Source organism: Tyto alba, unplaced genomic scaffold (genome assembly GCF_018691265.1).
Source record: "Tyto alba isolate M040663 unplaced genomic scaffold, T.alba_DEE_v4.0 Super-Scaffold_40, whole genome shotgun sequence".
Taxonomy (NCBI): Eukaryota; Metazoa; Chordata; class Aves; order Strigiformes; family Tytonidae; genus Tyto; species Tyto alba.
In genome coordinates this window covers 15812970-16073497 of record NW_024881316.1, presented here as the reverse complement: position 1 = coordinate 16073497, position 260528 = coordinate 15812970, and the positions used below count along the sequence as shown (strand labels likewise).

The following is a 260528-nucleotide window of genomic DNA, read 5'->3' as shown; positions in this document are numbered from 1 at the left end:
TATTTTGAGACTTTCTTCATTATAAAATTGTATTTTGGTAAGTGTACTTGGAATAGCAGATTGCCCACATTACATTTTCTATGTTACAATTTTGAATGTTACATTCATATGTGCTTTATCTAAGTAATGAACATTTAAAAAGAAAAAAGTGTATGATTACTATTTTTTGTAATATCCACGCAAAAAACCAAAATACCAGTGTTCATTGCTTGCTTGTTTGTTCTTGGCTTTAGGTAGCGTCAGACTAATGTTGGGATTTGTTTGGATATTTCCAGTGTATTTTGATTTTACAACAATCTAAAATGCCATCGTCGCTTAAACAGCAAACATAGCCGTTTATCCTTGTTAGAGAAAGGCTTTTGGTATTCAAATGAGGAAAGTAAGAGATGGTCTGTGCAAGAAGATATATAGATATATAGATATCCAGTCTTCTATAGATACCTTTTAAGGGAACCAGAAACTGTCTCTTCTCAGGAAGGAACCTGTCAGGGGAAGAGCGGGAACCTTCTATCCCTCCTTGCAGACAGTGTTTTCTCTCCTGTTTGTTTTTTTTTTGTTGTTTTTTTTTGTTTGTTTGTTTGTTTTTTGTTTTTTTTTTTTACTGAGAATGTAATTTGTCATTCCCTTCTCCCAAAGAGAAGCAGCAGAGAATTCATTAGATGAACTCTGTGTTCCCTGAGATAAGTTTTTATACACAAGATCAAGTCTAACCCAGTACTTCAGGTTCTCCATGAGTTTTCATTCTCACTAAACCCTGAAAACACAGCTGCTGATGACGTTACTGCCAGGGCATTTCTGCACAGGTTACTTATCTCTGTAAAACCCTCTGTTTAAAAGGGGGTTCACTCACCAAGGCAGAGTGATTGCACATGGAGCAATACAACCATGGGCTGCTAATCTTTTGCACAGATAACCTGTGGGATTTAGGGGAGTTCTTCGTTCCCTCATCTCTTTCTTCTTGCGTAGACCCTGGGCCCCATGGGGAACGCGTAAGCACCACATATATACGTTAAGTTAGAGATGTCTTCTACCCAGGTTTCTTGTTGAAAGTATGTGGGGGCAATCTTCTGGACTACAAATTAAATAGGTAACGTACACACCTCCAAGTTGTTTCCTACATCAAAGCTATCCAGTATTCTTGCCATTGTTGGGGAAAACCTGTGATAAAATAGGTTCAGATTTGTTTCCCTGCTGGGTCTTGTACATCTGGCTTCAGTGCAACTGACATACTGGAATAGTAGTTTATACAAATGCAAGTAAACCGGTGATGGCTTATAGAGAAGGAAGGAAAATAATTTATTTGAAATACAGAGAAGAGACAATTGCAAATAGAATGTATTCCTTCCCAGTCTAGTCTTTCCCAATGGTATGCTCTAATCATATGGAATATATCCAAATTTGATCAATATAATAGGTTTTTTTCCTAACATTTGTGATGCAGGTTCATAATTTGATGCTGTGGAACTATTTGGTTCTCTTGCTAGGAATGGCCTGGTGCTTCCTCCTTTTCCTTCCTCTTTCCTGTCCTCCCCTTCTTCCTCCCTCCCCTTTTTCAAAGCTGTGAAGAGTGTTTGATTTATTATCATTTAATGTTAAAGGTCTCAAGATCTTCAGTCATATACAGCAAGCTAATATACATGTTAAATATAGGAAACTTATTTTTTTAATAAAATGTGATGTTAATAGAAAAAACCACAGAATTAAGAATGAGTTATTTAAAATCATACTGACTTGGTTTAAAGAGTTCACTACCACATGTGTTGTTAGGTATTTCTCCTTAACATAATGGTCAGCTACCACTGCAGTGTTTTGCAATCTCATGAGTTTTACCAGTGAATTTTCTGAATTAGATTTATTCAGTGGTATTTAGTGGGGTGGGGACCGGATATGTTTGTTTAATAATCACATGACAACACATACACTCTGAGGAAAGTATAAGTTGTATATTCCTTTATAAGATTTAAGATTACAAATGCTTCAAGAGTAGTATGGCTGCATTCTGCAGTGTGAGGTATCAGATGGCTACCTAATTAAATTTATCTGTTTGTATTGTTTTTCACGTCGGGTAGAATAACAGTTAAGAATTCTTATAAAAGTTTTAGATTACTTGGCATAAAAAATGCATGTACTTCTGGTGCACATTTGCAGGATAGCTGCAAAAGCAGAAGAGACATCTAAGTACTCCCTCGTGAATTTCTTTTTTTTTTATTTTTTTTTTTTTTTTGCTTAAGAAATTAAATACACTCTTTAACGACCAGAGACTTCAAACAACTCTGTGGTTGATTTTTGAGGTTGCATTGCATTCTCATCTTGGAAGAGTCTAATCAAACAAACTTTACACCATGATGAGAAAACCGTGCTGTTGATTTTTTTTCTTTTTTTACATGTATTACATAGCAAATGGGTAAAGCAGAACAAGAAGCTTTTGCATGTATGCTTTTTAATTGCTGTTAATGTAGTTCCTCTGGAAATTGGAGTGAACTACCAATTTACTAGGCCTTTCCGATGAACAAACTGCGGCAGTTTCCTTAGTTCAGCAAGCCACTGTAATTTTTTACTCAGATTTTAAAATAGAATGTATTTTCAGTCCCTGGTTAAAGCTTTACATTGCCCATTGTTGATGACATGATGCTGGTGTTTTAGCATGTGAACAGCAGACGTAGCTATAGAGGTGCTTTTCCTTGGAGTCCTGATTCTTGGTGCCATGATGATGAGAGGTACTGGAGTCTGGATGAAAAAAAAATACTATTTTGTTTTGGTATGACACTTCTTATAACAGTCCGTCTCAAATTCTACATACTCAGTACCCCTAAAGGCCCTCTGTGCAGTGACTTATGTTCACAGAGGTACTTCGTCTCCCCAAGTCTTTTGACTCTTCCTATCTACTTCTGGAAACCAAAGGTGAGCATTTACAAACTACAACTTTCAAACAGTAAGAGTGAGTAAACAGCCATTTTACTTCTCTTTTACCACCCTATTCATAAACCAAATCCTTTCTGCCGAACTCGATCATGCCTGCTCAAAGGTGTGCTGAAAGATGTCTGTTTTGTAGGCCCCAGTCTGGTTAAGCGAAAATGTGAACAGAGTGACTGTTCTCTCTGTTGTGGTCTGTAGTAGTTTTCTGCCAGGATAGATTTTGCTTGCTTTTAACAAATTTGCATGTGGATTCATGCAAACCTGTGGTTACAAAAAGAAGCTTGGTAATGTACACCATACCTTAGGGATTCTTTATTCGGTTGTGCAAGTAATTACTACCTGCAACCTAGATTCAAAAAGCCAGGCTGTTTCTTCGCTAGGTCTTATTTATTTTCTTCTTTTTTTTTTTTTTTTTTTTTTTTTTTTGTAAATGAGGCTCATAGTTGATGTACTTGGGGGAGAGTAAAAAATTTGATACATGATGCTTAACTAGATGTATAAGCTACGTTCATATATGAAAGTAAGGTTATAGGGATTAAAAAGTATCCAAATTCTAGTAAGCAAGAAAGAGACCTTGTCTGCCTTGTTTGTTTGTTTGTTTTCTCCTTCATCTCTTTATTTTGTTGGGTTTTGTGATCAGCTTCTCTCTAGAGCTCTTTGGGGTGTGACTTTACCCCAAACAGTCATCAGTATATAACAGTAAGTAATTCAGCAGGGGGAGGAAAAAAGACTATTACAATTTTTAAAAGAAAAGATGCTTGTATATGAGAAAACAGCAACAAAAAAAGCTGGATGTATTTTATAAGTAGATGGTTTATTTTAATGGAATACATGTGTCCATTATTTTAAGTGGAATAGTATATGTGTCAATTTGCACAATTATAATAGATTTAGATGATACTTACAAATTCCATCTTTGGGACTAGGTTCTCTTTTATTGTAAGCTGGATACCTTTAAGGTTAAGGGGAGCCAGACTAGTTTGTTTCAGCAGAGTATTTGTTCCCCTCTCAGCTGTGAGGAGCCCACCTAAGGGCAAAGCACCCTGCTCCAGCCAGCCGGAGCGTCTTGTGCTCTGAGTCTGTTTAGACTCTGGTCTTTAAGCCAGAAATTAAAACATGTTAGGTTTCCCCAGTGGTTTAACTTAGTGAAACTTATCAGCAGTTTACACAAAACTCTACCTGTTTAACCATATTACTAAGTTTAGGAATTTGGTTTACTTTTGCACGCATACTGATGGCAACTAAATATACACTAAATACGCTGATGCCAACTCACAGCAGTAGTTTGCAAACTGTTACACAAACCTCTACCCCCCACTGTCCTCCAGATATAACAGTTTTTAAATCAAGCTCTCTGTCAGTGCCTGTTTACATCAGGTTTGTCCTTCCTAACTCAAGTTTTGAAAAATTAATGTATTTCCCTTATCTGTACATGTATGTAAGAAGGAGGGCAGTGGTAGCCTGAATAGGGACATCAGTATGTATTGGACCAAACCTACGACATTAGTTGTAGGAACTCTCAGGAAATACTTGGTTGGTAATTTAAAGCTCTAGGATGAGTGCACTATTTATGCAAGAGGATGAAAACAAAGTAATTATTTTAGCTCTAGCAAACTTAATATTCTGTAGCCTCAGGCCTGGAAATTTATTTCATGCTATAGATCAGTAGTATGCTGGATAGTGCATCAGTTCTGTAATACAAGAAAATCAGACAGGCTAACCCACAAAGAGTACTATTAAAAGCATGACATGTTTCTCACAGAAAATGACACCAAATAGGACATAAGTTGCACTGGAATGCAGACAAATGGAATATGTTTGTTACTTAAAAGTTCCTTGGTTCTGGAACCTAAACAGCTTTGTAAACACTATTGTAACAATATCTGTCTGTTTTACAAAAGGGCAATAAAAGGCCGTGAGAAGTTGCGTGGCTTCCTCCCATCCTACAAGACCACTGAAATTTCTGGACTTTGAACAAAATTTGCACTGACTCCTTCTACTACAAATGAATGTTTAGGTTCCAGAATCAAGACGACATTTTTAACAAGTGTCTGGATTAATGTGTTGGATGGGTCTGTATGGACACTTTATGGTATGATTTTTAATTAAAGTGAAACAGATTTTTTTTTTTTTTTTCCCCAGGGAAACCAGGCCTTTATTTTTCAAAGGCAGTGTTCCCTGAATTAATTTGTTAGTTCATTCTTGCTCTGCATCTCACTGTACAGTAATTTTTATGAGCTTTTCATTCTACTCAATTATTCTGTCTTTCCTATATAGTTAATGAATGTGGATGCAGTATAGTCTGCCTGATTTCAGTATCTAACATGCATCCTTGTGTCTCAGTCATCTGTGTAAAGCAAATAAATTTATTCTCCAACTCAAAGGAAATTCCTTTTTTCATATGGACGTTGTCTAATTCAAATGCTTTACATTTTTCAGGCCATGGGGTGAATTTGGCTTCACTCTTTATCTTGTCCACAGACAGAGCTGCTTGATGTTATTATCTCCATCCTGCAGATTGAGCGCTGAAGTTCAGGGAAAGATGTTAAAAACATTTTAGTTTAACTAAGCTAAGCTGCTCTAACTGAACTGCTGAAATTCACACTCCAACTACTCTCACTTGTTAGTGTTGAAAAGTAAGCTTAAAAAGATGTTTTCTGTTTACTTAGCTACGTAAAGGGAGAAACTGATTTTGTGGTTAGGAGAACTGTTTGCCTAGTCTGAAATTTTATGGACCTGAGATTATCAGAAGCCAGCATTGAAGTGAGTATTTAATTCTATTTCCCAATTTTTGCTCTGATCTTTACACAGGTGAGTTCTTTCTACAGTACTAGTACAGAACTATCATTTGATTTCTTTGGTTTTGCAAATACTGCAAATATGACCCTAAGCATCTCACGCTGGGCACCTGAAAATAAGAATATAGCTAGTGACAACTAGAAAATACTTTTAAGTAGCTTGCCAAATAGTGGATATTTTTTTCTGTAGCAATGGCTCATGTGTTCATGTCTGAAATACAATATTGAGTTGGTTTAACAATGAGGAATTTTTTTTCATTATCATACTTTCTGATGGAACAATATGAATTATACAGCCCATAGTTGTCTGTACAGTAAAATTTTAAGTTCCCTGAACACTAGACTTGGCGTTCATTGTGAGAGGTGGTACCTGGACAAAATATTACGTGTGATCACATAAAAGTTTGTACATGCAAGTGAACTAAATTAATGTTCCTTGGACAATGTAACAATTTTTGGAGGCTTCCTACCTTTTTAGTGCTTGTGTTTGTCTCACTTAATGTGTAGTTTGCATTTTGCATATTTTGGTTTTTCAGACTTCCATCGTCAGTATATGATGGTCACTCATAGAACTAATTTCACAATTTACGCTGTAAGCAGTCATAGTATGTTGTCATTTTCTTGCTTACCTAGATGAAAATGTGGTGCACATTTTCCAGTGATTTTTCCAGTCATTTGCTCACAGCACAGGAATACTGATGCACTTCATTCTTAGTTTTGTTCTAGGGAGAACTTGTTCTGGTGGTGATTACAGATTTTGCCCAAGCACCACCTGTCCCTTGCTGTTTTCCTTCCTTCCAAACCCCAGGTGATACCCTTTCTGCACTGGTTCTTCTCCCAGTCTCTCTTGGCTCTACATCTGTTAATCTTTTATCATGTCTCTAAGTTCAATTCTTCAATCTACACTCCAGAAAAATGGCCGCTATCTTTTTCCTCCATGATCCCCTGTTGCCAAAGGAGCTTCATCAGCAGAGAAGCTGAGGAAGCATGGGCTGGATGAGCAGGCAGTGAGCTGTATTGAGTAACAGCTGAACAACTGGGCCTGGAGGGTGGTGATCAGTGGTACGGTGTCTGGTTGGAGGCCAGTTAAGTAGCAGTGCATCCCAGGGGTGAATACTGGGTCTAGTCCTATTCAACATCTTCATTAACAATTGGGATGATGGGGCAGAGTGTACCCTCAGCAAGTTTGCAGGTGATAGAAAACTGGGCGGGGTGGCTGATACGCTGAAGGGTTGTGCTGTCATCCAGAGGGGACCTCAACAGGCTGGAGAAATGGGCTGACAAGAACCTTCAAAGAAAAGCACAAAGTCCAGCCCCTGGTGGGAACAATCCCAGGCACCAGGACATGCTGGGGGCCAAGTGGTTGGAAAGCATCTTTGCAGAAAAGGACCCAGGGGTCCTGGTGGACACCAGGTTGAATATGAGCCAGTAATGTGCCCTCGCTGAAAAGAAAACTCATAGTATCCTGGGCAGCACTGGGAAGAGTCACCACCACATTGAGGGAGGTTCCCCTCCACTCAGCACTGGTAAGGCCACACCTGGAATACTATGTCCAGGTCTGGGCTCTCCAGTACGAGAGAGATGTGGTCATACCGGAGAGAGAACAGTGAAGGGCCACAAAGATGCCTAAGTGACTGGAGCATTCCTCTGATGAGGAGAAGCTGAGAGCTGGGACTGTTCAGCCTGGAGAAGTGAAGGCTCGGAGGGTTGAATCTCATCGCTGTGTATCAATACCTGAATAGAGGATGCGAACAAGATGGAGTCAGGCTCTTCTCAGTGGTGCCCAGTGACAGGACCAGAGGCAATGGTCACAAGCTGAAATATAGGAGGTTGCCTCTGAATGTCAGGAAATAATTTTTACTGTGAAGGTGACTGAGCACTGGCACTGATTGCCTGGAGAGGCTGTGGAATCTCCATCCTTAGAGATGTACAAAAGCCGTCTGGACATGGTCCTGGGCAACTGGCTCTAGGTGGCCCTGCTTGAGCGGGGGGGTAGGACCAGATGACCTCCAAGGGTCCCTTCTGACCTCAACCACTCTGATTCTGTGAGCTTGCTCTCCATTCCTGGACTTGGTGTGGCAAACCTGGCAAGTGCAAGGTGGCCACAAGGGAAATCCTGGGTGGAACTGCCCTGGGAGCACTGCTGTTACAGCTGCGCTGTTCGGGGAATGAAGCTGCAGGGGTCAGGACGGGCCATAAGCAACAGTCTTCAGAAGTTCCCAGCTTGGCTAAACTTGGTTGCATTGCAAGACTCAACAGCAAAAGGCACACCTCTGGCATGCAAGACAAATTGCTTGTCAAACTTAAATCCATGCTGCAAGTCTGTAGGAAACCTTCTTGCAGAGCTCAACTAGTACTACTGTTCTTTAACATTGTGAGCATAACCGTTTCAGCTAGCATACAATTTGCAGCAAATACCTAATTTGTAAAATTTTAAACTGAGCAGCTGAAGGTTAGTGAAGCTCTTATAAGCAACTGAAAGCAAAATGCAGCCATTTTTGATACCTGCTATTTTTCCAGAATAATTTGGGTATTTCTTCCGTTCATCAGAGAGGTCTTTCAGTTAATGACTTTAAAATTAATTAAACAGGCTATAAAATGGTTAGAAAGTATCATAACTACTGGCACCATGAACTGGTGACTTTACCTTTAGAACAGAAATATGACTTAGCTGCAGCTATTCTGGGAAACATACAAGCTAGATGTGCCTTAAAGCAGAACCTGTCAAATATATTAACTTTTATGATTTATAAATTATTTTTGCTTTTTGCTCATATGACAAGCTTCAGCGTATCTCCTACACAGTCAGCTGCTATAACAAACTCTGTTCACAGTCCTCCCATTTTTCAGCCAGTGTGACACTAAGTCACTGTGATCATCAGCCAGTTTATATAATCAGAAATCCCCTGAGTTCAGGGAAGTGGAGGAAATATATTTTGATTTTGAATTTATTTATCCCCACAAAGTCCCCCCTCATTTGTCTGAGAATCTCACCATACTAAGTAGAGCTGCTATAGCATCCTGAATCCACAAGGTTTGATTATTTATGCCAAAACCCCCACATTTACAAGTATTTGCATTGAATATACACACTTGAGATGTTGTTCTGCATCTGTTTCAGATATGTGGTTTCACAAGGAATTAACTAAACTAGCAGGCTATCCTTAGTCTTTCCCACCTGATTCCCATTACTAGATCTGTCTGTGAACAGATAAGAGATTCAGACTATTAGCAGATTTAGTAACTGAGTCAGAACTGGATAATTTGTCACTCCCCAGGCCAAATAAGCATGCCAGGAGAGAATGTCATGCTGTAGTGAGTATTTAACTTCGCAGTGATGATTGTCTTACCTTGTACTAAAAGTCCTACCACAAGGGGTTGAAGAGCTGGTGGTGGAATTTAAGTGTGGGTGTGAAACCCAACTCAAGGGCTGCTCACCAGCAGGGAAGCACTCAGGGTAAGGTTTAAGGTAATCTAGCTAGGACACGTATGGGAAGGGTCTGAGGAAGTAAGCTTAGACTGCCTGTGTTTTTGATAGCATTAAAGTGCACACGTAACTTCCTTGCAAAGGAATAGATATGCTGAAACAACACGCTGCTTTGGCAGCCTGCTTTTCTGGCAAAGTATTATTCTTCCTTCATGCAGCGGTGGCCACCAGGCAAGTTCATGGAATGGTTTGCCCAGATGGAAATCAGTGACAGAATCTACATCTCTGAGAGCGGATTTGTTCAACAGCAATGTGCGTTAAACTGTCTCTGTTCTGTAAAATAACCCCACGGTGATAGGGTGTGAGGGCTAGACAGGGGAGAGGTGCCTGCAAGAGATTTGCAGAATTTAATTCTTTTCTTAGCAGCATTAGCAATCTTCCTTTTCAGCCTAGCAGCATGTTCCTCAAGCTGCCTTTTAATTGAGACTATGTTTTTTTTTTTTTTTTCTTGTTTCTTACATCAACATGGAATGTCGGAGAGCCACAGCTGGACTCCTGTATTTTGTGAATTAGATTACCGCCAGACCTCCTCTGGTCGCTGTCCAAAGGTGTGTTAGAATTTCAAGGGAATCACTCATTCCTGTTTAACTTTTCTTTCCCAGGGCTGGCTCAAAAACTAAAGCTAAAAATGCCTAAAGTGAAACGTCTGAAATGGAATGGAAGAAAAGTACACATGGTATGTTTGACAGGACACAATCATTTGGGAACATGCTAGATGAGCAGTGGCCTTTACAGAACGATTTAAAAATTAGTTAGTATCTGTGCTGTATTCACTAAAACAAGTCTCCTCTAAGAAGTATGAGAAGCTATCAGCACCATGATCTACCGAGTCCATACTGAAGTCCATTTAACAGTAGGTGAGTGGCTTCTGCTCCCTGAAGGAAGAACAGTCCTATGCCTGACATCTATAAGTTGCCTATTTAGTGCAGGCTCCTTTTGTTTTTCAGATGAGTCTGCAGCTATTTTATCAACAATCACTGTGCATCACCAGAAAAAGAAATTCATATAGGTGATCACAAAGTATGGTGGGAGGGTAGGGAGGTGGCAAGAAGCCGGAAAAAAAAAAAAAAAAAAAAAAAGAAAAAACTATAGTAATTGCTGCTATTGTGTGTTATCTGTGTGGCTTTTACTGGGTTCTCATTCTTACAGTGCAATTCCTCCGTGTTCTCCAGATGAAATATCTAAACTGGTGGGTTCCATTTTACTTTTAATATGAATGAGAGTGGGCCCATGATATCTTTGTCAGAGAGAAGCTTCAGCAGAAACAAAAGCAAATCCTTTCCTCAGACATATGGGGCGTGTTGCACCAGGAACGGACTCCATCTGCCCTCAAATACTGGGATGACTCCAGGAATATTTTCCAGCTACTCTGGGGTACTGTAATCTCATTTTCCTGTCCTCACCATTTGGTTTTACAGAATGAATCTGCTCACAAAAGTAAAATGAAAAGCAATGGACTTCAGGAATACGAATTGACAAGTTAGGGATTCCTCTCACCTCCTTTCATGCTATTATTTATGCAACACTATTTCTCTGGAGCTACCCACAATTCAAAATAATCTAATTGCTTAATTGAATTATCCTTTAAGGAAAGGAAATAGAAAAATGGGGCCAATTTACTCCCAGTCAAAAAAAAAAGCTTCAGAAACAGGTCATACATTGCTAGGGGTGGAAATGCAAAACTGTCAACCTTCCTTAACTAACACATTGTCTGATAACACAGAAGATACTACTTACAAATTGAAATGAAACGGGAAGACTTTAAATAGGAGCTCTTGCCTTAAAACATAATGTCTAAATTTTTTGTAACTTGAACAAAGCTGTTGGAATACAGAAGGCCTGTGGAAAAGTCAGAATATTTAAAAAATTAGGTGTAGTCAAAATAGGTGTTCATGTAAAGTCTATGGGATCAAGAAAGAGAAAGGGAGAAAAAAGGATCATTTCACAGCTGTCAAAATCAGAGTTATGTATGTGCACATAAGACTAAGTGAAAGGGAACAGATAAAGTAAGACTCACACACCAATTTCCAGTAAATAATTTACATGATAAGGAAATGAATGGAGCTTATCTAGAGTAAGCCTCCTTGGAAAGAAACCAAAGGATGATCCTGAAAGGAACGTCATCGCGGAGTTGGTAAGCATACTACTTCTAAAATCCCAGCAAATTTTCTTGTTCTTTGTCTCTGAACATAAGCTGCTAAACCTTGAGCCAGTTAGAAATGTTCTTTTGCAAACATATGAGCAAGCTATTCTTTATCCAGACAAATAACAGATAAATTGTGCTGGCAGGACTATGTTGGCAGCTACAATAGCTACATTTGGAAACTCTGCATGGGTAATTCCAAAACAGTTTTAAACCCAGGGAGTTTAGGTTTTTTTTCAGAAATTAATTGCAAAACTATAAAATCATTTTACAGAGTATCAAGGCACTAAACTGAAATACTCAACAGTCAGAAAACTCCAAGTGTTGGTGCTGACAAGCTGTGAGGTATTTTAACATGACCACAGTATATGATACAGTATAATTACATCACATTCATATATATTTAGAGTATGCCAACAAAGCAGTGTAAAGTAAACGAACTTCTGGCCTCGTTAAGTCATTGGCTGTGACTTAAGTCAGTGCCCATGGACATTTTTACAGGCAGAACTTTACCCATTACATGCGATGTGTAAAAGTTATAGCTACATATAATCCACAGGGAAACCCGGCTAATACCAACATGATTTAAACACCAGCTTTCTGTCTGAAGAGTTTCATAGAGTAAAGGCTTGTAGTTAGCATCAAACCTGATTTTTCCATTTAATTTTTCATAATAAAGTGTGGGTAGAGAAACTTAACACTTAGGATACTAACCACCTGAGAACAACTATCTTGGGAGTGAAACTTATAGCCATGCAAGTGTAAGAGCCTTTATGTTTTTGTATTTATATGGAATGGTCTAAATTTTGATCAATTAAATTATACATAATAATTCACTTTCACAGCCAGGACATTGTATGGTATTCTTTGAAATGAAAACATACATAATACCCTCCCAGGGTTTTCTGAAAAGTCAGCTGGGGTCCTTTACCTGCTCATCCTTCCAAAATACCGTTCATCAGCTCTGACAAAATATGGCAGCTTATACAATTAACACATTTCTTTAAAAATATGTGGCAGCTTTAATGAAAGAAACTGTTTACTATCATCTGTAACAACCTGAATTCATATTAAAATATTTGGTTTTAATATCTGGGTGAACAAAGACACTTTGGACATCTGGAATATCATCAGTTCTTTGCAGCAGGGCTTTGCTACAGCAAAGTGGTGCGTGTGCGTGTCGGTAGGCCTGTTAAAATGCTGTGCTGCCTTGCCCCCGTGAGCTCTCTGCCTCCGGCATGCTTGCAGGATTCCTGGTAGGCCGTCCAGGATATCGCGCGTGCGCATTTAAGACGGTGCTGATACACGTTTCTCGCTTGTGATACTTCTTGTTCATCACGACAGACCCTCGTGGTGTGATGGGAACAGTGTGAAGCTGCCCAAGTGGAAGCTGTGCCGACAGACCTCACCTGTGCGTTGCAGCTTCTAATCGGATGCTCCTCTGCTGTTGCTTCCCCTGCCTGACACGCTGAGGTGGAGGAGGAACAGGGTGATACTAAAGGCACACTGTTCTCCTTCCCAGCCTCAATCTGTGCCTGTCCCTTACCCAGCTATTACGCAAAAACCAGTTGGCATCTCCAACCTAGCCACAGTGTTCCTGGTGCTCTGAGGTGTCCCGGTTAGAGAGAGATTACAGAGGTTGGCCCAACTTCCCTAGGAACAAAACTGGAAATGCTTCTTCCCTGCCTCATAATGTACAGGCAAGGGGTACAGTAAAATACATTTTGCCTTGTTTTTTTTTCTTTCCATCTTCCCTCCCCCCCACTTTGCTTACGCTGAAGCTCTTGCACTCAGATTTTACTTGTGTATGAGTTTTCCTGCATTTTCCCAGGAGATTTACAGAACAGACGCTGCTGTGTCGGGTTATTTTTAGATTTCCCAGAGAGAAAAGAGGAGTGAGAGTAGAGACGTGCTCCTTCTGACGAGGGAGCGGCACATCAGATGGCGAGATACGTGCTCGGCACTACTTGGCTTCCACCGCACCGCAGAACCAACTGGCTTGTTTATGCTGAAAATATTTTGTTGACTGTTTCCTGATGCTGTATCCTGTTTTGCTAACAGAGGGGGATTTTATCCAGTCAGCAAATTTACATTTTCATTTAGTTGTCCAGTAATTTTTTTTCCCCAGATAATAATTATCTGTCTTTTGCAAATACAAGGCTGAGCATACACAGTACTGCCTTGAAAGGTACTGCCAAAGGCAGACTCCCATTCTCTAGAAGTTGTATGATATTTTGATTTGTCCAAATTGTTAAACATTCCTAAACAACATCAAGTGAAGATGCAACTGCCAAATCCACCTTGCTGCTTGCAGACGTGTGGAACGTTTTAAAAACCAAAGCAAGCTCATAACACATTTCAGGAGTTGTAGGCATGTTAATCTGGACCCAGGATTTACCGTGGATCCACCCGTGCTCTGCCTGTGATGCAGGATTACTCAGGTGCTTTGTGTGCTCCCATTTTCCTTTCCATGTGTAATCCACACTAGGGACAGGGTGCTGTGCATCAGAGAAGGCCCCGAGTTTTTTCTTTATGGCCTGAAAGAGGCCAAGGCATTGTTATGACTATTGTATCTACAGGGGTTGATATGGTTGTAAGAAAACATTTTAAATTATTATTCAGCTAGAGGCTGTACTCATGTTGCCCCTGGTGTTGTCCACACACTTAAAGTGTGCAGTGAAGCACACAATCCCTAAAGAAAGGTAGTTAGGGCTGAAGATTAAGGAAAACACGAGGTATTTTGAAGTATGAACTGGTTTCTGTCCCTCTGCCAGCAAAATACTCAGGAATTTTCGGGCCATCGGGTGGAGAGCAAAGAGGCTTTGCGCACACAGCCGGGGGCCATTGCGCCACCCACGAGGTGCTGCACGAAGGGGAGCGAAGCGTTTCTGGGAAAACTGACAAACCAGCTGGCCACGCTGGGCACGGCTGCTGGTAAAGCCGAGGGACGGGGCAGCGACGCAGCGCTCCGGCATGGCTGGTCAGGGAGGGGCGGTGGCGCGTGACGTCATGCCGAGCGTGACGTCATGCCGAGCGTGATGTCATGCCGAGCGCGACGTCATACTGAGCGTGATGTCATGCCGAGCGTGATGTCATGCCGAGCGTGACATCATGCCAAGCGTGACGCGATGCCGAGCGTGACGTCATGCCAAGCGTGACGCGATGCCACGCCGCCCGGTCGGGCCGCTCTCCCCGAGTCACGCCGGCCGCTGGGATGGGTGTTTGGGTGTGGGCAGGTGCCGTGGGGGGCCTGCAGAGCCGCCGGGCTGGGGCAGGTGGGCCCTTCGGCGCCGCCGAGCAGCGGGCATGGCCACCCCGGTAACACCTGTGGAGGCAGATTCCCCCAAAATCGGCCTGCCAGGGGCGGGACACCCCAGGGCCTGGGCCGGGGGAAGGAACAGGGGGGTTAAACAATCGCTGACTTGCCAGGTTGGTGCAGCAGGAGAGCTGCCACCTAGGCTGTAGCTTTATTAATTAAGACAAGATAACCCAAAGCCCGGCCCTTTATGTAACTGCATTGGTTAAAAAAAAAAAAAAAAAAAAACAAAACAAAACACAACAACAAAAAACAAAACAAAACAAAACAGGGAAAACCCAACCTCTCCCAGAACAACCAGGAGCCGGCCCCAGTCAAGGTGCATCCCCAAAGCGGCCCCCCTGAACAACCTCTCTGGTGCGGGAGGGCGCAGGCCGTGGGGCCGGGCTGCCCGGGGAGTCCCGGGGCGGGCGGCAGGCCGGGGCTCCCCGCCCGGTAACGCCGGTGCGGAGGCAAAGGCCGCCTGAGCCGGGCCGGGCCGGGCCGGGCCGGGCTTCCCAGCGGCCGCCGCCTCCCCCTCCCGCCGCCCCCGCGGCGCAGCCCCCGCCCCCGGCCTGCCCCTGTGGCGCTGACGTCCGGGCCGGGCCGGGCCGTGCCGGGCCGTGCCGGGCGGCGGGGGGCGGCGCAGAGCAGCGCAGCAGCCGGGGCGGCAGGGCTGGCAGCCGGGCGCGGCGGCACCACCACCACCACCACCACCACCACCACCACCACCAGCAGCAGCAGGTAGGGACGCGGCGCAGCAGGCCCTTGGCCCCCCTCGCCCGCCCGCCGGTGGGGCGCCGGCCCTTGGGCGCCTCCCGCCCGGCCCCGTCGGCAGGTGTGACCGGCTTCCCGGCTCGGCGTTCGCCGGAGGCTTGGCGGCGGGGAGCGGGGTTTCGCGGGGGCAGCCGTCCTCTATCGCTGCACATGAAGCCGCGGTTACTTCTGGAAGGGGCTGCTCGGGGCTGGGGGGCGGGCGCTGCGGAGCGGCGCCGGGGCCGGGGGCGCCCGGCGGTTCTCACCTTGCCCGCCTCGGTAGCGGAGGAGCCGCGCTGCCGCCGGCGCCGCGGCACGACGTGGGTCCCGGCGGGGGGCGCGGAGGGCGCGGGCCCGTGGGCGCCGGGAGCTCCCGTGGGGGCCCCTCCGCGGGGTGGGCGCGCCCCGTCAGCCCGCCGCGGGAGGGGTGCCCGGCGCCCCGGCCTTCCCCGGAGCTACGGTTACAGTCTAAAGTGATTTTTCTTTACTTCCGTAGATGAGTTTTCATGGGAATGTCTTTCCTGTGTGTTGTATTGTTTTGTTTTGAAGTATCCTCTTTAAAATGCCATCCCTACTGAGTTACAGCTGAGCTCCTCTCCTTGTTTCAAAAACATTTCAGTGCGGGTAGGACTGTCCTTGTCACGGAAAATAAATTTTTACAGCCCTGACCGGCCAAACGCGGTATGACCGGTCGTGCGATTGAAAAACATCTTCCCTTGGAGTACTTCTTGGTAAAGTACTTTTGCAGGCAGTGTTTTTGAAGAGCAGCGTGCATAAGCGTGATGCGCTACCAAAACCCGATACCCCGTTCCTGTAACTTCCATTCATTGCTGAGTAGGAAAACTTAAAAGGTTCGTCCCCCTTAATGGGCTGTCACTTGAGTACAGCATGCAGTGCAGCATATTTATTGTTGATGCTTGCTTGATACCAGGCCCTCAGATTCCTAACTAGTGAATCCTAATTCCACCAGGGGCCTGTAAGACTGAGATAGCTAAATTAATAGGTTGCAGGTTGTATAAAAGGGTGATCGTCACCTGTTATTTCATCCAAATATTGCTGATTGTCAGCTCAGCCCTTTTTTACAAAGGTGGAGAGAAGCAGTGTGTGGTAACTTGCATCCTGTCTTGCTCTCGGAAGGAGAAGACCTTTGAGGCGATCTGATTTCTTACAGTCCAGTTGGCATCGCTGGGCTGTGGAGCAGCCTATGAACTGGGTTCACAGCCATCAGAGTGCAAAGGTTGGCTGTGGGGATGAGTTTTCCTTGTGTTGCAAACGTGACAGATTAACAGGTTAGAGATGAACTTGTGAGTCAAATGTCACTTGCGATTCTTCTTTTCAAGACGGAGGGGAATGCTAGGGAAAAAAGCTTAATAACGATAGAAATGATGTAATGATTAAAATCATCCTTGTGCAAATTTAAAAGTATAAGCAAATGTCTTCTTTCAGTATTTGTTTAAATATTATAAAACTGTGCTAATGTACAAGTTAACTATGAAGTGTATGGTTTATAAAATTGTTGAGGTGGGAGAGTAAATATTGAAATTGTCAGAGCACAAGTTAGAAACCTCTGTGATGATGTTTTCATCATCATAGAAATTAGGATTTAGCTTGACAGTGCTTTTAGTGAATGTGTTTTTAATGTGTATGAGTTGTTAAACTATTTAGTGATGCTGTTGACTGCGAAACTGTAAAGCCAGAAGTGTGAACATAAAAGCAAGTAAAGTTTGCTGCGAGGCTTCATAGCTTTCTGAATTAAAATCATGTCAGTATTAGCTTGCAGAAATTGCAAGTAAATTGAGCTAATTTCCCCACCCCCATATTTCTAGCCTGAGTTGTCATTTGTGTATAATCTGCACTAAGTACTGTGTCCTTCAGGATCCGGGAGCACCATGCACCTTTGTTTTGATTCTGGGTCAGTATTTTGACCCATTAACCATAATGTTGTCATAAGCAAATGCTTCCTTGTGCCTGGTCCACAGGGGTGGAGAAGGCTTTGTGACTCAATCTAAAATTCATATTCTCTTGGTATTTGATAACGTTGGTCTGAGGAAAGCTTTGAGGTTTTAGAAATTTTGATGGTCTCATGAGTGATGTGGCAAAGTTGAGTAGGGACTAAATTTTTATTGCCGCTTTAAGTGCAAAATGTGGAAGCATGAATTAAGCTGGTAGGTTCAAAACAAACAGAAGGGGTGTGCTTTGGTTTTGACCTAATCTATAGTTAGTTAAGCTTTGGAAATTCTTTCTGAAGCTTGTGGGTATTGAAAGTTCACAGGGACTGGAAAAGCAACCAGACAAATCAATGGAAGAAAAGGTTGACTTGTACAGAGAGTACCTCCTGTAGCTCAGGGAGTCACAGGGCTGCACATGAAGCGTGGGAGAATATACTGGGAAAGTCCTGTCAAGTATTTCCCAAATTTTTATATTAATTTCAGGCGTTGTCTCCAGTACGCTGCCTGCAGTAGTCAACAGACCTGCCATCTGACCCAGTAAGGCAGCTCTCAGGAAAATCCTTTATTCATCTGAAGCATTTGAGAACAGCGGAGCCAAAGAGACCAGGTCTGGAGATAGCAACTCTAGGTGATTCATCTCACGGCGTGATTATGAGTTCTCATCAAACTGGGAGGTCAGTTTAAGTGGTACTGGGAGCCGTTCTAGCACCTTCGTGCTTGGAGTTGTCACTGATGTCTTTGATCAACAGAATTAGCACAAATTCTGAAGGAGACTGAGTAGGGGTTTCAGGCCTTACTTTTGAAGCTCTGTTTTGGAGAACAAGGAGTTCTTTATCTCTTCAATGGCTGTCGTTCAAGTACAGGATACTATTTTCAGGAGGGAGATCCCATGATGCAGATAGGTAAAGTCAACTTGGCAGCAGCACTATGGAATCAGATGTGAGGGTTATGGAGGATCGTGATAAGCAGTGGAATTCAGTACTGTTGAAGTTTATAATTTAAGTTTCCGTACTAGTGAAGCTTAAGTTAAGAGAATAATGTGTTCATTTTGGCCACAGCCCTTTAATAAATGCAAACATCTCAATCTGGCAGAAATGGTTGTCAAGCCTTAGGAAGGGTTTGGAAAGTGTCATCTACAGAGACCGTGTATGTTTGGAAAGTGTGTTCTGGAAAGCCTAGACAAGCTCAGTTCAAGCAGGAAGAGGATGAGGTGAGGAGACAAGATGCTACGATCTTAAAATTAGTGAGAAGTGGTCTATGTCCTTCTGTCAGTGAGCGTATTGAAAAAGATGAAGCTAGTTCATACCAAAGATTTGATGTCGTTGTTAAAGTCTGTTATGCTTTGGGAAAAACTGGAAGAAACTGAGGTTGCGCAGTCTTCTTTTTGCAAAGGTTTTTGAAAGTCCAATAGAACTTGTGTTAAGGATATATTAAAGGCTTTCCTCATGACTGTTTCACTTGTTCTCACACAGGGGGGCTGAACTTGATGATTCCTTCAGGTGGTGTCTGTATTCTGGCCTCAGTTTATGTGGAAAAAGGAATTTTAGAGCTCAAAAGAAATGCAGTTTCTGTGATAAAGACCTAGAATCTTTCAATATTGCTGGTCATCCGATATTATGTCCTAACGCATTTGGTTGTAAAATAGTGTTGAGGCAAACTATTGCATTTGACAGAAAAATGCGGTGGTTTAGGAGTGTAGCCCATAATCCCATAGGAAATGTAGGTGTAGGATCATACTGTGATTTTAAACCAGGAAAATCAGAGGGATAAAACCTGAGGTATTCATCACCTAGTGTAGTATATACTGTATGTGTCTTCATAACCTGTGCCCAAATGTTACACCGTCGTCTGTTCTGAAACACTTTCAAAGAACTGTCATCTTATTTAAAAAAAAAAAAAAAAAAAAAAAAAGAAATCAGACTTGTTAAGTAGTGCATGTTTCTTTGGATATCTTCATTTTGAATCTGTTTTTTAAAGTACACATGAGCAGATAAAAATGACTTAACATTTTAACATAGCATGACATCTGTTCAGTTTTTTGCTTTACTGTTTTTTGACATTTTGTATTATGTTTGTAGTAAATACTGGTGACTGAGACTTAAGTTTCTGAAGTATTGATAGATGCTATAAAGGGCACGCAGATGAAATACAGTTTTTGAACTGAAATCTGTGGATGGAACTTTTTTTTTTTGGCCAGAATGCCAGTTTTGTGAAGCTAAATGTGAAGTATCAGCAGCCTTCATGTTTTTTTCCTAAGGTTTTGATGGCAAGAAAAAGACAGATAAATCCATGGGCTCTGATCTCTGACAGAATGATTTCTGTAAGTAATGACCGTACATAGTTAACAGTATGTATTTTACTGGAAAGAGCGCACTAAGCCTCTCTTTCGATAAGCAGCTTAGAATACCAATTAACAATTTTTCAGGTAGCCAAAGAGAGTTCTTGTTTTTTCTTTCGCTGAACAGCGTGCAGAATCGGATCAGAGGGCGATGGGGCCGGGCAGGGCTGCTTCAGTTCTGTCCTGCTGCTGTGCTGTGCGCCGCAGCTCGAAGGCAAAGCCTGTTGCCACCCACGGGCCGCTCAGCACGGCCTTGAGAGAGGGGTTTGGGAGCCTCTGCAGCACCCAAACTTTTTCCCGGTGGAAAGTGGAATGAGTTGCAGCCAGGTGGTCTTTACCCTGCGGACAGGGTGCTGGCTGCAGCTCCTGTAGGCATGCTGGAGCTCTGCGAGCTAAGTTGCAGCTGCTGTCGGGAGCACGGCGCGCACAAACGCTTGGTTAGCACGGGTCGGTCTCTGTGCTACGCTGCAGGTCGTGCCCAGGGTTTACAAGACTCCTGAAGCATTTCTGTCAAGCCAGGGGGGGTCTTTCCTCATGTGCTGAATGCTGCTTCTCGCTCTGCAGGCGGGTGGTTGAAGGGTGGTTTCGGTTTGATCCGGGCAATGAGAGATGGATGAGGCGTTTGGAGCTAAACCTCACTTTTCATGTGTGCAGCTCGCGGTGCTGCTGCGCTCACCGCACCTCTGAGTGGTAAAGGCAGAAGGGGGCCAGTCTCCAAACTGGGATCCGGCCCTGGCAGTGCCAAACGGAGGGTGTTGTGAGCGGTGCTAGAGCTGGGGTGGCCACCTCTGTACATGCATCTTTTGGGGTTTGGTCTGCTCTCAGAAAAATCAATAGAGAAATTCCCAGAGTCTTCAGATGGAAGTCTGAGTGAACCCTGGATTTGTAAATGCTCAACAAAAGGCCTTTTTTAGCGTAAAAGGAAACGTTTTTTTTTTTTAAAGCAAAGTGCCTTGAAAGAGCTTGCTGAATTTATTTTGCAACGGTGGTTAAACAGTTAAATTTATGTAGTGGGTAATTACTTAGTTTTGTGAACAAATTTGTTTTCTTTGTAATTAGCAAGATTTAGCAGACTGATTTGGAATGTGGGGGGAAAAGGAAAGAAGTATGGAATGTAACAGTCAGTGGTTCACAAATATCTCTCAGATATTAGCAAGATCTCTGGCTATATCGGCAGCAGCAACTTTCTGAATTATATCTAAATGTTTCTGTGGATCCTTCAGGCCTGATCTGAAGTTGTGTAAGCATTGTTACATTTCGTATTTTGAGCAAGTCCAGCTTGTGATATGTATGGTCCAGAACTCCATCCCTCACATTGGCCATACTCTTTGTTGCTGTGATGCTCAGCAAGGTTTTGGTCATCTCCGGTTCCTTCTTAGTGCCCCGGGTCCAAAGCAACCTGACTAAAAAGGTGATACTGTAATAGCTGCGTTTCAGAAGAAACTGCCTGTGGGAGGGGAGTGTGTCCTCCTCCGGTCCTCTGGCATGACCTGTGCTGGAGGCTGTGCCTGTGGTGGGCTGAGGACACCCCCTTTGGAATTCCCATCTGTGCTCTGCTCTTCCCTGATTTATTAAGTGTAGCCCATCACACCCACTCTATAGTGGTGGAGGCGATAGCAATAAAAATCTTTCACGAAATCCTCAGTGGCAAAGGTTGGCTATTTTGCTGTGTTTTCCTTTTTCTCAGCTGGGTGAGCACTGAGTCCAGGATGCTGAACCTGCCCACTGTGGTGATCAGCTTGTTTGAAGGGAGGCACTGGAGAATTTTGGGAAGGGGGATGCTCTGTAGCTGCTCTGCTGGTTTGAGGTTAAACGGTGTGCGGTAACCTCCTGTGCTGTTGGCCCTGCTTACATACTGCGGAGTTTCCAGGACAGGGATCAAAGCATTCAGGAATGAAGAACATGACAAATATTTTTTAATAACTTCAGTTTCAATTATTCTCTAGGGTTGCAATTTTGTGAGTAGTTGGGCTGAGGTACTTGCCTGCTGGCCCCCCAAAAGGAGGAAATCTTCCCACGGCTGTGCCCTCCCCTCTGCTCCCTTCCCAGCATCGCCTCTGGTCACTGGGCTTTTCCACATTTGGGTGCAAACTGCTGGCTCTGCAGAAAGTAAGAAAGCCTTTCTCTTCTCCACATCCCTGCTGCAGAGGGACACCATGCGTTTCGGAGCTTAAGCAACAGGGCAGGAGGAGCAGGTAACGAGGAGCAGAAACAAGGGGAGGCAGATGAGAGGTTACCCCTCTCAGGGTGATAAGCTGCTACCCGTTCAGCTCGCCCTCAGAAAACTACAGCATTTTTTGCAGTCTGAAACCTGTGTAACCCTTGGTTGCCTCTACCAAAAGGCACACGGATACCTCCAGTAGCCCTGTTGCAGAGAGAAATGCAGACGTAAAAAGTAGGGAATGCAAAATGTAAAAACGTAGGGAATTTCAGAGTCATAGCAATAGGACCGGAAAGGATTTTAAAAGATCATGGACTTCAGAGGGCCCTAAGATAACATGGACTTTTATTACTATGTAAAGATAAGAACACTTGTTTTTAGTACGTGTGGTGGTTTTGGGGGTGGGGAGGAATTTCTTTTGTGTTTGTTTTCTTACCTGGGATCCTTTACAAAGATAGGAAAACTAAAGAGGTAAATCTTTGTCTCATTTCACCGGCTCCTAATAAGTTGTTATTTTGGCAGTGGCTGGCGACTGCTTTCAAGCCTTTGCTGTGTTCATTCAGGAAGCCTTTTAGGCAGGTGCTTGGGTACACGACTGGCATTGTGCAGGGTACTTACTGTATCTCTGCTCTACTGCAAGGAGTGTTACTGACGTGGATGCTACAGGGACGATGCTGTTTCTCCTTCTCTCATACTTGCTGGCTTGCCTCTCAATGAACATGCTGCCAGGTCTGTTTTCTCCTCTTTTAATATTCTTTCCCAAAAATACACTTGCCAGCTGTGTATTAATTTGTGCGAATATATGTGCATGTTTCATCATCACTTTATTGTCCTTGTTTGCTCTTTGCTGGGATAATTTTTCAGAAACTTATGTTTTTTATAGATTTTGGTAACTGATCTCGTGGCTGTGGTTAAGAGCATTGCTTCAAATTTCAAAGTTCTTGGGAAACAGAAGGAGAATGGGCTTGTCTGTCGTAGTTGTCTTGAATTGGAACTGTTGGGAACAAAGCATTAAACTGCAAGTGTACAAAAGAAACATAAGTTTTGGAGATAGTGTGATGAGCTTTGTCTTTAACTACCATCCTATTACAGTACTCTCGCCTCTTCTCAAGCATCTGAAATTAGTCATGGTCGGACACTCAATCTCAGATTATATGGACCATGAGATAATGTTTGGTTCACTACATGAATGTCATACATTAAAGTAATTTTTTCTTTGGGAGCTTGGAGATGCATTATGAGCTTTTGAAGAAGTAGTGTAACACCTTAGTATTTTTTTTAGTTCATTTATACAAGAATTAAGCTTTGGCTAGGGGAAGGATGTTTTTTTCAAATGTTTTGTATCATATTTTGATGGTAAACTGAAACAAATTTAGACCTTCTTGTATGTTTTGCATTGAAGTTCTACATCCTTCCGAAGAAAAAGATTATTTCTTATTAACCTAGGGAGAGGAATCTTAGACATGAAGTTTCTTAGCCTGTTATCATGCTGTACAAGTCATGTCTTGCTCAAAAGGTCAACACCCACAGAACATGTTTTTTGCAGTGCAGTGGACTAAGTAACAGCTTTTTCTTGGGGCTGTAACAGTCTTTCCTATTGTAAATGAAAATACAGTCTTTCAATGATATGGCATCTGATGCTATGGGTATGTCTGTGTTACATGCTAAGTTATAATTACATGTATTCAACATTAAATCAGCAATGATAAATAATATGTTGACCATATACTCTTACGGATTATTCTCTTTCAGTTTAAATCCTTGCAGTCTTTCCCAGTTTTTCATATGTATATGTAGTTTTGAAAATATTACATCAGATTTCTTTTAACTTGGAACTGAAAGTACGTTTTTAACAAGTGTTGGAAGTTCAGCTTCTTTTTTTCAGTTGAGATGGAGTTGCGTGTCTGTTTATGTAGTAGTCAGCCTATCAGGGTTTTTAAGATACTAAGCTGGTTCATAGACTTTTTTTTAAATTACCCTTTGTAGCTTCTGTTGCAAATCTTTCTGTTATGGTCCCAGATTAGTTACTGAGCTCTGTAGAAGAATTTTTTGTATCCCTTTAAAAAAATGCAGTTCTATTATTTCCTGATTTTTTTTTTTAAAGTTTTTTAAGTAAAAAAATTGGGAATTCATGTGAATAATAAGTACTGACTGCTTGAGTGCATCAGATGGCAGTGGAAATTTGGACGGTTTCAAAGAAATCGGCTACTTGAGATGAGTTGTTTTCTGTATTAATCCTGGTTTCTTTATGAATCCCCGTGGGAGGGAAGAGGGAGGACAAAGGCCACTTTATGCCGCTGGAGTGTTTGCTGAGTGACTGCTGCTTTAGCTCTAGGGAGGACGTAGAAGTAGAGGAGAGGGGAAACTAGCACAAGAAGGAAGAGTAGTTTGAGGTGAGCTCCTTCTTGAGGAATATGTGAGGTGTGAAGGACGATGCCAGGGTGGGAAAGGCTGGGGATCTGAGAGGACCAAAGGGGCCTCAGCAGATTCAGGAGGGAAGACTTGAAGATTGCAGTGGAAGGAAAATGCTGGTTTGACTGCTTGAAGGCAAAACAGGTTAGCATCAGGGGTTGCCCCTCCTACCACATCTGTGCTGGACTTTAAAGCCATATTTTCTTCCCCTACTGAAAGATGCTGCCTGATCCCCATACATGCCCAGGCACTGACCCTGGGTGCGCCTGCCGCCGGTGTAAGACGACCACGAGGCCTTGCAGTTTGGGCTTAGTATTTCACCCCAGGACAGGTAAAGGTTTTGGAGTGACATCTGAAGGTATGCTGAGGTGTGGTTAGTTGTGATTAATGAAAGCTAATTGGCTCATGTTTTCCTAGGACTCTGCTCATTCTCTCTAGCAGCCTCTCTTGTTTCCATCAGTCATCTTGTTGGAAATGGCCAAGGAGTTTTGGGAGGATCCAGGTAAGATAGGAGCTTTCTCAAAAGGGTCTGTTACTTCTTCCACTGTACATACTTTATGGAGAAATTTGAATGGGAATATACAGCTGTGCATGAGGCTTGTGTGGCTTTGTTTTGTTTAGTTTGATTAGCTGCACCATTTTAAATTCATGGCCTAACTTTGTGATGAACATCTTATAGGCAGGCAAACCCAAAAAACTCAAACTGGTTGTCTCCAGTCTGACAATGAGGTAAGCACATCTGTGTGATAAATACAGGATTTTTTTCAAGTGTTTAATTTTATTCTTTTCAAGCTTTTGCTTAAAGAAGAGCTGTGTAACTATCACACATGTGAAGATACAGGAGAATAAAGTTGAATATGAAATAGTAGCCACACTTGCAGGAAAAATGATTTTAAGTTGTGAGGAATTAGCCCGGTGATGTTAGCAAGCATTTAAACAAAGTTTGATGGTTGGTGTGTGGGGGCTGTATATTTTTGAAGCTCATGTGTTAGCAGTCTTCAGATTACGACTGTTGAAAAAGAAGGGTAGTTTATCCTTTTTTCTGTCACATCACCACTTCCCTTAAGCATCTCCTGCAAGTGTTTGGACTGTGCTGAACTTTTAATATAAGCTAAAAGCTTGCACTAGTACCTAGGGAAGTTAAAAAAACTAAAGCACCTTCTCTATTATTGTACCTCTGTCAAGGTCTTCACATATATTTCAGTACTAACAAGAAGAAAATGTGGGAAAAGAATGGTTTTAAAGATCCTCCTGTAGCGGAGGGAGGATTTCCCCTTTTTCAGGTACCAGGGTGCTCCTCCAGTGGCCCCCACTCATCTGCCATGGGAATGGGTTGGTGTGGAGCTCGGGTGCTTCAGGCTGTAGTGAGTCATACATGGGATGCAGACCTTGGTTCTGTGATAGCTGATACCACCTCTTTGTGCTGTTGGCTGTAATGGCAGTCAAATTTTGACCCAGATGCATGTGACAGCATTCATTTGGAGTTCACCAGGGCGTAAAACAATAAATACTCCAGTATACGTTGTTATCATGTCACCTGGACTGGCTTCCTGGGTTGCATTGTGTCTTGCCCACGGTTCAGCTGCCTGGATCACTCTGGGATCCAGGCTGCAGCAGGGGTGTGGTCTGGATCCTTGGTGCTTCAAGTGCAGGTATTTGTGGGTGGCTTCACAAGGCGGCTCCCTCTGAACCAGCCTTCTTTTTTCAGGATCAGCTGTTGCCCTTAAAGAAGCCCTGTGTAACCTTTTCCCAGGATACCTGCTTTTTTTCTTTTACATTGCTGCTTCCAGGATATCCTGCCTTTTGTGTTTCACAGCTTGCTGGAAGTGAGAAGGATTTGCATGGCGTCAGTCCTACAACTGAACATGCAGCTTCTCATGTTCTTTGTGGACTGCATATACCAAGACAGATTGCAAATGGAGTTTGTACAATAGAGCACTTCAAACTGGCTGCATCAGTACAGTTTTCTGAGGATGAAAGAGATGCTGTTTTTTTGTTTTACTTGGCTTGGTGTCCAGTGAGAAGGGTAGTGGAGAGATGCAGGGAGGAACATCTGGTGGAAGCAGAATTTAAGGATTGGAAAGAGAGTTTTAGTCAAAATCCACATTTTTCTCTACTCTGCCTTCCTTTGTTGAGGATAACCAGTGTCGTACCAGTAAGCACTGGACTGGGGATTGCTGTAATTACTTGGAAGCTGTCAACCTACAATTAACCCTGCTTGTCAGCCTGAGGTTGGGATAGTGACGTGGAAGGCACATTTGCTGTGGGGAACACTCCTCATGGCAAGCTTTGCTCGTGTGCTTGCAGCACAGCCTGGGAAGCCCTGCAGTAGAAGGTGCTTGCTCCCCATGTGAATAGGCAGGAAGGAGTATTTTTTGTTGTTGCAGGCTATTGTGGGTTGCTGTTCTGCTGGGGACTCCTTTGGCTGCTCACAGTGGTCCTTGCACAAGATTATATCTCACTTACCATGTTCTGGGTCAGCGGAAGCACCTCATCGCCAAGCCAAGAGCATCCTAGCAAAGAAAACCCTGTGCCTTTTGCCACTCAGAATGCATGTGGGTTCACTAGATTCCTAGACCAAAGCAGCAATCTGTTTTCCTGTTTTAGGAAAAATAGAAGTGAGGAGGATGCTGTTGTACTGACATAAAGCTTTACAAGCTAATTTTGGGTGCAGCTTCATCTGTCATTGTGGAGTAGAAGGACTTGAGAAGGTAACTACCAGAGGTACAGAATTATTAATGCTGGTGTTGACCAGGGTGGTGTAGGCAGAAGCAGCCACGTGATGTAGGGGAAGCACGATCTGGAACAGTGGCTGCGGATGTGCTGAGCGGAGCAGGCTGAGATGATGTGCTTCACCTTCCAGGCAGAGCCCCGTCGGCTAGCTGAGCAGAGGCACAGCATGGTGCAGGACCAGCACGTCTCCCCTGGCAGGATGGAAAGCTACTGGCCCTCCTGGTGTTCCCCCAAACCAAAAGCAGTCCAGAGCATTTCAAGGAGTTTTTCTTACCTGGAATAGCATCAGTGATGATTTTCTAGGATTGGCCCTTTATGCTGCCATGTTTTCTCTTCAATATCTTCAGTGATCCTGCCATTTCTGTGGTTTTTCACTTGCTGACAGTTTTAACAATACCTGTGATTTTCTCTAGAGGGTTAAGAGAAACTTTAGAGTTTCTCTCTAGAGAAAAAAAAAGGCGTTTTGAGGCTGGAAGATGAGATAAACTATGGGATACCCAGAGAAATGGGAGAAACTCAGTATCAAAGAATATGAAAATTATACAGTACAGTCAAGGCCTATCTTCTATTGCACTGCTACAACAGAAGGGCAGGCCAGGCAAAAAATTAGTCCTCTGTCCTATACCTCCCTTCCCTTGTGTTTTTCAGCATAAAACTAGTTCAAGTAGTAAAGGCTTACAGGAAGGCTGTTGTAGTTATTAGAGCACTACCTGGGTGGCTCAGGATTTGTCTTGAAGCCACACCTGGTGTATTAGGGTTTCCTGGGCTGTTATTACAGGACACACTCTGTATACGTTTCAGTATTATGTCAAAAGCTTCCCTATCAGAGGAGGATCATCACTCAGCACAGGCTGTTGGATGCATGAAGAAATAAAATTATGGCATCCAGTAAAACTTGAATAAATTTTATAGAGTAGAAGCTGAGAAATCAAGTGCTTTTTTGATAACCTTTGAAATATACTTGTGCTTCTCTGTTGCATGCTTTAACTTGACTGTCAGCTATTTTGCTAACTTAGGACTTAAAAAAAAAAAAAGTATTATCTCTTAACAGACAAGATGCAGTGGTATTTTTCTTTTAGCAAAATTAGATTTGTATCCTTCACAGGTCATAACACTGGGAGGTTAGCCAGCATGGCTCACCCTGGTCTGAGAAGGGAGTATAGGAAATGGCTGTTGCTGGTTGTTCAGGTATTTGAGAAGGCATGTGATTAATTTCTCATTTTCTTTGTTGTTCCTGAGTTATTCCGGAAGCATGTATTTTTTTTAAAGTCTGTCAGAGTAAACCATTATACCTAGCAAGTTCTTTACTGGTCAACCAAATAAAGCAGAAACTCTGGAAGTTGTGAATTTTCTTTTAACAGAGCTTTGATACTGAAATGCAACATCATGTTGATGGTTAATATTATCAATTTGCTTTCTGTGTAAGTAAGAAATAGGCTGCTTTTGTTTTTTGGGGGGAATACTGTAGCAAAAATGTAGGGCAGGTTTATAGTTAAGTCTTCCGAACTATAGTCGAGTGCTTCTTTTAAATTGCCTTTATTTATTAATAGAAATAATAGGATGATTCTTCAGACCTTGTGTCCTTCAATCAATAAAAGGAAACATGCATATCCCTGTAATTGAAGACAGGTATGCTGTTGTGGAGGGTGGAACATAAGTCTTTTTAAAGAGAGGTGGAGTCTCCATTAACGAGGTGTGACAAGGGTACTGATTCATCTGTTGATGCATTTTGCAAAATGGGTCCGTTGTGTTTTTGTTTTGGCTTTTTTTAGTTCAGTGAGTTGAGTTCTGCCAGTTGGGTTGCTTTGTACTATCATCTTACTCTTTTTGAACTCAATTATTCTAGAGTTCTTGCCTCAAGACTTCATATAGATCTCTGGAAGGTGCCTGAACCCCCTCTGTTGATTGCTCGCTTGCTCTTAGCACCAAATGAAGGAATTTGGCTTTTCTGGGTTCCTGAGGAAATGTCTGACTTGAATTAACCTGAGTTCTTCACTGTAGTCAGATTTATCTCTAGTCTATACATAATTGTGTCTTTTACACTGTTTTGAATTTTTTCTAAGATGTCCTTAGAAGATCTCTAATCATATGATGTTGTAAGACAACTATACTTACAAACTTTTAGTTTTCTAGTTCCCAAGGGTAATTAAAAACCAGGAGGAGGATTTTTACTCCAGAGAGGCAATACAGGCAGTCTATGAGGTTAGTATTAATCCCTACCCCGCCCCTCCAAGAGGGTGCTCATGTCCTTCAAGGCCTGAAATATCCATCATGAAAGCAGATTTGAAGTATTTCTGTTCACAAGGGGCAATGTGAATTGGTCATATCTGAATTTTGTGTAGAATTTCTTGATTGCTGCAGTTTAAGCTTCTGTGGAGCTCAAATGTTGGATGAATTTCCAAAGCAGATACATGGACTATGTGAATCTGCAGTAAAGAATATATTTGCTGGAATACACGAGTGCTGAAGACCTCTGGACTGGAGTCCCAAATAGAGTGCTCGAGTGAACTTGAGTTGGAGCATTGTAGAACAGAAGTCTAGAAAGCTGAAGAGGATGCTTTGTAAAGCCCTGAGCCCCAGGTTGTGGGTCCATTGATGATAAGTTTCACATTATCCCACAGTCTTTCCTTCAATAGCAGCACAGTGTCTTCTGCATCTTTGATCAGTCTATTTGGTTTAGATTTGTATCTTTCATCCTTTAAAAACTAGTAACGTGTTTTCCGTGAAAAAAGCCCGGGACTGTTTTGTGGTTTACCTTTTAGCAGTCAGCAGTGAGGGTCTTGCTTGTAATCACATATGCATTAGGTAAATGTTTTTATCATCAGAATTTTGTGTGTGTCTTTTTGAACTGTCTTCTAGACCTCTTGATTGACATTGTTGATGTTTCTGAGTGCTTGAAATATCTTCAAAAGCTGAAACCAGCCAGGAATTGACTCCCGAGTATTTCTGTCAGAAAGGACTAGCACTTTGGCTGTGTCTGTATAGGTACTGAAAATAAATAAAGGCGGCAGCTACTTTGCAGACTAGGTGTGTTGTCTTTCAAATCAGACTGAGAAATACTGAACTGGGAAGAAAAAAAAAAACAGTCTGTGTTATTGGTTAAAAGTAATTCTACAAAACATTTTCAGTGATTGATAGTCTTTGTGTTTAAAATAGTGCCAATTTCTAGTCTGTGTGGCGTCTGTTCCCAGTGATTGTGTATTACAGCTTTTACTGCTAGATTGAATGATTCTGTAGTCTGTTTTCCATATAACTATTGTATATATTTAGCCTGTGATTACATAAACCTTAAAATTTTCTGTTTGGCAAAGGATTTGTTAAAAACTTCATGGAATTTCTGAGTGGCTGGTATTGAGCATATAGAGGAAAGTTGTGTAGATGTGCAGGAAGATGTTTTGCCTTGGCCTTGGAAGAACAAGGGGATTTATCTTCAAGGTTAGAAATTAGTAACATTTTTTTTAGTTAGTGGGAAGGATTTTGAGACTATTCAGTTAGTTTGGGCTAGAATTGGAGGAAGGCTTCAGAGGTGTTCCTCTTGATCACAGAAGGTATTTGAATTACAGGAAAAAAATATAAGATTTAAGTATCCTTGAAGTGTGCTTAAGAACTATGTCACATTATCCTTCTCTCTGATTAACTGGATGATAGGTTTAAATGTGCCAAATAAGAAAACCCATGGATTTTATAGCAACTGATCTAATTAAGTTTGGGTTTTCCTCTTGTGTCACCTGCGTGAATCCTGGTGATGTATAGCATGTTGCATTAAATTGGGTTGTGTCTGTTTCTTGGGAGTGGTGTTGAGAAAATGAGAAGTTTCTTCAAGAACATTAATTAAAGTACTAAGTGGAAATGGCTGCTCAGTGCATTTCTGCTCCAGCTACATCTGCTCTTTCTCACTTATATAGGCAATTCCATTCGATTGCCTTTCTTGATCGTCTTGTTATTGAGCGTATTGATTGCACTTTGTATGTGCAGATGTGTAGCTAATACATGGTTTGAACCTGTGATGTCAGCTGTGATATCAGTTTTACTCATTAGCTTGTAAAAATCATTTAGTCTTTTGATTTCTAGACCTCCTGAAGTTTCTGCTGGGCACCAGGATTCTGTCAGAAATTTCACATCTGTGGGGTCTTTCACATATTATTTTTTCTTAATCCCCTTTTGGGGGCTGCCAAACCAGCAGTTAAAAATAACTGTTAAAAAAGGGTGTTACTTAAATCCAGAAGGTTATATGGGCCAAATCTCTGTGATCCACATAAAATGCCCTACTTTTACAGCTGGGAAACGTGATGTCAACCATCCTTGACATCATATAGCTCAATGAAATGCTGGTAATCAATTCCAGAATCTCTTTTTGAGTTTCTGTTATGTTTTCTCTTTTTTCCTTCATGTTGAACAAACACAAGAACCAAAAATACAGTTGTTTGGTAAATACTATATGCACTCGATTATTTTTTAAATGTTTAAAAATGCATCTTTATTCTATGAAGATAAGTCACTATTTTCTAGATTGGCCTTGAACATCTGAATTCAAGGTGTGTCCAGGTAATTCAGGCCGTGCTTGTATGTATGTTGAGATTTTTTTTTGCAAAATGTTCCAGGTAACATCAGCTGGGGGAGATGAGAAAACCTGCTGATTTATGAGAAATATTGAACAAAATCGTCAAAGCTATGGAAAAACTGTTAGGTTTATAAAGGTTTGAGTTTTTAACCTGAATCATTAAGAAAATACCCTTAATTAATGTTTCAGATATTTGTATTTCTGTGTGAAATATTTTGCTTTTAGTAAAGGGAAACGTACATCTAAGAAAGGATGGTTTGTTAAAAATGAATAAAGTAAATCTACTTGAACTTTGAATTAGAAGTGGACTCATTTTTGTGCCTTAGGAAAGGCAGATACTTGGTCTGCACTGGTTTTCTTAGACTGCATTTTCAGAGATGTGGAGAGCCAAGGTGGTAACTTGCTGTTGCCTCAAGGAGGAGTTTCTGCTCTCATCTCTACTCTCTTGTGGATAGACTTTCTATTTTATGCTGGGAGTCGAGCTCCCCCATGTTCTTTTTGAATTGGAAGGAATTATTTAAGTCGATTAAACCATGCACTTTGGCAGTGATCTTTTTCTGCTGTTGCAGTGCAGTGAGCTGGCTTGCAAGAGTCAGGGCTGGTACAGCCTGAGTTGGGAAGGAGGGGACTGAGAAATGGGAACTGTGACTTTTGTGCTTGGGGCAGTGAGCTGTTAAATTACTTCACCTGGGTTTTTGTTTTTTTGTTTTTTTTTTTTTTTTTTTTTTTGGAAGCTCTTCCCTAAGTTATAGAGTGTCCTGGATGTCTCTTAATAGTTTCCTAGTTGATAGCAAGTGGACCATTGCATAGTGAGTGAGGGGACTGAGTTGTCTTGGCAGAGGGGAAAGAGGGTTCTACGTGTTTTTCATGGTGGAGGTATCTGAAGTTTGTGGGAAAGAGTTATGTTGCACTGATCTTGTATTTGGGAACTTCTGTGTGTGAGCCTTGTACGCTCTCCTTGAGGGTGTTTTTAATAGTGTCTTCCAGTGTGTTTTTAAAACAGTTTGGATTTACATTTTATGTATTGCCCATAAATGAAAGAAAAGTTTACTTTTTATAATGTGTTGTTGGAACAGGCACAAAAATTTCAATACATGATTAGATCTGCAGAACTGCAAATGTTATTTGTGCTTTTGACTTAAAGCCCTAATTTAAATCTCTCCTGTATGACAAGCAACAGGAAGATTAATCTCCTCTGGAGAGATGAATCCATACCCCAGTTTTAGACAAAACATGATGATTAAAGTTATTTGTAGGTTGAATAAGCACAAGCCTTTGTTCGGGACTGCTGAACAGTTTGATGTCGAAACATGCAGGAACAGGACTTACTTGCATTCCTGTTGCTGCTGCTTCCATCTTTCCACTCCTCAGCATCATCTGACAGGGAGCTGGTGGTAAGTTACCAGCCGAGTGGTCTTTTAACTTTGAGACTGGTTGTTTGATTAGACAACAGTATTTTTGGGTGTCCCCCGGCAGCTGGGGCGAGGGTTGCTTTTTGGAGTGTGCTGCCCTTGGTGTCTTGCCTTGCTGCCTCATGGGTGGGTGAGAGCTGCCTGGGGGTGGCTTGTAGGCTGGGGGGTGCTGGGTCCTCTTGGGACAGTTTAGAGGGAACTGAAGATAACTTTGATCATGCTCTGTTTTTAGAGCGCAAGATCACTCTGATTATATAAAGTCTGAAGGGGAAAACTTGGTTCGGCTGGCGTTTGAACTCTGGTTTTGAAAAGCAGCATGTATTGGAGAAGAACAGAACCATACTTTGGAGGTCTAAGGGAAAATGTGTTGCAGTAGGAATAGTCTGTCCATGGGGAGCGAAGGAAGAATAACTCAGCTTACATTATTTAATCTGTCTTCCTATTGTATTAAGGCCTTTCTTTCTGTTCAGTAATGCTATATGACTGGTAGCTATATATGTCATAGGATCACTAATGCACAGTAGTATAAAAGCTTAGATTAAAATGGTGATAAAGTTGAAGATAAAATGCAGATAAAAAAGGGGAATAATGCCCTAAACTGGCCTGTGACTATGTTAGAGCAACAGTCTACAACTTCTGTCTTTCCCTGTGCCAGGAATCATCAGCAGCTGGATAAAGAACGAGTAGTGATGCGTCTCCGTTAGTGTTTTAGTTGATCTCAGGAGCTTGCTCTTGTGGTGAACCTCCCGGTTGTCTGCACTTGCTATACTGCAGGTCCAGGCACCAAACTGGATTCTCCTTAGAAAAACACCTGATATTCTTCAGCTGTGAATTCATATCCAGTCCAGGGGCCCAGGCTAGAGCCATTTTGAACTAACTAGATTTAGTAAAACCCTCAAAATGCATGTAGTATGGGCACTGGCCCCTCTTCGCTGCTGTTTCACTGTACAAACTTGCTCCTGTTCTGTGTTACTTGCTAACATAGATATGTCCATTGAGTTTAAGACTTAATTTTTGGATTTATGTAAGGACAAGTAATGACTTGAAAAAATTCTGTAATATGCCTGAGAATTCAGAAATTTGTCTTTTTTTTTGAGATAATGGATATTACTAAAGTCTCTACAATAAGTAAAAAAAGAAAAACACATTAAAAAAATCACCAAATCAGAAGTATCTAAAATTGATCATACAGGGCTTCCATATGACTTCTCTGGTTTTGCTCAAAAATGTTCAATTCAGAATATTGTAGGAGGGGCTGTACAGCAACAAAATGGAGGAAAGTTGTCACTTAGAATTGAAAATAATATCAGAATTTTCATTTTTCATTTTGTTCCTGAGATGAAAATGAATGTAATATGATTGTAGCCGCACCATAATGTTAAGTTCTTGGGTAATTGTTAAAGAAGGGAAAAGAAAATGGAAAGTAAATATTCGTGTACTTGAAGGAAGAGAAGGGAAAAGTAACTGTGATGAGTTTCATAACCTCTGAAGGTGTGCTCTTTGTATCTTTCTTTTATTTTTCATAGTCTGAAATGAAAGCTCAAGTGCCAGAGTTAAATGCTCTCTCATCTTTGAGCTGCTGACTCCAATTGGGAAAGTAGCAGTGGCAGCATGATGGTGCTCATTCTCCCAGAAATTTTGCTCCAGCTGTAATTGCTTAGGAAGTTTTGAATTTAAAAACACCTAAGCCACTTTTTGCCGCTGAATTTACAACCTGACCACTCCACTTTTGGCCTCCTTGCCAAAATAAATAGGCTATTCTTGGCATGTGACCATGGTGGTTTGTCCTTTGCATGAGCTTCTGTACAAAATTTGTAATTATGCTTAAGTGTTAGTCCTGGTAGCTGTGATTCTGCATGTGTTATTTTCAGTTTATTTCATATCAGATTTATTGAGACTGCATATGCCTGTGGTTGTTGTGCTTTAGTGTAATCTCCAGCCTCAGGAATGTGAAGACTCTTGCGTGTGAAGAGAGTTCACTGTATCACCTGCACCACAGGAATTGCTGTTGAAAGCCTTAAAGCTACCCCAGATTTCTTCTGAAAGATGGAATTGGTCAAGCTGGGTCTCTTGTATAGGTTTTGTTACACTTGGACAGAAAATTAATAATGATTTTTGTGGTAATGCTGATTGGTAGTTTTTAGTCACTGTTGACTTCAACAGAATCCCTTGAGCAGGGATGCACTTTCTTGCAACGTTCCTGTTAAATTAATAAATAACATTTTATATGTGGCAGGGGTGATGAGTAGTGTTCAGATGATGTATTTGAGGTGTTATAATGAGTGAGTAAAACACAACTGGACTTTGATCTCAATCTTCTGCCTTAGACAATCTAAGCATTTTCTGAACAAGCACTGAGCGTGATGTTCTTGAGCTGGATTTTTCTAATTCGTGGTCTGTAAAAATGTGGAGCTGTGGGAGCAGCATCAGTTACTTGAAGCTCCCTAAAGACCTTGACCCAGAAGTAAGAAAAACGGCCTGTCTGGCAGGAGTACATTTGTCTTAGGCTGTGGCAAAATCTGAGCAAAGATTAGCTGTGATCCAGAGTCCATATTCTGCTTGGCCTTGTACCTAGGTTTAGGGAAACCCAGAACTTTCTCAAACCTTGCAGAGTTAGCGTCCTAGCAGAAATGAGAGTTGAGCTGTGGTCAGGATGTGGCTAATGCAGAAGTTGTTACGGTCTGCAGTTTTTGCTGCTGCTGAGCTCCTGTTGGTGCTAACGATAGATTTTGTCTGATTTATTGCTGTTCAGATGCCTAGCCTTTCCAGCACTTTGCCTTCTGTGAATAATCCATGAATTAAAGGTTATTTTAGAATCATAGAATGGTTTGGGTTGGAAGGGTGCTTTAAAGGTCGCCTAGGCCAAGCGCTCTGCCATGGACAGGGACATCTTTCACTGGATCAGGATGCTTCAAGTCTCACCCAGTGCTGACCTTGAACATTCCCAGCGAAGGGGCAGCCACAGCTTCTCTGGGTAACCTGTTCCAGTATCTCACCATCCACATAATAAAAAATATCTTCTTTATATCCTATCTAAATGTACTCTCCTTCAGTTTAAAACCGTTGCCCATTGTCCTGTCACTAAAGGCCCTGGTTAAAAGTTTCTCAACATCTTTCTTGGAAGCCCCCTTTAATTATTGAAAGGCCACAATAGGGTCTCCTGTAGCCTTCTCTTCCCCAGGCTGAACAACCCCAACTCAGCCTTTGTGCATCGGAGAGGTGTTCCAGCCCTCTGATGGTTTTTGTGGATTTTATTCTTAAGCGTATGTTCCAGATCTCTTTTTGAGATTGAGATAGCGTAGGCAAATTCTTTGCAATTACTGTCTCTTGCTGAAATTACTATTTGTACATTCTTGCCTCATAATAAGGGGCCCATTGTACTCATCTCCCCAAGAAAACTCATCTCCCCAAAAGATGGATTTATTGACAAAACATGTTCTGTGTCACTTTCTTTGGGTAGCTGTGGATACTTCTTTTTTGTCCTTTGCTGTTGATAACTGTCTTAAGTGGCTCTCATTCTCCTTTATGCTAAGAGAAAGCTTTCAGTCTCATTCCTCAGAATTACTTTCAGTGACATTGGTGATCTAGAGAATAGATTTTTCTGTCCTCTTTCTTTTTATGTTTTTTTTTTTTTTTGTTTTTTTTTTTTTTTGTTTTTTGGTTTTTTTTTTTTTTTTGTTTTGTTTTTTTTTTTTTGTTTAGACAAGAATCTTGCTTTTTTTCAGTTACCCAGTTCTGAAGGGGGAGTTTCTCCCAAGTTCATTACAGTATGTAGAGGATTGTGTGTGTTTCAACCCATCACCTATAAATTACACCTGTACTTTTTGTAGGAGGTAGAGGCTGATATGAAAAGATGAAAAAGGGGACAGTACCTGATAATACAAGTGTTTTTAGGAGGTAAATTCTGTCTCTGAAAGAACTGTGGTTTCTGTGCAGAGAGGGATGACAGTGAACAGTTCCTGGATTGTACCCGTTAATCTGCAGGTGCTGATTGTCATTAGGTACTAGTATTTTCTCCTTTATTAAAGGGGCCAAATTAAAGTTGGTACTATTTGGAAACCTCTGATTTACTTGCTATTTGTTATTCTGGTAGGAAGACAGAAAGTACAATTGCCTTTTTTTTGTAGTCCAGCCTCTCTGCAGTGGCCTGAGGTCAAGCATCTGAGGTTTCCTGCAGACATTCCATCAGTCTTTGATGCTTCCATCTGCAGTGTTTCGTTTATTTGATTTGAATTGGATCCTGACTGAGTATATATTCTTATTTTTCTAACATTAGTTCCATTTTCACTCTGATATGTACGGGGAAGGGGTGTTCAACAATGTTTTCTTACTGCTGGACTTTAAAACCAAGTTATAATGCAAATGCATCTCTCTGTTCTATTATTTGTACATATATGTATTTATCAAACTGATAAAACTCAGTGCAGATTGCTCTCTTGCTTATCTCTGTATTTACTTATTTACTTAGTTTTGCTTTATTACACTTCAGCAAGAGGGTTAGTTAAAGTTCGAAACTCAACAATGCAAATGAGTTCTGGGAAGGGGCTGGAGTTGTGAATTGGTTACCTCCAGGAGTCTCCAGAGTATTTCTAAAGCATTCATGAGTGCAGCTGCAGAGAACAAAGTTACTGATAGCCTTAAGGTTATAAACCAGCTCTTGACTTTCTCTACTGGAATTGTAGGGTTGCCTGAACTTCAGGGGCTGAGCATGACTCATCTAAAAGCACTGCATGTATGGTATTGTCACTAGTTAGTGTAGGCTTCCTTCTTCAAGTATTTTTCTGAGAAATGAGTTAAGTTGTGGAGAGTTCTTGAATTGCTGGTGAAATACCAAAAATTCAAAAGCATTCAAAAGTTGGGCTTTTTGTTGTTGTGTTTTTGTTTTTGTTTTCCTTAAATTGATGGTTAGGAATATGTCTCTGATTTTTGTGTGAGGGGATGAACTTTAGGTTTATCTGTGTTCATATGAGTTAGACTAAATTACTGGGATTCAGTCTGCCTCGTTCTCTTTCTGAACCAGCTTGGCAAATGCTGATGTAGAATGCAATATATGCTTGCTTTAACTGGTTCGAGCCCCTGCTGGTTACACCAAGGTGTACTTTTAGCTGACATTTGTGGTGGTCTACAGAGGATTAAAATTCTGGGGTCCTGATTACTTACCATAACATGCAGCTTCTGCAATTCAGATTATGGGAGCTAGTAACCAGATATTTACATACCAAATGAATGTTTACCATAAGTAATAGAATTTCCTTTAAGCATTTGGGAATCAAAGGAAGGTATTTCTTACATTACTATTTTTTTCATTTACGTAATATTATATGCTACTTTCTGTGCTGGAGCTGAGGTCTCTTGTGTTTGGCAGACTTGATGCAGCTTTTGTTTCATCTTGTATACAGAGCTCAAAGAGAAACTGATGGGTGCATAGTCTTAGAATAAACTCATCAGTTCTTGTATTAGGTCACCTGAAGATGAGCAATAGCTTGGCAGTGGGGTGCATTGGGTGGGGAAACGGGGCACCCTAATTTGACAGTGGGAGAGTATGAGTTGTAAAAGATGAATGGGTGGGGAAGGCTGGAAAATGACATAACTGGAGGAGAATTTAAACTTCATTAGCTTAGAGTCATCGTTAGTCTTTAAGAAGTATTTGTTCTCTCTGATGTTTACACTTGGAAAACATGGCACACAAGGGTGTAAACAAATACACCGTTAAAGTGCTAGCTGTAGGGGTTTAAAGTTACCTGCCCTTATTGAGGCTGTTCGTTGAATATGATTTAAGCTAGTGTGCTTGAGCACTGCTACCAGTGGCCACACAGTGTGGTCTCTCAGCTGTAGGAGTAGTTAACTCCAGAGTTCACCTCGTTAGCTTGAACTACTCCAGCTAGACTGGCAAGGAGTGTGTCTGTCTGCTCTTATGTGTTCTTTATACTTTATCATGAGGAGGCCTCAGATGCCTTTGATTTTGCTTTGATACCTTTATCTGTTTGCTGAGTTCTGCCTTGTAATTCATTTGTTCTCCTCTCACTGCTCGCGGGTTTCACTAGGGCTGACTTGCCCAGTCTGAAAGAGTTAAGTTGAACAACCTCTTTCAATCTCTGTCTCTTAGGCATATTGGTTTTCTTCTGGTTTTTCTGGTCCTCATTTCTGTTTTGTAATGCTTCTGAAGTAGTGCCCAGACCATAACTGAGGAGTTTTGTCCTTAATTTTAACTTCATATTTTTTTTTTTTTTTTCTCTTGCTGAAATTTGTGTTTTGGATTTTGCTACTTTTCCTCTTTCTGCTTGTTGCTATTACTGACTTAGGTATTGCTGTTGGTTGAAAGTGCTTGTGCAGATCCCCTTGGCATGCTTATGCCTTGGTTTGTCAGGAAGCTCCTCTTGGGTTATTTTAAATAACAAGAATTGGGAGAGAAACTTCTTTATCCTGTTAGTAGGAACTGAAATAGGAACAATGTTCTTGAGAGAATGGTAGCTTAAAAAGCTGTCAGAAGAGAAGGAATCACAGAGGAAATCATCAAACCTTGATGATCCTAATATGAATCAAGTTTAACTTCCCAGTGTCATAGTCAAAGACCTCAGCCTCTGTGGTTACTTTTACAAGCTCACAAGCTGTACAGAATTCATCTTGGTCTTGTAGAACAGCAATTGGAATTGGACAAATATTGGCTACTAAAGTTTGACATAATATTAAAGCTAGCTAGAAATTTATTTAATTAACTAGAACTGTATTGCTGCAAGTAAGAGCTGTTTCAGCCTATCTTTCATGATATTTAGGTGGGGTTTTTTGTTTGTTTTGTTGTCATTTTTGAACTGTTGCTCCAGTAGGATATTACTGCATAAGCCACATCTCGTCAGATCCAGTCAGTACTTGCTGTGGGGAACACAGGTGGGCACAGTGTGTGTATGGGCCACAGTGACATCAGGTACCACAAAGACCTTTTGTGTTCATGTGGTCTGGTGAGGGATGAATTTCTAAAAAATCAGTAAGTGTGGTTGGGCAGAGTCCACTGGAAAGCTTCCCCCACGAGCACTTGCTTCTGCAGACCCCGCTGATGCAGATGGGAAACTTTCCATGGAGGTTTCTGCAGCTGGTGTTTTTGGTTAGGCTTAGTAAAAGTGAGATGTTGCTTTTTCATTTATTTGAAATGCTTGAGGTTGGAACTACCACTAACATTTTTATAGGGTCCCCAAACAAAACTTCATATAATATGATGGTGTTTTTTTCTTTTAAAGGTCTAAGCAAATGCTTAACTTCAAAAACTCTACAGCTTGCTGAGAGCTGAGTTGATTGGCATTGATGACAAATGGAAGCTGCTTGTTCCCTTCAATTTATTCTTTTGGGTTTATAGAAATTAGCTTTTCTTTTTTTCTCCTTCAAGTACAAACACCGTCATGATTACTTCAGGATTCAATATGAGCCAATATCAATCTGCTAGTTAATATAGAATGGATGTTGCTGTCTTTGCTAAGTCTCATTCAGCCTTTCATCTTCTCCACTCCTTGTCATTTTCTCACACGGTACAGTTAGTGAGAGTGTTTGCTGCTTTGCCTTTGCTGGGTGTGCAGTGAGCCATGCTTTTCTGTCTCCAGCCCCTTCTTGTGGACCTGTTTCTTCTGCCATACCTACGGGGTTGGTGTGTTTGTTGTAATTGCCCAAATCCTTCTTGTGGCTCTCTTGGAGCTTCACTGTAACCTTCAATGGCAGATTTTCTTGGCCAGGAAGTATTTATTTTTGTTTCTCAACACTTAGTAAACAAAAGTGGAAAGACGCTTTGGCCTTTTAATAAATCTGTTCAGTTAAAGTACGAATTATGTTAGATAAGCTTCCTACAATAGGAGCTTTTAAAAATGATCTTATCCTTTTTTAATGGGCTACATTTTTGTTCTGTGAAAAGTGTGTATACATACAAAAGTGTTAATTGGTTAAACACGACGCATTTGAAAAAGCGTGAAACAAATGTATTTCAAAACTGGAAGAGATCTTGCCTACAGCTCAATGCATGTAGCACCTTGTTTTCAGACTAGTGATAAATATGAAACATTCAGTTCCTGTGAAGGAAATCTCTTACCAGTAGTTGAGTTAAATTGATTCTTCTTGGGAACTTACTTGGATGCAACACCCATTTAAATATTTGCAGACAAAGTAATTATGTGGGTTTTTTTCACAGTACTTGTTCTAACTCAGACCATCTCCTGACCTGCATCGGTATTTCTCAAGGTGGCCGGGAGGGGAAGAGGCAGGAGTAGGGAGCAAAGCCAGGAGCATAGCTGGGGTCAGTTGGCTCAAGCAGAAATTAAGACGCCGGAAGGTAAGATGGTTTAGGGTAAGCTGTACAGGTCTTTCGCCAAACGTGTCTGTCACACCCCTTCCTCTGTGCCTTAAATTTCATTCTTCAACGGTATATTTCTGGAATTACTCGTGTCTTTTTCTTCAAATTTCAGAACTTCATAAACGTTTTCCATAGTGAGGGAAGTGGAAAGAGAGCACAGATGGATGTTCCATATGAAGCTGTTTCTGAAATGATACTGAGCGTTGCAGGCTTGCTTTACTGAGGTCCAGGACAGGTTTTTTGTAACTGGGAATCGCCACATTTGATGTGGAAGTTTCTCTTCTGCTTTAAGCATTGTAGGATTGGCTTGTCTTTTTTTTTTTAAAGTTTGAGTAATAAACCCAACAGCAGAGTAGGTATTTCCTATGTGAATGCTAAATACAAATACAATAGAGTGATTCTTACAGGAATACTACAGAAATCAATTTGTAGCAGCCCAGTATTTAAAACATGTTGATACATGCAAATACACAAAAAAATGAGCATGCCATGAGATTTATTTCATCAGCTGTTGTGTGCAAATCGTCTCTGGCAGTCAGAGCATGTAGCTTTAAAAGAAGTTTTTATCTAGTAAATCACAGATGTATGAATTATTACTCTTTGTTTTACTTGTATACATCTACAAAATGTATTGGCAATTAACAACTCAGCATTAACATTTTCAAGGCAAATTGTTTTTGGAGATACCTTTATACTGTGCTGTATACTAGCCCGTTTTCTTATTTTCTGGGTTGGCAGAAGTCTCCACTTGACACAGTTACTTTGCTGATGTTATCTTAAAGTAGGTGTGGAAAAAACCTGCAGCTTGCTATAGCTACACTGGAAGAGTGTGTAAATGTAGAGTTTTACAATAAACTGAAAAAGTAAATAAATAAAAATTGAATGGGTATACTATTAAGTTAAACAATACAGTTATGACTGTATTGCATTTAGCTCAAAAAAAAAAAAAGAAAAATCCCTGTACTATATCTGCAGATCCTTTGAAATACTATGTTGCTTGCAGTAGAATTCTGAATACTGCCTAAGCTTTGATTTGTTGCAGTTTCACTCAAACAATGAACTAGGGTTATAAAAATAACTTGCCTGAGAGTAAGTTACCACTATGTATCAATGTTTTCCTCTTTCTGGTCTGCCCTGTATATTCACAGGGCCTTTTCCAAAGCATTCTCATGTGCCCAGTGTAATCTGCAGAATTTTGAGCAGCTTTTAAACACACAACTAGTAGGGTTTTTTTTAACATAACATATGTAATTCTACTTTTACTGTGATCATTTGCTACTATACCTATTCTGACTAGTTTATTTTTCTTGGATTTAGCCAACCTAATGAGATCCTGTCAGTTGTTTAATCAAGTTTAATTTTCCATTTGTTTTAGTTAGCTAATTCAGCAATCAGTACCGTGCCTAGGTGGTATAGTAAACTGTACATAGGATAGTAAATAGGATCACATCATGTAAATGCCTATCTCTGGACTCTGATAACAAGTTTAAAATTACATTACTATATTTTTCCTTCCTAGAATTCTTTCACCAGATGGTAGTGTTTGATTTCCTTTTCAATACTCTACAAAATCAAAATGTAGTTTTATCACATTACTTAAATGTTCTTGATTTTAAAAGAAACGTAAGTGGGATGGTAACCTGCCAACTTTCAACTGAGGAATTTTTAGTTGTTTCATATACTCAATGTGTTACGTAGATAAATCTTTTGAGAAGCAATATCATTAAACACTCTTCAACAGAGGGAACAATAGTGCAGAAAAAGATAAAAGAGCTGATGGCTGGTTTTGCTGTTGTAATCTGGGGAGCACAGTATAGTTTTGTCTTGCAAGTTGTTTGAACTGCTGGCTACTAATGTTTAGCCAATACTGACTGCGTTGAATACTATTACTGATAATTAAGGCAAGGTCTATTACTGCTTGATAATTATGAAAATCTGACATTTGAAGGAATAGCTATTAGGTTTATCAACTTTAGACAAAGACTTGTTTTATTACTGGCTCTTTCCTGCTCAACGGAGAGACAAACTCCAGTACGGGTTTCTGGTTTCTTTTTCTACTGACTGTAGAAAGAAAAAGGGGCAGCTGGCTTCCTGGTTGTAAGCGTAACCTTTGAATTCTCTCCTTCATGTTGGAAGAAGTCTTAATTGTGGAGACCAAAACGACCTAGCAACTTAAAATCAACTACTTATATCTTTACTATGTGTTGAGTACATATGCACAAATATAAATGTGGAAGATGGCTCCTTTTTTTGGAAGCATCATTCAGGTGACTCCTTGTGTTTGGTGGTGTTGCTCTCAAATGTATTGCCTTAGTGCTTTTAGCCTGGATATGAGTCTTGCTTTTATAGTTTTCAGAAACAGTGTGCTCTTTCGACAGTGCAGTGAAGTTGGTTGCATGTAGATTGGATTTAGATGGTTGCACATGGGGGAAAAAAGTCTGTTTCCACTAACTGCTATTAATGAATGGTCTGTAACCAGACTGGGGCTGTATTTTTATGGGGAAGATAAGATTTGAAGGTTCTCCATCCAAATTCTATTTTTCCCAGTTTGTGTTCTGTGATATGTATGTTTTAATCAATAAAACATAGTTTCATGTTTTTAAAAAGTGCTATTTTCTTTTTGTAAAGGACTTCTATCAGGTAGTTGAACTTTGAGCTTTTTTTTGTTTCTGATCACCTTAAAATGCTGGTCTGGAAACCAGCTATTCAAGAGCTAGTTCAGGAATAGATTTCATGTGTCTGCCTCAAGGGCGATGGCATATACATCAGATGGAGGGATATATAATAGAGCAGGTATGACCTGATAGGTTTTGGTATCCAATTTTAATGTGCTGCCTGTTGAGTCCCAGCTGACAGAGCTGGAGTGGTGCCAAAACCAAAATGTTACAACTGGTTTTGTGTCACTTCTTCGGCAGAAGACTGTATTTATTAAAAGTAATTGTCCAGTGAATAACTACTACACTTGTATTTAGATGTTTTCTCCCAGTGGATTCTTAGATGCTTGGAAAGCCTCAGGTATTTTTCTTAAACATACATTTCCTCGTGGTGGCTGAATTCCGTCACTGCTCTGTCCTTCAAGAGTATTTTTTTAGCTTGTGACGCTCCCCTATTGTAATTTATTAATAAAACATGAAGCATTAAGAATATGTAAGAATGTAAAAGCCCATGCCAGTGAGCAAAGCAGATGGATGCTAATTGTGGAGATTGGATTCTAACTTTTGGCAGAAATTTGGCAGTAATTTCGATGTTTGTTTCTTATGCAACATGCTTACATCTGGAGTCCTGACCATGCTACTCGGGATGTAAAAGGGAACCTTGTTTTTAGTGGTTATGTGACATATCACTTAAGTACTAATTTGAACTAGCATTTTAAGAGCAAATGATAGGCTTGTGAATAAATGAAGGCCTGGTTATATCCAGAAATAAACTCAGCAGTTTAGTAACTATGCCCTCAATGGTAGTTGTGCTCAGAGGTCACATCTGACTGAAAAAAAAAAAAAAAAAATCCGTAAAACTGTGGTGTGTACTGGATCTAATTTACAGTATCCTAAAGTAAAGAAAAAATGGCCAACAGCCAATTGTGAGTGAATACACATGTTTTACAGGATTTATCGTATGATGCTGGCAACACGTGTTGAAGATGTTGGTAATTTGTAGAGTTCATGGGATGTGGCAAAAGGTTTGAAGTGAATATGACACTTGAGGTTTTAGAACATAAACTTTCTATGAGTAGTTAAAAGAAGTAAACATGCACCATTCATGGGGGAAAAGTAAACTGCAAGTTTTCTTGTATTAAATGTAAAGTTTTAAATAGCATGAATTGCGTGAGAAGAATACACTGGAAACATTTGTTAAAATCTTCATGAGCTTCTTAAATCCTGAGCTGCATTCAGGGGGAAAAAAAATCTGAATAAATGAGTAATTTAAACAGAAACAGACACCAACACAAAATTAGGTACTATATAGCTAGTTTTTTCAAAGTCTCTTCAGAATGCTACTTCATTTAAAAAAATATATTTTTTTTGCTTTTGAATTACTTTTTATCTTTATTATTTCATGTTAAAGTTAACAGCAAATTTTCATATTCCTTGACAAGTAAAACACTGAGACCAGCAGCATTCTCAGAGCAGTCACATCAAGCCTCTTCTTTCTCTTCAAACCTTTCTGAAGTCCTTGGAGGCAGCAAAAAGCAGGACATGTTCATTGTGTCCTGACAGATCCTCTGTGGGACAGGTGTGTCCTTTTCTTGGGGTTGTACAACTTTCTGGTGGGCCAGTGACTCTTTTTCCTTGACACTGCTTATGGAAAGGGGTCTGCAGCATTCCGCGGTTGTGAGAAATTTTGGACCTCTTTCCTTCAGATGTGGGAAAAGAAAAAAGTGGGACATGTTTCCTAGCTTACAGACTCTTGGAGTTTGCTGCCAGTGTTTTCTTTGCTGCCAGTGTTTTCTTTGCTGCTTGGCAGGCTGATTTGGTTCATTCTGAGAGGCAAGTTACACCTTGGTGATATGAGATTCTTTTTACAAATTTTTGAATCACTAAAACATGTCAATTTAGTATGTGAATGAGTTTCAGAGGGGAGTAAGAAATGGCCAGGAGAAGTGAGCCTTTCAAGCTGTGTGGACTCTCTATTTTTATTAGTGTAAAGACTACAAAGTAGGTTTGGGTGGTGGTGTTTTTTTTTTTTTTTCTTTTTTTTTAAAAAAAGGACTAATTCAGCATATTTAAAATGGCACCGTTAGCCATTCAGAGTGTCCCAGTCCTGGCAACTTTCCTGGTTAGCTCAATGAGTATTGCATGCAATCAAATAGTCCTTTTAATTGGGAGCTTATTTAGCTGCATAACTTGAGAAGCCTAAGGTTTGAATGTCTTGGCCTTTGCCTCTCTTTCAGTTGTACAGCATAGATTCCTCTGAAACAATTTTCATATAATATTTTTATGAAAAATAAGGTTAGTGTTCCTTAAGAAGCAGAGTTATAATGTTACAGTATCAGAGGTCAGTCTCTCAAAGGTTTATCGTATGATAAATCAATTGTGACCGTATATATTCATGGGTTATTTAAAAGCCATATGCCCACCCATGTGAAAAGAGTAAGCGCGTTCATGTGTCTCAAATTACAAGAGACTGGATTTCTGCTCACATGCCATGACATGTGCCCCTTACAGAAAATAAAGTAGTTGCACACCAAATCAAGTACAGGCAAGTATCCATTATGACTCCCTGCATGCCCATATATGTATGTGTATGTCTATACATGTGTATGCAAGTATGTGTATATGCACACTCCTAGTATGGTCTTAGCTTTGAAATTGTCTTCTATTTTGATTGTGAGATAGACCCTCTTTTTGGTTCACAAGTCAGGGAAATTGGGGAAGGAGGTGCAGGGAGAGGTCTGTGGACACACATACACCACTCCCCCTACCCAAAACTGATCTGTTCTTGAATCTCCTCTGTACTCAAGTCTGATGTTATCCTCTGTAAGGAAAATACTGCAGGTTGGAAAAAGGCTGGAAGAATCTTGTCCTCACAAGTTGCCTTCAGTCTGCAGGCTGGCTCCTTCCACACTGAATAATAGGAATAAACATAATAAAGTTTGTATAGTGAATCCTGATAGCTTACTAAGTTGGTATACATTTTTTTGTTTGTTTAATTTTTTTTTTTTCTTTTTACAGAAAATACTGTATAGATTCCACAATGGAGGATGGGAAGCCCGTTTGGGCTCCACACCCAACTGATGGGTTTCAGATGGGGATGATTGTGGACATTGGCACTAACAACTTAACTATTGAACCTTTGAATCAGAAAGGCAAGGTAAGTGTTTCACAGAGGAACAGAGAAAAACCTTACAAAAACAGTTTTACCTGTAGGCCAGATCTTTGCCAATATCTACAATTATGTGCAGCCTGAAGGAGTGGAAAATCAGTTTTCTGTTCTAAGTTTGGCTAAGGATCTTTGTTTAGCTTTAGCTTGCATTGCAAATGGAACATCCCAGCAATGTATGCTTTCTGTCAGTTATTTGCATGTGTGTTGAGTATGTGCTGGTGAAAGAGAGGAGGATTGAATCTCCGTAGCCATTCGATTCAGTACTGCATACTTTATTTTTCTAAATTAGAGACTATTTATTTTTCTAAATTGGAGAGATTAGGTTCTCTCTTTTCCCTTACATGCACAGAGTGTCCTACAGGGGTGTGCTAGGCTCTGGTTTAGATTAGACACTTTACTGTTAGACTGATGACAATTGAGAGATGAATCCTCTTACCTCAAGTACCTTGAGAAGTAACACAATGTCAAACAAAGTCCTATGGAATTTCTACATCACATTAAAGGCAAAATAAATGTAACTTTTAAAATTAAGTCCTAATTCATCCTAATTAGTTTGTTCCAACTGCTTCATTTATCATGACATCTTTCAGATTAAGTATGTCGTAATTAAATGACAGTTTTTACAGGAAGCACCTTGTATCTAACAATTATCCTAATTCACATGGTCAACATGCTGGTTTTTACTAGCTGGGATAAGATCAGACACTGTGTTAAAAGTTGTGATTCTGGTCTTTTTGAATATGTGTTACGTGCCCTTTCTAACAATTTTGTTCTTTCTGTATCTTCAGGTATGTAAAAGACAAAATGTTTTTTGTAACTTCTTTTTTCATGTCAGCAGTAGTAGAGAATGCCTTGTCACAGGTCAAAAGGTTATACAACAGTCCTTCCTTTCAGAGGAATGTTTATAAACTTTCTTTTTTCTGAGTTTTGGAGAGGAAATTGATTTGGCTTTCCTTAGAAATATAAAGCAAATGTAATGTCTGATTTTTGTGTAAGAGATAGTTTGTAGGTTTAGTAGTAGTAGTATGCATTCTTCAATTTGAGGAAGAGCAAAATTATTCAGACAAGAATATTAAATACTCCAAAGCTTATGGTTAAGTAGTTTTTAACTGACTTAAGTGATTTTGGCCCCCACCCCTATTTCTGTTCATGTCCCCAAATGGTTCTGATATGATAAATTGCAAAAGTCTGTATATTGAAACAGAAACAGGCAATAAGGAGATTCCTGAGTCACTGTTTATTTCTAACATACACTCATTTCAGGGTGCATATTTTTTTTTTTTTTTTTAAAGAAAATATTATTCTACACCACAAATGTTTTACTTCATAATGAACAATTTATTTTGCCTAGGAAGCTTGTTATTCTGCTGTTGGCTGTTTTCTTGAATTAAACAGATCAATTCAGGGCCAAATGTTCACTCATCTAAAAGAACCAACACTTCACAGTTTAAATACTGTGGAGATTATGGTCCTATATTTCCAATTATCAAAATTCCTTATGTTAATAGAAGTGGAGTAAAATTTTTTCTTGTTTACCTTCTCAGTCTTTTCAAGGTGTCATTGATTTCTTTTTATAGTGAAATGTCTCTCATTGCTTTTTATCTTTTTAAGATGACTCTGTTCTTGTGGGTTTAGACCCTTAATTTGAAGTAGTCAGCATTAATACCCATTATTATCAACTTTGTTTACTTAAAATGATAGTCCAGAAGTGCTCTTCAGTAAGGAGGAGTGATCTAGCAGCTCCAGAGTTGCCCATGGTAATTATAGGGAAGAGAGGAGTAACTTGATCTTGTAAACGTATCCGGGCAGTGTAACTTATTATTATTTTTTAATCTGGGTCATTAACATGTCATATGTATTCTCTGTAGGTGCTGGTAGTTTACCAGAGATCACAGGCTGAAAAGGAAATGTGCATGCACATGTTTGATTATTGCATTTTATACCACTTAATGGTTAATTAAAATATGTTGTTAATAACTGCAGTAAATGCTGCAAGGCAGCAGTTTCGTGTTGCCTCAAAATCTTCCCTCCCTCCCCCACCCGTAGCCAGCTCTGGCACTGCAGAGCAGCACCCTCTTAGCCTGACACAGCAAACGAGGTCAGAGAACGGATCCACCTTAAAAATGAAGAAGTGGAAAGTTTTCAGGACGGCAGCAAGCAGTGGAAGGAGGACCTGCAGCCAGCGTGGCTGCAGATTGCTGTGTATTATGAAACCAAGTTACCCAGGCCAGACTGGGTGAAGGTAGTTGGCCAACACATCCATTTGCTTACAAACCAGCAGCAGCAGTTCTGGGTACCGCAGCCCGTACAGAATTAACAGCAGCATTTACATTTCTGTGTGGAGGCTGGGTGACTAGGAGAGGTGGGGATCTGAGTCACCCCGCCTGCACCGTACAAGGAAGAGTAACCCAAGCTGCAGGAGCGTGTTATCAGGACAGAGGGGTGAATGTGTTACATGATGGGAGCTACTCCTTGAAAACTAGATCATCGGCTTGCAAGGCTGATAAATGCCAGGACTGGAAAGAAGACAGAGAAACTGGAGAGCGGTTTACTAATGAGCGTGGTCCCACCTAGGGCTTGGAGTGCTGCCCTGAGGATGGACTTTGAACCGGACTAGGGGACCGGGGTTGGCAGCCGTAGCCCGTGCCCCACCAGCTGCTGCATGCTGATGTACAAGGAGTGAGGCGGGTAGAAAGGCAGCCAGTTGCTAAACTCCACCAGTATTCCATTTATGATTCTACTTGGAGTGTACTTTTCTGAACTTCCTGGGAACCCTAACCTCAGATCCTGTTGTATATATCTTACTTTGTTGTGTTGCGTGATGCTGTAACAGGGAGAAGGCAGATGACAGTGAAGTTGCCGAACTTTCTTTTCCTGGAGGCAGCAAACTTAAGTTAAAGTGATTAGGAAGAGATATCTTGGGGGGACTTGGATCCTACAATGCCATAGTGGGACCCTCATGTCACAGGATGGGGGGCTGGTGTTTGCCAGAGCATGAGCTGTGCTGAGTTTCTGGCAGTCACTGGGAAGGTGTGTGGTGCTGCAGGCACTCACTGACACCCCTCCTGCCGACAGCCAAGAGGCGCCTTACGGCTCTGCGCCAGCTCTGAAGGGTCATGGAGGGCTTTATGGGGCACCTGATCTGGTATGCTGTGAACAACCAGAAAGGTATTTTTCCAGGCTAAGTATAAATGAATAAATGTACTTTGAAAGTAAGGATCAGAATGTCCAAAGTTCAGTGTTTCAAGCTAAGGGGTTTTTTTTTTTTTTTTTTTTCCTTAGCAGTGAGTGCAACTTGCTTGCACAAATGAGACATGTTCTTTGTCTGTCTTAAGCACCGTTTGTACTGCTTTAGGTTGGTTTGAAATACAGCTGGGAGTAGGGATGTCTCCTGTCTGTATCTGGAAGGTATAAAGGGAGGCATGGTTACATGTATTGGATTACATGGTAGAAAGAAGATCCTGCTTGAATGGAAAGATATCTTTTTTCACTCATCTAGTTTCTGGGAGAATAGTTAAGATTGCCATTGGATTTCAAGGGCTACTTCATTACAGAGAGGGGAAAAAAAAAAAAAAAACTACAAAAACCCCCAAACCCTCTGCTTTGCCTACTGAGATGGTTTTAGTATCTCATAAGATTAATACCCTCTCCATTTTCTTAGAAGTTTGTGCTAAGCTATGCCTTAATGCAAAAGTCTTCCACCAAATGCCTGAAGTGTTTTTTCCTTAAAATAAATGCTTGTGGCTTTTTTGTTTGTTTTGGGTGTTTTTTTTTTTTTTTTTTTTTTTTTTTTTTTTAAAAAAAAAGGGACAATTTAGTAAAGAATTTCTTTGGATGATTTTTTATTGATAGACCTGGAATACCTTGCCCACTTTCCCATTTTATATTTTAGATTTTAGTAATTGGCAACACTCAGATCTCTGCACATCTAGCTAGCGTGCTTGCCTACATGACAAGTAATCACCTTACATAAAGCAGTAATCAAAGTGAGACATACAGGAGTGAAATTCTTTGTTGAAAATAGGCTTCATGTTCTGATCTAAAAAAGTCTAACAGAACAACATCAGCTTTCAGATAAGTCTTTGTATTGCTTATTTGTTTTATCACTTCTGAAATATTCTAGAAATTGTCACAATTCACATTTAATTAAAAAAAATAAAGGAGGATGTAACACAGTATGAATTATCATTTTTTTTTTCACTGAAATTTATCTTGAATCAGAAGGCTGAGTGGTGAGGACATTGAAAACGCTATTCCTTCCTCTTCTGGGATATATTTGGTACGGCTGGCTTTAGATCCATGAAAGGTTAAAGTATAAGAGATTTGTGAAGTGTCTTATAGAGTAGGTGGGTATTGTGTTCATTCTCCCATGAAAAAAAATTTCTGTCTTTGTTAGTAAGACCCAACTTTTCAAATATCAGACCAAACTTCTTGTCTCCATTTCCATGGGGAAAAGGAGACTGTGCCTGCTGCAGCGTGGCAGCTGTTGTGTTTAGTAAGTAAACTTGGGTTACACATCAGCACAGGAGAACAAGAAGTGAGGTTAGATTTTTGTGGAGCTGGTCATACTCTTTTTAAACTTTTTTGCTGTTTCATGCACAGGGAACTGGTTACAAGGTAAACTGTTGTGTTCAAATATCTTTTTACCCAATGAGACACACCTTCATCACCAACAAACTTGCAGAGAAAATTATTATGATAATATGTTCTAACTGCAATACTGTGAGAGGGAGGAAGTGGGGTGGGGGGGATCTCTACCCTGCTAAAACTCTGATTAGCAGCAGGCAACTTTCTGAGCTAGGTAAAGGTGTTCAGGTCATCCATGGCTCCACCAAGCTCTGATAAAGGATATTTTGGAGGAGGTTGGGCTGATGGACATTCAGACGTTCCAACATCATGAGGCAGCTCTGTTTTCTGTAGGAAAGCTTCTTGTGCATATTTTTCTGCATTAGATCCTGATAAGGGGATGACAAAATACATTTTATTATGGCTACAAATTGGATACTTTATGATAACTTTGTAGGGAAGAGGGATATCAGTCTTACCCTTTTCTGACTGGCAGCAATTAGTTCTGCTCTGAGACATTTTTAACCCTTCCCACTTCAAGGGGAGTTGCAATTTGTGGCTGTTCGGGACGGTGTAAGCTACAAGAGCTCACATATCGTCTGTTGTACTGAAGCAAAGATGAAGCACTTTGCTGTCTTTCTTCTAAACTTCTGTGTGAGATGTTTCTCACAATGTTAAACAAGTAAATCTGTGGGTTTGTTAAGGTCATTCTTTAGATCCAGTGGGTTGCCTTTTCAAATATCAGACTAGACTTCTTGTCTCTATTTCCATGGGGAAAAGGAGACTGTGCCTGCAGCAGCGTGGCGGCTGTCATGTTTAATTGGTACAACACGGTTTTTGCTCATTCATATGTAGCTCAAACAAGCTATTACTATGGTAAACAAAAAAGTAGAACTAAAAACCTGCCTCTTACAATAGGTATTTTTGTACAGATGGTGTAATGCATGTGTGCTAGGATGTTTTTCCTTCCTTTTTACAACAATATAAATTATGATTTCTGGAGACTAATGAAGAAACAAAGTTGCTTTTGTTATGAATTTTTCCAGTTGGACATGAACATTTGATAAATGGCTGTTTTGTATAACTGGGATACAAGGGTTGAAGGAAGGTCTTGTTTTACTTCAGTATTGATTTACTGAAGAAAAAAAAAAAAACAAAAAAAAACCCAACAAGAAGCAACAACCAAAGCTACAGTATTTGGGGATACAGAGGATATTATGAATTGAGTATTGAGTATTTATATTTTAAGTACAAATGTTTTAAAACAGCATATGATAATGACAGCATAGTCCCTTGACTGAACTAATAACTTGGTTTTTATTCCACTTGCCTTTGCAATACTTTTTTTTTTCTCATCCTTATTTTTTATGTTATACAATATTACATGCAATTTTGGAAATGAGCATCAAATATTGTAGTAATAAAAATATATATTAAAGTTGACTGCATTTTTATAATTTAGTGTAGTAATGTAAATGCAGCAGCTCCTATCTGCATCTAGTAACTTGGTAAAATTTCCAATGCTGAAGTATAAAGCTGGCAACTTAATTTTAAACCCTCCACAATTACAGTGCAGTCACTTGTGTCATTCTATCACACATCTTTGAACTGTATTTCTATTTTTATGGAATTCTGACAATGTTAATATTTTTCATCTAACAGACTTTCCAGGCTGCTATCAATCAAGTGTTTCCTGCGGAAGAGGACAGCAAAAAAGATGTAGAAGATAATTGTAAGTTTATGAATTCAAAAATAAATTATGCATTTGAAGAAAATATCTGCTTAGAAGAGAATATTGTTTCCTTACAAGCTTCCTGTTTCTTCCTTGTAGTTTTTGTTTTGCTGCTTTACTTGAATTTATGTATGACCTCTACTAATCCTTGAAACTTCTTAAAGTATACCCATTTTAAATAGAATTTATTGTGTTTTTTAGTTTTCAGTTGAACACTTTAGAGGATCTCAGTTACATTAATCCCACTTACAACTGTTACTTGACCAGATATGTATCAGATGTCACCTAACTGCATCAGGATCAACTACAGTCAGCATTATGGGGGTTAACACTATGTTTTATAATGCAGCAAAAGAATTAGTTGTTTTATCAGCAGCTGTGTTGTACAGCATTTTGCTGCATGTAACCAGTTTCTCAGATAGCATTCCTGTGGAGGTACAGGTAATTGAAAATGAATTTTAAGAGAACCTTCCCAAAACTGGAGATGGAAATCTGGACCTGACGGGGCCATGGGAAAAGGAAATAGGAGTATATATAGGAGAAGGAATAGGAAATAGGATACAGGAGTGCTGCTGGAGAAGTTTTGAGATGAGCTTGTGTAATAGACTTCAGTGTTGATCTGCAGGGCTTTTATTTTGTTAAGTATTTTTTATATTGATAAATATTTTATAATTAGATGTGTGGAAACAAATATGATATTCAAATCTGGGGAGAGAGTACCGAGAAAGATGAGTAAGCACTAACATCAGCTTTTAGAGAACTGTTAAACAGTTATTTTGCTTCTATTGCTCTGTATGAACAAATTACAGTCTATCCTGCCTTGAAAACCCAATGAAGGCAATTCTTTTAAATGTTTCCTATAGCATTTACTGGCTGGTGAAAATACTGATAACCTTGTAAATCGTGGGCAAAAGTATTTTCTATTGTTTTTAATTTAAAATAGAGGCTAGGACTTCTGAAGTTGTTTAGGTGATTCCTGTTTTGGAATAGGGGTTAGTATTTATATCCTGTGACAGGAAATACAGCTGTTACAGCTGCTCCACAAGGAACAAGAAGATGAGGCCTCAGGTTTATGGTCTGATTTAGATGGTATGGTGTCTTTACAGGTGGAACTGTGCTGGTAGCCTTATTTCCAGTTGCTTATGTTTTTGCAAACATTATGTGAGTTGAAACTTTTCAAAGCTGGTATTTGTATTCTCTGCACATGATGATTATTAGGGAAATGCATTTAACCTGTGCATCTGCCACAGTGATTTTACTGAGATGTCCTGATACCTCAGTGTCCTAGTCAAGGGATTGAAATTTGGAATGAGATTATGGAAATAATTTGAGATTCCAGCAAAGTACTATTCGATTAAGTTAAACCAGTCTTTCTATCAGAGAAAATGTTGGCTTTGGCTGAGTAAAATATAAAACTTAAAAATGCTTTGTCCAGTAATCATTATTTTGAGACTTTTCTAATGTATTCTTGCTTTTTGGTCACTAGTTGAGATTTATTTCCAGGATGTGTGAAACCCAAGTTCATTTTCTTTCTCTGTCAGAGAACATTTCAGCTAAGCATCATTGATCTTTAAGAAGAAACTTCATAAAATATGAAGTGCTTTCAGCATCTCCTTGTAATACTGTTCTGAAAATGCTGAAAAACTAGTTAATAATACACTTACCATTCCAACCTATGCTTTAGTGATTAACTCACTTCTAGGAAGTAATCTGCTGAATATTGCTTTTTTGCACCCTTAGTTTTCTGTATCCCAAAGGCACTAGCTTCAAGAGACACTTTTTCAAAAATGTAGCTCTTCCTCAAATGTGAATTTTCAGTAAATACTGCAAACAGTGCAGAAACAAAGCATTTACTACTTTTTTTTTGTGATTCACACTTTTCTGCTTCTTCCCAAGCCCACTGAGCTTTGTGGGTTTGTTACCATATGTGGAATACTTATTTTTTTTTTATGACCAAGAAAGAGATTTTTTAAAAACAATTGTTTCTGGGGTGAAGCAATTCTAAAAAAAATGAAGGGGGGCAGACTATCAGATAAGAATCTTAAAAAAAAAAAAAAAAAAAATTCTACAGGTGCAAAGCCTTGCCATTACATTATAAAATTATTTTCCATACAAACCCTGCTGTGCACAGGACAGCCACTGTGAGTGAATTTGACATATTTCCTAGCTTTTAGTGCCAGGCTTTACTTCTGTGAACTTTGTGTGCATGTGTGTAGAAGTAAATATATGGACTATTAAATGCACATACACACACTGGTTATCTTTAGGCATGAGCCATATGAGTATTCAAAATTCTCTCTCTGGTGACTTCCTTTGCCTCTGGATATGGATGCCTCTTTTAAAGGATTTATTTTAAAGAAGATGCATTTTGAATTTGCTGATATAAGCCATAATTTGCATGTCTTGAGTGAAGGCATTGACATTCCCTCGGGGAGCAAGCTCTTATTATGCACCAAGTCTGCAGGTATAACTGCTTTAGCCAGGACTTGCTAAGAGAGTACAGAAATTTGGGGTACTTTGTTGTTTAGATAATTACCAAGTTTTTATTGGGATGCTTAACTGATGACTCGTTCCTTTAAAACATACAGCAAACCCGGAGAGGTTCTTATGAAGACACAGTCAAGGGGAGAGGATTGTTTCTTGAGGTGTATGTAGACATCTACTATACAGTAGTTTCTCAACTCAATACTGGGAATCCAAATGACTTAAATCAGTGTCCGCCCCAAGGCATACACAAGGGGAGAAGGAGATTTTAACTTCTATTAGAACAAGGAGTTCCTGTTTCTGACCCATTTCCTTGTACTGCCTTTCTCTTGGGATGACCTTGTTTAAAAAGATGAAGGTGGAAAGAGGTCTGTGGAGGCAGACCTGCAGTTTGTGGTCCCCGTGCCATTTTCTCAGCCGTGTGGGCTGAGTGCCTGGGAAGGGGAGGAGGAGAAGTCCTGCTGTGCAGCACCGGGTGCCTGTGCTCGGTTGCCTCACGTGCCAGTGACCGTGCGGTTGGTGGGTGGTGTAGGTCTGCTGGGATGGCAGGGGAAAGGCCATGGTGATCGGGCCGGCCTGCTGCTTCATGAAGGTATCACGTACAGACCTGATTTCAAGGGAAGATTTTGCTTAGCATAGAGCTAAAGCGTGCCTCCTGTGCCTCTGCCCACGCAGGGAAGTGTGTGCAAGGGGTTTTGTGAAGGAGGATGATTTCTAAGCAACCCAGAAGTTGCAAGGTCGTTTGAGAAGGCTGAATGATTCCAGCCTTTTTAAGCAAAGCTATATTTAGTCACGTAAGGGGAGGAAGAGCTGTTACTCAGTGGAGCTATGCAAGCCAAACAGAGGCTGCAAATGATTGCTGAACCTGCCTTCGCTTCAGGCTGGTCTGGTGTAGGTGGTGGGAAGCAGAGCCACTCCTTGGAAGGGTAAAAGATTGAAAACAAAACCACAGATGCTCTTGAGAAGCTCCCATTATCCTTTGCCAGTATCTTTCGGTTCGGCAGGAGGAGTATTGAAGGAGATGTTCAGAGCTGCTTACTGAGCTTCAGGTGTCCTTGCAGGACGAGGTGGCTGGGTGGGTTGACTTCAGGTCATAAGAACTGGCAGCCCTTCTTGCACTTTTGTGTAAATAAGTTGGAAAACACTTTCCTCTGCTGGAGCCCTTGAGAAAGGGCATTAGTTCAACTTGGTCCAACTTGAGAAACAACTTTGCTGGTCATTATACACGAGAGGTGCATATGTGGCCCTCCTGTGAGTTGCAAGGTAGTAGTTACAGTTACAGGCACCTTGCTTACTCCCATTGACAGCAGTCAGATGTATACAACTTTTTAAGTGTTGCTCGTACCGTAAAGTTTACCAGTATAGTAGTCAGTTAGTTGTAACTAGACAAAATAGTGTTGTGCGCTTGAATTTTAAGCGGCTAAGAAAAGAGGATTGAGCATATTTGAAAGTGCAGGCTGTGTAATGAGTAGTGCCCTCAGTTGGTTTAGGGATAATGTTTTTAATATTGTTACAATGGGAACTGGTAATGACCTCTGTAATTAAGGCTGCTAACACTTTCCAGTGCTTTATATCTGAAAACAAGGACCAGCTTTGCCAGAATGTGAACCTGTACGGTCTGAAGCTTTCCATCAGTGCCTGCTCACTGCCTTGAGCCACTGCCTTGTAACGTTTCAGTAGGGCTGGTTAGGTTATTTTATGTTAATGACCTAAGGAGAAAAATAAAACTAGGTTTTGTTAACATTTTTTTTTCCCCTAAAAGTTTCTTTGAGGAGGCCTAGTAGTAACAAAATTCAGAAATGAAATGTGAAAGGTTGCGTTGGTGCCTGGTGTTGCAATGCTGCCTGCTGCTGCCCCTACACAGTATTTTCTGATTGAATTGGTGAATATAAACATCAGAAATCGCCAGGAGCCAGCAGCTATTCTAGACATCAGTTAGGTGGCATTGCCCTGGGGACGCTGCAGCTGAGAGTGGAGAGGAGAACTCAAAGGAAGGAAAGTTAGTCTTAGAGTTTTTGGTAACTACCGGGTTTTGTGCTTACAGGCTGGCATGGAGGGAGATTAATTGTGTTTGTCTGAAAGGTTGGTGAAAGGGAGCTTACACCGAGCAGAGCCTGTGTTGAGATTCCTGGAGTCTGAATCGTTGTTCAGCAACTCCAGTAATACAGTAAAGAGCAGGCCTACAGTTTTTAAAGCATATATTGAGTCAGCAGTTCTGCATCAAGACAATACAAAGGATTGATAGGGTTAAACTGTAACCAAAGAGAGGGGAAGCAAAATTCTCCTTAATCCTAGGATGTATTTTCTCAGCTGTACACGAAATTAGTTGTGAGCTCTTAATGGTGTATGATTGTTTTTTACTTGCAGGTTCCCTTATGTATTTAAATGAGGCCACTCTCCTTCACAATATCAAAGTTCGGTACAGTAAAGACAGAATTTACGTAAGTATTACGTGTCATCATGACCACCAGTCTAATGATAGATGTTCTTTCAAGAAATCAACAAAACAAGTGTTTCCAATTCTATTTTTTTCCTATAACAGAAACTAAACAGAAATGGTAACATTGGAAAGTTAGGAGGTTTTAAGCCCTCTTTTTTTGTTTTTTTGTTGGTGTTGTTTGAGATCTGAATCACATTAATCACATTGTTAGCTGATTTTTACCAGGCAGAGCAATAGATTTTTCTCTACATGACTGTTCATGTGCAACCGTAGGACAGTGTTGTGTCACAGAGGTCTGTTCCTACAGGTAACTTACTTTGCCAGTAGAGTAGCTGTTAACAAAGATGGTTTTCTTTCTTCATTATTTTTGAACGAAGCAAACAGGTGCCGTCTTTGACACTTCCTAGCTCAGATGTCCATCTTAATCTTTTATATTGCTATCAAATTGCCTAATTGTACTTAATGAATTCTGACTAAATTACATTTTGTCCTTGCCATCTGCCCGGACACTGACAGCTGTGAAATAGAAGAAAGATAAGCGTTTTCTTTCTTACTTTTTTCTAATAGAAAGCTGGCTAGTGATAATACAAAACAGTTCCACATAGTTTCTAAGTATCTGTGTTAAGATAATCAATTTCTGTGTTAGCATGCTGTTCTAAAATTAATTGGAGTTAAACCTCTTTTTATATGTATATAAAAGGAAAGTATAGTTGTTTTCTTTTGTTGCAGTTAATTTTACATAGCTGAAAATTCTTTATGGCTCAAGATTAAGCATGAGCTTTAAAATAAATAAATAAAAATGGCCATTTAAACACTGTCCTGGAAAAATTAAAAAACCAAAACAAAACAACACAATCTTCCAAGGAAGTAAAATTCTAAAACTGAACTTGTTACGTGGTAGGATAGTATTTACCTTCATAAAGCCTTAATTAATTTTAAACAACTACAACTAATATGTTGTCTTGAACAGGTGCATTTTCAGGGGGAGGATGTTCGATTTATGTTTTAACTACTTTTCCTTTGTAACTTTAAGATACAGTTTGAATCAACAGTTTGTTTTTGTTTTTATTTTTTTTATTTTTATTTTTTATTTTTAGTTTAATGCTAGTTAACAGCATTTGTCTTGTCACTAAAAGGAAAACTGTTGTTGGTACTTGCAGCTTTCAACGAACTCTGTGCATATGTTTCCTTCAGTGAAATAAGTGCTGAAAATAGAAGCATCTAAAAAAATTTATGTATGTGATCCAGGCTTCTATCACAACATATGATAGTGTCCAAATTTTAGTTGTTGAAAGATATGCTCAGTAACAACAAACCAAAAAAGTTAGTCAATCTGAAGGTTTATCTGGTTTTCTTCATACCTTTTCCTGCAAATCTGCTTATTTCTGTGAATCAGACACATATTCCTTGTATATAATCTGGCCATTAAAACCACTATGAAAGTGTTTTTCAGGAACTTTAAAAAAAACTTATCTTCAGTCTTCCTTATCCTGTGGAAAGGTAAAAAGTAGTCTTGGTTTGAGATTCTTCTCAAATTCCTCCTCTGTGAGAGATCATTTACATTCTGTATTTCTCACTGTGTAGGCAGCCATAGCTAATTTCTCTTGGCTGAATGCTTTTATTGCCTGGCTTGAGCGTGTTCCCAGGCAGGATCCTGTCAGTCCTTCCTGCTGAGCCACTTCCATTAGATATTGAAAAATTATCCTCCTCACTGGAGGAGAGTGCGTTATGCTAGCCAGGACTTTATTCACTTTTGAAGAGGAGGTTGTGGTGTCTTATACTTGATCCAGTAACTCAGACAATATGAAATAATTTTAAATGAGATTGAGAGAAAGATCAAATTCAGGACATGCTCCACAGCTTAGTGGTTAGGAAATTCTCCTGAGAAATGCATTTTCATAGAAGTCCTGAGAAGATAATTAGAGGAACTCTGAAAATATATCCCTTCTTGTATCTGCATTATCTGGAGAGAATTGTAAATGTAATTGTTATACTTAGGCTATAGTCTTCATTAGTAGTAGAAAATGGCTGTTAACCACTTGGTTGGATACTAGCTAATAGTTTGCTGTTAATTGTTTTCTTCACAGACCTATGTAGCCAACATTCTTATTGCAGTGAACCCGTATTTTGATATACCTAAGTTTTATTCTTCAGAAACTATTAAAATGTACCAGGGTAGATCACTTGGGACATTGCCACCACATGTTTTTGCTATTGGTATGTATTAAGCCTGTATTTGTCTTTTACAAAAACAAACGTTAAATACTTTACAATTATCCATAAACTGCCACCTGTAACAGTAGTTAATTTACTTTAAACTGTTATAAAATAAAAGCACTGATTGCTAAAATTGCAAATCTTCTTATCCTTGTTACGTAGTTGGAAGAATTTGGAAATTAGCAACCCTGGCACCCCTGTTGTTATTAGTCTGTACCTCCGGTGTTTTATATCTAAGCGGTTTAAATATAATTTACAAACAAATAAAAAAAAAAAAAAAAGAGATTTTAGAAGCCAAGAATGACATAATTATGACTGACACTGTCTTTCAGTGCAGTGATTTCCTTTGCCTTTTATTATGACAAGAAAACTACCGATGTTTTTCTAAGCTTCCTTGTCTCAGATCTTACAGAGTGCAACTGAAAGTTTCCCTTTAAAGGACACATTAAAGTAAGATCAGTTACAATTTTGTAAATACATTTAATTCAAGAGATTTAGTTCTAGGTGGTGGTTTTTGTTTTAGTTTGTCCTGGATATAGTTGAGTAGGTCTTTGTTTTCAAAGACTCTAAGCTTTAATGAGTGTTTGAGGGTGAACAATGAGAATATAATTTAAAGGGATACAGACTTTAATAAATGGTAATGCACTCACTTGTAAAGATGTACTTTTTCATTCCTGAAAATGTTACATTTTAATTTTTGTGTTGTAGCTTAACTTTATGCTTGTAACTCTCCTGAATATTAATTTCTATCATGTTTAACGTATCCTTCTTTTTAAGCTGATAAAGCATTCCGTGACATGAAAGTGCTCAAGATGAGTCAGTCCATCATAGTCTCTGGAGAATCGGGAGCTGGCAAGACAGAAAACACTAAATTTGTTTTGAGGTTTGTACTTTTGAACCAAAGTTATTCGATGAAGTTTTTGCGTTGATGCGTTCGGTTGGCATACAGACAGAGCAAACCGTTAAGTAATCAGTAGGTTTAAGCCACAATTCAGTAAGATACTTCTACGTATACTTTAACACAAGAAATTCATAGGGTTAAATTTAAGTGCTGACAAGATAACATATGTAAATGGCTATATATTCACAGAAAACTTAACTTGGTTTTAGTGACATCACGTAGTAGTTATGGTTTGTGTTGCAGTAGTTTTGGTATTGCACGTCTGGTATCGTGGTAGATAAAAACATAACGAGGCATTTTAAATGTAGGTTGCAAAACACTGTTGGTTTTGCCATAAATGTGCATTTCTTTGTTTTCCTTGTCTTTGTTTCTTTAGTTTGCTTAAGCATCCAGGGTTTTTAACTCTTGATTTTGAAATCACTGCAGAGATTCTGTAATATACTTTACCCTAATTTACTGAATAAGATTGAATAATGGGATTCATTTATATATTGATGCTCATGCATGGCCAATACTAAATCAAGCATATTAAACTACATGGAGGCCGTGTTGCTGATGATCTATCCACCTTGCTTCTTCTTACATAGTTTTAATGGTTTTGACCATATTTGGTTTATACTTTAACTGCTTTAAATCACCCTGGAACTTTGTAACTGGAAATCACTGCTCCATTAAATTCACCTATATCATAGGTGGCCTGATTATCCAGGGAAGCACAGTCCATGCAGTGTGAATATGTTCCCTTTCCCACCTTGTCCTCGTTTCCCAGTATAAATCTTTAATTCCTTTTCCCTGACATCATGTATTCTCCAGTATGTATGTACAGTAGCGGTATTATGTTACACATCCCACGAAGAATTGTCACGGCTGTTTGTCCTTCATACTACTCTTCTCTGCCCCTGTGCAACCTTTAACAGGTGTAGGAATTATGACAAGGTGCTGGTAATGATTTTTACAGGGGACATCCTAACTTTGATCCTGCTGAGAGTCAGAATAGATGGCAGGTGCTGAGAGAACATATGAGGAATGCTCTCAAAGGAGGTTATTCTGCTGTTTCTCGGCAAAGGAAGTTCTGATTATACAGGGGGCAAATATTGGTGTTGCTAATTCTCCCCACCACCTGCCCCCATAGAGTCCATGTACAAAACATTACTGAGTTTTAAAAGCAGGAAGGTTTTTCACTTGTGTGAACTGAAAGCAAAAGGTACTAATACAGCTCTGTTAGTGCTCCTAAATTTTTTTTTTGGAAGGCCCTACTTTTGAGAACTGTTTTTAACTTGTCCCAGATTTACTTGTGAATTTCCAGAAAGCATGCCCTGTGTGCAGGTCAAAAAAAAAAGAAAGCTGCAACTTTGGAGCAATTACATTGTGGATTTATTTTCATATTCTTTCTTCAGTTGCTAAATTGTGTCTTACCTTGATTATGCACCTGCAGTTTCCTATTGCACCATCTCCATGTGGGATTTTTATTAACACTGTTGTGAACACAGAAGCTGTATGCATGGAAACAGTCTTTAATTCAGGAAATATATATGAAACTATGCGTTTACTAAGATTAATAATACATACAGATAGTACAGTAATAGTTTCATCATTTGTATAAAGGTGTAATTTCCATATGCATGCCTAGAAGAAATTTTATATTTGAAGTATTGAAAAAATCTGGTCTGCAAGAATATTTTTGTTTTAATGAAAAAGAAAAGTCAAATTGCATTTATTTTAGTAGATACAAGTATTCGTAACTTGTATTCAATATGCTTTCCCTTTAGTAGATGGTTAGTAAGTGTGGTACACATACATGATAAATCCTGTTGAATTGCGATAACCTGACACATGAAAGATACCGATACCTTTACCTTGCTTTACAGGTATTTGACAGAATCCTATGGTACTGGGCAAGATATTGATGATAGAATTGTAGAAGGTACTGAATTTTCTTTAATTGAATTAAAGGTTCCAATGTGTGTGGTTTTTTTTTTTTTTTTTTTCAAAACCTAAAATATCTGTGAACAGTAACTAAATAAAAGCTGGGATGGAAATAGTATCAGACTTCCAAAGGTATCCCTTGTTGGTAATTTACCTCAATCCTAAATTCTGAAAACGTTTTTTATTTGTGATTATTTTTATTTAGTATCGTGCCATGTAGTCCTTGATATAGAAAATGTTTAAGTGTGTGTTTGAGTTGAACTTCACACACATGTGTACCCAAGATTGGATTTTATGCTGTAAGAAATCTGCAAGGACAAGATCCTATTGTCATTACTATCTGTTAGTACCAGGGAAGAGTAGTTCTTCTTCCTCATCATAAAGTTTTCAAACCCAGGTAAAGCAGGGAAGTTCTTTTAAATTATGGTTCTGGGTCATTTTTCTGTTAAGGTTGTTTTTTGTTTTTGTTTTGGTTTGGTTTGGTTTTTGTTATTGTTGTTTTGGGTTTTTTTTTATTTGTTTTTTGTGTTTTTTTTTTTTTGTGATAAAGCATATAATTAGGATTAACACTTTAATTGTCTTTATAATAGACTCCCAAACAAGGTCAGAAGAGACTGTGCTGATCATCCACTTGAGCCTCTTTAACGTTGCATACACTTCCTAATTGAACAGAAAATAACTTTTTGAGAAAATACAAATATCTCAGAAACAAACAACACTCAGCCAATCTAATAATGCCTCGTCAGTTTTAGTCTTCTTTAGTAGATTTATTTTTTAATTTCATTACCCTGTCTTTTTCTTAAACCAAACTTTTTACTTTTGCTTTAAATTTTTTTGTTTTCAAGTTTGAGCCACTGGATTATTCAAGAGAACTATTGCAGGCTTTAATCTGTTCTTGCAGCAGGTTTGCTTAAACCAATTCCTTAGTGAAATCCACTGTGTGCTAAAGGAACTCAGAAAATGGCCAAGAGTTACATAATGCCTGACGCAGTATGCCATAAAATGAATCAGTACTTGTAGGTATTCTTAGAAAAGTTTGGGGTTTTTAATCTAACACAGCATCTGATGCATGATTTTTGAAGTTTTTTAGGCACAATTTAATAAGCATGATTACAGCATATGTATTGCTAGAGGAACCTTTAACCTATCTGAAAGACCTCTTGCATTTTGTTTTTATTCATATTATTTTTTCTAAACTGCTAATATTATGTAAAATACCTGAATAGTTATCAAAGATCTCTTAAGAAGTCAGTTTTGAAAGTCAGATTTTTATTTTCATAAGCTTTAAGTATTAAAAAAATGAAAACCTAGCCAAACCAGAAAAGTTAATGCTGCTGATGTCTTACAAATGATGCATTATCATCCATAATTTATCCAACCACTGTATTTATTCCTTCATTCTTTATTTTTTTTTAGGAGCAGATTTGTAGATGGTTGTTGGTGGAGATTTAAATTTCGAGTTTCTGCTCACTTAGTTTCCAATGCATATTTTTTTTTAGCTAAAAGCCTTAAAAAATTCTTGCAGTTATCTTCAATGGTTTATTGTTAGTACGAGTCAGTAAATGAGTTTTCTTTGATCTTCAGAGCTAGTAAATGCAGTCTTTCAGAGGCCTTGTGTTTCATAACTACTAAGCATTTTCAAACTGCTTGAACTGTGCATGATGTGGAGAGAGAGAGAGAGAGAGAGAGAGAGAGACAGATAGATGTGTTAGATTGCTGCCACTCTTTCTCTGTGGGCTTTAAAGTGCTTGGAAACTTCAGCCAGTAAAACATAAAATCACTCAATCACTTAATTGACCTAATTTGAAAGGGCATTCTTAAACTGTTTTTGAAATCAACACACCCTTCTAATACGTTTTTTTTTAATTCCCTAATCAATCTGACATGTTGCATGCATGACATTTAAGTGGCACTGTTGTCTGTGGGATAAGTGGGTAGTTTAGATTTTATGAATAACAGCTCATTGGGAAGTGTCAAATTGTGTGTTGTCTCATATAGTTTATGTATCAATTAGTTACCTACTTGCTGTAGAACAACATCACCAAATAATTTTTGGTGTGTGTCTCTGAATTTCTTACACTATTGATTCAAATACTTTTCATTGTTATGTGATATTTAAGTACTTCATTGTAAATTCCATCACAGTACATCCAGTACAGTTTGTAGAACTGATTATTCCTAATACGTGATATTTTTCCTTTAATTTTCAAATCCAAATCTTATTCCCAATAAGTTCACTGAATAATTAGTATGTATTTGTTCTCTCTTTCTTTTTGGTAGTTTATTGATCAGATTTTAACACTTTAAAAATTTTAATGTTTTAAACAGCAAATCCCCTATTAGAAGCCTTTGGAAATGCAAAGACTGTTCGCAACAACAACAGCAGTCGTTTTGGGAAATTTGTAGAAATTCACTTCAATGAAAAGGTACTGGAATTTAAATACAGATAACCGGTGATGATTGATTTTTTTTTTTTTTTTTTTTTTTTTTTTTTCTTGTCATAAAATGGTAATGCTAGACTGGAAGTAGGCTTAATAGACTTATTCATCTTACACCAAATAGCTACTGTCCTGCTTTACAGATATAGGTTGTATTTTATGACCTTGAAAGGAAAACCAAAGCCACACAGTACTGCGTCACTACTGGAAAATGGTGGGTCAAGTCAGTAGGAAAATTGCTTCCATCCAAAATAGAATAATATAATACGCAAATATAATATGCAAAAAGGCATATCTAAAGAATAACTTACTTGCTGTTAAGTATTTATGCATTCCTTTAATGCACAAATAAGTGTGAGTTGCATATTAGAGGTAAACAGATATAAATGTGTTTTAATGCTTTAATACTTTAAATGACTTACAGATGTGTGTATGTATTTTGGGACCTCACGTTAGTATTATGTATGTGACAGAAGTCAGGGAATTGTTTTTTGTCAGAAATACTATTCACTGTGTAACTTATGAAAAAGTTACTTTGCTTGGGTGTAGTTTTGCTTGGATAGCATACCTGTATACACATTCCACAATTTTGGATGACAGTATAGCTGTCCAGCATGTCCAAGTTGAAGACTTTTGTCCACAGTCCCGGTCAAGATAGTGTACATGCCTCCTCATTTTTCTGATTGAGCACTTAGGAACTGCAAGAATTTGTTTCTTTTCTTCCTGCAGAGTTTTAGCTCATCATCTGGTCTTGAGCTTGTGGTCTTTTCCCAAGTTTTTGTCCCTTAGTTCTCTAACTAAACTTAAGATCTTTGGTTAATAGTTTAGATAGTAAATAATTAAATTCCTTTAAGGGTAGAGGGACTTTATTTCTTAGTCTAGTTCATGTTCATAAATATCTGGAAAGGACCCAGATTTCTACTTGGAATGATGCATTCATGACCTGTCAGTTTATCTGTCAACACTTACAGGGTATTTCAGATTAATTGCTTCAGCTGAAGCAAACAGCACTAAAAAGTATCTTCAGAAACTGCTTAAAAGCTTGTTTCAGCTTTCCAGGGCAAGATGAGCCCGTTTATTTGATCCCTTTTTTATAAGACTTCATACTTCACAAGACCTCACTTTGTGGTGACCTTATTAGGTCTGATTTCTCAGAGGAATATATGTACAGACTGGGGCCTTCTGAACGAATGAATGACTGCATAACCATGGTGAAATTTGTCAGTCAGTAAGTCCTTATTCATTGCTGTAATGGCCATAAGCTCAGGAGTTCCCTTGCTGTTAAGATTTGTCTAGGCACAGGGAATTTTATCACAGACCGGATAACAAATGGCTTTCAAAATCTGTGTCAGACCCTTCTTTTAAGAGGAATGTATGTATATGCAATACATGAGCTGGGGGGAGAAGTTACAGAGCAGTGTCTGTTGAGCAAGCCATGATCAGACACATCTAAATTGAAAACTTCTGAATCTCAGACAATCAGAAAAATATTTCTTCTTCCTAGAACTCGGTGGTTGGTGGATTTGTATCGCATTACCTTCTGGAGAAATCTAGGATCTGTGTGCAAGGCAAAGAAGAGAGGAATTATCATATCTTTTACAGACTTTGTGCTGGTGCTCCAGAAGACATTAGGGAAAAACTATATCTAAGCTCTCCTGACAACTTTAGGGTGAGTATCAGAGTCAGTGTTTGTAAAACTTCTCATATTGCCATACGTGGATTTTTCATATAGCTCGTATTAAAATCTCTATTTATTATCTTCGACAGACTCTTTCCTGTTACAAAAATCATAAGATGTTTTTGTTAAATCTGTTTAATCCTGAAATAAAGCTGCCTGACATTTTTCCTTACTGGAAGATTTCCTGTACCTTTTCTCTGTCTTAAAATTGAGGAATCTGCTTTTTCCAAAAATGTACTGTTGCATACCCAGCTGCTAGTAATGTTGTTATGGGCTCTTCTGGAGGTGTAAAGTGTGAATTTCTTGATTGTGATCTAACTGTTCTGTGGGTAGCCCATCTTTTAAGTCCTGAAAACTGCATTTATTTCTTCCTATTCCAACCATGTGTTTAGGAAGACCTAGTTGTCCCATGATTCTCTCTCTTAAATTGTTCTTCCCTTACGCTTCCCACCAAGGATCTTACCATGGTGACAGGGTGGTTGTGCTTCTGTGTTCCAGTCCATGTGCTTTCACATCACTTGTCTCCTACTCTGTTGCACCTTGTTGTTCCTATCACGTTATCTCATTTGTACTACTTCAGTTTTGAGCTTCTCCCATTCTGTGTCATACTCCTGTCATTCCTGGTCACTCCAGGTTACGTGATAAGACTCACCAGTCCCTTTCAGCTGAAAGCTGTCTCTTTTATCTCCAATTTACCCAAAGGTCATGCTCAGCTCTTCCTGCCAAGATTACTTCTATTCATTAAGCATGGTTCTCCCTCTTAGGTTTTTTTCTTCACCTAATTTATTCTTTTCTGAGGACTACTCACTATTTCAGAATTTTGGCTATCTTTCCACAACTTGTTACTGGTCCAGTCAGTCAAGTAATGGAGAAGCCAATAAAATGCAAATAAAATCCGTGTTGAATGCAATATTCCTAACTATATCTTAAATGAAAGTGAACTTAAACAGTGGGGAAATAAGGTTTGAATCACTGTGCATACTTCTTTAAAAACGTTAGGTTAATATGCAGTGGCAAGGAAGAAGCAGAGTAGAACTTTAGGAGTTGTTAGGAAAGGAAGGGTGGATAAAATAGTGAGTTATGCTGCAATGTACATCCATATTTTTAAATAGCATACACAGTTTTGTCATCCCAACTCAGCAGGGAATAGTGAAGTCCTTGGGTGAAGCAGAGGTCATGGTTGAAGACAAGCTCTTGAGTAGTATGGACCTTTTAATTCAATCCACTATGCCTGTTCTTATGACTTCTGATTTGTTTACTGCCTCCCCTTCTTATCTCCATGCTTTATTTTTAGGGGTTTTGCCCTTTTCTGAAATTATGTGGTTTCTCACAGTTAATCCTGATTCTGTATTATGTTTCTAGTAGCAATCCCACAAAAAGACTGTCTTTCTGTCCTACCATTACGTTCTTGCATTCTTTTCCTCACATTTTTCCTCTGAACAGTTTTACTACTACATTTTAACTTTTTAAACTATTTCTTCCATCTCTCCTTCTTTCTCCATTCTCTATGTTCAGATTTCACTGAATTGTTTTCAGAAATGATTGACAAATAACATATTTCCTTTTGCTTTCTTTCCTTCCTTGTCAAATTTTTTGTTTTGTTTTCTGTTTGCCTGAGTGACTCCAACCTTATTTCCCTTATTTTTAAATTCTCTTTTAATTTCTCAGTGTTACATCTCGATTATGCAGTACTTTTTTTTTCTTGAGAAGATAATATTATTGAGTTCTTATTCAACCAGTGCAGCTTTACTGATATAGCTGTTTCTCTCATTGTTTTCCTGATCGTCTCTTCTCTATCTCTTCAAAGCAAGCTTTTGCCATGCCTTTCAATGTCCTTCTAAGCCTATTCACATCTTAGATTGTCATCACCAATTTTGCTAGTAAGGTGAAGACTCTTGCCTTCAGTCATTCATTCCTGCTATTTAATTATGTATAAATATATATATGGGTTTTTGTTTTGTTGTTCTTTTACTTTTGACAATCACACTTGAACTGTAAATATCTGTGAATATCATGATGTGCTTTGACTGGCATTGAAAAGAAAAATACTGGCAAATCAAATCTTACTGGTAAATACTGGTCAATTGTTTGCTTGTGTTCTGTCATCTGCCTCTGTCTCTCCACTGTCTCATGGCTTATGCCTGGCTTGGAATCTCAAGGAAGCAGAATTTTGTGTATTTCTAAAACACACATACAAAATTCCTGCTGAGAGTTTGGAAAGGTTTTGTAACACAACCCTGGAGAGCATGTGCAATTACAAAAATATAAATTAATTGACTGTCATCTTTTTAGACTTCCTTGATGTTAAATGGTGTGAAAAACAGTGCTAAAGAAGAATTACTGTGTTGATTGTTTTCTTTGTTGGTGTATCTTCGTGCTTGGTTTTCTAAATAAAACTTGGACTGTGCTTATCTATCACTTTCCCCAAAATCTTTTGTACTCAATTTCATCAGAATTCATCAGAGGGCTAGAAGCCTATAAGGCTATAAAACTCCTACTAGTTCTGTGCAAAGTGGTGGTTGTCTAGGTGACACTTAGAGTGCACTCCCTCTAGGGAAGGTGGGTGTGCACCGGTGACAGGACAGGTTGCTGCTGGCTCGGCGTGGCCCAGCCGGTCTCCGCTTGCTGATGAGCCAGGAAGCGGGCACAGAGCTGCCGTTCCGTATTACGTACGTCATACATCTGTGCTGTGGTGTCTAGATGATCTTGCTCCCTAAAAGCCATGGTAGTATTTTAGGACATGTTTCCGTACTTCCTCAAAGGCATTCCTAGGGGCCTTTATGTAGACCTTGTATTATTTCTTCAAATGCTTAGTTTGTATCTTCTTATAGTTCATCTATTTGTGCTCAGTTGTGCGATGGAAACTTGATCTGATGCTTATTAAGAAGGAGCTGCTTCTGTGCTCTAGAAGGAAAGCTTTTCTTTTGAAACACACAACAAACACAATACTTTAAAAAAAAAAAAAAAAACAAAAAAAAAACAACCACTATTTGTTTTCATATAATATGGAGGTAGTTTTCAAAACTTTTTTCTTTACTGTAAAGTTATTTATTCCATGCAGTATTCTCATGTGTGTTTTAAAGCTAAAATCTTGGAACTAATTTTCAAATATGTATTTTTACTGTGCAGCCACTTTTCCATTAAAACTTCTTGCAGTTAATAGATTTTTAATTCTGGAACTGAATGTGCTGCATGCCCGCTCTTGGGGATATTTTTAATCAAAAACTCTGTTCATGAGAGCACACAAGGTTGTAGATGTCAAGGCCAGAATTATAACCTGCTTAAAATCAGGGTGGTGCAGTACAGTACTGAACAGCCTGAGTGCCTTTACAGAAGGCACTCACTTGTCTGTTTCAATTATAAAGAGTTAACAGTCACACCAGCCTTATCACACTGTGATGTAACTTTTTTGACTTCTACTAAGTTTGCAATAGGTACTTTCATTTCCATTAAGAATACTTACTGCTTTGCCATAAATTAGTATTTGAATCCTGAGTTCCTTGCATGTGAGAGAGCCACTCTGCATGTTAAAATTTAAAATTTTAACATTTTTTTTTAATTAAAAAAAGTTAACTTCTGAAATGTTGAAAAAAATTTTTTCTTGTCACTTTGTTTTAATATTAAATTTGTCACCTAGTTTTCTTCTGCTTTGGAGAATATTTTGCTTTTTGGAATTTTATATATGAGTTTTAATCAAAGGGTAGAATTATCTGTGTTCACCTAGCTGAAAACTTCTTTGTTCATGGGCTGGCTAGAGCAAAGAATCAGTTCACTTCCTTTAGACAAAGGGCTCTGTTCAAGCTTTTGGACAGAGTTTGTTCTTTCAGCTGAAGAAATCAGGAAGAAAAAGCTGGTGATCCCATTTTTCTTGAAGTGTCAGTCATTATCTCAATGCTTGGTTGATTCCCTTTACTATACAACATGAGATGGATGTAAGAAGCCAGATTCTGAATTAGGTTTCTGCTTGTACCATGTTACAAGTTCTTAATACTGTTCAAGTTTTGTAATACACTACGTCTCTTACTAGCTACAGAGATATTTCACTGGTGAGGAAAAAATGAGTAAAGTTTGTTATTCCACATAAGCCAGAAAATTTATTTTCTTGGTTCCTAATTTTGATTGTTTAGTAGAGTCAAACTTTAAGAAAAGATTGTGGGACTTGGCAAAATTAATATCCCACTATGTCAGAAAGTATTGTAGTTGTCAAAATTGAGAAGTTTTCAATGAAGATTGTTGCTGTTGCAGTTCTGCAATTTTGTAGATGTAAATAAATACATTTTCAAGGTATGAATTTTGAATACCTACCGTGTTGGTATCATGATTAAATCAAGCTATGTAGAGCAAGCCTTAAATAAAAGCATGTGTTTTCCTTACTTCTGTCTTTAAATATGCATTTCAACTTCTTTATTGTTACAGTATTTAAATCGAGGCTGTACCAGATACTTTGCTAACAAAGAAACAGACAAGCAGATTTTGCAGAATCGCAAGAGTCCTGAGGTATGTTTGTATCTTCAGTTTATATTATTAACTAATGCAGATAGAGTTGAAAAATGATGATTACAGTTTTACAGTGTGGAATGAAATGTTCATTTTGCACATCTTTATAGGTTTAAATGGGTACTGTCAAAGCTGATATATTCAGAACTCTGGTTTTGAAGTTCAGTCCTAGAAATACATTTTGACATGCATCTTAAAATCCCAAATGAAACAGTATATAAAATGTTTCCTTTTCATTCTTATGATAATATAACACTTAATGATTCAGTTTGTCTTCTGTGGAAAACAAAAACCTGTTCAAGAGTTTTTGTAATTTTCTTTTTAAATCTTACTACTGCTAGTAATAGGTCAGAAGCAGTAGTTTTTTCCAGAGCTATTTTTACTGTCTGGATTTTTGAAGTGATGCGCCAAACTGGTTTAAAAAAACATTAGTGCAATTTCACTTACAGCACGAGTATATCCCCCTGTCCGGTACACTGGGTTCTTTATTGTTTTTTGTTGTCTCCTTGCTATGAACTGTTGCTTACTCGGAGCATGACATTTCCTGGAAGAAAGCGTGAAACTTCAAAACATTTCTTCCCTATTGCTCCATCCCTGTTTACATTTTTTTAAAACTGGAATGACCAGAATTGGTAGCACTTAAGCCTTTGAACTTGTTCGCATGAGGACACTAAGGAATTTAATGGAGTGTTTAAACAACTTCCAATTTGAATATACTATTAATTCAGATTAAATTTCTACTCTGCTCTCTTAATACAATTTTCATCTATTCATGCCTGAGGTATGAACTTCTCATTTAAATAGCTGGAAGATATTTCAAATTTTAATCAAAACCGTACTTGGGATTCAGTAGCTGGGCAAGATGCGTATACATGTGGAAAAATACAGAGATTACTTTACTCAAGATCTTCTCTCCCCCAGTGACCAGGCCATCTTTTACCTTTGAGAACTTGGTCTTGAGCTTGTACATAGCTTGTGCCTAGCAATGAGAGACAGTATAGGTACATCTTTGCTCAAGTCAACATTGTAAAGTCTACTCCTGGATTTCTAGTGTTCCCGTGTTGTAACACTGAACACATAATGCCTATTTCTTTTGCTTGAATGTAGGCTTTTTTCTATATTCAGGGGTGGTGGAGAGTGAGATACAGAAATGCTGATCGGCTACTACAGTGAGGCAGAAAGCTGGTAGATACTTAATTCTTTTCAAGCATATAGGGTAAGAGATGGTTGGGAGATTTTGCCTCAGTTTACCTGGTTTGCCTTACTTGACGATTTGTAGTGAAATTGGTCATTTACGTAGGCGTAAAGTACGAACATTAACTTATTCGTGCTGCTGGAAGATGAACCTGTGCCATCTTCTGTTACTGATGTGATTTACAGGCGGGTGTCCTGTCATAAAACGTGTCCTCTAAAGGTCTTAATTTGAAATAAGTGTTTGTCTAAATTAAAACATGCTGAGAGAACCATTCTGAAAATGTGTATTAGGCAATAAGTAGTGGAACATATGATGTCACAATACCTATACGTTACAGCCATGTTAATTTGAAGGCCCAGTAAAGGATCAAATTTCAATTACATTTAAACCTAGTCTAGCCGCTTAATCAGGAAATATATTGCATTGTTCATGTTTTTAAATCAGAAATTGAATATTTGCTCTGTCATTTTATGAAAATTACTAAGCTTGTTTATATTAATAAAAGTAGCTGGAATAGTCAATTAATACTTAAATTATTTTTGTGTTTTCCTTATCAGGAAGATGAGGTGATCATTTTACATAATTAAGATGTAGTTTAATTTTATTGATGTGTCTAAATGTTGTGTGAAGTGAATTTTTCAGATGCATGTGGTGGTTTGTTTTGACAAAAATCACGTTAGCTTATTTGACATTAAAAAGGCTTCTATTTGAAGTCAATTATTCTTTTTAATTGAAAACATTTTAAAGTAACTGTAAAAATATAGCTTAGTATGTGCATGTTCAGTTAATCTCTTGATTGCATGCAGATGTGTTACTACTATCTCAACCTGTTAATAATAAAAATTGATTTTAGTGTATTTACATTAGAAAAATCAGCACAATGGTATTTTAAAATGTAGCTGGTATTCTTCTAACCCATAGAACACTGCAAATAACTTTTTTGTTTCTTAATCACCAGCAGACGTTAACAAGTATATTTCTCTAAATAAGTCTGCTTAGGATAGGGCTAACTCTTCCAGTTCTGATTTGTCCTATACTGCTTTCCCATGGCCTGTCAGATGTCAGACTTCCTGTCATCCTCTTACAAGGACCTCAAGCTTCTTTCAACTGCTAGTGGCTGGAAGCATTCCTGTATCAATGCTTAGATAGATCCGTTAGCCAAAGTCTTCCTTTCCACTGCTCAGTATCCTGTATTCCCTTGTCCTCAGCTGTCACATTCTCCATCTTCTGCTTTCTTGAAGTTTACTTTGAAGTTGAAGTTTGAAGATCAGGCTTCAAAGTATCAACAAATTAAAATAAATTAGGGTTCTTGCAAAGCCTGTGTTGTATGAAGAGCTTTCTGTTTAGTTTGGCATGCTTTTTAAAACTTTTTTTTATGGTTTATGCTTGACTGGAAGTAATTGCTTATGTCTACTTGAAAATCACTTACTGAATTTTTGATTTATCTTGTTGTTTTATAGTATCTCAAAGCAGGTTCCTTGAAGGATCCACTCTTAGATGATCATGGAGATTTTAAGAGAATGTGCACAGCAATGAAAAAGATTGGACTGGATGATGCAGAAAAACTCGATCTTTTTAGGGTAGTCGCTGGTGTCCTTCACCTTGGAAATATTGATTTTGAGGAAGCTGGGAGCACTTCAGGTTAGATGAAACATAGATTGTTTCCTGTGAAAATACTGAAAACGTCTCTTGATTACAGATGATTCCATGTCAATTGTTGCTTTAGGAAGCTGCCTTGTGTTCAAGGGTAATTCACCCCTAATTCACCCCATTTTGGAGTCAAGTTTACCTGTTTGTTTTAAAGTTGTACTTTTTTACATGCTCTGAAAGCAAATAGGCTCTCACTGAAAGTATTCAGTGCAAAGTCTGATACAAAGAGAAGAGACATTTCGTGTCTCAAAACCATACTTGTATTTTATTAATTTTAAAAAGTCCAACTCCTTGCTAATGTCATGAAAACATCTTGAAATTAGCAACTCCATCTGTAGGGAAAGGTGCTATGTCCTTTGGCTGCCAAAAATACCATCATGTTGGTATTTTGAGGGGTGAGGGGGAAAAAAGTTACTACAAAAACTTGGGTAAATATAAGCCAAATTTTAAGACTTCACTCACAAGACGAGTTTGTAGGAACGTAGATGGGAATAGTAGCAGAATATGCAGGAAGGCTGAGTAAGGGGAATGAGTATTTTGGAAATGGTCATTCTTACCTTAGTGTGGGAAATTCATGATACTGCCATCTTCATGAAGATGACTGAAAGGATCATGATTAGTGTGAATGCATCTGGGAAGACCTGGGTGTAGAAAAGGGTAGTGGCTTCACGGGGCTTGGTAGTAAGCTGGCAGGGAGCTTCCCTGTTTGGGCCTTCTGTGAGTTGGGACTTTGTGGTTGACAAGGTGAGACAGAGTAAAAAAGGTGTGAATGTGAGCGGAGAGGCAGTTTCAGGAGGCAAGTGAACAAGGAGAGGGGGATCCACAGATGGTGAGGAAAGCCAAGGTTTAGAAAAGGAAGGAGGACATCACTTATTTTCTCTGAATGTTGAAATTCAAACCCATTTTTTTCTGGAATAAATTATTGAACTTCTAAAATGTTCATTGCGAATACAGCCTTTATTCTGCTCTCACCTTGTATGTGTACACACAGGGTGTGCATTTGAACAGTTCCAGGCAGTATGTCTCTTAAGAGACCCTCTAAAGTTCTGTTGCTGCTTAAAAAACTTAGGAAACACCAAACAAAAGCTGTTTACTACAGGTCAGATGGTGTTTCAGAGCTTCCAAAATCAAGTCACAAAAGCCTTAATCTTGTAAGGACTCTTACCTCCCTTTTTTCACTTAATGTGGCTGTGGAGTTAAGGAATTGAAGCAGTGTTTGACCCTTTTGGTGTCTTCACTTACGTGAGAAGTCAATTTTACTGAGAATAACAGAAAGTAAATGAAAACATAATTGTTTAAGTGCTAGGTTTTGCTGAAGTGTTTAAGTGCTTCGGTTGGAGATTTATGAAGCTGTAGGGGCTGGATGAGCGCTGGTGCTGAGGGCATGGTGCGGGGCAGAAGGAGGCATGCCCCTCCGCTGTGTACCTGGGAAAATGTACATACTGTTAGCTGAAAATGGCAGTGCTGGGAGTCTGCCGTGCCAGGCGCTTCTGCTGCATGGCAAGGAACTCTGGAGGGGTACAGGAACATCTAAATCTCAAAGTTTTTAAATTACTGCAGTTAGTTCCTAGGTATTAGCACTTCTGCATTTTGAGGTGGTACTTTCACTTACAAGGAGATTAGATTTTGAACAGCCCATGTTTAGGACAGTGTTCTAGAAGTGCAGAATTTCATGCCTGGTTTTTGGGGTGGCTTTTTTTTTTTTTTTTTTTTGTGTGTTTTGTTTTTTTTTTTTTTTTTTCCTCCGGGGGAGGGAAATTTTTTCTTATTTTCGAGAACTGACTGTTCGCATTTAATATATGAAGTAACTTCCAGAGGCAAACCGTAATTCCTTCCAAGTCGATGTTACTTCCAGCCGTCATGGCGAAGAGAGTCACCAGCTCAACATTTGTCCTCGAACTCTCCGTAAAAACGCCGGCCCGGCAGCCGGTCGGCGTTTTTAGTGGGAGTTCAAAGTGAGGGGGGGAGCGTGTGGGCGGGGGGGGGGGGCAGCCCCGGTTGCCGTTAACGGTAACGGTTGCCGTAACGGTTGCTCGCAGGGGGCTGCACGCTGAGGCCGCGGAGCGAGCCGGCGCTGGAGCGCTGCGCCGCGCTGCTGGGCCTGGAGCCGGAGGACCTGCGCGGCAGCCTCACGGCGCGCGTCATGCTCACCACGGCAGGGGGCGCCAAAGGAACGGTCATCAAGTGAGTCTCGCGCGGCGGCGGGCGGGGGGGGGGGTGTGTGTGTGTGTGGGGGGGGGCGTGGGGTGTGTGGACACGCAGACACACACACGCGTGTTGGCGTCACGTCCACCGTGTGCTGAGGGAGGGGGATGCTGTGAGGGTAGCCGGGGGCTGGGAGCCGCTGACCCCGCCCCGGCCCGGCCCTGCCAGTTGCGCTGTGAGGTAACCGGTTGCTCAACCTCCCTCCCGGCCCCGCGGCCCTTCGGGGCAGGACCCCCTGATGCAGGTTTTGCCCCTTTTCTTACCCGCGGGGAAAAAAAATGGCCTCAGACTCCCGCTTGACCATTTGCAAGTTTGAACTGAGTTGCAGTTAGGGTAGTGCAGTCACTTAAAATGCTTTACTTAATGTTTTACAAAATGTAAATACAAAACCACGGTAATACAAAAATATGAGTGTAGAAGACTAGCAGCAGGCTTACATTGTTAGTCCCTTCAAAACAGAAATAGCATGATACGCCTTTCCATCATGCAAGCGTTCATTTTGAGATGAGAAATATTTAACAGGGTTTTGATGATGTTTTTTGTTTTTCTTTTTTTCCCATTTTACACCAGCTGATCCAAATGCACATTTTTAGATGCTCAGACTGGCTTGTTTCTTTGTTGTTAGGTCATTGGAGTGTTTTTACTTTTATTTGGAAGAGTGGCCGTTGTACATCTGACTAAAATGGCCTTTTTTTCAGGAAAGTAACAGCTCTGAATAAATCTCTATCACATTTTAAAAAACCTCTCACGTGTCAGCGAGTAGGCTGTGTAGCCAAAGAAAGTATAGCAGCCAGTCTGTTAAATCCATAGTTTACATAGAAAATTAGATACGCTAATAGATGTAATGGATACACTGTATCAAGGAATGTTAATACTGTGTCTAAAGTATTTCACAAGATACTTGGGTGCATCTTTCTTGTCATGGGGGCTGCACAGTGCTCCCATGATTGCTGCCCTGTGATAGTAGGTCTGGGATGTTCTAATTAGAGGGTAGTATATCCACCCTTCACAGTGTCTGGGTGATCAGTGTCCCTGTGTTTGCCACATCTAATTCTTCTGAAATAAAGTTTCAGCTTTAAAAACACTACTACAAGCAGTAATCCGGTAGTGTGCTGCTTCTTGCTGTTGCTGGTAAACAAACATTTAATCTTGATTGTGAAGTTAATATCTCATAGAAACATGAAAAATAGTAGAACAGGATAAATTTAAGAGAAAGTTGTTTGTTTTTTTGCTGGCTTGTTTGTGTGGTTTTGTTTTTGTTTTTTTTTTTTTGTTTTGTTGTTGTTTTTGTTTTTTTGTTTTTTGTTTTTTTAGCTATTAAGAACACATCATTATTGAAATATATAGTGACCTTAAAGGGATAATCATTCTTTTTTTCATTTTGAAGAGAAGCTTTTATCAAGGTAACTTCCTACGCACAGAAGTGGGATAGTGATTTCTTTCTGTACACACATGGAGAAGGAATAATTGCAAAGAACATGTTTAAATGTGGTACTGATGGTGACTTTTCGGTACCATGGAAGTTATGACTCCTGTGAAAATGAGTTTTATGAAAATGATTTCACTACAGTTGCCTTCTGTTTATGAAAAAAATCTAGCTTTCCAACTCTGTTTGTGGAACACCACAAATTTTCTCTTGTTGAGTTTAATCCTTGTAGCACACAAGCTGTTAGGGATGCTAGCTAAGCTGCATGCAACCGAATTGTGTATTTTAACATTTGATTTTCTATGTTGTATATTTTCTGGAGTTAGAGAAAACACCGCATCAAAAACTGAACATGTGCTTAACAGTTTTGAGCAAGTTAAAAGTAATTCTCAATGTTCAGCTGAATGCATCAATCTTCTAATTAGGAAACTAATTAACATTCACTTCACCCATTGGAAGAATGCCCTGGTGCTTCTTATGACTTATGGAAACTATCAGATTGTTTTAGTGAATCAGAAATACAACCTTAGGCACATTACACCAGAAGTTTAATATATGAAAGCCATAGTTAATTCTCTGTATTAATGTGTTTTATGTAAGTTCCTTGTATACGTTATGTCTTTTGAAATCTATTGCTATTATCTATATTTATGCCTCACAGTATGAAGTATTTGTTAACATTTCATAAACTTGTGGACTGAAACAAAGTAGCAGGTGATTGATTTAACCTTGGTAGGTCACCCTGGACAGTAAAGGTGGCAGATGTTAATTAATGCATGCTTAGGTTATGCCAGATTTCTGAGGTGAAAAGTTGATCTCTGAGCACTTGAGAGCATTGGCTTTTTCAGTCCCTCAAGGGATGCAGTGGATTTGAGTAGGTTTCCACTGGTCAAGAGCTCATTCTGTGCAAGAGAAGTAATTTTGATCTCTACCTAATTCTAACCAAGAATGGTAAATGAAAAGAGAATAGCTGTGGTGGAAATACTGTTCAGTGCTCGCTTCCTGATCTCCAGGGTGAAACCGATCTTCTTAGCCAAAATTTGAACATCATAAACCATCAGTGACAGCCTGTGCTGTTTGAACATCATGCTTTTTAGGGCAACACAGAAGCTTTTCTGTATTAACTCATACTCAGGAGTCTTAAGTTTAGCATGAATATGGGCTGTTGTTCCAGTAATACATTATTACCAAATAGCTCACCTTTGAGGAGTATTTTTAGATAGAGCAACCAAGTAGATTTCTTGGTGCTCTGCTTATTTCTGTGCTTTGAAAGAAGTTCAAGAGTTAGAACTTCATAGTAACTACCATCGAAAAAGTTATAATGCAGTGACAAATGACAAGTAATATTTGGGGAGGGGTTATTCTGCCTTTAGTTAAAAGCTCAAGATCTAGACCTCTTCATAATAATTTCAATAATGCATTTCTGGAAAGTGATTATAAATTTCTTCTCTCCCCCCCTAGTTATTAGAAACTGGGGACTCTTAATCACTATCATCTTGCTGCATTATCAGCTGATATGGAAATCTACAAGTAATTTTTCTAACAACCTTTATATGTAGGAAGACATGGGTCTTTTGGGACAAAGTGCCTCCAGTGACCAGTATTTTACAAGTTTTACTACTTCCTCTCTTCTAGACCATTTCTAAGTTGACAGCAAAATCTTTGCTATATTCATCCAGGAGAATGTTTACCAGTATTATGGATAATATTCAAGTAGAAAATTATATATTATACAGTACAGGTGGTACTCATATTAACGTATGGCAGTATGAAAATTGCAGGTTTTGGTAGTAACATTTTTCACTTAATTCAGTTTATGATCCACTGTGACTGCTGATCTTCCTCTGTTGACTCACTGCTTAGCTGCTTATTCTCCATCTTGCATTTGTATTTTTGAATTCTCTTAAGTATACCACCACACAGTTTCATTTATCAAAACCTATCTTGTGGATTTTTAGATCAGATCTTTAATTTGTGAAAACAATCCTGAATGCTAATCTTGTTACCAAGATTTTATGCTTTCTTAGTTTAGTATTACCAGGCTGTTTTTTTGAAATTACCCTTACTTTCACATTCCTTTTAAATGAAAGTGTTAACTAGAAGCAGAGGGGGTTTGAACAAACTGCATCATGTCAGATGCAGATGGCACCCCACTGCAAATGCTCACAGTGAATTATTGACTCAGCTTCTGAGAACAGATTAATTTTGCCTCTTGTACACATAACATATAGATAGAGCATGTCTGTATAGTGTCCTTTTGAGAATGTTTGGTGGGACATACCAAGCCCTAAAGCAAAAGTGTATCTTAATATAATGCTTCTCTTTTGGCACATCTCAAGTGACTCTATCAAGGAAGGTTTCTTAAGAACAAATACAATTTTTGTTACAGCTTCAAATTCACTTTGGATTAAGACTGTAAAAATTTTTCTGTTCAGCATATTTATCCTGATAAGCCTAGGGCGTTGTTAGCAGTGTACTGTTTCAAAAGTCTGCAAACACAAGGAGCTATGTTTTTGTGTCAGCAGATCTTATTTTTCCCTAATATTTTATTTTGTGGATGGAGAAAACAAGTTCAGATGACTCCTTCCACTATCTCAGAGGATTAATGCATTAAGCCTCTTTCTCTACCCTTTTCTAAACTTGTGCAGCTAAAAGCAAGTATGCGCTTATAAATGCACTAATGTCATCTTCTTGTCTGGCATACTGCATGTACAAGATAAACGGATTGGACTGTGTTAGATATTTATTAAATAGCCATCAGGCTTTTCTATGATAGTGCAGTTTAGAAACTATTTGATTGCTTGTCAATATTAGAGTTTTGACAAGAGTGCCGTTTTACTTTGTTCCAGCAACCCAAAGAGCTACTAACTCTCTCTTTCTTAGGGACCTTTTGTGTGCAAGTAGATCATGTGAGTCCTAATAGGTCACAGTGAATAAATAGCTCAGCTGAAATCACAGTGCTCAGAGTATAACAAAGGCTTTGTTCTTCTAGGCACAATGGAGCCAACAAGGAACAGTAGGAGGGAGATGCTAAATGCTATCTCTGTGAATTTTATTAAATCCTAATGTGCAGTGAACTGCCAGGGAGACTTGACAGCTGCACTAGGTTTACGTGTCCTTGTTAGTCTCCCAAGAAACCCCATAATGATCACCTTGTGGGCTGTTGTTTTTGCCATCCATGTAAAGTGTGTTTACGGAGAGAAATAGTGTGTTAGTATTCAAAATCTCATGTACCTTTTAGACTGTAAATGCACTATACTATTCTCTTACTCAGTTTCTCCCTTTCCAAGAAGACTTTAAAAGAGGTCTCCGTTGTGACGAAGTAAATTATTTTACAGTGTGAAAAATTTAACTTACTATATTCCAGGTCTTCCAGTTTGTTTTCGAGTACATTTTCAACCAAAATGCTTTTTTTTTTTTTTTTTTTTTTTTTTTTTTTTGATGGTGGTACTAAAGCCTTTGTTGGAAAACATTGTTTTTTCTTTTAAATATTTTTCTACACTTTTTGGAACTTCAACTTTTCTCAAAATACAAATGTGCTGCTTATATTCCTTAATTACTTACACTTTTCATTAGATAGGGTTATTTCATCCAGGCCATTTTATTTGTGAAGCAGTAACCGTGTTGGATGACAGTAGCTGATGGGTATCCCTTCACCTACTCTTTATCTCTTTAATTGTTGTGAAGCGTGTGCAAATTATACATATTTTAATTGCAGTTTATTTGTTCTGGAAAATGTTTGGGGACTGCATGGAATTGTCCACAGAATAAATCCAGCCCATGAGAGTGCTTTCCTCTAGGCTTCAGTTTCTGTAGATCACTGGAAACCTTGCTGAAGAAATTAGTATGAAGACCAAACAAGGTTTATTGTTGCAGCCTCACCAAATATCTTAGAATTTGGAAAATTTATTCCCTATTCTTTACAAGTAGCTGATGGATGGAGGAGAGGGGGAGGAGGTGAAATGGAGGAAGGAAAATACATCTTTCCTGTTCAGACAAGAAATGGGAGGAGGAAAGAGATTCCTTTGTCAGTGTGCAGACAAGAGGAAAGGTGGAGCTGAGGGAAACCAAGTTCATGAGAAGGAAGTTACTCATTCTGAATGTCAGTTCTGTAATAGGGCGCTTTTGCATCTACTGGCTGAGTGCAATTTCAGCATTATTTTGTGGGTCTGTACTTTCAGCTGTGCAAAATGCATTTCAGGTTACATTTTCTTTCCAGGGGTTTCTGCTGCATACTATGAAATTTAAAATAACAGTAGGGTTTTGTGCGGTCCCTGGAATTCTACTTAATAATGGCAGAATTTGTTATTTCTGAAGAACAGGGCCATTTTATAAACACATGCTGTAGACGTTTGACTGTTTGCCATGTTGTTTAAAAAATTAAATTGAAAGCATAAATGATTTTAGTGTATTGTATTATGTAATAGGCCTGCACCTGACATGTGGGAATTAGTATTCTGATCTCTTAAACGTATCAGAATAGAATGTAAAGGTACCTTCCTTCTATTTATAAGATAAGATTTCTGTCAGTACTCATTACCATAAGATAAGTCAGGAGATACTTAGTGAAAGACAAGACTGTGTGTTAAAGCTAATTACTATCTAAAGTAATGTAGCTGCAGGCGCCCTTAGTGAATGGAGTCTCTGGTTCCCTGACTTAGCAGTCACAATAGAAAGTGATCTCCATCAGTCTCATGTTTCTGCATCAGAAGTATCATCCTTGAAAAAATACAGAAATAATAAATTTGAGTTAGTGTAGTGCTTGTGAATTCTGGGAAGTGAAGGAAATGATGATATATGGGTAAGCTGTGTAGCGTTAAGTTTTTCTTTTCTGACCTGCCAGTTCTTGGTAGTCCTGTGTACAGACAACTACCTGGAGGGGGCGATAGGGCAGTTCTGCAGCAGGGACATCTTGAACCTTGCACTTAGGGCTTACTTAAGCAGTGAGGGAACTTCTCAAGTATGCCGCTAATCTACATTTAAAATACACCTCTTCTCTGAACTGTTTATCCACCACCTTAGCGGGACAGTCTATTCTTTGATTATTACTAATTGATATTGTAGTGCTGGTGGTCCAAGGATATGAGAGGCAAGGTATATGGGAAGAAGTAATATAGGTTATTAAATGGGGAGAAGTGATTTGTTCTAAGCCAACTGATGGAGATATTCAGAAAAAGCAAAAGAGCCTTTGGTGTAGAGCCGTTATCCTGTATTCTTCATGACAGGGAGCACTGGTGTGATAATAGTTTCGACGTTATTTCTCCCCATTCCTCCCTGCAAATTTTATCAGTTTGGTTAGCAAAGACACTCTACCTAAAAATCTCTTATTTTTAATTTATCATTGGATATATCTGTATGTCATGATACAGTGTTCTTCAAAGCCTTTGTGTACCCATAGTTGTTCTAAATTGTAGGCCTTCTTTCCATGCATGAAATTTTGATACTGTCTGGTCAAGGGGCTATCAGTATTTAAATTTAATTATTTTCCCTTTGTATTTAAATATTTTTTTTATTCATATGTAAAAATCCTTTGGAAAGTTTTGATTTTTGACAACCTGATTCTGTTCAGATTAGTGAGACTTTTGCTTCTGAGTTCTTTGGCAACACGATTGGGATCTATGGACAGTTTGCAATCATACCATAAAAGCTGAAAGTTCATTTTTCATACTTCTGTTGCATTGTTAAACACGTCCTTAAGACTTTATCCATGTATCAGTTACCTTCTTCTGGAGAGTTCTACAGGTGTTTCCTCAGCTGTGTACAGTGTAATTGTTTTTAGTTTTGGTACTCATAACTGTTAATCTGAAACCTATTTTAAAAAAAGTCTCGTAGAATGTATTGATCCAGGAAATGAGGCACTGAAAGGTGCTTTGAAACATATGCATTCTAAGCATGTCGCTGTCATCCTGACTTTAGGAAATAGCTAGATATGTATTATTATATGTATAGCTAAATATGTAGTTATATTTGCCTAATATTCCCACAGTTTTGTCATGCATTTAATAGGCTTTGAAGTAGTGACTCATGTTTTTTTTGTTGTGTTGTTTTTTTTTAACTGCTAAACTAGGATATAAACTTGTAATAAGTAGTCACAATGCAGAATAAAGATTTACAAATGAGGTAGGGAGAATAAATTCTCATCCCTTAAAAGACCCCTTCTCCCACTGTTTAAAAAGAATTCTTATTTTAGGGTTGCATATAACTTTCACCATGAGAATGCACTCCCTCATCTCTTTTTTTTATTTTTGTTGCCAATTAACTTACAGCCTTTTAGTTTTAATTATAAACATTATGAAAATATAGAGACAAAGATGTCAGAGCAAAACTGAACTATAGGTTTTATTGTAATTAGGCAGCTCATAAATAAGTAGTTAAAATATTTTTTGCAGATGGGAATGTATATATATTTTAAATACCTTTCTCTGGCAATTATCAATATAATTTCTAATTATCTATTGAACGAGTGTGAAAACATCTGCATCTCACTTCTACTGAGGATAGTGAAGCATTATTTCTTTTTACAGGTTGGATAGTTAATCTAACTTGGCAAGCTCATTTCCTACCTGGGCCTAGAACTTGGGCTTTTTTGTGTCCTAATTTACAATACTTGGAAAAGGCTCTTTTTAAATTTATAGTCTAATCTCAGTATTTCATAGTAAGGAATTCTGAAAAATAAGATCTGTATTTTTGTTTTTTTAGGGTACCCTTGAAAGTGGAACAAGCAAACAATGCTCGTGATGCCTTGGCTAAAACGGTGTACAGTCATCTGTTTGACCATGTAGTGAACAGGGTAAACCAGTGTTTTCCATTTGAGACTTCTTCTTTCTTCATTGGAGTTCTAGATATAGCTGGTTTTGGTAAGTATACTTAAAAAAAAAAAAAAAAATTTGTATTTGTCTATTATTGCCACCAAAGATTCAATGGTAAATTCTGTAATGGAGAGCGGGAGGGTTTTCTTTTTGATGGTGGTGTGTGGGATGGGTTATAAGGGCTTAAGAAGGTATCAAGAGAGCAGATAAAGACTCATTCTCCTGAGTTATAAGAATGTAGAGGAGATCTAGAGCTTCTCCTTATGACTTAATAACTCTAACAAGCGTTAGTGTCAAACTGGATATCTTTGTAATGGTTTCAGATTCCAGCAGTGTCTATATAGACAGTTTTTGAATGACTCAAATTTGGAATGGAATCTTACTGTGGCCACCTGGTAAAATTAGGGAAGGTATTGCATGTGAATGCTGTTTTCCCATTCAGTCCTGAGAAGATCCGTGCATACTGACAGGCAGGCAAATAAAGTCTCTGAATTACGGTAGTGTTTGCTAGAGGCTGGATAGTTCTGTTACACAGTTGGACTTTGAGCTCCTGGTTGCTTCTGGGAAGTGGTGGACATTGATGGTTCCCATAAAGCTTTTGTCCTGTTAGGCTCACTGAGATTCAGAATAGGGCATGTGTTCTGGTGTGTTCTTGCCTTGCTAAGGTGGTCAAAGAACAGTGAAAAAAGGGAACCTTTGGTTTTGGGGTATATAGAGCTATGATATCTTGTGCCAGCCTGTTGTAACATGGGTGCATGAGGATGTATTGATACAGTTTCATTGCATGGTAGCATCTTGCTTTAGTTTGATGCCAGATATAACTGTCTGTTATTTGTATTAGAAATATGATCTTCCACAATATTTTTAGATCTGTCTTATGTGAAACTTGAAAATCTGTAACAGCTTTTATTTTACTGAAAGAAACAGTTACAGATCTGAACACATCTTTAAATATTAGCACTGTGAAGCTTTTTTTAAATTCTCTCCACTTGTTTATGATAGAAGTTTAACTTCTGTTTTTCAGAATACTTTGAGCACAACAGTTATGAACAATTCTGTATTAACTACTGTAATGAAAAACTGCAGCAGTTTTTTAATGAAAGGATTCTGAAAGAGGTATGTTATATGTAATGATATATTTGAGGATTTATTTTTTTTAGTGAAGAGATATTTAAAGTAGCACTTCTTTCCATAAGATTGCACATTATGCTTAGATTAAAAAATAATGCAGTTGGCAAACTATTTTCCTACTGTGTGACATCTCGTTGTGCCAGAAAATAACATGGCTTTTTGAAAAATCAACAATCTTTTCTTCTTTTTCACCATTCATTAAAATGAGGCATCCAGATACTGGACAGTATCTCATAGCTAATGGGAATATCTAATTGCATGTTAAGGAGGTGAAATTTGGAGTATATTAAGCTGTGGAAGGAAATTGTAAAATCTGCGTTGATGCTTTATTTAAAAATGTCTTCATGTTTGCTTAAAAAAAACCCAACATTTTTTGTGGGTAAAAAAAAATATGGTGAGTGGTGTTTTCTCTTTCCAATTACTATATTTTTTTTTTTTCTTTTAAAGGAACAAGAACTTTACCAAAAAGAAGGGCTGGGTGTTAATGAAGTGCGCTATGTAGATAATCAGGACTGTATAGGTATGTACTTCTTGAAATCTCAACCTATTCATTAGTGTCATGGAGGAAAAAAAACAAGCAGAAGAGGCAAAATACATGTAGCACTAGTAATTTTATGCTTTTAAGGACTGTTGCAACTTTGTCAATTCTCCCAGTTTTGTATAACGTTCCAGTTCTGGTTGGTAACAGAGCCGTGTTGTCCTACAGTGTATAATAACTGCAGCTGGGACTTGTGAATTTCTTGTGCATTTTCCTAGAACACCTAAATAGAGTAAATAAAGTGAAGAAGGGGGTGAGGGTGTCTGGGGAAAAATGTTCCATGAATTGAAAAAATACCATCCCATTCCCTCCACCTGTTTTGAGCCAGGGAGCAAAGAAACAAAATGAGCTATAGGCAACAGGCTGTAGATGTTACTGCTGCTTTTAGGCTTCCACAGACTGATACATACCAGAGGCTTAAGGTTTGTTTGTTTGTTTGTTTTTTATTTTTTCTCTCTCTGTGTTCAACTTCTGTTCTCCTATTTGGTGTATTGTCAACAAAAGTTCATTTTGCTTTTGCATTTACAGTAATTTGCTTATGGTAAATAGCCAGTCCTGGCTGAACAGAGTGACAGAATTTAACATCTGTTACAAAATGTCTGGTTCTTCTGAGTTTCTGTAGCTTTGCTGAAGAAGTTTTCACTTAGACAGATAGGATTGTACAGTCACTAACTGTGGCTTAACTAAAGGTAACTCTTGTCAACCAAACTTTTTAGCCACTTTGTGAAAAAGCAACAGGAAAGTATTTGAAGGAGGGAACAAAAGCATAACAACAGGAAAGAGGTGGCTTCTATGAATACAAATCTCTCTTCTAGTGGTTTAATAATATATTTAATAATGTGTGTATGAGCCTAAGTCTGTTCCCAAAAAGGTTTGGGCAGCTTACCTAAGGATAGAGGTATCATTCCCTCAGTCACAAACCCTTTTACTCTTCCAGCCAACATATGACACCTCACCACAGATTTGACACATTTCTTTATTGTATGAGTTATTCTTACATAAGTTAATAAATTATAGCTCAGTTAAACCACAGAATCTATGCCTATTTTGTTCTTTCATAGTCAGGAGAAAAGGATTTTCTACTGCCTTTTCAAGTGAGTGAGAGAAATAACGTTGGTTTCTGCCAAAATATAGTTTTGTTTAAGGTGTTGGACCAGGCCAGTGACAGCAGTGAACATGTAGAAATACTAACTGTCACAAAAGAAAAGGATATAATGTTGACATGGACAATTTTTTAACAGTATGGAAGAATCTTAAGAACAGTCATTAGTATGTTGGAATCTTTTGGTGGGATGGTAGTCATCTCAGTAGCTAAATTAGCTTACTCAGATTTTGTAAGCATAAATCCTTTGCTCTGAGAGTATCTTTGTGCTTTATATGTTGCCTCATAGTGTTTACAATCTGTACAATAGGGATTGCAGCAGTACAAGCATTAGTCATTTCTTCCTTTCCATAGAAAAAAAGGAAGTAGTAAACTTCCTCTTACAAGAACAGTTTCGTAGATAATACAAAGCAGTTTTAAAAGTTGCAAAATTCTTGTGTCTAATAGTTTCAAGAGCATGAATTTCTATGTCAGCTTTTAAGGGCTTTTCTCTGTGTATGTGAAGGATCAAGGCAATATACTTGTAAAGAGTTGAAACCACCACTGTATGTGCAAGTCTGATTTGCCTTTCTTAAATGCATTTCATTTTTTTTCCTGGATCCTGTTGTGAATGAAAGTATGTGCCTTTTCATGCTTTCAGTTTTGACATGTGCTAGAACATGGATGAAAAACTTAAAAAACCCCCCAATAATATAAGCAATGATCCAATAAAGAACCTACGGTCATACCACGGAAACATTTAGGCGCCTTTTCGGAATTAGATGACTAAATTTGACTTGAGACCCAGATTAAAAATCAAACTGTTTTCCACTGTGTTCCTTGTGTTAGAGTTAGACTTTGGTATGTATAGGATGTCAATTAAAACAGCAATTCAGATATGTAGAATTAATTTGCAATGACTTTTTGTATTTTGTATTAACAGGCATCCCTAGATCTCTTTATACAGAATTGAATCAGTAGCATTTTAAACTTGTAATGTTCAGCTCTGATATGAGTTTATATATTCAATTTTTGTAAATATATTTTGTTTTATTAATAGATTTGATTGAAGCAAAATTAATAGGTCTACTGGATATTTTGGATGAAGAAAATCGTCTTCCCCAACCAAGCGACCAGCATTTTACTTCTGTTGTGCACCAAAAACACAAGGACCATTTCAGACTCTCTGTACGTTTATTTTTGCTGTCTGTCTTGTTTTAATAAAACAATTCTTGGAACAGTTGATAGTAACACTTGATTTTAATGAAAACCTTTCCTAAGAAATCTCATACCACACCAGTCTGCACAGTCCATATCCTTTTGTTAGGGACAAGTTTGGTTATTAGGTTTGTTGAAAAGTTCACTGAAGGCTTAAGTCTTCTAGCAATTCCAATATCCTGCTGAAACTAAAGCTGTATTCGTCACTTACATTTGAAATTTGTTAACATCTAATGCATGAAAAGGAAATAACACATTTTAATTTAGATTATTTCATATCAGATGAGCTATTTTGCTGGTCCTTTCAAATACTGCTTGCACTGGAGAATATTTGACTTACGCGGAGTGCCTAGCTAGCACTTCAGAAATGAAAATAGGGAATACAGAAGGAAAATCTTTTTAATTCTTTAGGATACAGCACTCTGTGGAAGCTTAATGTGAATCAGTGCAATTTATGTACCTGCCTTCTGTTGAAATGCCAAAAAAAAAAGTCACTGCTGAAAAAATGTGAGCAAAGGGAGCCAAATAAAATTGTCATCCATTTACCTTTTGTTAAGTTTCCACTTAATCTTGCTTAACTGGATTGCTGTGCAATGTAAAATTTTTGTCAGTATCTGTACGATCAACTAGGTTACCTTTTAAAATGTACCATCTAAAAACATATTTTAAGCTTCTGCCTAATCCTATTCATATGACAAGGCTATTAATCAGCTGTGGAATGAATGGTATAGAAACTGGTGATTAAAGGCAAAAGAAAATCAACTAGCTGGTGTTAGCAATTTGGGTGACTTATTTTGAATGTGAGGTATATAAGGGTGTGAATGAGAATGAAAATAGGTTTTTGGAATACCTTGGTTTGAACAGGAATGGTAGTGGTACTGCAGGAAGTGTAATTTTTAACACCTAGGGCTCCTGACGGAATCATGGTAATGTTTTAAGAATAAACTTTCTCATTCTTCAGTGTAATTCTTTGTAATTCCACTTTTTATTTTCAGATTCCTAGAAAGTCTAAATTGGCTGTTCACAGAAATATCAGAGATGATGAAGGCTTTATTATCCGACATTTTGCAGGAGCAGTATGCTATGAGACGGTAATTTTACTTGCGCAAAACTATTTTTGTTACACTTTGTTGTTCTTTTATATTTTTCAGTGTATGTAGGTTAAATAAGAAAATTTAATCAGAGGAGAATTCAAAAGTTGCTATGTCTTAGCTTTGAAATTAATTTGTGAGTATGTGACAGAATTGACAGTTTCATTTAACTTCTTAAATTACAGACTGTTCTGTGTCATTTTTATGTAAGAGTTTGTTACAGATCTATAGGTAATAGTGGCAATATTAAATATAATCATTCATGATCTACTACAAATCTTACATCAACAGATGTTTGCATCTTGGGGAGACTAATTTACTACATGATATAAAAGTATTGTTAGACTTCAGAGTAGCTTTCCAGAATCATGGTTATCCTTGTATGCAATCACTGTTCATGTTATATTAAAAATCACATTTTATACTGTTTGTTTTCTATTTCTACTGGCAATAGAATCATTCATTTAAGAATATGAAATACTTGAAATTGGGATCCTCAAAATACATTCCAGATTCTTCTTATTTTCTTATTCATCATTGAAACAACTGAAGCCAGTATGTAAAACCTAATTTTTTTTAAAGTAAGAGTTTAAGATAAACAGAAGATCCAAAATGCTTTGTTGTTCTGGTCTTTACCTCCAGTGTGTAAGAGGAAAGCTACTTCTAAAGACTTTTTTTTTTTTTTATTTTTTTGTTATTTGAAAATGCGTACTTTGAGGTCTTGTTCTTATTTACTTCAAAATACTCCAAGATTGATAATGATTGCTCTGCTGTTTGGAAGTAGGCACATTCTGCAGGTCATTTTACAGATAAGAAAATTGAAGTTTATCTCTTACCTATCTGATTTTTCTGAGGTCACTTAATGAGTCAACATCAAAATAATAAATAAAACCGGAACACATTTGTTCCAAGTGCTCTGTGTTAAACTGTGTACCTCATCCCGGTATGTTAATAATACCTTAGAGTCCCTTCAGGAACAGAGGAGCCAGATATGAGCACCTGAGCTCTACTGCCAGAGCTAATCACATACGAGGTAGCTTTAGTCCAGAAGCTATGCTAATATGCTTGACTTAATTTATGCCCTCCCTCAGAGGGACTCAGCGTGGACCTTAAAACTTTTGGACTATGGCTGCCTTGTACCTCAGCTGTTATTTGTTTCTCTTTCCCACTATACTTGTGGCAGTTCTCATAATCTAGTTTGTGGTGAGGATGCTCATCTAGCTGCATTCATATTCCAGTCTTGTGTGTTCATAGTCCAAGGTAATTTTAGAAGCCTGTGTCTGTCCTTTTGATTCTCATCACCATTTAATCCTTTTATGGGATACCTGGCAAATTCATGTTTTCTTTGAATTAGTCTTGGCCTCTTCTGTTCATAAATATCAAAGTCACTATTAAAGTTGCTCCAAAAGCTATTCAGAATTTTGTTAGTGTGAAATTGGATACTAGTGTCTTGATCTCTGAATTTCAGTGTAATGTATTGTTCTTAACTTCTAAAAGTTAGTAAGCCTATTTAAATAAACTGGAGAGATAAGGTTTGTAGGAAGGGACCATATCCTTTATTAAATCAGTTGTTCTTAAATATAGTAATATTAAAATAACCGTTTTTCATTTAACTTTCCAAACTGTAGATGCACTAAATAGTGTGCATGTTAATTCCCCTTTCACAACAGATCTTTAGTGATATTACAAGCAGTGAGGAATTAAGCTTCTCAGAATTCCCAAGTGATGATGTGCTTGAGTGCTGGAAATGGAAACGAGGAGGATAATAGTTGACAAAAACACAACTGATCTCTTAAAAGGCACTAAACCTTGGGTTTTGTAATTCCAACAGCATTCTTCAAATTTAATAACTACCTTTTCTCTGACATTAATGTTTTGTGTGTCCAGTTGATAAGATGTTTGAATAATGTATGAATATTTGCCCCACATATTCTTGCTGATTTGTGATTAAGTATATAACTTTGTTTTCTTTAATTTTCTTTAAGACTTAAGTAACTGGGACAGTGAAACAAATGTGCTATTATTTCTTCGGTTGCCTTTTCAGATGCAATTTGTGGAAAAAAACAATGATGCTTTGCACATGTCCCTTGAATCTCTTCTATGTGAATCCAAGGACAAGTTTGTTCGACAGCTCTTTGAATCTAACACTAACAACAACAAGGATCCCAAACAAAAAGCTGGGAAACTTAGTTTCATAAGTGTGGGAAACAAATTCAAGGTAACATAATACAGCAAAGAACCTTACCTTCTTATAATATATGCCACTTTTAAGTTACCTGAAATAAGTAGAACCTAAAGTTGGGACAACTAGTGGTAACGTGAGATTCAGACAAAGAAAATTTTGTTAAATAGATGGTTTTTTGATTGAACTATAAGAAACCAGTATATTCAAGCTACGTGCTATGCATTTCTGTCAAAAAGATGTTTCATAATAGTCCTTACAAAGATTATGCAGTAAATTTTAAGTCAGAATTTTGCAAAGCCACATAGAAGTCTTTATTCAAAAGGCTTAAAGTCTTGAGATCTAAATTTGGATCCTGTGGGCTTTAAGGGCTTCTAAATGTAACAAACGGTGTTCTTCCATCCAATCTTAATCGTGCATTCTAGAAGATGTATCATTCAGCTACAGTTTGCCATTCTCAAAATTCAATACCTAACCTAACCACTGTTTTTCCTCTTCTAAAATATAGTCATGGCTTTCACAGAAAGATGTTCACTGTGCTGAATGTTTCCTTTCTCAATACCTGAATTTGATGCTTCTCCTCATTTTCTCCTTTCTTCTGCTTGTGGTAAAGCTGACCTTCAAACTTTGTCTTCTCCGAATGTTTTCTGCATCCTTTTCTCATTCAGCAGTTTTATTTTAGCTGGACTATTCCAGCTCAAGATGTCTAGAAAAAGAACTATAGGGGAATTAAGAGATGAAAAGCAGGCACAACCGTGGGCTGCAGGTAAATTTTTCAATCTCATGGATTTACTGTTGGTAGAGCTGCTGCAATTTCAGCAAGAGCTCTTCTCAACACATTTGGGCCAGATCCAATGAAGGATTTGTATGCCTTCAAGTCAAGTGCTGCGATGTTTTTGGTATGCTACATTAAGTAGGGCACATAAAATCCCACATCATGTGTCTAGCATGATTCCTTACGCAGTCCCTGGGGAAAGCAAGTATCTTAGACAATATAGAAAACTTCGTGTAGAGTGCTAATAGCAGAAGAGCATTTCTGCATTTCTGTTCCATGTCATGGTAAAATGCTGAATCAGAACTGCAAGATAAATTCATTCTTGCATAATCGTATCTTGTGGCTGGTGTTTAGAACTGTTCTCCAAAAACTCAGGGGATGAAGAACGGGAAGGATATGGTAGCAGCACTTGCTTTTTGTATAGCAACAGTATTCTGCTTCAGTTCTACACTGTATTCAGTATTTTTGTCTACTGTATTTCTTGTAGTGCCAAGTTATTGATCAATCTGACAAAGGTGGTTTCTCTTTATACCCTTCTGGAGACGGGTTGTTATGTATCCAGAAGTAAAATTTTGGTGGGGCCAGGAAGAGTAGGAGACAGAGGGTGACTTGTAAGGTAGTGGTTTTGGTATTTAACTGAGAATTGGGCAGCCTGCTCTTTTCAGTTTTGCTCTGACAATTATTTCCTCCTTCTCCTTATCATATAGTGGCTGTAGAATTAAACTGTAGCAATTGGTTTGATATAAAATACATGATCACAATCCAGACTGAAAAATGGAATTGCATACAGATAAGCCATCTCCTGAGCCAACCCTGCAACCGTGAGTCTGTTGTAGGTGAAGCTATAATCCATTGGTTTTTATAACTGCATTTTCAAAATGAAACCAACTGTGGGATCTTTGAGATAATTTCCACTTTCTTCCATCTGGGTTTCAATTCCTCTTGGCTTTAGCACCCCACATCCAGTAGATGTGGACATGTGAATGATACCATTGTCCAAGCGGGGCTGAAGTATAAAGGGAGGCATTTTTTAGGTTAAGCAGCAATTGAGTGGGGAACTTTTCAGGTTGCCTTTTGGATTTCAGTGTTCACCTCTACACCTAGAACATGACTAAAGTCTTCTTTGGATCTGGCCCACCAATATATAATTCTCTCAATGTTTTCAAGTTTCATGGCATTTTGAATGTATGTCTTACTTCCAGTAATTCATTTAGTGTTACCTTCCCAGACACAACATGTGCTGCTGATGAACACTAATAGCCTTGGAAATTTCACTTCAGATAACATCAAAATAAGTTCTATTATCTAAGTAGAAACTTCACCTCTTTAAGAATAAGAATTCTTAGTGTGTCAGTATGTCAGTCACTCTCAAATTCTTCTGATGACATCAATTATTAGGTGATGTTGCAGGGACTTCTCTTTATGAAATCCTTCACGCATCCCTTCCTTATAACAAATTAAAATTAATTCTCATAAATCAGTTGAGGAAATAATGATTAATTAGTTCATCAGATCTACTCAATCTTTCAGATGATTTACCTTACTACAGTAATGAAGGATTAAATCATAATAATTCAAAGAGCAGCAGTTTTAGCAATATGTTTTATTCATGTGATCATTTCATTAGTGAAATTTACCTGAGAATGGATCTGGCTTATTTCTTGTCAAATCACAGAGTATAAGGAAGGGGTATTTTTCCTCTGGCAGAAGTGTATTTTGTGGATGGAAATTAGGCTGTCCCAAAACTAAGCAGCTTTAACTTAAGAAAACCTAAAGTTTATATTCAAGTAGAGATGTAAAGTGTGTGTAAGAAAGAACTGAGCAGGAGGTTATTAGTGTTTGTCATGCCTCTTGTGGCACCCCTTCTCTCTTTCTAACCATATTCACGATAAGTTAAAAAACAAACAAACAAACAAACAATTTTATCTACTGGAAGGATGACTGACAGCTGTAGGTGACACATGTTGCTCACATAAATCTGGTTTCTTGGACTCAAGGTAATTAAAATATTTGGTTAAAAAAAAAAAATACTCGAAAGTCAGATCCTTTCAATTTTGGTTCCATTACAGAAAATGAGGAATATGTTAGGCCATACAGAATTTTGTCTTACTTCAGTCTATATACTTAAAGCTTGCTAGTAAACTAGCAAGGCTGACACAGCAGTAAATCTATGTGGTAGAACAGACACGTCTGTAAAGTAAAAGTATAGCTGCTTTCCTGATGTGATTCTGAAATGTTTTAAGGCCCTACCAATTACATTCAATAGCAACTGTAACTTGTTTCTCCTGATAGTCTTTAGTCTCTGGTGATCTTGTAGACTTGCCCCCAAATAATCATAGGACTGTGGTCTTTTCTCATCACAGTATGTTTAAATATAGCCTCAGTAAATGTGATTTAAAAATCATAGTCTATTCTCATTTATAGAGAATTAAAAATTTGGAAGTTTGGAATTAAAAATAGATTATGCGTGTTCATTCACCTGAATGTTGACTTAGCCTCAAGAAAGCCAAGAAAATTCTGAGCATATCTGTTTTCTGTGTTAATTATTTAACATACAAATATATGCTTGTTGTAGATTTAATTTGGGCTTTCACAAATTTTCAGTGTATTTTTAAATTATTGCTGATCACTCTCATTTTCTTTTCTATTTTATTACATAGCGATTATTTCCTTTATTTTCCTAAAGGAGCTTGCACTTTTTTTGATAATTAGTTTGTAGTAAATAACTAGTCCATACAATATCGTTGTACAATTAAACACAAGCAATTTCCTCAGGACCATTCGTGCACACTTGCATGATTTTGTCTGTTAAGATTTGTGAACGTTTGATTTATCAGTTCTGTCTTATTTACTAACAGTGAACATGCATGCAGTAATGCAATACCTCTGTGTGTGTATTTCTGTAGTTGTTGTGTTAAGACTTTTGAAATATCTGTTTTCTTTTACAGACTCAGTTAAATTTGCTTCTTGAGAAGCTTCACAGTACTGTAAGTATATATACAGATAAAGGTTCATAGTTTTCTGACATAAGTCATAGATTATCTCAACAGTATTGCTTACAATAAATGTGATAAGTAACTGCTTTGGAGGTTGCTGTTATGTGACACTTTTGAAATATCTTGCTGTGCAGGTGATGATTATTGAGTTACTTCAAAAAAAACCCACCACCTTTAAAAAAGCTGTTGTAGAATGAAAGTTACACAATTTGAGTAAACACTTTTACTTCCTTCCATTCACTGGTTCTCATTGCTGACTAATTTGCAGAAGATTTAGAAATGTTATTTAGAAGTAAGACAGATGATAATTCATTATTAATTACTGTTTTCAGATTCCAAAAAGCCATTAAAAATAAAATGTTTAACTTCACTTTCGTGATAAGCTGTAAAATGCACAGATGTCCAAAGAACCTGATTCACCTAATGAATATTTGCTAATTTATCTGATACAATTTGATAGTTTGTAGAATTTTCCATGTAGTTCAACATAGACATTTATTTTTAGAACTTGGAGTTGTAGGAGCACATTCTTGTTTCTCGTGACTGCATATTCTAACCAATTCTAGGTAAGAGGTTATGCTCTGTCAAAAAAAAAGAAAAAGGAGAAAAAACATGGCAAACAAATGGGACAGGTGCTGGAGTGTAGCAAGCATTACAGTTTTACCCTTGAGACTGCTCTGAAAGAAACATGGTCTCTTTCACACAGAACACTCTGGAACTGAGACCCAGTCCAGGGAAAAAGTATGTGGCCAGGCTTTCTGTACTCTCTGTTTAGCTAACCCATGACTGAGGATGTATTGTTAACATAGGGCTCCCTTGGCAGGTGCTCTTTCACTCTCAGCTGAGATAGAAAAAGAGAGAAGACACTGCAAAGCAGGAGTAATACTGTTTTCTCAGTCCCGATTTTGTTTTAGTATATAAGGTAGATTATTATTAGCAGCCAGCTGTTCTAGGAAAATCTGAATAATTGGATGGTGTTTTGCAAAAATGTCATCTTTAATGAATGTGAAATGATTGGAGAAAACAGTGGTCAAAATTGTAGAGACAGCATTCATGTTGATAAGAGAGGAGCAGAGTGGAACAACATGGGGGAAGGGATAGTGAAGCCAAGAGAAACTGTAAAAAGAAAAAGTTAGAAGAAGGGAAGGTCAAGTTCATCTGGCTTGACTCCAATGTCAGGAGGCTGGTAGCATGTTCACTGATGAGAACTCTGGAGGACTGAAGCATTTAGGTGATGTGACTGTAGAAGATAACGAGGGTAATAGAATCTACACTGCAAAATCGTAATTAGATTGTACTAATGTTAAGAAGAACAGTTGAGTGAAAACTGAAGAGTTGAGCATCCAATTAATAGCTTGAACATTGAGATCAATTACAACAAGACCAAGGCTAAAGTGCAAAACTGATATAAGAGAGAGAATGAATGTCAGCATTTCTCTTTTAAAATACTATTATTTTCTATCTTTTCCCCACCCATAATTCTTAAATGATTAACTTATTTCAGGAGGTTTTAAAACGTGTAGATTCTGCTAACTTCTTGTTTTGGTAATAGGGGTCTAGCTTTATTCGCTGTATCAAACCTAATTTAAAGATGACAAATCACCATTTTGAAGGAGGACAGATTCTCTCGCAGCTTCAGTGTTCAGGTAATGTATGCCTCTGATACTTTTTCCTCTGTTCATTATTTTGGGCTATATAGATTGACCTAAGTTTGAAATATGCAAGATGGAAGCAATATTTCAGTGCTTGAACTGTTGCTTTCCAGAAGGTAGCTTATTTATGTCTTAAGAAAAGTTGTTTAGATTCTTAGTAACATAGATCTCATTTTAGTCAACGGAACCCTAGAAATAATTCATTCGAACAGCCATAAGGTCTCTTCACAGGAAGAGTTGATGTAATTTCCATTGACTGTTTTTCCATTGATTATAACGAGAGTTCAGATGCCAGGTGCATATGTAAGAAGCCATTTAGCCATGTATTGGCACATAAATTTAGATTTCCTGACCTGGAGATGAATCCCATTTATTTGAGTTGCTCACAAAGTTAATAGGGCAGCAGTTGAGACCCGAAAAATAGAATTCCTTTAAATTACTGTGGTAGTTGAAGTGTTAGAAACTCCTGCGTGCACTTAGAGGCAGTCAGTTTTAGCTGAGATATGTAATAATTGAAACACACCTGTTTTCTTTGATTTTGTGAATACTGTGGTAGAGTTGACTTGTATTGTTTTACTTTCAGAATTTCTTTATGCCACTGTTACTTTGATTTGGAGCTGAACTTCCAAAGAGAGCACTTCAGCATAGTCTTTCCTGTTACTTTGTATACTAGAGATTGCAATGTTACACTTTCATTATTCTCAAATGTTACATGCTTTCCAGTTCTACAGCTTTATTTTAAAGAGTGACTATTAGCAGGTTTGATCATGCCCCACTGAACAACAGAATGAACTGCTTGCTTGGGAATTAGAGTGCTGGTGTTGTCATTTTTCATATGACGTTTGTTCATCAAAGTGTGTCAATGTTTCTTTTTTTTTTTCCCCTTTTCTGTATTTTTGTACTTTCAGTAGCTTGTGCTTATCTTTTCTCTTTTTGAAGTCAGGGTACTTCCAGGTTCTCTAGCTGATGTTTTGACAAGCCCACATGTTTAACATGTCATGTTATCATCACAAAAACTTAACAACTTTTTCAATAATTAGGATTCCACTAATATAGTTAGTAGTAGCTTTCTTCAGGTTTAACAGCGTATTAACTCCCTCCCCGCCAACAATTGCAATATTTTACAGTAGTCTTACAAGCTCACTTTTCCAGATGTGCTTTCTTTAGCAACATTAAATGAAGCTTATTCTAGTAAAACAAAGTCATAACATGTAATTTTAAAAGAGCAGGATGTAATGCTATAAAGACTTATTTGAAAAAGAAAGACCTAGTGTAAACAAATTTTCTTTGAAAGCAAATATGCAAAAGATTTAAGTTTAAAGACAGCAACCATAAGTTAGCTTTTAACTTAAAAACTTTTATGCACGATCTGTTGATAGAGTTGTGTAAAGCAGTGGGAAAAAAGTGGCATGGGCAGAAACTGACATGGCCTATGCTGCTTGAAGTAATTTGGCCTTTTTACTGACTTGATGTCTGTGCTTTAGTGATGTCCTAGTGGCAGCCAAAATGTAGTAGCAGTATTTGGGACCTTAAAATTACATCTTAGCAGCTGTACCACATCTCACGAATATCATTGACATGATGAAAATAAAAGCCTAGTTGGGGTGGTTTTGTCTTTAAAAATGAAAATGTCAAGTCTGCTAAAAATAAAAAAAAAAATACTTAGAAGAAATATTAGAAAAAAAAAATCCTTTGCATGGTTACATGTTACCTCTCAAATAGGGAGAAAATTTTATGAACTCTTCTCATCTGTTCAGTATTAACTTTTTGTGAGTGATCACATGATCAAGAAATGTTAGAGACTGGATCAAGCCACAGCTGAACTTTGTGGTTTAGTCTTTGAACAATGTCTTTGAGACTTATATCATAAACTACTGGTTATCATAAAGATTATTGCCTCATTTTCATTTTGCTGATAGCAGCTTTTGTTCTTGTGTTCCCATGAATTTAGGAATGGTGTCAGTTCTGGATTTGATGCAAGGTGGTTTCCCTTCACGAGCTTCATTTCATGAACTGTATAATATGTACAAGAAGTACTTGCCTGAAAAACTGGCTCGACTGGATCCTAGGCTTTTTTGCAAGGTGGGAAATAAATTAATTCTTCTGTATCATCCAGGGCAGACAATGTATTATGGGTTTTTTTTGTGTGTGTTTTGAACTTTTTTTTTTTTTGTAGGAGGCAGAATATAACCCTAACTGTTTTCTGTGTTTCAGGCACTTTTTAAAGCCTTGGGATTGAATGAAAATGATTATAAATTTGGGCTAACCAAGGTGTTTTTTAGACCTGGCAAGGTAATGTTTCTCTTGGAGTCCATGAATGTGAATCTTAGAATAATTTTGATTGGAAGGGATCTCTGCAGGTGACACTGTTCAACACGTTGCTGAAAATGTGACCAATTTAAATAAGGTTGCCCAGAGTTTTTTGTAGATAACATTAATTTTCTGTGAAAAAAATCAGAGTTAATACTGATATAATCGGTTTCATAGTCTTGTTGCTAATGCTGCTGTACTCCTAATGCAACATGTGTATTCCTAAACATTCTACCAGTCACTTTAGTCTTATGTTGACTATAAAAAAGAGCAAGTTAGAGCAAAGAAAAAAGATTTTCTAGTAAAATCTATATATAGCTGAAATATCTTTCTGTGATTCTGAGCAATGCTGCTGCTATGCAGAATGTGTATCCTATGAAGGCAGGCTGAGAGGGTTTGGATTGTTCAAGCTGGAGAAAAGAAGGCTCCAGGGAGACCTTATAGCAGCCTTCCAGTACTTAAAGGGGCCTACAGGAAAGATCGGGAGGGACATTTTGTCAGGGAGGGTAATGATAGGATAAGGGGTAACAGTTTTAAACTGAAAGAAGGTAGATTGAGATTAGATGTAAGGAAGAAGTTCTTCTCTGTGAGAGTGGTGAGACCCTTCCACAGGTTTCCCAGACAAGCTGTGGCTGCCCCCTCCCTGGAAGGGTTCAAGGCCAGGTTGGACGGGGCTTGGAGCAACCTGGTCTGGTGGAAGGTGCCCCTGCCCAGGGCAGGGGGGTTGGAGCTATGTGATCTTTAAGGTCCCTTCCAACCCAAACCATTCTATGAATTAGGGAGCTGTTGTGACTAGAAAGGAAAATTACTGTCCCAGAAGAATGTTCTCACTGTCCTAATTACTGAAAAGTAGAAGTGCAGAATTTTCAGAAAAGTTTGCCTTCAGTTGGACTCTTATACAAAGGTTAAAAACTGAGAAATGCTTTCAGGGCTTTATTTTTTTCCTAGATACAAAATTAGAGCTGTCTTGAAGTTGTGGAAGGCCAGAGTAAGTGTTCAGGATGTAGAGAAGCAATTAATTTTTTAAAATTTTGGCAATAAATATTTAGTGCTTAATAAATGGTTGGATTATTCAAAATGCTAAAAGTGTTGCACATCAATTAAACAAACAAAAAAAAGCAGTAGTCATTTTTGTTATCATTAAAGAATGAAATGATGCCAGACATACCTGCTCAGTTGAATTAATTGAAAGCTGATATGATGATGACATTCAGTTTACATTAAAAATATTTTACCTTTTTAACTCAACATACTCTTAAATAATAATGTCTAACACTCTCTGTTTTCCTAATTTGTAAACCTTTTTTTTTTTTTTTTTTTACTATTTAGTTTGCAGAGTTTGATCAGATAATGAAGTCTGATCCAGATCACTTAGCAGAGCTAGTTAAACGAGTGAACCACTGGCTTATCTGCAGTCGTTGGAAAAAAGTTCAGTGGTGTTCTCTCTCAGTGATTAAATGTACGTATTTTATATTTTATTAAATCAAAATGTTTGTTAAAAACATAGAAAAGCAATTATTACCACCCTGAAATGTGGCCAAGGGCATGTATAGCAGATGGTTACATAGTAAAGTCTGTGTAATTGATTCAAGGCTGGTGAGACTTTTTTATGCTTTGTTAGGCACATACAGGCCGGGCTTACAGCAGAGATTTTACAAAGTGGGCCATATAGCCCACCACCGATCTCCTGTGTCCAGTCTGCTTGGGTGCTTACTGAAGCCTGGGCAAACACTTGCTCAGAAATAACTAGTTATCACAAGTCTTGCAGGGGACAGACTCCTACATCAGCAGGAAAGAACAGTAGTTCAACTCTCAGCTGACAACATGGAGTTATTTAGTTCTGGGAAAGGCCTGCACAGAGGTTGTCATCTCCAGACAGAAACTGCATATTTGAAAGCACTGACAGGAATTACGGGGCAAACACCTCTGCTCCAGCAATTACTCCTGATCAGCAAATAAGTGCCTATCACCATCGATAGGCAGTTTCTAAGTGCTTGGCCTGCTGAACTTACTGTGCAGAGTAGCAATGAGGCTGTATGGAATAGAGATTGATGCTTGTGGGATGCTTCAGTAAAGGTGTCTGGGAGATGGGGAAAGGTTTGATGCAGGATGTCAGGGATCTATAATCATGGAGGATAGAAAGTACACATTAAGATGGGGAAGAAAGGCATAAAGGCCTCATGCTTTATGTCTGTGCATTTGGGCCAGTGCAGTTGTGACATCTACATCTGTCACTGATCCGATACTATTTGTTGCTGTTTATACTGAGTCAAATAGAATTTGTGAATTCTTATCATACAGATTTCAGACATCAGAAACTGTAACACTAAAATCGTGTTTCTGATCTAGAAATCTATGTTTAGTCTATTTTTCAGAAAGACAGAGCAGAAAGTTTGTCATTACATTTGAAAAATAGAAACCCAGGGAAATAAATGCTAGTTTGATGTACCTTAATTTTTTCTTAGTGTTTTATAGGAAATTAGAAGCTAATTTTATCCCCCAAATAAAGCTGAAATAGATACACAAAAAGTAGAGTGCATCTTTGTGATTACCTAACTCCCGTAGTTCAATATCACTGTGTTGACAAACCATGTGCTCAGCTGACAACTAAAGGCAGCATGGATCCTTAGGTATCTGTGCTTCCTCTGGATATGTAAAAACTGCACTTACTGTTGCACTTCTGAGATACTCAGCCCATATGCTCATGCCTGTGTCTTGACATTATTCTCTGTTTAACTTGCCTCCTGGTCCCAATCATTTGAGTCTTTAGATGAAGACTGTATTAGAACAACAACAGCTGGAGGTTTGGTTTTGTGTCCTTTAATTTCAGTATCGCAGAGAAATGCTCAGCAAAGTTGCAGCCACTTTATTATCTCTAGCAGATATTGGCTACTTGATTAACCTTCAGCACAGGACTTGGACTTTGAGCTGAGTATTTCCTGCTTGCTAGGTCCAGTGACTGCTCACTGAGGTTACTGATGTCTGTGAATCTGGGCAGGGGATGGTGCACACGTGTGTGTGTGTGTGTGTGTGTGTACGTGCTTAATTATTGCTGGATTTTTTGGTGTCAGTCTCTATGCCTGGCTCAGGATTGTGAATTATGTTGTCTGCTGTGTCTGTCTTAAGTGTTGTGGTTCTGGTATAGACCTAGCTCTCAAGCATAGATAGTCTAGATAGAGTTTTGAGCCATCAAGTGTGTGAGTAATATAGGAATTGTGTTAAATTGTATAAACCATTAATACTCAGTATCCTCTGTGTGTTTCCAGTGAAAAATAAGATAAAATACCGAGCCGGTGCCTGCATTAAAATACAAAAGACTATCCGTATGTGGCTTTGCAAGAGAAAGCACAAACCACGGTAAGAGGATATTTCTTGGTTGAAGAAAATGGATTTTTAATAATAGTGTCTTGTGAATGTAAAAAGAAGATTTACTCTTCTTAACTAAATATCTGAAAAATCTGAACTCATAGAATGATGCAAATATGACTAGAAAAGACTTAGAGAGGTGCCGTGTTCCTCCTCTTTTTCCCAAGGATGAATAGACTAAATCTGAACCTTTCCTAAGAGATGTTTGTTTAGCCCTTTGGTCATAAAATCCTTCACTGATAGCCTAGTTATTAGCAATACTTAGTTAAGTCTCTCTAAATTAAATTCATTAATTTTTGTCTTTTACTCATTCACACCATCTTTTATAGGTCCACTTTCTTTGTTATCTTAAAAATAATTGTGTTTTCTGTCTGTCTTGTCTCCTGTTGAAAATAAGTAATTCCATTAACTTTAATCTGATTGCCTGGAGTACTGATGACAAAACCACTTTGGTCACTAAGCTCTGCTGACACATTTTTGTTCTTTAATAGGGTTCCAAATATCTGTTCTTTAATAGTGGAGTTCTTAGAAAATGTTTTCTTTTACATCTTTTGATAATTATGTTTCATTTTGTACCTTTGCGTTTATGACCAAAAAACCCGGTTTTTAAGGTGTTCTATACTCGTCTTTAAAGATTTGATTTAATTTCTACTTTTTGTGTGTTGTTTACCAGTTCAGGGATTTCTTTATAGGCAGACTGACTCTGCAGAGGTGTAACTTGTATGCATTTTCTCCATTACTGGTTGTTAAAAAAGCTCCAGGTTTTCCTGGACTGCTCTTTTCCCCAGACTCTCTTTTTTTTTAATCTTTTCCCTGTGGGGTCTAATGACTGGGTTCCCTGCTGTGTAGTTCTATCTGATTCAGTCCCATTATTGCTCACTGACTAAGTGGCGCAACTCAACATTTATCCACTCCAGTCAAAATCCTCCAGTGGATACTAATGATTTGTTAGTGAAAAAAAAAAGAACAAAAAATAACAACCCAAAACAACCCCACGTTAATTTTCAAAATAAAATGCATTTTTCCATTTTGAGTTGTCACTATCTACTAATCATTTTTAATTATTGTTTGCAAAAGACTGCATTGCTTTAGTTACTTCATGTGATAATGTTTGAATTTCAGAAAAAGAGGGTGAGCTTTAGCAGAAGGCATAACTTGTCTCTCCTATCTACCTCTTTAATGTGAGTGATTATTAGTAGTTTTAAAAATATCACCTTCTAAAGACATCTCAAGATACAAATAAACTCTTTTCCCTTCACAGCATTGATGGCCTGATAAAAGTGCGCAAGCTGAAGAAAAGGCTTGATAAATTTAATGAAGTAGTAAGTGCTCTGAAGGAAGGGAAGGCGGAGACAAGCAAGCAGGTCAAGGAGCTGGAATATTCTATTGATGCTTCAGTGACCAAAATTAAGGTGTGGCAATAATCAGATAAATAGTTTTTTATTACTGGAATCTTTTAAAAACTTAATCTAGAGTACAAGGCCAATGTATTTTTCTTAATAGAAAAGACAGTTTAATACAGAGGACTTAATTTTCAGAGGCACTGGTTAAATCCTGTTTAAAATTATTTGTTAATGTTACTGAAGTGAATCCTAAAACTGAGTACATGCATCTAGATTGGTTATTGTCTGTGTTTCAAAATTGGCACTGGAGAATTTAAAGCAAAAATGCATGTTGATAGTGTGAGACAAGTAGTGTTAATAATTTTCTTGTAGCTTTTATTAATAGAATAATGCATAATAGCAATGCTTTAAATTAACCAGGGCTGAAACGTACAAGTATTTATCACAGAGTGAAGAGATTTATATTCTAGTTACAAGTTTTTTTCAGACTTGATAGTAAAGAGAATTCAGCTTGTTGATTATACTTCAGGGTCTATAGTACTCAGTTTCTTACCGCAAACATACACAGTCAAGATGAAAGCACACTGGGATTTACTAATGTTAGATAAAATTTGATGTGTCGAATTTTTGTTTCATGGAATATTATAGCTTTCGTAGTGTACTGTATTAAGATCTTTCTATTTAAAATCATGGTTGAAAAGATTATAGAGTTAACCTGTCAATTTATAGTTCTCTTTTCTAATAAAAATACAATAATTTGATTATGATCATGGTACACCCTCAGAAAAGGTCAGCAAACACCTCATATCACAGTGTTATTAGTATACATCAGTGTGAATTGTAAAAATAAATGAAATTGTAGCTGTCAGTGAGGTCTGGAAACATATGTAGCAAGGGCTATTGTTTTAAATGTTTCCAACCTGTTATTTGCTACTAATACCTTTTTTAAAAAAGTCACAGCATGGTCCAATACTTCTACTGAGTGCTAGCACACATAGTAAGAAAAGCTATTCCGTGCTGTGACATAAAGGGCAGAGCTGTAAATAACCGCTATAGCAACTAAGAACATGACACAGAAGAGGAGGCCCTTAGTTTTCATCTTAGTGTGGTAAGAATGAATTTCTGTTGCTTAAAACTTCAAGGTTTAAAAAAATGAAGTAATATTTTAAAGAGAAGTCAGTTTTAATTTCAGTGATAAAATGGAGATTACTTTGTATGGTTTTATATGAGTAGTGGAACCCCAGGATTTTAGGAAGAAATTGAAGGAGGTGCTCGAGCTCCCCCATCCTGAAATGTATATGATTATACTGCTGAGTGCTCTCATTTCACTTAATAGTTTTTCAACATACATTTTTCAGAAGTGAAGTGTAAATGTAAAACAATATAACCCCCCCTTATTATTTCATTTTGCAGACCACTATAATGACTAGGGAACAGATACAGAAAGAATATGATGCTCTAGTTAGAAGTTCAGAGCAACTTCTGAGCGCACTGCAAAAGAAGAAACAGCAAGAGGAGGAAGCAGAGAGGCTACGACGCATACAGGAGGAAATGGAAAAAGAAAGAAAGAGACGTGAAGAGGAAGAACAACAACGAAGGAAGGAAGAAGAGGAAAGACGTCTGTGAGTTTTGAATAAGTTGCTGGTTGTAGAATGGAGAAGAAAAAAGGAAAGGCAGTTTAATGAGATCATTTTTAGGACTCCTATCCTTAAAGAGAGTCACTTGGATTGTACTCCTGGTGTGCTATGCAGTGTTAAAACAGTCAGAATATAGAATTACAGAAGTATGGAAGAAATTATGTGATGCAGATGGAAATACAGATGGAGTTGGAGTTTCTTGACTTTACATGTAGTGTCCTTTCATCAGGACTGTACTGACTTCTAAATTACCATTCAGTTTTATGGAAGATGCTTTCCCATCCCTTGTTCGTCTGCATCATAATAACATGTTTTGATTTCTTCCTTCCATTTTGTAATAGGAAATCTGAGATTGAGGCAAAAAGAAAACATGAAGAAGAAGAGAGGAAAAAGAGGGGAGTTGAAGAAAAGCGTATTCAGGTTAATGTTTTAGCAGGTTTTGGTTTTTTTGTTGTTGTTGGATTTTGGGATTTTTGTTTGCTTTTAATTTGTTAAAAATGTTTTCCACTGCTTAGGTTCTTCTCTGATTCCAATGGCTTCATTTTATAAATGTGTCTCTCAGTCATTCAGCAATGTTGCTTTAGTAATAAATATAAGGCAAAAATCATGATTAGGACATCCCAAGACCGATCACCTATTTCTAGTTCACATGAAAGTTCAGGTCTTCCGAGTAGAGGTGCACTTGTTCTTAAGGTTATTTTAAAGTTAAAAATACACAACACTGGAGAATCCTAGTTTCGCCTTTGAAGTTTTTGCAGATATTCCATGTCAGGCAAGTTTGGCACTCTTCGACTAGAAGTTACATCTGGACTCAGGCTGTGTCATGTACCAGGTTAACTGTAAACTCTTTCAGAATACTGGTAATAATGACAGGATGCAGACTGTCTCCAGTAGCCCTTTTGTCTACATTTCTGTAAAATAAATACATGCAGTTTGAACCCAGGTCCTCCACCCCTTCCCCTTGACTCCTGACACTTCTTGCTGATCCCATCATGAACTCTCACTCTGAGACATTTGACCCCTATGCCCTTGTTTTCCTCTTGTCTTGGAGATTGTCTGTGTGACCTGGGAGAGCAATCTCAGAAAAAGCTTCTCTGTAGGAGCAGTTGTAGCAAGTGCAGGGCCATCCATGGTCACTGATGTTTACAGACTCTTTTAAGCCCTGTCCATGATTAATAAGAAGCATAATTTTTGTCCTGTATCCTCGTATCCCTGGAGTTAGACTAGCACTGTTTATATCCTCCTTGCGTCTGCATGTTACTTTCTATCACCTCATTCTTGATAAACAAGTCCCTGGAAGTAACAGAGAAATTACAGCATAACTTTGATGAAAACCAAATCTGTCCTGTGTTATTTGGTCTATTAGCTATATCGGAATAATAAGCACTACCAGCTTACAGAAGTTAAACATAAAAAGAGTAAGCTGCTATTTGGTTAGTCTCTAAATCATTGCTTGGAGACCATTGCAGGTGTGCCAAGTGTTTTGTGAGAAATTCAAAGGAGAAGTTTCCATTCAGACTGTTTAAATGGAAACATTATTGCTTTATCCACTGAGGAAGCAATATGGCCCATTGCCAGAAGGTTTAAATACTTGGTCTGCCAGAACTATGAGTTCTAGAAATCCCTAGAAAATCTCTAGGGATTTTCTTTATTTGTGTTTGTTTCTGAGATGTGGATATCTGCAATGCAGAATGTAACTCACACTTTTACTTGAAAACACTGCTTTTGGATACAAAGCAAATATTTAATCCAGTAGATTATTTCTTTCTTCTACATACAGTTAATTACTCATTATCTCTCCTCCTGGTGGTTGTTACTATCAACTAATCTAAAATGGGATTCATAGAGTAAAGTTGCTGGTGTTACTGCATTGCTTTAGTGGTGCAAATTCATGATGATGAGTGGGAAGTTACTTTGTCTCCTTTCTGGCTTTTGAGCACCAAGAGCAGCACTGCTAAGACTTGATGTGTATGACTTTCAGAAGTATGAATTGGATGGTTGCATTTTACTTACTGTGTGTGCAGGACCATTTGTTAAATAATGATGGTAAACTGGAATTATAGTTTAGCTCTGCAGATGTATTATATCTGGATTGCTACTACATTTCAGTAAATGGTAATTACACCATTTGCTTAAATTCAAAGCCGAATAGGTCCACAGAGGATTACAGTGTTTGTCTTTGATCACTCTTCAAAATGAACTGTGGACCTATATGCAAAGCAATGCCTATTGCGGAGTCCTGTAATGCCAGGTGCACAATATTAATGGAGTATTGTGTTAGTGCTATGGAGGAGTAAGTAACCATGTCGCTCTGTATCATCTGAGTTTTAATGATTCTAAAAACTTCTCAAGTGTAATTTTCATATTAGCTAACACAAAACTTCATGTGTTCTTTAAATAAGGAATAATTGATTGGCACTTTAATTTGAAAAGGTAATATGAGTGGAGGACAATAATGATTTGATAAACTGTATGAAAACCAAGATGCAATCTGTAGCTCTCTTGGTTTTGTTGGATCAAGCTAAATACTAACGTTACTTTTTCAGTTCTGTAAATTTTGCATGTTTTGAAAGCTATAAATATACTAGTTGGCATATTTTTCTAATAATTTGCTTACGTAGTGTTTTGGTTTTGGTTGCCTAAGATTAAAGGTGTGTGTTTATAAAACAGGCTGAAATTGAGGCTCAGCTGGCTAGAGAACGAGAAGAGGAAACCCAGCATCAGGCAGTGCTTGAACAGGAACGTCGTGATCATGAACTTGCAATGAGAATTGCCCAGAGTGAGGCAGAACTCATCAGTGATGAGGCTCAGCTTGATTTAGGATTGCGCAGGTATGGAGTTAAGTAGTTACATTTCTCTCTCTTTTTTCACCACCAGCCTCACCTCCCCTTCCCTGCCCCCTCCCCCCTACCTTGGTGTGTCGTCTTCTTATCCTGATCCCTTTGAGAAGACTACTCTCTTGTTGGTCTTATATATCTGTATTAAGTAAATGGCCCTTTTAAGTCAGTGTATTGGAATATTTTTCAAATTAACTTGTGAAATTCGTTGGAAATAGATTTTTTTTATACTTTCTCTGTTTTGCATCTTCCTACATCAATAATTTAGTAGGTGCTTGTGAATATGGCTGCAGTTCTCTTTCTCTTTGAGTTCTGGCCAGGATGGCAACCAATTTAAATTATTATTTTTGACTCATTTAAAGCAGTGAATGGAACTTAACTGTCAAGTAGTAATAAAATATACCCTTTCTGTTACTTGATCGTTCCAGTAGTACAGTGTGAATTTGTGTGTGTGGTTTTTTTCCTTTTTAACAAGAAGCCCTCTTTGAATGTAGAAGTAGTAGTTATTTCTGGGTCCTGACTGGTAAGTTTTTTAAAGTGGAATGAATATCATAGATGTGTTTGAAAATTGAATGTTGTCTTAAACATTTTGTCTTGTGTGAAATCTTTGATGTGTCACAGGAAGTGCTTGGCTTTTGATTTGCAGATCCACACTGCCTGCAAAGCAAGAGCTCTTCGTGTGTAAAGGGTGATGCCCTAGAAGCAACTTAGAAGTTCCAGTAAAAATGGTACTTATTGGTCAAATTGCATAAAGGGACCTGCAAACATGATCACATAATTGGTGACTTCGTTAGTGCCAGTCTGCTCAGTTTGATGTTGTTGAAAGAAGGGATGTAAGAAAATCCCAAGTGTTTCAAGCTCCTGGATGTGTTCTTTGCTACTCAAATTTTATCTAGCGGTATACTTTTTTTTTTTTAATAACTGCATGCCTATGTGAGATAGCTAGGTAAATTTTTTTGTCATGTGCAATACTGATCTTCAGACACTTCCACGAAAATTATTGTGGTTTTGCCCTCAGTTATACAATAACTGTCATATTGTCTCAGATAAGACTTGAACATGCTCAGTTGGATGTCCAGGTGCTAGACAGACAGCATTCTGGAGATTTTCATGCTTTCCCTGTTTGGAAGTTGATGAAATACTCTGAAGTCACTCTAGTGTTGCAGCCTGGCAAAGAGAGGCAATAGACAGGAAGAGCTCAGAGAATTCAGTAACTTTTCTGGCAGTGAAGCTCTAATCTCCACAGTGTTTCCTACTGCTCCTGGGTGATCCTGATATTTGTCTTCCTTTTGTAGTCCCAGAATGGATGATGAACTAACCATCCTGATAGTTATGACTGCCAGTTTCTCTTTGCTGTGTAACTAGTGGTAGGAGAACAAAGACTTTTTTCTGAATGATTGGAAAGTGCAGAATGGTCTGAACAAGTTAGTGTAGCAATGTAAATCCTTTCTAGAGCAAGACTGTATATAAACCTAGAAAAAGTAACAGAGGTGTATTTCTACTTATTATTATTGCTTTTTAGCTCATTAGCAATTTCTCTTCCTTCTGTTTCTACAGTCTGCTTAAAAGAGTTTTAAGCATGTCCAAAACTGAAGAAAATTCTTTTAATTTCACCTTTGATTATATTTTGTTCTTTTTGTTTGTTTGTTTTTTGTTAAAACAAACTAAAATGTTCCCCAGACCTCAGTATCTTCTACTGAAATCCAAGGGTAGATTTCCACTTAACTGCAGGAATCGGCTTAAAGGTAGAAATTGCAGGAATTCTGCTCTGAAATGAAAACTATATATTGGGTTGAACAAAACATGTAATTTAAGAATTTAAACATAAATTCTCAGGACTTATTTAAACTGATGCCAATCAAAGTTTTACTGGAGTCTAACAAGTTATATTCTGCCATTTTCTGGATTCAAGACTTGCATATTTTCATATCATACAATGAAATCACTGTGACTTTTATGTGTGTATATTTCCCTTTTCTGTTAAATTTTTCTGTAGTTAGATAAATCACGTACCATTCCATACTGAATTCATGCAGTGTGCTGGTTCTACAGTGTTATCACACAATTTTGTAAAAAATTGTTTCATGATTACACATTGGCATGAATAAAAAGGTATTTTCCAGTGTGCTGTGCTACCAGTGGACTGAAAATAGTAAGAACAAGGTGATTTTTATGTGTCATATTGAAGGAATTCTTGTATTTTGCTTGTTTTTAAGGAACATGGGATACTTGGTTGTTATATTTGAAAATGAGTAGCCTCCACTTTATTTCTTTTCTGCTCAATACCTTGCTACATTCACCATTACTTTTCATACCTATTTAAAGGTTGATAAGTGTTAGTAGTTTCTTTGAAAAATATACCTGTTGGCTCCTGTCAAAGAAAAGTTGTTTGTTCTGGCAGTAGACACAACATTTTTATTTGTGCTTATTCTGTGCTGGATATGCTGGACCTCTCCTGGCTTCATCCAATTTTATTACTCATCCATAATTTGAAAGCATGCATAATAAGGGCTTTACTGCACATAGGGGTAGATAAACAGAAGTGTTCAGCACTGAAGTAAAAAATCAGTTAAATAATAAATACTTGTTTTCAACTGTGCTATATTTTTAATTTATGTGGCTTATTGAAACATACACTATAGCATATAGCACCAAAATAAGCTAGGCTCAGTGAAGGTGGTATATCTGTTCTGTGTGTTGTGTTGGAACAATCCGGATAAGTTCTAATTCACTGCTAAATGTATGTACCTGTGGGTCTTCAGTGTGGCAGTTAGACTCAGTGTCTTTTCACAGTTTGCGTGAAGAAGCTATATGTCCTGTTCCCAGAGTAGCTACATGATGATTGCTGTCATTTCTTGTGGTATGCTTATCCAGGCATAAAATATATCAGCAGCACGTCTCAAAATCTTTGATTTTTGAAAGATGGGGTGGTGGGGGCAGAGAGGGTGAAGGAAGTTTTCATTTGTACATTTTTTTTTCTGGATTATCTTAACTTTTTAAAAATAATTTAACATTCATGTTTGAATGAAAAAGGTGAAGAAAAAAGGTGTATATAATCCTGTTTCTCAGTACAAAAAAAAAAAAAATACTAAATAGAGAACAGGAAATACTGACATACTTTTTCCCACTTCAGACTATTAGAAAGGTAACTAGGAAGTAGTCTGTCTAACATAAGTATCTTCTATTTGCAGAGCCAATGGAACAAAGCTGCAAATGACTGCGTATGACCTTTTTTTCCATTTGAATGCTCTAACAGAAAAAAAACCCCACAACACTAATTCAAAGGAAATTGATATTGTCCTCTTACTTACTAATACCCCATAATGATCTTTATTGGCATGCACCTATAAACTTTAAATCAGTTTGTAATAAATTATATCCACTACTTTGTTTATGTCTAATAAACAAGCTAATAATCTAATATACCTATTAATATACATTTAAAGGTGATTATATAATTAACGTAAACTTTTTCACATACCATCTGTTTTTCACTTCCCTGTATGATCTATTGCTCTTTACCGAATCAGGGGTGCATTGGAATGGAAATTATTTAAAATGAGTAGCCACTTTTTTCGTGCATTTGAATTAGCTTCAGTTTGGTTGGCAAGAGACCTTCACAGTTATAAAATCTGTTTATATATTAATATGTTTGGTTTATGCTTATTTATCAATTTTCTTGTAGGGAACAAATGGCCACAGAAATGTCAGAAATATTGTCTAGGTAGGTGAGAAGACAACACCAAATGAAACAATCATTTTATAAAAAGAAATCACACATGAAATGAGTTGAATTATTATGGAGTGGAAAATAATGGAATCTGGCTTTTTTTAAATGCTAAGCAGATAAATTATTTCTTTCAGATAAATTTCCTTTATCAACACTGTTTTTCAGCAATTGTTTTTCTGCTATTTTAACTGATTATATTAAAAAAAGAGTAAGAATAGCTCAAGTACCCTGGTATTCTGTGTAATATGGTAATATTCCGCCAGCTCTCTTCTCTTTTCACCTTTCTTATAATGATAATAGAAAACTAGGCTGCACATCTTTTGAAGGAGTATTTCTACAGATTCAGCATAGAGTTAATTAAGTTATTTAATGTTAATGTAACTGTTAATGCTTTTAATAAGAAAATATTCTAGTTATAATTCCCTTTAAATAAAAGCAGTTTTGAAAATTACCATATTAAAACCCCTCTTAAGACATCTGAACATCTCCTGAGATTTCTTGAATGCTAATGCAAGATTTTATGCACAGAGCAGGAGGAAAGTAGCATGAAGGTTTAGATCTGAATACAGTTCTACTGGAACAGTCTCATACTGATTTGTGTTAGAATACTAATTCTCTGTTGTAAGAAATCGTTATAATGTCCTCCATATCAGTGAGGAATTCAAAAGCGTTTTGTGCAACTTGAGGACAGAAGTAACCTTTTGACATTCATTTTCTGAAGCTTACATAGGAAGTGAAATTATTTAGAGTTTTTAGAAGTGAATCTGTTGTTAAGCTAATATTCTGTGTATATAGAGTCTGAAGATGATTGGTCTTACATGATTGATGGGTTTTGTAGTTGTAGCTTTAATTAGGAAGACAGCTGTTAACTAAACTTGTTTCTTGCAGTGGTATTTTAAGAATAGGAATAAACAATGTTGTGTGTAATTAAGTTGGCATGTAAATTTAGGTAGCTAGATTGTACAGCATATATTGACATAGTTCCAATGACAGTGGCCAATTCCTCATGTGCAAAAAAAAAAAAAAAAATCACAAAACTTTGGAGCAAACTCAGAGGCTCTGCGTTTTGGTTGAGTTAAAAAATGTAATACTTCTTACTACATGCTTGTTTCATTATTTTTTTTTCACTTTTCATATACTGGAAATTTTTGACTTGAGGCTGATTTTTTTTAAGTCTGTAATACTGTTTATGATACATAACTTTGTCAGATTGAACAGTGAAGACTGATTGTCAAGTATGATGCTGCTCTTACTGCCAGACTATTATGCTTAAAGTCATGTAGAAAACAAGAGAGTGATCTGCAGAGTGTAGAGTAGTATGGTAATTGAAAGACTAAGTCATTCAATTGGATTAGCATTCTTAAAGATTACTAGTTTAACTAGAGAACTTGCAGTCTGGTTCTGCTACTCTAAATTATTTAGCAAACTCTTAGAGTGGTGGGTAGTGTTGCTAAATAAGGAAAATCCTTAGGATTTGTCAAATTAGGTACAAGGAGGTTAGACACCAGGCAGTGCAAACTACATTTAGCAGCAATCATTTAACGTCCTACAGGTATGCCAGTGATAACAAAATACCAAAACATGTATATATTTTGAAGGACACTGTCTCATGATTTGTTTTACACTTTGTTGTGGTTTGAGCCTGGTCGTCAGCCAAACACCATGCAACCGCTCTCTCCCCCTTCTCCTCCAGAAGTGAGAAGGGACAGATGAGCCAGGCTTGGGGTTTGAGATAGGATCGGGAGGGGAAAATCAATCTTTATGGTCATGAACAATAGGCAGACTCATTAGGAGAAGAAAAAAAGGACATACATTTATTATAGACATAAGTAGTGCTAAGAGTGAGGAAAAGTTCCCATCCCTCAGCTATGTGCTGATTAAAAATCAAAGAAGTAATTTTTTATGTCACACTTCTAACATACCATAACTGGAAGCTCTTTGTTGACTCAGATTAGTAGTATAATAGGTATAATTAAGCTGATGCTGCATTAAACAGTAAGATTCTGCAGTTTTAATTACATTTGATGAGATGTTTCAGTTCTCCTAAGAACAACTTTTAGTTAAACAAATTGCTTTATTCTATGAAACCTAAATTGTGTTTGTTATTTCTGCTTTCACAACTGCTATATCTACGTGGAGGAATTTTTCACATAAAATATATTTATAACCTATTAACTAAAAAGTGAAGATAAACAACATAGAACTTAATAGTACCACATGAGATCTTCTGGAAAAATAAACTTGAAAATAATATTCACTGGATTACGAATACTGTAATAAAGTAACAGTCCCACAAAGATACTGTTGCACTAACAGGCTTTAAATGAAAAGGCCTGGTTTCTTCTGTTTTTTTCTCTCGTGAATTTTTAATGTGACGTACTGCATCAAGCATTTTGCTACCCTGTTAAAGATCTAGTTTCTTCTGAACAAATCGGCTCAGATCCTGAAGGATAATTCAGTTTGCCTCATGTTCTTAGTCATAGGCATTAGCAGAGGTTGGTAAAATCATGTGTCTGGTCTTGAATTCCTTAAGAGTTTAAAAAGTATTCTGATTGTCACTGTATGTTAGTGTTTTGAACTTAGTTTATATGCAGATAATCCATGGGAGGTTTTCTGTTCCTAAGGGGAGTTCTTCTGCTTCTTAGCCATATCATTTTTAAGGAGAGAAAAATAATTGAGGTTTATCTTTATACCTATGCGTGCAATGTTTGTTTGTTACATGGATAACCTTATACATACTGTTAAAGATGATTGAGATTTTAATAATAATTTGTCACTTGCGTTTGCTGTTGGCTTTATTGCATACTACATACATGATGAATACTTTTTGCCTTTGAAAAACACTTATTTCTGGTATGAGTCTTTTTATACTGGCTTCTGAGTGGTCTTTTTTTCTTTGGTATCTCTTGATGATCCTCCTCTCCTCTCCGTTCCTCCCCCTCTCCTCCCCCCAGTAAATATTGCTTTTCTCAGGCAGCTTCTATACAAATAACATAAAATTAATTTGCTTTCCTCTCTCAAATTAGACTTTTGCCAAAGATACAGAATATTTTCTCTAGTCTTGGAACAAGGATTTTTTCTTAATCTACTTTTGAAACAGCAGAGGAAATGCCTTTTCTCCCTTCTTAACTTCTTCAGAAATATTTTTCCTTTTATGTTTATTGAATGGAACTGAAAATTTATGTAGCCTCTCTTTGTTGTCTGTCTTAAGCATCTTGGCTAGTACTAAGAAAAATCTTCATCAGCGTGGGGTGAGGTAAAAATAAACAGAGTATGCATCTTTTCACACATAAGCGCTAACTATTAATGAATTCTTTTTAATCTCTAGGCAACCAATCAGCTTCAGATTATTATATCATTTTGGGCATAAAAGATGCTTTCACTTTCTCTTAATCATTTGAATATCTTGGAAATAATATGGTACTTTGCCTTTGAATTCACTGTCTCTGTTGCTGATTTTCATTGTAATAAGCGTGCTGCAGTGATGATCATGGGATCTGTTCCTCCTTTTGTAACAACTCCTCCTTCACACTTTAAAAGTTTTTTCTTTATTTGTTTGGTTTTTAAATCATTTTAGGGGTCCTTCAGTTCAAGCCACAAAAGCCGCTGCTGGTACTAAGAAGCATGATCTCAGTAAGTGGAAATATGCAGAGCTTCGTGATACAATCAATACATCTTGTGGTAAGTTTGTTTTTCTTTTTCTTTGAGAAAGAAGTCAAGTTGTAGTTGCATGAAGGGTGTTACTTTCTTCCTGTGACACAGATTAAATCTTGCTCATGAATTTATTCATTCTGAATGAATGTCAATTTAATTTAAAAAAATTGTGTTACCCCCAAAGAGAACAGCAAAATAAGCTATTTCCATATTGAGGAAACAATTTCCTTTGTTACCTCCTTTACTGACTATATATTTATGATGCTAAACTGCTTGGGCTGTAAATACATGTTGTAATTTCTTAATTAAATTGTCTCAGTTTTATGTATTTCCACAAAGGGAATAGTAGTTACTATATACTCAGAATTCACATGTTCTAAGACATTTTTTGCTATCACTTCTTGTTGTCACAAGAATCACAAAAAAGTAAATAAGTCATGTAAAGCACAGCATAAAATATTTTTTGTCTTAGATGTTCAGATTATTTTTTAATTTTCATAATGTGTAACTTCATTTGGGAAGCTCACAGTTGGGACATTAATTACTTTTCTCCCAGTGTTATGAAGGTAGAAACAGATAAGAATTATTCCTTTATTAAATATTACTGTTTCTTCCTGCATCTGACTGAAAGCAGTTGGTTAATTTCTGATTTAAGATAACTCAGAATTTCTCCCTAGATGTAGAAATTGGAAACAAAGTTATTCTCTCTATCTGTATTTAAAACCCAAAGTTAGCTGCAAATTCTAACTGTGTCTCTATGATTTTACATATGCAAGACTGGAGCAATGCTTTCAGCTCAATAGGCGGAGCAGTAATACATGGTGCTGATGTACTTTCATCCCTAGTGAAGCCAGTTTTGGATAGTCTTAGGTGACTAACAAAAAAGCCTTGCAATCGTTCAGTCTCTTAATATTATGAAATTCAGCAAAATCAAAATACATTTAATGAAGTGAAAAAAGAACCTAGATCTGAGCAGTCAAACTGCTGATTTTCTTCAGCTGCAGAAATAAAGTTCAGTGGTGAAATTTTATCTGTTTCTGTACTGCTTGCATTGTGATAATGTCAACAGGCAAGTTTAGTGAAGTGAAAATTTTATTTGTAGCATTTCACTGCTGCAAATCTCACGGTAGAACAGCTACTTTGGGGACTGCCATGGCTCTGAAGGAGAATAGTATATATAGCACTCCAAGGGACTTTCTGGGCCATAAAATACAGGCCCTGTTGCTGCAGAGAATGAGTGTTTATTATATTATACTATAACATATTAGTTTTACAACATGATTAAAATTATTTACCTATCAAATTAGAAAAGCATCTCATACTTTTTCTGATTTTTCTCACTTATCCCTTCCTTCCTCATTTTTGAGCCAGATATTGAATTATTGGCAGCTTGCAGAGAAGAGTTTCACAGAAGACTAAAGGTATATCATGCTTGGAAATCCAAGAATAAGAAACGCAATGCAGAAACAGAACAGCGTGCTCCCAAATCAGTCACAGACTATGGTGAGGAGATACAATTTTGTGTTTATAGTAATTTTGGTGACAGTATTCTAAAGAAAACATTTCTAAAATGAATTTTTGGTGTTACTAGGTTAAGGGAAATTCTTGGGTTTTTAAAGAGTATTTTTATATTGATTTAAGGTAAATATTTTGAAAAGATTGGAACTAGCAAATACTTTGCAGAAAGTAAAATACTTTCAGGAAACCCAGATATATGTACTGAATAGCTCTCCCTAAAACCTTTACTTACGCCAACTCATCTGTTAAAAATAGTTCTGGACCTGCTGGTGCAGTTGCTGGTGTGTTTGCTAAATGTTCATAGCTGTGCTACTTAATCTTATGGAAGATACTTTTCCATTTGTGAAACTGCGGTTTGCATTTTGAGTCTCCTCGGTCTTTCCTTTTTAGGTTGTTCATACTATTTCTGACCTCTGTAATTACAAACGTTGCTTTCTGAGAGTGGTTATTGGTAGTTCAGAACAGAGAATTACACCTAGGGATAGAACAAAGTTTCTAAAAATAGTTAGAATCATAGAATAGTTTAGGTTTGAAAAGACCTTTAAGACCAAGTCCAACTGCAACCCTAACACTACCAAGTCCATCACTAAACCATGTCCCTAAGAGCCACATCTACACATCTTTTAAATACCTCCAGGGATGGTGACTCTACCACTTCCCTGGGCAGCCTGTTCCAATGCTTGACAACCCTTTCAGTGAAGAAATTTTTCCTAATATCCAATGTAAACCTCCCCTGGTGCAACTTGAGGCCATTTCCTCTGGATCTATCGCTTGTTACTTGTCAAAAGAGACTGACACCCACCTCACCACAACCTCCTTTCAGGTAGTTTCAGAGAGTGGTAAGGTCTCCCCTGAGCCTCCTTTTTCCTGGCCAAACAACCCCAGGTCCCTCAGCCGCTCCTCATAAGACTTGTGCTCTAGACCCTTCACCAGCTTCGTTATCCTTCTTTGGACACACTTCAGCACCTCAGTGTCTTGTAGTGAGGGACCCAAACCTGAAAACACTAGTGGAGATGGGGCCTCACCAGTGCCGAGTACAGCGGGACAATCGCTTCCCTAGTCCTGCTGGCCACACTATTTCTGATACAAGCCAGGGTGCTGTTGGCCTTCTTGGCACACTGCTGGCTCATATTCAGCTGGCTGTCAACCAACAGCCCCAGGTCCTTTTCCACCAGGCAAATTTCCAGCTGCTCTTCCCCAAGCCTGTAGCGTTGCATGGGGCTGTTGTGACCCGAGTGCAGGACCCAGCACTGAGCCTTGTTGAACCTCAGGTAATCGGCCTTGGCCTGTCGATCCAGCCTGTCCAGATCCCTCTGTAGAGCCTTCCTTCCCTCAGGCAGATCAACACTCCCACCCAAGTTGGTGTTGTCTGCAAACTTACTGAGGGTGCACTCAATTTCCTCATCCAGGTCACTGATAAAGCTGTTAAACAGAATGGGCCCCAGTAATGAGCCCAGGGGAACACCACTTGTGACCGTTCTCAAATAGTCCATCTATCAGAGAATTGCATGTGATATCTTTTTTTTTTTTTGGTGTTGTAAAAAACAGGATTGGAAGGAATCACGCTGTGTTATGTAATTCACTGTTACATTTGGGGTCCAGACAAAACAAAAAGTGTTGGTGATAAGGGTGGTTTTTCTCATGCTTTTATTTTTTTTGTAAGGTATATAGACATACATACTTTTAAAAGGTGGAAATAATTTCCTCACATCACTGTAAGCCTTAGATAGTTCAGCTTACATTCTCTTTTTAAAAATTCTATGAGTGTTCACATTGCAAGTTTTGATTTTGATTACAGGATGACAAATTTTGCATAGTCCCTGCTTTCTTATTAGACTGTCATTCTGCTGATTTCACAGATGGATGTTTATTGTCAAAGGAATACACTAATGACAATATGTGACTGCCTTTTAAATTCAAAAAGAAGGTGTAGGAGTTAACATGTTTAACACGGCCAGACCTGAAAATTGCCCAGTTTCTGGAGTGATATTTGCAGAGTGGATTGTTATTCTTTTTCCCACCACCTCACCACCTGAGTCCAGTGATGGCCTGGTATGAAAGGAATCTAAGAAATGAACAGAATCACAGCAAATGGATATAATAATTTAGTCAGATCTTTCCTGCTGTCTTCTGGTTCTATGATTTTTGTGTTCCTGACCACACTTAGTGGGAGAGGAAGGGGAGGATGGAGAGAAGATGCTCTCCCCAAAATCCTGTTGGCCTGGGATTAAAGCATTGTTCTGGCACATGGGGGATACAGCTCCCAGGGTATACAGCTACCCTACTTACTCTTGGTGTTGGTGCTTATACACAGATGTCTCCTCCTTCTTGATTCATTTACTGAGTTATGCATTGCTTGAGCATTACCTGAGAATTTGAGCTTTTCAGGGAACTTTGCTGCAGGTATATGGCAGGTGAAATCTGGACCCCTGGAAAAGATGTTATCAAAGAATGGGTCCTTGTAGCCAGGCCTCATAACGTGGATGTAAGTCCTTAAGAGAGCTTATGACTGAAACAGCAGGAAAAGACATTTTAAGTACTTCTGCAAAGCGGTAAGTTGCTTTGAATTTGAGCTCGCAAGTTCTGTCTGGAGCTAAATAGATAAAATAAATATTCATGCACAGTATTGCTGATGGGAAGTATCAAAAAGCAGAAAATCTTTGGATTTGTGCAAATAAAGCCTGGAATATTTATGATCTCGTTACATTTAGTTAAGACATTTACAGTGTTCTTTTCAGTGTTTTTAATTGCATTTTTTTACTTCTCTTGACATATGGCTTCATATTTCTGAAGAAAAGTTAGAACATTGCAGTTCAGGAGAAGGTCACTGGTAGTGACCTTTAGAGACTCTTGTTAATGTCAGAAGTAATTCTTCCTATTGGAAATAATTACACTACATGGGCATTTCACATCTATGTATTATAATGATCTGAGAAGGTAGTAAGAAGGAACTCTGATTTCTTAGATGTTTAAGCTAAATGTCTTTCAGGTGTCGGTGGATGTGTGCTTCAAATGATATAGTTTCTTCTTTCTATTTTTTCATTGATGTCATATAACTTTACAGGTATCCTTTAATGCATACATTCATTATAGAAGCTAAACACTGATTTGTCTATTATAATTGGAATAGGCAGATGTGGTATTAATAGAGTTATGGAAATTTATTCCTAGAAGAAATGTCAAAAATTAAAGGTACTACATTAATTAACTAGCAGATTTATCACAGCAATCTGTATTTAGCATGTATACAACTGAAGTTTTGCAACAGGCATCAAAAATCACTAAACTCATCAATTTCAAAATGAAATCCTAATGAAAATAGAAGCCGTGGGAGATCTATGAAATTTGAGAAAAGGAGATGTTTTATATGTGTCAGTGAGCAGAAAATGATTAGAAATACTTAGCTCAACGTTTGTCTTTATTTTGTAACTAGAATTCCCATTTGTCTGTCATCAGCACTGGTGAAAAATGTTGAATTAGTGAAACTGTAACTTATGAAGGATCAGCACTTTTATGTTTTGTTCAACATGTAATATTTGTTCACAGATTTTGCACCATTTTTGAGCAACTCACGTAAGTGGGGAGATGGTTATTTAAGCTAACTTTGAAGAATAGGAACACTTGAGAGCTATATACTAACATTAATTAATCCAGTGTTTTGCTACACGTCTGCATAGAATCTAATAGTTAAAAAATTCTATTTTACAATTTGACAATGTTATTCAACTGATGGTAATGATAAGTTACTCTAGTAATTTATGAATGAACTGTACTGCTTATCATCATGAGATCCTACCCATTTGAGCAGTCATGGGAAGGAAGAATGAAATAACCTTTTTATGTAGGTTATTTGAAGGTATAAATTTATATTTTTTTTCTCTTGTTTTCCCCCCTCCTGCTTCCCCCCTCCCCCTCGAAGAAATACCATGCTCGTTCTAACATTTTTTTTACTGTCAGTACATGAACTTCTGTTGTAGCAAAACTCTGGAATCAATATAACAGCTATTTTCCTAGCACACATACTAACATTCAGGTGATGGTTTCTTTTGAATAAAGAACTGAAATTCCATAGCACTGAAAAGTAGAGGCTACATTGGCTGCTTAGCATTCCTGCCCTCTAGATTCTTCTTGGATTTAGGTATGTGCAGGGGTAGAAATAAGCCTTAGCAATTACCACTGCAGTGCAAAAAGCGGCAATACTAAAGCACTGGTGTGCTGTGATAGATGTTCAGACAATTTTCAGAAAATAGAATTTATTGCTTATAAACTGTAAACTATGTCACCTTGTAAAATACATGCTTTATCAGAGTTGATGTATAAAAGTAGCATTTACCTATTAAAATGTTTCTCTTTGTGTATGTAGACATGGAAAAAAAAATTGGGGGTGTTATTAGTATAGTACATATATTATTTCTTTTAAGATTCTGGTCTTCACATTTAGAAAAAGTATATTTTTGCTTGAATCTAAGTGGAAGAAGTTTCAAGGTACAGTTGCTAGTCTATTAGTCTTGTGCATAACTATAAAAATACATTAGTAGAAGTGATTAACATTTTTCATTTTATTAAATTTTAGCTCAAAAATTAGCCTTGCTGCTTAATAGACAAGGGACGAAAAAGAAATTCACTGTGAATTATTCACTTTATGCTGAAACATGGAACTGTTAATACTGATTCTCTTTTGTAGAGATGGCATAGATTCACATTCAGAATTTCTTGAATGGTATTTGTAACAGTGGTGTTGTAAACCACTAAAATAAGATCAGTAATAAACTTTTGCAAGAGGCAGTTATTAAAAGAAAGGATCTTGCCTGTAAGAGCATTTACTATTTAAAACTGATTATGATAGTGTATACATAACATTAAGAAGGTCGATCAGCTGATGAGTTAACATAGACAGTGTTTGCTTTTATTTGAAAGAAAGTTTCTCTTTGAAGTCTGAAATGTGCGGGACTGAGGGAATCCAAAAATGCACACGGGAAATGTTTATCAAAAATACGTATGAAGCTTGAAAAGATTTTGTGTAACTCTGCATCTAGAAATTTGGTCTGTTGATCTTAATGGTCTGAAAGAAACAATTTATTGAAAAAAGAAAGCAGCTGGAGAATAGTTCTAGTGCTAGAGGCTAGTACACAGGAATCTGGGCAAAAAGTTACATTTGGTGGCAGCTTTGTAATAAGCAGTATTTGTTGTCAATATGTCTTAACAAATTAGTAATTTCTAACAGTATTACACCCCCTCTGTGCTGAGTGTCAAAAATCTTCAAGTGCTGCTTTGTATTTTGTAACTGAAAATGCTTCTTTGCACTGTGACCTTGATTTACAAAGAGGTAGACTGAACTAGAGCAGTTACTGATTAATGTTTCTAGTTCATAAGAAATTTTATATGGGAAGTTTTACCTTAAATATTGATTTAAAGCAGAATGTGTTATTCTACTCACTTTGTTTTGTCTAAATGTACCCAATGCCATTGAGCGATCTATAGAGCAACATATAGATGAAACAGTTAACATAAGCCTTTCCTCACCAGTGTTGTAGCTGTAGTGATCAATAGAATGCACATTATATGAGATGGGAGTACTTTTTAGGTTTGATGAGACTTCAGAAGATGTATTCAGAAAGAATCTCTCAGGTTTTTGAAGGTTTGGTTTGGTTTGTTACTTGTTTTTGGGCGGGGGTTTGTTTTGGTTTTTTTTATTTTTACTTTGCTGATTAATCAAGTCATAATACGGCTTTCTTGTTTTCTATTTTTTTTTATTTGCTTGGTTTTTTGTTTTTTTGGGGTTTTTTTTTTTTTTTTGTATGATAGCTCAGCAGAACCCGACAACCCAGCTACCAGCCAGACAAAAAGAGATTGAAATAAACAGACAGCAGCGTTACTTTCGCATTCCCTTCATCCGTCCTGCTGACCAATACAAAGATCCCCAGAACAAGAAGAAGGGCTGGTGGTATGCACATTTTGATGGGCCATGGATTGCTCGACAAATGGAACTTCATCCTGACAAGGCACCCATTCTCCTTGTAGCAGGTTGGTATTGAAAGCAAAATTCAAATCTTGAAAAGGTTCAGAGCTGATAATTTACTTTAGAAAAAGAGGCTGATGATACAGTTCTCCCAAGTTGTATCCTCTTTTTTTTCATCAGTGGTTATTGTCTGGGCAGAATTTGAGGATTTGGGACTGCTGTTGATGGTGTGGCCAAATGTTACAGAATATCACTTAGAGATGTAACTGGTCACATGTTTTACTTGTACGTGTACTTTAATCTGGGAAATCATAGACAGAGTAGGAATCCAAATGTAAATGGTTTTATTATTAAGGGTCCTCAGATTATTTGCTGAACTGGAGACAGCGTGAAGATGAAACATCACAATTTATCTGGAAAAGTTCTACTCACCATTTTATAGGTTTTTAGTTAACATTGAAAATTTACAGCAGTTTGTATCAAGACAATTTGCACATATGATATATTGTCTTTCCATAGTATGGTGCTAATAGCAAACTGATGCTTTTACCATATTGATGCTGCCTAATATGGGAGAATAACTTTTTAATCTTAAACATTTAAAATAAAAACTACGTGTGGCAGTGGATAGGTAGAGATTTATCTGTTATTGAAATGTGTCCTCCTTTTCTGGAGGATAATTGAAGGGGGTGAAAATGCTGGAGAGATGCTGTTTACGTTCTGTGTTTTGAGTTTTTGTACTTAACTTGGGGACTGAGGAGAAGGCCCGTGTTTAGCTTCAGCACGGTGCTTTACTAGCAACAAAAGTTCCTTTGTGTTCTTCTAACTATTTTTAATGGAATTACTTATACCAACTGTTGCCTGCTCAGTGTCAAAGCCCATAGCTAAAAGTACTGTTGCTGTCACGAGTCCCACATTCAGTGGACCACCTATCAAAATACAGTGAGTGAGCTACGTTTGCCATTTCATTGGATTCCCTGTGTCAATCCCATTTGGAAAAAGCTGTTTGTTTAGCGTGGGAGGCTGACAGATTAAGAATACTGGCTGCTGGATCAAAAGTCTCGAGTTCCTAGTCACTTTGCTACCTTTAAACAAGTTAAATAATAACAGCAGTTCACTGTATAACTATGTCAAGCAGAAAGGCTGTGTAAAACAAGTGCAGTTGTGATCCTGTGGAGGATTTCAGGAAAATATATCAAGGTGATGATCTTTTGGGCTTCTTTCCTTTGTTCTTTTTTGCTTGCTTTTTTAAGCACAGTTTTGTCAGTTGTGGCATCTGATATGAGTTTATTCTGATACAGCTTTTCTGCTTTCTGTGTAAGAAAAGAAATAAATAAACAAAATATCAGCTTGAGGACTGATATCCCCATAACTCTGAAGTCTACTAACAAACTAGAGCTTGAGAGAGGAAATCCAACTAACAGAAGATCTAATCTTTGTTAATGGGACCTTTGAATGGTGTAAAAGCTTTAATAAAGATTTTTCCTTTTCCCTTACCCATTTCAGGTAAGGATGATATGGATATGTGTGAGCTTAACCTTGAAGAGACTGGCTTAACTCGAAAGCGAGGTGCTGAAATTTTGCCGAGACAGTTTGAAGAAATTTGGGAGCGCTGTGGAGGTATCCAGTATCTTCAAAATGCAATTGAAAGCAGACAAGCTCGTCCTACGTATGCTACAGCTATGCTGCAGAACCTATTGAAATAAATGGTCATTTTGCCCAGTAGCGTTTGAGAGGAGAACCCTTGGCCGTGCTACAAAGGGAAGAGTTCCTCTGGGCAACAGAGGACGTAAACATTCTATAATCATATTAGAGATGTTTAATATAAAGTGAACAGATTTTATTAATCATGTGGTTTGTTAATTTGTACTTTATGATGTTTAATTTGTGTAGTGAGCTCTACTAGGTATGAGGACCTTAAAGAAACTTCAGTCAGTGTAGTTTGTTGCATTTTGTTTATATGTTGCATTTTCTTTAACAGTTTCTGTTGTAACTCTTTTAACACTTTTAAGCAATCTGTCTGTACTTGGGTACATATTACAAAGAACTGCATTGCAACCACCTTGTTATAAAATCCCCTCTTTAAAACACTGAGTAGTTGGTTTCAACTGGTGGCCTAGTAAAGAGGATTACGCTGTTTCTAATAACTGGAATTGTGAGGCCTTAGCTTTGACTTCTATTCCGGAGAAGTTGGAGTATACTTTTATATAGTCTGAGACATTTTATGTCCTGATTTGAGAACTGATTGGTGTCTGTATTTACTGAGTTTTTCAGAGACTGATGGGAAATCCTCTTAAACTTGAGACCCGTAAATTCCTGTTTAATGTATTCTCTGTCTTGGTTTAAGAGAAATGGTTTTCTGTACATTCTGAGAAGAGCATTCATATATGTCAATATTGTGTAATATTGGAGGTACTCAAAGAATGTACTGCTCACTAGGGCTTATACTGCTTCTCTCTTAGTTTCTTTTTCTTTTTTAAGTACAAATTTCCTTTAGACTTCTATTTTTTCTCACCAAATTTCCATTAGGAATTCTTGGATAGTTTGTTTATCCAGGTAGTGTAATTTCAATATATTACTCAAAATTGTCCAAGACTTGTATCAGGAGGCATGTAAGAGTACAGATAGTGTAAAGGAGATATGTTCAGCTTTTTGTTGGCAGCGTAACTTAACTGAATAGTGAGGCCTGAGCCTCAGATGTCTTGTTTATTTTGATTGTAACAAGATGCTCAAGGTCTGCACCTTTTGTTAGACTGTATAAAAATTTGGTCCAGTAACATAATGCATCATCCTAGTACTATGTGCTGATGAAATAGCTACAATTTTTATCATACTGAAATACCATAGTGATTTGGACACTAGCTTTATCTTCATCTTTTCTGTCAAGCTTGTAACAGTTCCCTTATTAAGCAGTTTGTTTTGGGAGTTTTTGTGGGTGGGAGTTCTTAGTTTCATACGGTTTTAAGATGCATTTTGTTCACTTATGTGAACATTGTTCCACCACGCTGGCCATTATTTCAACAAGTTAAACTTGATTATTTATTATCTCTGTGATATGAATTTGAAATATAGGTAGCTTTATGTCCAATTACTTACTCAACCCGATTTAAAAATGAAGTTTTGCTATATGAATTGGCAAGGTTTGCTTACACTATAAAATAATTTCCTCACTGTTTACCTCTTGAAAACTTCAGTTTTTAAATGCACAAATATACCTAATTAATAACTTTCAAGAGGTACAGTTCTGTAGCACGGAGAAAGCTCCTGATGCATACATCCTTGCTGACCTTAGATTGTGCTTGCATGCCACTGTCTGCTGCTTGTTATAAATGCCCTCCTTGCTGTAATACATGCAGAGATACTTGAGTAATGCACTAACTCTGTCTGAATCCGTTGTACCAGGGAATCTCGGCTTCCACTGCGTACCCACTCGACTTTTTGGTCATGTGATTGCAAACAAGAAAATGTTTTCATTTTACCCAAATTTTCCACTGAAGCAGTAATTTTTGGCTGGAAGATGAGAGGAGAAGTGCATCAGGCTGCTGGCTACCAAGTTCTGTACAAACCTGTACAGTGTTGCATGTGTTTAAAGGTGCTGCTTATGAAATTTAGATTAGTGGTTTAATGTCTTACTGAATTTAGAACCAAAGTTTCAGAACTTCCAGTCTCCAGAAACTTAGCACTGCAAGAAGCTGTGATCGCTCATGCAATACAAGGAAGAAAAAATCACTGAACTGATGGGGCTGAGGTGCTCTATTCTGGATTTATGACTGTCTGGATTTAGTGTCTTAATTCTTTCAATCTCAGTGTATATATATATATATATAAAAATGGATCTTATAAGACTATAAGTCTTATAAGTCTTAAGTATGTGTGTGTATGTATATACACATATATATGCTTAAACATTTTAGTATATGTATGTGTAAACATACTTGTGGGGAACCTAAATAAAATTAACTGAATTTTCCACTCTGTTCCTTTGATTATGCCAGGATTTCCATGACTGGCATCAGAAAGAAAATTCATTTTTCAGAATGGGGGTGTATAGGGATTCTTCTTAACTAAATAACTAACAAATATGAGCTATCAGGAAAATAAAATTGACTTCGAAGTAGTGGAATAAGAACTGGTGGCTGGATGTTCTCAAACTAGCTGTTCCCACCTCTCTGCACTGCTTCAGCAGTATGCCTGAGGCAAGCAGAAGATGCATTCCAAAAATCGGAGTATTCTAATTTGCACAGTGGCAGGCTGTTTGTTTTGTTTTGTTTTTTCCTCTCCGCACCAAAAGCAGCATCCGCGTTTAGTTTTACTGATCTTTTTGTGCAACAAAATCAATTTTCAAATAATTTCATAATTTTGGTTTTTGTTCTGTTTTGGTTTTTGCTAACATCAGGCAATATTCAGCTGCTTACCAGTTGTTTCTGTAGTCTCATCTACTGTGTCAGATAATTATACTGTTGGTTGATTTGGAGAGGAAATAAAAAAGCAGGGGAGGGGTTTAATATGTAGGACTGTAGTATTACTTAGTGCCCTTCTGATCTATGGTTATAGAGAAAAACCTCATTTGCTTTTTAAAGCAAAATGTTGGCTTGGTTCTGTGTGTTTGATTTTTTTAAAAAAAAAAATCTTCCTGCCTCTCAGTGAAGCTGTCTATTATAGCTGAGATCTTCTGCATGAAACACTCCACAAAACAAAGGAGAGGAAGCGAATCGCCGTGCTAGGCTGCATTCCTGACTAGGTGACCTAGGAATATGAATTTTCTAGAGAAGGCTACTTTGAAGATCACAAGGTCATTAAATACTTGTCTTTCACTCACTGATAAGATTGTTTTTCTTTACCTAGTTGAATCCTTTGGTTTTTTCTCCAAAATCTTTATTTAAAGTATTTAAATGACCTCCTAATACTGTACTGAAAATTAAAAAAAAAATAAATACATTCCATGCTGAAATCTCAGTTGTATCTCTCTTACCATTTTGTCTTTAAAGATTTAATTTAATTTACCCTTACTTATTCTGCTTTATGAGAAGGATAAAAAGATTTCTGTGCTGGAACTGCCTGCTGCTTTTCTGTCAGATGTTTATGGTACTTAAAACTACTCTAGTAACAATTTTGTCTTTAATTTCTAAGGTAAGTATTCCTCAAAAATAACATTCTGATATCTAAAAAATCTGATTTTGTTACCTTTGAGTCTTATGCCTCATTTCTCAGTATTTGTTGAAACAAGCATCTTTTTACTTTTATTACTATTTTTTAACCTTTATTGCTATCGCTTCCGACATATTTATCATTTGCTATGCTGTGTGCTGTTTGCATTTTTTCGTTTTAAATTTTGACTACCAGTGAGTAGTGAAACCAATTATGAGGCTTCAAGTTTGTATGGTGGAGGAAAAGCTTTATGTTTGGGGTAGAGATGTAGTGTTGCTTTTGTTTTGGTTTTGTTTTGGTTTTGGGTTTTGTCTTTTTTTAAAAGAGTGTTGTCAAACTTTCCCATCCTAAGAGCCAAATCAGAGTGGTATTTTTTTAATTTAAGAAGGTAGAAGTAATTCAGACTTTGGTATCTAGGAGATATAATTTTATTTCACTTTCCTTATGGCTTTCATCTCCAACTGTAGCTTTACATCAGTTTTAAGATAACATCACGTGTTTTAGTGTGAAATTAAATATCAGTTCGATTCCTTGTGAAATTTTCAAGTAAATAGTTTTATTATATTTTATTGAAATACAAAAGGCTTACATCCAGCAAATATATTTGGTAATTAACAGTTGAGAGTGATAAATACAATCATGAATAATCATTATTAAAATACACATTTAAAAATTACTTTATTTTTAAATCTGACTAGTGATAGATACTGTGAATTGAAATATACTAAACACATACAAAAATACATTTGTAATGGAAAAAAAATTGAATGCTTTTAGCATTCTTAATGCATTCTTAACTTACATGAGCAGTAGTGAAAAGCTAACATTTTTTGGCAGGGATGACTTCCAGTGCCCTGCAAGAAGTATTTTTAATGTACAGTTTTATTCTGAAGTGTTACGGTGTAAAACCACATCTTAGGTATCTTTTTTTTGTTGTTGGTTTTTTTTTTTTTTTTTTTTTTCCCTAGTTAAATAAAGTAAGTCAAAATACTATTTCAGCTGTAAAAATTTGACTTTGTGTTCTTGGTGCATTGCCTTCATTTGTACACAATCACCAGTTCTGGTGGTTTTGCCAGCAAATCTGTTTGTGCAGTTAATTGTTTGGAATTGGTAAACAGTTCTTTTCAGCAATAAGGTAAACTAAAGTTCAGCCTTTGCTGTGGTAACTGTGTGGTACAAAGTAAAAAGAATCGTCACTTAAATCATCTGCTATCCTGAATACATTACATGGAAGTTGCACATCTGAGTGAGGAGCTGTCATCCAGTTACAGTCATGGACTTGGTAGAAGCTCAGTTTGAGCTGTAAGTACAACTCCTGATATGCACCAAGCAGCAAACAGTGCCTGAACATTATGCAACACTGGTGCAGCATATACACAGAGATATTCTCAAGAAGATGATGGATCAGGATTGTGGATCCATAGAGCATAAATTACTAAACCTATACAGTACCTGATGGCCACCCATTGTCTGCTTAGATTTCTTCTACAAAAACTAACAGTTAATTTCTCAAAATGATCTGTGTGTATACTGAGTTTAAAGTGTATGCGCTTATGTGCGACTACACAATCTACTGGCTACTGGGAGGGTGCCTGTGAATATAAATCTCATGCCCTAAGAAGATGAAGCTGCAGGTATTGTGCCTCAGCAAAATGCCAGAAGTCTTAGGATAACCTGACAGTTTAACTGTCACCAGAAATTAAGCAGTGAAGTGTATATGTACGTACGTGTATATATAATATATTTATTAACAGAAAAATAGGAATCTGATGTTCACAGAAACCATTAAATTAATCCCAACCTCTGTGTGATTTGCAATGTAAGCGTTGTAGGGAGAGAATGGAAAAGTTCCCAAGTGCTTTTACTGTGGCCTTTGGTCAATGACAGCTCTTGTTTCTGTGTTTGCCACTTACAGTACTGTATGTAAGGAAGGTCAATAAAAGGGTGTAGAAATGTGGTAAAGTTTCATCAACATTTTTACCAGGATGGTTGTGACATACAATATTGGAAAAAATCACCGCTCAGCAAAATCTCTTTCTAGCACTTGCCTCTTAACTAAAAATACAGTTAAGTTGTGTAAGTACTGGATGCTTAGTGCATGCATCTTAACAGTGACTTCTTACCAATCAAATTTTAGACATGGTCAAATAGTTGGCCAACTTGGTCATGTTGATTTTCCTTAATAAAACATTTTAAACGTGTGCTGATTTTTAGAGCTAAATGTTATATCTTTAGGAATCCTTGATTTTTTTTCATATGCCTAATCAACTTGAAGTCCAGTCTCTCCACCTTCTTTTTTGAATACCTGTAAGAGAAACTCTCATAAGACATTTGAAAAGCATTTTTGAAATTGAGAATGCATTATTTAGCTACTGCTAATAGGGAAGGTCTCACCAAAATCTATTGAGATAGTTTCCAGTTCATTGTAAGGAGAAGTGAGTTAATCCTGAGGTTATTTTTTATATACTAAGTCATTGAGCTCAGAGTAAAATTATTATTTTTTCTTTCTTCGTGGTATAACAATGCTGTGCTTCTATATGAAATAAAAACGAGTTCCATCTATATCGTCATAATCTGAAGAACATTTTTGGCTGTAAAATAATTAGAATGCAATGTGCTACAAAAGAATCCATATCTAGAACATCTACAAGATTCAGTTACAGTAGATCTGGGATAAAATAATCTTTGGGACGCTCAGCTTCTGTGCACTGTTTTAAATGTAAGAGTGGCAACTGTGCCGTGCAAGCGTGTAAATTTGTAAAACCCGACGCCTGGTATTCTCAAACTCAGAGCACAGCACTTCAATCGCTGGATGGTATTTTAGGTCTTCTTTCCCCTGTGATTCTGGTAATGAAACACGAAATCTCTGATACTGGTAGGGGAGATCTAACCGAGCTACTTGTATTGTTGCTGTATTGTTTTAATCCAAAATTCCATTTGCTTGATGATCCACGTGACTGACATGAGGATGAAACGAATAGCAGTCTTTGCCTCAAATTTAATTTCAGTCATCCTTCTTGGTGGCTGAATCAGTTTTTCAGAGGATCGTGCTATGTGTCAGTTACTGGTTTTGATGAGCAAAGAATGCTGTATTTTATATAAATCTCAGAATCTATAATGACTTCCAGGTTTCATCTGAATGGCATCAAATGAAGCTGTCTTTGTCCATGCCGATTAGATTCAGCATTATAAAACAAGTTATTCTACCATCCTCTTATCCAGTGCTTTATTTCCAGTGCTTCTGAGCTGTTTTGTGTCAAATATTTCTGGATCCTCTAAGTTTGTTAAAACTGATCTTCTGTGTATCTGTTGTGACATGGTTCTTTTGCAAGCTTAGAGATTGTGAAGACTCCTTAGATGAGATCCTTTTTCTCCTAAAGGGTTAGATCCATTACTGAATTTTGCCAATAGTGCCTTGAAAAAGCCTACTCACCCATGCCATGTATGAACACAGATAAATGAATTTTGTAGAAAAGCATCCGTTAGACCAACTGAAAAGTAATAGACTTTACAGACAGCTTGACATAAGACCCTTACAGCTGAAAAGCAATGTGCTGCTCTTTTCACTGACCGGAGAACGTCCAGCACAGTCACTGACAGGGACAGCAGAGACTACCAGAGCAAAGCTGCGTTCTGAAATGAGGTTGTGTAGGCGAGGTGGGCAGCAGAGAGCCAGCTCAGCAGGGTCCTTTTCGGAGAACTCTGACATGTTTGACTCTCAACCATAGCAGGCCAACTGGATGTGGACTTGTTGGCCTTATGTCTCAGTCTGAACGAGCTGATCCACTTGACTGTAAATTCTAGCTCACTGTCCCATTCTGCTTTGGCCCGGAGAAAGATGACTCTGAGTCATTTTATTCCTCACATTTGTGGAGCAAGACACCCCAAATTCCCAGAGACCTAACCGTGTAGAGAGGTGGCTGTGGTTTCTGGCTGCTTGCAAGAACTTGTGTTTTCTACTGAGCTCAGGAAGAAAGAAGAGCACGTTCTTCACCTGGGTGTGAATCATGTTTGTTAGTTCCTGGACTAATTGGATAGAAACCCCATGAAACAAAACCCTCTCTGATAACTAACCTTTGCAATCATTTTCCATGTAGTGACTGTATAACTGAACTGGAAACTTTCTTCATGCTTAGGAAGGAACTGAAAGTTATTTTAGATTCTACTGTAATCTTATGTTTATTTTCATATATGCCTTTATAAATACAGAGCTGTACTTACTGTAGATAATATGTCCTAAAAAGCTGTCACTGCTGTCATTACATATTGCAAAACAGAATTTAAAGACTGGGATTTTCAGTTTGGCCTAAGAGTTCTAGATATGAACCTCCTCCTGAAAATTCAAGTACCATATGATGAAATGATGAAAAATGGCCAAAACTACCTATTTTTTTAAAAAAAAAAAAAAATAATTCTATTTTGTGGTTGCCTCACTTCTCACTAAATTAATTTCCTTAACTGGATTTTGAGAGCAGCTCTGTCAATATACTTTTGACAATTCAAATACAGTCTTGATGACACAGGCCTGGTTTTCTCCCACGGATGGGCCATTTTATTCCTTTCATAAAGTATTTAATGCTTTTGTAAGTAGTGATTTTGAGTAGTTCAGCTGGTATAAAAGTATATTGGTCTACAGTTACCCACAGACACATTTCTTTTAAGATGGGTGTAAAACACTAATTGCTCTCGTTTTTATCAGCAGTGAAGCCAATTCATTCTTTTCTGAACTGCTGCTCCCTCCCGACTTGTCGGTCTCTATCCCTGCGCTCAGTCCCCCCAGTGTCGGCATCTCAGTCTGTACCTGTGAGCTGGAGTACTTGAAGAGACCAGAGCTGGGAATCATGAACATCAGTGAAAAGAAATATTTCTATACCGTATCATGACTTGTTCCTTTATTTACATAACAACGTACTGGCTCAAGCCAAGGATTCACGTACCCTCAGATTCTGACTCCCATAGTATACAGCTGGTGCCAGGGCGAGCCTGCACTGATTCCTCTCAGTAATAATGGGTGCTAACAGCTAACGTTTTTGTTGCTAACTGGGCTGTGATTCAGAAAAATGAAGATGGCAAAGTAAAAGCTTTTTGTCTACCTTTCAGGAGAGCATACTCGCACGCATCAGAACTAAGAGGCAGACTGGCAATTTTAGAGACTTTTTTGACTCGACTTTTCTCCTTTCTGTCTTTCCTTCCCCTCCCCCCCCCCCCCCCCCCCCAAAGATACAAGAGGTTTCAAGTTGCAAAACGTGAAATAATATTTGAGATATGAGCCGTATTCTGCTCAAATTAGAATTCCTACTTGTTCAAACTCTATGTAGCTTAAGCAGGCACAAGTTATTTTTAAATTATCTGTTGCTGCTATTTAAAGCCTCCCATTTGGTTTGCATTTTGAGTTGCTTTGTCATTTTTATATATTCTTTCTTCTTTCCTGTGTGTCAGTGACTGCCACATTAGCAAAGGGGTATACAGAATGGAAGTTTGTTGCATAAAAACACTTAAGAAGGGGTGGTTTGTTGTCATATCAAGCATCCAAAAACCCTGAGCTTTTCTTTGTATGGAATCAGTACAAAAAGGCTTCCTGGTAACAGTGACAAATGGGAAACTCAACAGATTTTTTAAAGCTCTTGAAAATAGTCACAAACCTTGGCTTTCTGGATAATGCTGGAAGTGAAGAATTTCAAAGACTAACTTGTCAGTCTTGACTTTGTAAACTGGTCTGGTGACCTGCAACAGTTGGGGGGAAAAAGAAAATCAAAACACTAAATTAATAATTCCGCTAAATCACAAAAAGCATTCAGATAGGATGGACCACCAAAGCCGTGCAAGAGAGCTGTAAGATAAATGGTTCTACAGTCCTGTTATGAAACCTACGCAGCCGTAAATGTGGAAAGCAAATAAATGAGTTAGTATTTTTAGTTATGAAATTGCCAAGCAAGAGATTAGAATAAAACTTGATTTAGTTTCAGAGTAAATACATGAAGGTGGACATGTTATTTGAGGTGGGGCTGCTTTTTGAGGGGTAAGAAAAGGATTTCCATGCATTTTACCTCCATGCTGAATTGTGTTTTCAGGTTCGTGTAATGCTTCGTGATCAGTGATCTCTGAGGAACTGACAAAAGCATTTACACTACAAGCCGTATAACAAAAGCTAGTTATGGGTTCGTCGTGTTCAAAAGCAGGGTTAATCCTGAGAGCGTTTCCTGAATTGCAGCTGTTGAGAGTAGGACTTCTACAATGCAGAACATTTTTGTTTAGGTAGGACTGAATTGCAAAAGAAAAAAAAAGAATGTTTTGAAATGTGAAGAAAAAGATCGTGAGCAGCTTACTGCAAAATAGAGTTTCTTTTGCTTTTCCTTCTTAACTTAATAATTACAATTATGAAAAGAAAACCAAGGCTTAGTAAGCCAAGAATGAGAGGTTTAAAAATGAAGGGTTGTATGGGTTCTGGAGCAAATTTTGCACAGCGCTGTCCTTGGTAAAGCTCGTGTCTACGTACAGGGCATCTAAAATAGGGAGAGGAAGAGAAAAATATACAGAACTCAAAGGCAGAAAATACAGAGTACCTCAAATGAAAACAAAGGAAAATCTGCAATTAAATATAAGCACAGTATTCCCAAAGCAATTAATTGTTGTGTGTTTCTATGAAAGAATGCAATTGATAATAGAGGAAAAATAATATTCTTAGGTTCATGTGAGTGAGTGTTAAATAAAAAGACGCTGTTATGTTCTTTGCCAACTTGCAATTTTTGAGGAGATTACACATTTGGAACATCTCTGGCAAATTTCTAGTCCCACAGGGGAGGCTGAAACAAGTTGAGATGTATTTAGACATTACCCCAAAACACATCTTTGCAGCCTACATTCTGTTTATTGGTGATTTTAATCTGAGTAGCAAGGTCTGAAATAAGAGTTCCACTGCAAAAGCAAAGGAGAAGATTTTATACGAGAACACGGGGCTTCCAGTTAGTGAAAAAACTAGCGTGAATTTACAAGCAAAACAAGTGCCTGAATAAAGCGCATAATAGGGCATAATTTTCTCTCTGCAGACTGTACAAGTTTGACAAGCTGTCAGCCTGAGACTGGTGGTAAGTTTGTAACCTGCTGTATTCACAAAATGTTTCATTTATTACTTTTAATGCTTTTATCATTCCAAATGATGGTTTGGTTATTTCTGTGCATCAAGTCAGGGCTTTCTGGAATGGAAAGGTGTTATTTTTCCTTAGTGCGTTGTCTTGGAGGAGGAGGCTGTACCTTTCACTACTTCAGTACAGTTTTGAAGAGGACCTCTTTAGCTCACAGTCTGATTTCTTGAAAAAAATACTGCAGCTGCACTGCTGTGACTCTGCAAGTCAGGAATTTAGCAGCAACTGCAGTGAATTAAATATAATCTTCGATTATAGTTTCTGTGATGTCCACGGCAGAAAATGAATTATGGCAATTATGTTGTTACAGTAGAATTATCATATGATAAATTGCTCAGTAGTCGTATTCTTGACATTAATCCTAAGTACGCTAAAAGACGTATCATTAACCTATTAAAGTCAATATTAAGAGAGAATAAACAAGTGCAAGAATACTAACTTGTCTCTTGCTCATACATGTGTCTGGTCAACTACCATGTACCAGTCTAGTATACACTGTCATAGAATGCTCTGGGCAGTCTAGTCTTAAAAATGAGCTCAAACTCGATACATTTAAAAGAAAATTCCTATGTTCAAGTACTGTGGTAGTTCTCAATATTGGCTTAACAGAATTTCATGTAAAAATCCTTATGGAATGTGTTTGCAGTTAGGAGGAGCTGCTGATCTTCAAGTCTTTCCCAGAAAGCCCTGAAAGCAGCCTCAGCCTTTGTGTGCTTTACTGGGTCATCTGGGATCAGAGTAGGGCTCATAGGTGTGTTTATAGGAATGTAGGTTGCCTTTTTAACACATCTTAGAAAAACATAATTTCTTAAAATACTACTGCTGTGTAGTGAATAGCAAACCCGTGAAAGTGTTATTTCATTTTTCCAAGATTTATTTGGAAATCTGAAAAGAAGGCATTGTTTTGTACATCACCCCTGCTAATGATGCTGAATTTCTAATAAATTCCTCAAGCATCTCTCCGAAATAGCTAGATCATGATGGTATGTGTGTACGAACAGGCAGAAATGGGTTTGTTCATAGTGAGACTATTTATACTGAAGAAGGGCATCGCAATGTAGCTTAAAGAGTCTGAATGTTGAGGTCTTGGCTTTATGAGCACAGTTTATGCTGTTGGGAAGTAGGTACCCAGCCCTGCTTGTTCATGCAAGAGACGCATCAGGGGTCTGCTAACAGAATTCCCGTTAAGCACCATGGATTTACCTGCAGACAGCTCCTCTTCCTGGAACTAACTCACATTTCCCACCATTGACGCAGAGGTGGGTTCCAACTCACACAGGCTCTGACAGGCTAATCCGTCTTGGCTTGCGTAACCGGGCTTACACAGGCAGTCAGCCTCTTTGGTCCCCTCGTTCATTACGCATTCGGAAAACTCGTCACATGCCATGAATTTGCATGGGTCTGCCTGATCAGCTGTAAAGGATGGGTAAATCATTAATTGTTGCATTACCCGAAAGTAACTCGGCGGGCTTTGTGGCAGCTAGAGAAAACAATTCACATTCACTGGCCTGCTACTTGGGCGTGCTAATAGGAGGATGTAGTCTAGCATAAAAGGACACAGATCCTTCTTGCTGTAGATGACATACCTAGCATGCAAGCTTATATTTACTTCTACGTTTGTTTACCCCGTCACTATTAAGCTGTGATTTTATTTTCATCTCACTGACAAAAGATTCTCACATTTGCATATTTTAATCCCCTTTTTATTGTAAGTGCTAGTTTTATACTCATGGATACTATGCTACAGCCTTGCATAGTTTAGACCTTAAACACATAATTTAGGACATGGCAAGGGGAGGGAATTAGATCACTGAATATAGCACAATACTATGAGGAATGCAACTTAGAAATACTGGCACGGTCTGGAGAACATACGTGCTTGCAGTCTTGAAGGGCTATTTCTTTTTTTTTTTTTTTTTGGCTTTTTTTTTTTTTTTTTTTTAAAAAAAAACATAATGTGTTAGCTTTGGAAAAAAATTGCAGGGTTTTTTGTTTTAAATATCAGTAAGGGATGCCCCTGTGAGAATAAGGGAAAAAGAGGCTGCTGCTGTTCACAGTAAATCCCAAATCAGAGACATCTTAAAGTCCTGACTTCAACTGGCACACAAATTTACTTCTCCTTTCCTATTTATTACTTACTTCTTACTGTATATGCAAAAAAAGACCTGTAAAGAGTCATTTTAACCTAGTGCTCAGCCCACCTTGTGCTGATGGGGTGATGAGGGAGGGATGTATCCACCAGTGCCTCTCATGGAGGCAGTTTCCTGCGTACTGTAGGGTAAAGCCCTTAGAAAGCAAAACATGAGAAGCAGGCCAGGGGAAACAAATTCTGTTTTTGCCAGCACAGTTTCAATAAGGTATGTGAATCCAGAAAGGGGACGGGTGAGGTGTACCAAACCAAGCAAAGAGAGTGCAGAGATACAGATATGAGCTGGTCTATGGGGCCCTTTTTAGGTATGTGGGCTTAAAATTTCTTAAAATGAACAATTAGTCTAAAAGGGAGATTCCTACTGAGTATTGCAGCTGGTTACCTGCAGGTCTCATAATTTTTTTACGGACCTACTTCATGCTCTGTGCTAGATTCTCAATAATACTGGTTTCAATGAAGGATGAGCATCGCATTCCTATAGTAGTACTGGAAATCTCAAACACACACTAGGATATGCTTAACTGGTATAAAATAATCCAGCAGAGTTATTCACTTTTAACTCTTCTATAATTCTATGGGTAGATTGGTTTTGTTTGTTTGTTTGTTTTTCTTTTTGTTTTGTTTTTTTTTTTAATTTTAGACTAGTGTGTTTAAGCATGCTCAGTTTCCCTTTGCTATATACAACGTGCATGCTGATTTGGAATCTACTTTGCTTCTGGACTATAAATCTACATACATGTGAACAACTGGGCATCAAAGTAATACAATAAATTACAAAGTAACTTTATTGTTAGGCAAACCCTTGCTTGTATGAAAAAAAAAAGTGAAAAAAAAATTCCAAGTACTTTGCTCTGGTCATTGACACTACTGATTGGGAATTACAAAGTTTAGTCACTAGTGAAACAAAAGCACTGACAAATCAAAAGAGGATATTAATTCTTACAGATTCTTTTCTTAGCCCACACAGAATTCACACTCTGACCAAAACCAGAACGCTTCCAAGGGAAACATGGTTAATAAAAATTTATATGATTGAAAATTAAAACAGTAACAGCTGCATTAACTGCATGTCTCCTGTAAGTCTCTCTCAAGTCTTGATGGTTATGGTTTGCCTTTGTGGTAGTGGAAATAAAGGTTGATACTGGTAATAAGGAGACCCAGGCTCTGTCTAAGCATTACCCCGGGTTGAGTGCTACAGCCCTGCAGTTTTCAGAAGCTGAAAGCTCTCAGAGCATTTCTGTTTGACAAGTAGAGCTTGGCAGGAGCATTTCTCTGGGCTCAAGGGACATTTTTTTGTGATAATGTTTAATTTTTCTTAATAAATTGTTGGGCATATGTACCTGCCATACTTTGTAATCTTTTCTGTGTTTTCACATTGTTTAGATTATAAAAATAATGCATGCAGGCATTTTTAAAAGCCCACTGTGTTGTTATTTATGGTATTATTTGTGACCAGTGCAGTACCAGCCCCTTGCAGCTGCTGAGTCTTGATAGGTATTTTGGACTGTAGCTTACCATCAGTGTTTCAGTTTGGTATGGCATTATTACCACTAGGTGGCTCTTACTTTCACAAGAAATAGAAATTTGCTTAATTTAATTTACTAAACAGGTCGGGGGGGTTTTGCCCCCATTTTTTTTTTTTTTTTTTTTCCCCCTGAAGTGAAAAGACAGGGCTTTGAAATACCTGTATGGGAACATACTGGCTTTCTAAACATAATTTCTTCTATTTTAACATTTTACTACGGCTCATAAGCCTTGAAAGAACTGCGCTCCCAGCAAACTCATTGAGATATTGTTTTCTTGAATTCATGTTGAAATAGCACATCAGTAAAGCAGCTGATATGGATGAAGATGAAAGATTTTAAATGTTTTCTGTTTGCATTTTAGGAATTTCCTCATTTTCATGTATCTTTAATGAAAATTTGTTACCAGAGCAGAGAACGTGTGGTAGCCTGAAGTTCACTCTTTCTAGTGAACTCATTTAATACTTTATTCAGCAAAGCATCCGTTTATCATGGCAGTATTTGAAAGTCTGAATATTGTGATTTTGTTAACCTTCTTTACCATACACTAACTATGCTTATAATGGCCACAAGAACATACATAAAATGAAAATGGATTAGAAACCACCTGTATGAACTGTAAATTTGTTTTGTTCTGGAATTGCCAGAGACCTGTACATAAAAAGACAGCTTAACCAAAACAGCTAGAGGCATCTGCACGAGGTATTGGTAACGTTCTCTTCCATGCCAATGAAATTAAATTCAACCCTGAAATAATTACCAGAACACGAAAATAGATCCAGGCTTCAATTTTATAAAACAATATAGGTTTTGAAAACTTTAAGCTTCTGATGCTACTGTAGTGTCCAGATATGTTGCTACTGACTGTCCTCTGTTTAACAAAGACTACAGACAGATTTGGAAGGTATTAAAACTGGAAGGATTCGATGGTTTGCTTACAACATTGCAAAAATAACCAGAAATGTTTACTTACTCAGGTGCAAGATTTGCATAAGTCACTCCTATAAACATGAGCATTCTTTATACCTGTCTTCGCCCAAGCCTTATCTAGGCAGTTTTAAGTTCACTGTCTTTGCTCTCAAAAGCAGTTGCTGTACATGCACAGACCAACGCCTCCACCCAGCATTCATTATAGTATGAAAATACGTCTGCAGATAATGTGCAACATTTTGGTTTCTCTTATTCCTCCTGCTCACTGGGAGGCTATTGCTAGTGCTGTTATTTCCAAACCAGTAACACTTCTGAAGCTGTAACAATCTGGAAAAGATTATCTGCTTGGTTTTGATTTTGCACATACATTAGTAATGCAGTCTTACCTGGCTCAATATCCAGAGAATAGCTGTCAATCTCCAAATTGAGCTGTTGGGCTGCAGCATCACAGAAATCTTCCAAAACACAGTGTACTGCCTCTGTGATATTGTAGGGCACTGTCCTGGCAAATTTCATTTTGCTATTCACAATCACACTTCCGTTCCTGAAGTTCAGTATTTCCAGGTGCTTAAAACCTGTCAGGTTGGACTGAAGGTATGGAAGTAGCTGCAAAACAGAAATTTGCTTTTAACTTACTGTCAATGTCTACCTGCTATTAATTTCTCTTACAGTTGCTTTCATTATCAAGTACACACATCACACACATTTATCTGAATTTAATACAGTTGTTAAACTCTACCACCCAATTCTCTTCTCTGTTTAGCACTACCTTCTTCTAGACTTTTGCGTCTTTCTCAAGAATATATGGAGATGGATAAACAGCACTTTCCCCTGTAATGAAATGCACAGCAGCTGGGGAGTTTATTCAGCTGTGAGAGAAAAAAATCGCCTCACTTAAAAGCCAACTTCAATTATTTTCAAACGTTCAATCCAGGCAGGTTAGGGCACAGCATAATTGGCATGTTGCTGAGCTGACCTGCTGCCCTGTTGCGCCCATAGAGAAAATCCCTATCTAATCACATTCCCCCTGCTCAGCTATGATATATTTTAAAAGGCCTATTTTTAAATCCAGCATGTAGATACAAGCTTTAGATGGAATCAGCACTGCTATACTGTTGACGTGAACCTAAGGAAAAGCCAAATAAACTACATGCCAGGCACATGTCTGGAGTGTCTTGAAGAAATAAAAACTTTAATCGCTGACTTCATAAACTTTTTCTTCATACCCTGAGAGCCTCCTAGTCTTAAGGATCTTTTAAAAATACAGTTTATCAGCCTGAATTATACTAGGGTCTGCTATTCTTAAAATACTGGGCTCTTCAGCGTGCTGCATTAAGCAGTGCCCGACTGTTGCGTATGTTGTTCAAGCTGATTTTCACCCACCAGTTGCACAAACTGTTGCTCTAGTGCTTTGTATTCTGGCGAGCTCCTGTTGAAGAGGTCATCGGAAAAGCGCATGTTGGTTACCCTCAGGCTGAAGAAAACCACTAGCTCTTTGCCTTTGGCTGCGGTTGTCGCGGAGCTGGTAGTTACATACTTCAGCGTGGGAGCGGGGGTGGCTTCCGTAGGCTCGGGTGTCAGCACGGAGCTATAACCGCTGCCGTGCCCCGCTTCACCCAGTGCCGCTGTGCTCGCCCCGCCGACGCGACCGAACTCGGCGGCGATCTCCCAGGCTCCTGGGGCGGGAGGAGCGCTCTCGATGCGGGCACAGAGGAGTCTGGTACTTCCAGGGACTGTTCGAGGACCTTGGGGTGGCTGTGGGACGGGCTGGTTGCTGCAGGCCGCGGTGCCGTTGGGTCTGAAGGTAGCACGTCTGTAACGACAGCTTCAGGCTCTGTGGTAGAGAGATCACTTGAACCAATAAAGAAAGGCAACGTTTTGTACGTGCTGGCTGTAACTAAAATGTCATCGCCCGATGATTCTGGTTCATCCGTGATCTCAACTGCTGCAGAAAAACAGGGGGAAAACAAATAGCTATTTTGAAAAGCAAGCATAACAAACGCCAAGCATGGAGAACAGCATGCACGTTGTATTTCCACCGAAGTGTATTTAAAAACAAGATTTAACACTAAAGACGAAAATGTTGTTTCCATCACCGAGGAAGGACTACTGGAATAAAACACCTCACCCACATGTTTGAGTGATGAGTTTTCTGTGGGTGCTCTTTTGAAATACTAATTACACTTTGTAAGTATTTCCTGAGCCATTCCAAAGCACATTCTGGTTTTGAAGGTACATAATCACACTGCCAGTTTATATTGACTGAAAGACTAGATCACAGCTTTGAGCTGTCTGCTTGCATCAGTTGTATGCTGGCGTCATTCTGTTCCCCTCTGTGAGAGGTTAAAGCTATTATTTGCCAGCAATCATAAAATGTGGTTATGAAAAACAGTAGAGCCCCTTCAGATGCAAACTGTCAATTTACCTAAAAGACAAGAGCACCAGTGAAAACAACTTAAAACCTTAAGAAATCATCTGCTGCACCCGAAGCAGGCATTTGATCCAGATGCTGAACTTTTATGAGGTTCCCCACGGGGGCTTGGCGTGGATCGAGGACGTGTGATAGCTGTAGCTGAAACCAAAGCTGAAGTGTGATGAATGAGATTCTCTGAATTTGGCTTGCAGTTACCTGGCCACAACAACTTCACAAAAAACAACGGCCTCCAAGCAACACACATCTACCCCATCTGACAGCTGTCCTTTTCCAGTGATGTACTGGTGTGGGCTCTTCACGTGGGACTTTCAGCAGTTCCCCCGCAGGCAAAATCACTTACCAGGCGATAGAGAAGAAGTTTTTCTCCAGTTGATGAACCCTTCCTTTCCCTACACACTAATTTCCTCCCAGTGACCAATGGAAGTAGCAAAGCAGAGAGCTGACCACACTTCTCAAAACAGCAAAGAATTTTTCTAAGGCACGATATGGGGTTTAACTAGAATTAGATGCTTGAAAAGAAATTTCTCCCATGTGGTTACCACTTCGCATAAAAGTATGTTAAAAGCTGCTCTCTATTATTTTTTTCACCTTTGTTTTATTATATATGTTGTAGTATATATAAATGATGATTCAGTGATAGTAGTGTAAAGAGATAAATAAAACACATGCTAATAAAATAAGTTAATATAAAATAATAAATAGTATAAGAAATATTAAATTCTTACATAAATATTATCAACAATCATAAAGTAAGTAAAGCACATAATAGACTGACCAGTGGTTAAACTATTGGAGTACGTTGTGAGAGAGGTAGATTTACATTTTGATTCTTCTTCAAACTCCTCAGGAGTCTTAAGAGTATGCCCTTGTGTGGCATTGACCTCACCTCTAGGAGTCATTTAAAAATGAGATGCATCCTGTAAGCCAGTCATCTTTGCTCCCTTTTTAGTCAGTAGAGAGATGTTTATCTCACTTGAAGAAAACCATCCAAACATATGCTGGATCTTCTGAAGTGCCTATATCTTTCTGTTGGTTTCAGAACATACACAACAAATTTATGTAAGAAAGATGCCTGGTTCTCCCCTTACATAGTTTCTGTTATCTAAATCAATTTCTTCTGCTCCTTGTAGCATTATTGAGGATCACTGCTTTCTCTGAGGTGCTCAAGTGTTAGATTTATAAGGACTATTAACATTTCTTGAAAAGGGGAAACACTCCATTGTGTCATAGTGTGATGCTACCAGCAGGGCAGTGTGGTTCTGCCTCTGGTGAAGGATCAGTGAATTTTACTCTGGAATGCCAGTAACATGGTGTTACTGGAGTGTTCCTCCCACTCTCAGTTCTAAGGTTTTCAATTTGTTACAAGTGTTTCATGCTTTGTCTAAGAGAAGAACTAGATTTTTTTTTTTTTTTTTTTTTTCTGTTCTTTGTGGAAGTGAACTTTTCTAAACAATTTCCAAAAGTAAAGCAGCCTGGAAGGATTATTACTTCATCTTCTACTATTTATGCAGTCACTGCATCAGTAACTAGTGCTAATGTTATTATGTTTCAAATAAACCCATCTGGAAGTACAATGTATTGTTTGTAAGACTGGTTTTAACAGGTATTAAGAAACACACTAACATTGTATTTCAGCAAGGTGCTGAGCAGTATCAGTTCTCGCAGGAGCAGAGTTCATCACAGCAGCAGTGCATGTTCTCATAGCTACGTGTGAAAAAGCGTAATAGAAACAAGAGGTGGACTACTCTGACAGGGGTAACCAGGGAGAGGTCACCTTCCACAATTGCTTCTTTCTGGATGTATAAAACACTGCAAGTTTGTAAGGCTTGCCAGATGCTCCCCCTGTTTTGAAGACCCGGTTATTAGCTACCGTTACATGGTCTTGCAGGACTCCCCTGTTACCTCGCAGCTCAAAGACAGTTCCTAAACTGTGCTGGACAGCTGAGGATGTTATACTTTGGCACATTGGAACAGATCAGTAGGTGCTGGGTGCTGCCAAGGTTTTCCAGAGACTGGGGTTTAGGGGAGGCAACTGCAAAGCAGTGGCATGCCACAGGGGGTGCCTATTTTTGCCCTTAACATTAGCTGGCTGATGGTAAGTTACTGAAGATCACTCATCTCTATCAATATCTGGTATCCCTTTCCCATATTGGACAGGGCAAAATTTTACAGTCAGTTTTGTTACCTTCATCTGCATGCATGAAATCTTCATCCCTCACGTGCCTCATTTTACTTAGCACAATGTTTGGAAACCAAAATGATTTAGACGGCAAAAAATTGCCACTTGATAAGAGACTATATTTCACCTATTTTGGGTTTGATATTTAGGGCTGAGTTCTAATCCCATATCTATCAGCAGTGAACTCACTGAAACCAATGGAACTTTGGTAGTGGAAACGTGTGCAAGTGAGATCGGGGTATTTGGATTTGCCCTGAGGATCTGGAGTGCCCAGTCCTATGGCCCTTAGGGAAAAAGCTTTCTTCAAGATTATAAAATAGTTCCTTACTTTCACACAATGAATGCCTCCCACCTCCTCCCACATCCCCAGCTCATGACTGAAGTGTACAAAATAACAAGCAGCTTAGAATACTGGTGATTCTGGAAAAGACTCTGAAGCACACTGCTAATATGAAGCATCTGTGTTGGATGGGTTGCAGAAAAAGACCAGGTACTGCATTCTCCTTTTCTGCAAGGCCAGACCATGGTGTTCTGGAAGCACAACAGGACCACAAAGTGGGTGCAGTAAATTCCCATTTAACTAGCACAGTTGTACAGTATCCTTTTTATTTGTTGTGATATGTAATTTGCACTGCTGACAGCGTAATACAAGGGCTACAGTCCTAGTCCTTATAGCCCTAGAGAGTAGCCAAAAGAGAATAACAATGTGCTGTATGAGGTTGTGCAAGCAGGGTGTAACACCAAACGCTGCAGCACAGCTTGATGCCCTGATAATTCATTGAGAACTTGAGATGCTTTTCTGATGCCATGTCCTTGTGTTTCCTGTGTAATCAAGGATATGGACAGATTAGAAAAACAAAGGCTAGTGATGTTCTCTGTTTACAAAGCTCTTGCTGTTACTCATTGCACTGATAAGGAGTGAAAGTCACTTATTAGTTAAGGGAACTCAAACCAGATTTCTTAGCATTAGTGCTTGAAAGGCATTAATGTAGGATGATCTACTGCTGGGATGAACCTGCAACTCTACAGAGCAACCTTCTCTCAGCATGACAACGTGCACTTAAGCATACGATCGTGATGGTATTTGTTAGGCATGTTATATTTTATAAAGAGGTAACTACAGGAGAAAGAAGTACTGAAACGGCTTTGAAATTGCAGCAAGTATGAAGCAGAATAACCATGCATGCATAACACCTTTAGCATATAGCTCTGTGTGTGTGTGTATATATATAGGCTATATATAGACTATAGAGGTCTTCTGGCATCCTCTTATTACAAGTAAAGTAACTTAAAAGGCCTTGAGGGCATACCAAGATGATCTCAGTGCACGTGTCACCCATTTTCATAAGCTGCCCATTCTTACTTATCAGTCGTAGTCTCCCCACTGAGATGGACAGTGACTGACCACCGGGCTGGTGGTGGTCCCTCATGGTGCGAAAGGGAACGGGCTCACCTGCAAGGCTGCTGAGCGCTGGGTGAAACACAGCACCAGTCCTGATCCCAGGGGTTACTGACCCCTTCTGTTGGTTGCACTTTGTGTAACACATGTCTCGTTACCGCTGCAAGACATGCCTACACAAGTGACATGCTGAAATCAGCAGTAAAATGATTTGCAACTGGTTTTGACAAGCTTTTTCACTGCCTACCTGTGACTTTGATAAAAATCAGTCTGAAGGAGTTCAAAACTATGGATGAAACAAAGAAGACCGAGACATTTGGAATGAATTGCCATTTAAAATACTGGTTTTATATGTAAAAACAATATATGTATTGTTTTTTGGAGTAGACATAAAGAAGAAATTTTTTATGGTGAGGGTAGTGAAAGACTGGCACAGGTTGCCCAGAGAGGCTGTAGAAGCCCCAACCCTGGAAACATTCAAGGCCAGGTTGGACAGGGCTCTGAGCAGCCTGATCTAGTTGGAGATGTCCCTGCTCATTTCAGGGGGGGTTGGACTAGAGGACATTTAAAGGTCCCTTCCAACCCAAACTATTCTATCATTCTATATGCGCATATATATATATATATATATATATATATATATATATATATATATATAAAACATTTTGAAATGGAACACAAAATACCCTTAAACTAGTTCATTATAAAGCAATTATTTGTAATACTTCACCCAGTTTGCCTTGTAGATGAGATTTTTACATCAGAAGGCTAGAAAAAACACAGGCAATTATTTTATGAAACCTCTAAAAGCACAAACACTGAAGATTTAGATATTCTTAGCTCAGCATATTTCAATTCAGCATACAGTTTGGTCTACAGTACTATCATTCAGATGCAGGGAACCTACAGAGAGCACGGAAAAAGGTGCTGAACTCAAATATACCCCCAGAGTAACCATATTGAAGGTTAAACAGTGGCATGGAATTAAAAATTGCTGTCAGCAATAAAAAGCTTAACTCCAAATCTCGGCCACCACTTACACTCCCACAAATATGTTCACTGAACTCTCCAGATATTTTTGTATTACATGGACAAGGCAGAACAATCTTATACTGAGGAGAGTTTTATATCTAAAATTAAACTGCTGTTGGCAAAGATGCGTAAACACCAAATTAAGAGGTAATTTCCTATTTGCATTGTATATTAAATCTTTGTAAAAAGAGTGTGGCATGTAGGCATTTATTCCCAACTGAGGGAGTAAAGTACATAGGTTTGACTTATCAGAAAAATCAACTACCATTTCATCAACTTTATTTTAGGTACCTAATTAGTTTGTCCTCATATATATATATATATATATATATATATATATATATAAATTAGGAAAACCCTCCTAACTGACCATGAATAAGGAATTATTGTTTGGAAAGGTCAAATTGTCATGACAATTTTTTCTAGTGGGTTTGCATTAATAAGCAGGCCCAGAAAGTTATACAGTAAAAGAGGCTGGCATTTCATTTCATTCATGAGCTTAATAAGCACTGACATTTCCTACTGGCAATGGACAAATTTTCCAATTTTCCAAGTCCACTGACAGATACGGTTCTTTATATGAAAGTTCCAGTGTTACAATATTTATGTATATATTTTTTGGCTGAAGAATATAACTAACAAAGAAAAATTGTGCAGTTAAAAGATTGGTCCATAACACAGGGTAAGAATCTCCTTATGGGCAGCTCTGGTGATATAAATACCAGATGGACTGGTACAGCAAATAGCTGGATTTAAATATTCACGTATTTTGTTGGTGCCTGAAATACCAGAAAATGCCCGGATGCAGGACTGTTGTATACAAGCAAATTGATAAAGTGCCAAATCTGTGTTTGAGGATTTTCATTTTTAACTAGGGCACAAGTAAGACAAGGATTAAGAGAATTAAGGGAAGAGGATCATTAACCTAACATGTCACAACAAATGTCTCACAGCACATAATTACTGATTAAGTTTGCCTTTTTAACTGTAAGGCCAAACCAGAAGAGCCAGAATGATCTAGGCTGTCATTCTACCTGCCTCTACGAACCCCCCAGAAGCCAGGTCCAGTGTCCAGTGTAGCCTTCTACACTGACTTCAGTGAACCTCATTTCACTGGGAGCAAACTCCATCTCTTCACCATTTCCAGTCCTAAAAATGTTTGTATCCCTTGACTTTTCCTCTTTAGCATCATGGGTGAAACTTTCTGAGTAGTCTAATTTTTCATAGAGCAGCCTGAGAGCTGCAGCTCTATCCCCAGTACCATGTAGCGTTCCATGTAACTAAGAAGCCTTCAGTTGATTCTGAAAGTTTTCATACCTTGCAGCTGTGCTTCATCATCATGTTCTCACCACCAAAGAGGCAAATAAATGTAATTCTGACATGATGTTGCAAGAGGAGTATTTTGTACCAGGGGAAAATACTATTTAGTAATGATAATTATCTTGATTTCTTTCGGATCAACTCAGTTCTACCTGACACTGAAAACTAAGAGTATAACATAAAATTTGCAAAATCAAGACCTGAAAAGCTCAATCACTGCTGAATTCAGGATGTTGAGCAACCATAGTTTAGTAATCTCGTCTATGTTCATTATGAAAAAGTATTCTAAGAGTGTTTCTTTAATTGGGTTCCTCACACTGGCATCTATTTGGTCACAACTGGACAATCGGGACAACCTTGTTTTGCTGACTTTCATGCTTATCTGGGTAATTTAACCACGGCAACAGACTGTGTTTGATATTTGACATGTCTGCTCCCAAGCAGAGTTATGACATGGCCCTCATCTCACTTCAGGGTCTTTACCGTGATTCCTTTTTTTGGATGTCAGTAGTATCATATATTTCTGCAATGACTGAAGGTGCAATGTAAAGCAAAGTATTCTTCCTTTGTTCTTCAAGGATGCATAACGATTTAGAGAAAACCATTAAGAATGCCAAGCCTTGGCTACTTTGGCTTCCATATGGAGAAAGAATCTCTTTATGGAACATCTGAGGGTTAATATTTATGTTGATCCATCTCTGTTTGGGAAATGCAAGTTCTCTTAGCCTTTAAGGAAGTCAGTCAGTATCAAAAGGGAGTCACATACACATTTAGCAATTTCATGTGTTTGGCCACTGTACCTGTAAATCCTCTGAACTATCAGTTTCTTGTGCTACTGCAGATTATTTTTTTCCTTTGATTATCATTTTCATGTGCATTGGCCAACGCATAGCCAAAAAACAGTAATTCAGCTTGTCATTTTTTGTCTAATTAATGTCTTTATTTACTTCAGTTAGCTATCTGCTAATAGTTTACTCATTAAAGCTTTTTTTGCATGTTTTTTGAATAAGCCCTTTTCTTTAAAGCTTTGAAATAATGCAATAAATACATTTGATATATAGTTTTAAAAAAACTTTTTGAGCTTCAAAGTAGTAATTTAAGTACAACAGCTGGAAATATAGTAGATACATGGTTAATTGGGCAAGCTTACTTTATAAACCTGTGTCTAATTAATATACTGAGAGACTTGACTGTCAAATGTTAATGACTCCCTTTGGCATTTGTATGTTTCAGCAGTTCTAGAGGATTAAGCATTTTAGAAACATCAGAGTATTTGGAACAATACAGGAATAGCTGGTGTTTAGAGCATCCCCAAAGCTCTGAGTAGCAGTGTTTGATTTCATTTTGCACTGAAACTATGCAGTGGAAGTGTCTGTGGAAAAGAGACTAGAGAACAGTCAATGATAATCTCTTAAACCTGGGTCTGAACCATCATCCCACTACAATCTCTCCACTGACTTCAAGAGCTGCTGCACCTGGTTACCATGAGGGTTCTGCCTCTCTAAGACTCAGAAAAGATGCAGGAACATCCATGTGCCTCAGCACTCTTCTGACTACAGCAGAAAAAAAGCCAGTATTTCCATATTAATTGCTTTAGGCAATTGACAGTATTCACATTTGTAATTAAGGGATTATGAAGTTGGATTTTGAGGCAGTATTCTTGCATTTTATATGAATACTATACAGACAGGTACATAATTAGATACGTTGTATGGACACTTGGTTATGATAGGTTATTTCTATAACATGAAAAATCACTTTTATTATCTACAGAATCTTTACCTCATCTGATACTGAGATTGCCAGATAAAATGACATACTAATGCTTGAGCACTCTAAAAGTCAGTTTTCAGATTAAAGTCCTCGTTAAAGAAATGATTCATCTGAGATTAGAATACTCTTGTGAAGTAAATGAATTAGTAAGTACATTTACAATGAAAACATGTTAAAAATTCCAGAGCTACTGTGACTTTTACTTTGCATTTGTAAGCTATTTTTTATTGAAGTTCTGCACTACTTGCTACCGTAGTAAAATCATATTAAAATATACCTTAAACAAGTAAGATACCATGCTAAACGGAGAAGTCTGGACTTGGTTAGTATTCGCATCAATGAATTCAGCAAAACTGGGAAGCAGTGAATTTGCAAATATGAACACACTTCTACAAAGGAATGGAATGAAAGCTGAATAAGAAACATCTCACTTAAAACCACAGTTTCAGGAGGATTAACAGTTCTTATTTCCACTGTTGACTGTTCTACTATTAAATTTGAAGAATTTATTTCATGCATTTAAAATAATGAAATCTGTGTGAAGAAAACCTAAAGTTTTACAAACACCTGGAAATACAAAGAAGCATCCATATAAATGTTGCAAATAATCCTGCATGCCGCTGTAACAGTTTTGGAGCACCCCAAATGGAGAACCTGGAATACCATTTTGGATTTATTTTACTACAGAATGATTAGAAACAAAATCTGACACATTACAACACCTATCCTTCAGAATTGAAAGTACCATCTAAATCCCTGCCCACTTTATCCATTTTTCTCAGCTGTGTGATAGGTAAAAAAGAGCAAGTTCTAGCAGGTGATGGGACTGTCAGACAGTTTTGTGGCATTGAAGTTTATTAGTTTGCAAATGGTAAAAACAAAACTGAAGTCATGTGATATAAATTCAAGTAATGTGTTGAACCAAGGACCTAAAAATAGAAAAGAGAAATGTGGAATTAGAAAGTTGAAACCTGTGACTCTCTTAAAATCTTGTAATCAGATAAGTTTTTAAGACTTGCTAACAAAAATGAAAACACTGAATACCTTTTTTTTTTCCATACTGTATAGTCACTTGTATGTGAAAACCATGTAGTTAATGGAATGGAAGTCACAGAATGAGGAGTATTTTATCCTTCTAAACTGTTGTGCCTTGGATGTAGTTAATCTGATTTTTCTCAGTTTTGAAATGGAACAAGTGACTCTGTGAGAAAGAGATGGAAGAAAATATTTAACTGGGAAAATCCTGTTGGCTTTGCAGTATGTTGCAGTGTAAGAATACATTTCAGTTCTCATGGTTTTGATAATGACTTTGGGCCAGATGCCTTTGCACTGACTTGGCTTGTTAAATCCATCCATCATGCCTGGATTCTGAACCTGAGCAGCTCATAATAGCCAGAACACTGTTGTCAGGGAGCAGGCAGTTTAAATTAAAACCAGCAATAGCTACACTGTACAGTAAAATGGATCCATACAGCCTTTAGCTGTATGTTTTTTTAAAAAGTCCCTAAAAGACCTTCATATAACACTGGAGTGCAGAAGTCTTTAGACAGATGATAGTTTCACAAAAAATGACATTTAAGTAAATATTTGGGATTGTTCTCACATTAAACGTTTGGATTAAGGTATGTGGATTTCATTTAACTTTTTAAACTCTTGTTGAGTAGTGGGTGATAATAACAAGATGAGACTTTGTTACTGTAACAAAAAGAAAGAGTAACTGCTCATAGAGTTTATAGATATAACAGGAAACTAATAACTAGTTAGTTGTCTGTAAATTACCCTCCTCCTTCCACATGAAAGAAATATTAAGCATAACTAATGCTAACCATCTTACAATAGTTTAAAAAGAACTTGTCAATCAGAGGGGAGAAAAGTGAATTGCAGGAAGACAAATGATTATTTTTGTTGTAACTGCAGCTGATGCTGAATGTATTCTCTTCTGCTCTGCCATGTATCTCCAGTGAAGTTGTCTGTCCTGATGCTTTCAGGCATGCATTCTCCTCAAGCAACACCACTTTGTTCTTTATTGAACCTTTGCAGTATCATATAGGGATATTGTAAAGTTCTTCAAGAATTGTTCAGCATAATTTTGATTTTTATTGTTTCACTTTAGAATGTCAGTTAGTGCCTGATTCTGAAATGTGGAATAAGATATTTACTAGGGATGAGAATGGAACTTTGGGCTTATTTTAATGAGCTAAGACAAGTTTAACCAGGTCTTCAGCCACTGCTCTAGGCTACATAGACATTTAGGGGAAAGGACTGAAATGTATTACAGGTACAGTATTTTTTCTAATTCATTCTTTCTGATCTCTGGAAAAATAAATCAAAACAATGGCAAGTTTTATTGAAAGGTAGACCTTAGGAAGTGAAATCCTCAGGTACAAAGATGTCACTCGAATAATATTTCTTGTTTTCTCAGTCAAGCCCTGGCAGATTTTGCTATGCCAACAATACCATCCTCCCACACTGCTTGAAATCTCATCATTCCACATTGCATGACAATAAAGATGGTTATTAAAGGAATGTTTGGCAATATAAAGTATTTTGACTGTAAACTCAGTTTTCTGTTATTGGTACCACTATTCTGCAAGTATTGTATTCTACAATACCTGAATTTAAGAAAAAAAATCCACCAACTGGGAAAGAATGAAAAAGAAAGCTAAACATGTAAAGGCATAAAATGAACAGGAAATGAATTATTTTGCAGCCAGGTTTAGTTTAATCATGTTCTTACTGATACACATAACAATCTTACCAATCTACAGAATGAAAGTGAAACGTCTGCCTCCTAATTTACACCTGGGTATCATTCCTTTGAACTGTGTTTAGTCTTTTCCTCTACGTATCTTTCTATAAAGTTGCATTGAGAAAACAATGTTAAGAACTTGTTGGAAAAAATGCATGCTATCTTCAACCAGAAATCAGAATTTATTTTTTTTTTTTTTCCCCCTTTCTTTCTTTATAAATTGTAATGTGCAAATATATGAGATCTAGCCTGGTAGGAATTTTTGTGCGTTTTAGATTTTCACAAACACAAACTCCATTAAATTTAGTATAAAACTTATTGCAAATTTGCTTCCATTTAAGATTTTAATATATTTTTATTTGTTAGTTTTAAATACTATATGGCATCTTTCAAACTGAAGAACAAGAAGCTTAAATTGATATTAGCATCAGTGTCATCTGTGTGAGGCATCTCAGCCATGGCCGAGAGAATCAAAGTTGAAAGGCCAATACCTCTCTGTAGATAGAGCTATAAAACTCCATCCTGAGATGTGATTCAGAGCACCCAAGTTACAACTTGCCTATAACAGTCTAATGCAGGTGGCATGAGTTATCCCCTAACAAGGAATTGACTATTAAAAATTCCAAGCTGAGCTCAGATGGACTTTCTTATGCTGGTAGGATACTGAATCCTCCAAAGAGATGACTGTAATAATTTTAGAAAATAAAAATTTTAATATCATTTGATCATTATACATTATTTCTCAAAGCCAGCATTTCTAGAAAGACCAAGGATTTTTAATGAGTAAGGGAAACGTATTATTTAGAGCATGTTAGTCTCAGCAGTGCCACTTTATGATATTTGTTCCAACTGGACTACATGACATGTAAACTTCATTAAGTTTCATTCATTTATGACCTGGCAAAGGGTAATCTTACAGCCCTATCCCTAAAGTCTGTATTATTTGTTTAAAAATATTTTTCTTATTTTACTACTGTGTTGGTCATGGGGTTTTAAATAATTTTATACAGGGCATTCATATATTAAAGTTATTTGTGATACCTGCTCTTCAAATTCTGAACATACTTCTGCCTTTTTATATTGCTTTTTTATTAGAGGATTAGAACTACTATTATTGTGTCTGAAGACTGTAAACTTTCTCAAATAAGTTTTTATCCCTTTAGTTCTAAAGAAAATTAATTTTCTGGAGCGAAGTGCAATTAGATCACATACAGCAGCAGCTACATGTCTCTCCTGGAGGGAGAGTTCCTTCGTGCACAGTAACAAAAATGAAGAATTATGGGTGGGTTATAGACTTGTCAGGTTTTCATTGTTATCATGTGTCAAGTACTACTTCCCTCCTCTCCTCTGAGTCTCTATAGCCTTTGTGGCTGCTCCTGTCTTCCTAGGCAGCAGGCAAAAGAACTTTCTCAGTTTTCAGCTTTAGATCTTGTCTCTGCACAGGCAGAAAGGTTTGGTTTTAACAGAAGATGGGATCTAGGACTGAAATATATGAATGCCTGTATTACATAAGTCACATCTCAATGGAGGGCTACCTGCAACCACTGAGAAGTTTAAGTTTTGACTTGTGGAGTGATTTTAAGTCAGCAACATTATGGTGAATTTGGAGGGAGGGAGATGATTTGTTTGGAGTGAAATAGCATTCAACTTGGAAGGGGACAATCAATACAGGAATTCTAATTATAGGAGAAGTGATAGAATTTAGGAAACAAAGGTACTAAAGGATGGTTAGCTTTAGGAGTCTAGAAAGGTGCATGTGAGGTACATGAGAATTAGCTGCAGGAGCAGTGGAGTTGACTAGCAATATACAGTGATGACTGTGTGAGAGAGAAACCCCATGTGTGTGTGTAGAATATGAGTATCTGGTCCAGGTGTGCACATGTGGAAAAAAGGGGACAGCAATGTGTGCCTGTGTCTGAGGAAGAGACTTAAGAGTAAAAAGTATGAGTGAACAAGTGTCAGAGCACTGAGGTATATCTTCCTGCTATCTATATATGTGGAGAATAAGGAGTTACATTTTGTCATTATACAAGTGGCTCAGAAGATTTGCCTCTGGATAAGTGAATTTTTTTAGCAGAAATAGAAATTGTTTTCTGTACTTCACACAGTAATTTCAATGAAATTGGAATTACCAATTACATATAAAGTAAAGTTTCACTTGTTTTGGTTAACAGGCATTTATACTGCATATTTGTGGGAGTGAGAGGGGGATGAATAAGAAATCGTGTTTGAAGGAAGCAAAGCTTAACCTTAAAGTGAACTGAAGTGATTGGATAGGTTAATAACTTAAACAAGTTATGTGTTAAATTGGGAAAATAGATTGCACTCTGTTTCTCTCATACCTTTTTGCTCAGATTAGTAATTTAATTTTAGAATTTTAAAGTATGCTTTGAAGATGTGATGCAGGTTTTGTTCTATCCAGGTTGTTTATGCTGTTCCCAGCATAGAGACAGCTGAGCAGCAGGCTATCATTGAATTTTGGCCATATGCTAATCACTTACTCTAGTACATTTACGACTCTTCAGGATGCCTGTAGTACCCTGACTATGCAATTCTAACTTCATCACAACACTGAACATACTATGAACTTTTTCTTAAATCTGACATATTGTAATATGGGCCTGCTGAAGCTTTTGCATTCAGCTTCATCTTCAATTCACAGGTAACTTTCAGGCTAATCAATATCGTATAAAATGCTTGAGAAAATGACATAGCTAGACCTACCTGTTCACTCCCCCAAGCACCAGACTGAAGCAGCAGCTCCATGAAAAGCATTCTTTGCACATCCAAAGCAGCAAGTGACAAGTGAGAGGGCACAGAGAAAAGCTGATGGGGGAGAATGTTGAGAAAATCCTGTCAGTTTATGGTCAAAGAAAACAGAATAAAACCAGAAAAACATGAAGGAAAAGGAAAAGTTCTTACCCTGTATAACCATCAATGTGAAAGAACTGGTGAGCATTCCTGGCACAAAGAATGGGCGAATTCCAATCCTGGAAACATCCAGAGCAGTTCTTGCAAGAAGTAACGAGGTTTTCTTTTCCATGACAATGCTGGTTATGCCAAATAGAAAGCTATGCTAAGCATAGAGGATGCTTAGACAGCTGGGGATGAACCAGAGGCAAAGGGAATCCCCAAACATCCAGAAAAACAAGTTTTTATAGAGATTGTTTAGAAACAGTAGTGAACGAGGAGTGCACAACCAAATTAATTGTTGGGCAGGAGGAAAGTATTAAAGGGAATCACAAGGTTGTGTGAACATGAGAGCAATTATGGAAACTAGAGAGGCTTTTATCAGCTACACATACAGAGATATGACCACCATCCACTCCTCATCAGTCCTCTGTGATACACCCTGCAGAGCTGTCTTCTCTCAAAGTCTTTCTTGAGAGCTTGAGGATGATCCAGGCTGGTGAGACTGAGATGTAGTATAACAGAATAGCTGAAGTATTTTACTTCTAGCTTTATTTTGTCCTATGCTTCTGGAATAACTTCTCCAGAAATAATGCTTCCTTCATGATAGTCAGGATTTGGGGATAGCCATTTACCTGGATTGTATAATTTGTTAGTAGCTACAAGTAAAACAAATGCAATTTAAAATTCTTACTGTTTACGAAGTAAAAGTATGTCATTATTGTTGTTGCAGACTTCATGAACTCTTTTATCTGTTTATACATCTGTTTGAATTTTTTTACTGCTGAAATTTTCTTGGTTTTTGAAATAACAGTCTATCTAACACATTACACAAGCGTCTTGCTTTCTGAATGGTCATAGTGTTTTAGGTAGAGTCACAGGAAGACTGCAGAGAGGGAGAAGAAATTTAACCACACAGAAGAGATATTGATGAGTTAACTGCAGAGGGGAAAAAATATGAAAAAAGAAGAGGAATACTAGGGAACAGTGGACAGGTATCATCTCAGGCAGTAGAAAAAAAGCAGAGTTTTTGCACTGGTTGTAAATGGAAAATGGAAATAACTTAGGATTTGAAGTTGCTATAGCAAAGAAACATGTTTTTGAATAGTTAATTGTTTAAATCACAACATCTGACCCAGGCATTTCAGAACTTTTTAGTAAGAGGTCTGGAAATTTGTACCAGGTTTTTTCTCTCAATTCTATCATGAAATCTCAAACCAGAATTTGAAATTCAAAGGTTAGGCTTACTTTAAAGACAGCTTAGCATCTTCCTAGTAGTTCTGGGCTACTTCAAAGGTTGGAGTAACTACCATCACCGTTTGGCCAACATGACTGGCTAATCCTCACTGGCCTGCTCTTTAATGCCCATGGACAGCACCACTGCCCAGAATGAGCACAATACCATCTGCAAGAAGCTTCACACCTGCCCCTGGCTCGCTCCTCCCACTGGCTGCCCAAGCCTGACAAATCCCATCCCACATGGCTTAAAAGGACACTTCTTGCCAGTATGACTCCTTGTCCCTCACCTATTTTTTACTCTCCTTTCCCTAAATATTTTATGCAGAACTCTCTGTATATTTGTGTGTGTAAGACTGAGTCTGATTATCTTTTTGGGAGCTGTGAAAGAATTTTTTTTATTGCTTTGCTCAGTGACCACTGGTAGGCACAATAAAGTAGTTCTCATAGGTTGTACACATTCAATGTACAGGAATCCATAGTAATGGTCAGCCTGTAGCTGCACACATATGATAACAAATGCAGTAAAATCTGTCTATGAAACATATAGTTGATGGACATACCTAAAAGAATCTCAGACTATATTATTTCTGGTAGCCAGCTCTTCCTTTCATGGTAAAGAAGAGTTAATTTAAAATTCTAAATATGTGATGAAGAAAATTTGCTCCATCTTCTGGACTGTAGGGTAGGGAAATGGCTGGAAATTAATGTAGTAGAATTGCAGGCAATTGTTTAGACCCTGACGCTCAGTCCAAGCACATACAGCACTGTGTAAGTAGTTCCTGCTGTATCACGCCAGCAACAGTTAAAAGTTAAGTTTGTTTGTTTGTTTGCTTTTTAAAATATTACTAAGAAATTCAGCTATGAAATGTAACCAATCACGAAGTGTGAAAAATTCTGTATGTACTAGTGAGGAATTCTGCTTGCTATATTAAAATTAAGATCACCAACACTGCTGACTTTAATAAAACCTCAGTCATAAATGTTGTTAAGTCCTGAATTTCCAGATCAAATTCTATCAGTTCCTATGAAATACACCACATCTAGAGAAATAAAAGATTACAGGGGATACTGTACACAGGACTACCAGAATTGAAAAAAGCTATAAAAAACCCTAAAAATTTTAAAGAGTATAGACTATTTACTCTTTAAAAAACTCAGTAATTAGTTTTTAAACATCTCTCTTCTGTTTGTTTTGTGTACTATAAAATTTTAAGCAAATATAATAAACAGAGCTTTTTGTCATTGTTAATGCGTCACCCTTCTTTTTAGACAGGGAACAATTATTTTTCTCCTGCTACCCAGTTGCAGAGATAATGATGGGATTCTTATATTCTAGTGCTTGTTTTGGACATAACTTGTGTTTAAAAAGGAGGAACAGGATAGTGGGCCTTATTTTGGGGAAGCTTTTTTTTACAGCTCTGGACAGTTTGTTCTGTTTTACAGATTGACATGTTCCAACCCAAATGTGCAACAAATAATTTCTTAAAGTAGTGTTTAAAGAGTTAGTACCATGTGCTTACATGATCAAACCTGTACTTACAGAAGATCCACATCCCTAAGCAAAGAATTCTATGCTCTGTGGACACAGGCAATACTGGCTTTAGGAAGAAGAAAAACTTTTATGTATTTTTTACTGAATTTCAAATTACATAAGAAAAATTTGTTGAAGAAATCTGTGTTAGTAAGTGGTAAACTTTGCATTTGTATTATCCTTCCTAAAATTTCCCTGGGTCCTCATATTTGCCTGATGACACTGAAACTCATTAAACTATGTAATGTATTGTCTCTGAGTATCATTGAGAAACACTGAATCTAATTCCCATTTTGAACTGAGGCATCAGAGCCTGTGTGGGAGTCAAATGAACTGTGGTCCTACACTGTTACTGGGGAACAACTGAGCAAGCTTGAACTTCGGGGCCAGAGAGAGGTCCATCTGCTGTATCCTTCCTCCCATCCAGTGAAAAACAGGCAGTAACGTAATACATTGCAATAAACAACCTCTTTATAATTTTAGATCTGAAGAAAAATAATGGAACTAGTATCTTCATTATAAGTTTCTCTCATTTTTGGTTAGTCAAATATTCCCTGCTTCTTCTCTTCAGTCATTTGGATCTGTTAGGCTAGACGTTTTTTTTTAGCTATTTAGCAAATTGCGAAATAGGTATGTGGCTTTATGTGGTTTTTATGACCCTAAATCCCTAACTCAATGAGTAAATTGAATGAAAATGCATATGACTTTTTTTCTCCCTGAAAATGTAACACTTTTCCACAGTTATAATGAGTGTTATTTAAAGGTATGCTGTACTGTTATTTGAAAGTGTGCTGTGCTTTTATCACTATAAGACTTCTCAGCATGTGTCTGAAAATAGTTGTGCTTAATGGCTTTCATCATAAACTTTATTTTCAGGAACATTTGATAAATGATTCTTATAAGAAGTGGTTTTCTAATCTTTAAGTCACTCCACTAATCATACAGTATTTGCCTTTCTCTCACTTCAGAACTCTGTGTATAAAGGCAAGACCATACAATGGAAGTTCTTACTCAGTACATAAACTACCAGGCTCCACAGCATCACCAAGCAATATGCTATGCTCTTCCCTGTCTGGAGCTGATTAGTGTATGATCCCAAATGGCAGCTTTTACATTCTTCAAAATGCCGATCTTGTTACTTACTGGATGCAGAAAGAACACTACTGTAGACAATACGCTACGTGGCCATTCCTGTCTCACGTTTCTGCCGTGTGGGTCCATTGCAAAGGACGTTATCACCATGCAGTGGGGTTTTTCTGATCAGCTATACAGACACTGCCTATTTGCCTTGCAGGATGTGCCTGGGCAGCAGGAGAAGGTGCCTTCTTGCTGTTTCTGGGCATGCTGTGTCAGGAAGGATGGCTCATTACACTCACTCCAAGTGGGACATGAACAGCCAAGGACTGAGCAAGGAGGGAACTGGTGGAACAGGGACAGAGTAGATCCTCCTACAGGATCAGGGGACATTCCTGCAGCAGGGAGTAAACTTACAAGTTTGTTTTTCTCTGCAGATTTTTAGTATTGCTTAGAGACTATGTGGGGATTTCAAAGAATCCTGCTGATTCCTATGAAGTTCTTGCCTGCCCTCTGCTTTTCTGTTGAGAGGGTCAGTCAAAAATCTGAGACAAAGCACATTTGCATATTCATCCAAGAACTAATTCCTCCCGCATGCTTGTAGCGACCTCTTGCATTTTACACAGCTAGCACAGGCTACTTAGACATCTAAGTAAAATTAAATTTTATTGACCTAACGCTGAGATGGTGAGGCCAGGTTGGGGAGCAGGAGAGGGAGGAGACGAGCTAGGACAGGCAGAGGGCAGTGGCAGGAACCATGGCTCTTGCTGCTTTGACAGTGGAGGCTACTGCCCCACACAGTTACCCACACACCACAGTTCCCCACAGGGTCTAGCATGGCTTTCCAAGCCGCTGATGGAGGCGATGGAGGTCTTACTGACATTTTGCTGTTTTAAGGGAAAGCTTAGTTTGCCTGTGCCCTAAAGCTGACCCTACTATCTTTGTTCAAACTTTTTTCATCTGCAGGGTCAACACTTTTCTGATAACTGTGGGAAACATGTCTATCATATTTTTCATTTTAAAGGCTAAACCGTACAGACTTCTCTCCACCTAGACATATTTACGTGTATGCTGTTTTGATTTATTATGTGTTTCTTCTCATATATCTGGGTGCCTTCAAAAAGCCCTACTGTATGGATAAAAGGGAATAAGCAAACATGGAAAACAAATTATTAAAGGTTTTTCACATTCATCAGACCTGTAGATATGTAGTTTTCTGAACCATGGTATTCTTCGTTTGGAATAAATTATCTCATTATGCTCTTGCTGTTATCATCCACATCTGTCTGTAGAAACCAAAGTAATTGACCTTCCACGTTTTAAATACCAAATTTTTTCTGTTATCCTGGGATTTCCTTTTTTTTTTTTTTTTTTTTTTTCTGATATGTCTTTTTGCTATGCCTTTTTGTTTTTTTTTTACCATAATACCCTGTACAAAGTATGCCTTATCCTTAGGCATTTGTTGTGGTGTTTTTTTTTTTTTGTTTTTTTGTTTTTTTTTCGCTTTGACAACCTTAAAGTCAGGTACACTGGGCATCAGAAATGTACATTTGTCACCTTCGATGGTCCAGAAAAATTTCTGTCACATCTGAAAGGAATACTTACTGTACTTATACATGACCGTATGTGTTATAACAACTTGATCTCTCCTACTCTCTCTAATGGAAAAATCTTTTGTGTCTTACCTTGTCCAGACAGACTATCTTGGTCCGTTTCCTTGAAAGGTGGTTCTGTTATATCGGTCAGTTCTTTATTCTCCTCAGCTTCACTGTTCTCATCTCCCACTTGCAGGAGATTAGGTGGGGTAAAGCTACCCGTGGTATAAACTGCCAGCGTGGTAGCCTGCTCCACTGGAGATCAGAGCCATCAGTGACTAAGTCATTGCTAGCAGAATCATCTGCAGGAGGAGGCAAATAGGAATCCTCTGGTTTTGGAGGACTGCTAGTGCTACCCAGAGCATTGAAAGGCACTGTGAAACTTTGGTGGTCAGTAGCGATATCTTCTGTGTCTGAAGGAGTTATGTCCTGAAACGGTTCTCTGGAGGGTTTGGCAGGGAACACAGGTTCAGATGAAACAAAATTATTAAGGTCTTCAGGGGCACTGATCTCTCACTTAGCACAGGGACTCCAGTTGTAAATTCATTGACCAAGATGTCTCCTGTTTGGTCCACTGTTGCTGGGCTGGGGTAACCTAGTGGAAGTTCCACACTCATGGAATCCTCCTGAAAAAGTTTTTAAAATGCAGCTTTCATTATGATGTTTAACATTCATTGCTAAAAAGGCCAGTAATCTTCAAGGACAGGAGCTTGCAAGCAGCTAACTCAGCATAAAGTTGTGGGATGTACAAAACTTTTGGCATGTGCATGTGAACCTAATCACATTGCCTGTAATTTTAAAAATGGCCAAAGAAAGATGTCTTTCACTATTTCTGTCAATTGCTGTTCTTCTGTCATTGAGATGTATACTGAACTGGTGAGACACTGTTTACTTTGTAATTAAAACTGGAAAAGGTAATCAAGCAGGGTATTCACCTGTAAATGCTCTAAACAGTCTCTCTGTTGCAGTATAACACCACAACGTTCAACCTTATAGCATTTATAAAAGGCAGATATGTATTTTAGCACAAAAATATTTTTCTGTATATTTATGTATATCTTAACATTTTAATTTTATTTCTCCAAGAGAAATAAATAGATATAACAACTAGTATTAACTTACCAAATCAGGGCCTGCCAGAGGAATAGTGACCATGGCCTGGATATCATTATCAAAATCACTAGGTGGTATAATAGATTCTGGAAAAAAAAAAAAAAAAATTAGAGTGAGAGAGCACATATTTCAGCAGTGGCACACTGAAAACTGATCAAAACACAAACTCAGTAAAACAGTATAAAAACTGTTCTCCATCAAAAATTACTCTTAGAAATCCATATTAAGAAGTAAAAGGCATACATTTCCATTTAAACTGGCAATTATGAGGAAAACAGGAATTTTATATGCAATGTTCTTTGTACTCTTTATTTAGTGTAAATGGGATAGGTCTGCAGAGAGCTGAACCATGGATGAATGCTTAAAATCAGATGTAGTATGAACCACTCAGTTAAATCCGCATGGGCTATGATGACTCATTATATTGTGTTGTTCATTAAACCTAAATTCTTTTCAGTTTTACTCAGAGTCCACACCATTGTTACTTTCAGTGTTTTGGCTTTAGTGCCTGGTTGCTCCTTTAACCCCCTTAGAGAAGCTCTTTAAACGTACTTGCATGCAAGCTGTTTTTCTAAAACTGGTCATTAAAAATAATCAGTGGGAAAAAGTTGATTAAAATAGTTATTAAAGTGTTCTATATCCACGATTTTTTTTCTTGGAACTTTTAATCTACATTAAAATATGACATTTTATTTTTACAGGAAGTATTAGTTCATCTAAATATTTTCTTTTGGCAAGAAAATGCTGTTGTTTGTAAATGAAACAGTACAGCTAAAATTTGCTGTGAGTTTTAAGATGTTTTGGTAAAAATACATATAAAAAATATTTTAAATTATTTTCCCCATTTTTAACCCATCTAAGGCTACGCTAGCTTCGGAAAATAATTGATGGACTAGAAGGGGATATTTATTATCTGGATTATTGAATAGGATGCAGCCCTTCAACCTTCTGCTGGAGGTCTTCACACCTAGCTTGTCACCTACACTCCTCCTGTGTTTCAGAGAGCACAATGCATCTCTACAGTGTGTTTCACATCACCAATTTTAGCTTGGGATCACATGCTCTTTAAGGTGTCTGCCTCTGATTTCACTGGGAGGTCAGATATAGCTTGCTTTCAACTGAGACAGCTTTCAGTAAGGTAAATTTACGTTAGAGGAAGACCTCACTTTTTGTCTTATTGAAGAAATGTGATTGTCCATACAGGAAAATTAAAATGATATAATGAATATTCATAGTCTTGTAGTATTTCTTCCCCCCCCCCCCCTCTTATTTTTCTTGGTGTGCAAAATATCCAGCTTTTCTAAACAAACAACCAAGAAAAATAGATCTTCAATATGATTGGAAGTTAGGCTATATAATTATAAAAGCACGTTTTGCTATAGCATTTCACTCAGATCTGTGCATCCTTTGGATGTTATGCAACACTTAAGAGAATGGGATACATCAAATAAAAACAATCTGTTAGAGATGCAAAAGAGACATTACTGAAATTACATCAGTTTGAAGGGGCAACGTTCAGACTTGTGTCTGGCACTGGTCTGCCTACTGACCGTCAGTAAACTGAAGTGTTCCGAGGTCCATGGCAGGGACTGGTCTTCGTGGAGTGCTATGGCAACCAGTTGTTGAAGGTCTGTTACTGTGAGTTTAGTTGCTGGTATCTCCCTCTCTTCTTTGGAGAAAGTGGAATTTTTTCATTTTCAACCTTATTAGATCCAATAGTTGAGATGTCATCTGCTGTACCTTTGATGTCTGAGCCATCTCTCTCAAAGTTTACCACGTATCGTGCTATAGTGCTGCTTGATCTGCAAGGGGAAGATGTAAAAATGCCCAGTGCAGGAAAATCACTTACTGGCTGAGGACTGATTGTACAAACAAACAAACAAAACTATATGCAACCGTAGCATATTATCTTCTGTAAAATTACTACAAATATACTTCTTTCTAATGAGAGTGTCATCTCCAAATTACTTTTGCTCTACCTAAACCTTTTCCCTTCTATGCATAGTTTTTAATAAAAATTCCAATATTGAAGAAAATTATAAAAATGTTCTAACTTGATCCAGTTTAATCTGACTACTCAGAGACCTGTGGAACTGGTAATATAGTTTGAAGTCATTGATTATTGGTTCAAACAGTCATAAATGCGTGCTGGGATTACTAGAAGCCATAATCACCTATTAATTATGCAGGAATCTATCAAAAGGGATTAGACTTCATAAAACTACAGATAAGCAAAAAATCCTACCACATCTGGGGCAATTTTTTACTCTTTTTTGATGAGCAGCAAGAAGGATAGCTAATGTGGCAAGCGAATCCCTTTTAACAATGGGAGTTAGCTTTTCCAAGTCTGAATGAGTATGTATAGCTTCTCCCTAGATGTACTTGTTTAACAGAAGTCTCAAATTTTCACCATTATTAATACATCACTTTTCATAAATGCTAAAATCACCTAATTAAAATGAAAAACAATGAGTACATTGTAAAACATTTGTACTATGCCATGTTGCTTTTTATAATATCAAAAAACTGGACAGAGAATTTCACTTTATCCGGTATGTGCTATATATTTACATTTATATGACATTGCAAGGATTCGGGAAAAGCATTAGAAAAATCTTTCTTTTAAATTATGACTGAAAGAGAAATTGTGGGAACTGCTAGACAAATTATTCCCCAGAAGTATTTTTAAGTGACAACAGACTGTGTAACTGCTTCTATTACCAGACAAAAGCTCCCTGCTTATCAAGCTGGTAACTGGTCTCTGCCATTCTATCTGGCCTGATAAGGGAGATAACAAATCAAATTCTACAGACTTATTGAAGATAATGTGTGTATGGGAATACAGCTAGGAAACAGCAGATCAAAAATGAAAATTTAAATATGAAGTTTCCCTATATTTTTTCACATTCAGTTTATGACTGATAGAGATCTTTAGTCATCCGAATGTGAATTTTCTTAGGCCAACCAATTTTCTTCTCTTCAGAGAGATTCTGACAAAATTTGATTACATGAACAATTCAGATTAAGATGAAAGCTGTCCCTGATGCTTTATATCAAAAATTTTGTACTTAGGCAGAACACAAATCAGTTCACTTTGTCACATCAAGATAAAGAGCATTTATTGATGTATCTCTGTATATCTAATAGTCTATAAAATGATTAATCATAGTTATGAATTACAGACAAATTACCCATCTTTTTCCTTCTTCTGTCTTCATTTCATCACAGAAGAAAGGGTGTGATAAAGGATTGCAAAAGAAAGAAAAACAAAGATTCATGTATATTGGTAAATCAGTCATTCATACATCAAAAACATTTTTTGACAATTTATCTTACGTGTGTCATCTGTAATTTTAATCTCTGTGTGAAAATGACAGCCTACCCTCCATCATTTCACTTTTTACCTTCCACACAATGGGAATCTCCATGTTTTGAGTGGGGAAACGGGAATTTTACTGTACTCTGATAGTTTGAAATATCTGCTTACATATTTCCCACTACAAATGGTGCAATCTGAGCACTGTCATTACTAATCTATTACCTTTACGGTGTCAATGAACACTTGTGACAGTAGTAGCAACTATTATTGTTACCACACATGGTGCCTACTCAGATCCTAGTCACGGGGGTAACTTAATCTATTAATTACCTTTGGAGGACATGCCTATGTTGACCTTCTGTAATATAACGCCCTGTTATTTTCCCTGATGAACTCTCTAGCATATCTGTAACGTTGTCCTTCCTTATCACCTTGTGAGAAATGCTGCTAATGTATGTAGCAATATGGCTGAGGGAGGATGGACAGAAACACCTGTCCTTGCTGATTTGTAACTCTTAGGAGTTAACTAAATTACTAGATGATGGGAAGCAATCCTGGTCTTTCATAGTGATGAATGTACTTTCATATCAGCTCCTAAGACCAAGATTCTAAACAGAAACGGATCCCAGATCTCCTGGAGTCACAAGTAAAAGAGGTTAGTTATTGCAAGTATGAGATGCTTCTACAGATTTTCTATGCTTGTTCTGCAGTAGCCAGCTTTTTGTTTTCTTACTTTCATTATCAAAATATAAGCAACTAATTTTCACTCAATTTTGCTCTTCTTTCTCCTTTTCCCCAGAAATTTTGCACAGACAAAAGATAGGAAGAAGTTTGCTCTTGCCTAAAATTGCATTGTGATATGAATGTTCTTCAACACATATTAAACATTACTAGAAGGACTGAATGTTCCTGGTGCTGTGCCATAAGCCCACACGAATTTATGTCTTTATTCTTGCTCTTTATTCCCATGCAATTATGTTACATCTTACTATTAATAATTTGGTATCCTCTTGATTCTTTACATAACGTGCTCTAATCTATAGAAGTATATCAGATACTCAGTTTTTGATCCCCTCCTCCCATGAGATTTTCTATTGAAAAAATAAGCAGTAGCTTGTATTAGCAATAAACATACAAGGAAGTGAAAGCTAAAAGAAATAGCAAGATGGAACACAAATGTATGAAAAATGAAATACTTTTCATTGTTTGAAACACCCGGGGAACACTTATTGGAAAAGTTTTATATGTGTGAACATGTATCCTCCTGCAACCTTCTCTTGCCAAGGCACCTTCGCTGTGATTTATGAAGGGCACAGGATCCACACAGAAAAAAGTAGCCACCTAAATAATCATACTTCTCTCTTCATCTTGTCATTTAAGAAAGTCCTTAATAAAATGTTAGTAGCAAACAATTTCAAATGATTTATTGATTACTTCAATGCTCAGGGAATCAAAGCTACTTCTACATAGTAATTCAAAACCTCATAGTCTCCCTTGACAGGTGTTTGCACTTCCGTCCATATTATCTCTGTGTTGTTCCCAGAAAACTCTTTTCTGTTTATAGCAATACATACCCCACTACTATATAGGTCTCTTCATGTTGGAAAGAAAGAAGGGAGAGGAAAATCCTAGTAGACAATAGAAAAATGAGTCCCATTTTCTTACTTACTTAAATCCTAATACGTGGATTTCTTTGAATCCTGGAAGTTTCTCAAATATTTTTGCATCTATAGAAAACCATAAAATAATTAGCTTGGTGTAAGTTCGACTACTAAAAAGCAAGCACAGGTTGACTACCTACATATTATTTTTCATATTTCAGAAAGATCTTTAGGAAACAGTCTCAATTGCCCTCTTTGTGGTATCATCATTGCTCAACTTGAACACAATATTTGATTTGTATATACTGCCTATATTACCTGTTAATAGGCAAAATGAAGTACAAAATCCAACTTTTTCTAGTAATGTAATAATTAGTGATAATCTAGTTCATAATAGAGCTAAGTCAATCAACACGAATCAAATGGTTTTCTAACTTTCAGCAGTTTTGGTTCATGAATAATTTTGTGATTCAAGTCATCTTAACTGTAAATTGTTAATTATTTAGAAATAGTAACCAAATGTAGGTGGATTTAGAGTATTTGACAAATCATTTATAAATTAAACAGTTTTAACTGTCTTGTACAAATAGAGTAACTTTATGTATTTTTAATCTTAATGTAAACAATTGTACAATTGTATGATTTTGAATAGAAGGGACAGTAAGAAGAATAAACAATGAGCGGTTAAGGTGAATTCTGTATCCATTTTTCAGACTTGTGGATAACCTGGGGCACCTAAAATGGCACCAGATATCCATGTTTAGGTAACTGAATCCCCTTTTAGCCATGTTCTGCCAGCTGAATGTTGGCATGGGCTCTGTTCAGTCTCTTCTTGGTTGTCTTTATATCATAATGAAGTTGACACTTTCTTTTAACTCTATGCACATATGTAGCTTCCTACTTCCTACTTTTGCCAAACGTATCTCGACTTACTGAGTAGCATAAGTATCTGAATCTGCATTCCAGTTCTAATGCGATTTTAAATGTATGTTGTGGTATACAGATGTACTTCTCAACACCTGCTCTGTGATGTTTACTGTAACTCTTCGCTCCTGCTGTGTCCTGCAGTGAATTAGAAACTGAGCTTGGAGCTGCACAGCCTCAACCTTCGCAAAGGCTTCTTTGGAATTTGTACAGGAGCTCATGTCCCTGGATGAGGTTTCAATTCTGAATCTAACCTCCTCACTCTCACCCTTGGAGCGCACTTGTAAAACTGCCTTGTATCCAGATTGCCCTCTGCCTCCTCCATGACATATCCTTGGAGGAAAATACATCAGGTGTATGTCATAGTACTGGACTACAGATAATTTTCCATTTAACGTTGCATTTCAAAAACAGCTTTGGACTTTTTAAAATGACAGATAAAATTTGATGGCAATGGAAAATAATTTAACAATCATGAAACTACATTTCTTCCCCTCTATTTAACGGAATAACTTAAAAGACAGGTTGTTGAATTACATCATTATATGTGTCATAAACAAAGTTTGAAGGCAGTTCTGTTTGAGCATAATACTGGAAATCTTCAGAGAAGCCACTTTTTATCAGCTCTGCCAACACATCCTTCACCATTTTTTTTATGCATGTCTGAAACTGAACTAGGATAGTGAAATAGCTTGCACTAAGGAATGCTTATGAAACTGATGAGAAGCTTTAGTTAATTTTACTAAAAAAACCTTTTGGTAACTTCAAGTCATTAACTGCTATCTGTTAAACTGATAGCTGAACATTCAGTTAATATTATTAATTATAGGAAAACACCACCGATATTTCAGTTCTTATAGAAACTATGGTAATGCACAGCAAAATGACTGGAAATCCTTTGAAGACTAGTTCAGACAACTGTAGCTAATTACTTTAACATTTATATTACATTTTTCATTAGGTTTATTGAAGAAATTAAATTATGTCAAAGTATTACCCATGAATTCCTGATTAAGCTTGAATGATATTGCTAAAGTTACTCTTCATCAGTTATATGAGGCTCTACTGACAAAGACATTGTCCTGTTACCTTGGTGGCTGAACAGATGGCCTAAATGTGGGGAAAAGCTGGCTATATGTGAAGGAAAACTGAAGGTCTTTAGAAAACAGGAATTACCTTTTTCATGTGAGGGCAGTAGATTCTAATTCCGTTTCATTGTAAAGGTAATTTCATAGTATGAATCTCAGACAAGGTACAAAGCCAACATTCTGGTCTTCACTCGGCCTCCTTACCTGTAGCTGAAATTTGGCAGCTAGTTGTCGGTACTGTGAGGAGTTGGGATCATTAAGTTCATCTGTATACTCTTGATCAGTGAGAGTGACACTGAATTCTACCATTTGTTCCACAGGCAGTTCTGGGACTGTATTTGTTCCCAGCTCCTGGAAAAGAAGAGGAGAGGAAAAAAAGGAGAGAACAAAACTAAGTGATTTTTTTCCCCCACATTTCAGTATTTAATAGGTAAAAGGGTTCCCTTTTAAGCCCATCCCCAAAATAACTTTCTAAACCATATACTACAAAAGTGAGAGTTCTTAGCCACATCTGTTAGCTTAATTCTTCTGTCTTTGCAAACAAGCTTCTACTACTGTGACTTGAGAGCTGCCCTTGATAGGCATAAATGAAGGTGATGAAGAGAATCAAGCCATTTCTTGCACAGTGAGTGTTACCAAGTCTTCTTATTTCCAACATCATTAAAGTCATGCAGCTTTACATGTCACTTTGGATGAAAGTGTGTGACCTCAAGGAGAATGACAAGCAAATGCTAAAAGCTAGTTGGTATCATACCCTCAGAAAACCCATGGTCAACCAGAGCAGACTGCCAGACTGTCTGTTATTGATTCATGTTCAGACATCTGCATTTGACTTTTTTCTGATAATAAAGTAGAATTAGGCCTACTTCTGTTACACCTTTCCTGTGCAGTTGACTTTACTGCTATTAAAAGTACTCTTATTTTGCTTGCTGTTTCCCGACACTATTCGCAGTTTTGGCCTACACTTACTAATTTTTTCCTTTAATAATGTTAAACTCCAAAAGCCAATTATTTTTTAGGTTACTGTGTGCTGCCCACAAGGAGGAAAGCCACTGTGGGGACGTTCAGAAGGATTTCCTAATTCATTTTAGATATAAAATTACACATTTGTTAATTTTAAGATCAGAAGGTATCTCTTGTTCCTTCTTCACAGAGCTGAGCTTCAGTTTTCAAGTCTTGGAATGCAAGTACCTGAAGAGGATGCAAAGAAGACACCCAGGAAACTTCTGCCTTCTGCCAATCTCTCAATCCTTCACAAATCTTGCTACTAATGTTAACACATACCATCCCTGCACTCTATTGTCAATGTATTTTATTACACAAAAAGGCCTTTTGTTTTTTTCTTAATAAAATCTTTCAAGGTGCTATACAGTTCACCTGTTAAAAATATGAAGGTCTTGGAACACAATGTAAATTCTTCTTTACTGCATGTACTGCATATACATTGTAAGTTTATACGTATTAACAAAATTACATATTTTGTATTCCTTAAACACTTTTTTACATTTTTAGTTGCTCAAGGACAATTCTACTCTCAGACAGGTTTTTTATACCTTGGATAAACAAACACAACAAGAGCAAGACAACGATCAAGAACAAACTGGCCCAAAAGAGCAACAAGCTCAACAACCTGAATCCCACAGACAAGGTGGGGATTCTACTTCTGCTGCCAGGTGGGTTGGCACAAGTCTGCCAGAGCATCTGTCCCATCCAGAACACCTAGGTTTTGATAGCTTCCAAGAACAAGAACAACAAGAAATATGTGCAATTACAGTATATCAGGGTATAAGAGAGAAAATATGTTAATGTAATAAAGAATGAGTGAAACAGGAGAGAACACTTTCTGCACCCATTGATTCTGCATAACTCAGCTATGCTATTCCTTAGGATGCCTCAGTTTTACAGGAACCTGTGTTTTGTGTTGTATATAAAATTATGGCTCATAGTTAGAGAAAGATCATTCTGTAATGTTCTATCATATAAACAGAAGATTAAGGAATATGTACTTTCTATATAGTTGCCCTATAAATTTTGAGGAGCCAGCCTTTAGAGAGCTGGTCACGAAGGAGTAGACTGAGAAAGAATGAGGAGAACTATAGCATGAAGGAACTGGTTAATGCCAGTCTGCTGGTTCATCTCAAATAAGCAATTCTGAAACCATTTTTCCCTCACATTCTATCTATCTGTTCTTACACTCCAACAGCTAAGATACAGGTAGCTAATACACTGTTGAGAATATTAAGATTATTTTGCCTTATTAGAACCTGAGGATATAATAATTTCAGGCAGTAGAAATAACATTTATCTGGAATCACTCCATGCAATTCCTCTGCTGGAGCTGAGAAGCTTGCAGAGGTGGGATGGAGAATGGTAGCAACTTGCCAGGGTGTGACGGGTGAGGCTTCGGACAGCATTTCTGGCCTCAAACTTCTGGCTGCAACAGCAACAGCACTGAGAGTTTGAGTTCACCCAAGTGTGGAAGAGGCAGCATGAGCCTCTTCTACAGTTGGTAAGCACAAACAACAACAAAAAAACCACTCAGAGTGGCTTTTTAGAAAAATTTTATAGAAAAAAAAAAAATATTGCAGAGCAAAGCAGAGGGGAAATGCAAGGGGCCAGCTCTACCTGGGGTTCCCCAGTAGCAGGCTCCACCCTAGTCCCTGGTGAGGCCTTAGGTGTCTCTCCAGAGGGAGGTTCCAGAAAGTTCCTGCAGCTGTGCTGAGGCCAGGGCCGCCTCCCTACCACCCCCGGGGCACAACAGCCAGGGGAGGGGAAATAACAGCCCCTCCTATCACCCCCACCCCTGTCTCAGGTGTAACTCGCAGCAGCTGCTGTAAACCCGTGGAGGAGGGGGTAGCTCTTGGTGCCACGTTGCATGGCTGCTCTGAGGAGATGTCAGCGGAGATCCCCTGTTTGACACCTGGCTGTCTGGCAACCGAAAGACAAGAAAGCCCAGTCCTATCCCCTGTGTTGCGGAAGGTATGCATTTTTACATTATTTAATGTAGAACAAGGTTACAAAATGATGCAAAGTAAACAATGGGCCCCTCATTAAAAGAATTAAGACTGCCTAAAAGCTGGTTGCTATATTTTTATACTTTCTACTGCATATGCAAGAAGCATTATGCACTATTCCAGTACAGGACAGGTGGTAATAAAACCCTTCAGTCCTAGTAGCAGTAACATCAGGAAGCACTCATGATTTATAAGCACAAATTGTTTATAAGGCTTCCCCCCTCTTTTCTGCTAGCTGAACTCAAAAATGAAGAGGTGAGTGGAAAAGTGGGATAGGAAAACAAGCAGCCCTCACCTTCACAGGAGTCTTCGTGTTTAACAATTTCGTTGAGCAGTGTGTTGTTAGGGACTGGTGCATACGGAGAGAGGGATGTGCCAGGGGAGCCTGTGGGGTTTAAAGTAAAATCAGGCAAGACAGGTTTTGCACAACAAAAATCTTCCCCTTTTTCTGTTGGTCAGGTGTCAGCTCCCTGCATATGCTTTCCTTATGGAGGGTGCGCTTCAGCGTTTGCCTGCGCCCGTGAAAGGTGGCATGGGTAAAGCTGCTACTTTCTATACAATAAACAGCCTTTCTTTTCAGGTCAAAACATCAGTAGCATTGCATGGGTGACTGATGGCAAAAATGGCACTGATTATACATCAATGAAATTGTTTGAATTAACTAATAATATTTGACCATTTCCTGTCATACTGCATGATATATCACCAAATGTCTCAGCTTGATTTTGGCAATTAAGATCTTTGTTTTTATAATGGCCACCTTTCTTTAGGGCTCAATTTAAAGTAACCAGGCTTTGATGGTGTTTTCCAGCTAAAGGCAAAATTACCATACTGTAAGTCTCTATCAATAATATGCTGTCATATTTGGACCTCATAAAAATATATGTGCAAGATGTTTCCTCCTTAAACCAAAATGCTCATATTTATGGATTTTTGTCACTGCATAAATCATTTTAAAGAACTGTATTACACAACAATATTGGTAGGTCTGAGTGGCATAATCTGCTCAACTTAATGTCTTGGCATCGCTGTGATTTTCTGTCTAAAGTAATGCTTTATTTTCATCCGCCTGCTTATTTTGCCTAACAATGCAGCAGCTGACACTCTAAATGTTATTTCATAACTGAAGCAAAATTAGCTCTGCTCTCTATAGGTGAATCTAGGAAAACATGCATTTGAAGACTGTGAAACAAACCTGGAATGCTACATTTGAGTAGCAGACATGCTGCAAAGAAATATAAAAAATGCTTCTTATAGATTATTTTGCTAAAGCATTTTCATTGTACTTCACTGAACTTGTCATGCTTCTACTACATTCATTAAATTACAGCCTTCTAAGATCTATGAATCACTGGTTGTAGCAATTCTATTTAATGGGCAGACGCAGAACAAGCAAATCTGATTTTACCTGTAGAAATGGAAGGAGTGTCTTCCATTTTTTTGCCACCTGTTTTCTCTGTGGGTATTTCATCTTTCCTATCAATCAAATAGAAATTAGTGATGTAATGATCAGCATGCTGTACTGGCAAAGGTGTAAAAAAAATGTAGAAATGACCCCTATATTAAGGGTATTTTGAATGAGAGAACCTGTTTCTAATGTAATATTAAAGCTGGTTAAACAGGCAGAGGAACAGTATATCATATTTTATATTCAGCAGTTTATATATTTCCTTTTCTCTCCTTCAATATGGTATTTGCTCTTACAATGAACAAAAATATTAATTTGACATGTTCTTCCACCAAGGACACCAATGCTGTCAGGAGTCTGCTCATGAGGTTTCACGAGTCATTTTCTCCAAGCAATTAAAGGGATGGGGTCACAGAGATTAAATCAGTGCACAAGGTCTGCTTTTTCTCCCTTTGAAACCTATGAATGGTTGACTGCTGACTAAAAAAACAAGACTTGTTGTACATTATCTAAACCAATTATTGTCTCCTTTGCTATATGTCATCCTATCAAGATAGTTCAGTGAGGGCTTTAGGCTTCTTCTCATTTTAGAGTCAATGGACATTTCATGGTTCCAAGGGTGTTTCATATGGTTTGGTGTGAGGAGAGGATGTGTGGGCTTATTTTTCAGCTGTCAGCCTGCATTATAATATCATAAGTATGCTTCCAGCTAATGATAGTTCCAAATCAGATTCCTGGATCAAGTTTATTATGAACTGTAGGAATGTTTATGTTTTGATCTGGATGTAATATTCATGGGCTAATGCCTACCATGGTCCCCATGGCAGACAGCTGAAAACTCAAGTACGAATATGGTGAGTGTGATGTACAGATTGTCTGCCTTGCATCACAGGATTTGTTTTTGTATTGTTGATACTATTTTCTGTCATAAGTTTTACAGTCATGTGCTGCTGAAAAAAATTTGTAACTGTGACTTTTAGCTTGCCTGAAAAGCAGAAGTGGTATATATATATATATATATATATGTATATATATATATGTATATATATATATAAATACATTTTATAATAGCTGTGTTAAAAGTTTCCTGCAGTTAAGGCTATAGAAAAATTTCTGTTCTAAAACCAAATTTTTATTAATTTCTAGCTTTTGGAAACTGTTAGATTCTTAGATAAGAATATTCTATGTAACATTTGGAGATTTTTCTTTCCTGAAATTGGGGGGTGAAGAATTTCAGTTGTTTCAGGTTCTAAGTAGAGTGTGGAAAAAACTCACAACATGAAATAAAAAGCCCAATCATGGAAATAAATGAGGATAGAATTCATCAAAATTTATATAGAAATACCTATTATTGAGGCAGTGCACACAGGTAGAGTGTGAAAACTGATATGAGTGAAAGAACTAAGGGCACTGCAAATGCATAGTGTGGTGTTAACTGAGACAACGTGAAGCTTGTAGCTTAGACAGAAAAGATTGCTGGGCTGCATTTCTGTACAGGACCAACCTAGATGTTTAATAATGTAAATAAAGAACATGAACAAATCCTGATTTACCACATCCTCTGGATATCTTGTGTGGTGACAACTAAAGTATTATTTTTAATGTTTTCACAATGTGTGTGTTGTCTAACAGAAGAGACTGATCTCTACATGGCATCTAGAGAAGATACAAAAGGTTTCCCAAGCCACACAGTAGTAAAGATGAAGTACAGCTTTGCGTAACCACAGTGGCCTGTATTTCCAGCTAAAATACAAGTAATTTCATAGAATTTACTTCACCTTCTGAATTGTGTCCAGGGAAAACTGTACTGTTCACAAAGAGCATAGGAACTCTGAGATCACTCATTTCACTTATTGCCTTGCTGCTGGTGTTTGCACTAGACTGAGTGAAAAGACCTCCCTTTGGACTTCCAGGGGAGTTTAATTAGGCCCTACATTATTAAAAATACATTTCTGAGAAAGAAGAATACTCAAAGCTCACGTTTTAATGAATAAAGTTACATAAGACCTCTGTGATCATAAGAAAGTATAATGTATGAATGGAAAAGATTATTTGGTACACCTGAAAGTCTAAGAAAATTTGAGGGAAGAAGTAATGCATCAGTCAGAGAAATTGTGGACAGTGATTTGTCTGGTTATGCTATAGTGTTTATATGCAGAGAGACAGAGTTCAGTAGTGCAACTTTAATCTTGCCATTCTCAGACTTCTGAGCATTGACAGAAGCAGACTATTTTTCCAAGAGTTTACAGAATAAAGCATCACATTATTTAACACTATCGTGACATGTAAAAATACAGGAGAAAGCTAAAGTGAAGGTATAGAGTTTTCACATTATTGCTTAATGTTGCTTCTCAGATAAAATTTTAAGTTCTCTGGTTTTCCTCTTGAGAATTATAGCAATTGTGGGTAATCTTTTGTCACACTCCAAATCAACCCTAGTCTAACGCAAAGCCCTGGTGCTGTCAGAGCTTTATGCTCACATTGATCTAAGAAGACATTCTGTGGTGTCTCAGGGGGAATAGGCAACTCAGATGTTTGGCCACCTTCATTATTTGTGATTCAATTACTGTGTACTATGATACATACAGTACACACATCTCACAGCACACACCAAATACACCACAGTGCTATCTGTATATCTGTTCACAACCACACACACATACACTTATCTTTTTCAAAAAGGCAGTAACATCAAGTGGCAAGGTTCTACTTGTACTACTTACCTTTCCGGGAAGGTTCTATGTTTTACTCGCTGCGAAAAGATTAAGAAAAACAGCATTTTACTAGTGGGTGTATCCAACCATTGAGCAGAAGCCTGTTAGCTCTTTTCTTTACTGCACTTTTATGTTTTCCTTCTAACACATGCCCCCTCCTCTTCCTGAGCAATATTTTACCCTTATATAAGCAGATGGGGAGGGATGTGGAAGTCTCCCCCAGTTTCTAAACAAATGTCAGTAATCCTTACCCGCTGGATTATTTCCAGGTGCTCTTGGGAATTGCTGAAGTTTTTGCCAATGTCAAATATGCAGAAGGTTTCCCTCTGGCAGGCAGTAACCCAGTTCTGATATTCAGAAGTATCAGGAATCCGATCCAGAAAAATACGAAAGGCTTCCCACACAGCTTCCTGGCAGACTGAGTAAGAAGAAAGGGCCTGAGGATGGATGCTTTGTACCAAAAAGTAAACTTGAAAGCCTTTTTAAAGTGATTTGGGATTTACACATTTTACTGTACTTAATAAACAAATCCAGCTTCTAGGCATTTTTAGATATTTAGGTCTTTTAGGTACTTTTGAGTTGACAGTCATTTGCCTTTATGCTGAAGTATTAGCCATCTTTGAGTTAAGGATTGCTAATTCCCCTCATTTTAAAAGAGAGATTAATTTTTTCTGACATCATCATCAAGAATAAGAAGCAAACACAAAGCACACTTCCTTCACCTCAAAGGTACATACATACAAAGACACATACTGGATGTTCTAGTGAGAGCAAACAGGGAGGTAGAGAAAAAAACTAATCTAGCAGTCATTATACTTGAATAATCATAAATTTAACTGTATACTAAAGTTTTGTATATTAGTAAACTATGCATAGAACTAGCTAAACAGAACATAGTTAAGATTTTGATGTTTCCTCACACATATAAGAAAATATTTTAATGGAAAAAGTATTTCTTAAATGCAGCAGGCTAAAATGATCTCGTTATATTCCAAATTATCAATGTAATTAGTCCTTTCAAAATCTTAAGGACATTCTGCATCAGGTACATGTTTTTTTATGTTCTTTAAATACCTCTGGAAAAATGGAATGACTTAGTACAGGTAAAATTCCTTCAGAAAGAACATGATATCCTTCCTCTCTACAAAACTGTACACAGTCATTTGTCCAGTGCTAAATATCTCCTCCATAGTGATGAATCACCCAGTTAAATTCCAGGCTACATCAGACAGGATTAACAGGTACTGTGGCTGCAGAGAGAATGGTAGCGTTCTGCATCATTTGAAGAAATGAAATGAACATAAAGAGAATAAGGCAGTGGGGTTGATTTTGATAAGGTGGTATTCAGGAAAGAGTCTAAGGGAACTTCGTTTACTGGATGCAGACTGACTTAATTATGTGAGATTATGTAAAACTCATAATATAATAATGGCTCCTTATGCAAGAAAAGTGTGAACTTCAGCTGTAGTATGTTACAAAATATATTAGAATGCATATTTGGGCTTGGCATCCAGTTTTTTGACCTACTTTCTAGCAGTCAGAACTGTGTCAGGCATTTCAGGGGGAAACTTGTAAAAGATAATTTCCTGTTGCAAAGACCTTGCTCTAGCACTGTGAGTGAGGATGATGACATGCATGAGTATGTAAGGGAAAGGAGAAAGCAGCAGCAGCCAGGTTATAAAATGATTTCTCGGAAATACTTTACAGGGTTTACTTTTTCTTGTTGATTCGGGTAACACAGGTCTTAGATATGTCTGCAGAAGTGAGTTTTTGAGAGTCACAGGTGGCCAGGTAGAGCTACACTTCCGATAGCACTTTTACCAGCATCTTGCTGAAGTCTTCTCTATTTTTGTAAGTTGAAACCATTTCTAAAAGATTCTGGAGGATAAGCTGTTCCCTCCTCCAGATGGCTACTGCCTACCTGACTAACAATTCTAATATGTCTTTGGTTTTATGTTCAGAAACCAGCCCTTCCCCATACCCATAATATTTGGGTTTCACTTAACTCACTTTGCACAGACTCAAACAAAACATAGAATTCCTCCTGGCTGTACCTAAATCATGTTTAAAATCACTGAGTAGTCCAAAGAACGCCTCAAGCTAGCACAGAGCCAGCCAGAAAGTGCTGTTCTGTGTGGATGTCCTGGGTTAAGTGAGTGGTGCGATTTTTTTTGGTGGCAGGGGAGGGGGCTATAGGGGCGGACCCCTGTGAGAAGCTTCTTGAAGCTCCCCCAGCTCCAAGTCAGCTCCACCTCTGTTTGGAAACTGAGCCAATCAGCTGTGCCTCTGCGATAATGTATTTAAGAAGGGACATGGTGATGGGGAGTCAGGCTTGTGAGGAGGAGTTGCTGCAGCTGCGTGAACACAAAGGTCAGTGAAGGAACGGAGGAAGAAATGGGGGGGGGGAGGTGTGCCGGAGCAGAGACCCCCCTGTATCCTGTGGTGAGACGGCAGGGTGGCCTCCCCTGCCACCCATGAAGAACTATGGTGGAGCAGACACTGATTTATGGCCTGTGGCTTCTGCCTGGATGATCGAGGTGTCTGTGCCTGAAGAAGGCCAGGGTCTTGTGAGAAAAGGTAGCCCCACTGCTGTAATTCAGCGCTGGGAGGATTGCAGCATGTGGGAGTGTCCCACGCTGGAGCAGCTTGGGAAGGGCTGCAGCCGTGGGAGGGAATCCAGTTGGAGGAAGTCTGTGTTCCACACTGGAACAGTGTAAGGAAATGCTGCAGCCCATGGGAGGAACTCATGTCGGAGAAAGTTTGTGGAGGACTGTCTCCTGTGAGAGCGGGACCACGATGGATCAGGGGGAACAAGTTCCTGAAGCTCCCCCCGCAAAGATGGAAGAAATGGCAGCACTGACTGCACCCCCCATTCCCTGCCCCTGTGCCACTGGGGGAGGAGGTAGAGATATCGGGAGCAGAACTGAGCCCAGGAAGAAGGGAGGGGTGGGATGAAGGTGTTCTCAAGATGTGGCAGTGCTTCTCACTGTCCTACTCTGTTAAGTGTTGTTAGTGTCTGTAATAATGTATGTTCTTTTTTTCTTCCCCTAATGAGTCTGCCTTTTGCTTGTGACCATAAAGGGTGTTTTTTCCCCATCCCAGTCCTATCTCGAACCCCAAGCCTGGCTCTCTGTCTCTTCTTATTGCCAGAAGAGAAGGGAGAGAGAGAGGCTGCGTGGTGGTTGGCTGCCGACCAGGCTGAAACCACGACAGTGGACTTTCCTGCTTAACTGCAGAAATACTTACACAGGCTGTCCTCTGCAGGGTCTGTGAACTGCAGCATGGCTCCATGGCTGCTAGAGACAATGTTTTTTGAACAGAACCAGTTCAGTTCATCTTAGCTGTCACTATACCTTCCAATTCATGGGTGAGGGTGACTGCCTTTACCACTACTCATTGATTCCTCTGGTACAATTACAGTCAACAAAGACAACTGTATTTTTGGTTTCATGAAAGTATAACATACGCTCACTCAAGGTGAAGGAACACACTTCTTTGAAATGTTGTTTAAAGTTAAATTCTTTTAGAGAAGGGGATTTGCAAACATACTAGAAAAAGTATTTTGACAAAAACTTGCTAGCAATTTAAAAGCTGTTGCCTTTAGCACTTTATTTTGCAAAGTTCATTACTGGGAGGTGGGACATTTATTTCCAGCACCCGATACCTGCTTTGACTTAGAGATAATTATCTGCATTATCTAAAATGTCGATGTCTCTGAAATTAGTGCAATCAGTTTCTCTAGGTATTCTCTAAACTTGCTGTAGGGATGTACTCACCTAGCTGTGTTAGGGCACCTCAATAATACCTCAGGAGCGACCTGCCCTCCCAGTAGAGCAGCTGCATGTGGAGCAGATGTGGTCAGATTATTAAATAGGAACAGGCTGTCTTTTGAAGATCTATATTCATTATGAGCTAGCAGTTAAGGCTACTTTCTATCATCTTTTTCTCACAACTCTCTGGTATCTGTTTTTCTGAGCAGTAACTGCTGAATAATGATATACCATCTGATGAAAAGTCATCTAGTTACCAGGGTTTAGATAAACATGACACATGGCCAGCTGAGGAGGCATCATAGCTGATTCCCTGCATGCTCCCCGTTTCCCCCACACGAGGGACTGTCTTCATGGTGTCTTAAGCTATGGTGTGTTATTTCAGAGTTGGTATAGGATCACAGTAGTCTCAGGCTATCCAACAGCATCTGTCTGAGATCCTATATCTGAGCTGCTTTGTGTTGTGTACTCATTCCTGAAAGCATAGAATATATATATATATACATATGTAAAAAAAAAAAAAAAAAAAAAAAAAGTGTAATTTTTCTTAGGAAGCAGTAAAATTATCTAGAGGACAGATAAGATCAGCAGTACTGTTACAGTTCTAAATGTGTCATTGGACTTGGAGGGGTGGAAGTGGTCTCCTAGACTTCAGATATGGAAAAGAAGAGACCTAAAGGTATGTCTACAAAAGAAAATGAAGGTAAGATTGTCTCACAGGTAGGCACAGGCTGTAAGACTCCAGCATGGCTACCAGATTATGTCTCCATGAAGGCTTGTACTGTGGTTACAGCTTAAAGGATAATGCTTGCATCACCACATTTGCACTTCTACCTTTTTTTTTTTTTTATTTATCACTTTCATCAGGTAAATTAGCATGCTCAACTGGGAGGGCAGAAGTCATAGGTACTGATCTTTCCTTGAAGAAAAGATTTTTTGAGGTTTTAATGAAGGACATTGTAATGGAAAATGTGCAACTACTCAAGGGAGCAGAAACACTTTTCTCTGAATAAGTGTACAAATTGTCCAGCTGCAGTCATCTCTTTTCTTGCTTTTCGGGAAGTACTCTAGCTTTAAGAACTGGATGACACCTAATCAGAGAATTTTCTGAGTGTAGAACACTCCGCTGGTAGAGGAGATGTAAGTTTAAACCTGCTTGCACTACAAGATTTACAGAGCCCAACATCCCAGCTGTTGTGCTGCTCTCCAAAAAGGTGGTAGCACTGTCATTATCAGTTTTTAAACAAAAATATCATAACTGCAGTTCTTCGAGTTCAGGTCAATGATACCAGCCTGTCTCAGGATACCTTGTTTTCAGTCTAATCAAGGATGTGACCAGTAAGTTTTAGGGACTTTCAGGATTAATTAGTATTTAAGAAAGGCTTTTTGGATCAGCCTCTTCAACACTTTTCAGGATTCTGTCTAATGCTCATTGGGTTGGAATTCAGTCCCACAATGGATACCAGATATATTTGTATATATAGGAATGGCTACAGACATTGGTGTAGTTTGCTCATGCTGCCTATAGCAAGTGGCTGCTGAAGTAAAATTTTTGCAGCTTTAATTTCAGAGGGAACCAGCTGGTTCCCTGAAAGAGAGCTGAGGAGCAGCCAAGTTATGTACGCGCATGTGAATGGTTGGAGACCAATATAGAGGACAAATTGATTAGTAAATTTGATTTAGAGAGTTGATGTTGCCTTAGATACTTGCATCCCAGAAGTGCTGACTAGGTTTTAGAATTAGCTTTGGACTGTCTAGATGCAGCACAAAAATATGCACTTTTCTAATACAAATTGGAACAGCCACAGAATATAAGACTGGGAGAAGTAGAGGAAGAAAGAGAGGAAATGAAAAACCTGGAGGGCTATTTACACTGTGCTCTCTAGGGACCTAAAATTGGAGCAGTAACTCTAAGATCTCTATGGTCAAGGGAGGTAAAGAAAGGGCTGGGGAGAGAGTGAATTAATTGGGAAATATCAGAAAAATCATTCTAGACTTTTAAAATATAGGACTAACATCTTTGCATGAGCTGCTGGCAATTATTGGTATTTATTGCATACCAACACTGCCACGGACTTAATATAACTACAGATACACCAACATATTTGTGCAGTGACCGATAAATAGTTTCATTACTTGTCTTGAGCTGGTGGTGGGATTAATTCTGAGTAGCAGTTATGGTACCTGCTACACTTTTGAGAAAGGTAGTACAACTTTTCAAAGTAGTGCAAGCATCATTTTTTCTTCACATTCTGCTGTGCTAGAACACTATGCAATTGCACTGAGATCATTAGTCCTTTGAGTGCATTGTTTTATTCTGTTTTGGTAACTGTCTGTCTTGAACCATGCTGATGTACATGTAACATTTGATTATCTATGTAAAAGTAAAGCATAAAGCAAATAGCACATATATTGCCTAGAGCTAAAGAACAAGATTCTGGAAAATTACTGTGTTTCCTAATTAAAAGAAATAGTTTCAAGGAGGGAGTACATGCTACAGTCATCATTTTACCTCTTAATCTATAGTAAGCTTGGTGACTGTCTAAAATCTGCTTCACTGATTCTTGCGGACAAACTTTCACACCAGTTGAGAAAAAAGATGACCTCTTTGTTCGGTGTTTTGCCATGTCAAATATCCTCCTTATGGTTGATACTCTGGACCTCTTTGTTGTTCTTTCTGTTTTGTCTGGCCCTGTTGCATCTGCAAGATGTTTGGCTTCACCACGGTTTATTTTATTAGGGATTTCTGGAAAAGATAAAAAGTAAGCATATACTTAAACATATATTGCATAGGCAGTATGCAAGATCATTTCTGGAAAATGGTCATGAACCTGAGAGTTATTTTTGTTATATTTTACCGGTGTCTGAATTAATGTTGTGAGGAGAAACATTCTGTGATCACACAGGGGAAATGGAACTCAAGAGACTTGGTATTTAATTTCCTTACATCTCAACATATGACCCCAGGATACACAGGGTAAAAGTTTCAGAAGCCCTAAATCTTGTTTTCAAAAGCAAATTTGGGTTAGAGCCACAAAGGACACTTAAGTGCTTGAACTTCGTGCTACACCATCTTGTTTGTGAGCATATCACTCTGTAGGGAATTTACAGTACAGTGATAAGTAATAGTCTGGAGCTTGGGGAAAGTGAAGCATATCTGTATCAGCTGACTGCATAAAAAGATGTTTATGCCAGCAGATAAGTAAAATGAGTAATAGATATACCTTAAATCTGCACTCTTTTAAGATATTCTTATATTTTCTTTGGGCTTCAAGACACATATCCCTTCACATCAGGTTCAGTCATGAACTCTTCCCAAGAACTGGACCCTGAAAACACTTTATTTGAAAAGCTGAACAGAAATTTAATTGTCTTTTGAGAATGAAAGAGTTGTTCCCAGTCTTCTGCTTTGACTCCACAGAGTGCATTCCTCTATCTTTCCCTCACATAAACTGAAGTATTAATCATAACAAGATGCAATTATGTTTCTTTGCCACTGGATGATAGGTGTTATGAACAATCTGGCATTGTATCTCAATAGAACTTTATCTGTTCCTGGCATAGTAAAACAGCTACAGTAGAAAAAAGTTAAATCCGTGAGTGGGAATTGAAGATCTGGGCTTAAGTTTTACTTATGGAACTGTGCAGTTGTGAAAAATGGAAGTGCTTCTAGGGTGTCAAAATAGCCTCAAGCACAGCACCTAAAAAGCACACAAAAATTCAGGACTTATTTAGTTCTACTTCCTAAGTATTTGTGATGCAATATTACATGACGTAGCAGCTAATTTTAATGTAAAAATGATAATGATAAAAATAGCATGTAAGGTACACATTTAAATGATCTGAAATATGGCATTTTGCAGGATCATGTGACAGGAACAATTAGTATCTTTTAGAATATATTCCAAAATTTTGTATACATATTAATAAAGATGTTAAAGTTAATTTGGAAGTATCTTTTTTTGGTTATATTTTCATTCATTTGATACAGTCATTACAGATGAAAAATAAGGAAAAATGTAAACAGAATAAAAGACATTTTGAAAGAAAAGTATAAAATTTGCAGATAATTGGAAAACTTCAAGGGAGAAAATGTGAGAAAAACATGATATATGTGTGCCTGAATGATGACAAATCAACTGAAAAAAATTGCTTTGAAGAATGGCTTAAAAACTTGTAAAAGAAAAATAAAAGGAAATGATATGGTTCAAAAGAAACAAGTTCAGTAAGAGTAATACTATCAAAAAAAGTAAGAGCAAAAAATTATCAGTTTGCCAGAAAAAGAAGAAACGTCATGCTGCATATAGCAACACTAAATACTAATTATCATGTCCTTAGGCAAATCAAGAGAAAATAAGAAAGGTAAAGACACATTATGTTGACAATTTGGAACTGTGTTAATTAAACGTTTAAAGAAAAGTGGACAGATAAATGGTGAGAGAAAAATAATTGAAAAGCATACTGTTACAAAAAAGAATAGCACTTGAAGTAAAAAATGGAAAAAGTTCTACCAAGTATGTCAGTGTATATATATGTGTGTGTGTATATGTCTCAGTTCATATTTAACTTCAGACTGAACATCCAATGCTTAGTGTGTAGAAAACATAATAATGCCAAATATATTATGATATGGAAGAAAGTTTACTGCTTGATTGTTAAGGCTATTCTATGAGAGACCGGGATTTATACAATGAAGGTAATGTGATTGTTGTTGCTTTGTAAAGCATGCCAGAGGCAGCAACCTGTAGGCCTATAGCTGTCTAATTGTTGCAAAGTAATTTAAAATGATCATGGAATCATATAGTGTTTGTCATTAAATGAAATAGAAATAATTCTTCCACAGTAATGTCAGATCATGAACCATAAACTACATAAGAGGAATTTCCCCTGTGAAAACATGGCTCTGGGTCCATCAGAAACCACAAGTGGCCAAACACCAAATCAGTTGAGACACTGAGTTATCTGAATGATATATGTGGTGAGAGCAGAAGATCCAATGCCACTGAAATCTCAAAGCAGACCCCTGAAATCCTTTAGAAGAAAATACCAAAAATCTGTATGGAGGGTAGCCAGTTGTAAGCCTATTATTTTTTACAAGGTGTATTACCTGTGATAGACCAGCTGCCCGGGCAGGCTGAACAACCGGGGCAGATGATTTGGTCACTAAGCTCTTTGATAGCTTTTGTATGGAGCTGCGGCCTTTCTTGAAGGATTTGCTTCTTCCCCAGGATTTAATCCTAAGTCATTAACTTGAATTAAGAATTACACTATTCATAAGTACGACAAAGGAGATGCTTCTCAAATGTTTGTTGTAATGGTTTCAAACTCTCTGTGTTAGGGTCACTATTTGGGCTTTTCAGTCTGAGAAGGTGACCATACATTATGTGCTTCCTGTTATCACTGTTCTGCCGGCCTATTCAGGGTAGGTATAATTTTTTTCTCTTTTCATTCTTTCCCTTCAATTTCCAGCTTTTTTTTTTTTTTTTTTTTTTTTTTTTTTTTGTGGGAGGGATCTGTTGCTTAAGTATGCTTATTGTAAGAGGTTTAGTTTCATTTATATCTTGTGGTTAGTAAATTTCCCTTACTAGAGTAACTTTTATTATCATCAGTTCTTTAACTCACTTTTTTACTAAACTTACACAAAATCTGAATTGGAGAAAGCATCAGCCCCTCTCTCCATGTGTTTGTCTAGCAGTGCTTTCCCCTGTGTCTGTGGAAATTCTATATTGAGAATTTTTTACTAAGACTCCCATATGGTTCAGCCATATACTTTACTATAATATGCCTCCATCTACAACTTTTTTGGATGCTTTACTTTCAATGTCCTGAATTGAAAAAAATAATCTGAAAAGACCTGTGCTATTATGAAATTGAACCCATATATATTACTGATCCCTTTTCTTTTTGCCATGCAACATAGTAATCAAATAAATTGCTGTGGTGAAAATTTTACAGGGCACATAATTTGATTATGTAAAAAATGCAAACAATATTAGGCTGTTTTACTTTTCTTAAGTAATTTTTGTAATTTTTTTTGTTCTCATTCTCTTTTCTAAAACAAACGTATGCAATTAATATATCTAGTGTTTATCCTGCCCAATTTGAACTTTTTAACTCGTTTCACAAAGCTGACTGTCTCAGTTTTACCTTGAAACGGTATGTCTGAGATTTTTAGTTTTCTTTAATAGTTTTAGGGCAGAAGGTTAGATAACTGTCAAAGTCTGGTAACATTTTACTGTACTTTAGCTTAATCTCCAGAGTGCCTTAAACAAAGCTGTAACTCTCCTTTATTTTCACATGAAAGAATCTGCATCATTGTCCCCATTTTCCGGGTGGCATACTTAAGGAAAAAAGTTGAGGTAGTTTTACCAAGGACATCTACAGAGTCACTGTCAGCCATTATTAAAATCTGGAGATCCTGACCTCTGGTCCTGAACTTAGACAAATATAACCAAAGATTTAAAAAAGTTAAAACCATTTTCAAAATATGTTATAACAATCTTATTGTACCTCAAAGCTGGTGTCTACACACCCATCACTACCTCACCTTTCATGTGCCTACTAATATCTTGTGTTATGCTAGACTCAGCATCACCTACATGTCAGGGAGGAGCTAGGCCCTGCCTGTGCAGTGGGGACTTTGTACTGAAGACCAAATTCATCTGATCCTTGTACCTCTTGCTTGGAATCAGCAAGACAAAACATCACCCACACAAGTTCACAAGCTCTCTGTGACATAGGAGAGGAGCTCCAGGCTCTTGCTTAAATGGTAAATTCTGTAATTTTCAACCTTTTCAAGACTATGTTCTTGTTCTGAATTAGATCTGTATCGAGGCATTTTCCTTTGTGAGAAATCAGGAAAGTAGTGGGTTTTTATAAATCCTACTTCTTGGCAGGAATGCATGATGATGCTCCTTTAAACATTTATGGAAGATGAAAAATTTAGTTACTGTTAACGTAATACTCAAATATGGCAAGGCTCCCATTAATCCTTATGTGAATTATTCCTGTTGTTTTCCTTGTATTTAAAAATACTGAATATTTGGTTATAATGAAACAATCTACACCTCATAACAAATATGGAAATAAATCTGGAGAAGAATTTGATAAATTATTTTTAAATATATGATATAGCAATGACAGTAGTAAATATCTAAATTTTAATAGAAGCCCCAAAACCTTTTGTTTTAATGCTGTTACATTCAAAGCTAGGAGATAGCATTAGATAATGGTTCTTTTACAGAACCCTTTAAATTAACCTGGATTTGCATTTCAATACCAAGGATCACTCTTGTTATCAACAAATGTGTTTTGGAATTTTAGTAAGTTTGAAGAATTTAATTTCTGCAAATAAGTAAAGCTGAAAATCTAAAATAGATATCATAATCTCTCAGCTGTTCCCCTCCCAGACACTCACACAAATCTGTGTGGTTTTCTGTGTCAAGTGAAAAAACACAATTGTTAAATCAACCAACTTCAGAAAGAAAGCTAAGAAGATAAGTAAAAACAATTTTAATGATATTTACATTTAGGCCTTATAACAGACAAACATAACTTTTTCTCCCTCTCTAAATAGACAGCGTGATAACTTCTTTGAATTATGCTAACTATACAATTCATGGCAAAATAACTATGGTGAATTACCTACCTATTATTCACGAGAATAAAAAACATAGTATACCATTGGTAAGATTCTCCGGCTTTTGTGAATATAGTCATCACATATTGATTAACAATGAAACCATGTTCACAATAAATGCAGTCTGTACCAACCCCAAATACTGAACATGCTGAAAGCCTTATGAGTCAACACATGTGATTTTGACACATTTCCTTCCTACCTGAAAGAGCATCGTAAGAAACCCATGTTTTCCTTGACATGATATGTCTCATTTATGGTAGAAATATATACCATCTCTTTCAGACAGGTAAGTGCAAATTCTGGGTAAGAATCCTTGTTATTCATCAACTCTACTAACTGCTGCTGCTGGAATTCACAGAAAATATCAAAAGCCACCTATAGTTACATTGCTAACATCTGAATCCTGTAACAGTCTGCTTAAGGTCCAGGACGCAAAATAGAAACAGCACTGAAGAATGGTTTTAATGTTGACATATGGAACATATATCTATTTGTATTTCCTTGGCCATCTTAGAAGACCTGGAATGCTGTTATATTATCTGATATGGTTTGCATAAAAGTATGCAAGAAAATGCTTTAAATGCTTGAGTAGATCTTGGAGGGTTGCATCAAATCTGCAGTGATGAAGCACTTGCTTGAGCACTTCTGCTATTCATTTTCTAGTCAGTCTTACTCAAGAGGTACAGCCATCCTCTGAGAAGGTCAGTGAGACAGCATAAGTTCAAGTTCCAGCAATATCTTGCCATATATGTCAATGTTTCAACAACTTTGTGGGTGTGAATAAGAGTCATAATGCAGAATGGGCTTATTGAAGTAACTTTATTCATATATGATGACGATTAGGATGGTTGGCATATAAGAAAACTTGCAGGAGCCAGCAGCCACAGTGCCATCTCTTTGCTAGAAATTGTGTAATTGGAACTGACCGATTTTACGCAGTTCAGGGGCACTTATCCTGCAATATGTTCTACAGTCCCTGGTTAATTGATTCAATCTCATTTTGACAGAGTGGAGCGACTTGGACTTAATCTTACTTAACTTAGTTATGTGTCAAGCTGCATAGACCAAGTTAGATTGGGAGGACATCCGGATGCCACCTAGTCCAAATCCTTGTTCTAAGCATGGCCAAATTCTGAGCCAGATAAAATTTATATGGTTTTGAGGGAGAAGAGGAAAGGGGAAATAGCTTGTTTAGAACTGCCTTAATTTTGTGCTGTAACCACAAAGTTGCAAAATTAAAGATGAGTGCATTACTGCTTCCTACCTGAAACTGCTGGGGCTTTTATGATCTGCGTTGACTCACAGGTATGAAAGTTATACCTTGAGCATACCCATTAAAATTGGTATATCAGGTAACAGGGTTACAAAGATTCCAAGATTGTTAATATGCAATTGGATAAATTCTGAGAGAGGTACTGAAAGATTCAGAGTGGCCAATAAGAAGGTAACTTTGGCTCTGCACTGAGGTTGAAACTTAAAAGCCAGTAGAACCTTATCACTGAAAAGATAGGCATGGTGGTCTAAGTACAATTAGCTATGCAGCTATGAGTCTGCGTCCTACTGATTTGCAGACACCTATGTGACTAGGCAGTTGCTTTGAGAATCGGTCTGCTAAGCTCTGCAGTTGTCTTGCTTTATGAGTGCAATGCTTCTTACAGGTCAGTGCTTCACTTTCTATGTTACACTGGAGATCCTCATGCTTTTGTGGAATGAGGATGGTAGCATTACTGTCAGACAGGTATATGATAAGGTTAAAACTGTCAGTATGCTTGCATAAAATTATAAGGTATGCTACAGTTATATAAGGGTATATAAACACACCTACACTGTGGTAGGTGTCAGGGTATTCCCAGATGATTGTTAATCTTATGTTTTCCAGATATGTTACGAAGTGTCTGTCCAGTAAATAGCAGCTGGTAGTGACTAAATGACAGTATATATGTATATACAATCAGACAGATAGATACATATTTCTTTTCAGGAAGCGTATTGTTCAATATCACATATTTCTAAGGGGAATAAATTGTTTGAAACAGCTGGGTTTGCTAAGTGCAAAATGCATAAAATGTGCAGGATAGTGCACTTAGTTCCTGATAAAAATGGAAGAATTGTGTGATAGAGAGTGAGCAGAAGACTCATTTTAACCCCAAAGGGACTGGGAATAGGACAGAGGTACAAAAGCAGAGGGGAAAACATATATTTAAAATATTTTAAAGCATCAAAATGCAGTAGAATGCATACACAGTTTTGCTTCTTGGAAGTTTGCTACCTCTTATTTATGTTAACTATACTGCTTGGTGCACTGCTGAAGCCACTAGGACACCACAATTAGCTGAGAAATGGAGAATAGCATAAACAATAATCTGGCTTTCTAGCAAGTTAAGACTCCAAGTAAATTTAGTTTATTATAGCCTGTAAATTAATGTTCTGTAAAGGGAGAAAACCTTTTATTATTAATAGTGGTCAACTTGTCCACAGGTGTTTTCAGAGAAAAAAAATCCCCCATACATAACTGTTCGTTCAGATGTAATGCACTAATCACTATGGTACAACTGTGATTATATCTGGAATTAATCTTTAAAATACAGCGACAATGTTATAATATTTTTATTTTAGTCTGTTTTTTAACAAGGAAATAGATACAGTTAAATACAGTGTTGTATTTGTTTGGAGAAAAAAAAAAAAAAAAGGTTTACTTTTCATTTGTTTATAAGCACAACCAGAAAAGCTAATTTTAATTTGGTAATTCTTATTTTATGGATGGAAGTAGAAAATACTCTTAGTGCAAGAAGCAGATGTCTTTTCTTTCTTTCTTTCTTTGAAGCTTTATGTTCTTTGAATTCCCTTTCCCTTTGGCACAAATTTGCTTAACCCTTTTTTCAAGGGCAATTATAGTAATGAAGACCTGCAACACTTATTGCAGAATTAGAACAGCCAAGCAGGAAAGGGTGAGTCAGAATGAATTAAAATTATTTCATAGAGCACACACAAAGCCTTTGTGTCCTAAAGAATGGCTGAGTAAATAGTGGATATTTGCTTGTTGAATAAAAAATAACACCAAACATCTTTGCTCTCTGTCTCCCTAACGTTCTCAGTATCAAGTACTAGGATATACCCAGCTTCAATGTATAGTTTTGAGAGTTCAAAGATCCTCTGTATTTTACTAGTTAGTTTGGGTTTTCAGTGGTTTACAATTCAACAGCTAAAAATTACTGTCATATTTTGCAAGTAGATTTTTTTCCGTAGCAAAGATTTTATCCTCCTCACTTTCCCTTCCCATTGTTAGAGACCCGAGTTCAAGTCCTGAGGTCATTTGCTGGATTCTGGCACTAGTCATGGCCAAAGATAAACGCTCCATGGCTAAAGTCTTTATTTTGCACTCTACAGATTCCTGGTTGTTTACTGTGGAATTGGAGGTGCTCCTGAACAGCCTCCAAATGGCTGAGAGAAGGACTCCTGTGGTCCTCAAGTAGGGATGGGAAGGAAGGACTGAAAGATGTTACTGAGCAAGCCCAACTTTTGTTAACCTGTTTTTGTTAAATATAGATGCGAGTAAATTGGGAACTGGAATTTAAGATAGTTTTGTTCACAAGGGAAAAAAAAATCAAATTATTAACCCTACAAATATTTAGAGATTATTAGTTCCATGGTTTTTCTTTTAAGATGGGAGTATTTTATCCTAGTCTGTCACAGCTGACATGTACTGCAAACTTGAAGATCCATGAAAGCCTCAAATCATCTATGTTAAGGTCACTAATGAGTGATTAATATAAGTATTCAGGCTATAGTGAAATCCTATGTAGTTTTGAAAATATTTTCTGTAAGAATCTGACCCTAAAGCTAAGTCATAAAATAACAGTTCTGTTAACAGCTCATTTTAACCTGCTCTGGTAAAGAAGTTTCTTAACACAAGCATTAAGTCTTCTGAGATCTGTGTGCATATATCTGAGATAATGCAGTTTTAAAATATTGTATATGACATGACTACGTGGCAATAAAAAGTAATTATTATGCATTCACACATACCACATATAGTTTATAAATCTGTTGGGAAGGAATTTTTCCAATTTTCATTCACATGCATGTATAGAAAATTTTTTTTCCCCGAAAGCCATCAAAAATAAGAAAATTCCAACACTGCTACATAAGCAAGATGCTATGTGAAGTTTATTATTAGTCATTGTTTCCTGAGTGTTGATAAACATTCTATGCACCAAGTCTTCTACTACATCTCTGAGGGAAATAATATACAGTTCTGAATATTGCTGAAGTCTTTTATGGGAAATGTATTGTAATATACAATTACAATTTGCTATGGGTGAAATTGTGTGACCCCATTTTTTGCATTATCACTTTCTCAGTTCATAATTATAAATATGGACTGTAATGATACCATCACGCATGCACGAATTACCTGGAATTCATTCTGTATCTTTTCATCGTAGAATATACAACTTAAATGCAAAAGCAGTGCATTTTGATATAACATTTCTTCTTGTCAGACATGAACAATCATTCATTCTCGCATTTTTTGCCACATTTTCAAAATTTCATTAATGATTAAGTGACAGAATTTACATGGAATTAAAGAGTAAAATCAAAGAGCAACAGAATAAAAATCTAGTGTTAACTGATACATTACATATTACCAATTTTTTCAGTACTGTAATTGTCCACGAAAGAAGATTTACATAATTTCAGTGAGATACAAGAACTGTGTTCGTTATTTTTTAAAGGAAATCTGTGCAAAGAAATGCAAGGCCAAAAAAATAAAGTTGTGTAAATAAAACTCCAAGTAATATTGATAGCAAACTATGTTCCACACCATCTCTTTAGCAAATATCTAAATACCATTGAGGATATTTCTCTTTTATAATTTTACATTCTTTGTGTTTAATTAACATGCCTGAGATTGACATAAAATAGGTCATTGACTTGGGCCAGCATAAAGCAGTTGTAGCATTGGCTTTTAATTCAGTTATATAAATATCAAAGCATAGATGGAAAAGTTAGCAAGAAACCTCCCCCCAAATGAAACAAGTTCTCCAGATTTCTAAATCTATTAAATATGGAACTGAACAGGGAAAAATCACATTGCCATTTTTTCTTTTTTATTATTGAAGAAGCTTTAAGATTGTTGTGAACATTTTAATGTTTTTAAAAGGAGCAGTAGTTAGCTGTTGTACTAGGTACAGAGGAATTGTCTGTATTTCTGTTTTCTTGCAAATAAATTTACAATTATTATTACAGTAATCCTTACTAGTATTGCCATTTTTTAGTAAATTTGCCAGTATGGTTTATTCCTCCAGAATTTGTATATCTAAAAGTTTTTTAAGTTGTTTCTGACAATAGCTAATGAATACAAAGATATACTTTATTACTTGCTCTTCATTTCAAGGATGACAAACCATCTTTAACAATGTCAGCAGATGTTCTTTCAACTACTTTGTTTCCCTTCTATATAATTGTTTTTGACATGATATTTTTTTGTAACAGAACATATGCGGGTAAATTGAAACTAAATGTCATCTCTTACAGATATTGTAAAGCCTGGGAAACTCACATAAGAAATCTTGTCAGTGCTTCATTTTCCAACTTTATAGCACTGTCAGTAACTGTACTGTCTCTAGCTGAATTGTCAAAACACCAAATTCCAAATAAAGAATTCTGTAATGTGACTATATCCTGATATTTCAATTTTTTTTTCAACATATGCAATGTAAATTCATATGAACCTTTAATATATGAACTTACCTCTGCTTCCCTGAACTTGGAGAGCAAGGCAAATAATCAAAAATATTAATCCAGTTTTCAGATGCATGCTGTCTATTGATCATTCACAATTTTCAAGATCAATCATGGAGGAAATAAGAATATTTAGGATTAAGTAGAAGAATTTTGTTTCCTTAAAGAACTAAAATCCTCAAATGTCTTCTCTTTTATTATTTTTCAGGTATTCCCAGCCTTGGACTGCATTGACTTGCGACTAGGCGAAGAGTGAAAGCAGGTGCCAGAATGTAAAAGCTGGACAAACCCCTCCAATGCACACACTTCTAGCCTGGGGGACTGGAGTGGTAAAACAAGAGTGACGAAGTTTTAAAAACAAGCAGTGTCTGTTTCTGGAATAATCTGTTTATCTGCTGCTCAGACATAATCCCTCTTATGGTCCAGCTGGAAGAGCTTTCTTCATCTTATTAACCTTCTGGAGCAGCATCTGTCAACCCCAGAAGACTTCAGCAGCACCATGATAAACAACGAAAGTCTCTTCTAGTGCCCATTGCCTTTGAACATCAAACCTTTGGGCATTCCGGAGATACGGCATGTGAGCAGAGGCGAAATCATGGGGAGAGCTAATTGTGCTATTTTCAAACCAGTGATCATAAAACCCAGAGAACTTCATATGAAGAGGAAGACAGCTTTTTCTAAAAGAACATAATATACTCAGCTTTTCCACTGCATATGTCTTGGAAACCTCTCTTCCTTCTCATACCAAAAGGTTGTTGCAATATTCCCATCAGAGGAATTAGTGATGATGATGCTCTGTGACAGTGGTGAAATGATGTGACTCAGCAGTAAATTGCATCAGTGTTCAGGGCTGGCACAGTCTGATGCCAAACTGACAGTGGGGGAAGGAAGGTGCTGCATGAAGGGAAAATAAGAAACAGTGGTGGGAAATGGTGGTTCAAGCACATAGCTACAACCAGGCCAAGAATTGGCAATGAGTGAATACAGTTTTCAAACAGCTCTGTTCCAGTTTCATAAATAACTATTCCAGTTACATATTTGGCATATATAAATGTTCCATACTTTATATTTTCCAGAACATTTTTTACTGTTGCATTACACCTAAAAAGCTACCAGGTGGGCATTTGTAACGGTCTATCCCCCTTAGAGATTTTTGTGCAACTGTGCTTTAATATAGGAAGCATCTAGACTGGCAGCAAGAATCTATAAGTACAAATTACTTAAGAACAGCCTTCATTTGAACCCAAACAACATTCTATTTTTACTTAGGATTTAAGCAATGGTAACCTCCTTTCTTTCCCAAGGTTGCCTAATTTTAACTACTCAGACCAGCTAGTACAGACATTGGGCCGGAACCAATCAAGATCTGCCTTTTTTTATTTTCACAGTCTTTTTCTGATTTTCAGTGCTCATTTTAATGCTTAATTGTTTCATGCACATTGTTTTATTGTTATAACAATAAATCAAGAATACCTTGCCAGCAGAACAATGAAAAGCAAGAGTGGAGATGATCAGAATTTCTACTGGAGAAAATTTGAGTGTTACATACATATAATTCTTTAGCAGTGCCAATATTTGTCTTTAAATATTTTATATATCATAATCATATGCTATATAGTCTAGTCATATAAGTACTAGCTCTGTGAAGCAGGTAAGTTTTAGTAAACATTTATAAGCATGTTGTAGTTGAAAGATGAACTTCCCTCAATATGTTATTTTCAGTTGTTTCAGGTCTCAGTCTGCAATAACTGGAATTGTAGGGAATTTTTCAAAGGGTGGTGGAATCTGCTGTTTGTGGTGACATCTGAAAGTGTGGGATTGGCAAAAGTCGTATCATTTCCTCAGAGCACCCTAGGTACTAAACTCCCTATGGAATTTGGTAGGAATGTGATCCTTTAATTCCATTAGGAATCTAATTTAAGGATCAGGCTACGTGTTGAAAATGTGAAATAAAGTGATTTACTTAATTACTTTGCAGAGACTTGTTAGTGAAGCCTGAGCCAGAAACCAGAAATCCTTTATCAAAGCTTTCATTTAAAGTGTATTTTTGAGCTCTTCACATGTTGGAGAAGATGAACATTTAATAAAACGTACTTCTGTCTTTCAGAGATAAAGGAACAGGAACAATCCTACAACAAACCACAATTGTTTAGTGTCAAGGTATGACTTAAGGAAAATACTGAGCTCCATAGGCAAACTGTGACTAAAAATTTGTAGGGCATGAGTCTGCATACTTTGAGATGATGTTTAAATCATAAATATTTCAAACTGTTTCTTGTTAAGTTAGTGCCTTCTATGTGTTTCCATTTAATTAAGAAATTTTGTAACTAACCTTGATAACTGCCACAGTGGAAGCAAACAAGAATGATAAACACTCATTAAAGCCAAAGCAATATTATCTAGGGACCACTCCATCTCTAAGTACTGTAATGTTTAATTACAGGTCACTGTTAATTAATCTAGAAGTATTTCTTCTAGTTGGTTTACTGTCAACAATAATTATATATTGTTAAAGAGGTGATTAAAAAAAATTTACTGAAATTCAACAGTGCATTACAAATATACTACCAAGACATGGGAAGGGCAAAACTGTATGCTAAAATATCCATTTGCCTGGGATAAGTGCTTGTAAATCATGTAAATCAGACCTGGTAATGGTCACCTCAGTGTATCACTGCACATATCTAGAATAATACAGTGATGTGCTGTTTAAATACACTAACGCTGTTTCCTTTGCTTGCAGAGAAATGACAGTTTAGGGAGGACATCAAGGACTGTGTTTAGAAGACTTTTGATGTAAATTTTTGGTAAGTCTGGGGCTCAAGGCATTGTCATATAAAGATGGTCTAAAAGTTGTTATGCATAGTGCTGAATTTTAGGTACCCTATGTAGATATGTAAATCAGGGTGCCAGCCAACTCATGTTACCCATGAAAGCAAGTCAGATTCTATAAATCAGAATCAGAGTCTATATCAACTAAGTTTGACTTCTGGTTTTAGTTGTCCTGAGTAATTTCTCCTACTGGTTTAACCAACTGTTTTTCTTATAATTTCCATTCTCCATTTATCTGAGATACCTGTCCCACCCTGAGGAAGGGGAGATACGTAATTATGACATACATTTTAAATAACCTCAAATCTTTCTCTGGTATTCATTATTTCCATAGGAGACAGGTTGGTACCTGGCAGGCAGCACTCAGGCACAGCTTTAGGCTTTTGATTAAAAGTGAGGAAACCTGGCTTCTGCTCCTTTCTTTGCTGTTGAGTTTGGCCAAACCAGAGGTCTCTCAGCCTCCATATCTGCAAATGGAGGGGATTGACCCTGAGAGAGAGGTAGAAAAGCCTCTGTCGGAACAAATACGATAATACATGTAAGCAAGAATGGCTTTCTTCCGTCTTTCTCATGCATTCAAATGTAGATAAAATATTTCACTCTAGAAATTTAATTAATTTAAAAAATTTAAAATAATATTTTATTTTTAGGTGTTCTGCTTCGCATGTAAAAGTTAAACATGAGCAGTAGTCCTATAGTGGATTTAAAGAGTCAGTAATGAAGAACACAAATTGCCTTTCTGCTCTTTGAGCTTTTCCAGTTGGGCAGTATTTGTATTTTGCTCTCTACTGCTGCCCAGCCACCATGGTTTCTTTTTCTTACAGAAGTAATACAAGATTTATATTTAGTAAATTAAATAAAAAATAAAAATAAACACACATCTCTCAGGACAGTTAGAAAATACCTATGTGTTTTTTACTGGTTTTGTTTACATTTCATAGACAATTCATCTTTCTGGTGCCTCTCCTTAGTAGCAGGGAATAAATATGATCACATCAGGGGAAGTCAGTGACCCAGGAGTGAAAAAGAAACTCAGAGATTAAGATTCTGAGTTGCTGACAGTGTAACTGAGTGTTTAAATCGGCCTCCATACCAAAGGAAAGTGTTTCCAGACAGCTTTTGATACAAATCTGGAGAACTGTACTTCAGCAAGTCTAACTTCTGTACTAGGCAAATTGATAGAAACCATAATAAAAGAAATAAGCACAATAACAAGAATGATCTGGCTGATACAGTAACCTTGGACAGCCAGAAGCTTTTCATGAGGTCTGCTCTTAAAGAAACTAAGCTGTCATGGAGTAAAAAGAAAAATCTTCTGTATTAATAGCTTGTTAAAAGATGAGAAATAAGGGAAAGGAATAAGCATTTCAAAGGCTAGGTGTTACCATTAGGTTTTATTCTAGAAGAAAGGGCAAATGATAAGGTTGCAGAATTGCTCAGAATCTTTAAGATTTACACTAATAATGAAAAAATGCAGACCTGTGTCCTGCTGCTGATGGTGGAAAACAAAGCTGCAGATAAAATATATCCATGGGGAAAAAAATCAATGAACAGATGATTATATGCTCTGAAATTAGGAATAGCCATTTGGCAAGGAGAGTTCAAAAGAATAATTTTCTGATAATGGCAGCTCAATCTTTAGCCGTGATCAAAAGGAGAAATAGAATATTAGTGATTTATTAGAAAGGAAAACAATTTATTATTTTTTTAAAATAAAATGGTATATCATGCATATTTGATGATGCTCTTGTCCTGTAATAGCAATAATACCTAGTAAAACTAGAAATGTTAATGGGATGTTGACGAAGATTATCAGAAGAATTGAATGGTTTTTATATAAAAAAATTTTACACAGTCTAGGAGTCTTTGACCTGAAAGAGAGATGACAGAAAAGTTGAGGAAATGATTAAATTACTTATTTTTTATTATGAGAACAGGAAAATACGCAATTTAATTTTCAGGCATCTGTTGTCTACCTTCTTCTTGAACCTTTTATATTTTTGGTCTCTGCAGCTTTCTGGGACAATAAATTTTCCAATTTAATTATGCATTTTATGAATATCTACTTCTTTTATATAAGAATAAGAAGGAATTTGACAAAACCATGAGCATTAGGCTCAGCAAGGAATGTGATACACATGCTGTTCCAATTTCAGCCTCTTGCACAAAGTTTGTAAATAATTGTCAAACACTGTGAGGGCAAGCTAGGAACTGGATCATTTTTGCTTGCCTGTTCTTTATATTATTTCCCTATAAATTTATTGGCCTTAAATGTAGATAAATTAGTAGATTAAATGGGTCTTTGATCTGATCCGACATGACTACTGTTAGGCACTGAACTGTAGTCCCTAACTCAGATTAAGCTGCCACTGAGGTCAAGTTTACCCAGTAGTTGTAACAACACCTGCTCATACTGAATGGTACAGCAAACTCATCCTTTTCTCCTCCAAAACAAGGAGCCTGGTGCTGTGTTCTGCACTTGCAGCAAACATTGTGGAATTCTAGTCGGAACACAAAATTGATACATTATTTCTGTTTTTGTCTCCTTTCATGAACATAAGCATAGACCTCTTATGTAGTCAAAAGATATCTCCAAGATTCTCTGAGGTCTTTAAAAAGCTTTTCTGCTTTGTTGTTACTGACACAGTTATAAAGTCCTAGCACTCATTATTTAGAGTGGGAAAAAATACTGTGTGCATACATTTATCAAGGACTCTGATAACACGTAGTTCCAGCAAAAATAAATATCCAAATTTAATTCCAATATTTTCTTAATAAAAAATAGGAAAATTGGAAGAGGTATTGTTAAGGTTGCATTTAACTAGGCCTGGCAAGTCTTGTAGAATTATTTAAGTAATTTAAACACTTCTGTTATCTATATTATTGGTGGTTTTGCTTCACTCACTTTCAAAAATAAACCTAGTGTTTGAACTCAGAAATGCTGTGAAAAACCTCTTCTGTCAAAGATGCTTTGAGAAGTAGATTTTATGTCAGCTTTACAAGTATTGGCTTCTCATTTAACAAGGTTTGTTTTATGCTTTTGATAAATTCCTATTTATTTTCTATCCATCTGAAAGTATCATACCTGTCATTACGTAATGGATTCTGTGTATCTGCAGAAGCTTTTTTTCACAGTACTGTTACTGCTGGATCCCTCCATGGAATCTCACACTTTTCACTTTGATGTAGCCAACAATAAACTCCTTTATGGTTTATTCAGTATAAAATTACTGGGGTGACATTGCCATTATTCTGATTGTGTTTTGTTCCTTGTATCACTAGTTATCTTATGCTTACACTGTTAAGTAAAGTTTTATTATTATAATAATTATTTTACATTCTTTCCAAAAGGGCTCTATGCCAGTTGGGCCTTATTCTGCATCTCATAGCTACATGTTTGGAAATACAGCTGATGCAGACTAAGGGTATGGAAATATTTGCTCTAGTTCTTTCAAATCATGTTATAGTTCTTGTTTGTATTACTCAGTTGCCCTTTCTCATTTTGATATTTTGATGTTCATAAATGTTAAGGGAAATATCAATTAGATGAGTTCTTGTTCAGTGTCCATTCCAAACAGAAAGATTTTGAATATGTTTTGACTATTTTCTGTGAAGACAGCTATATTTTTATTGTTTCCAAAAGTAGTAAAGTTGTTCTTATGTTTAAAAATTACTTCTTCAATTTCATGAAGCAGCTTGAGGAGTGGTCATATATTATTTAGTAAGGTTGTAACACTGCTTTTCTGGGAAGATGCCAATTGCCTCTCACATTCATTTATATTTCTTTCTTGCAGGTTTGTATTTCTGAAAGTGTTTGCAGTTTCATTGTACTATTCTACAAGGCCAAATGTATTATACATATGTTACTTTGCATGATGAATAGAGCTGGGATTGTTTATCTTTCAGAAGAGAAGACTCAGGGGGGAATTGTAACAACATTTTAAAATACCTGATGAGAGGTAGTAGAGAGGCAGAACCAGACTTCTCAGTGTTGCCCAGTGAAAGAGTAGAAGGCAATGGGCACAAACTGAAATACAAAAAATTCCATTTGAAGAGACTTTTTTAAAATAAGGGTGATCGAACACTGGGACAGTGATCTCCAGAGAGGTTGTAAAGTCTCCATTCTTGGAAATACTCAAACCCCAGCTGGACGCAGTCCTGAGCAACTGCTCTGGTTGACCCTGGTTTTACTGTGGGGTCAGACTAGGAGATCTCCAGAGGCCCCTTCTTACCTCAGCCATTCTGTGGTTCTATGATATTTTTATAGTGAGCAAACAGAAATAACTCCTTGTAAAGAGGCAAGCAACTATTTTTCAAATTCATTTGAGCATCACTTAAGCCTACAGTAGTGCCTCTATAAGACACATTCAGCTTCATACAGTATTTTCAATGGGATTCTTTGATGTGGCAAATATATTCACACACAAAGATTTTAGAGTTTAACCCACACAGAACAGGAAGAATTATTTAGGAGTTTATGAAGTCTAGAAAGCTGAAATTACATTTTAAAGAAAGAAAACTTCAAACTGAGTAAGAAGAGAAAAATTTATAGAATTTTTTCATTTCTGAAACAGAATTCCTTGATATGGCAAAAGTTCCTTTGTGTACTGTTAGAAATGTTAATAGACTTCTCAGGTTTTTATTTTCAATCATCATTCTTGCTGTGATTCTTAAATAGGCTCCAGGAATTTAAGGCACATTGTACAAATGGTCAATTAAAGATGACCCATTCCCAGAAAAGAATACACATGATTGATCAAAGTAAAAGGACGGGAGTTCAAAAATGTTTTCACAGTGTAAACAGGATCAGCTGTGGTTAAGGTACTTCTCGTTTATAACTGCATCCTTCAGTTAGGGTACTGTTACCCTCTGCATAACATTGATGGTGCATATGGATGGCAGGAAGGGAGAAGCTTGGTCAGAAATCTGTTGTACAAAAATTCTCTTGTTCCTTGTTCCTTCTCCTTCAGTCCAGAATGTGCCCTAACTATTTAATCTTTCTCTTTTGCTCCATTTCTAAAAATCACGTACTCTACCAAGCTGTTATTTACCCAAGCACCAGTTTTTGATCCTCTGTCCTAGTGACCATCTGGCATCGTCTGGTCTCTTTTCCCCAGGTTACCATCCTTTCCATTTCTGCTAAGCCTCCTTTCATCCCATCTCCTAATTTAATTCTGCTGATTTCCACAGTTTTCTCATCTCTTCCATGTTCTTGTCCTGAAGTTGCTTTCCAGCCCACTGTGTTGTGTTATTTTGAAAGCTAAGAATGGAGTGGAGGATTGTTGTGGTGTTTATTAGATACCCCTGGTTGGTAACTCCAAGGGAGAAACTACATATCTTATACAATACTACCCTCCTCTGGCAGTTCCTTCTTCCTTCCCTCTGCAATTCACTGATGGCTACAGCAATATATAGGTAGATCCTGCCTTCAAAATTCACAAGAGAATTATCATTTAGAAAGGATGAATAGCTTATATTTTTATTAGGAAAAAATAAACAATAAACAAAATAAACAACAGCATTGGATTATGTTAACATGAGAGTTTATTTAGCTCCTTTTCAGACATCTTTTTCATTCCAACTCCTCTTTCTTCATTGCCACTTTCAGTTCCCCACAGTGTCCCCCAGTTTCCCCATGCCACAATACCATGACGGCCTTTCCTGGAGCCAAAGAAGGCTCCAGAAACGAGGCCCTGTTGTCAGTTGGACTTGGTGCTCTGCTCAGTGCAGGTAGAACATGATGTCTTATATGGATTCATACCACCTCAGCCCTGGGATGGCTGGGTAGTGAACTGGGGGTCCCTGGGGCCCCTCAGCTCTCTGATGTGGAACAGTGAAGAAAAGGCACCCTCTGAGATGCATCAGGTTTTTTTTCAGCACATTGACTATCATCACAGACATCAGACTGCTTTTTACAGTTCCAGTTGTGAGTACCATTCCCCTGTGGCATGCAGCCACCTTTCACAACCCCTTGAGCTTCCTTTCTTACAGACTCTTTGAACTTCGGCTCACTCCAGACACTTTCTGTGTGCTTTGCCTCCCTCCCTCTGGCCATTGCATTGTCTTTTTCATGTCTATATTTAACATCCCCTGTTCTCTATCTTTCTGTCAACTAATCCCTTACTAATTAAACTCTGCCCAAATGACAAGTAAACAAAAGTAGCTGTACTGACATGAAATTTGCAGGCTGTACTCTGCTTGCTCTGTTTGCATATTTAATCCTTCTCTCCAGCTCTTATCTGCTTGTCTATTTAGATAAGAAGCTGTTGCAGAGTAGGGATACTGTATGTGTATTATACAAGCCCTACTTTCATAAGCGTTGTGGTAACAAATATAATAAATGCTACTATCACACTGTATTTGAAGGTCATAGAGGCTGTTGATGCCATGCCTTGAGGGTGCTAGTGGCAGCTATTTTACTTCTGTCTGAAATCTGTTTTGGATCCTGCTTCTGCAAACAGGTCCTGCTTGTGGAACTGATCACCACTTCCCCAGGCTGGAAGCTTTTTGGGGGCTTAGATGGTGTCCTGGGTGCCAGCTTTCAGGAAAGCACTCCATGAGCATTTTATAGACTAGGACTTTAAAACAAAGAGGTCTCATTGACCTGTCTTTACACATGAGGACATGGGGACATCTGACAGTGGGTGGCAGCTCCAATTCACTTCCTCAAATAGCTTGAATAGCTTGGGATGAAAGAAAGAGAACAGTGTCTTTCGAGGAATGCCACTGCCCCATGTTTCTTCCATTTACCACAGATGCCTCTGGTTTCAGTTTGAATAAGCATTTTTGAGAACTTCTGTAACTTGTGTATACCCAAAGTCCATCTGTTTTTATGTGCAGCTAGCAGTGGAGCCACAGCAGCACACACTCAGCATTGCCCGTGACGGAAAGAAAAAAACTAAGCACCCAGGAAGTGCGAAGCTCCATATTACTTTTTGGAAATGACTGAATTATCTAGTTTAAAACAAGGGTGGTCATCCTTTGACACACAGAACACATGGAATCCCAGGTTAGGATCTGTGGTAACGTCTCTTAAGGGGAGCCCATGTAGGGTTTTAGCAGCTGTCTTGTCTTGCCCTACAATCTCCACATAGGGAAGTGTGCTTATGACATGTGAAGAAGCACCTGATTTTCTGGTACCTAAGTTTTCTCTGAAAATAATTTGTGGGCTGTCCATGAGGGCCATTTGCTCAAATATCTTTGAAATGTTCATCAGTCAAATGACCCTGATTTATGGGAATTCTGTCTATAGTGCTTTATCCTAGGAATGTGGTAAGCGTATGATTGTCTAGACTACAATAACAAAGTGAAGGCAACATTCTGTCCTGCTTTCTTGTTGAAGATAATGTCAAATTCCTATATATCCCTATTTTTATTTCCATATATTTTTCGCTGGATCTCATTTTCATCTAAGTCAAACATGTCTACATATTTTAGTGTTGAAATTGGCTCTCTCTTCTTAGCTGGAAAGAATTAACTATTTGGGGAAATCTAACACCTTTTTAAGAACAAGACAAGGGAATGTTTCACTAAGCTGAAATTCCTGAACTAGCATTGTTGTGTCTTAGTAGTAGTAATGCAATCTAGACAGCTGATTTTAAAACAGAACAATACTTATTTAGAAGCAACTTTTTTTTGTGTGTGTGTGCTAAGGGCTTTCATGAATGAGTTTGTGGAATGTCTGTGGTTGATATGAGTTTCAGGTCAGGGTTTCAGGTCAGATATATAGGGCAGAGTACAATCCAAATTGTTGATAATTAGGTTTTCTAGCTATCAAGTGGGGCAGTTTCCCACACTGATATCTTCAGGACTGTAGTTTTGGGTTTAGTGCTGTCTGGATTTGGGGTCAGACATCTGTCAAATCTACTCCTGCAACACAGAAGTGAGACACAGTTTATACCATGGAATGGATTTAAGTGTGAGCTATCCCCTTTCACAGAAAGTCTAACACTGTCTTAAGATATGGAGAGATCAGTGACCACTTCTGAGAAACGTTACATGTGTCTTTAAACTCTGTGCTATAAAGTGTAATTCATCTAAACCAATAAAATCTCCAAACAAGTTAGGCAATATGACACATGAAAGTCAGAAAAGAGAATTTAATTTGCATAGATTAAAAGACTGAGTTGTTGGTATTATGGAAATGATTAGAAAAAATTCCACTGTGATTAACAAAAGTCCCTCATGGTGACCAGGATTTCATCCAGAAACATAATGTGAAAGTGAGTGTAAAAACCCCAACAAACCCACACAGTAAAAAGCGGCTGGAATGTAGATATTGTATATGAAATAAAATGGATCAGAAGGAAGTAGTAGAGTGAGGAGAAACAGGAAGTCCAGCAGAAGTAAACACAATAATAACAATGTGAAAAATAGCAATGATGCAAAGCAATGGAATATGGTGATGTGTATAAACACTCAGGAAACAGGGATAGTTTTTACCTAAAATATCCTACAACTTTGCTAAGCCAGGCAAGAGGATAGGACACATGAACTGAGATGCAATCTCACAGATATTTTACAAATCTGTGAATAGGACGACTGTCAATATTCCTATATTGTCTATGAAAGAGAGCTAGTGTACTCCATGTTCTTTCTTAATGCAATTTTTTGAGTCTAGAAAGAGGCCTCTGTTCTGCTACAATATGACAGTCTGATCAAATTTTCATCATTGGTAATAACCTTCAATCAATATTAATTTTTCTAATGCAGTAACAGAAAGTCTTATCACATACATGACAAAAAGATTCCTAATAACAAAGGTAACACAGATTAAGTAACATGATAAAAAATTTTCAAATACATTAGAATTCCCCCAGCAACACTTTTGACACTGATTTTCTGTTGCATCTTGGAAACACTGCTTACCCAGCAAATTTCACAGCAAAACAAATACATGAGCAAAACTGGCAAATAAAAACATTTCACTACTGAATTTGTAGAAGCTGTATTGAAGCTATGTGCACTGCATGTCTTATGTGAAGAGACTGGATAAAAATGGAATTCACTGTAAGGAAGAATGCTGATTGCATATACCTGGATTTAGAGGTATAAGTGATTTACCTGGCAGAACTAACACTTTTCTGTAAAACAAACTATTGGCTACCACCACTAGGATGGCTGAGAAGCATAAAACAGAGATACATAGCTCTTCATTCAATATTACAGAGCCTACCAAAAGGTACATAAATGTTTCTGTAATACATCAACATTACTTCAAAAGTGGGTCTTTATTAACAGTAGAGGAGAAATGTTTTCAAATTATATTTTGCTTTACTGCAGAAAAGCAGTTAATGTCCCATAAATTTAAATTGTTATGTATTATGATACATGCTTAATTTTATTGCATTGGTTAAATTATATTACTTTCCACAAAGAAATGTGTGCTGTAGAATAGTTGTCAGTTTAAGTCTTCTGTAGGAGTAACTGAAACTTCCTACATGGGACTTCACAATTTTATTCTCTAGAATTCATAGATGAATGCAGACAGGTCTACTGAAAACTTGCAGACTGAAAGTCGGGCTTCTGCTGAACAGGAAGATAGCTTCTTCTTCCAGAAAACTGCACAGACCCAGTAACATCAGATAAGTATCTTATATTTGCATTAGCAATTCTTCTTGTAACCTTCTTAGTAGACTGGATTTGTACTTTTTTAGTGAAAGTGTGTTGCCTTTCGGCTCTTAAGTTGGCTTTATTCTAATTCCCATTAACACCCAACAGATGGAGTGCTATAATCTGAAGGGTCTTATAACTAAGTGTGCAAAGTGTACTTTTAATAAAGGAGTTGATTCCATCATCTTTTTGGCTTGAGTTCTACAGAATGGTATATAATTAACTTAAAAGTGCAAGATCAGTTTCATCAAAACTACCAATTCCACTTGTGAGCAAAGTGTAGCATACACACATGTGTTTGTATGACCGAAGCCCTGGATACATACTTTTTTTAACTTATGATCATAGTTTTCTACTTTAGCATAATAAATGTATTACTCTCCTTAGATTGTCAGCTGTGATTTACAGAAATGGAAATCTTAGAATGATAAATAAGAGACAAAGACATGGTATAAATAATACACCAAGCCAAACTAGCTATTTGCTTTGGATTCTGCATTTGGACTTGTTTTGGATTGTGACAGGATTCTAAAATTAGGTTGAAGTTTCAAAGACAACTTAAATTTTTTTACACGAGAATTTAAATGAATCTGGCCTTTACAAAGGTTGGAACAAATTCAGGATGGGAATGTATCATGACACTTGCACGTTTTGTCAGAACCTGTGTGAAAATATATAGCTCATTTATGGCATTTTATACAAAATATAAAAATAATGAAAATAACAGTAAATAAAAGGTTCACTAAAAATCTTTTTGCTGAGACACTTATTGAGGGTGAGGAAACCTACACAGTCCTACACATGTTCATAATACATAAAGCAATATAAGGAAGATAATGACAATACAAATCTTTGTTAAATTGCAGAGATTAAATTTCCATTAAAATGACATTATTTCTTTCAGTGCTATAGGAAAGTAATTAGAATTGTTGCTACAGTTGCTACTTTTGTTACATTTACAGAGAGAAACATTTAATATCAGGGAATTCTGATGCTTCTGAATATATTTTCCACTTAATAATATAAAAGAGCTTTGTGAAATTCACATGACAGCTACTGAAGCATTAGGGAATATGAAAATATTGTGCAGCACTCACTCAGTTTGCCAAGTGATATAGCAGAAAAGCACTTTTTCTCCCCTGTTTTTGCAAGATTATTTCATATCCACAAATGCAGAATGAATACTTTGATATTGATGGTCAGTGCTAAAAATTACACTGTTGAGTGCATTGCAAAAATGCATTCCTCCTGTTGATACAGCAGATAATATTAATTCTTTTCATATAATACAAACTGGACTGTTCTGCTTTAATTGTGCAGTCAGTGCTCCTGTTAAAGTTGTTTATGCTCTCAAGGGAATCAGGGTGTAGTATTTTATACCCATATTTATATTTTACAATTTATTGTTTACTTTTTAAAGACTTCTTACCTAATTTGTAGTGAACATGAGGGGGAATGGTTATAAAATTGCTGAGTCCAGATTTACAATCTAAGGAGAAACTGCAAATTTAAGAGAAAATTGGCAGGTTTTCATCCCCATAGAATCTACTCCATTATTCAGAAGACTGCATATTGCACAAAAAAGATGGGTAGAGAGCAAAAGCCAGAGAGCTGTACAAAGGCACAGGCCCAAATGGAGAAGGAAAGGAAGATACAAAGATGCTCATGGCACATGAGCAAGTTAATCTGATTTTTAGTTCTTGTTGGTAAAGCTATTAATCTAAACTGGACAAACTGAAGGGGGTGACTTAAAGGACAGTTGACAGCAGCTTGTTGTACTGAATAAAAGAAATGTGCTATTTAACTAGAATTAGCCAACTGATGTTTCTGGATAAGTAATCACCTGGATTACATCTGCAAAATGGTAAACAACAGACCTTCTTAAAGAGAAAGCTTGTTAACAGGATAGTAACAAGCATAAATAGAACAAGCAGACTTCCCAGAACTGATCTAGTTCAGCTCTATGTTGTTTACCAGGGACTACACCACACACAGAATCCTTCACAGTACACAGGGACATCTAATGACTGAATCGGAGACTGCAACTAAACATATTCCTCAGGCTACCTGAACACATAAGAAATGAGAAATGTACATAGGAGAAGATGGGGTGGGTGCAGGCAAAGCAGTTGTTCAGAAAATTACCTCACATATATGCAAATATTGTCTTACATAATCTAAAGAAAATTGAGTGTTATCTGAATATGAACCCTGAATGAGGCTATAACTGAGATAATCCTGAACAATGCAGTAATAAAGTCAGTTGAAACAATTTAAAGCCAACAGCACTGATCTCCCATATTTTTGCCACTGAATAGTTTGTAGTTTTAAAATGACAAGAGGTATCTATACATAAAAAAATCAGAGTTTTGCTCATATAGGAAAATTGTCTCAGGGGATTCAAGGAACTGTAATTAGAATAGTATTCTGGGAATTTAGAAAGCTGGATTGAATTCTGCATTCATCTACAGGCATCTGTGTGACCTTCAGCAAAGTCCTTGGGTCAGATCCCCAAGGCTGAAGTCAGGGGGAGTTAGAGGCTTAATAGCCTTTGATGATCTGGAGCTTTGTTGATCAATCTAACTCATTTCCATAAAACTTTCCTATCTCAAGGCAGTATTGGGATCATGAACATGTTAAACAAGTGTGCTTCTAAGATAGTAAGAGAAGTACCACAGACATTTCAGAACTGGAAGGCTGACTTGTGCATAGTTGCTAACTTTACCTATACCTTCAAGAGATGCATGCGGATACTTGACTGAATCGTAATAGTATAGATTTCCTTTCTTGCATAGGGGAAAAAGTTTTCTGGAGGCTTTTGATATACCAGACAAGACAACTTCAAGTCAAAGTTGGTGATCTGAATAAAAGCACTAGCAAAGAAACTTTTAGCTGGACAGTTCTGTTTTCACCAAACGACCCTTCTGTTAACGGGAATTGTTATAAAAGATTTCATGGAACTGATATTAAGACTGCCTGTCTTTACCTGCTTAATGTTAATATCTTTCTAGGATTTATATAACTCCCACTGGCTACCAAAAAAAACCCCAAATTCCTGATGGATTTTCTGTATGTTGGAAATGTCAGTGGACTCTGGGGACATCTTATACTTTATAGGCCTCCCTGTTGCTTTTAAATCATTGATGTAATGTTTCTCCATACAATTTATCTTTCCTTATAAAAATCTATTTGAAAATTTCTCCCCTGAGAAATTAAAGTGAATTTCTACCTTTGAACATTCTCTCTGTTTATGTCTTTGTCTTATAAAATGGATTTTCAGGAATCATCTTCATCATTTTTTCAGCAGTTCCTGAAGCATGAGTGATAGCTTATTTGTAGAAAAGATAAGGGCTGTTTTAAGTTTGTTTGAATAAGACTAGAATAGGAACCTTACTTTTGGATTCAGAGAGATTGTTTGAATTTACCTGCACTAATTCAATTTGTGCACTGATTTCAAACTCATCCCTCTAAAATTATTAGAAGCCTTGCAAACACAGAGCTGTAGACACAGACAGCAGAAATAGTATGGAAATGCATTTATACTCTGGCTCAGAATTACCAGTTTGTCTACATAGCTGATTATTAAAAGACAAGAATGAATGTTAAAAAATCCCCTGAAACTATCCAATATATTAATAATAATTCTTCTCTGCTGAGAAGGGTCTAATTGATGGCAACAATGGTGTACACATTTCCTGATAAAAAATTTTAAAAGTTTTAGTTCTACACAGTGGTAAATGTGTTCAGCTTCTTTAACACCAAAGGAGCCATATCATCTTATATTAGAACAGAATTTGTCCCATTGTATTTGTATAAAAATACAAGCAGATATATTGGCCACTGAAAAGCATTATTACTCAGATATATTATGCTTGTATATGGTTCTACAAATAACCTTTGGGAGAACTGAGGGAATTAGGAAGTTGATCAGTAGGATGGTAAACCTAACTCATGTCTGATGTATGCAATGTAGTCAGTGTTAGAAGAAAAAAATTGAACTTCTCAGATCTCTCACTGGGGTCTGAGTACAGAGCCACCCAGATACAAAGACATAACCATCACTGTTGACACCTCAGTAAAAACTAAGGCAAGGTTAGAGAACATCCCAAATAGAAGAGAAATGATCCTGAGCTTATGTAAAGTTTTCATGTAACTTAATTGGATACACTTGCGTGGAATATTGTGTTTGGTTCTGTCATCTTTCCACTACAACATTTCTTGTATAATCTTTGGTAAAACATGGAACCATTCTATTTCTGTTTCATTTCCAGCAAAATAATTTGATGTAACAATGATTTTTTGAGGCTTAATTTATGGATGCCTGGTAACTATCTTGAGACCCCTAGTTGGAAGGTGGTATAATAGGTGCAGAGCATTATTATTACATTGCATTAACATTTAAGATGGCAAAGATTTTTAATGCTTAAAGAGACACCATGAATATTGATTGATTCAAAATGTTAATCCACAGTCCGAAATTCCTGTGAAACAAGTTTTCTGCTCATCCTGCACATATTGTAACTCTCAAATGAGATAAATCTTTCATAAAATCCTAGTATCTCTGATGAGGCACCTGCTGAAAATAAAATTTAAGAAAGTACTTTTATCTGTGCATACAAATTCAATTTCAAGCCAGTTTTTATGTGGCTGGTTAACGTCTACCATTTCTGTGAGCTAGAAGAGCATTAAACACCATGGCTATGAAAAATTTGGAAAAACCATGAAATTATTATCTCTCTTGGACAATCTTACAGAGAATTACTTTGAGTATCAGCTCTCTCTTTTTTTTTTTAATATTTTTCAAATACAGCTAATTGTTCTAGTATCACTCATAAATAACAAGTGTTATTATATGTTATATAAGAGAGACTGAATTGTTTGAGTCAAGGAATCTGATTAGTCTTTGATGTTTCTTTAAACTTTTTATTAAAGAAGGACAGCTCAGTATCTTAAGTTTCTAATAAAAACTTATGCCCAAGATTCTGTTTTAAAAGAAGGCATTTAATTACATTATAAAACTATAATGTTCAAAATAAAACTCATAGTATTTGGATGGCTTTTTTTTTCAATTTTCAACATTTTCTTCATAAAAAACCCCAAGAAAGATATACATACAGATAATAGATCAAACCAAATATTTTTCTTGATTTGTCCATCACTCACCATTGTAACCATCAGCAAATGCTTAGGAACAAAGTATAAAAGTAGAGGTGTTGGTGGTAGTAGTAGTAATAGTAGTAGTAATAGTAGTAATTCTCCACAGAACTTTCTGGATGTCATAAATTATGTTTATGGGCTTGTACTTTTTTTAAACAAATAGCCAAGACCGCTTTCATACTTAAGCAAATAATTCAGATTGAGAATAAAACATAGAAATTCAGGTTTCTGAGCATAGGATTCTACACTCTATAAGTGTCTAAGACATTGTCAGTGGAGATCTAGTCAGCATAGTCAAAAAAATTCAGTTGATGATTAAGAAAATCCCTAAGGCTTGATACAGTTACCCCCTATATATCTTGTATCATAGGAGATGCCCAAAGTCATCCAAAACATCTGTACAAGACTGACAGATCTGACACAGTGCCTCTGCTAGACTTGTGACCTCCTGGATCAGCAACTGGAGGCCAGGCAAGTAATTCTGGGTCATTTCAGGCCTGTGACCTCAAACCATGAAGTAGCAGAAGCATTCTGGAGACTCCTTTGTTGAGGTGCTTTGGATGAAAATTCTAGCAGTAACTTTTGTGTATCTTCAGGGGCCACAATAATGCTCAATGCAGCTTAGCGCTGACCCTGGTCAGCACTGAAATGGGTGTCAGTAGCCAAAAAGATCTGATGTGAAATATGTTGAGTCCTAAGAAGGTTTTAGAATTCAGAGGTGGATGAATGCTCATAGTCTACGGTAGTATTTTACAGAAATCACCTCATCATCAAGGGCACAGCTTCATCATTTGGAAGGAGTGCAATTTTTGGTATAGCTTGGTGGATTTCTCGCTACTGTATGTTGTTGGGATACACGTCTGAGAACAATTATGTAGGGTATATTCACATAAATGCTCTGGTTCTTCTACAGTATGTTTGGACAGAAGCACTTGAGAATCTGAAGCCACGCTGGTAGCATTCAACTCATAAAATGGAACTGGGGATTGCTAACCAGTTTTCAGTTGACAGCAATGGTGGAACGACTGTATCAGACTGAACACCAGTGATTTTAATTTAATTACAGTAGGAATAGCCACTTCACTTATGAGGGTGAAAATTGGACTGACACAGTCTGCAGAGCAACACAGAATTATTGTAGCCTGCCATTACAAGGTCATTCTGTGCATATTATTGAAACATACAGAATGTCACCAAGTGTCATGTCTTAAATGCATGTCTTGAATGAACTGAGTTAATTTAAGAGACATATTGTATCTGGATAGAGGTATCCATACTGCTCATATCACAGTTTGTGCAAAGTTCAGAGAAGCTGGAGGGTCAAAGACCAGTACTTAGAAGAAAAAAAAAAATATTAAGAGCATAAGTAATTGTTTCTGGAGGCAGACAGATGGACCATTAGCTCAGTAAAAAAGGTGGACACCTCTAGGTGTATGGTGCATGTGAACTGTGTTCTTTGCTCTATATCCAGCAAGAGTGCAAAGGAGATCTAGGAACCTCAGGGACACATATTCCTATGAGGTCAACAGGATTCATGTCTAGAGGTTATCTGTATTTATAGTTGTAAATAAAATTGGAGAATACTCTTTAATTTTTTTGTGTCATTCTTCCATTCATGGCACACAGCTTGGAGGTAGGTAAGTTTGTGCTATAGTAAGAAGAAGGTTCCCTCTTTCTAAATATTGCTAACTTAGTCTAAATATTGCTGGTTTATTTCCTGCTTCTGCTACCACCCAAAATAGGATATGCTGCCTAGGAATCTCTTGAACTACTGTGCAATTGAGAATGTGCATCTTTCTTTTGCATCTTACTTTACTACTGTTGGGAAGCATGGCCGCCTCTTTTGTTAGTAACATGTTCCATGTTCAATAGAATGTGACTTTGTAAGTGACCTCACACTTCAATTAGATTCTAGTTTATTGTTTTGAAATTTTGTTACATTTCATAAAGTTGAAATTTTATGCAATTTTGTTTATGATAAAAATTAAGATACTGGCTTAATATTTGTTAAATATATTCATACAATTCATATCAAAATTCATTCAAAAAAATCGAATCATTTGCAAATATCATTATAATTTTGAGCTTTTTATCATTGTCCAAACCATATTAATGTTCCTAGTTGGTCAAATCAGGATGGCTGCAATGAAGGAGCTCTAAGACATCATTTGAACTCTGTTTAACTATTTTCCTTGTAAGTCACTTATAATGAAAAAATTAAATCTGTTTTAGATGTTCATAGCACTTTAGGAATAGATTATGATCTTAAAATATACTAATCAGTATAAATACAATAAATACACTTGAAATATATTACATAGCTGTAGCTATAGCTATGCATATAAATTACTTTTTTTTTTTTTGTTGTTTTTCTCACTACAATTAAAGGTTTCATGAATGAGCAGTATCTGTTACTGTTTTACAAATCTTTACATACATGCAGTTATTGCTGCTATGTGGAAGTGTACCACCTCTAATATTGAATTCTCTAATATGGTATTTGAAACTCTTTACTACTGTAACTCTGATACATATTTGAACAGAGTAATGGAATGATGTGGGTTGTAAGATGTCTCTGAAGGTTATCTGATCCAGCCTTCCCATCAAAACAAATCCAGTCTGAGGAGGTTGCACTGGACCTGGACCTATCAAGTTTTGTACTCCTCCAAGGATGAAGATTCCACAATCTCTCTGAGCAACCTCTTCTAGGACTTAACCACTTTCATGGTGATTTTTTCCGCTGATATCTTGTTGGGAGTTTCCCTTGCTGCAGCATTTGGCTGTTGTCTCCCATTCTTCATTAACATCTGAGAAAAGTCTCACTTTCTTCTTTCTGTACCCTTCCAGTAGGTAGTTGTAGACAGCAATAAGATGCCCCTTGAGCCTTCTTTTCTCTGTTAAATTGATAGGTACAAGTAATTTTGTGAAGCTTTGTTGAAGTAAAATGTGTTCAGTAGATTTTGTTGATGCTGTTGTTGCTGCTTTAGAATTAATTTCCTTGAATCTGATTGGCCTGGAGAACCTTGTAGTCTTAGCCAAGGTCTGACTTGTTGGCTTACCTCAAGGGAGAGCTAACACAATGCTGTCTCATTGCCACTATTCATCTTGTAGACTGATATGGTGGGTTAATAACCTCTCTTGAAAATATCTGGGAAATAAATGCTGCAGCTCCATCTGGTTTTGTGGGGATTAGTGTTGATTTAATTAAATTTGTTTGCATTTCTAACATTTCCTAGGCCAAACCCTGAGGAGACCTAAGGCTCTACTGCATCCTGGCTTCACTTGAGTTTCTCACAGAGATGTAACACACTAGAGCAATATTTTGTCTTAATCATGTTTATCCTTTTAAGAAATTACTGGTTTTACACTCCACTGTAGCAGGGAAGTAACTATAGGAAAGAATAAGGCTTTGAAGAAGTGCTTAGACACTGGTCTCAGCTGGGTTACCTGTTAAAGAAGGATTTAGTCTGAACTGCTGGAACATTTAAGCAATAATATGACTTAGAAGCAATTTATCTGAGTATTTTGTGGTAAACTTCTCATCTATAAAAAGTCTGCATATTTTTCTTATAATTAGAGTTTCTCAACAGCAGATACACAGATTATATACATATGTTATCTACTATTTTCATGCTACTGAAGGAAAATTCATTATGCAAATATTTTTATTCTAGCACAAGTAGATGTGATTTTAATAATTTCTTGAGATTGTTTCCTGCCCCTTGCAAAATTCTTGGCTTCAGGCTGTTTATTTTCTTGCATTATACATTTCTTAGTCATTAAAGTGGAGATGTCTCCATGTCTGGGAAAATTGGGACTGGGGTGAAGTACTTATCCACATTTTGTGGTTTCAGAATTGTATTTTAAAAACATCTTTTTGATATTTTTTCATCAAATATTCTATGAGTAAAGATTCTTTATGCAATTGCTTATGGAAAGTGGAGTTTTGGTGGATGAAATCGCTTTGTTTAACCAAGAAAGTAAATTCTAACCCTCTGAGATGGCTAAGATCATTATTAGAATCACATTTTAATTTGAATGATAATATTATGTTGAGGGTTTTACTTGAGATCTCTATGTCATGAAAGAAGAAATTTGTTAAGTCCAATTCATGTTTGTATTCTTTCTTTTTCTTGTTTTCTCTTCAGGGGAGACTTTTCAATCCTCAGGTTTGTAACTGAACACTGAAATACCACTGTCCAGCATTTCTTATGTTTGGATGTTGTGAAAAATTTAGACAATGTTACATTTCTCTGGGGTGTGGCAAGGACTATTGTTATGAGATTCCAGACTGGTTTAGGTGATGATTTGGAAATTACTGTTCTTTTCCTGAATTTGAGTTCATGAAATAAATGAAAGGGACACAGACACTCTGATGTCTAAAAGTGACAAAATTTTATCAGTATGCAATTGTCTCAGAAGAATGAAGAATTTATTTTTATGGCTACTTATTTTGTTCCATGTTTGATCTTGATTGCAGGTTTGCAGTTTTGTATGGCATATAAATTATTTTCAAACACGCAGGGACACATCTTAGCACTTAATAGATAGGCTCAGAAAATAAATCAAAGGCTGTAGAACTGATATGTGTTATCTAGTATTTTTTCAGACATACGTGGTGTGTTTTCTGAATACTGGATCACACCTCTTAAATTTTACTTTAAATAACTTGCTACTATTCAGTCAAAGTATAAAAAATGTGAGGAATAACCTTTTCGCAGAAGGATTTGCAAGTATAAATGTAATAGGCAGTGGTCAGATTAATCTAAAACATTGGTTTGCTGGAACTTTATTAATGCCAACATCAGGCCATTCTGCTGCATTCTTATTCCTAGCAACCTCTTAAGATTCATCTAAGTTTTTTAATTCACTCATCAGGTGCTGATGTTTTATTTTTCACAAGGTCCTTGTCACTCTGCAATGCTGAAAGTTATGAGAAATAGTGCAAACATTGGAAAGAAATATTCAGCATGACCCATCTTTTAAAAATATCACATATCTTTCCCACCCTTCATTTTCACTGGCTTTAATTTACTGATTATTTGAGTTATTGTTTTAATAAGTTTTTTCTAGAATTAAAATTAATTATTGAGTCCTGACAATGTACTTAATATTGCATAGAAATGCAATTGTGACTCACAGGCAGTACAAAAGTCATAATATAACGCCAAAAAGTCAAATCTTAAGCCTTTCCCTTGTGGGGAAAAACAATATTCACTGAATTTCTAATTTTAATATTCTTGCACCAAGATTGTTTTTAGTTTGGGCCTGACTTTTCAGACAGTTCTTATGACAGTAACTCATTCATCCCAAGCCATTCTGTTACAATGCTGGGATATGCTCTGAAGAATTCCTGCAGAAGCTATATAGTAATTCTACTTTTGTAAGAATTTATATTAGGCAATTTTTTTTTGTATCACTGCATATGACATAGATAATGTATGCCTCCTTGCATTAGACCTTGTGTTCTTAGCTATGGTGGTTAAATAAATTCTTAAACTTCAATAATTTGGTAGCTATTAGTGCTTATACAAGTGAGAGCGGAATGAGGATCATTATTTCCCTTAAAGATTGCTGAAGAGATGTATAAATTTGCTTCATGATTAATATGTATTAAAAATTTCAGCAGTTGAACTGTGGAATTAGATCATATTCTCAAATGACAGGAGGGGAAAAGTTCTTTGTTATGTCTATGGAGCTTGAACAGCATTTAAATAAATACTGAAGCTATTCTTATGCTTTTCAAAGTAAAATGTTTTTCATCTTTCTGAATGTGAAATAAAAATTTAATTATATTCTCCCACATAAAAAGTGCAAACTAGTTTGAAGAATGCAACATACATATTGTTGTAGTATTTTCAGAAGGGAGATATGATAACTTGTCTTTAACAGATAATAATAATTCAGTATTTTAAAGATGTCATATTTAAGTATGCAAAGAGCACTTTTACCTTGGTTTGGATGAGAACATGAAGTCAAATATAAGTATACATTTTTAAATGCAAATGATGATATATTCACATCAATATACCTCTAGAACTTCAGAGTTCTGGAGAGTTCAGAGAACTTGCCTGATCCATTGCATCTTCCAGCATGAAAATGAACTAATACAGAATGGCAAGAGCCAAATGTTTTTTCATATTTACCAATATGAAAAATATTTACTAGTACCTCTAGGAAGATTTTCAAAGTATGATTTTTAATAGGTTTCTCGACTGCTGTGAGGAAACAACCAATGTGGTTTTAAATCTGTTAAATTGGATATGCAACACTGTGATTAATGGCAAATTTAGGGTATATATGGAGCTATCAGGAGAGTTACTCTTCCTTGCTCCTCTAAGCCAAGCATAGCTCTGTTAATGTTGAAGGAGCTGCTGGGGAATTACTGAATGTTGCATTGTTACCGATGAGTGTGTTTGAAGGCAAAGCACAAACATCTTTGTTGCTACAAAACTTCCCCTACACTTCCTACTAGATAGCAAATGTGAACAAGAATGTCAGGCTAAACTAGGGGAAAAGCTGACCGTGTCAAATCATCAACCAAAGAGCTCCATCAGACAAACAGACGGGTCCCTGAAGGCCTGCAGAATTTCCACTGCATTGGCTTCTGTCACTGCCTAGTGAAAGGCCTTTTCTGGAGTCAGTATCACACAGTGATGGTGGCAAAGTCTTCCTTGCTTTGCTATGGTCTGGACCTAACCACTGCCTAAGGGAGATAAACATATCTGTAAAAAAATCTGCACAACCAGGTTTTTTTTTAAATTCAGAATAGTTGCTTTGTTTAGTAGTGGTGGTTGTATTTTTATAGAAGCATTAGTTTTATAGCTTCCTCTTAATAAAATAAGCTTTAATTTTTATTTCATTCTTGCTTGGCACTAATGACAGCCATCTTCCAGTTAGGACTAGCTCCCATTTATCTCAACAATGTTGAATTTCTCATTGTATGCCTTCTGATTGAGCCTTTCTGTGGCCATCTTTGCAAAACCATCAGAGAAATTATTTGTGGAGGAATTATTTCTGGGATATATCTACTGAAAGAAATGAGATAAAATGTGTCTTACAAATTTGTCAGTTCCAAGACAATATAATGGAGTTCCTATTTTTCATTAGGACTCATGTTTTATTACTTGTTAATAATTAATCTGTATTAGACGTGAAGGAATAATTTTCAAATGGTTAATAAAAGACACACATATAAAACATATTTGACTTTGTGATAATTATGGGCATGTTAGAAGGCATTCATGTTGAAATTCTATATAGTGATATGACTGAAGCCACACTTCAGACATTTGTATACTCACAGAAGCTTATTGAAAAAAATAAATGAGTGTATTGATGTCAGTCACTTAATTATAACCTGAGAATTGACAGAACCCCACTGTTTTCCTCTCAAGATGGTAAAAACATAGTTTTATTTCTCTACAACAGTTATTTGTATCCAAAGATATTTAAAAATATTAAGAGGGGAGGAGGTTCTTAGTGGTTTCTTGAGCTGGCTTTGTGTTGTATTTTTATTTTCAAGTCCTTTCACTCAGAATAGCTTACAAATTGTGAACTCTAGATAAAAAAAGATCAACCTAGAGGGTTTTCTGCCTTTAATGTGTAAACTGCTCTGTGTCAGGGTTCACAGTACAAGTGGTGATGTTATTATCTGCTAGATACGAATGAATTCTGAACTTAAATGGACCTGCCTGAAAATAATAGGAGTTCAACATGGTATTTGGTACAGTACTGTTTGAGAGCACTCCCTTGAATATATTTAAGTTTGTCCAGAAAGCACAAAGGCACATACCACTCTAATCTCTTAGAAGGTCAGACAGCTTCTACTTTGTTTAGATCAGTGGCTTGGTATTGAACTTTTGTTAAATATCTTATTCAGTGAAGCTATTATTTAGTGTATGTGTTACAGACATGAACAGCTAATTTACACATTTGTATTGAAGGTCAAGTGTTTAACATACTGTTTAAGATTAAAAACCATTTTTTTTTGGTGAATTTATGCATTACAAGAAGTACTTTTACTGGAAAAAAAAAAAGAACTGACAGAAAAAGCAATTCATTTCTTGTGTTCTACTTGTGTTTATTGAAGAAATGTATATTTGAATGAGAAATCTTTCCTCCAAGATACAAAGTAACACAACTTCTTTTGCTGTTGCTTGAAATGCAAATTCTTCTGTTTATGATATTACAGTCTAATACTATGACAGACTGTAATTTCTCAAATAAACTTGGATTGACTAGGGGCATTACAGTATTAATTAGAAAAAGATGCTTAATGAAAAGTAAACCGAAAGCAAAAATTATACTAAAATTAATAGTCAAAACAAGAACGCTAAAGATCACAAGTATAATTATATAACTTGGAGGTAGGGAGAGAACTGAATTTCAGTCTCTATTATTTCATTATGCAGTTCATTTCTCTGCCTTAAAATCTGTTACTTAAGCACTTTCTGTGTGAAATTCATACTAAAGCTCAGTTGCAGTAAAGGATAAATTTATGAAAATTTCTGCTTAACAGAATGGCTGAAGCCACAATTTTGCTATCTTGCGCTTGTAACCGGGTGTACTCCATCTGCATGTGCTGAATGAATCTCTGCTCACACCAGACATAGAAGTAAAAGAGTAATGAAGGATATTGAAATGGTACAGAATTATTGCTGTATGAGGATACACTAAACACTATGATCTCATAGCTTGTAAAAACAATACTTGGGAATACTTCCTCTTTATTTCACACAAGCAGGAAGAGATATCCAGTGAAACCATCAGGCACTGTGTTCAAAATAAATAAAAAGAATTGCTGCTGATCAAACTTAATTAAACTTTACTATTTACTGCATTGGGATACTGCACAGGCCAAAAGAATATACAGATTTTAGTAACAATTGGATGAATTTATGAAGAAGCTGCTAAACGTGATAATCTGTCTACAACTTCTGACTGAAGAAGTCCCTCATATACGCTCTTTTCAGGAAGCTGGGGAATCCGCTAGGGAAAAGATAATTCTTTAATCACCTTGTTTCTTGTATTTTTTCCCTAACCATGGTCACTGGGCAGAGGGAATATGTTGGACTAAACAGCATTTTACTTAAATCCGTGTTCAAACATGTATTCTTCACCTAACCAGCAACCTGTGAGGTTTTATTGGCTAAGATCTCTTTAGCATACAACTATCCATACAACCGCTTCTTTCAAATACTTCACAGCTGTAAACACAAAGAAAAGCTGAAATGAAATATTAGTAGAAAGACATAATACTTATAAGTAGTTATAGTGTACAATGTTAACATAATTTTCTTATACTCTGCAGAAGTGTATCTACAGTTGCATTTCGCTGAGAAATTTAATGTGGAAACAGAAAATGCTTGCAGAATATTTTTAATGTATTCTTGGTTTCTTCTTCTTTTTCTAATCTGCCCACCAGCAGTAATTCAGTATTGTCCTTTAATTATAGTTTAGTCTAGTTTTCCTTTACCTTGGAAGAGATGCTGAAAACCTACAATAGCAAAGACAAAAAGAAATTGGAAGAACTACCTGAAACTAGATGGTTATATAAAAGGGGTCAAGGAAAAACATTACAGGGTTTTTCTATTGAGAAAAACCCAGAGAAAGCTAATTGTACCACAAAGTACAATTACCAGAAATCTGTTGTTGGTTAGTTTCCACTCTTAATTATTTTGCACAGCAATAGACAGACATATGGAGTCTTCCTTTCTGTAATGCTTCTGGAAGACATTTCTGACTGTATGACTTTTCTTCATTAGGTCCTGTTCTTCTGGTCTGGTCTAGGTTATAGGCATGAAGCCATGTCAAAAGGCAGTAAGTTTATGTGTAATTTGCATTTACATAATAGTACATCATACACATGTCTGTATATTATTTATGCTTATTTTTCCTTTTCATGGAAGCTTTTTTTATCTGCTAGAAAATCTAAGTAGTAAAGTAACTGAAAACCTTCTTGATTGAAGTAATGCTCTTTCCTGTAACTTGCCATGATGGGTCATTCCTGAGGCAAATACTAACAGGTTGCAGAAAGAGTTCAGTAACAATTATAAAAAGAATTCCATATGTTTCACCAGGTTTCTCACCTAGATATTAAGGGCATTAAATATCTTTCATTTTACTAGGATGGAAATTTAGCTGGGGCACAAATCTACTTGCTTTGTATTGGCATAATAAAAGATGCTGTTTTGAGGGTCAATTGCTTCTTTAAAAAATGTCAATATCTCTTCTACAGAAAGGTCAACAGGAACAGTGCCATTGCAGATATTTTCAGGGACTTGAATACTTTCATAAAATTCCATTTGAATGACACAGGACTACAAAATAGTAAAGATGAGACCTGGTGAATTGAAGATGTGTGCATACCTGTAGCTGTCATCAGAAATATACATATTTCTTTAAAGTATTTTTTTTTTGCCTTGTTTTCCCAGTATCTGGTTGGTCCTCAGCTAATGCTAACCTCTGGAATTAAAACAAGTGCTTATATTTTGTTGATAAAGTACTGAGGAAAAAAAGACATGCATAAAATCCCTTCTGCCTTCTGAAGTTACTCTTTATTATTGCAGTGCCTAAGAGGTAGGTCTTGAGCTGAGCAGCATCAACAGGTGGCTAGGTTCCCTATTTAAGCAATAAAGAAATTGGAGATGGTTTAGGGCAATCTCAAAAAGCCACACATTGAGCTAGATGAATGCAAATACTACTCAAATACATTGTTTGAGTTCCTTCTTTCTAAACCTCATGACTTATCTTTAAAACTTAAGAAGTGAGGGGGAACATTGGTTGATAGACAGTGACACCGCTGTGCTTCTTGAATGAAAATTACCACTATAGTCTATGTCAGTGCCCTCTAGCAGCAGAGGTGTGGTGCCTACCCTTTTACAGAACTGCCTAATGGTTAGATTTCTCCAGAGAACTAGAAATGAGACTTTATACTCCCTTTTATTGAGAAAGGACTAGAATATGCATGGGGACTTTGAACAATGGATTTATTATGCAGAATAGGGTTGGTCCATCTTCAGCAGTGTTCAGTTTTATTATTTTTTTTTTTTAATAAAAATATCTGCTGCTGATTTGAGTTGTTCTGAATGACGCCAGTATTTTTGATTTGTATTATGAATTTTCATAATATGCTTAATGCAATAGACTGCTCTTTTGATTAATTGCTTTATCTCCAGATTGTATGATTTTTTAGACAGGTATCACATCAGCAAGACAGGTCATGGGGTCTGTGTCCAGTTTGTCCAGACTGACTAGGCCTTTGACAACTTCTGAGGAGTGGTCATGAAGATATTGTGAGGTACTCTGGTTGACACAGTGGCACACAACACTGCTTTGCAGTCTCTCAGCCTCCCTCTGCCATGAGTCATGCCCTGATCTTGAGTCAAGTTTCTTCTTACACGATCCATAGAAACCTGTTAGAAATGTACCTCAGGCATCCTATCTAGCAGTTTAGGAGCTCCCTGACCATTGCCATATGTTTCCACCTCCTGTCTGTCCCTTGGAGTCTATCAGATTGTGTGCACACATTAAATGGACATTCAGCCCTCTTAGCTTGGCCTCTGGCATAAGCCTCAGACCATACAAAGTCTTCTTCTCAGGGAGGACTGGACAGTTGGTCTGCCATCCCTTTTGTAAGTGTTATTCTTCAAGAATACCTACTGGGAATGTCTCTTTCTGCTCCACATCTTTTGGTGCATGCTAGAGGTTAGGCCAGCTGGTGTGCCCCTGAAGAAATATCCTATTGAAATATGATGTTAACAGTCAGCTTCATGTTGCCACCATTCCTGTCCCTTCCCACCTACTCATGTCATTCTGGGGAAGGGCAAATACTGGGGGTATCCTTGGAAGCACATGACAAGCACAAAGATGACAAAGGAGATATCTCTATGAATGCTGGGCTCTTTAGATAGCTTATCTAGCTCTTGACTTTCCCTGGCTCCAGATCTTATTCACTCTGTCCTCCGGAAGAGGCAACAAGACCATCTTCCAGGGGAACCACTTGAGATCCCAGTATCTTTTTTTACTGGGACCGCTTGTATTACATGTCACTTAGATGGTGATGCCACAGAAGAGGAAGGAAGACTCCTGTCCATCCTCACTTGCCAGCAAATTCCAGATGAGTATTTCCAGTGACAGCAGAACTGGTAATTCTTGAAAAGTGTCAACAGAATTGTGGACACAATATTTCAGTCCAAGACTTTAGATCTGTAATTTATCATGGATTAGAATCATGTCTAGAAGTAATGTGCATTCATGAGAACAATGTAGGAAAAGGAAATTTCTGCATGATAATTACTTAGATATCATTGTCAGAACATTTAAGTGCAATTTTAAAAGATGCCAACAAATAAATAAATATACAATATTTTTATAACTTAAAAAAAAAAGCAAAAAATAAAACTATCATAATTTTCTATAAATTTTTCCCATTTTTGAAAGTTTCTTTTAAGTATTAAAACTATTTCAACTATATTCTATGACTTTGAGGGCATACAGACAACTGTTTGTATCACTATGGAGAATGAATGAATGAATGAATGAATGAATGAACGAATGAACGAACGAACGAACGAACGAACGAACGAACGAATGAATGAATGTGATCTGGGATAAACTTTTGAGATTTTTCCCCACAGTTTTACTTTATCTGTGTAAAATACTCCATGGAAAATATCTGACATTTTTACAGGAAGTGTTCTTTTTTTTTGTTTCTGCAAATCATTGTCTATTTCTATCAATGTCTGATTAACCAGAGGGAAGTAACATCCAATGAACAAAATAATTATGTTTTTAATATATCAGTGTTTTAGATTTTAACATATACTCTAGCTATTTGTCTAGGTGTTTTTATCATGCCAAACTTGCATAATTTTATCAACTGCGATATACACAGCTAAGGAGAAGCATCAAGGAATGACAGATTAAAATACAGACAGAGACAGAAGGATTGAAGGATCAGAGATCAGATAGTGGGAGTTGTATATAAGGTTTACTTCTGGAATTATCTGAGATGGAGAGGAAGAAGAAGCCAGTACCTCTTACTATCTAGAAGTCTCACTATTCAGGTAGAACATTTCTGAGGAGCAGAAGTTTCAACAGTGCTTCCACCCACTTTTTATATCACTCATTAATCACTGCTCAATCAGAAAGGTAGTCTCCTGGGCCTGTTGCACTAAATCTCCTCCTTCAGCAATATCCTAATAGGAAAATATGCCTTTAATGAATCCCCAAGAACAAGATTTTCTGCCTGCTTTACCAGTTAACTCCTTAAATAATAGTGAAGAGATGCTAGCTGTTTTAATCAGGTTTATTATGTTTGTACAATTTTTTTGCCCATGATGTCTCTGACAATACTCAGGTGTTACTCTAAAAAGTCCAGTCCCTGATTTCCCATGTCCTACAGAATCACTGAGTTGTCACTGGACATACAGCCTGTGGTTCCAGAAATAAAATTCTTCTGAAATTTTCTACAGATAGGAAATAAAATCAATGTACATGTTCTTGATTTAGACATAAGAAATCCTCTGGGATCTGATTTGTCATTATTTGCTGAATGATGCTATTGTGTTAATACAATGTTAACACAGGAGGTACTTCAACATTGTGCAGAGAATTTCAATGTCTGGTTCCATTAATATTCATAATAATGTTCTGACTAAATTCAGTAACAACAACCATACAACATGGTAGTCTGTAAATGAAACTCACTTCACTCGTGTATACCTGCTACACTGAAGCGTTTTCTCTACTGTAAGGCTTTTATTCACCACCATTTTGCATAATTGAAATAAAATCCTTACACAGAGACTGACAAATACTGTCTTCCTACAGAAAATGCCACAAAGGCCTTCCTTCCTTCTTTCCTTTGTGGGCCTTTATCCATGTTTTCCCTTGCAGGCTTTTTGGGATGTCCTGGGACCCTGCATGGAGCACCATTGCCAGCTTCACAGTCTTTTCACACCTTTTCTGACTGTGCAACAGTCTTTCAGTCTCTTATCTCCTCCTCTGATTTGCTTGTCTTTCCTTTTTTTCCTTTGTTCTTTCATTTCATTGATCCACACTCTAGCAAAATCCCACACAGAAAGAGTCCCACCAACACCTGTCATCCTCATCCCAGAAAAAGCACCAGTGATAGCATGATAGTTTCCCTTCTAAGTTATAACACTTTACTCTGCTTTTTTGTGAATATCAACTACTTAGGATTTGTCTATTCTGTTTTGTGAAATGGCCTCCAGAACGGGATCCCATGTTAATACGACTCTTACATTATGTGTAAAAAAGGGAACAAAATCTCATGTTACTTTCATGAGATACTTGTTTAGACTTGTTCTTGTCTGCATGATTCATTATGTAAGGTAAATAACTAATTTATAAATTAAACATGTATGTGACTTTTAAATGTATGTAAGTAATTATTTAATTTGTTCATGTATTCTAATTTCCAGTGAAACTGTTATCATTAATGCTATTTTCAGAGCAAATGACTGTAAAATTGCACATGTCTTTGAAGGAACAGACTTCATTTAGGCAGGAGGTGGTAATTGAAATAATTGAACCTCACGTTGTAGTTAAATTTACCTCCTGCTTCTTTCTTTTAACAGGCGCAAAAGAATATGGAATTAAGTCCTTTAAACTTTGAGATGAGATTAATCTCATGTCAGTGTACCCAAGAGAAAGATAAAATAAGAAAGAGTGCTTGAAATAGGGCTTCCATGTTCTTCCTCACAAAACGACTTCTTCTAGAACAAGTCTTTCTGACAGGACTTTCTCTTTGGATATGTAAAAAAGGCAAGGTTGCGTAGTGTCAGAAACTGGTAGGACTTAGAACAGGCTTTTACAAATATTTCAAAATGCTTATGTCTCTGCGAGGCCCTTTTCTTGGAAAGGAAGAGACATGACTGCCCTGAGAGCCAAATGTGTTTCCTCTTCATGGCTCTTCACAATACTGAGCAGACAGGCTTGGCTGTGGAGGGGACAAAGATTTGTCAAAGCTGTGAACCTCTCCTGTCCCTGCCCTGTTCCTGATGTGCATGCCCCTCTCACCTGAGCAGACTAGATGGGTATTTCCATTTGTATCTGGCAGCAAAACCAGCTGAGGAAACTTTGTTATTACTTTTTCTCCTTCTTCAACCCCATTCTTATGCCATAGCTCTCAGCCTCCATTGCTTTACCAGTGCAGCTGTGCTGTAATGGTCTGGGCTAAAGGAGTCTTCTTAAAAAGAAGGGGTTTCTTCCCCTTCATACCATACAGTGTTGTGGTTTGAGCCTGGTCGGCAGCCAACCACCACACAGCCACTCTCTCTCCCTTCTCTTCTGGCAATAAGAAGAGACAGAGAGCCAGGCTTGGGGTTTGAGATAGGACTGGGATGGGGAAAAAACACCCTTTATGGTCACAAGCAAAAGGCAGACTCGTTAGGGGAAGAAAAGAAGAACATATATTTATTATAGACACTAACACCATGTAACACAGTAGGACAGTGAGAAGCACTGCCACATCTTGAGAACACCTTCATCCCACCCCCCCCTTCTTCCCGGGCTCAGTTCTGCTCCCAATATCTCTACCTCCTCCTCCCAGCGGCGCAGGGGCAGGGAATGGAGGGTGCAGTCAGTGCTGTCGCTTCTTCCATCTTCAGTGGGGGAAGCTTCTGGAAATTCTTCCTCCTGCTCCATCGTGGTCCCCCTCTCACAGGAGACAGTCCTCCACAAACTTTCTCCGACCTGAGTCCCTCCCACGGCTGCAGCCCTTCCCAAGCTGCTCCAGCGTGGGATACTCCCGCATGCTGCAATCTTCCCAGTGCTGAATTACAACAGCAGGGGCTACCTTTTCCCACAAGACCCCGGCCTTCTTTGGGCAGAGCACCTTGATCAACCAGGCAAAAAAACACAGGCCATAAATCAATGTCTGCTCCACCATAGAACTTCATGGGTGGCAAGGGGGGGCACTCTGCCATCTCACCACAGGATACAGTGGAGTGTCTGCTCCAGCACTCCTCCCCCCCCCCCCATTTCTTCCTCTGTTCCTCCACTGACCTTGGTGTTCACGCAGCTGCCGCAACTCCTCCTCACTAGTCCCACTGCCCATCACCACGTCCCTTCTTAAATGCACTATTGCAGAGGTGCAGCTGATTGTCTCATTTTTCAAGCAGAGGTGGAGTTGACCTGGAGCTGGGGGAGCTTCGAGAATCTTCTCACAGGGGTCCAACCCTATATCCCCCTCCCCTGCTACAAAAAAACCCCACCACTCACTCAAACCCAGGACAAGGCCATTACCACTCACTGATAAGGCTTGAAGCACTCTAGAAACACTCTCTACTGTCTGGAAATAGATGATTCAGTGGTTCACGATCCTGCTGAAGGCTTGTATCATGTGGGTGATCCCTCCTGCAGATGAAGCAGAAGACATAGTCACTAATGATTGTGCAATCATTGTAGGCCCCTATCTGATAGCACATGGCTGAGCCTGAACAAGTAGGGTGAGGGAGTTGAGGGGGAGTGGAGGTCAGCTGTGGGTCAGCCAACGGGGTTAAGAGAAGACGGGTTTTGGCATGAGGTAGGGGATATGGAGGTTACAGCAAAATGGAATGAAAAGTGGAGCCATGGGATCTCCCACTGGAATAGGGCTGAGATCCTGCAGGCTAATTTAACAAGAATTCTTAACACTTTTGTGCCTATTGTGTAAGTTCCCAGGAAGAAGACACCAACTGGACAATAATGTTACCCATTCCTCTTCTTTTTCCTGTACTGGGTGAGGTCTCCCTGACTTTCTGATTGTCTCAGGGTAACTCGACAGAATTTCACTTAAACAAAGTTCATGTAATACAGATTTATACAGCATCATGTTGTATAACAATTTTCTTGTCTAGTTCATACAGCACATACCATCTAGTAGATTTAAGATGCTGACAAGTTCTCCCCTGGGAAGGATGAGTTGCTTTAAAGTTATTAAGGTTTCAATGTGAAACAGAAGTGGTGCCTTACAAAGAAAATAATCCCATTGATTTTCTGTAGCTTTTTGACTGGAAGGTTGTTCTAAAGACAGAAGAAAATACTTTTGAGTAAAATGGGGAGACTGAGAAGAGAAAGAATATTTCTGCTGATGGTTACAGTTTTGGCTTTTAGCCTCTTGTCAGGTACCTCTTGTTAAGAGGGAAAAAATAGAACAGGAATTGGGAAGTTTCATTGATAATTATCAAAAAGCCTCAACATAGTCCTTCCTGACTGTACTTGCCTGCAGTTTTGTTTTTTAGTAACACATAAAAATTCTAATTATAAATTGTAAAAAAAACCCAGCCCTTTTAATTGTAATCCTAGACAGCACAAGTCCTGTGTGAAATCCAGTGGAGTCGAATTAGGGTCTTCCAATATGGTTGTAGTTGAATTTATGTGACCTCTCTTCTTGATGGTTCTCTTCTGCGGACTGTGCACAACTCTGCACTTCTCTCTCTGCTCGTTGGGATATGAAACCAGTCTCTCATTTTGAACTGGAGAGTCAAAAAGTGACTAGTCTGCCATTAAAGTGTTAAATGCACATAAGGGGTAGGAGGCTTCTCTGTAGAAACTAACTTTTTTTTTAGAGTTTATAGTAGATGACCAGAATTGCATGTTAATATGTCTAGGATGGATGTTAAAGCACTTGAAGTATACATAAACTTCACCAACAGCTGTGAAATACAAGTCTTGTTTAGATAAAATTCTTTATTCCTTCAGCTAGTCAGTACTTCCAGAAGCAAAACCCACCTGGCTCACTTGGTTTAGGTAGTTTTGAGGATGATAATGACTCTTAACTTCATTGCTGGAAGACTGCTACAATAGCACACTCCAAAGCTGAACAAATTTGTGTTGGTCACATGTTTTACTGAGTATTACTTCTAGTTTTTCACCATTCATAACCTCAAAAGATAGTTCAAGAGAGATAGAAAAGGGATAAAAAAAACATAAGAGCAGGACTCCAATTCTGCACACCATCCATAATTTAGTCACAAGCCTTGACTTCCTTCTTTTCATTTTGACCCGATGTACTATTGATGCCTCTGAAAGGCCAGGTCTATAAAAGCATGAACTGGACTGAGGAGTTTCAGGATTTGGGTATGGTAACTATGATGACAGCTCACAGTAAATTCCAGTCATCCTTATAAACATTTTCAGGAGGGATGAGCAGCCTCAACCCATTATCAACATACAGGAAAGGTATCTGTAAGTGGCCTCGATGCCAAACATCTGCTTTTTCTTCTAGAATCCTTCAGACCAGAATCATGTTGGTCTAGACCATACCAGTCAGTTTTGAGATTCTTTTGTCAAAGGGCTTTTAAACCATACAGTTTGTATCATTCTGTCTCGCTTGGGCTTTAACTGACTTTCATAAACAGGTTCACTTTAGTAGTGACATTTTTTTTTCTAGTTTGGCAGTTTAGAAGATCGGCCTACACGTAACAACATTTTGCCCATACTCAGAATTTCTAAAACATATATTTTAAATTTCTCGTTTAAAGTATAGCTTTGGAGGTCATACTTAAAAATGAGTTGAAAAATTGGGGAATATTTAGGAAAGAATCAGAGAAATTATTTGACATCTGGAAAAATGGATTACACTCATAAGATTTAAGGAAACTAATCAATTTCTATTTTAAGGAAAGGTTAAGAATTTATTTGACTACAGTCTACAGGGAAAAAAGGGAGCAGATATTGGGAAGTAGGAAACTTTTTAACATAACAGACAAAGAACATAAGAGTTTCCATTTATTATTAGAATACACAATGAATAAGGTGCAATTTTCTTTTTATCATGAATGATGACTAACTATTGGAGGAAGGTTTTTTTTTTTTGTTTGAATCTTCTGGCCCTGGTACAACAGAGAATGAAAAATCTTTCATACCTTTGTGGCAGAGACAGAAATGTGTCAAAGAAATAATATCTGGCCTGAGATCTGGATCAAGCATTGATTTATTTTTACTGGACTGACCTTAGCTGACTGAACTGGGAAGGCAGAAAACCTGGTCTTGTAGAAAGAGCCTGAATCATCTTCTTTTTTTTTTTTTCCATACTTGCTGAATACTGTTTTTTAAAGTTACAGATTTTGTTATAGCAATTTTTTTTTTCTTTCATTCTATGGAAAAGAAGGGAGGAATATCTCAAATCATATAGTGTGTTTTTCTTTGTTAAGGTCTGTAAGGATATACTTCCATGAGGCTCTGCACAGAAATAACAGTCTGCTTGAAATTTCATGTATACTTGAAAATTCAATACAGAAATTATACTCATTAAATCAAACAAACAGCTCCCCAAACCCTTCCACACACACACAGGTCCCTTTAGCCACACTGGATAAATAAGCAGAGAATCCCTCTTGCTCATCAGAAGAATTAATTTATATGCCTCATTTGGATAAGAGTTACTTGGGCTGCAGCCATTATAACTAGAACAATACAGATTTTTACATCACAGCTTCCTCTTAAATTTTTAGAATTCAGTTATAATAGGGACTTCTGGGAATGTAGAAAATGGTAGTTTCTACCCTGCAAGAGTCTGTAAATTCCTCATGTCATACAGTCCACCCAGATTCTCTTCATCTAGCCCTGCATGACCCCAACAAAAAGTAAAGTAGGTTTTCTCTTCCTGCAGCATATCTGGAGAGTTAAGCTAACTTAGTAATGAATTTACAGGCTACTTAGCTTATCTAGTGAAGGCAACAGTTCCTGACAATTCTTTAAAATGTTGATGAACATCATCTCTAATGTACCTGCTCAGACCTCAAGCTGCTTTTGTTCCTTTTCTTTGGAGGTAATTATAAAAGTTTATGTAACCATTGGTAATTCCGTTTTAAAACTCAGTAATATTGTTTCAGGGTCCTGATTTAGATCTTACTTACTTCCCTTCATAACACTAACTTGAATAGGGCCAGTCTTGGATTGTACCATAGCTTCAGAAAGCTCACTGTCAAGATCTGCCTACCTTAGGCTCCTGGTCTGTGCCAGGAGTGCTCTTTGGAAGTGAGTCTCTCAGCTGGAGAGGCTGGATGTTGGAGAATGGCTCAGAGACAAGGGTCCTGTGCCTTTAGCCAACAGATTGTAAGCCTGCATGCTTAAGTTGTGCCTTGTCATGTATTAAGAAAATCTTTGAACGAACGTTAGCGCAGGCTCTGCTCATACAAAAAGAAAAAGGGGGAATTGTTGGAGAATGGCTCAGAGACAAGGGTCCTGAGCCCACCGAGCAATTGTACGATCAGAGCCTGCTCTAGTTGCTGATGCTGGGCCTCACTAGGGTTTGCCTGCAGCTGCTCGCAGCTGCTGATACATGAGGAATGTCAAGGACGCTTCAGCCTTGTGTACCGTGGTGTGTTGAAAACAGGTTAAGGGGAATTAGGAATAGTGGTCTGAGAAACCTAGTGTTATGGTAACGGTGGTCTGAGAAACATTGTGTTATGGTACTGTTGTGTATTTAAAACAAGCCAAGAGGAATTAGAAATAGTAACATGAGAAACTTAGTGTTATGAGAAGCTTGTGTTGTTAGCTAACTGCAAGTAGATGGACCGTGCGAATATGACCTTCAGAGCTTAAGCCAATCAGCTAGTGACTAGTAGGCATAATAATTATCATTGTCTGTATAAAAATATGTACCCTGGACCAATAAAGACACACGTTGGTTGATGCTCTATCTCTCACACTGAACCCGTCTCGGCGTGTTGTTCGTCCGCGGCTCCGCAGCTGGACAGAAACCAGATCCATTCTGATTAAATTAAGTCAGGAGATGGACTACAGGAACTCACCTACTTTACTCCAGCAGCTAACTGTCTGTCCATGGGACCAGAGTAGGACAAGTCCATAGTAAACCACCCAAAATATGTATTTGTCTATTGTTGCCACAGTAGGTCCTCAGCATCAATTGTTTCACCTATAAATCTGCTTCTATTGATACCCCTACCTCTTGTTAATGGAAATGTAACCTCAACAGTCCTCAGATTTTTTCACTTCTGTGGTATCTTTGCATGACTTGTAGTAACTGAAATGGTTAGAGACAAAATACTCAGTTTGATAAATTTAGCTATAGTTAGCACAAGCAGTTACTGCCTCTCTTTATACGTTGCTGATGCAAAAGGGATTTTTTTAGGCTACTGGTGATGTGAATGTCCATATTTGTAGTTTTAAGGGTGTGTAGGTGTATGACTTATAAAAATGGTTATGTTAATCAGCAAAAATAAGTTTGAAAGAAAATTTAGGAAAGCATGAATCCATCCTTCTGTCTCAAGTCAAGAATTCCTGACCAACATTTGTGGGACGTAGAAAGACAGAGTATCTAGTTTTATAATCTAAGTTATAAACATAGTATCCAAAATATTATAAATTTTTCCTATTAATTTAATTCCCACAGAAGCACAAGATTTAAGAGATACATAAACATAGTTGTATAAAACTTTTCACAGCATTTCCTTACAATAAGTGGCAATGGGAGACTGGTCTGAGCGGGATACTTGAATGGGTGCGTAGCTTTTCAAAATTTCACTTTGCATGTTTGGATTTTTTTTAAATTTTGTCCAAAATGGTATAGTAATTTTTTTTCAGTCACTTCCTTTTATCATTCTCTCTCCTTTCTTCCTCACACACTGTTATACTATCAGAGGAAGGATATTTTGTTTTGCCTGTGCTATAATGTTCTGAGATTATAACTTTAAAAATCTCTAGCCTTCCCAGATGTTTGGAGAAAAGGTTCTCCTTTTGTCAGGGGAAACCTTTTTGCAATCTCTGTGAAAACTGAAATTGTCAAATATTTGGTACAGAATTTTTGAATTTCCATAGCTAAAATGGCAAAAAATTTAAATTGCCATTTGTCTTCACACTGGTTTTCCTCTGACAGATCCCAAAATGATGCTCAAGCTACATCTGTATCATCCCTCTAGAATGACTGAACATGGTCCAGGTAGCTCAGAAATAATCATGCTGAATGACTGTTGCTGTTATAAAATATGTGAGTATGCTTGAGATCAGCGTTACAGGAGTTTCAAAAGCCTTTTCTCTTAACTGATTTCTAGTGAGCCTGGGCTCCTGAAGGAGAGCAAGTAATCTCTTCTTTCTGAGGGGAGTAGACTAAAAGCAGAAGGGGGAAATGGAATACATTCAAAGTGTGGTGAGAGAGACTAGAGGAGGGTCAGAAAAGGAAACTGGAGAAAATAGTTGGTAATGAATTAGGACAAGAAAACAAAAGATTGGATTTTGATGTGATAGTTGGGTGAGGAACGATGGAGATCCTGCTGTTAAGATTAGAGAAAGGGGAAGAAATGGGAAACTGGGAGTCAACTGTTCAAAAGCAGAATTATGAGAACAGGAATTAGAGTGGAAGAGACAAAGAATGAGATGGGCTGACCAAGTACATCAAGAATCAATTTCTAGAACAGGGTGACTTGTTAGGGATCTCTTTAGTGAGGCAGGATCCCCGGTCTGGGAATGGTGTGAGAAAAACTATGACTTTTATCACCTGCTTCAGATTCAACCATACAAGGTTAATGACACTAGCATCTTTCACAGATGTGTTTTAGGAAGATGTTTAAATGCCCATGAAGTCTCCAGAAATTCTATTGAGGATCTCTGTAGGAAGAATTGTGAGTAAGTTAATCATACTGCCTACATAAAAAGGTTTGAAGAGTGTGCAGGAAATAGGCAAGCCCATTAGCGAGCGTAGTCCATTCTGCACATCAAATCAGACAGGTTCTGGAGTCGAGATATGATGCATGCCTCAATTTTTTTTCCCTCTTGGTGTACTAATTCCGATGCATCTGGACACTATGACATGAAGTGGACCACAGTGGTGAAGCAGTGGATGTCACATAACCCACCAGGTGCAACTCTTCTCCCAGTGCTTCATCTGTGAGCTGCACAAAGACTGTCTCAGATCCAGGCACTTGGGGAAACCAAGTCACAGGACAAGAGGAACGTTTCATGTTGTGCTGAAAGGCATACAGTTTGCAATAGGAGAGCATGGGATGTGAGCCTGTTGTTTAACTGTTGGCCTATGAGATTTGATAGGTCTGCATTCGCTGTATGACCATGCAACAAAATGTTGTAGATGATATATGCCTGGAGTGGATGAGGGGTGAATGATGATGTCTGTATAGACAGTTCTTTCATTTCCTAAGTCTGAATTCCAGCATCTGAATGGCAACTTTAATGATGCTCTTTTAACATAGCTTATTTTTTGTATTATTAATTTGTAATTTTGCAGTCTAACTGTAGTCTGAGTCCATGTATTTGTTTAGTTTATTTCAAGAAGTCGGGAACCTGCTTGTGATTAATCTGATGTCCTTTGCTTCTTCATTCAGTGAGGAGTAAAATTTACCCCAACTCTTTGTTCCCTCTCTGCGCTTATTCCAATACATTGCAGATATATGTGATGTGAGAAACAGCCCTGCAGGAAATATTCTCGCCCCCTCCCCCCCCACGGTCTCTCTTTTCTGGAGCAGGGTCTGACAATACGGATAGCCAAAATAGCATATTCATCTTTGCAAAAGTAGATCAGAGGCTTACAAGCAACACAGATAGGAATATCTCGGACTCCTTTGTTCCTTATATAACTTGCTCTTTTTCCTTAAGGTGACATCCCTTGGGTGTGGAAAGGGGAGAAATAAGGAGATTGGGTTGCACTTGACCTTGAAAAAACCCAAAATCCTCTTGAACTCAGAATTGCCTTTTTATATTCTGTAGACATAGAGATCCTGAAGAGCTGAAACTATCATTAAAAAAATAATGAAGCAGTAAGCTGATTTTGAACTATGCCAGAAGGCTGTCTTTTCCAAAAAGGTAAAGTTTGATAACTTCAGAGAAACAACTCTGGATGTGAAAATTTCAGACTGAGCAACAGAAGAAATTCTATTGGGTACAATTGAAAAAAAACAGATTGTGGGATTAGGTGGCTCTATGATTTAACTGGGGTTTGAATTAAGATCACTAAAATCACTTTTAATACAATCTTAGCGGGTTGTTGTCCCTTGTCTACAAAAATAAGAGTGAGCTTGAACATCTAGTCCTTGTTTGTTCACATCATGAAGCAGCTAACACAGCATCTTGTGTGATTTACAAACTTCATGTTGCATTGGAGAGGAGATGTCCAGTGTTACAGGGAATGCTGAAGTTTGGGAGGGAAGTGTCTTAGTAGTGGTTCATGACAAAGCTTGCTTAGGGCCTAATTAAACCAGTATTGTCAGGGAGACAATTCAAGGACAATTAGAATTCAAGGAAATTCTAATTATCTTTTACTTCAATTAAATAGTCTTTCTTTCCTATTCTTCACTTTTTTGGATCACTACACTGCAGAGTCTTGTATCCTGTCCTATTATGCACATTCAAGTGCTTGTGAGACTAAGTGCACATCTGCAGAATCGTCTTTAAATAAACTTTGAGTAACACTTTTAATTTGTTATCTTTGAATACTGAGATTTTTAATAAAAACTTTGGAAAAAGGGGTGTTCACATCTAATATTCCACTCAAGCTGTCATGTAATTCTTTTTTGAAGACATTATGGTTTTAGTTAACTTCCTTACTGGATCATGTCCTGTAAAAGAGAATCAGCATCAAAAGACTAGTGGACTTGTGTGACCATTTGAATTTCATAACACTGAGACAAGATTAGTGTTTTACAGTATTTCTGTTTTCTTTTCATTAGTACACTTCCTAGACAGTTAAAAATAAATGCCCAGTGAGCCACTGAAGCGCCTAAATTACTGCGAACAACAACAGCTGGTATAAATAGTCTAGTTCACTATATATGATTGTGTGCAAATATGCCATTTTTAGCCTTTGTAAAAGTTCATGCAGATCCGTGGACAGGAGTCAGTGCAGAGTTCAAGGACCTGATTTTAGCACAACATACTTAGACCATGAGTTGCCAGCTTTCATTCATGTCCTTGCCTTCAAACAGTGGTGGTGGCCTTGCCAGAGGAAGCAGTAGTTTGGATTTTGGCTTGGGAATGAGGGTAGCAGCTGTTTTTATCACAGGAGTTCTGACTTTGTGCCTTAAAACACACACTCTCAGGCTGTCTCATAAGATGGTTTCAAGCTGTTGTGGTTAGAGCTTAGAGGGCAACTAAGCACCACACAGCTGCTCACTTTCACGCTTCCCCCCAGTGCAGAGAAGAAAATAAGCCAAGGATTCGGATTTGAGATAGGACAGGGAGGGATGAATCACCTATATTGGTTATGGGCAAGACAGACTCATTAGGGGAAGAAATAAAGAACATAAATTTATTACAGACAATAATAACACTTAACAGAGTAGTACAGTGAGAAGCATTACCACATCTCAAAAACACCTCCCCCCACCCCTCCCTTCTTCCTGGGCTCAAGCTTTGCTCCTGATCTCTCTACCTCCTCCTCCCAGCAGTGAAGGGGGGCAGGGAAGGGGTGTGCTGTCACTTCTTTCATCTTTGGGGAGAGGGAACTTCTGAAACATCTTCCCCCTCCTCCAGCATGGTCCCCCTCTTACAGGCGGCAATCCTCTACAACCTTCCTCCAACTGGAGTCCCTCCCACGGGCTGCAGCCCTTCCTGAGCTGCTCCAGCGTGGGACAGTGGAGTGTAACTTTGCCATTTAAACATTGAATATGTAGTTTTGCCTCTAAATTTCTTTTTCACAGCAGTTTTCCATTGTATGGTCTATCTTTGCTAACGAAAAGTATGTTTTAGATAGTAGTGGGTGTAGATATAAATATATGGAAAATAGTACCTCATCAGTTACAACATCTGATCAGCTGTCAGCTGCCACAGTCTTTTCTGGCTGTTGTTCTGGAAATTCTGTGGGCTTGCTAGCTGGCTGTCTTGATGAGGTCTTGATGTGTTGCCTTGCTTTTTTGATGGCATCTTGAATGATTCCCTATAATAATTTCAACAGGTATTGCTTATGTTTTCCTTTTTTAATACTTGCTTCAGCTCTTTGGGAAGCATTCTTCACTAAAATGTGTGTGTATATCTCATGTGTTCCACCCAACATGTCACCAATGCAAAGATATTTACTTTTAAGTCACACCCACCTAGAAAACGAGAGTGAGCTATGTCAGCTCCACTGAACATCTCTGGAAGCAGTGTCCTTCAGCTCTTTGGAGCATGCCCATGTCATGTAGTGGAGCCCAGTAGAGGCAACCCTGAACTAGTACCCATACCTGACCCCCTCCCACGAAACTGGAGTTGGAGGCAATGCAGCCATCTCACATCAGTGAAGTACTTATGCTAAGCATTGTTTATTTGCTCACAAAGTACAGGTTACTCATTCCACCTAGTGTAAATGGGATACCTCTGTACTCCTTTGGGACCAGTAGCTAAAATCATTTAGCGGTGTCTGCCTGTGCCGCTTTGCCATATAGGGAGGCCTGGGGCTATTTCTGGGCTTGTACTGCCTTGTGTTACTCTGCATTCACAGGCCCTCTTTGGCAGTCGCAATTATTTTATTATCTGAAGTTTATCCTGGGATTGAACTAGGGTTCAGTTCAATAGTTAAAATGTTGTCTACTAATTTGTGTTGGTCAATATGTCAGCTCCTTCAACACTTCAACAGAAAAATAGAAATGATTATTTTTCTGTATCCTCTGTTGGTTACGCAATTGATCTGGAGCTGCACTGAAATCTTTTGCTAGTGTGGTGTATTGACCAAGCTGTGGGAATGTTTCTTGTTTGTTTTTGTTTGGTGTAATATGGGTCTGCTAGGAAAAACAAGCAAGAAGAGGAAAAATTATAACTGAACATAAGACACGTATCTTCAAACCCAAGTTTTTACAAGCGCAAACTTTAACTAAAACCAGTGATATTTTCAGATATCTGAGCCAGTACTGAGCCAACTTGATATTTGATGACAGTGAAATAGATATGTCTTAAAATCCAGCATTGCAAGTGTTTTGTTCCAACTGTCAAAATAATCCTTTTTCAGAAATATCTGAGTAGCTTCTGGATCCATGATATAGATAATTTAAGGTGATCTTATTTATTTAAGATATTAAAAATTACTTTAATGTAAAACTGTTTGCAATTTTTGAATTGGATTTTTCTGATTTCTTAGAAGAAGTATTTCAGAAAAATGTGAAGCAGGCAGTGCTTTCCAACACTTTTTAACAAAAGATTTTTCTGTAGCCTTTTTGTCTGAATTTTCCATAAGCAAATTGCAACCATTCTACCTCTCGTGTTCTCTCCTGCTATTCCACTTGTAGAAAATGCATCTTAGTTGCACTGACAGAAAATTAAGTGTCCTGATTTCAGGTGGGATAGAGTTAATTTCCTTCCTAATAGCTGGTATAGTGATGTGTTTTGGATTTAGTATGAGTATAATGTTATCATTATTATTAATAAATTATTTTTAATAAATCCCATTAATTGTTAATATTTAGGTGTTAAAAAAAATGGGTGAAGAGAAACTCTTAATTCATCCTGAAAAATAAAAAGACACCTTTTTTTGCTTTGTTGAATCAAAGATTTACATTTCAGATCCAAATACATATTTTTTCTACCTGATTTTTAATTGTCATTAAAATGAAAAATTATTTGCTTGAAGAGGCAGAATCATATTTACAAGCTTGTATGGGAAATTAGTTTCACAATAGGAAGAGTAGATAGTACAGCAGATAGTCTAGAATATTCTTGATTTCAGAATTAGGAGGAAGAGAAATATGGAGATACACCTTGAAAAGAACCACGCTATTTCATTCATTTTAATATGCACTGTCCTCAGGATGGACTGGGCAAAACAAGCATTTCCTAGCACATCATCTATGACAATAATTGATAATTTAATAAAGTACATTTGCAGCCTAGGAAAATTAATTTATAACTGTATTAACCAAAATACATATCTTCACCATATTTACAAATAATGTAAGATTATTCCATTTTTAACTAATATTCTGAAGAACTCATAGCACTGAAATCCTTTAAATAAAAATGCTTTAACCTGTTTAATACTGGAGCTTTAATGAATTATATATGAAAGTAATTTCATCTAAACTCTGCTAAGAAGCAGAACTGTGTTTTGCTTTTTGTTTGTTTGCCCATTTTTTTCTCTTTTCACAGAAGAGCTTATGTAAAGTAGTTCTAGAACAAGTATTAAAACCAGGTTTTCACTTTGTGCCACCATCCACTGGTGAACATAATTGATGTGGGTACAAATAAAAGAATTTTGACTTTCAATATACTGGGATAAGACAGATAGACACATGTGATGCTAGACCCATTTGATGTCAGAAATTATCCTTCTGGACATAAATTTAAAGTCCAGATGGTGTTGGTTCTTAAAATTTGTCCCTAAATCTTTTACCAGAAATGTATTAAAGAATGAAGACCTAATGAGTTACAATGTTATTTATAAATTCAGTATTTATTTGAAATGCATACTAACATATGAATAATTTTGTCTTTGTTTATTTTAGCTGAACTCAGGAAGATTGCTTTTTGCCTAGTCTCCCTAGATGGCCATGAATAAGTAAGTTGCTCTTTTATTATGTGTGCTGTATTTTTGTAGCACTAGCAAGTTAGTCAAACCAGATTTGCACAGTTATTTGCTTCAGAATGAAGAGTAAAGCGTTGTTTTCTCTTGAAAGCTTCTTTTTCCTTTCAGTTCATCTGAAAATAATCTTCCTTCACTGAATCAGCCCCATCTTGCTAAATGGTCCATGCAGCAAATAAACAAGGAGTCTAAAGAGCACCCTATTTTTGCAAAACAAAACTGATGTTAAAGCAACTTTTTTTATCATGCTTGATTAATACACCTCTCCTATGCAGGCTAAAAAAGCTGTCTAAAAGTGTGTTTAACAAGATCAAGTCTGATTAAACCAAATGTTAAAACAAAGCACAGGTGTGTTGATACTTGTTTTAGCATTTGTAACTGTTCCTAGCGTGAGCGGGAGAATGGTCAAAAGACAGAAGAAAATGAAGAACATGGTGTGAAGAGCTCACCCCAATTATTATCTATCAAAGGTAGAGCATGGTGTAACTTGAAAAAAATTTCTGAAAGCTTGTGACCACCAAGGGGGAATGGCATTAGTAATACACTTCATTATTAACAAATTGTCTGTAAGGGATAAAAGGAAGATATTTAATCAACAAGGCTCACTAGATGTACACTTTGCACAGTAGCTTCTCCAGTGTAATTATATGTTCAAAAGCACTTTTTGAAAAGGTGAGCAGTAAGGTAAGGGTGCCAGAGTATGTCTCCTTACATAGTGAATAGCTTAGCATACAGTCATACATGTTTTAATTACTTTTGTTAGTGCCTTTCTAAATATGCAAGACTAAATGGAATATATCTTGTACTTCAGCATGTAGGGCCAATTGCAATTTTTTTTCACAACTTTGGTTTGTTCATATTTTCACATCTTGGGTCAGTTTCCACTTCAGCTTTGGCCTGGTAGTTGAGCATAATCGCTACCTTTTCCTGACAGCACAGCTATGTATCTTTGTGATAGCTCACTCATTTAAAATGAGGATGCATGTGTGCATGAGAACATTACCAAATAATATTTTATATCATCAGTGGCTAATAGGCTTTTGATATTAACCACCTGTCTCTTTGTTACTACCTTACAGTGTTCTCCCAGTGCAGTGAACTATTCAAATTTCTTCTTTCCTCTGGAAATTAAGCTTTCTTAAAGTGCGCCTTACATTAGTAAAAGTCTTTTCATATTATTCATACAAAACTTCCCTTGTTTACATCATCTGTGAAGCAGCCAAAAGTGAGCACAACGTATTACAGAGTGAATAGTGATATCTACAAAGATTTACTGTGTAATTTTGACATCCTGCAACAAGTAAGGATAACAAATAATATGAGATGCAAGGTAAGAATAAAATAAAGTCATGGGAACAATATAATCTGGTTATTTACATATGGTACTTATCTTGATGGATTAATTTTAGAAACATCAGTGAACTAGACATGGTCTTACAGGGGGATAAAAATGATTACACCAAGATTTCTTGAGCTATGACTTATAAAGCAGGGAAGAACAAAGCAGCCAACTGGACCGAGATATGTCTTAGGACTCTATTGGCCCAGGCCTCTGTAGAGTTAAGGCAAAAAGGCAGTCCTTGTTCCCAGAGGTATATGGTTTAACCATATGGGTAAAATGAGAGTATCATAAATGGGAAGTACAGTACCTTAAGGCAAAACTGCTCACCTAGAAAGGAAATTTTTTGCAGGGTATTATCAGGCTACATGTTCTTAAGCTTTTTCTAAGCATCCCAGACATGCAAGCACAATTTGAAAGAAGGCAGCAGGGTGGCTGTCCTGCTGGTGACAGATGTGACCCTATACAGTGGAGACTTCACAAGAAACAGTGAAAATCTTTGAAAATCAAACTATGCATAGGAGTGGAAGATGTTATTCTAGGATGGTCAAAGCAGAGGAGCATCCTGAGCAAAATTTTAACTAGAAAGAGTCTGCTGGGACTCAGTCTGCCTCTGAGTGCCTGGAACCATGTGCTCCAGGTCTTGCTGCTTGTGATTGTCTTCGGTGCTTCCTGATGCTCAGTTAATGTGCCTCTTAAAAATTCTTTAGGAACTAATCTTTGAGTACTGAATATGACAAATAGATTCTGAATAGACTGTGAAGGTGTTTGAAATATAATCAGATACTATTCTAGATGACATCCACTTAAGAAACACATAGGAAAATAAATATATTTTTTCCTGGGGACTCCCTTGCTTTTTGAAAAATTAATTTTAACCATGCAATTTGAGGAATACTCAGAGCTTCATGAATTTTAAGAACAAAAGGGACCACTGTGTTCATTCAGTGACAGTCCCTAGACTGCATAGGATTTCTGCATAAGATATGGCATAAATTGAAAAAAAAAATCCACCTCTCTCCTAATATTTTCCCAGTGATTCTTTAGGCTCACAGTTGAAATGTAAACCTGATCCTGAACTTTATCTTTCATTGTTTTCTGGTTAATGGATCCCATTGTACATTTAAAAAATTGTTACTGTAAGAAGCTATAGGCCAGGAATCTTTTACTTACATGTAGACTCTGATCAAGTCATATCTTAGTCTTCTAATTTATAAACTGATTAGAGCGTATTGACGATTTCACTGATGGATTTTACATATTACAAGTTATTTTGAAAAGCTTTTTTGAATCCCTTCTAACTTTTTACCAAGTAATTTTTAAAGTGTGCACTGCACAGCATGACATAATATTCCAGTAATGGTCTCACTAATACTCTTTACAGAGATAAACACAAGGTCTTCAGTAATCCTAGTATTTGCTGGTTTAAGCATCCAGGAATCACAGTCATTTTAATCTATAGCACTGTGCTGACTGTTCGTGCTTAATTAGCTCATTTACTATGACCCCAGAATCTTTCTCAGTGTAAATGTGTTTCAGAATGTGGTCTCACATTTTGCTCCTAGATCTTGTTTTTGTCTCTGCAAATTGAATGGTTTTAAAAAAAAAAAACCTTTTCTGAAACAATCAGATTACTGTGCATAGCAGCTCTATACACTGTTACTTGGCAGTCTGCTGATTTTAATATTATTTTCAGACTGCATATGTATAGAATTCAGCATTTGTTCATCTATTACACATCTTTGCTGCTGCTTACAGCACTAAGTGAGAATTTATATCCACATTATTGAGATATTAATGAAGTGCAGATGAAAAGATGGATTAAAGTTCTATGTCTCAGGCATCTAGTGCTTTCTACTGTTTGTAGCAGATCTTGCTGCTACAAATTGCAGGACTAGCTGAAGTACACATGAACCAGTTCCTTGAGCAGTCAAGTGTACTAAGATAACTGAAAATCAGTTTACATTGCTATGCTGCAGTGGGTTTGGGGTTATTCCACCTTCCTGTCTAGCAACAGCAATCAAGGAACATTATGGATGGATAACTTGTGTCAGGAGCATCTTTAGTCACTGAGTCCACCAACATTAGCAAGTCAAATCTGCAAAGTATGCAGTTGCTATATTCTAGGAAAAATAATGTAAGGTGCATCCTTCGCTATGCATGCTTCTTCTATCCAGAAAGTTTTCAGAAAAGTGATAGCACTTCATATGCTTTTGTTCTGGATTTTGCTGTTGAGTTGTGATGCAGAATGAGAACTGTTTCTGTGAGGAGATAGCTGATGTACAGTGATAAAATATGAGCTAAGGGCATGGGATTGTGTTTGCGCTCTGTGGAGGAAAATAATGTGTTACTGTCAATGCACCTGGCTTTGAATGCTCTCTGCTTGCATACAAAAAGACTTTTTTCTGTTTCATTTGAGGCAAAGAATATGCGTGCCTGAATAATGACACATTATCTGCCAGGTGCAAAGATAGGATTTTGCTGGTTGAATGTGTTGTCATTCAAGTGCTAATAGAGTGGGCCTCGAGGTTTTGTTCATTAAAGACTTTAATTGCTAGGATGTAACATGAAAGTGTATAAGAAAATCATGGCTTCAGAAGGATGGCCAGAAAAGCTACCTGTTTGCATGTGTCTGCATACAAATGCTTCTCACAGTCCATGTGGCCTGTGGGATATACTTTTCAATCTTCTGTGCACCAGCATTTGGAATATTATATAGTGAACTTTAAAATAAGAAAATTCATGTTTTCAGCTCACAAATAATATTTTGGAAATATGCAGCTAGAAAAAGGCCAAATTAGAACCCTGGTGACCGACTGTGCTGATAACTAATTGCAAATATGTTTAGACAGATTTAGAATAAATGGGCCGTATAAAAATGCATGCCTTCAATGAATTCAGGCTAAAATTATTCATATATTACTTACATTATGATTTCATGACATGATAAAGATATCTCTTTATAAAACAACAATAACCAACTAATGTCTAACTTTATTATCAGTTACTGGACATTATATTTAATTTGAAAACCATTTTAAAGGTTCTTTTTAGTGCAACACATATTTGATGTAACACTGATGTGGTAGTTTGTTTACAGCTGTTTTTATAAGATCTAAGTTTATACTGAAAATATTTCTCTTTGCACTGGTAAATAAATTATCACCATCTTGTCTGGGGATTCTTGATGACCAGGCTGACACATTTCTTTTAGTTTTTGCATTCAATAAGGTATTTTTTTCAATCCCGTTTGGCCTTCAGTAATAAAAGTGAAACAATTAGACAAGTTATTTATGAAAAAGAAATTGCAATACTAAGATGTTAAATAAAAAAGATGCTACAAATAACTAGAGAAACGTCATTTTGACTTTGGTTTTTGTTTCTGGTTTTTTGTTTTGTTTTGTTTTGGTTTTATTGTTGTTGTGTTTTCTTGTGTTTGTTTTTGTTTTTTTTTTTTTTTTTTTTGAGACATTCTAGCAGTGTATGGACTTCCATGGGTAATATCTCTTACAAATGTGTTGCATCAACTGTGATGAAAAATCTGGCTTCACCAAACTGTTTTTGTCTGTTTTATAATCTACTTGTCTTACCCACTGATACATTTCTTCTCCCTGAGTATGAAAAAGGATCAGGTAGAATGCTAATGTCTACAGCCCTCCTGAAGGAAAAATTTTAAAACTCATTCAAGTTGTTAATGACCTACCTTGGACTAAACTGAAAACTGTATCCTTCCTGTACTAGCACACTTGAGTTTTCAAGAATAAATGTATCTTGTGCTTATTCATTTAGAACTTTATTCTCCTGTCTACAATCTCATTTGTCGCACGTTTTCATGTTGATAATTGAATGCGCATATAAAAGTCTTTCAATGGCTCAGTAGTGGAAACAGCTTAACCAAGAGTTTGTCCTCTGGAGAATATGTTTGTCTTGTGGTACCCTTTGTTTAGAAACACTGCAGTTTGGACAGCATAAAAAAGGATGATGGTGACAAATACAAATTTTTGTACTGAAGGGGTATAAGGCTTTGATCCATCATCCTCCTTACATGTAAGAGCTGATTTTGCTTTGCTAAAGGAGAGAAGCAGGAAATGGTAGTGTGATTTGTTATGCCATATAAAGCTGGTTTGTACTGGGTTTATAAATACTTTGTATGGCATGGGCTGTGAAGTAAAATTGTCAAACATGTTTATTACATTTTCTTTTGTGAAATGTGGTAATCTAGCCTAATAAGAACATATTGAAGAGAGAAGAAGAGAAACAACAATATGTGAGAGGGCAAATAATAGACAGTGCCTTACTTCCAAACTCTAATATGAAGTGAGTTTGGAGGCTGGGAAATCTAAATACTTGAAAGCTCTCTGTAGAGGAAGGAAATGGAAAGTTTTTCATACACCTTTGTAGAGACTTGATGCCGTTGGTAATGATTGTAAGTGTTGCAGGAGCTGGTAAGCCTTAAGGGATTAAAAAGTGCATATAGACTGCATATTCTTCTAGCAATTTTTTTTTTCCCTTAAAAGTTGCAATTCTTAACATAATACTTAGCTTTAAGAAGTCCCTTCTGGAAATTTGGTGATGTCTGATCAACCAGATAAATGCCTTTTAAAATGTCATGACAGGCTTGCGTGTTTTGTTGTCAGGATGCTAACAGCTAATGTTTCAGACTGAAGCACTCTTGCATGGCATGAGATAGTGATGGTTGCCTTGTGCAGAAATACATCACAGGCAAAAGCCATTGGTCAATAAATAACTTGTTTCTCTAACAGGAACATATTTCAAGTGAGCTGTATTAGTGTGTTAGTATCTGTGTTTCTGTTAAATAAGAAATGTTAAATATAAATCTGCTTACAGATATGCATGGTAAATATCAACTGACAGTCTGCATCAACAGGAACTGTGCATATGGATGGAGAGCACAGTAAGAGAATTAAAATCATCTGGACATACTTAAGCTTGAATTTTGCCATACTACTCAAAAGACATTGCTTTTTTGTAGAGTTTCTGAGGTCCCACAACAGGGGTCAGGGAAGAAAAACAGAGCCTTTAGAGAGAATCTGTAATTCAGGCCAATTTCTTGCCAACGGCCTGCTTAAATTGCATGGTTTTAGATGACAGCTACTTTTGAGTATATAACTTTCATAACTTCTTCTCTTACAGGTTGTAGCCAGCCTTTCTTTTTCCAAGGTGACTCCTGTCCACTCTTTTCACTACCTCATTTCTTAGAGTCCTAGCAGCTTTTTAGCAGTGTCATGGCATGGCATCTTTTCTGCTTCTCTCTTCCCAAGCTGCCTCTTTTCCCAAGGCTCCCTGTGTTTTTCATCTTTACTAAACTTTTATGAGGCTAAAATAGGTATAGATGTATGTGAAGAGGCTTTTGGAGTACTTTAAAAATATAGGATTAAATTTACTGTATTTTAAATGAATGATATAAAAGAAGATGGAGGAAATATGTTCTAATTACTGTGAGGGTGGTGAGGCACTGTCACAGGTTGCCCAGAGCAGCTGTGGCTGCCCCCTCCCTGGAAGGGTTCAAGGCCAGGTTGGACGGGGCTGGGAGCACCCTGATCTACTGGAAGGTGTCCCTGCCCATGGCAGGGGGGTTGGGACTAGATGTTCTTTAAGGTCTCTTCCAACACAAACCATTCTGTGATTCTATGAAAGTCTGAAGGCAGTTTTGGAGAGCCTGTCAACATGGTGGGTTTTTTCCTCATGCTTTTTTTCTGATTTACTTGTGTTTTTCATTATTTTATCTTCTCTTTTGAATTCTGTCTTCATTTTATTTCTCTTTTCTGTTTCCTGATTCCTTCCTGACTTCATTGCAACTCCTGACACTGTACCAAGAGAAGCTTTCATTTTAGTGTTCCTGTTGTTTCAGGACTTTAAGACCTTGGCTAGTTTCTTCTGTCAATGTGTTAATCACCGTATTTTCTAGCTGGACATATATTTTTTACCCACAACAAAGTTGTCTTTTTTCCATTTGTATTACATGGACTTCAATGAAGGCCCTCAATCTGATTTGCACCTTTAAGCACAGCTGTAATAAAAGTTTAATACCATTAGTTATCACACTCAGTCTAGACAGGTCTTGGTCTAGAACTATGGCTTCTAGGTATTAGTGGAAGATAAACTAATTATATTTAATAAGAGAGTGTATTAGGGTGCAGCACCTTATCCTTCCTTTCTCCTCTGGATTGACAGAATGGACTGCATACACTTATTTACCAGGAGATGGTGACTAAAAATTTGTCTGCCACCTGACTTCACCAAATGACTTCTGAATTTCTTGATTTGTAGCATCCATATGGTTCAAACATAAATCACATAAACTCAGATGAACTCACTCATTCTAGCTTTTAAATATCCTGGTATGTTTTAAAAGTCAGAAACATTTGATCAGTATTTACAATGATGAATATATAATTTACTAAGATTGTGGGGTTTTCCTAGTCTTTGCTTCAGCAGGAGAAATGAGATTGTGTATATTGGGTTTGCGTTGCAAAGTTTTGGTAGCAGGGGAGCTACAGGTGTGGCTTCTGTGAGAAGCTGCTAGAAGCTGCCCCTATGTTTGATATAGTCAACGTCAGCCAGCTCCAAGATGAACCTGCTGCTGGCCAAGGCTGAGCCCATCAGTGATGGTGGTAGCGCCTCTGATATAAGGTATTTAAGAAAGGGAAAAAGTTGCTGTGCAACAGCAACAGCAGCAGCCAGAAGAGAGGAGTGAGAATATGTGAAAGAAACAACTCTGCAGACACCAAGATCAGTGAAGGAGGAGGGAGAGGAGGTGCTCCAGGAGCCAGAGCAGAGATTCCCTGCAGCCCGTGGCGAAGACCATGGTGAGGCAGGCTGTGCCCCTGCAGCCCGTGGGGGTCCACGATGGAGCAGATATCTACCTGCGGCCCATGGAGGACCCCACGTTGGAGCAGGTGGATGCACCCGAAGGCGGCTGTGTCCCTGTAGGAAGCCCACACTGGATCAGTCTCCTGGCAGGACCTGTGGCCCTGTGGAGAGGAGCCCACGCTGAGCAGGTTTGTGGGCAGGACTTGGGAGCCCACAGGGAACCTACACTGGAGCAGTCTGCTCCTGAAGGACTGCATGCTGTGGAAAGGACACACACTGGAGCAGTTCATGAACGTGGGAAAGACTCATGTTGCAGGAGTTAATGGAGAATGGTTTCCCATAGGAGGGACCCCATGCTGGAGAAGGGGAAAAGTGTGAGGAGTCCTCCCCCTAAGGAGGAAGGAGCAGAAGAGACAATGGGTGATGAACTTACCAAAACCTCCATTCTCTGTACCCCTGTGTTACTGTGGGGGAGAGAAATAAGGAGTAAAGTTAAGCCTGGGAAGAATGGAGGGGCGGAGAGAAAGTATTTTAAGATTTGATTTTATTTCTCATTAATATACTCTCATTTGATTGGTAATCAATTACATTCATTTTTCCTAAACTGAGTCAGTTTTGTCCATGACGGTAATTGGTGAGTGATCTCTCCCTGTCCCTATCTTGACTCATGAGCCTTTTGCTATATTTTCTCCCCTCTGTCCAACTGAGGAGGGTAGTGATAGAGTGTCTTTGGTGGGCACCTGGCATCCAGCCAGGGTCAACCCACCAGTGTGTCTCCTTGAAATCCGGGTAGGTTTTTTTTTAAAGTGTGAATAGAAAGATCAGATTTCAGACTGGCTTTTCCTGTGCTAACAAGGTCAGCTGATCTGTTCTCTTTTTAGTCTTGTCAGAGCTATCTTTTTTACATTGCAGTTCACCCACTTCTTTTTTTTTTCCATGTGTGTGTATCCTTATCTTAAAACTGTCTGTTCATTAAAAATAATCCCTGAATGCAGATTAATGACTTGTTCTGATTTTGGCCTGATCAACTACTTATTTCTATTACAGAGACAGTGACTATTGACAAGAGTAATAAATATGTCATAAATTTCAGGGTCAGATCATTAACTTCAATTGTTATGCCTCTAATACCTACTTCATCACTCTTCTGTCTATGAACCTATCTTGACTAGGAAAATTTTAATGCTCCAAGTCTCTAAGCAGCTTTAAATAGCTGCGCTATCTTTTAAAAATCAAACTCGATTGTCCCTCGGCTAAGGAATTTTACCTCCAAAATAGTCTGGTCTGAGTACAGGATGGCATTGTTTAATCATGTACAAGTGGTGACTTAAAATCTTGTATCTATTAGCCGTTCAGAGTAAAAAAAATGTGGGCTTCACATCTCTTGACAGTAACATTTCCTTGATGTCCAGTAGGGCCATGTTACTCAGCTTCTGGTTCTGTAAGAGTCTGAAAGATGGAACAGTAAGCAGGGTTGTTTGTAACAGGAAAACATCAGTTGTTTGATGTTTTGATTTTTTTTTTTTAAGAAACATCTTAAATGTATCTTCTGTAATTTTCTTTTCCTTACACCTCTTTCCAGTTAGAAAAACTTAAAGATTTTCATAAACCATTTTCTCTCAAAAATGTTCCTACATTTTAGAACAGATTTTTTCCCTCTGAAACAAGTAAAATACTGTATAAGAAGCATTTTTAATGCTTTCTGGGACCATCTACATATTTCCCAAGTAGGTAATGCTCCTCTCAAAAAATTATAATGATGAGATATTTGATCAAAACCCCCATTCTTTTTACCGTAAGAGTACATGTATTTGTATATTGCAACATATGTATATTTATATATATTTTGTATGTATTATGTATATAAATATATATATAAACAGGCTGAGATTAAGGCTGGAAACACATTTCCATATGCTTGACTTTGCTTTTTGATAATGCATGTATATATATTATTTACTGCACACTAATCAAATTATTCTATGGAATAAAAAATATGCATTTTCTCAGTAGCTTTATGGTTCGTCATACAGAATCTGAGCGCCTCACAAAGATTACATATTGACCTCACTCCAGAAAGTAAACATATTGTCTCTTCGTTTGTGATTCTTAGGACTTGAAATTTGATGTTTTAGGTCAAATTAGATTTCTACACACAGAATTCAGGTGCTGCTGTGAATCATAAGAATTCTGAAAAATCTGGGCTGAGGATCAATTTAAGTTGGAAACTTTTCCCAAATACAGTAGATTATCTTGCTTCTTTCCCTAGACACTGTTCATTAAGTACCTGGAGTGAAGCAGGAATGCTACGGTAAAGAAGCTATACCTCTCTAACCAGCTTGGTGCTCCTAGACACACAGGTGATAGGAAAGTAGCAGATAATGAATGATAGAGAGCTATTGTAAAGTGAAGTTTTTCAAGGTGGTGAAGGTGGAGCTCAGAGCACTGTCTCTTATTTCACTAAGGAAGTTAAAATATTAGAGCAAAAATCACGTGCGGTTGGAGGTGCCTGTTTTGGAGGTGGGGATGAGAGTAGGTAGATGGAAAAAGAGGAATAAGGGTGAGCTTTTCTACTGCAGTTGAAAACCTTGAAATTCTCCTAAATATCTTTTCCCTCATGATAAGAAGAGGTGAGTAAACTTTTGTTAGACGGAGGAGTCACAATATTTTGAAAGTGTTGGACTGAAGAAAACAATATAAAAGCTCTGGGCATTTCATTACCCGCTTAGATATCCTATATTAATTTCCCTTTACAAACTTAGTATTCAGCAAGTGAGAGTTCAGTTTAAATGTGAAATCTTCTATTTTTTAACTGAAAAAGGAGTCTTTTGTCTGAGCTGTCACTGCAGCATAATTTATCCTGCATTTATTACGATGCACATTCAGTCACTTTTCATTTTTTATTTCCTAGGGTTAATTAGAGTTTTAAAGCCTTTTGTATACTTACTCCCCCACTGCTACATAATTACAGCTTATAATGAATTATCTCTGAGTTTTGATTGGTTACTGTGGCTTCTCATAGTTTAACAGATAAACCTGGAAATAGGAAGCACATGTTCTGCATTGTTTAGGAAAAAAATAGTGTCACCTAGCTTAGCCATCTGAAAGCTAAGTCTTTTCTATTCTTTTAGACACGGCACCTCCTATTGTCAATGAGGAAAGATAAGTGATGGATAGGATAGTTTGCCCCATCATTTTTACACCTGACTCAGAGGGTCACAGGAATCTCTCTCCATTGACTATTAGAGGTGTTTGAGAAGTAGCTCTGAGATATTTTCAAAGCCTTCACTTGTTGGTCCACTCAGACACAACAGTTTCCACATTTCACTGCTCTCTACAAACCTCCCTCAAAGAACTACTGTGTCATTACCGAAAATGTGAAAATGGTTGAAAATATGTATTTCTGTGATGACAACATTCTGTGATGGTTGAAAAAGTATATTTATGTGATAAATACATTTCTGTCATAAATACACAAAATGTGTATTTCTGCTATTGTGATAGGAATATACGATTTCCAACATTTTCAGATTTGAAATTTCACATTAGTCCTGACCCATTAAAAAAGGTTAAGAAACATGCAATTTTAATACCTTATGAAGATGCTATCCTAAATAATAACCCTTTTCTGCTCTCTTTGACACAAAACAGGCATTTTGTTCTTTGAGATTCAAATTCAGTCCTGAACCCAGAAACATTCTTGCCATTTGTGTAGATTTTTCTTGTATCTTGATCTTAAGACTTTAGGTTGGCCAACTGAGAAAATGTTGAGGTTCTTCCTGTGGTTGAACAGCTGTTTCAATCTTCATATAATGCTGAAAGGAAAATTCAGTAACACTCTTTTTTTCTTTGAAGGAAACTCAGTTCACCTCAACAAACAAGGAAGGACGACATTCTTTCTAAAGGAGATATGTCCTTCAGTGGAGTTTGAATTTTGGCAAAATGTTATCTGAATACTCAGACAGGATTTTCTAGATGTTCTTAAACTGTATTTTTTTTTTTAATATCTAAAGGAGTTCATATTGCATTCTATTGTATTCGTTCCTTCTACTAATGTGCAGTGTAGTATGTGTTATTTCCTTAGTAGTGTGCCAAGACAATAAAATCATCCTCTATTTGGGAAGCTGTGAATAAAAAATATGAATCTTCTCATTATTACCAGGACTAGAAATCTACCTTTAAAAATAAACCAAGTGATTGATTCAACTGTATGAAGGACTTTTATTTTAATATCATTTTAATCAGTGGATCTTTAATGACTATCAGAAGATTCCCCAGTTGGGTTATACACCTTGTTATCCTACCCTTGGAAGATATAAGAACAAGAATATAATTTAAATATTTCTCTGAGGATAGAGAGCATAACAAAGCCTCACTATAAATTAATTGCAAGTATGTCTTTAAATTGGAATAAGTTAGAAGAGCAATAATGAGTGCTTATGAAAGTAGTGGATGGTGCAAAAATGACATTATTGGTGCCTTTGTTTAAATCTTTGTATGACTCCTTATTGCCATCATCTGATTCATACCAAATAAACTCCAACACTAGTCTAGAAGAATGTTTCTGTTATGGAGAGGTGGATGGTAGCCAAAGTGGTAGACTTCAAGCAAAGCTAGTGGTCGTTATTGTTTCACAAAAGGAAATTTTCCTTTCTGGTCAGTGAGAGATTTAAAATCTGGCAGCTGGCTTTTGATACTGTCAGATACATAAAGGCCAACAAGACAGGTGATAGAGACACCATTTCCCAACACCTGCCTTTCAAGTTCTTCCATTTAAAGCAGAGAACACTTGCACTATACTTGCAAATAAGTGTCCATTTTCTCCTGAGTGTGTAGCTGAGTGCCTCATCCCGTCTCATCCACAGACCTGAGAGCCCTCTGACGACAGTTGCATCAGACACTGATATCTTGATACAGGTATTCTCTGCAAGTCCTGAAACTCTTCTGTCCTCTGTGCCAAGCAGTCCTGCCTTATGGCTTTGAACAGAAACTCCCCTGGCTCTGTCTCTATCTGTCCTAGGCTATCAGCAAGCATCCAAAGTAACTCAGCAATCCAACTTGGATTTATATTAGATGTAGACCTTACCTCAGATCCCTTCTAGGGACATGTGTTTGCATAACAAAAACAAATTAAATAAAAGATATTCCTCTGTTGCAACAGCAAAGTCAGTTCTAACAGTGAACTTGTTCAAAATCTTGGTACAACAGAAAAAAAGGTTGAACAAAGTTCATCAAGCTGTCACTTTGGGGAACAATCTCTGAAGAATCATTCTTAACTCCTTTTTATTTTCACACCAACATGCCTATGTACTTGTTAAACTATAGCACATGGCCATTATGACTCAGTGATAAATGCAGGGAATCATATTCTGTTGATTAAAGCACAAAAACATTTGTATTTATGGAAGAAAAAAGTTAAGTTTATTCTTACAACTGAATTATTTCAAAGTCAAAACAACTTGTCTTATAAATATAATTTGAAAGTATCAAATCAATTTACCTATTCTAGGTAGTCAAAACACCTTTCAGCCCTAACAAAATGACACAAACCAGGCTCATTACCCTTCTATCTAATGAACAAAGATAAATTGTCTTCAATGTCAAAGACAAATCATTCTCATATCATTTTACAGAGTAGTCCCCAGAAGAACTTTAACTTCTTCAGATTAGATCTTGTTGACTAGAGCTTCACATCTCCTCTGTTCTACTGAAAATACTGAAACTTTTAGTTGTCTGTGTACATCTTAAGCATGAATTTAAAGTTAAATATTTGCTATAATATCTTCCTAAAATAATGAAAAGTGGATTTTTTTTTTTTTTTTTTAGATCCAGGGTGGAAATGATGTGTATTTTGCAGAGTTGTTGATCAGAACTAGAGTACAGATTAATATTTATGCTTACAGAAAGGAATCCTTATTTAGGTAACATCTCAATATTCAGTCATGCAGGTTGCAGTGCTTGGTGCAGTTCTGCAGGGAGAAGTTCTCCAGTAGATGAGTATGATGTTATGTATTATTCCAGTCTGTGTGAGGTAGACTCAGTTTCTGGCCTGAGACTGGCCAAGGCTTTTAGTGACCTTTTGCTCCCCCTGGAGTAGTTGTGCATGGACTGTGATCTCAGCGTGTCTGGAGATGGGATTATTAATAATAAAGAGAGTTCTTAAATAATTTGTAAACAGCTTCAGGCAAACTAACAGCAGTTTGTCTTCAATATTATCTGTTTTATTCATGTGAAGGCTATAGGTCTCAGCTAGCACTGCTATTGCCTTTACGTGAGCCATGGTACATATTGAACTCATTCCTAGCTGACACTGATTTAAGTGAATGGGTGTAGACAGGAACTTGTAACTTGTTTCATTGTGAAAGTATTTCATCGTTGTTAATACGTTAAGTATACATTTCTTTCTTGCTGAAAATGTAAGCTTGTGTGAAAACTTTTTTTCATTCTGGAGAAAATCCTTAATTAAAACAATTTAAGATATTAATTTTTGTAGGAGGTAGGTTTTAAAAAATAAAATTAAGTATTTAGAATTAATGTTTTCCAGAAAAGGTTTACAAATCTGAGTGATACCCTTTTCTTAAGCAAATATATCACCATGCAAAGAGAACCAACTACTTCAGCCTTCCTTTTTAAGTTGTTTTGTGTTCTCAGAGCTGTGGAGAAGCCCCAGCTTAGTTTATATCACAGTCAGTTTATGCTATAGAAGGGCTATTAAGTTTTAAATTTAGTTATTTTGCCTTTTTTTTTTTTAAAAAAAAAAGGATTAATTTAGTGGATGATCCTTTGGGTCAAGAAGCATTTAAAAAGCAATATGTTGATAATACTGCTTATTCAACTTTTATATTTTAATTTTTATTAGTAAACTTTGAAGAAATTTAAAAAAGGCTGGTATTGTGTTTTTTTTTTATTATTGATAACTACATATTCAACCCTCAATTTTATTGATAAGGACCTCAAAGAGGACTTGCAAGCCTGAAAGACCCTTATTTTTTGCAAGTATACCAGTTAGTGTTGTAAAATAAATTATTTCCACCTCCAAACTTTGTATTTCGTATTGCCTTGAACTGCCATAGATATAAGCAGATTCTTCCCAAAATGTTACATAGCAGGATATATTTACATACGAAAGGGATAATGCTAAATGAAAAAAAAAAAAAAAAAAAGTGTGGAGGTCTCTGCTGCTATTAAAATCGGAGATTAAACTGTTAACTTTACAACAGGAAGGATATGATCCTCTCTTTCCAGTGCTTTGTGAAGTGTTCTTCAAGTGGTAAAGGTCCACACTGATTTTCAAGCAGAAATAACAAAAAATGTTCATGTTAGCAAAAATACTAAACTGTGAATAACAAGATATTGTCAGAATTGACTCTAGGTGATGTGATAGTTTATCACAAAAGATACTACATGTGTTTCTCCCATACACATTTATATTCCTCAGATGAGAGCAGAACAATTTTACCCTCTTACAATTTCACCCTCTTATTTTATTACTTTTATACACCAACTATACGGTTCTTGTATGAAACGTTTTCTGATGTGACTTTTACCAGTGGTACACAAGAGCTTTTCCACTTATTGAAGATTATTCTCTTTGCATAATGAAAAGCAATTGCAGTCTTTTAAAACAATGATCTCTTGTACTATAGAAAATATAATTAATATAGCTCTGACAGTCAAAATTAAATAGCTATTTTAAGTTATTTCAAACTTACTTATGTTTCTAAAACTTTAGTACCTGGCCAAAAATATATACTCAGATTTTGCCAAGCAAAATTACCAGTTTTACTGCCTATTCTCTGGAAGATAATTTTGCAATCTTATTGAGTTTTTAATCCACTTTTAAGTTGTTAGAGTTTCTATCATCTATGCTATTGTATAAGGGAAAAACTTCCCTATGGCTCTAAAATCACACATTGATGATTCTTACCAATTAGGTATTTCAGTAATATTTATTATATATGGTCATGGTCACCTTTCTGTCCTGGACAAAGAGAGAGTGAGAATCTTCTGAGGAGTTCTGAGAGCATTCCCACTCTTCCAGATCAAGCAATGTGTTAAGCACCATAAACAAAGTGAAATGGTTTACGAAGGGCATTTTTAGAGCAGTGCTCTTCTGCAACAGCAAAATAATTATCAAAAAAATACCCCATACATGCCAGTGTTTTTGATAAGGATCTCTGTAGTGTGTGCTCATTCATCTGGATATTAGGATGTTCATGTCTGATATGGCACAGTGGGACTGAGACTTCCTTGCCAAAACAGGCAACGACAAGATGGGTCCAATGTAGTTTTCTCACACCCCAGAGAGTACCGTAACCATGGCTCATCCTCACAAAAATGTAGTGCTGGCTCTGAAAAGAGCAGTGTCATTGTTTTGAATTTTAAGAAGTTGTCTGTTTCTTGCTGGAAAAAACAGAAATCCATGTAAGAAGGATCCTGCTTTTCGTTTTGGTCATGACTTCAGCACAGTGGTCTTTACCACCTTTCTGCTACCTTTGCAATGAGGCTGCTGGAAGCTGCTGTTCACGATTGCACAGGAACGGTCCGCTGCTCCTCTGCTGCTGCTTTGTGAAGCCTGCAATTGAAAGTTCCTACATAAAGTCAGTCATGACACTGAAGTCACCTCCATCATTTTCAGCTACATCATGAAAAGCTTGTTACGTTTTAATTTAAAAAGTTTCTTACAGACTAAGGTATCTGATAGTCTTTTTGCTTTTTACTTAGACAAATAATGGTCTATTTTTTTTGATAGGGAGAAAATGACAGAAAGAGCTGCCTATTTTGTTTCACATTTATTCACTGGAAATGGTTATTCGTTATTTCAGATCTTTTTTTAATGTTTTACTAGCTCAGCCCATCTGAGCACATGCTGGATTACAACCTTAAAATAATTGCTAAAACTCTTGAGAAATGTGGTGTTCCAAAACAAATTCTAGAATGCTATTATATTAAAGGAAAACAAATAATTAAATGAATCATTACTTCACACCTAGTACTCATTGTGGAGTTATTGTATAATAAACCCATCTAAGTGCAAGGAGAGAAAATAAAATCCAGAGAGAAATCAAGTCAGTATGCTTGAAATTACTAGAATTCATTTGGATTGAAACAAAAGCAAGACGGAACGATGGTGGTAATCATCATCAGCATAGAAAATTTCTTTTATTACACTTGTCCTTGTTGCTGAATTGACTTTCCACTTGAGCTAAACCCAGGTAGCTTCTTATTTATCACCTGACTGCTGGTAACTGATAATTTGAGCCTACACAAATCAAGTTGCCAGACTCCTCCATGAGTTCATTTTCTTCTATCACTGCTACTGAAATCTTTGCCTTCTGCCTCAAGATCAGAAAGAAACAAGACAGCATGACCATGCAAGGAAGGTGTGAGATGGAGAATTATAGCCCCTGAACTCTGAATCCTGCTCAGTAACACGCTTGCTCTCACAGCAAACTTTTTATTTTGTCCATTTGTACTAACAAGGCCAGTCTGAGGAGTGGTAGGGTGGTGGTCACAGCTCTTACTGACTTTGATAGGATAAGGGGTGCTTGGCATCTTCCAAACCAAGTTCACAGATGCTAGAATTACAGGCCTCTGAGCATAAGAGGAGAAAACATCTGGTGCCATAAGGCACCGAGTAGTCCTGGCTGTGGAACAGGACAAGGATGTAGTTCTAGTTTCTACCTGTCAACCTTGTGGCTGTGAAACAACACAGCAGGAGTCCTACAGATGCTGCTTTGGTAGCAGATTTTAGAGAATTTACAGTCACTTTTTCTCTGACCTGCACTAACCTTATCACAGTCAAAAGCTTTTCTCCCAGTCAGAAGCTTCCTTTTACAATCTCCACTGGGAGAGGCAAGGCCAGTCCTTGCAGTTGGAGAACAGGCAGTTCCAGCAGCACCTGATAGGAGAGAGGGGGAAGTGAAGGATCACCAGGGCAAATACCAAAGGACTGCACGGGACCTGAAAGTAACCTGTGGCACGAGCCTCTGCTGTGGAAGCAAGAGTTGTCTTGCTTCACATCAGGCTGATAAATAGGAATTTTCAATTGGTTATCCCTCCATTACGAATGGACACACCAAGATGGAACAGAGCTGAAATTAAAAATCTGTTACTAGAACATGTAATAGTGTCATGAAGGTTTCTAGGTATCAGCAATGATGCTTTATATTTGTAAAATGTCTTCCACAACCCAGATATTTGTTGCTCACATTAGAAACCTGAATTGGTGTAACCATGCAATAACCATAATTTTCAGCCAAATAACTGCCATAAACAGTGTTTCTTTACTGGAGGAAATTAAGGCATATATGTTTGAGGTTTGACTAAGGTCAAACAAAAGATGCTCATCTAGATTTTCAGTGATTTTATTCGAACAGAATGTTACACAGTGACACATCAAACATGTAACGCTATCTACTATATTGAATTATATGTGGTATTTCCCAGCCTTGTGGCTGTCAGCCCTTTCCAGCCCCCAAAGCTAGAAACATATTAACTGTGTTTTAACTTAGCTTTCCAAGAGTGGGTAAGACACATGGTACAGCTCTACGTGGTTTGTGGAACAGGGCACTGCAGGGATAGCACGTATGGTGCCATAATACTTATCAGTAAAATGCAACATTTATGTATTTTGACAGAGGTGACAGGAAAGACTCAGGAATTAGCACTATGTGGCAGGAGGTAAAGAGTAGACGTAGTCTCATGTTAATTAACAACATCTCTATTTTGTTCAGCCATTAAACAGAAACATTTATAAAAGAAGTGAAGCTTGTGTAAGAAAAAAGATGACAAGAATACACATCGATGCCTTAACTTTTGACTGCTGTAGTTTCACACAGTAACAATCTGTATAATAAGAATTACTGTAATATTCTGGATATTTCATCTGAAAAAGAAGAACCGTTTCATCATATCATGCATGGAATATAATTTTGTGTATAAAAAAGAAAAAATACAGAAATCTGAAGAAAGGAGGGGTTTGCCACAGTATTTTCCAGTGACTATCAGTGAGGTACTGAAAACATTTTTGTGTAGAAAGAAAGTGAAGCATTTCCAACATATTTCTGTGCTGGATTATGTTGCATTTGCCTGAATAGGTTATTATTAGGCTCCCTCCGGTTTGACAAACATATTTGAGCTGTCAGATTGTGTCTAAAGGCAGCCACTCACTTCTTTGGTTTTAGTCCCAAATTACACATGCCATTTATTGTTAAGCTCAAGATGCCTCCATGCAAAACTGATTCACTCTGTGTGACTGTGCTATTACTACTGGATGATCAATAGATAAGCAATTTACATGGCCTGTGGCTTCTAGTTCAGTCCCTGGCTCTTAACAGAAATCACTGCCTGGGAAGCAACAAAGACCTTTAAAAGGATTGAAACAGTCATACATAATTAAGATTTTCTGCCTCTATATTTATGCTCTGATACCAGCACACAGAGGAAAAATTAAACTCTGTAGGGATTGTTCCTCTTTCATTTTAAAAAATTACTGTTTTCAGTTTATGCATTTTCATCACT

At 37.5% G+C, this 260528-nt stretch overlaps 2 protein-coding genes across 5 annotated transcripts; one reads left to right on the top strand and one right to left on the bottom strand.

Annotated features, from left to right (window-relative positions):
• The first annotated feature begins 24735 nt into the window (after positions 1-24735).
• Positions 24736-131644, top strand: MYO6 (myosin VI). 4 transcript variants are annotated; one of them, XM_042802982.1, is made up of 35 exons: positions 24736-24757; positions 46963-47101; positions 53342-53411; positions 58263-58336; positions 60423-60552; positions 61330-61435; positions 63322-63377; positions 65708-65805; positions 67322-67486; positions 71912-71992; positions 74648-74828; positions 76877-77021; positions 85168-85325; positions 86302-86393; positions 86856-86928; positions 89088-89215; positions 90241-90336; positions 92381-92554; positions 96242-96280; positions 97842-97935; positions 99893-100023; positions 100156-100233; positions 101581-101710; positions 103518-103608; positions 104879-105029; positions 106374-106582; positions 106939-107017; positions 109268-109428; positions 112626-112655; positions 113120-113158; positions 116742-116845; positions 118190-118321; positions 121883-121909; positions 124142-124360; positions 125802-131644. In XM_042802982.1, exons 2-35 carry the CDS (start codon positions 46985-46987, stop codon positions 125999-126001), a joined length of 3858 nt encoding a protein of 1285 aa, XP_042658916.1. In that variant the 5' UTR covers positions 24736-24757; positions 46963-46984; the 3' UTR covers positions 126002-131644. The 4 variants fall into 4 exon arrangements, with proteins under 4 accessions (XP_042658916.1, XP_042658917.1, XP_042658918.1 ...); XM_042802983.1 differs by lacking the exons at positions 24736-24757; positions 121883-121909; XM_042802984.1 differs by lacking the exons at positions 24736-24757; positions 112626-112655; positions 113120-113158.
• Positions 131645-135173: 3529 nt separating this feature from the next.
• IMPG1 (interphotoreceptor matrix proteoglycan 1) lies at positions 135174-195523 on the bottom strand. The gene is given in 24 exon segments (XM_042802986.1): positions 135174-135672; positions 135770-135946; positions 137789-137846; positions 137849-137998; positions 141574-141793; positions 142571-142854; positions 142857-143132; positions 162513-162686; positions 162689-162937; positions 162940-163048; positions 163545-163621; positions 165086-165115; positions 165118-165207; positions 165210-165337; positions 166727-166747; positions 168524-168581; positions 170659-170818; positions 173777-173798; positions 173800-173866; positions 174890-174957; positions 177613-177641; positions 177855-178021; positions 183886-184119; positions 194770-195523. Coding segments are annotated over 24 exon segments (3228 nt in total). The 5' UTR covers positions 194837-195523; the 3' UTR covers positions 135174-135359.
• Positions 195524-260528: the final 65005 nt, after the last annotated feature.

Bases quoted from the DNA above. Each gene is read 5' to 3' on its own strand.
- MYO6 (XM_042802982.1), top strand. From the start codon at position 46,985: ATGGAGGATGGGAAGCCCGTTTGGGCTCCACACCCAACTGATGGGTTT. The intron at 92,555-96,241 runs GTAACATAATAC...TTTCTTTTACAG, and splicing joins GTGTGGGAAACAAATTCAAG to ACTCAGTTAAATTTGCTTCT. The intron at 105,030-106,373 runs GTGTGGCAATAA...TTCATTTTGCAG, and splicing joins CTTCAGTGACCAAAATTAAG to ACCACTATAATGACTAGGGA.